The 288,358-nt window shown below is 38.6% G+C and overlaps 3 protein-coding genes across 3 annotated transcripts; 2 read left to right on the top strand and 1 right to left on the bottom strand.

The window, feature by feature from the left end:
- Positions 1-36,601: 36,601 nt before the first annotated feature.
- On the top strand, positions 36,602-49,153 carry LOC127639221 (transmembrane protein 168-A). Its single transcript, XM_052121129.1, has 5 exons — positions 36,602-36,678; positions 37,723-38,883; positions 40,344-40,486; positions 44,785-45,050; positions 46,543-49,153. Exons 2-5 carry the CDS (start codon positions 37,798-37,800, stop codon positions 47,088-47,090), a joined length of 2,043 nt encoding a protein of 680 aa, XP_051977089.1. The 5' UTR covers positions 36,602-36,678; positions 37,723-37,797; the 3' UTR covers positions 47,091-49,153.
- Positions 49,154-80,254: 31,101 nt separating this feature from the next.
- On the bottom strand, positions 80,255-88,083 carry LOC127639294 (interferon-related developmental regulator 1-like). The gene is made up of 12 exons (XM_052121229.1): positions 87,879-88,083; positions 86,082-86,186; positions 85,590-85,668; positions 85,287-85,411; positions 84,480-84,637; positions 84,333-84,383; positions 83,635-83,813; positions 83,424-83,532; positions 81,377-81,508; positions 81,146-81,274; positions 80,963-81,058; positions 80,255-80,708 (listed from the first exon to the last, which is right to left on the bottom strand). Exons 1-12 carry the CDS (start codon positions 87,907-87,909, stop codon positions 80,622-80,624), a joined length of 1,281 nt encoding a protein of 426 aa, XP_051977189.1. The 5' UTR covers positions 87,910-88,083; the 3' UTR covers positions 80,255-80,621.
- A 22,332-nt stretch (positions 88,084-110,415) lies between these two features.
- LOC127639067 (dedicator of cytokinesis protein 4-like) lies at positions 110,416-240,456 on the top strand. The gene is made up of 52 exons (XM_052120906.1): positions 110,416-110,568; positions 154,578-154,661; positions 161,654-161,694; positions 161,851-161,906; positions 162,302-162,398; positions 162,629-162,777; positions 163,240-163,324; positions 166,841-166,992; positions 172,839-172,920; positions 173,011-173,071; positions 173,169-173,301; positions 174,584-174,672; positions 178,898-179,023; positions 184,877-185,001; positions 187,142-187,304; positions 188,896-189,002; positions 190,005-190,158; positions 190,327-190,424; positions 190,548-190,631; positions 190,716-190,816; positions 196,668-196,749; positions 197,058-197,228; positions 199,655-199,847; positions 203,431-203,558; positions 204,302-204,436; positions 205,816-205,914; positions 206,022-206,116; positions 206,227-206,302; positions 206,396-206,496; positions 208,087-208,145; positions 208,258-208,406; positions 208,515-208,600; positions 209,316-209,411; positions 211,903-211,963; positions 212,211-212,304; positions 212,619-212,767; positions 214,151-214,237; positions 214,775-214,879; positions 215,031-215,172; positions 216,128-216,294; positions 218,661-218,747; positions 220,559-220,735; positions 222,898-222,981; positions 224,369-224,488; positions 224,586-224,710; positions 227,099-227,219; positions 227,639-227,720; positions 229,346-229,452; positions 230,784-230,856; positions 231,251-231,346; positions 231,764-231,822; positions 237,418-240,456. The coding sequence occupies exons 1-52, from the start codon at positions 110,526-110,528 to the stop codon at positions 237,835-237,837; spliced, it is 5,856 nt and encodes a 1,951-aa protein (XP_051976866.1). The 5' UTR covers positions 110,416-110,525; the 3' UTR covers positions 237,838-240,456.
- Positions 240,457-288,358: the final 47,902 nt, after the last annotated feature.

The following is a 288,358-nucleotide window of genomic DNA, read 5'->3' as shown; positions in this document are numbered from 1 at the left end:
GCATAGCATTTCCAAGTTATTCGTTTTGTGGGGATGGAAGGAATGAAACAACACAAAAGCTCTTTATATCCTGTTGTAGAAAATTTGCCACATCACATTGTTTAGTCAAAAGGCCTCCAAAGTAGTCTCTCTTCCTTTGCAGATAGAAGAATTTGAATATATTACGTGTACCTGATTTTTTTTCTTCTTTGTTCCTTGGCTGACACTGCTGTTAATTTTAGTAGTACTTGCAGTACACAAAATGCAAAACAAAAAATGTGTATTGTGACAGATACAGCCAGAAGCACATTTTATACAGATGTGTGCTGGCATTAGATAAGTCTAAAACAAAGCTGTGCTATTGTGTACAGGGCTACTATTGGAATCGATTTTGTATTTATTTTTAAATAACCTATAGGCTTTAGTTTAATCACAGCTACAAACCATGTTTTGCTGTTTCAGGTCAGTTACAGGTGGTATGATTAAGAAGGGACATTCTCATTCTAGAGAGCATTAAACTGCACAAACATCTGTGCAGGATGAGTCATCAACATTCTAGTCCTGTTTCCCCAAAAGAGAAAGACTGTACATTTTAATTGCATACATGTCAACTTCTAAGAGTGCAATATGAATACAGGTGGCGTTAAAGCTTATAGACATTGAATAAACTGAATAAACTTCCCTAAAGGAGCTACTGTGCAAACAATGTCTATTTTGTACCTCTAACATGCTTGTAACCCAGCAACAGGCGAAAAAATACTGTAGTTATGCTTCCCTCTTCCTCATGCTTTGAAACAACATGGGGAAAGTAAACAAAGACAGATTTGTAATTTTTGGGTGAACAGACCCTTTAATCTGAAATAAAACAAGCTGCCTTCCAGGCTTAACTTGAAAACAAGCTAGCAACATTTGGAACTGTATGACCAAAAATTAAAGCATCTCCAAAGCACCGCAGGCATCATCTAATTTACACAGAGTTCACACTGACATATAAAAACATCTATACCGAAACATTCATGGCAGTAGAATATTCCAGGTTTTGTAATGTGATGGCTATACCCCTTAGGAGGAGCAAGATGGCAAATTTCACATGCGTATTTGTACCAACAAATTATAATAATGCTGTTTTTCCATTTTCTTGTTGGTTATTGCTCCTCCGTGAGAGGCAGGTGATTAAATGTGTTTATCAGCTGGAGTGGACGGCTTGCCAGCCAGCTTGGGCGCATCCTGGGATCCATCGTTCAGAACGGAGTTCAAGAGTGCGGCTGATCCACTCCGCAGGGGACCACGCCGGCGAGTGATGTTGCCACAGCATGCCACACCTGTTTCACTGATATGCTTCAAAATCAACAAATGACTGGCTGCCAAACTGAGCTTGCTCCCTCTTGATGGGGAAGGGCTGACTCGAGGCCAGTTCCAGCTCGGTACTAATATTTCAAACTAATGAGGTTTTGTGCTACACAGAATTAGAGTTTCGATTCCAAACCAGCTTCTGTTGCCCAAGGTCTTTGAAAGGGGTTGCATTGCTAAAAGCAAGTTAAAACTAGGATTTTTAATGCAATCTGATTAAAGAGAATTCTTATTATGCAGATACTTTGAAATGTATGAATATTCTCCTTAATATTTGCTGCAGATAAGTAGCCTACAGTAGTTTTAATAATGTTGGGGGTAGTTATAGCTGGTTTCGTGCAACCATAAATGGTTGATCTAATTTATTTGAAGGTGAAATGTACAATTTTCCATGACACGAAATTGGGGTGGGTGGTATGATCCATGGTATACTTTTATCACAATGACTGTGGATTTCTTTAAAACACTGGAAGCACGGCTTCCCATAAAATTCAGAAATTCAGCAGTCAGTATAATATATGTACAAATAGTGTGTGTATAACTTTGGTTTGTTTGTTAAAACTAATGGAAGAGCTATGATGAAGCAGAAATCCTACTCATTGTATGTCTTGTGTAAGCATGTTATTTGACATGCCTTTTCTGAACCTCATGGGGCGGCTGTGGCTCAGTTGGTAGAGCGAGTCGGACATTAATCGCAGGGTTGGTGGTTTGAATCCTGGCCCACATGACTCCACATGCTGAAGTGTCCTTGGGCAAGTCACTGAACCCCAAGTTGCTCCCAATGGCAGGCTAGCACCTTGCATGGCAGCTCTGCAGCCATTGGTGTATGAATGGGTGAATGAGTCACAGTGTAAAGTGCTTTGAATACTGTTAAAGTTAAAAAGGTGCAGACCATTTACCATTAAAAAAAATAAGTGACTAACACAAACCAATGGTGTATATAAATGACATATTAAACTTTGTGCATTTCAACATTTTAGCGAATAAAAGTCTAGAATATAACTCATCACTATCGCGCTTAAGTAGTTCAAGTAACGCAATCCGCTTTTTTACCAAATTAATATGGCCACACAACACAGTGAACTGCATCTGAATGCCTTTTGTACATTTGACTTTGTATTTTTGTCCCTCCTGGCAGCCTGGCTTATGATGATTAGCCCAGCTCTCAAATGGGTGGGGCTAAACAATAAACAGCCAATCATTTAAAACAGTGACATATGTGATTGAAAACATAGAAGATGTAAAAGATGCCAATTTTCACCCTTTACCCCTTAGGTCAAATAATTGTAATGCACGGCCTTATTGCTTCATTTTAACATTGTTAATGTGACATGTCAGGATACAGAGAGATCAGAGGTCTGCTCACTTAACTTGTCTCTATGGGAGATCACGGCACTCTTTGTTGCACTACAATCACAGTAAAGCTTGTCAGCACACACTCGCAGATTAACTCCAAAGCTGTTGGATAGCCGCCCCCTCCCAAACGACAGCTGCTTCCCCTGGAGCGTCTGTGTTTGCCCCTGCCAGCATCCCCAGATTGCCTGCCGGGAGCTAGGTAGCAGCCAAAGGGGTGCACACGCTAATGCTACTCGCTAAGTCAAGCTCAGCCATAAAGTGTCTGCAATTTGGACATATTATTGTGTGTTCTTTATGGGCTTCGATTTGAGATGAATTGAACTTGGTTCTCAATTGAGCCCAGTCTTGTAAGGTCATCTCTATTCTCTGCTTGTCTGATGGAGGGCTGTCACCAAATGAAGATGTCAAAGGTTAATGTAACATTGGGAATGTATGGGGTGACTGGGTGTCTATGCCTGCAATGGGTTTGTTCTTCTAAGCTACATCACTCACAGCTTTGAGTAGACATTACTTTTTTCATTTAAACTTGGGCAAAAATTACAGAAAAGATATTATAAAAATTGAGAAATATTTAAGATTCTGAACCATTCCTAGGTCACTAAACTCAGATTTAAGGGGGCTGCAAAGGGGGCTGCACTTGAGTCCCTGCCCTTATGCTGAGGTGCCCCCTCCGATGGAACAGTGGTATTGCAAATGCCAACCAAAATGAAAGCTTATACACACAAATGAAATGACCTTTTTTAGGCTTAATAATAGTATGTAATGTATGTAGTAAAACTGCATCTGTATTTTGCTGAAACTTTGATGCATTAATTACGAAAGGTAATAATCGATTATAATGATTATAATAATACCGTTACAGAGGCCGTCTCAGATTACACGGGCACAACAGATGCAGGTGAACAAACGCACGCTCTAAAGAAAGTTTAGTTCGGATTTCTTCCTCGTTCTCAATTTTGTCCGTCTATAAAATATAAATAGGTTAATTGTGTTTCTTCCCCAATTATGACATAATATGCATGTAGTGGAATGTTAGGAGAATACACTTGGAAAGGTGATACTGTACTGCGCCTTCAGGATCTAAATGCAGCTTTAATTGAAGATATGCAAAACAAACACTAGAAGAACTGGAAAGCTGGAAATGCAGGAAATCAGAAAATCAAAAACTTTTCATCTTTGCACAAATAATGTATTGATATATTTTTAGAGGATAAAGCCATTCACTGAAGCAAAATTCACATCAAATTTCAAAAACAGACCAAAGATGACAGCGTCTGCATCGGTAGCCCTGAATGACATGAGAGCTTCTTTGAAAAGCACAGAAGTGTCATTAACTTAGAATACAAAGCCCTAAAGATCTTCCAACCCAGTCACTTTGAATTTGAACTTCATGTTGATGATTTAGGTGTGAGGGTGTTTTTCGTTCCAAGAAAACCCCGTACACACACTCCAGTTTGGCTGTGTTTGTGTCAAGGTCTACTTATGACCTTCTCTCCAGCTATATTCTTCACTGAGTGGGAACATACCCGTAAACCAGAGACGGATTCACTCTCCAAAGCCTCTCCGTGTTTTGGCACTTGTTTTCAAAGGAACACAAAGGAAGGATAAAGTAAGTTTCTTGAAATCCTCAGATGCCAAGTTCAGTGTTTTCCCTGAATAATGATGATAAACACACATGCATACTTTTCCTCCATCTCAATGCCTTAAATTTGATTTGTGTTGTGTTTAAAGGGATATTTCAGTTAAAAATTAAACATTCTGTAATTATTTTCTCATGTGACTGTCAAGCTCCATAAAGCAAAGTAGTCTATATGGCTCGTGCACTATATTCCAAATCTTCTGAAGCCACACGATAGCTTAGTGAAAGAAACAGACCATGATATATGCTGTTAATCCACCCTTCACTTTTCATATAAGGAGTGACTATTTGCACCCTGGTTTAAATAGCATCTGCCACACAGTGCAGCTATTTCCACCCCAATAGTCTGGTGAAACCACAGAAATATATGACAAGCTGGATAATGGGTGTCACTGCAGTGCATGGGGTGTAAAGTCGGTGTGAATGTGTAATGTCGTTCTAGCGACCACTCTTTTTCCCATCCAATTTCCTGTTTCCACTCTTAAAATTTCCATTAATACTATTTAAAATAATAGATGAAAATGAATATAAATGTTGATTTCATCGCAGTGGTTTGGACACAGTGGATGGCGGGGAGTGCAGAGAAAGGTTTGATCCGGAGGAGGTGTCTGAAGGTTAGGTTTATGGGTAGGGTAATGTAGTGTGTCTCTGGGACTCTTAATAAACTCAATAAACACACTGCAGTGATGCCCATATACTGTATGTTAGTATTTAAATATGGGTACAAATATGGGTGCAGCTTAGATATTTGACTGAATATATTCCTTTGTGTTCATATTGGTTTGGAATAATATGGTTATTAAAGTGTAAATCAAATCTGACATCATTTATACATTTTTGGGTGATGTATGCCTATAAAAGTCAAACAATACAGTCACTCAGGTTTGAAAAATGATGATTACTTTTACAAGTCCCTGTAGCTTTGGCTTTTGCAGAAACGATTAATTTCTCACAACTGGTGAAGAGCTTTGTATTTGCAGAAAGAGAGGGAGAAAATGTAATCGAAAGGTTTGTGAGGAGTTTGGAAGGGTGAAAAAATGTCTCCGGAGACATCGTCCAGGGAGGGCAAGTAATGTTGGTCTAATGGTGACCAGAGAGGAGGACAACCCTGACCTCTCACAACATAGCTGAGCTTCACCTCAGGTCAGTTCTGCTGCATGCATCTCACGTTGGCAGGTTGCTACCACAGTGTGGCTGTCTCACTATCTCTCTCTCTCTCTCTCTCTCTCTCTCTCTCTCTCTCTCTCTCTCTTCTTTCCTAAGGCCTACTGCTCATGAAGGGAAATGTTATTTAGCTGACCACTATTTTGTTTGTTCACTGAATGTAACGGTGCCCTTGGAAAACTGCCAGATCTGCTGCAGAGTGCTGTCTCTCTTTCTCTTTCTCTCATATATATGTATATATTTATATACATGACTTGCCTCTAACGTTTCAGAACAAGAGAGTTGATTTGTGATATTGCCAGCAAGCAACTGGCATATCCAAAAAGTACCAAGGAGTCGATTCGATCACATCCCCAAAATGCTAATTATATTTAAAATGCATCATAACTTCTTGTTTTATGTAAATGGAGTTCCTAATAGAAGTTCAGGAGGAGTATGTTAATCTGACCTGTCAATGACAACACAAGAATATACAGTGGCCCCAAAAAGCACTAAAGCCCCAGTGAAATCTATATGGATGTCATTGCATTAGATGATAAAACAGCATTTATTTTAAAATAAGGTCACACAAGAACACATTTCAAACAAGACATTTAATAAAAGGCTAATGAGAAAATGTCTAGCATTATTTGTATATCATTTGCAGTATTTATTTACTTAGTGCTTACTAAAAGGTGCAAATGAAAATAAAGTTATTATTGAGATGAAACATGTGGCCAGTATTTTGTTTAAAGAAAAGCATAGTGCTATAGCATAGTGTTTTTATTGGGTATTTAATTATTTTGCCAAATTACACAAAAAGTGTGAAATATAATTTAATAATAGTGTGTATTTGGGATACATAAAATGTTAGCTATGAAATCATGCTGCCCTCATGTGCTGTCAAGTTACCCTACTTCCTACTTCTGAAGTCCAGCCAAGCAAGTGCTTTGTTATCGAAAACATGGAAGATTCCAGGTTCATTCATGGAGAAAACGAATAAAACCATCATTCAGAATTTAAACTGTACTCTCCTCCACCATATTGAATGTTCACGCCTCCTTCCAACTTGGAAACTCAGGTATCAAATATTATCTCAGAGTATCTCAGTCGTAATTACGACTTAACAGGGCGTTCGTGTGCAACTTCTGAGTGGGAGACTTGTATTTAGGATAATTCTGACAGCACTTGAAGAGCATTAGCCATAGCGAGACAAAGGAGTCTGCATTTTTTTCAAACTGAAGTTGAAGAAACACCCACATCCTGTATTTATCCTGTAGTGTGACAGCCATGTCTTATTTAAATTTATATATCATATCATCTTTTCCGATGCCTATTTAAATTGTAATGAGCAAAGTTCACATCAGACACAGGCTTAATCATCTCCATTACCCTGGCAACACATGAGCATGTGTGGGTGACACGATCCTGGAAGGTTCTGCCATGTGAATGTGCTTTAATGGTCTTAAACTGTGTTTGTTTTCGAAAACAAATATCACGAGCAATCATTTAGGCTTCAAAGGACCCTGACCTATTTCTAAATTTGGACACACTCAAGTGAACGCAAGTCAATCTGTGCACAAATCAGTGTGTGTATGATTGTTCTCCGCACTGATTAGAATGTACTGTGCAGTACATTATTCTGCCAGTTTTTGGCATAACAAACAATAGAAATGATTCAAGGGAATTATAAGATTACTCTCCTCAGAAAAGCATTTGTGTACTCAGTTCATTTTCTTTGTAGCCATGTGTCATTTCTCAGAATCTGTCACATCAGGACAGCTTGAATGCGCTGCGTTGTTGGCCACAATGTGAATCATTCTAACAATTACCCTTTATTAATTTAATAATGGCAATTTATATTCAATATTTCTGGTCTGGTGTTGATGGGCTTTTGAGCCTTGATGATCATCAGGCAAAAGTGTACTTTTCTATATACGGCCAATCTTACACCACACATCAGCTTCTGTGACACCCACAAACTGAATCTCTCCCCCATCTCACCCAATCAGATATGAAACCACAGCAGTGAAAAGACTTATAGAAGAGATAGAGAAACATCTGAATGTTAATCAGTACGAAGATGATTTCTGTGGAAGCACTGAAATTGAATTTGTTCATTTTAATTGGATGTATGGATGGTAGCTCACATTTCCAAAACAAACACATGGAATTGAGCTTTGCTGTTTCTAAGAGAGTGCAATGAGTCCTATCGCACATCAACAAATGGAAAGCGCAATGAGGAGAAGCTGTAAAATCATTTCTGTATTTATACTGAATTACTCACCCTCAACCATAATGAGTTATCCAACACAACCTTGTTTTACTTTGAATGCTTGCCCCAGATTGAGAACACATCAAATATGGAGTTTGACACACACACAAAAAGATTTTTAGAAGAATTTCTCAGCTCTTTTGGTCCATACAATGCAAGTCAATGGGTGCCAAAATTTTCAAGCTCCAAAAGTCACATCAGTCAGCATAAAATTAATCCATATGACTCCAGTGGTTAAATCCATGTGTTCAGAAGTGAAATGATAGGTGTGGGTGAGAAACAGATAAATATTGAAATCCTTTTTACTATAAATTCTCCTCCCTACTCAGTCTACACTTTGACTTTGACTATCTTTTTCTTGAGTTTTTGGTGATTCACATTCTTCATGCATATCCCACCTACTGCGCAGGGAGAAGAATTTCTAGCAAAAACATTGATCAGTTTCTCACCCACATCAATCATAACACTTCTGAAGATATGGATTAAAACACTGGTGTCATATGGATTCTTTTTATGTTGACTTATGTGATTTTTGGAGGGTCAAAATATTGGCACCCATTCACTTGCATTGCATGCGCCTTCTTCTAAATTCTTATAAAATCTTAATTTGTGCTCTGCAGATGTAAGAAAGTCATTCACATCTGGGATAGCATGAGGGTGAGTAAATAATGAGCGAATTTTCATTTTTGGGTGAACCATTTCTTTAACGTCTTGTGGCTAAACTTGTTTTTGGAAGAAGAAAAAAGAACGAGGGTCAAAACTATTTTTGTGGTAATCAACATTATGCCACAAATGCTGTTGATTGAGCTTAACTTGCATTGAACGTGCTGTTCCTTTCACCTATCACAGCCTTGTTTTCATTTACATCAAATTCAATATGCAGACTACCCTGACTTAAATCTATGGACCATACAGTAATGTTGTTTTCCTGCACTACACTGTAATTAGCTTTTTTTTGCATAGCTGAACTCCAACACACATTTGGTTTGCTCAGTTTGCTGGTGTTGCAAAGGCAATACTACCAGTTAGCAAAGGAATGAAAACAAAACCATATGACCCCCAAACAATGCACATGCATGCAGCATATACACAATATTTATGTGCATTATACATTTGTGGCACGAAAATGACGAAACGGCATTGAGGTTCTGTAGGCGGAGAATCAACGCCTCGTCGAGTTGCAGTTACACTTATCTCACTCAACAGGCTGTGGAAAGTGTGACACAAGCTTTTGTCTCAGCCCACATGCTTGTCTTTCTTACTCTCTCCCTCTTCTTCCCCTTCAACAGCTGTCTAAACCCCAGCAACCCCCATTCTCTTCATTACTCACACACGGCAACTTTTGCATGGCCAATTAGCACTCTGAAATCCCAATAAAGACATCAGGCTTGCCGCTCAAGAGCTGACAGCCCAAAAGAAAACAACACATGTTGAAACAAAGTGGTGTTGACTCCACTTGCGCTCCACTTGGGTACTTGCGCTCCATAATCAACATGCTGAGACTTGGCTTTGTAACTGCAGGATAACCGTACAGTATTGTCAGAATGATCTATCTGGGAATTTGGTGATAGCCGTGCATATTCTGCACATTTGCCTGCAGACTTTCTTGATGCATGCCAACACACACTGGACAGCTCCAAGAAGGATTTAACCGATTCAATATCTGGCACAGATTTGATTTGGTCTGTAAATAGCAAAAAAACTTTTGGCATCAAATTTGGGCCACTTTTATATATAATATTAACTCTTAAATAGTTTTAGATAACAAGAGCAATTCATATTACAGTATATTTATTTAGTTGTTTATTGAAGAAATATTGAAGTTCCTGGCATCTGCACATCAAATGACCTATTACAATAACCCTTCATCATAGTCATGCTACCTATTTTATTTAGTTATGAGTTGTATGGGAAGCCAAACACTCTAAAGGAGAGATGAAACTGGACCATACACCAGTATCTGTGCAAACACACCAAGTGAATCCATTTAGTTGCTCAGTCCATTGAAAATGTAAGCAGATGGGACAAAAAATCATACAGTATCTGTCAAAATATTGGATCTGTGCATTGAGCCTAGCAAAGTAAATAAAGCCTTAATGCAATACAGATCATTCTGGAAACTTGATGCAACACACCTCGGAAGGACACTGTACGGTTTACCATCCTCATACTTTTATGTGAATTTTGGGATATCACATACAAAATGCTGGATGGAAACATCAAGATGCAAATAAAGTTTCCAAAACACGCTTAAAAAGCTCTCGCTTAAGGTGTGCAATGAATGCACATAAAACAAATGAATAAATCATGCGATTTTGCATCAACAAGCCTTGTGAATACAAAGTTCGCTCTTAGAATATCATCTATATCAAAGACTAGTATCTCAAATGCTGCTCTGGTTATTCTGAAATGCCTGATCCAAAGCCTGTCATCAAAAAGATTGGCTACTATTACCTCCCAGAACACGCTTTCGCTCCCAGACATAAAGGCAATGTTCAAGATTGCTGAAGCTAGCGTTTGTCTGGGTGCTCTAAACCGCAAGTCATTTCTTGCATTTTGTAAAAGAGCCAAATTGGCTTCAAATTCCATTTCCTATTTTTCACCAATTTCCCAAGAAGTGAAGATTTTGTTCTCTAAACTCGTGGGATGGAAACACTGCTTGATTCGCAATTGTATTTTTCGGAATTTCTGATTAATTAGCATACATTAAATTAAATACTTGGACACATAGCTGATGCGAGACATAACAATCGCCTAATTCAAGTAAAATAATTAAAAATAAATATTTTCTTTAGGACAAAAACTTATTTACAAAATAAAATACTGCAAATACAGTTTAATGACTAGTAAAAAAAAATGATGGCCAATGGATTTTCTCAATTTGTCAGCCATTAGCAGTTGAGAGAAAACGTATTTATTTACTCTGACCCTGCTAGTTAACTCTTTCTACGTTTTGTTCAGTATATTTATTGAGATGGAAAGTAGACTGTTACACAGTGGAAAGACAAATAGACGAGCCAATGAACCGCTTCAAATGATTTTTCAAAACAAATTTGTACATTGATTAAATTAGCAGGTTTAATTAGCAAGATGCCCTAGAATGCGAGCTCACCTGAAGAGGACCACTTTTACAAATTTTCCTTTGCTCTTTCTCTCTCTTTCTTATCTCAGTCTGTCAGAGAGGCCCTGTAATCACTTCATCTGTTATCAGTCATTGCCACTGTTTCCTGCCATCCCATAATGCTCAGCTCTCGGTTGAAAGTCTCTTCGATCTTCAGCCCTGGGTTATCAGCAGTTTGTGAGGGAACACAGCTTGCCACTCTGAATATTCAGTGTTAAGCTCTCAGAGGGGAATTCACTAAGAAGGAAATGTATGTGTTGTTTGAGCACCCGATTCATTACAACAGTATTTCCCAATGGTCCTGCAGTACTCCCGACTACCCACAATTCAGGTCATGGCGCCTTTACTAATGAGCTGATGAGATGAATCAGGTGTGTTATATTAGGAGACATTCAAAATGTGAAATGTTCAGTGTTTACATTTACATTTATGCATTTTGCAGACACTTTTATCCAAAGCGACTTACAGTGCACTTAATACCAGGACAATTCTACCGGAGCAACCTGGAGTCAAGTGCCTTGCTCAAGGACACAATGGTGGTGGCTGTGGGGATGGAACCAGCAACCTTCTGATTACCAGTTATTTGCTTTAGCCCACAACGCCACACACAGTCCAGTGTTGGGGTGAGTTACTCAAAGTTATCCATTACAGATGACTGAATATTTAAATAAATTTGTAAATAAATAATATTTACCACATAAATAATATTGTTTTAGACATGTTTGGCAGGGCGGAGGGCAGGGCTGGGTCGTGATCCTACACACCCGGTCCCGTATTAGGATAATCAAGCCTCCGAGAGGAATAAAGGTCGACTGCAGAGGATCGTGCGGGAGAGAGAGATCGTTTACGGACATGTCCGTCATACGTGTGTTTGTCTTTCTGAGCACAAGAAAAAGGTTGTTAGGGAGGAATTAGAGGCAATGCTCAAGATGGGCGTAATACAGGAGTCGCACAGTGATTGGGCCAGCCCGGTAGTTCTGGTACTGAAGAGCGACGGCTCGGTCCGTTTCTGTGTTGACTATCGGAAAGGAGGAGGCGAGAACCGGCTTAACAATGTAAATAATATTTTAATTAACAACTTAAACAAAAGACCAACACACACATATGACGGACATGTCCGTGCACAATCTCTCTCTCCCGCACGATCCTCTGCAGTCGACCTTTATCCCTCTCGGAGGCTTAATTAGCCTAATACGGGACCGGGTGTGTAGGCCACAACATGTAAACACAAAGCTATTGTAATGTAATGTAATTTAAAGTTAGTAATCTCGTTACAAGAACTTAAAATGTAATCTGTTACACTACTTTTTGAGGAAAAGGCAACGTAGTTTCATAGAATGAACATTATTATAACTAAGTTTTTTGCAGGGACCATCGGAGCAGGGAGCGGTCTCATTCTCCTCCTCTTCCTCCTAGATCCCACCGTCTTTGACGTGAGAGCACTGGGTGGAACAGTGGAGGTAGTGCTTTGTTCCATGGTGTAAGGAGGGAAACTAAGCCTTAGCACAAAGTCAATGTATTCAAATGAGGACTTCAAATGAGCCAAGACTTGATCGGCTCATTGAGGCAAAACAAAAAATGTCCTTAATGTCAACGTCTCCCTAATTCACCATATTGGCTAAGAACCAAAACTCTTCCATGTAGGCCTATTTCTCAACAGAATCGGTGCCCTGCTGGAGGGACAGAAGTTCTATGGCTGCTAGATCCATGGTGGGGACAGTTCTTCTGTAATATATGGAGTGGAATCAGGGAGGGAACCAGGAACAAAGACAAACTAGGAATACACAAGAACTTCAAAATAAAAAGTCACACCTCTCGAGACACCAACAGGCTGCTAGGGGAAAGTCCTATACATTACAAGCACATTTTCATGCAAAAATGTCTGATGGGACATCGGTTCCAATTCCAGATCATGACTTAGTCACAATCAAGCACAACAGCAAGCTGCCCGCTACTGTATGTGCTCTGTCTCAAACTCATACCTTTAATTAGGTCACATCTTTACATCTCTGGCCTGCTTTGCGAGTTGGACCCAAGGTAATCAGGACAAAAGGAGGGTGAAATCTGAACATGTGTGGAGCTGACTCATAAGTGAGAACTCCACAGATTGATGTGGTCTTTTAAAATTTTGGCCTGCCTGACTTCGAGCTTGATACAGGAGCTTGGCTCCTGTATAACTTATGGTTTTGATAGTTTTGATTTATTTAATTTTGTATTTGTAGTTTTTAAAAGGGATGGTTGGTTCGTTAAAAAATTGACCCTTATGTTGTTTCAAACCCCAATGTCTTACTTTCTTCAGTGGAACACTGGAAATTATGTTAGTCTGAGTCACCATTCACTATCATTACATCTTTATTTCCAAACATTGAAAATAGAAGGTTGGCTGAGGCTGCCATTCCTACCTAACATCGTTTTTGTGTTTTTGAACTGTCACTTTAATGGTGCATAAATAGTCTCTTTCATCCCATAATAATGTCTCTGTTTTTGTCTTTGGAACATTTTCTTAACGATAAAATCCTTAGGCAAAACAGTGCATTCAACACATCTTCATAAATCTGAAAAAAGCAAAAAAATAAGTTTGCCAAGTGAGCTTTGCACCATGCCCAGGGGCCGATCACTAAAATGTATTTTGCAGAGAGATCATCGCAATATGGAGTGACAGTTAAACATAAATGTCTGCAAAGGAAGCAGCACTTTTATAACTTTGCAGCAGCATTAAATGAGGCATGTCGATGGCTTTGTGCCTAGAGTAATAAAAGTGAATTTTCTTTTATACTTGCTGCCAGGCCTCAATGGCACAGGTACTCATGGCACTTGGCTTGATGGGCCCTGTCCATTTCCAACTCTCTTTTGTTCTAGTGGAGGCGACGAGGCAAAGATTGTGCTGAAATATCTGAATGTGCCTTGGAGTATACAGTATATGCCCTGAATCAAGCCTGTGGAAATGTTCCCTCTACTCAATAGTGTAAGGTCACTCTTGATGACAATGAGGGAAGTGAGGTTGTCCTGCTCTTCCAGCACAAATTTACAGATTACGTCCTCCCTTTACATTTCAACCCCCTCAGGTCTCGACAAGAAGAGTCCCCCATGCGTCCCGCACGATTAACCATTCTTTAGACGAGAGAAAGACCATGCACAAAACACATGCTTTATCACAGCATATCTCAACAGCTGTTGTGACTGTGATTTTTATTTATTTTTTCAAAGCTTAAAGGGTTGCTATGGTGACAGTCGGCCATGTTGGCCTTGATGTTTTCACAGTCCCCTCTAATTACGCTCAGTGGTTTGAAATGACTCAGGACATTTGAGTAAGGTGTGCAAATGCTTTTGACAACACAGACCACTGAAAGAGAAACTGTGAAAGCAGCGTTTGCACCATGAAAACCTGAGGACAACTTCTTTAATCCTGAAATGTGACTTATTTATAATTCATCAGTAGGCAGTAGTAGCATTCGTATTTCAACATGTTGATTCATTCTGTTAAATTCATTTAGTAGAATCCTCCAAGCTCTTATATGTGTCCTAACTACATACAATGTGATAAAGCAACATTTTGTAGGTTGTTTGGTTTCTATTTCAGTGACGTTATGCTGGGTAGTCCCGCCCATGTAAAATCTCATTGGTTCAAAATTCAAATCCTCATAGCTGTGTATTAAATTCAACATGAAACTAGATTCAAAACCCATTTTACTTCCATAATCTGATGTATTTGATGGGGCAGTGGTGGCTCAGTGGTTAAGGCTCTGGGTTACTGATCAGAAGGTCATGGGTTCAAGCCCCAACACCACCAAGACACCACTGTTGGGCCCTTGAGCAAGGCCCTTGAACCTATCTGCTCCAGGGGCGCCGTATCATGGCTGACCCTGCACTCTGACCCCAGCTTAGCTGGGATATGTGAAAAATAAATAATTTCACCATGTATATGCAGAAATGTATGTATAATGTGTGACAATTGGTCAAATTAAATTAAATTATTTGAGAGTGAAAGAGAAGATTCAATGAGAAAATTTGGGTGGACATAAGATCATCAGGATCTGATTGGTTCGTGAAAAGTGGGCGTTACATACCAAATGGAGCCTGGAGTTTGGAGGTGAGGGGACGAAAAATAAGGGTGCCTGATGAAATCAGCCAACACAGTTTCATGACAACTCGCAGTAATTCGTATGAGATGGTGAAATTGTACAACTTTTCTTCAAAGACACCAACCAAATAACAAACAGATTATCAAATCGATGCAATATGAAATACAATACAGGATTCAAATTTGAGCTAGCCTCCTTTAACACTTTGTTATGTTTAGGGATTGGGTTAGATTTCATGGTTAGCTTTAGGTTAGGGGTTAAGCTTAGGAGAAGTCGTAATTACACTGTGTGTTGATGCGTTGATTTTTTCAATGGGAGAAGACGTCATCCCTTTTTTAATAACCAACTTGTACGATTTCTTACAATTTCATCATCTCGTGATATTATTATGACTTGCGATGAGACTGGGTTGCATCAGCCAAAAAGGAAAGTCGCTTCGGGGGCAGCGCAAGTTAATACATTTTGCTGAAAGATCGCGAAGACCAACATTTGACCAACATTGAATCCTGTATAATAGGACCAAGAACATGTATTTAAAAGTAATTATGGACAGTATGGAAAGTACATAATCATACCTGTTATCAAGATTAACTCCCATTAACTCCCCCTCAAATGTCCTTATATGACAGGCGTTTGAATGATTAAGGCCACTGTAACTGTTCAAGGTCGGGGAAGGAGTAGGTGGGAACTGGCTGAACAATCAACATAAAAGTTTAATGAAAAACTTCACATAAAAAAACATAAACAAACACAGACACACATGCAGCATGGTGGTGTGCGTCTCTCTCTCTCTCCAGAACTGGCGTCTCTGGCTCCCCCTTATCTCGCTGACCATGCTCCATCACGGCCTGGCCACACCCTTAGGAAATTGAAAAAGGAGAGCATGGCTACATCATTGGGAACACACAGCTGTGTGATGCATAATCAAAACATATCTTTCTGTGAGGCAAAGCAATGCAAACACTTTCTGACAGTATCGCACACAGAGACTGTGGAAACCATCCTCCTCCGGCAACCGATTTATTTTTAACTTGTCTCTCCCTCATCTTACCGTCTGCAAAAAATGCTCCTGGCTCTCCATTAGTGCGGTCACATGCCATCAGCAATGCATGGACCAGCGGATGGCAACAAGGGGCCAAGCGTCCCCTCTCGGTATATCAAAATAAAGGCTAGCTCCACATGAAGGGCAACTGGTTTTAGATTAGCAATGTTGGTCTTTTACTTCCACAAGCTGGATAAGGTGACCAGCTAAAACTGTAAAGTCCCTAGTACACCTTACACTAAATTAACTAGTACGTTTAGCTGGCTAGTTGGATTGTTTTTAGCAGGGTAACATTTGAGTCTTTTCAGAGGAAAATTTTGTTGCAAAATGTAACATTTCATACAAGTTGTACTTACCACTTTTATGATGCTTTTATGGTGTGTGTGTGTGTGTGTGTGTGTGTGTGTGTGTGTGCTGCTATTTTGGAGCTTGACTATTGTTATATATTGACATTTAAAATCAGTGTGAATAACACAGATATGCTATTTTGGTCTTGTAAGAATCTGATGAGTCCTTATTTAAATCTCTGACTTTTAATTGCAAACAAATCTGAGCCCAGTTTGTGCCACTGTTGATATCTCTTCTGAAACTGTATACGATTACTTGTGTCTTACTCTCAGGAGAACAATCTGTGAAAGCAAAAGTCTTGATTTGTTCTCTATTTAACAATTGCCATCAAGGAGAAACAATTGAGATATTAAAGCGATGCCATGTGATTTTTCTTTCTTACTGTCTTAATATTCTAACCGGAATATCCGTGGTAGGTAGGCCAGCCAGCACATAAAATTTAAGGTGTAATCTGAAGTACATATGGTGTTTAGTGACATAAAAACACACGTGTGTGCATGTGTGTGCGTGCGTGCGTGTGTGTGTGGGTGTGTGTGTGTGATGTATGCTTTATTGTGGCATGTTGGTCCAGCCTCCAGGACACCCAGCTGTGTTGTGTTCCAGTTTTAAGAGGCAAAGAATACTCTCTCTAGAAAACAGAACACGCTGTCTTAGATGCAGAAGAGAAATGGACACCCACTGTCTCGCATTAATGCAGTTCAAAAACAGCTCAAACACAACTAAAGAAATAATTCCCCCAAAAATGTAAATTCTGTCATCATTTACTCACCCTCATATTACTATAACCCATATGACTTTCTTTCTTCTCTTGAACACAAAAGACGATGAGAACACAGGCCACTCTTTTCCATAAAACAAAAGTAAATGGGGACTGTAGCTCTCCAAAAGTGGCCCAAACATTACTAAAAACTTGGTCACATAAAATAAAAGTGATCCATATAACTTAGTCTGTAGCTATATTCCAAGTCTTCTGAAGTCATACTATAGCTTTGTTTGAGGAACAAATTGAAGTTGTTATTCATTGATAATCATTTGTTCCCACACTTTGAAGTCTTAATCAAGTCCGTGAGTTAAATACCAGATTAATTAATCATTCAGACTGGTTTGTAGTCAATTTATTAAAAGATCAGACTAAAAAAATAATTTTGTAACCATTCATGAATGCGCCAAGGACAGTTAGGACGGATGTCAAGATTTTCAGTAAATAACAGCTTAAATTTCCATCTGTTTCTCACACAAAGTTATCGTATGGCTTCAGAAGACTTGAGAAATGTAGCTCACAAGTCATATGGACTTCTATTATGCAGTCACCATTTATTTTCATTATATGGAAAAGAGTGGCCAAAATATTCTTTATAAAAATAACCTTTTGTGTTCTATGTAAGAAAGAAAGTCATCAGGGTTCGGAACAACATGAGATTGACGAGTAAATAATAATCACATTTACATTTTTGGGGTAAAATATCCCTTTAACCATCTCCAGTTAATATTCTAAGTGCATGGTGACCCTGATATTGTGCTGCATAAAAACTCCCACCCCATGACAGTCATGATCTACAGTGTGCTAAACGTGTGCTAATGACTGTGCCTACATGTGTGTCAGGGATCAATCAAGCTCGTTTCAGCCCACCACTCAAAGATCACTCTCTCCAGAATATTAAACACACACACCTGGTCATCATCAATTACCTCATCAACCAGCTCATAAGAACACTCACTGCGATTCCAGTCTTTGTCAAGCCTCCAACAGGAACAGATCGTTTCCTCCCGTATCCTGTGAACCCTGTGAAACCTGAACACCTGAGTATTCCGCTTCCTTACCTGACTCAATACTAACCCTTTGCATTGTTGTTCTGCCATCTCCAGATCTCCCGTCCGATTCCTGAAAGCCCATGTTTGATATCTGTCCAAGTTGCTCCGACCAGTCCTAGAAGAAAGAATGGATTAACGAACTGAGACTGAGTATTATGCCACGATTGAGGTTATCTGGATTACCTGTTGTTCTCCGTACATCCAGCGATCTTCACCAAACCTGCACCTGAAAACTCACCTTATACCCACCTTGCACAAGTGACACTTTAATAAAACAGTATTTGAATCACTTACCTCCGATCTCCTGGTCTCTATCCTGACAATGTGAGGCCATGAGTGCCTTTTTTACGATTCATTCTCAGAGCAATCAAGCATCTCAAGCGTGGTGACTATTCTGCCTTTACAACTTTAATGAAGCACAAAAGTGGCTTGGTTGTTTTTATCACCTTGAGTTTGTGTCAAGTATCCGTTTCTGTGTGTCAAACTGACTCATCAATCAGAAGAGAGGAGGTGGATTAGTTCATTGCAGTGGGCGGACTATCACATCCTCTCTTTTCATCTGTGTGATTGTAATGACTCTTTTTAATGGGTCCTTAAGTGCAAACACACTTTTTAAGCAAAACCTTTCACAAGAAGATGGTTTTTGGGTTTAAAATAAAAATAAACGATACTATAATGTTCAAAATTCAGATACAAATTATTTGAACACTTTCTGGTTGTGAGACGTTAGTGGAACATGTTTATTAATGCTTGGACAGAACTTCAGGGTAACTGATTTCATGCATCCACTAAAAATACCTTGAGACTAGCTGATTAAATGAAGAATTCACCCAAACGTTTTTGGCGACAATATCCTTTAAATGAACTGGTTTTAAATGGTTTTGCTACAGTGCATGGTTCATTAGAAGTCTGGAGAGCAACAGAAGACTATCTGATGATAAAACAAAAATTGTTCGACCATGAAACCTTCATATTCACTGTCACTGATAGGGAATTACAAGGGATATGACCCAGCCACCCTCTTACACTCCATCTGTCCGATGTGCACTCAAACGACAGAGCTGGAATTTCACGTGCCAAACTGCTCTCTCAGCTTAATTGATCTGATGATTCCAGTTTGGAGCCAAGAGGAACAACTGTCTTTTTGCCTGGGATTCATTCTAAGAGTTTACTTCCATTTACTTCTAATCTCTGATTGGTGATAGTAATGACATGGACAGGGAGATGCATGCATGTAACTCTGAATCTTATTCAAGCGTAAGATCACCTGTCAGTCTGAATAAACATCCATGTATGAGATGTTATATCTCTTCCTGAGAGGTAGATTTGCTGTCGTGCAACAACTGTAAACCCCTTTCAGGAGACTAGATATTTGATCTTACACTGCAAAAAAAATGATTTTCTTTATCAATGTTTTGACTTTGTTTTTTCATTAAAATATCTCAACATCCTTCAAACAAGATCAATTATGTCCTAAAAGAATCTATCCTATAATTAATCCTAAGAATATGGTTATTTTTGATGTACTGGGATTTATTTTTAAAACAAGAGGAAAAAAAATTCCTATAGGGTATTATATTAATGACCTTGTCATGTAATAGGCTATAATAATAATTGAAAGGGAAAAAAATTGAAGATGTGTTTTCTAAAAAGAGGTAGCCTATTAATGTCTTATGCTATTTTGCCTCTCAAGCCTCTCACATGCCGAAGTGTCCTTGGGCAAGACACTGAACCCCAAGTTGCTCCCAATGGCAGGCTAGCACCTTGCATGGCAGCTCTGCCGCCATTGGTGTATGTGTGTGTGTGTGAATGGGTGATTGGGACACAGTATAAAGCGCTTTGGTAACCTCTAAGGTTAAAAAAAGCTCTATATAAGTGCAGACCATTTACCAAGTAAATATATGTTATTTTAAGGATGTTTATATATTTTTAGATATGTAATGTTTTGTATGATTTTTTGACGATACTCTGAAAGCATCAGGAGTTGTTCACATTGAACTTGTGCTTGCGCTTAACACAGGTGTTTTGAGACACGGTTTTTAAAATTTGAAGTTCTTTTTAATCAGCGTATAAAAATGCTGCGCTTTTGCATGAGATGCTGAAAAATACAGTCTCACACAAGACTCACACAAGGTAGAGGAGGTCTGTCTAGTGGATGTTAACATAGAAAAACAGCACAGACGAATGCAAAATGTATTCGGTTTGAGCGGCTCTTAAGGCCAAAACATACCCTGAACTACCTGCATCCATACACCCCGACTATAAAGAACGCCAAAAAGTATGCCAATCGAGTAGTATGTCCAAAACCTCAAACTATTTATAGAAGAGTAATACCCAGATGACCTTCTATTTCACGGCAAGATACTGAAGTGCGAATCAAAGAATGGACACTGTACTTTCCCACAATGCCTCGGGAGCTGAGGAAACCTCACGTTCAAACGCTGAATATTAATAAATGGTGGAGAACTGCAAGTCTGATGGCTCTTCTCAACTGTAAGTGGTATATAAACCAAAAAAGTTGGTCCTTGTGCTTAATAGTGCATGTTTAACAAAACCAGAGTAGATTATTTTTGCCGTCAATGTTCTTACATCATATGTTTGCATCACAGGACAATGCCCACATTCCCGGATGAAGTACTTCCAGCATCTGTTCATACTCTTTACATGCATACCTAAAGAACGTACTGTTTTACCAGCTGAGAAGTGCATCCTTCATCAAATACAGTACATAATCTCCCAGTATGCGATTTGAGACGTAGCATGCAAGTATGGGAAATCAGATGCGAGTGCTTGGCCAACGTATTGCCAACGTGTGGTCCGGTTCAACATGCTTAACCTGCGTTCTTGCGTTATCGTGGTGTGAACAAAATGTCCATTCACATTAATAGGCTTTTTCCTTTATTTGCCATGATGGCAGTATTATGCTCGTACAATAGCCTGCAGACCAGTCATGTAGCTTTTGCTTCAACAAACAGAATAATGTTGAATTGCAATTTCCTCGCAGTCAGATCAATTAATGGATCCCAGCTTCATTTCTCCAGCTCAGCAGTAGGCCTATTGAACAGGCCAGATTATTAAAAAGTCATTGTGGCTATACATGAATGTCTCTGGTAAAGTTATAAATTACGCTGGTATTAAATGATAAGACACTACCTACAATGACACGGGTCAAAATTTTTAAAGGAAGTGTTGATGAGCCATGAAACGACGGCCTCCCTCCATAACGTATGCTTTTGTTCAGAGCACTGCGTTGTCTGAGAAATGTAAAGGCATCAAAAATAAGTGTATATCTCATATAAGCTGGAATAGAAATGACATTTGTTACTTCAAGTCAATCAAACTTTTTTGGATCCTTCAGGGAAAATGTGCTGTGTATACGACATGATTAATTCATTCTGAATGTAATTCAGCAGAACAGGCTAACTTAGGTGTTTGAACCATTTATTAAGAGACATACAGCAGTTTTACACACTGCCAGTATTTCCATGTATAACATTTCCTGACAAGGATGAAGAACTGTCTGACCTGCGTTTCCTGACGAGACGTCAAGCAGATGAAACACTCTCTCTCATCGAGATTGATGATTTTTGATGATTTTTCTGCATAGGGTTATTGTGAGATGTGGATTTAGCTTTCAAAAGACATTAATCAACATACTACACACTTCTTTGTCTTGGTAATGTAAAGGGCTCAGACAACATCACAATGCTACTTGTATAAAACCTCTGCATTGTAAATCCTAATGTTGTAATTACTAATAAAAAAAGAGTGGTCCTGCAAATTTTGGAATTATAACTCAGAAATCTTTAAAATATTTAAATAAACGTCTTTGGCTTCAAAAGGTGTCAAATTAAGATTTTAATAACCCAAAAGTGTTAATTACTCAAAATGTACTCAAAGTACACAATGGAGACTTTGAGTGTCAAAAAATGGAAACTTAGTTGTTATTAATGACAATTTTTAGCTCTATTGAATATTGTTTTTTTAAGAAATTGTATTGAAATAATTTCTCAAGTGCAATTATGTGTGTGCTAATAATTGTCGAGATAATCAAGTGTGTTCCAGCCAAAATTTCCCTATAGGACATTCAATATACACAAATCTAAATTGTTGTCAACTTGCGGTTCACTTTTTGAGAAAACCACATATCAACTTAATGACCCGTGTTTTGAGAGACTGCATTAGTTAACAAATTTGAGGGAACAGGTTTACACAAATGTCTGTATTAAATTCAGTTTATTCAGGTTTACAGTGTGTTTATTTTATTTTATTTTATTCATTTTTTTCCTGTCCCTACCTTGTTTCCTAATTTCATCTGAAGCCTGACAGCTCCAGCATGCCTCTTGATTTATGCTGTTATGTGGCTGCTTCTCCAAACAGTCTCTTTATAAGGCTCAGTACATCATATTGATTTCTGTGGGAGTGAGATTTGTAGTGAGCAGATCGCCCATGCTGCTGATGTTGTGCTTGTCAGATGAACATGGCCGTGAACAAGGGAAGGAAAGAGAGGGATGGTGGTGTGACTGATCTGAGTGAAATCAGAAACAGTAGACTGACTTTTCTTTAGGTAAAATTGGTGTGTGCTAAGACAAATTAGAAAAACTGCTCCCAATGGCCAATGGTTACTTTTGTTGGACGTATGGGCACATTGGAGCTCCAGTTTCTGGGAGTAATGCTGTAGAACCCTCACGGGAAGGAGGACAGGAAACGAAGGTTCCAGGGAAAAAGGTAAGGTTTTTAATGTCTGTCTCACAAATAATTATAAGAAAATCAACACACAATAACACAAGCGCAGTGGGTTGGCTTGTTCTGGTCGACTCCCTCTGCTCTGCGGCCGCTGGCTTTTTCACCGCTCTCCTCACTCTACTGCAATTAGAGACAGGTGTTAGTCATAATTTGGCCCAGGTGTGAGCGCCCTTACCGCTTCTCTCTCCCGGACGGCTGGAGAGCGAGATACCAACGGGTGATCCGGGCGTTAGTATCCTTCATGCGGTGGAGCCACTGGAGTGGGGCATGATCCGAACAGAGGGTGAAGGCCCGCCCCAGCAGGTAGTAACGGAGGGTGAGGACCGCCCACTTGATGGCCAAACACTCCTTTTCCACGGTGCTGTACTTAGTCTCCCTTAAGGAGAGCTTCCGACTAATGTACAGCACCGGGCTCCTCCCTCCACCAGCTGCGAGTACGGCCCCCAGCCCTCTGTCTGAAGCGTCCGTCTGCAAAATAAAAGGGAGAGAAAAATCAGGTGCATGTAAAGCGGCCCCCACAAAGTGCAGCTTTAATCTGCGTAAACGCCTGTTGACACTGCTCCGACCATTGGACCGGATCTGGAGCCCCTTTTTAGTGAGATCAGTCAGCGGGCTGGTGACGTCCGAATAATTAGGCACAAATCTTCTGTAATAGCCAGCCAGCCCCAGGAACTGTCTCACCCCCTTTTGGTCTTAGGTCTAGGGCAAGTCGCAATCGCCGCAGTCTTTTCAATTTGGGGACGCACCTGGCCATGACCCAAGTGGAACCCCAGATACCGTACCTCCACACGCCCAACCGCACACTTCTTAGGGTTTGCCGTGAGCCCGCCCGTCGCAGCGATCTCAGGACGGCCCTCAGATGATGCATGTGCCGCTGCCAATCATTGCTATAGATGATAATGTCATCCAAATAGGCAGCGGCGCACGCGGTATGCGGTCTGAGGATCCGATCCATGAGTCGCTGGAACGTGGCTGGGGCCCCGAACAAACCGAAAGGAAGCGTCACAAATTGGTGTAATCCAAACGGCGTGGTGAAGGCTGTTTTCTCGCGGGACATTGGTGTCAAGGGGATCTGCCAATAGCCCTTTGTTAAATCCAGGGTCGAGTAAAATCGAGCAGTACCTAACCGATCGAGCAGTTCATCAACACGGGGCATTGGGTACAGCGTCAAATTTAGACACAGCGTTGACTTTCCTGTAATCCACACAGAACCGAACCGACCCATCACTCTTGGGAACAAGAACAACCGGGCTGGACCAATCACTGTGGGATTCCTCTATTACGCCCATATCGAGCATTGCATCTAATTCTTCCCGAACGACTTTCTTTTTATGTTCGAGTAAGCGATAAGGCGACAACGCACCACCGCGCCCGGCTCGGTCTCGATGTGGTGCTGTATGAGGTTCAGTACGGCCCGGAGAGGGAAAACACGTCCGCAAACTCTTTTTGTAACTCGGAAACCTCTGTGAGCTGCCGCGGTGAGAGCTGGTCCCCACAAGTGACCGGAGTGTTAAGATTGTAGTTTTGTTTACCTCCGGTCCGAGCTCCGCCCTCTCCGGAACTACCGTGGCCAACGTCACAGAGGCCGCCTCCTCCCTCCACAATTTCAGGAGGTTGAGGTGATATATTTGACGCGCGCCCCTCTATCGGTACGTTTGACTTCATAATCGAGATCCCCTACTCGTCGTGTGACCTCAAACGGTCCTTGCCACTTGGCGAGTAATTTTGAGCTTCGATGTTGGGAGTAATACAAGCACTTTATCTCCGGTGCAAATTCCGTAGCTGAGCACCCCTGTCATACAGCCGGCGTTGGCGTTCTTGAGCTTGGAGCAAATGCTCTTGTGTTAATCGCCCCAGTGTGTGGAGCTTTGCTCGAAGATCAAGAACGTATTGAATTTCATTTTTGGCATTAGAAGGTCCCTCCTCCCAATTTTCACGGATGACATCGAGGACACCGCGGGCGTCGCCCGTACAGCAGCTCAAGCGGGGAGAACCCGGTGGAGGCTTGCGGGACCTCTCGTACCGCAAATAACAGGGGGTCTAGCCACTTATCCCAATTTCTAGCGTCATCGTGCACGAATTTACTGAATCATGTTTTTGAGCGTTTTATTAAACCGTTCCACTAGGCCATCTGTCTGAGGATGGTAAACGCTAGTGCTTGAATCGATTTAATGCCCAAGAGCTCGTAAAGTTCGCGAAGTGTCCGTGACATAAAAGTTGTGCCTTGATCGGTGAGGATTTCTTTCGGAATCCCCACCGGAGATTATCTTGAAGAGTGCCCCTGCAACACTACGTGCGGAGATGTTGCTCAGAGGCACTGCTTCCGGATATCGCGTCGCGTAATCCACTAGGACTAACACGAGCGATGTCCGCGTGCTGACCGTTCTAATGGCCCGGCGAGGTCCATCCCAATTCTTTCGAAGGGGACCTCGATTAATGGTAGAGGCGCAAAAGCGCTTTTGGGGTGGCGGTGGGTTTACCAGCTGACATTCGCGACACGCCGCACACCACCTGCGGGCGTCACCGCCAATGCCCGGCCAATAGAAGCGGGCTATTAGGCGGAGAAGTGTTTTTCGTTCCCCTAGGTGACCGGCCATAGGATTATAGTGAGCCGCCTGGAAAACCATTTCCGGCGGCTCCGTGGAATCAATAATTGTGTTACTTCCTCCTTTGTTTGGGCGTCCTCGTCACCCTGTATAAGCGATCTTTAATAAGCGAAAAATCACGGATATGAGACGGCGACACCCGGCCGGAGTTGTTGACCATCGATTACTCTCACTTGGTCAAAGGCGTGCTTAAGGGTATCATCCCGCGACTGCTCCAAGGGAAGTCCCCTCCGGAATTCCCGAGAGGAGGAGCGTCCACCTCGCCCTTCCCACGTCACTCGGAGCAGTCGAGGGCGGCCCCGGCTCCGCCTCCCGCCAAAGCATCGCACATCACACACCCCTTCACTCTCGCGCAGGACCCATCCGCACAAACTCCCTCCAATAACTTTCTAAAATTCGGCCAATCCGTACCCAAAATTAGCGGATGGGTGAGGCGGGGACTAACCGCTGCCTCTACACTATGTTTTTCTCCCTGAATTTGATCGCCAGAGTCACCACGGGATATTTGTGAATATCCCGTGTACACACCTTACCCTCACCAGTTTAGCTGAGCCCAAAGCCCGGGTTGAACCAAGCGTTGGTGGATGGTGGTCTGGTTACAGCCGGTATCCAACAAAGCTTGGTATGTACCCCTGGATTCTTACCGAATCCGTGCGCTCCAGCCCGATCGGGGCAGCCTGTGGAACATCGGAGACCCGTACCACCGCCTCTATTTCCATCAGCGGGCACTGATCCCGGAAGTGGTCCGGGTCTCCGCACCTCCAGCAGACCGGCCCAGACGCTGCGGCCGCACCCGTGCTGGCGGGCCCCCACCTGAGGAGGAGAGCGGCTGAAGGATGGAGAAGGGCTTGGTGGGCGTTCCCAAGACCGGGGAGCTGGGCGCTGAGCAGCTCCACGCCTCGCGGGGGCAGGAACGGACCCTGGGGAGAGAGCAGAGCGAGAGGGAAGAGGGGAGGGAAAAAAACAGGGGAAGACACAGGGAAAGGGGAGACAGACAGAGAGGGCTCATCCGCCCTCGGAATCGCCGCCATGTGGTCCTCCGCGAGCCGGACGGCTTCCTCCAGCGACGCCGGGCGGTGGCACTGGACCCACTCGGCCGTCTTCCGGGGCAAACGCTGGACAAACTGCTCCAGTACCACCTGGTCGACGAGCTCCTCGACGCCGCGGTCCGCGCAAGCAGCCACCTCCGACACGCATCACGGAGCCGTTGGGCTGAACGCGAGCGGGCGGTCGGATTTCTCCAGTTTTAAGGCCCGGAAGAGTTGGCGACTTTCCTCTGGGGACCGACCAACCCGTTGCAGGATGGCTCTTCAGCAGATCGTTGTAAGCCAGGAGGCTTGTTGCCGGCAGTTGTTGGGCAGCGAGTTGTGCTTCCCGGACAGGAGAGGGACTAATCGGGCTGCCCACTGGTCTTGGGGCCACCCCAAATCTCCGCCGTCCTCTCGAAGAGGTCGATGAAGGCCTCTGGGTCGTCCGCCGGCCCCATCTTCTGTAACGCTGGTGGGGGCAATGTGGCGTGGGTGTCCGGGGTCGCGGCTGCGGCTGGAGCGGCCTCCTGGCTGAGGAGGCTCCGGATGGCGAGCGGTCCTCTGCTTGAGCCCGCATGATTTCAAAAAACGACGATCCTGGTCTTGCCGGAGCTCAAGCAGGGATTGTTGGTGGCTCTGGTGGAGTGTCGCGAGGGACTGGAGGACTTCAGCCAGCTGGGAGGACTCTATGGGGCGACTCTGTTCCATTATTATGTTTTTTTTTTTTTTTAATGTCCCGGGTTTCGGCACCAGTGTAGAACCCTCACGGGAAGGAGGACAGGAAACGAAGGTTCCAGGGAAAAAGGTAAGGTTTTTAATGTCTGTCTCACAAATAATTATAAGAAAATCAACACACAATAACACAAGCGCAGTGGGTTGGCTTGTTCTGGTCGACTCCCTCTGCTCTGCGGCCGCTGGCTTTTTCACCGCTCTCCTCACTCTACTGCAATTAGAGACAGGTGTTAGTCATAATTTGGCCCAGGTGTGAGCGCCCTTACCGCTTCTCTCTCCCGGACGGGCGCTTGACCACGCCCCCGCTGCCACAAATGCCTATTCAGAAATCGTGAGTTCTGGCAAACTTGCTGCAGACTTGCCACAAACTTGCCACAAAGGTCCCACTCATTATTTACACATGCAAATGAGCTTTGTGGCAAACTCTACATTGTCTCCAAAGGTTTGTTGTAGGTTCACCACTACTGGTGAAGAGCTGCAAACTTCTGGCAAACATTTGCGAATTGCAAGTGAGTGGGAAATTTGCAACAAGATTGTGGCAAGTTTGTCAGAACTCTAGAAGTTTTGTAAGGGCCACTGTGGGGTGCCAATAGTGTTTGGTTCGAGTCCACCTTAGTTGAGTCCGAGTCGAGTCTGAGTCCAAAGGGGGCCAAGTCGGACTTAAGACCGAGTCCATAAGAGGCAGAGTCCGAGTCGAGTCGAGTCAATGAATTAAAATTGTAACCGTAAACTCAACATCAATATTTTATGCTTATATTAACCTTCACTACTAAGAAAAGCAATTTGTCAATATAAAGGCAACAAACTAATTATGAGTATCCTGCTGAACAAATTTCAAAGTGGTTTCAGAATGAAAGCATATGCTTTAGATGTATGAAGACAAAACTATCCTTCAACACACTTCTTATTTTTTTCTGATTTTTTCCCCTCCACTAAAACATACACCAAAGAAAGTGAAAGCTGCGTTAGTCATTACACATTTTGTATTATTATTTCAAATTTTTACTTTTTCTACTTTCTACTTCATTTTCAATTTGTCCATTCAGTTTAGTTTATCTAAAATTATTGGTGAAATACAGGCCATGTAATTAATTAAATACATTTAATACATGGTAATATTCATTCTATTTGTTTCCCTGTCTCAACCTCAGGACTCCTATCCTGAGGTCACCAGAACCGGCTGGAACCAGCTCCAACCCTGCTTCGTGTTAGACTACACTGCTACGTGTCTCTGAGTGATGATGACTGATAGCAGCCGGTGCCAGCCAAACATCATTTCAGTCTATCACAATAGACTTCAGAGGCTAAACTGCTGCCAACTCCAACCATAAGACATGGGATACTTCATTTGCCATTGCCTGAACCTTGGACTAAGGATAGACCTCACTGAAATTACCAGAAGGTTGAACTGCGAAGCACCTCTCTGATCTTGGCCAGCATCACCTTGGTCTATTGATGGACTACACTCTTAAATTGGAATACATAGACTATCAAATAATTGCCAACAAAACCTTCATCAGCCAACTAACAAGGACGACACATCTATGTAAACTTCAGCAGTTAATCCAGGATGGACTTCAGAGACATTAGTCATTAATCTTACAGTTCTTACAAAATCTTTGTTTAAACACTCACCCTTAACACTTACTTAGTTTAATAATTTTAAACCATGACTTGCACTATAAATACAGTACTGTGCAAAAGTTTTAGGCACTTGGGAAAAATGTTGCATAGTGAGGATGTCTTCAAAAATAATGCCATATTATTTATCAATTAATATCATACAAAGTCCAGTAAACATATAAAAAGCTAAATCAATATTTGGTGTGGCCACTTTTGCCTTTAAAACAGCCCCAATTCTACTCGGTACACCTGGACACAGTTCCCTATCTGTCACTCACTCGAAGTTGTGTTGATATAGTGACACTAGGGGTCGCTCTTGGGAGCCCCGAACACCTCAGATCTTTGAGAAAAGGCCTATGAGAATTGGCGAGTGGAATTTTCATGCCACTCCCCTGGAAATACGGGTATAAAACCTGGCTCTCAACCACTCATTCAGATTTTTACTTTGGAGGCGAGCGGTGTTGAGCAGCAAGTTCCACTGCCGTTCTGATGCGCAGTATCAAATACACAGAATGTATGATAGTAATAACTGTAGAGAGCACATCATTATGAAGACAAAGCCAAATCCCAGATATTTAGAAGCAATTTTGAAATTCCGGCCGGACACTTTTTACAGGTCTGAAAAAGAGGACATGTCTGGGGAAAAGAGGACGTATGGTCACCAAATGATCCGTCATTTTTTTGTTTGTTTTTTCATTGCATCATAAATGCCATGGACATGGCCGTACTCAAATCGAGTCAAGTCCGAGTAAAAATGCATGTCAGTGCATTAAAATGTTAAAATTCCATTAAAATCGGCTCATGACATTTGACTATCTGATGGGAAAAATGGCTGAAATTGGCAGTTCCAAACTAAACAGCTGGCTTATTATTAACCTCTACAACACATGCCACTAAACCACTTAAAAAAAAGTTTTTAGGTAACCTATGAAATGTGCTTCATGTGGTAGCATCAAAATTCAATGGTTTTATTCAAGTAAGTCAGATATGACTAAATTAACTTAACAAATGATTATTTTATTTTATGGGTTATATCAAGTAGCAATAGATCCATGCAGTAACACTTACAGGACATAATTTTTTGTCAATATGCCTGATCAATAAACTCAACAGTGTGGCAGTACATTGGCTCATACGACATCTATTTTGCCAAGGATGTAAATTAAATAGATAAATCCTCTTTGGAAAACAGAGTGACTGTTCATATCATTAGACTGAGATGCAATCAACCAGACTTCATTTTGGCAAGATGCATCTTCTCTTATTTCATGCCATAGCAGTGAACAGAAATCAGTATGTATATTTGATATGCCCCTTTTTTATGTGATGCTTCCGTACAGGTTTCCAGGTGGTGTGGAGGTGTACAGCTGTGCATAATTCATGGGGTTTTTTCTCTTTATTTTTTTCTTCAGAGGAAGAAGTGGAAGGAGTCATGTAGCCCACAGACAGTCCACAAAACAACATATTCATTGACTCCTGCATTTGTTCAGTGCCTTTTCAAATATGAAAATTCATAATCCTTCATATTTTCTTTTCAATATATCCTTATATTGTTCCAAACCTGTATGACTCTCTTACTTCTCTGGAACACAAAAGAAGAATTTTCTGAAGAATATACCACTGGTTGTTTATTTCAATGCAATAACAAGCAATTACTTTTATGGTGCCTTTACATACTTTTTTTTTGTAATTGCATGGAATTAAAATTTAACAGTAGTAAAAAATTATTTTGTTTTCAATGCAAGAAAAAAAAATCATGCATGTTTGAAGCTAATTAATGACAGAAGTTTCATATTTGGGGAACTATTCCTTTAAAAATTAGACCATTGGCTACAAAGATAATATGTGTGTGTGTGTGTGTGTGTGTGTGTGTGTGTGTGTGTGTGTGTGTGTGTGTGTGTGTGTGTGTGTGTGTGTGTGTGTGTGTGTGTGTGTGTGTGTGCTTATTTGAATTTGAATGACTCAGGAAGCAAATACATTGGACCGTTCAGAACTCTCAATTATACATGCAACCATCAAGGCTAATTAACAAAAAAGTAGCCCATGTTCTCTTTGTCGCACTTATCTTGTTTCTGCAGGATTATTCAGCCTATTTTATGAAGAATGACCTCGATATTTAATTCACAAAAAGGTGGATGTGGACTAATTGGGTGTATTTATAAAAGGCTATGATCCCTTAATGCACAGTTCTCCATTGCGTCCTCTCTATTACCGTGCGTCTATTACCGTAGAGTGAGGAGCAACTTCACACATTTGCTCACGCGCGCACACTAGGGATGGGCGATACCATTTATTTTCTTCTTTGATTCAATGGCAATCAAAGATAGACAGCCAGACAGACAGACAGGTAAGAAGGTAGGTAGGTAGGTAGGTTGTCACAACCGGTATAATGAGGATCCAAACTGGATGAGCGATGCAGAAAGTTAAAAACAAAAACAATCTAGGGAATGGAGCAGAGCGACAGAGGCTGCAGACTGGGTCATCAAGAATCAACAGAAGATGATGATCACAGATGAAGGTGGACGATGAATATTGTGAACAGCGATCCAAAGCAGGTAAGTGACAGTAGTAGATGAGAAGCTAGGTGATAGGTGACCAGTGAGCACTGGGAATAATGAGGTGGAATTATTTGGGAGAGGCACCGAACAAACAAAACAAAACAGTGTGAAAACTAGACCAACTGACAGAGGCTGACTGCATGGAGAATGCACAATACAGTCTCGCACAAGTCAGCAAACTCGAGGACAAAATACAGGGGGGAGAACATAGGGAACAAGTGAAACTAATGATGATAATAAGCCCACCAACCCTGCACTGACGAGCACATGGCCACGTAAACAAACAGGGAAACACATAGGGGAAAACATAACACACCACAAACAGAACGGACTCACCGTCAAATCACCCAGAGATCCCAACATTACCTCCCCTTCAGGAGGTTCCTGATAGACCAACCTGAGATGACGGTGGAAATCGTCAATGAGTGATGGATCCAGGATGTCCCAAGTTGGTACCCAACATCTCACCTCAGGACAATATCCCTCCCAGCCAATCAGGTACTGGAAGCCCCAAGGAGTGGGGGTTTTGCATGGATTGAGGGGGGAATGGATATAGGGTTTGACACAGGAAATGTGGCAGACCAGATTGAATCTACCCATGGAGGGAGGGATTTTGAGCCCCACTGCCACTGGACTCAAAATTTTAGATATGATAAAGGGGTCCACAAACCCAGTGGATATTTTGCAGGTCAAGTTCTTGAGTGAAAGGTTTTTGGTGGACAGCCAGACTGATTAACGATGTAATCCGGTGGGGGCACAAATCGACATGGGCCTTGGTGCGGTCACTGGCCTGGAGTAGAGCCCTCCTAGCACATGCCCAGGTTCAACGGCAGCATCTGACAAAGGCCAGGTCAGAGGGAACAGTGTCTTCTGGCTCCTGGGAAGGAAACAAAGGAAAGGTAACCAAGACTTGACTGGAAGGAAGACATACGCGAATTGTGAGCATACTCAATCCACGAGAGATGGCGACTTCAGGAGTCATGGATTCTGGAAGGCAAGACAACTAATAATTTGTTCTAGATCTCGATTGGCCTGCTCGGTCTGACCGTTAGTCTGAGGATGGATCCAGAAGAAAGACTAACAAATGCCCCTAGCTGCTGACAAAACTCTCTCCAGAAATTGGAAACAAACTGCTCCGGTCAGAGACCACGTCCACCGGGAGGCCATGGATGCAGAACACGTGGTCCACTACAGCAGCCACCATCTCCTGGGCAGAGGGAAGTGTGGGGAGGGGAATAAAGTGGGCTGCTTTAGAGAAACAGTCCACCACCATGAGCACAACAGTATTGATCTGGGAAGAGGTCTTGTTTCATGACTTTTCATGGAAAACGTGACTCTATCTACCCTAGCAACCAGGCCAATTGGTTGCTTAGGAAGCCAGACTGGAGTCATTCAGCATGCACTGAGTTCAAACTTGCGACTCCAGGTGAGGTGGTCAGCGTATTTACTTGCTCAATTACCCAGGCCCCCTCTAAGTGCTCTCTTGACCCGAGTCTCAACCCCTCACAAGACCGGCATCACCACCTGTTCAGGGGTAATAATGGCATTGGGGCAGGTCAGGCGCTCGGGCTTGTTAAAGACATGAAAGAGAGAGAATGGGCTTAGTGTTTTTGGAGCCTGGGCAATATTAGATCTTAAAATCGAACCACCCAAAGAAGATAGACCAATGAGCCTGTCGTGAATTAAGCCTCTTGGCAGACCGAATATATTTAAGGTTTTTGTGGTCCGTTAAGACCACAAAAGGTTCTTTAGCTCCCTCTAGCTTGTGACGCCACTCATGCAATGCCATCTTGACCACCAGGAGCTCTCGGTTACCAATGTCATAGTTCCGTTCAGCCTGCGAGAGACGATGAGATAAAAAGGCACATGGATGAGTCAAACTGGCTTGAAGAAATTGTTGTGACAGGACTGCTCTGATACCCATCTCTGATGCATCTACATCTACCAAAAAATGGCGAGGAGGGTCCGGAATGATTAAAATAGGTGCTGAAGTAAATAAATATCTAAGTTTGTCAAAAGCAGCCTGAGCAAGGGCCTACAACTGAAACGATTTTATGGTAGAGGTAAGATCCATCAGAGGAGCAGCATCACGTTTATAGTTCTTAGTGAAGCATCTATAAAAGTTAGCGAATCCCAGAAACCTCTGCTGGGCCTTGTGGGAATCTGGGATTGGCCAACTGGAAACAGCTCTTACCATACCAGGATCAACACGAATATCCTCAGAGACAACAAACCCCAAGAACGGAACCGACCATGCATGGAACTGACACTTCTACGCCTTGACAAATAGTTGATTCTCAAGATGCCTCTGCAGAACCTGGCAGACGTGCTAGGTTTGATCCTGGATAGACTGGGAGAAAATCATTATGTCATCCAGGTACACAAAGACAAACCGTTTAATCATGTCAAGCAACATGTCATTCACCAAGGCCTGGAAGATGTCAGCGGCATTGGTCAAGCCAAAAGGCATGACTACATTTTCAAAATGCCCCCTATGGTTCAATGATAGATTGATTGATTGATTGATTGATTGATTGATTGATTGATTGATTGATTGATTGATTGATTGATTTTAGTTTTTGGGTGAACTTTTCCTTTACAGTTTCCCATAAATACAGTGACTTCTTTTTTTTTTTTTTTTTTTTAATGAGGCTGTCTGCAAACATAAATATATTAAAAGAGATTATATTTTCAAATGGCTCCATCCTCTCTCTCTCTCTCTCTCTCTCTCTGTGTGTGCTTGTAGAAGTTTGCGTGGGAAGCAGCCTGCTTTGTGTTTATCCAGTCAGGGAGCTCCTACCTACGCAGAAAACTTGGAGAGAAAAAAATACCTCACTTTGAGGACTGATCATAAAGAGATCAGACCGCTTCACCTACTATGGCTTCACTGATTACTGTTCACTACCAAGGCTGTATGACGTGGGCATCTTGTTTGTGTCCATTTACAAGTCATGTTTTTGTTAATATAGAGGTATTGAATTTTAGGATATATTTTTAGGAGATTTAATGGAAGAACCATAAGTCAAGCACATTATCCATAGCCCAGGTTATCTCAGAAACCTGTCAAGAAAAAGAATGTGTTTTGTATTGCAAACTGTGAATAAAACATACAGTATACATTAGCAAAAGCTCTGGCACAAAGACATAGAATAATTAGCCCACTGAGAGCTCGGTCAATGATATTCCCTACTAATATCTATGGGTTAATACCATTTGATTTTGTGTTACTGTAGTGTCATACAACTGAGAAGATGTATGTTATATATATTTTTTTTAACCTCCAGACTCCTGGCATAATATACAAGAATATTAGGATCTTTAAATATGAGCTATTGTTATTTTTTTAACAAAGCATAAAACTTTTTTCCAGTCACCTTCAAGGTGATATTTGATTTTAAGGAACAAAAAGTCTAAGAGAACTACCAATTATGTAATTTTATCATTTTCTTTTGTCATGAAAAGGGCATCATTGGGTCAATTTAACTTAAATGAGGTTGTCCAAGGTATACAAATTTAAAAATGGTTTAAAACAGATTTGTCAATTCATAGACATGTAATATTTGATTTCATGTTGTTTTTACAAATTGTTTGAAAAACATTTATAGCAATTTATAAAAATAATAATAATAATTATTATTATTATTATTTAATTATTTTAAAATGTGGTCAATGTAAAAATAATAACAAATAGTTTCATTGAATACATGAGAGTGTACACAACTGCATCAGTAAAATAAAAAATGTATTAAAAAAACACACTATGATTCAAGATGAAATATATATATATATACATTAGGGCTGTCGATTTAATGCGTTAATTCTTTTTACAAAAAATAACACGTTAAAAAAATTTACGAAATTAATTGCACTTCCCCAGACCATAATAAGGAAGCGTCCTGAGAAATGCAAGCTTGTAATACCACCTGTTTACTCCAGAGGGCAGTAAGTGAAATTTCAGCTGTATGAGCAACGCACAGTTTATACAGTGAAGAAAACACTTCAGTAGGCAGAACAACACAAACATGAGTTACGTTCTTGCGTTCAAAACACTCGAAGGAGCGCAAATGTGAACTAAGGTATCTCAAGATGTGTTTAAAGATTGAGTATTAAACTATATTGAACTTGACACAACCTGACCTAAACATTTTATGTTTATGACACAACGCACCCGAGAAGCTACACAAGCATGTCTGACGCAGGGTGTGGCTGGACTTCCAAAATTTGGAAGTTACCCATGAATATTTAATCACGAATAAAATCAAAGAAATTTCCTTCAAACTTATTTATTAGTACTTCCTCACTAATTATTTCTTGTAGAGAGATTTAATTGTGACGTCGATATATTCTGGATATATTCTATATGTGGTCTGCTGGCAGAAACATTATTTCATTTATTTTGGAGTTGTCCCTACTCGACTTGTTTTTGGTCTGATTTCTGCAAGATTGTTAGAGATCATATTATTCCCAGCTTTCAACTTTGTTTTGAAAATGTTTAATTCAGGGTTTTTTTTAGCTATGACATGTCTCTTCATAAGGAATATTATTTGATTCATTTTCTGCTTTTGTTGGGCAAAATTTAGTATTCATAAATGTAAGTATGATGGTTATAAACCATTAGATTTAATTTTTAATTCAGAAGTTCAGCAATACCCAAGGACAATTTCCAGTTTGAGTAACAAGAAAGCTGTAAAGTGTATTGAAATATGTAAACAATTTGATATTTTTATTAAACTGTTTATTTATTTATTTTCCTTTTTGTTGTTGTTGTTTGTTTTAATATATATATATATATATATATATATATATATATATATATATATATATATATATATATATATATATATATATATATTTTTTTTTTTTTTTTTTTTTTTTTTTACAAATATCATGAATTTTTAAGTCAAGAATATCAAGACGTTTTCAAAGAAAATTGTTTCACTGCATATTTTTTTTTAAGAAATAACGACAGAATATTATTCAGCACAACTCATGCCAACATTTCTTTTTTCAAGAATGTTATCTTTTAATGAGACTTAAAAAAAAAAAAAAAAGAACTACATGACATACGTCATGAGTCCTGTTACTTTATATTATATTACACCGAGTTTAAAAAAAAAAAAAAAAAAAAATATTACACCGAGTTTACATTTCGCCTTTGACCCTCCTATATCGCCGTAGTTTGGAGTCCGGAAGCATCATGTCCATCGGAAAGCTAAAAAGTCTGTGCCACAAACAAATGTAAGAATCATTTTACTGTTATATATATATTTTTTTAATTTATTTTTTTAAATCAAATATGAACCAAAATACAAAAGGAATACGCTAAAACTCGTCTTTTGTTTTGTTTGATGTTTTCGTGCCGTCAGAGTCATTTTGGAAGTTTACTATATGCATCACAGATTGATTATGTGGCACTTTCACTTCTGACAGATGATAATCCTGAACTTTTAACTGAAGATACATTACATAAACTTTTACAGACACTGCCTTAATATATAACAGCTTATATGCGTCATTACTCAAGCAACCATACATAGATCTATACAACAATATATAGGCCTAATACTCATATAACCTTCACTGACAAACATTTCCTTATCTCTGGAATACTTTTTTATGCGTAGTTTCTCAGAGTCAGACAACATTTTAAAGTCATATTATGCGTCAGTATTATTCATCCCTGCATATTATTTGAATGCATTATCTAAAATATACGTAGCAGGACAAAAAATGTGTATGTATATTACCAAGTTTATATACATGATAAACCATGGCACTGCAATGTTTTTTTGTTTTTACCTTGGTATTCTTAGTAGCTCCTTAAGTGTAAATACCATAGTACATTAATATAGTGATTATTTACTTTCCTAGATACCATGATTTTACCTTAATAGTTCCATTGTCATTTTTAATGGATGTTTTACTGTAGTTTTTTCTTTATATGTCTTATTAGACATTCAAAATGATGATAATTTAGAATTATTATGTATACTATATAATTATTTTTATTTTCAAATATCCAAGTAGAAATCACAAAAAAAGAAGGTTCATAAAAATAACATTGGTCAGTGGTATTACAGTATAGTTCTGTATAGGTCTGATTAGAGATTCAATGTAATAATGATTAGAGATGAAATATAATAATGTATATTCAAAAGTCTTGTGATATTTAAGTTTTGAGCAAACATGCATGATCACTATGTTTGATGTAGTTTTTATTGTGTGTATAATTGAATCACAGACTTTAATACTGTCAAATCCCTTTTTCATCATTCATTTTAGTGGAATGCATACAAATTACCATTCCTAGTCTTGGAAGTGTGAGGCCTGAGCCTCTGTCTGCGTTTCTACTCAACAATGTCTGGCCAAGAGGAATCGGACAAGGGGGTGGACATGTGGTCCTCACTTCGCTGTCTGGGCTATCTGTCTAGCTTCAATCTTCTGGTCGCTGTGTGCTTTGGAATGTATGTACGATGGGAGCAAACTGCAGCGCCTATGATTCTGGTCATCTTCATCCTGGGTTTATTTGTTTCGGCCATAGCGTGCATCCTTTACTATTACTTCTCAATGGAGTCAGCCAGTCTAAGTCTCTTACACTTGTGGTTCGGCTTCCTCCAAGGTCTTCTGTGCTTACTAAATGGCCCATCTTTGGAGAAGGACATAAAGGAGCAAGTCACAAACTACCTGTTGCTTGCTAGCCTGGCCGTTCGGATGCTCTGGGCTCTGACTGAACGTCTATGCGGCAATGCTAAGAATAAACCGGTTGTCCTCACCTCATCCGAGCTTCTGGAGCTCCTGGGATTTGGCGTTGCAAGTGTCAGCTTGGTTCTTCACAAATCCATGGCCATGATTGCCCTGGTGTTTGCCCTTGCAGCTATCATCGTTAACCTTCGAATGAAGTCACCAATGGCGCTCCCAAATCTCACCTGCTTTGCTGTGATCACCGCTGTCACCTTCTTCCAGTCCCTGGAGATCCAGACCAACCCCTTCGCCCTGAGCTGCTTCCTTGGTCGCCTTATCTGCGAGCCCCTTCTAGACGTCTACTTTAGTGGCCTGTCGGCAACAGAACGCTGGAAGAAGTTTCTCTTGACTGGACGCCTATGGAGAGTTTCTTTATTCCTTTTGAGTTTCGTCCAGGTGGCATTCTTTGTACTGTGCGCCCTGAAGCTGGGTGACCTGAACGTCTGGTACCTGGTCATCCCTGGCTTCTGTGTCTTTGGCCTGTTCTGGATCTTGTGCCATGTGGTGTTCCTGGTGACACTTTGGGGCTTCCACACCAAGTTAGGAGAGTGTCAGAAGACATGGGCAGCCAAGCCCTCAGAAATGCTTAGTTTGGACCGAATCATGGCCTCTAGAGGCATGCGTCATTTTTGCCTCATCTCTGAACGGCTGGTACTCTTCTGCCTGATGTCCACCATCATACTGGGGGCTGTTTCATGGCAGGTAAGCTGTTTCTAAAGCATGTTGAATGCAGATGTTAGGTGAATGTCTCAAGACATGTCAAGAATATGATGGAAATAGATGAAAGATAATTAAGCATATTTTAGGACCATTAAGATGTTTGATTATTAAGAATTAAGCACATTTACTCCATCAATTCTTATTACCGTAATGCACAAATGGCTGAAATAAAAAAATAATGATCTATTATGTAAGTTGTAAAGTAAATGTACATCACGGTGGTTCTATTTGTTGTACTGAATTTTAATTTATGATGTTTTAAATATTGTTTAAATACTCTAATACACTTAAAAAATGCTGTAGTACACTGGTGAGAAAAGCAATTGAGAAAAAGTCAGATGCATAGATTTGTTATGGAATTGGGGATAATGGCATTGTGTTGGGGTTAAATGTGCTTAATTTTAATGGAAATAATTTGAAAATATCTCAGTGATCCTAATAATACGATTAATTTTCTTTACGTAAAATATATGCTTTGTTTTAATTTATCTTTCCATTTTAGGGTGAAATGTGACCTAGACATATTTTAGTAAGGTTTACCCTTTTGGAATTTAGAAATCAGATTTGTCTAGATAACATTAAGTGTGTTTACATGCATTATCTTACACGATTATGCTTGATAAGTAAACAATGTGTATGGTGACGTTAACACCTTAACACCGGCTTTATCGTGTTGTCAACAATTTATTGGGTTTAAGCATATACCAATTGACCCATGCATGTTTTTGCCCATTTCCACCATCTATGTTGCATGATAAAACACATTTTCTGGCGTTCTTACCAATGTGTGCACATTTTTTGTGCATGCCTGTTTACGTTTTGATGTCAAAAGCAGAGAATAACTAGATAGTTTGAAGTCTCATGTTAACAGTTTTCTTGTGTTAGCAGATTTTTTTTTAAAGAGCTACATGTAAACACTCATTAACATCTCAGGTGATCCAATCATAAATGGACAAAGGTAATTACATTTTAAATGGGGTTCAATGAGTCTCAGAGACACAATGTGATCTATTCACTCATGATCCAGCATATGAGACTAATGTAATATGTTTTACTTTTATTATAAATGTGATATTCTGAACAGTAACGGCATACTAGTGAGCCATACAGTCATGTCAAACTCTGGTGCACTTAATTATAAAGAGCAGTACTTGGAATAATATGTTCGGAATGGAATACTAGCATACTTACTGAATTCCATGCAGAATAAACTTTTGTTTTTACTGTGTGGTGTTTAATTCACTTACTGATATTTAATTCAATATGTGCCACCAAGTTGTCATTTTTAGAAATAAATTGGCATTTTGCATTCTTAATCCAATGTGTAAAAATGACGGTACAATCAGATAAGTCAAGAAAGAGTGTGTTTGGATATGTAGCCCTCCTTCCCTTTGAATCCACTTCAGAGTTGTTGATGACTTCAGAAGTGTTCCTCTCTGCAGGTCACTAATGGACTCTTCATGAGTCTGTTTTTAGTGGTGCTGCCACTGGAGTCTCTGGCCCATGGACTCTTCCATGAACTGGGCAACTGCTTGGGAGGCACCTGTGTAGGGTATGCGGTGGTAATTCCCACCTGTTACAGCAGGTAAATGCACATACGCGCACATACACATCAGAAACTCTACATACAAAGTTTTTTGACTTGAATGCAGACCTACATGGTCGCATGATCCCAGTGAATTAATAGAATTCCATTAACTTGCTGAAAGCTCCTCACCAGCTCTTACATATTATATGGTTTATGCAATAGACACTGTTGAGGAACTGGTTTTCTCAGAAACCAAATTTCTTGGAATCAATTCAAATGCATTTACATTTGCTTTTCATAATTTCAGCAGATGCTTTGATTCAAAGTGACTTTAAAATAAAGAAAACGCAAGCGATTTACCATACATGAGCCAACAGTATTCGCATATTACTCTGTTGTACAATATGGGACAGTGGCCATATTGTACAACACCAATTCTGAAAAAGTTGGGACAGTATGAAAAATGCTAATAAAACAAAACGTTGTGATTTGTAAAATATTCACCCTTTGCTATATTGAAAGCACTACAACAGCACATTATATGATGTTTATCCTTGTGAATTTCATAGTTTTTAAAAATTAAAAATTTAAATCAGATGTTTGCCATTACCATTCATTCCGATTTAATGTAACTCCGATTGTGTTTGGCTGAAAGAAGAAGGTCATATACAACTTGGATGGCTTGAGTGTGAGTAAATTGTGGGATCATTTTCATATTTGGTTGAACTAACCCTTTAACTCGCCTTTTTGCACATCTTTATTATATGGATGCTGAAACTTTTCAGTTCTCTGCCTAGTGTCCAGAAACCATTGGAAACCATGCTCCCTCACATTCTCCATATTGGATCTCCCTAAACACACGACAGTGCAAGATAAAATAATAGCGTTTAATAAACATAGACTATCACTGGCTCCGCTGGGAGAACCATATGCCATGCATACTGACAGAAAGAGGGGGTGTACCGGGCAGGCTGCCAGTCAGGTCGCAGATGATGATGTGAATTAGGATGCAGACCCACATCCTCTTCATGCTCAGTATTCCAGCACTCAAGAGAGGAGCCTCTGCGGGGAGCAGTACATGAGGGGAATGTAGCAGGGTGTAATCTTCTGTCTGATGGGTACAGATCATGTTTTTACCATGATGAGGGCCTCTTGGGAAGGTGAGGGGGAGGAGGGATGGATGGGGAACGCAGAGACAGTGAAACACTCAGGTTGGCGTGATCATCTTCAACAGGGAGAGCTAGTCTTTTTTCGCTTGACAGATGTTGCGACACCATTTTATCCACATATCACAGGAATGAGATCTGTCATCTTGACCATCATCCAGATGGTTCCACACCGGAATCATTTGAATAATTTATAAAAAACAGTGGGATAATGTATTAGTCTTCTTAATGGAACATCTTGTGTATCTGTTCTGATAAAGACCTTGTGGATAATAAACTTCATACTCATTTAAACTTTCATTTAATTTCCACTGGACTTGCCATAAAAGTCACATTTACCCTTAGTCATGATATTATTCTTATTGTTTAAAGAATAGTTCACCCAAATGTAAATTGTTTTCATTGTTTGCCTGACTGATTTATATCGGCTGACCGAAATATCGGTCACTAATTCCATGTAATGTGTGTCCAAAGACAAGATAGATGCTATCCAATTGTCATTGAATTATGTATCTTTCTAAACCCTTTCTGTTCAGTATAGCTGACACCTCCTGGTCATGCCGATATTAACCTTTCACCGATATATCGGTACTGGCGTATTTGTTTTTTTTTCAAAACAACTTTTTTCAGAACATATAATGCAGAAAACAATGCTTTAGAATTGTTTAGAATAACATAGTTTGTCCAGTAGAGTGCATTCAGACTCCACTATTTACAGAGCTGACTTTGAAGGATTTAAGCAGTGTTTTCTCAGTTAGTTACTTACTAGTTTGTGAAATACATACTGGAAAGTTAATAAACAATGACTCCATCAGTTTCCCTTTCCAATATAACATTAACCCTGTCCCTGACAACCATGTCATTCATGTTTATTACATCTGTTTGCTGTTAGCCAGCTAGAGTTTGTCAGTTCAGTCAGTAATGTAGCAGATTGAAAGGTAAACATCAGAGCATGGATACAATACAGAGTGGATACAATGACACCTGGGATAGAGAGGTTTGGCAACCTTGGTGTGCGCACATGTTAAGTTTGTACATAGATGATTTCAACCCTAAAGAACTAAATTGTGCCAAAAAAAATGACCTAAAAAAGACTAAAACAGCAATTGCGAGTGGGTGGCTAATGGGATTGCCAGGCTTCGGTCCATGGCCACCCCCTAGCTCCGCCACTGGGCAGGTGTAAATGCTTCTTGTTTTACATCCTGCTGCTAATTGACTGGCAGTATTAATATTGTCAGCATTTGACTGATATAAAGTACAACTGATATTTATTTATCCATTTATTTTATTTGTATTCTTTATTTAAATGGTCAGCAACTGACTGATACTGAACATAAAGTACTGATGTTTTTAAGCTATTTATTGTATTTTTATTTATTCTTTATTTATTTCTCAGTGTTCATTTCTAGAATTTGTTTACCAATGTATAATAATAATTCATCAAATATTCTTTGATAAAAATAGTTGTTTAAGAAAGCATCCTTCTGAGTACCTTTGCATGGTCACATTGGTGCAAAATCCACATAGAAAAGGTCTGTTTTCATTCCAGCTCAAAAATGTTCCCCCTCTAAAATCGGTATCGGTCTAAAAGAATCCCATATCGCTCGGGCTCTACATGAGTCAAACCAATACTTTACTCCCAACATGCAGTGAAAGGATCTGAGTGCTGAACTTTTTAATGGTCAGTGAAATCTGAAAATGTACCTGCCAATGGCTAATACCAGGCATTTTTAATCACTTAGTGCGGTGTTGTACTCTCATCGATCTTAGGATTTAAGAATCGATTGGGATCATTCAAATGAAGATTGCGATGCATCAGAAAATCTATTTTTACCCACCCCTTTTAAATCTCATTACTGCATAAGCATTTTCTTTGCCATCAAACTTGCTGCTTTTGACATAAATGGCAGCAAAAGGCATGGGGTTTGCTTTTATAGTTACCACATTTGTCATGCCAATTTTGAATATGCTCATGCACAACTAAAATATTAGAGCTTTGGCTAGGGCGCAAGATTTTCAGTAAGTTATGACTTTCATTTCGGTCTTTTCCTCACAAAAAAAGCTACATTATGTTTTCAGAAGTCTTTTAATTCTAGGATTTCATTTTAATTCTGTTTTGGAGTCTGACAGCCCCTGGTCACTATATGCTATCATTGTATTCTTCAAAATATTTTATGTTTTGTTCCACAGAAGATATACAATCACAAAGTTTTTGAACAGAGTTTTATTTTTGAGTGATCAGTTCCTTTTAAAAAAGATCTCTTGGTGTTTGGGAATAAGAAGCAATGAACCATGGATGGGTTTGAGCAGAAAGAAGTTGGCAAACAAGAAATGTTAGAATTTAGAAAAAACTTAAAACAGGAAAAAGGTTGTAGGCAGCTGAGAGAAAGAGAGGGAGGGATTGAAGCCTGACAAACATGCATAAAGAAGCAGTCATTTCCACTTGAATAGCTCAGCACCTGCCTATATAGTGTTCATGGGTCACTTTGCATTACATTTGCCATTTCAGTCTTGAGCAAGCATGACTACCTTTGGGAAAGACAGTTTCAGCACTGCCACCCAAAGGGCTGGGAATTGGTTTCATAATAAAAATTGTTCAAAGGTATGGTTGGGGGGTGGTCACAATAGTCTAGGTTCTTAATTGTTGTATTATTTTTAGTGAATGCTTTTCTGTGAAGTTTTTACAGCTGGGAGGCTTGGCGCGCTCTTTTAGAATGGCAGAACAGGTCAGGTCGACCCTACGAGGAGCTGCTGAATCGGGGCTCACATTTTCAAATGGATTAGTGCCATCCTTTCTCTGGCTTGTCTCTGTTCTTTTTTTCTGTATGGCTCAAGACCTCTTTATCTTCCCTATTCCTTTTCTATCTTTTTTCTTATCCTCCTCTCTTTCTGTGCACATTGGGTAAGTGTACCCTTAGATGGTCAAGGTGACCCAATTAGCAGTTTAGACAGAATGCATCAGCCTCACTTCTCCACATTGTTCCATTCTTCTCTATTTCTACCATATTGTGTAGTCAAGTGGCCAAAAACTCAGGGCTGGTATCCAGAAAGTTGCTGGTTTGAGCCCTGCAAGGAGGAAGCCATGAGCCCATGTCTATTGTGTCCCAACCCAGACGAGACTAATCCTTTAATAAGTGTACTTGAAGTTGATTGGCTACAAAAAATACTTACTGGACTATTTACTTATAGTGCGGATGGCCAGCCAGTGATGCTGCCTCCGGGGCAAGCCCATGATCTGCATTCCATGGCCACCCTGAATGCAGTGCAGCGACTCTTCTCCCACCACCTGATCCAGACTTTTGGATGTGACTACTCCACTAACCTGAGCCTGGACACCCTGCAGACCAAACTGCGCTCCTTTCTGGAGCTCTGTACAGCTGAAGGCCCACGGCATGACACCTACATCCTCTACTTCAGCGGACATACGCTTCTCAATGGCGACTGGGTCCTGGCAGGTGAGAAATTGGCAGTATTCACAATTGGAGAGAAAGGGGTAGGATAAACTAAACTAAATGAAATGATATTGTATAATACCCTACATACTCTATGTAAGTATGGGAAGACAAACACTTGTAGTGTAAAACATACTCTATACAAGAACGTGAACGCAAATGGTTCTAGCTACACAAGCTCAGTTTTGTGCATTTTTACGTTCCACAGTGTACTAATTCTGAAATTCTTCCACAATTTCTACTGTTGCCGCTAAGTGCACTCTAAAACACATTACCATTGTCCGCTCCTATGTCAGTTTTCTCTTTCACAGCTACTACTTTTTTGGCAGTTTGAAGAGTAACGTCGAGCAAGTAGAAACCTTTATAGCAAGCTGTCTGAAAAATAACACATCCAGTTTAATGGCACAAAAATTTCAAGCTAACTCTCCCCCATAAGTATTGAGGTTTGTTACCGTGACCATAACCTTGCATTTAGTATGTTCAACAGGATCACTCGCTTGCAATGTATTGGCGAAGCATTTAATGTGAAGCAATGTCACATTACGAAAGTACAATAGGTTTCGAATGCTGCTTTCATGTTGTGTTTAGGGTTATTAATTGTTGAAAATGATTTCTTGATTAAAATGTATGATTGTAGGCCCTATTTTAGCAATTTAACGTATAACCATGGAAAACCCATTGATAAAGATTTCCTAGGTTTCTTTTTTTATTCCGATTCACAAGCTCTTGTTTCTATTCCGATACAATTTGTGGTTCAATTGCTATTTATTTAACAGATAGTATAATAACAACACAGCGAATCGATATCGGGATTGTTCAAATGAAGATTGAGATTAATACAAAAATCAATAGTGATACCCAGCCAGACCAAAGACTGAAATAGTTTCTGTGTGTGATGCACCAATCAGGAGATTAGATCAGTTATTTATAGGGCCCTATCAGTATTAAAATGATAAAGTCAATTCAGCCATAGTCCCATGTTCAGGTTATTGTGAAAGACCAGGCCATTAATGCTTTTATTTAGGCCGCGCTTTAACAATTTATCACACTGCAAGCTCTCCAAACTGTAAAAAGGTATCTTGGCTCTACCTCTCTACTGTGCTTTATCTTCCTGCCTGTGCATGCCTCATTTTTCTCTGAAAGGTATTAATCCTTATGAGCAATATGGGGTGTTACAGCCTCTGTCATACTGTTTGATCAGACTGGGTCGGGAGAGGAAAAGCCAGGAGTTTTTGTTCGGTATTTGCAGTCTTCCCGCTCAATAGAGCAAAAGTGTCAGACTTTTTACACCTTTGCTGTGTTTCTCACACTGTCTCTCTTTGTCTGCTTGCAGCAACAGCCCATCACATTCATGTCAGCACTTTCAGTAAAATGTGAATGGGATTTTCTTCACCGCATGCAAACCAATAGAGTTTTACTTCATTGGATTATTGTGATATGTCATTGGTGATCAGAACTTGCTCATCTCAAACAAATCTAACCTTTCTGTTCACAGGCGGTGAATGCTTGCGTCTTCAGCAGATTCTTGACATGTGGCGGGAACGGAATGCCGGCTTCTCCTCGCGCATCATCCTGGTTCTCGACATTGAGAATGCAGTGCCATGGGTGAAGGCTGTGCGGAAGGTGGAAGGGATGTATGTGGCAGTTCAGGGAGCCAAGGTGAGCCCTGCCTGTGACACGGAGAGCCAGGAGGCCCCACGCCTGGGAGACTTTACCACTGAGTGGGTGGAATACAACTGCAATCCTGACAGCGAAGTGCAGTGGTCTGAAAAAGGTCGGGTAGCCACTGCAATATATGGCGTATCCAAACCTTGGAGCGACTACGCCCTCCACCTGCCCACCGGGAGCGATGTTGCCAAGCATTGGAAAACACACTTCCCCAAGGCTACTTACCCATTGGTGGCTGTGGCCAACTGGTGCTGTGGGCTCAACCTGCTGTGGCTGTGTAGCGTGTGTTTCCGTTGTGTTCGGAGACTGAAACTCTCTTGGTTTCCTCCTAATGTACTAGACACCGGACAGGGAATTAAACTAGTACGATCATAGTCGGCGAATTACTTTATTTTTACATGATGTACTATATTTTGCCTTATATCATTTCTACGCCATTTTCTTGGGATATCCATTATTGGTTTACGTGCTTTTGGTACATATGGACAGTAAAATGTCATTCTGTTAAACTGTGTGCCGTGTAATCACAATATAGCCTCTGTCTTGACTAAATTGCTCAGTATTGAGACTGTAAGTGCCTTGGGTTGCCTTTAAAAGAAAGCTGTTAATTAATTGCATTTTAAGTGCTTTTGTTTTGGGTTTGGTTTGGTACGGTACATTTGGGTTGATGTATTAAGCCGTTTGCCAAGTCAACATTTGTACCATAGACAGTTTTGACAAAGGGGAGATCAGCTTCGGATGAACCCTGTTCCTCCCCTAAAAAGCCACAAGGGTGTTTACATGAGCCAATACATGCAAGCATTTTTGTAAACTACCATATATACCTTAAGAGATGCCTCATCAACAGAACAGTCAATCTTTAATAAAGAATGTATTTAAAATAAGTGGCTTTTAGTTGCTACAGGTATGTAGGTGTTGCACAGTGTGTTTATACTGAATATCTGCTCTGTATAATAATGTTTGAGGTTGTGACCGCATTGACAATGTTTTGGTAATAATTCAGAAAATAATTATTAGAAACTGAAACCATATCAGTGCTGGTAACAGCAATAAGCAATGCTAAATCCAACAATTATTGGTCATATTAAAAACTTTTATACAGTGCCATTCAAATGCTTATATTTTTCTTTGTTCTTATTTTTTTCCCCATTACAAATTATGAAAAATTAGTTAGCATAATTTGAGTGAGAAGTTTCCTTGAAAAATAAAGACATTTTAGGATTTATTAATATTTTGTTTGATTTTACATGATTTATATATATAATTACAAATTAGAGTGTTAATAATTTGAGTGAAAATTTGTATTGGAAAATGAACATGAATCTCAGAATTGAGTAGTATTTGGTATGTCTCTCTTTAGCTTTAATGATAGCATGCACTCGAGCTAATGTGGACCAAAAAATTGTGCAAAACCTGATGATCCATGCTATCCAATGTGATTTGAGAACATTTCAAAGGACATCTTGTGTGCTTCAATGGAAGCAAGGAAATCTGACCTTTTCTACAAATGAGGTAACATGAGGACTAAGTGCAAAATCTTAAATGTATTATTTCTTTGTTGGAAATGTTTCAAAACACAAAGTCAATTTCACGTTTAAATTCGATTTTAAGTCACAGATTTTCAATGTGATCTGTTTAATGGCATTGTACCTTTCTGTTATGTCATAACAGGGCCGCTGATATCATGGAAATGGCCATGTGTGTTCATTCTTGTCCTTTTTAGAATGTGACCCCCAATCTCACCACGGTTGCACACGTCTCCCAGGCAACATTTTAGAGTCGCTTTCATGCATTTTATTAGTTCAGCACAGCAGGTGGGACAACTACGGCTACATCAAGGCTCTTTTTTTTTTAGAGTCCTCTTGGAAGAAAAAACTGCTAGTCTCTTAAAGGTATGGAGAACATTTATGTCAGTTTTAATTGCCTCCTCTCAAGATCCCAGTTCTAGAAAACTGACATTGCAGAGGGCATCTATGTAAATCGGAATTTATTTTTGCCCGAGCTGGAGCACTTGTATTAAAATTAATAAAACATATGGGAAAGCCCAATATGGCGGATTAGGAATAGGAAGTCCCTCCTCACAGGTAAAAGCGCCAATGATCTTTTAGATACAGACATAACCTGTCAGTGAACTCGGGAATGTGCATGCACATTAGTTGGAACAGCCTTTTAAGCGTTTACATTTTTATTGCATCGAGATCAGAGCTAAAGAAGCACAATTTATGAAGCCAATCGTTGTCAGATTTGACTGCTGATTTGACATATGTTATTTGATAACAAGGCCTTAACCATGTCTTGAACATTGGGGGGACAAAACCATTTTGTGGGTGGGGGTCATGTGTGTTGAGGTCACAAATATAATGTTCGTCTTTGGTCCTTTAATATAGTAAAGGTGCTGAATGCTTTCTTTTTTTTTTTTAATAAAGGCTTGACATGTGATAAAGGCCCAAAATTGTATAATTTTTGGTTTTAAAAGATACATGTATTTTTAAAGTTCACATAGTACAAGACAATGTAGATTATGATTATGTTCCTGCAACAACTGAATGACAATTAGAAAGCAGTGCATAATGGAACTATGAAAATGATATGATGGGAGGGGGGGGGATTGCCTGGGAGTGTTCCCAAGATGGCCACCGAGTGGACAGACTTGTCTTGAAAGGGACTTTGGCTCAGGTCAGTGATTCATGTAGCAGATATGATTTATGTATTGATTAGATTAAGGGCTAGCTTTATTCCCTAAACTTAATTAGGAGAGCTGCTCTTCACGTGTGGAGGGTTGCGGAGTCAGAATTTGATGTAAGATGTCTTGCAGACATACACACTCGCTAAAACCCCTTGTGCTTCTTTCTAATCCTATATACATAAAGCTATAAATAAGTAGATTATAGAGTCATATTATGAACTGCACATTTGGGTCAGAATCGTAACATGGAAATGCACAATTGATGTCTTTAAAAATAAGCTATGCATATGATAAACAATTCGTTTAAGGGTAGATGAGTGGAATGCATTTTCTTGTGCCATTTTCTTACCTGTGTTTTCATATTGAAACAGAAAGTTTGGGTAAGACATTGGCAAGGTCTTGTCCCTCTCATTATAGAGAGCATTTTATTGGACAAAAAATTGTGTATTCCTTGCGTAAAGATGAGTTAGTTTTCCTAAGTGGTAAATGTTTGGCCTGTTAGCTTTAGCAGTTAGCCCCTGCTGTTGATGCTGTTACTACACCATTATTCGGTCAAAAAGCAACTTTCCTCATTGATGACCACTGAAAAAGTTGAAAACGTCATCCTACCCGTGTTCTGCCACTATCCAAAAGAGAGAAACGATCGTACTAAAATTCTAAATTAATGGCAAAAGGCTATATCCACATTTGATGATGAATTACAGAGAAGTGCTGATTTACATATGTCTTCTACAAAGATCCCTCAGTTTTGTTCATGATTTTTATAGGGATATTATTTGGCTCGTTGGTCCATTGAGTCAGTTTGCATTCTCACCACAAGCGAACTGCTCCAGAGTTCATTTGCAATCGGTCCGAGACCACCTGACCGATTGTTTTGGTGAGGATCTGAGTGCGATTGCCGTATTTCTATATGCCTAAACAATCTGAAACAAGAGAGAAAATGTGCCAAGGTCTGAAAAAAACACTCCAAACAAGCCAGGTGTGAAAACACCCTTAAACCTCTTATGTTTTCCTGGATATGAAAGACTGTAACTTCTAAATGTGCATATCTGTTTGTTTTTTGTCAACTTTCAGGAGCACACTTTGCACAGAGTTTGCCTCAATGTTAATAGAAATGGACTGAAAGCCACAAAACTCCAAATTTCATCTGATGTGATCTTTGAGCCAGAACAATAATGAATGTATCTAAACAAAATATGAAAAATGGACAGCTGCAGCTCAATAGCTTGAATTAAAAGCTTGATCTAGCCAAATAACCTTGGAAGAATAATTAGCTCACCTGTCATGAGGAAAGCCAGGATTCACTGGAGACTGAGTGATGCCAGATTGAAATTCACCTAGCGGACTGTTTCTGAAACAGACACTCCCCACAGATGCTTCGAAATAAATCTAGTTGTCAGTGCTCACAGGAATCTGACACTGTAGATGTGGGAGACATCACTGTACTCTTGATTAAATCACACAATAACTTGTTTTCATTAAAGATAAAAGGCAATAAAGTACAATCATAACTTCTGTGATATGGACCTTAGTCAGGGTAGATGGCATATTTAATTTGGCGTAAATGAAAACAAGGCTGTGAGGGATAGAAGAATAGTCACAGTCTAAGAATAATCGGTCTCAGCCTTAGACAGCACCAGCATGATCACACAGGAAATCGATAGCTTGCTTCCTAATATTCATGTACCCTGAAATCAACCCCATTAACTGAATTTCTGGCAATTGTCATACCCCACCACATTTCCCTCCAGCCAATGTTCACTCTAACTTTTGTTGTTGCTGAGCAAATCCTGTTTTTATTGGGCTGAACCTTCGGGCCACTTCAGCAGAATATATACTTTTCTTTTCAACATTGTGGGTATTCTGGGTTCTGGTCCAGTGGAAATCTGGTGTTGCCACCAGCTGCATTAAGTACTGCAGTGCATCTCCTCCTCATGGACTGCACCAGATTTGCCAGTTCTTGCTGCGAGATGTTACCCACTCTTCCACCAAAGTACTTGCAAGTTCCCGGACATTTCTGGGGGGAATGGCCCTGGTTTGTCACTCTGTAAAACAGTAATGGGACACTTTATAACACAGAGAGCAAAAACAGCGAGCAGTGTCCAAGCATATCCAATTATAAGTACAGTGTTCAATTATTTTAGAAAAAAAATGCTTTAATTTTACCAAGATATTGTATTCATATTGTAAAGGTTGTAGAAGGCTGCTATTAGATATGCTGACATACTCTAGGTGAGATTTTCCCAGGATATGGAATTATACATATACATTATTCTATAATTTTTTTAAATAATAATAATACTATAAACAATGTAAGTTAGCCATTCACCCCACTGACAGCCTGCTACAAACTTTGTAATGTAAAAATTACATCTTGATGAATTTTAGTGGTGTTTTTTCTGAATCAATCGGGACACCATGTAATTCATTTGATTAAAAATGTTAATCAATTGACAGCCCTAATATATATATATATATATATATATTCAAGAGCAAATTCTGACTCTACTGATTACAACTGTCCCATATCTGCTAACCATGTTGAGTGGTGCTAACATCATCTGAAGCCTGAAACTGAACTTTTGACTGGAAGTTTGGGTGTATGCCCTATGCATTCAAATGCTATAGGATGCTCCCTTGCTCCCTATTTAGTATTCACAAAATTTGTATCATTTGACTTAACCACCATATGTTCGTCCTTACTTCATATATAGCCTCTGAAAGCAACATTTTCCAGCTTTTAGATGAATCCATTGATCCTCAAAGTGAAAACGCACAGTGAATATTGAATTTCTAAGGGAAAACTAGTCCTCTGAACCTCATCTGTGGTGATTGTGTTTAACAGCGTGCCATTTCGCGAAAAAAATCTCTGAAATGTTTTAAAATGGAATATCGGATGAAACCAAAGACTAGTCTTTTGACTCAAACAGGTTCAATGTAAAAACTTGATGAGGTTTCTTACCAGATGTAGATGTTGGTGTTTCTCCCAAAGACGTACTCCGCTGTGATTGGCGCCATGTTGCCACATGACTTGATGCATCGAAAGTTTAACCCTTTAATGAGAGCCCAGATTGTTCTGAACTGAGATCAGTCGGTTTAAATGAAATTAAATGATGCATAGCGTATAACAAAGACAAATCATAATATAATTAAAGTATGCAGAAATCATTATGCCACTGGAGTAGTTTGTCCAAATACTCATCTGAAAACTTTAATATCCCATAATCCCTTGGGAGCTGAGGAGACGTAACATTCAACACTAGATTTAAAAAAAGAAAAGGGCAGAAAACCGCGAGTCAGGCAGCTCTTTCAACTATAAGTGCTGTGTATCCCAAGAAATTTGTTCCTTGTGCTTAAATGGTGCTTGTTTAACAAAACCAGAGTAGGTTATTTTCGTGGCTTTTGTTATTACATCACATATTGGGTGCAAGTAGTGATATCAGTCTGGACAGCAGGTCCATAGACCGTTTAATGACTGTCTGGTGTATAATACACACAAATAGCGCAAGAGCTGGAACTGTTCGTTTATAACAATGAATGATCCCACAGTATTTGCAGGTGTATAATCTGAGTGCATTTAGCTCATATTCCTGAACTGATGTCAACGAGGCCCCTAGGGGCTCCTGATTCCAGCTTCACTGATTTATTGTTGAAAACCAGAGTAGGTTATTTTCGTGGCTTTTGTTATTACATCACATATTGGGTGCAAGTAGTGATATCAGTCTCTACAGCAGGTCCATAGACCGTTTAATGACTGTCTGGTGTATAATACACACAAATAGCACAAGAGCTGGAACTGTTCGTTTATAACAATGAATGATCCCACAGTATTTGCAGGTGTATAATCTGAGTGCATTTAGCTCATATTCCTGAACTGATGTCAACGAGGCTCCTAGGGGCTCCTGATTCCAGCTTCACTGATTTATTGTAGGAAGGGGACAGTATATGAGATAAGAAGAGGCCTAGAGAGGGGTAATCAAGATTTCCTTGAGCAGAATCAGGTTCGATAAGATTGGAGGTTGTTGGAGGTTGTGTGCTGCTCACTCTTAAGGTGATGATAATTGCACTCGAGTAGTAGAGAAACACTTTTGACTGTGGTACACTGATCATTGGAACTCTCTCAAGGTCTAAATTTATAGCAGGACTGTGCCATTAAAGTATGTGGCCCTTTTTACCAGGAAAATTCTCTCTCTCTCTCTCTCTACCTCTCTGTTATTCTTAGCTGTTGGGCAGTGGAATGGAATAGCCTAATTTAGAGATTTTAGTGTGTTTTTCTACCTACATACAGAATAATTCCACTACTGATGCAATAAGATGCCAGTCTAGGACCTTCCAACTAGTGACTTAATACTTGGGACACTGAAGGTGAAAGCTATTCACACAAGATATATCTAGTAAAGGCTAATCATGTCTTGCCCACAGTTGAGCACTCTAGCCTTTTAAAGTAAACTTTTTAATCACATGCTCATATGGATGCATATACTTTGAAAGGCTAGAGTGCTCAACCTTGCATGAGTGCATGCCCACTATGACTGATTTTTGATGCATTATATTACAGTCAACTGTACGTCTATGCACAGACAATGCACACAGTAGCGGACTGTCCACATGTCTAGATAAGATACACAGGGTCATTCTGCGCATTCTGTGCTGATGATGGATTTTCTTGAGAACATTTATTGGCTGATGCCAAAAATAAATTAAAAAGCCAAATATCGGCTGATTTATTGTCCTCTGCGATATATTGGTCAACCGCTAAATTCTACAAAAAAAACTTGAACCTTAAGGGCCCCAGTCAGGCCCCCTCAGTCGTTTCTGCCTTCTGGGAAAACCCCTGGCCACTCTGTTTGTTAAACAATGAAAGTAAATGAGGACAAAATGACAAAACAGCTCCATGGAAATACTGTATCATCAAAGTGATTGTTAGCTACATTCCAAGGGCCCTATTTTAAAAGCGCTAATGCTAAGCCAATGGGTATGGCCATGAAGTTTAAATATTTTCATACAAGCTTGCGCTAAGTCTAGGCGCAAGTTGTTTTAGTAAAATTTTGCATGCCGTGTGCTAATGGGTGGAGTCAAGTGCAATTTCATTTCTCAGGTTCTTCTCTGGTAATTGAACTGTCTGCGTCCTATTATATAGCCCATACCCTGTCAAGCACCAGAGATATAAAGAAAGACAGCACAATCATAAGAAGTTAATGTAAATGGACTGTACGGAATGAATTAGACGAATAGAAATATGAACTTGTGTCCTTTTGTGCACATTCTTTTTATACGCATGGAAAATATGGTTCTTGTCAGGATTTGGATGTACGCTGACTTAAACTATAGAGAATGTAAGTTTTATTAATCATTTTCATCTACTGACACACAAATCATGGCTAGTATTAACAGTGATTAACAGTGTATTGGCCGTAATTTAATTCTACCGGTCGATATTTGATTTTGAAAAATGTTATTCATTTGTTGAAACACAAAAAAAGAAACCAAATATATTTCTAAATTCAAGTTATACTTAAAACTAAATGAAAATCTAATCAAAATTATGAATTGGTAAAAAACATTTTACCCAACTTAAATATCCTCTCCGACTCATAAATGACTCTACAACAACAGGTGTAAAAATGCCAATACAAATTAAATCATAAATACATTGTAAATTTAAACATAATAACAACTGAAAAATATACCATGACCTATAGATAGATTAACACAAATGTAATACATTTTTGTTCATAAAACGATGATTGTCAGGGGCATAATTTGATGTTCCATTATATTTTCAGAGTTTGGACAGACCTGACTTCTGAAACATCTTAGTGCAATTACCTATTTCTCAGGAAAATAACCAACTGCACTTTGCGCCACTTCATTAACATGCAATACACTCACTGTTTGCACACATAGACCCACAATAGCGCAAACACACCCACTTGGCGCTGGCACGAAAAAGCGATTTTGTGGGGAACAGATCTAAATTTCAGACAGAATTTAGTTTTTTATGAACTATTCCTTTAAAAGACAGATGGTGAGATAGCACCCTTGTCTCTACTATATAAAGTGGAATCAGTTGAAATGAATTGCACATGAACGGTCATTTGAGGGAATATAAAAGACTTAATGCATTAAAGAGCTCTCTCTCTCTCATTAAGTTATCTCTTTGACAGTTTTAAAAATATCAGTAGCACCGTCTTTGATGAGCTTTAGCTAAATAGCCCAACTTAGAAACTCCATTAAGATTGGGCAGCTATGAATTTAGAAGACAAATGTTATGTTCTAATATAAAATGAGTCGAAAGTAAATTCTTTATCATTGAAAGAAGCTTCCTTGTGAATTTCATGGTAAAATATCAGTTTCACCGTTTGAGACTAGTGAAGATATATTACGTCTCAGTAAAGCTGTAAAATATAACTTACCCTTTTCTAAAGTGATCTGGTGGCCTTGAAAAAATGTTTTTCTTTGGTTGGTGAGTACGGGTAGCCTGCATTAAACGGCAATTAATCAATTATTGAATTTAATTTTCTTTTTTTTCTTTTCTTTTTTTTTGGTCACATGCTTTTTCATTTAGTATAAATCTATATTGGATATAGAGTATGTTATATTGTCTCAACTTTTTCAATGTAATTTACAGATTTTGAACAGTGTTCAAAAACGTTAGATCATTTTAAGATGCTGGTGATAGGAGAAGCTTGGAAGATAATAATGAAATCCAAAATCTTCATAAGAAATAATAAAAATAACAGCTTGCATCAGTGTCATATTTGTCTTTGGTCAGGTCCTTATTTCTTAAAATTGTTTATATTTGTATTCCTCTACATAGTGGGGAGTAAATCTGAACAGTCCAGGACAGCTGTAGCCAAGGACGTGAATGACTATTGCAAAATTCTCATCACATGCACCTTTAAAGTGTGTGTTCAACTGTATCAGAAGCAAATAATCAATGCTGACATAACTTGATGTTCAAAATGTTCAGTGTGTGTGTGTGTGTGTGTGTGTGTGTGTCTCGACGTGTGTGATTTTTCCTCGAATCGTGTATCATTAGTGTCACAGACACGTGCTCTACAGCATTAGGCTACGGATAATGCAACGGCTGAGTAACTTAAGCTCACTGCTCTAATAGCAACTCTTCTCAGATGGATAAGAAAGCAATAAAACGCTGTAATTACGTTTAGAATGACTGCTCGCTGCTCTTTGGACAAGCAGTTCTCTACATGAATATTTCCAAGGCGCCTTTGGATAAACAATCCTGTCATTCCAATTTGCATTTCACTAAAATGATCATTACCCTTATGTGCTTCTGGTTGCCATTACCCCTTTTAATTCCATCAAATCAATAGCAGCGGGTCCCTTAATGTTGAGGGTGCTTAAAACATATTTTTGTTGTCAGTTTTAAAAACTGAGAAAAGCTTCAAGACTATGCGTCATTGATTTTGATGACATTGATTGGTTTTACTTGTGGAACAGTGGCCCCAATATGGATGGATGGATGGATGGATGGATGGATGGATGAATGGATGCTGATTTGAACATTTCATCAATGAAAGTCAATAGGTTATTTCTAAGTTTTGATCATCCGCTTGGCAAAAACCATATGTCCGATCAGTTAGAAAAGATATAGCAGAGTATTAACAAACAGTCTGAATCAGAGGGTTTCAGACAATTCTGGCGCTGTAGGTGGGATCCCTATTGGCGACCCCTTCGCCAATCTGAAGGTCTGTACCAAGTTTGCCGTATGCAGCTTTAAAGCTCTAGGAGGAATTACAAATGATAATATTGGTCTTAGTTTAGGTTTTTTTCAAAACCGTATTATATGTATTGTCAAAGCAAATGGCATTGGCAAACAAATTATGCTAGAAAGTTTTACAAAAAAACTACTTTTCCTAGCCATTTTTTTAAATTATTATGTTTAACCTGGTTTCAAGGTAATTTCCTCTCAAGTGCACACAGATGTCCTAGCGGAGTCACCACATGTGTACAGTAGTTCATAACTAACTACAGATATGTTACACTTAATAGCTTAATTTTGAAGAGTATATCTATTATTGGCTTGCAATAGGGCTAATATCTGTTTTTATCTGCATCCCACAGTAAAAACTCTGCCAGTGTTCAATCTTGTCCTTGGCCTGCAAATGATTTAGTAAGACACAGTCACCTACAGTAGACCTGCAAGCCAAGCATTGTACCAATTTCAGCACATCTACCAAGTGTATGAGATGATGTCTTGTGTAAGTTACATTACAGTCTGACCGGGTAATGATATTTATACCTTAGTTGAAATTGCTTTTCATTTCTCGTTAAGAGGGACTCAAAATGAGTCGACCAACAGGAATCATATACGTTTACACAGGGCTCGGAAAAGGCCCGGAGCCGAGGCCATTGAGCATGCAAGGTGATATTATAGAATTGATTTCTATGTTCAGAAACGTTGCACTCCCTCTAATAGAGGTTTGAGACAGAATGATGGACAGCACCCTGTATGAACTTCATTGGTGCATTTCTCCCTGTTAAAAGCACAAAATTTATAGTAGCTCTGTCGTGATAAATTAAGACCATGCACGAATTCTGCATCCAAGGCTTTTCACTCTAATCAACAATGTTGTAACACTGCCAGATATGTTGCCGTGCTGCAGGAGCCCTCATGCATTTATCAGACGAATAATGAACACTTTCATGCTTTCCATCCTGCGACATGATGGTTTATTTGCCGCTGTTAACAGATAAAGTGCTCCACTGCATATGACTGCTTCTTACAATTAGAGCAATGATATGACATTTGAATACAAGTAGGAGGCCTCTTTCAGTTTTCGACTAAATGCGTTTTTAGCTTTTTTCCATCGGCAGCAGTTGATGATACTATAGTTTCTAATGAACATAAACATTTACACTCCCAGTCTTTCCCCACTATTATGTTCTGGATGTGGGCGACCATCTGAATGTAATTGTCAGCTTTCAAATTGAAGTTTCGTATCTTCACAGTCATTATTCTTGATTCAAAATGTCTGATCCAATCAGATGAAGCAATTTGCAGTCCCATTCATCTGATTGGAGGAGTCCTTAGCATATCAGAGAATGATTGACCCTCGTGAGTTCACGGCAAAGACGTCAAAAACGTATTCACCTGCTAAATTGCAAAAATCCGCTCTAATCATGCAAAGTTGTGATTTTTGAAGTGCCAGGGTTTGATTCAGTCATCAAGGACTAATTTGTCTTGAGCCCTGACACTGTATTTATAAATACAAAGCTGTGGAAGCTCAGGCAAGTACTTCTCAGGAATATCGAAATTACTTCCATTTAAAAAATGGCTACTAGCACGTACCAGCGGTTCATGCTATGTGCTAGTAATTCTAATGAGGTTGTGCCACTGGTGCCAGGCAACTCAAAAGAAATGCTCTCATACTTTAAGTTCCTTTAAAAACACCTCTTTTACTTCATCTGCACGTTTTTCTCCGAAAACAATCACTTTGAATGGAATAGGCATGCTTATATGAGTGCTCCTCAATAAGAATGCAAACAAACAGTTTATTCAGGATTGGAGGGACAAAATGTAAAACATTTAAGGATGAGTCTTTAAAAAAACAATATTGGCAATTCATTTGGGGGGATGTGTCCTTGTCAATGTCTCTGGGGGTTACAGACCTGCATTTCAATTAAAAAGGTAACAAGTCTTCTCATGGGAATATGTGTTAGTATTAATAATGGCTTATTAACATGCACACAGAAATTGGAATGGTTTTGCATCCATCAAGTTCCAAAAAAATAAGAGAAAATCATCAGATAATATGAAGTATCTTTCATTTGTAAATTATTTAATTCACTGGACTATCCCACATTAGGCATTACCACATGGTTATTCAAATATAAACAACACTTTTTTATTTCATTTCCAACAAAACAAAATGACTGCTGTTATATATGCTGTTACTGTGCTCAACTAGATGACTAATAAAGACCCTTTCCTTTTGGAATGAGTTTTTTGTTGTATTAAATGCTCAGTTATGACCCTGAAGACACTGCAGTTTTACTGCCTCTACCGAATGGTCCATTGGGTGTCATTTCTGATAACTCCTCACTTCAGCTCACTCTCTTCCTTATACCACAGCTCAATGGACTCATTGGCTTAATTACACCATGCATAGCCACAGTTAGAGTGCTTTGTGATATAACTAAGGCTACTCTGTGGCCTGCAACAATTCATGGGATGGGCAGTCATCTGCTTCTGCTCTCATTGGAACCACTCAGCCACCCCATAATAGTTGTGCTGTACTGTATGTAACAGTGGTGCAGTACATGATGGACCCAGTGTAGTGCAAGATTAAGAATCCGCTCCATCATGGAACCCAAAGGCTAGCTGTTTCCATGTGGACAAAAAAAAAAAAGATCTTTAAAGGGGTAGTTCACACAAAAATGAAAATTATCTCATTATTTACTCACACTCATGATATCCCAGGTGTGTATGACTTTCTTTCATCAGCAGAACATATTTGAAGAAAAAATTAAAAAATATCTTAGCTCAGTTGGTCCTTAAAATGCAAGTGGATGGTGATCAGACTTTTAAAACTCCAAAAATCACAGACAGTCAGCATAAACATCACCCATATGACTCCAGTCGTTAAATTAATGTATTCAAAAATGACACGATCGTTTTGGTGCGAAAAAGATAAATATTGAAGTACTTTTAACTGTCAACCATCGCTTCCTGTAAGCTTCATAAGAGGGTGGAGATCATGCGGTCTTTCGTGTTATGTATTCGCATTACCATTTTATGAACTTAAACTTATATTCTCCTCTCGGTAGAGACATCCAAGACAAGCACAAAAACACACCATTGTGAGTAAAGGAACAGATACAAATACAGATCTAAACCAAAAGCAATTAAGCTACTGTACAGCGTTCCTTCTCACTTGTAAACCGCCCTGCTCTTCTGGCTGTGACACACGTGCATCAGTTCTCGCATGTTTAAAATGCAAATGCGATTGTGTCACATGAGTGTATCGCTGCTAAACGGAATTTAATATTTAGTATTAAAAAGTACTTAAATATGGATCTTTTTCGCAACAAAAGCGATCGTGTCGCTTTAGAAGACATTGATTTCACCGCTGGAATCGTATCTATGACGTTTATCTGTTCTTTTTGAAGCTTCAAGTGTCGGATCACCATCCACTTGCATTTTAAGGACCTACTGAGCTGAGATATACTTCTTATATTTCTTCAAATGTGTCCTGCTGAAGAAAGAAAGTCATACACACCTGGGATATCATGAAGGTGAGTAAATAATGAGAGGATATTCATTTTGGGGTGAACCATCTCTTTAACCAGGTCGTAGCTGGTTAAAGGTGGTTGTAATTGGTTTGGATGGGAGGTCAGCTGGTCTCCCAGCCTGACCAGCTAAATGTGACAAAACCAGCTAAAACTATATCCAACAGACCAGCCTGCACCAGCTATTTGGTTCATACAATGCAAGTGAATTTGTGCCAACAATTTGAAGCTCCAAAAATAACAGCTCTGTAAAAAATTAAGAGACCACTGCAAAATTATCAATTTATCTGTATTTTCTATTTATAGGTATGTGTTTGAGTAAAATGAACATTTTGGTTTTATTCTATAAAGTAATGACAACATTTCAAGTGCAAATGCAAAGAAAACAAGTTAATATTCATTTTTAAACAAAACAATACTAATATTTTAATTTAGGATGAGTTCAGAAATCAATATTTGGTGGAATGACACAGATTTTCAATCACAGCTTTCATGTGTCTTGAAATGCTCTCTGCCAGTCTTTCACATTGCTGTTGGGTGACTTTATGCCACTCCTGGCACAAAAATTCAAGTAGCTCAGCTTTGTTTGATGGCTTGTGGCCATTCCTCTTGATCACATTCCAGAGGTTTTCATTGGGGTTTAGGTCTGGAGTTTGGGCTACCCATGACAGGGTCTTGATCTGGTGATCCTCCATCCACATCTTGATTGACCTGGCTGTGTGGTATGGAACACAGCAGCTGTGTGTGGCTCTCTCTCGCCCAAACTGCCACATCCGGATGCCTTCATCCCTCTCCTTGGCTGATTAGCCCGATTGGGGGCTGTGCGTGCGTAGTCATGGCCCGGTCCCTCCCTCCTCCACGTCACATGCCTCCCTCATTTGCCTCAGGCAAATGAGGGAGGCATGTGTCAGCACCGCCGCTCCAGGAGGCCCCTGTCAGCAGCTCCCCACTCCAGGAGGCCAGCAGAAAGCCCCTCCTCCCCCACGGATGGCTGCCATTCCTCCACGTTCAGGCGACAGGCATCGACTCCTTTAATAAAATTATGCGTTTTACATTTCTGTCTTTAAATCCTCCAAAGATTGTCCCCATTCACTTCTATTAAAGTGTCTCACAGTAATCTCGATTTCTGCTGGGACGAATCAAACTTATTTTTTTGTGGTAATCAACATGATGCCACAAATGCTGTTGATTGAGCTTAACTTGTACTGAACTCAGAATATACAAGGCTGAATACATTGTAAGTGATTTTCTGTCATTTATAATTAGGCAACATATGGAGTACCCATATGAAAAGTCATTTCACCCAATGGAATGACTTTGGGGTCCAAGGGAGACCGGATTCTGCATGGATAACGAATCTTGCATAAAACCAGCTCCTATAGACTAGATCCCAGAAAGCTTTTTCTGGCTGAGAGCCAGGCCCCTGTGAGATACTGTATAACTATAGATGACTCCATCAATTTGTTGAGCGACCTTTAATCAAGATGGTCTCCAACCCTGTCTTCCAACTGCTCCCCCTTTCTTCCCTTGTCCAGGGAGTGTCCGGTGAACAGAAATTATTCTTTAGTTGATCGAGCGTGTGCCCCAAGGTTAGGCGTCTGTGTGCAGAAGGGCCCTGCTGGGGCCCGAGAAGCATACAGGGTCAACCAAAAACATGTGATCACGTCGCAAACAGAGCAGCCATGTCTCACAGAGAACTGCAAGCAAAGACGATCGATAGGTTTTGCCCACATCAATGGATGAGAATGAAACTCAATTTTAATATGCTGACTGCTGTGTTTATCAGATGAGATGGTATTGATAATGAAATGAAGAGCTCTCTGCATCGATACACAGATGGAATATTGGTAATGGTTTGATTAAAAGCAAATGTCATATATTTTTAACAGGTATCCTTAAATGTGCACTAAGTCATACAAAATGAGGTCATGTGACATCAATGTAGCATACTACTATCTGAAATTACGATACGTATCGGTGCATACTGAATAGCATTTCACATACTACTGTTACCCCCAATTTTTTTTAAGAAATGTAATAATACTATAGACTAAATAAAAACACAAAAGTTATGCATTTTTGGGGGATTTTATGGTATTTTTGACCTTATATACATCCAAATTACTCAATTAATTTTACTCAACTAAAAACTTTCCAGATATTAAAATATTAAAAATGATTAACATTTAGCATAACATACAAATTTAGTTTGAATTTTGCACTAATAAAGTCATAAGGATGTGCCTTATTAAGCCACTAACATCATAAAAAATTAGGCAGCATAACCCCAACTAATGAATTGATGTTCTTTATATGCTTTCAAAACATTGCATTGTGGTTTTGGGAACATGAAAATGTCTAGTTTTCCTCAACATTCCTTAAAATGTTGTTTAACTGTATACTAAATAAAATGTCATGAAGATGTTCCTTTAATGTTATTTTAACATTTGTTTCTAACCTTTAAATAATTTTAGCCAAAGTTGTTCCCTGTTGGGTGAGGATTGTCGACTGCACAGTATGCATTAAGCAGTTGTATTCCATTATGAACACACCCTTAAACAAAAACAACTTTGTGCACCATTCAATTTAAAATTATTCGAAAAACAAGACAAACTGAATCCAGTAAAACCACTTGCTACCTGTTAGTCAATGTGTGATCAAGACCTGTGGCTTACATAAACTTGTGACTAGTGGCCCATAAGGGTACAAAGAATCATCACAGACCTTCAGACGTGGCCTTGAACATGTTTTGTGAGGCAGTAAACAGCAATCTGCCTCAGGATTCTTTCATGGGAAACTCCATTAAGACCAGCGGTCTCCTAGCTTCATGTTTATGTGCTCCTAAAGATGAATTATCTATATTCAGTTTGCTGATTCATTCCACCCACTCCACCCCTTAAAACCATTTGCTTGTCTTCTTTTCCCTCTCTTTCTCTTCCCCTGCGATGATCATTTTCTCATTCATTCATTTGAACTCTCAATAACTCTGCTTTTAACTGAAAAATATGACCTGTGCATTCGTGTGCGTGGGGTATTAAAAGCTGTGTTTGAAGTATTTAAAGAGCAGTGAGCTTCAGGAAATGCCATTTCATAGGAGATTTGGAGTGTTAGGGCATTAATCCCACCCATGGTGAAAACGATCTGAATTCATTATTATATTAATACCTAAAGATCCTTATAATTGCACATACACTCATATTATATGATATCATATCTTTGTGGCAGACCTCTGCCTTCTTATGAACGAGGAAGCGGAAACCGGGTAAACATCCAAATGTAAGACATTTATTAACACACACACTTTTCAGTGTCACACATAACGGTGTGAATTTCAGCACCCCCTCAACATAAGCACACACACTGACGGCTTGTGTGTCTCGAACTCTCGAACTGCGGCTCTAGCTCCTCTTTATCTCTCTCCCGGCTGATTGCGATAATTCTCCCCCAGTCGTTCATCCTTATCGCCACATAGCCCCATTGCCTGACTCAGGTCGAGGAGCCAGTCATCTACCCCCTCCCCACCATTTCTGGAGAGGGAGTGTTGCCATTTCGGCTGACCTGCTGCAGGATGGCCTCCGGGGTCACAACTCCCTGTTTCCGGGGAACAGGAACAGGATGAGGGGGAAGAAGATGCCGCCAAAAGGTCCTCAGCCAGCTGGAATGCCCCTATCAACGACTCCATTAATGGCACTGACCTACTCAGCCCTCCCTTTCGGTCGCCAGCTGACGAACTGCTCCAGCACCACCAGCTCAGTCAAAGCCTCAGCATCACGATCTTCAGCCAGCGGCGAGGACTCCGTGACAGCACATCCTTCCTCCTCCAAAATCCCGGGTTTCGGCACCAAAGTCGCAGACCGCAGAGGAAGCGGGAGCCGGGTAAACATCCAAAATTATGTGATTTTCAGCACCACCTCAACATAGACACACACACAGACAGATTAGTGCATCTCTCTCTCTCTCTCTCTCTCTCTCTCTCTCTCTCGAACTGCAGCTCTGGCTCCTCTTTATTTCTCTCCCGGCTGATTGCGAAAATTCTCCCCCAGCCATCGATCCTTATTGCTCGGCCATGTCCTGCTCACTACAATCATCCTTGCTTTGAGTTATATACAAAGCTATGGCACATTAACCAGGTTTTAATAGCTTCTCAGACCTATTGACTGGCCTACTTGTCCAATTCCATGGCATATTGTTTTTCAAATCATTGTATTTATACTGGGTTAAGAACAGATAACTGTGCCCAGGGTATTTGCAAACAGGGAACACTTCATAATGTCTCGATGTGACGTAAAACAGTTAATGTCTTGGGACCCAAATATGGATTACTAGTCTGTTCTTATGGGATCACAGAAAGCAGGGGGGAAACTAAATGCAGATGATACTGTATACAGCAATTGCATGGTTAGTTGCATTTTACTATTTGTATTAGCATTGTTTTCCCCTTTTGTCTACATAATTAGAGTATTAAATAGGCTTATTACATTTTAAAGGGAAGACATAAACACTTCCCATAGCTTTTGTTGTTGAAGTCAGAGGCTGTGCTTCCAATTAATCAATCTCAAATTATATTTTGGTGCAAATTCAGTTGTTACTTGGTAGAAGCTAGCCAAACTAGGCAGATGCCAACATTGACAGGTTGAGTGACATGCCTTCATCTTCAAAAACCAAGAAGAAAATATTTTAAGGTAAAAGAAAATACAACCCAGACTACATTAAATCCAGGTTCACCTGCAAGGTTTGCTTTGTTTTGTGCATTGAATTATTAGCTCCCAAGAGCATGAAACCATTAAATCAAACTCTTAAACAATAAAGAAAAACCTCATTTTAATAATTTTGCATATGGTTGGTCCTATTCAGTTTATGGTGATATCAAAAAATCTTAATGTTTGATTTTTAAGGACATTTTTGCTGACTTTTGTTTGATTGTACTTGTCCATTGTAAAATAAAGGTCTTGAAGCAAAACCAGTTAAGAACCATTGATTTAAACCATCCTCTCCATCTGAAACATGCACGCATACGCACACACTTGAGATCTTTGTCGTCCTGCTGGCGACGGATGAGTTACACCCTTGAACTCTCCTGCTGTCCGCACACATTTTATTTCTAAATTACCTCCCAAAGTCCTGGCATGCTATAACATTAAATCAGTGAATGGAAAAATTATTTAGCAGTTTTTAAAGGGCAAGAAAGCTCAGGGAATGAATTGAAGTGTGAGATGTCTAATAGAACCAAAAGACTAATCAGAAAACATCAATAATGGGTGATCAGAAGAACTAAAGGGCAAAGGTGAATAGATAAAGGACAATCAAACTCCATACTATGATAGTAAATCTTATCGTACTCTTAACTGTGAATATTAGTTACCGTATTGATGTGAATAGCACTTTGCATTGACAACTGCTGTAATAAAATCGATGTTTGGTTGATGCACATAGTCAGAGATCGACAGTGTTGGGTGTAACGTGTTACAAAGTAACCTCTCCAGCTGCCGTGGAGTATATGGAAAACAGTGCTTGTTTCCATCTGACAGAGGGATACATAATCACTCACAAAGTGGAAACATTTGCAGAATGGCGTCTTGAAAAAAACAGCTTTTTGTTCTTTATGTACTGTACACAATAAAAAAGAAACGCGATGCTGTAGCGTTACAGATGCGCAAGTGATAAAGGATTCTTCATTCGAGCACAAACAGGGAGATGATCCACTCGCTGTAAAGTTGTGTAAACACACACATGCTGCACATGTACACACACAAACAGACATATTGTACATGCACACATACACATGCATGATGCAACACACAAGCAATCCTGTATATTCACACTGATAAGAAACAACAAGCATTAAATACACAATGGATTTACTATCAAAGCTGTTTGCAAATGTTTTCAGACATGTTTTCAGTTCATTAGTATTCTTTTTCTGTCTTTCATTCCAACACAAACACAGGTAAACAAGCTTACTGTACACAGACATGCCACACACGGCTAAGAAGGTTGTAGATAGTGGACACACACACACCTTATAGCAATTTTACAAATGCTTTAAGAACATATTTATAGGGCACTCTGTGAAGAGCACTGATTTAAATATTAAATGTTAGTTTTCTTAATGAATGCTTGTGTTTGTCTATTTATTTCCCTGGTACAGCCCTTTTTTAAATAATAATGCGCATTAAGTGTTTTGTGATCAATACAATTTAGCAAGTAAAGTGATGTAATAGCAAAAACAAAAGAGTAATAGGACACCTCTCCTCAATAAACTAAGCAATTCAGTGTTTTATTGATGCCTGTAAAACAAATGGTATGTTAAACATTAAAGTTTAACCCTTGTGTTGTGTTCATTTTGTGCAAACACATTTTGTGTTCCTGGTCAAAAATGACTGGCCCACTAAGATTGTTTATAAATCTCTCATATTGCATATATTATCACAAGATATTGCATTAAGTATTTTTTTAAACTTCTATTTTAGTAATTATTAAAGGATTTGATGCACAAAGGGTGCTCAACACACATTGTGTGTGTTTGTGTGTGCGAGTGTGGTTGTGTGTGTGTGTTTATGCACATGCATGAGGACTTTCTGTGAGCAAACACACATCCACATATGTGCTCATCTAAAGGATTGGTATGCTCCTGAACACTTAATATTTCTGTATTTTGTTGTCCATTGTAATCTATTCATTTCCAATAGCCGGTCATTTTTGAACAAAGTGTAATAAAGTGAAATATAACCAAAAAACATTACAGAAAATGGTCAACAAAAACAATTGTGTGTTTTCAGATAACATACGTGAGCAAAGTCATAAAATGGAATTTATTTTTAAGTAAAAAAAATTATATATATACACATACATTATTACAGGTCAAAATGACCGGAACACAACATTAATATTAAGGATAAGGGAGTGGTTCAAATCCATAACCCAAAGTATGAGCAATAGTAATAGTTTAGTCATGACAACTCTCAGAATAAGTTGGTATGTTTGGACTTGGTGGACTAAATCTTCATACACTGCTGCTGTAGAATGAGTAAGGAGACATGCTAATGTTAAAACATACACAGACATACTGCTGCTATACATTTATACAAACATAAGACACACTGCAATCAAGCATATAAGACATGCTGCTGCTCAAATAGCCATATATACATACACTGTAAAGCAGATCTAGACATGTGATGCTGGGGAGGAGGAGGGTTTCAGAGTAAAATCTTTCACAGCACGCTGCAGTGAAACCAGCTAACCTGAAAACTAGTAATTGCATAGACTACAACTAAAGTAATCGACATCGCCAGCTGGATGTCGACTAGTTGCTTACCACGTGATTTATAAAATGCATCTGTTGGAAATAATGCGGGTGTGAATCCTGGTGGCTCAGCACTGACGCACAAACAAGAACTGGTGTTGCTCTCCGTTTCCTATCAAATCAGACCTGTGGAAGTGTAATGACGTCTTGACTAGTCAAATTTCACTTGATTAATGGGATCGACTAGTCAAATTAAAAAAATCAGTAGTCATGAAACACCTACTGTAAACAACTGAGTAGATTTAAATGTTAGACAAAAGAAAATTCGTAAGTTGATTGGATAACAGATGATATGTCAAAGGACTAATCAGCTGCACCATGCATGATGATAGATTTAACAGATTACATGTTCTATCGGGAAGACATGCAGGCTTGAGTGAAGTTTAAAATGCCATTTATTTGATAAATGTAAAACAGGAAGTAATGTCTCTCTCTTTGGCATAGGCCCCGTCTGGCGGACCGAGGGAGTTGTACCCGGAACCGTCATGTCCTGCCGGAGATAGGAGGCAGGGGCGAGGAGTCTACCCCCGTGTGGGACAGGGCTCAACTGGTGGTGGTGAGGTGGCCTGTGTTAGCACATTGAAACAGCAATGTGATAGATTGTGAGCAGACTTATAAAGCAATGGCTTACATGCGATTGGCTGGGAATTACCCAGCTAATGATCTGATGATGTACAGCTGCTAGTCTTCCCACTAGACCTACGCTGCGCTTCCATTTCCAAGGACCTATCAGATTGTGCTCTGTAAAACTTCATGACTGAATCAGTGATGCTTGTCTTTAGCATATATTTGGCAATAATTATGAATCATACCAAAATATATGAATAGAATCAAATGGAAATATGACCATATTTCAGAATTCATAATGCATTACTTAATTTTGTAAAGACTTGTAATTAAGTTGAATCATTGTCAGAACAAATAGTGACACCCCTAGTTAGGAGGTATGATGTCCGAATGCTATGTTTCAGAAACATTTATTTGTATCCATTGCATTTAAGCATATTTTGTACTTGTATATCTGTCATGCACTTAGATACAACGTCTGGATGCTGAAAGGGTGTTTGGCAATGCAGAAGATGTTTCTCTTCAGCCTTATTTCCATAATGAGATTATCAGATCTGATTTATGCCTGAGTCACAAGATATTGTCTTTGGGGTATGGTGCTCTGCTCAGGAGGGATGCCAAATAAATTAGATGAACAATGTAGTCTAAATATTCTCAATCCTGTTTGTCTGTGGAAGGGGAAAAGTCTGACTATAGTGTGTTATCTTGGGACCAGAATCATATAGAGACATCTGGGGATCAGAATATGATAGACTTGGGGGTGGGGCTCTTTTGACTTGGACCTGTAAGCAACTACCTAGCTACCATGCAAAACACCCTAGCAACTGCATAGCAAAATACACTCAGAATGCCTTAGCAACCACATAGCAACACCCTGGCAATCACCCACAACAGCCTAGCATCATGGCAAGCATCACTCACATTTTCTTTCCAAAAATAATTTCCAATAGTAATTTGTCCAGAATGGTGAGTTAGACTGGTAGAGGGTTTTATGCCTGAGCTCAGATTAGACTCCCTGATGCTATTTCCAGAAGCTATTACATGGTAATGAGATTCTCGTCACTCTTTCATAAGGAAGGTCTTTTAATATATATAAAAGTGATATAATCAAATTAGTGCTATCACACAAAAACAAAAAACACAGCATACTTAGTTAATTCATGCATTTTGATTAATTGAATTGCTATCCAATAGGGTATGCAAATTAAATGTAAACTTTTTTTATTTGGCTTAATGGATATTAATAAAAGGAAGCCTACACTCTATCCAGGGCAAATCTGAAGAGGGAAATTAAAGCAGCCAAATCCAGCCCCCCCCTTCCAACCAGTAATGCCACCCTCCCAGATGAACTGAACACCTTTTATGCTCACTTTGATCGCGGAACAACCCATATGGCATCTCGGGCCGAGTGCTCAGGGCCTGCGTAGAACAGCTGGCTGATGCCTTCACCAACATTTTCAACCTCTCTTTGGCCCAGGCCATTGTCACCACCTGCTTCAAAACAGCCACCATTGTACCAGTACCAAAACATGCTGCTGCAGTGGCCCTCAACGACCTGAAAACAAGTCTGCCCCCCAACACTGGACCCATATCAGTTCGCCTACAAACCCAACAGGTCAACTGAGGATGCTATCGCCTCAGCTCTTCACTCCGCCCTGACTCACTTGGACAAAAATAACACGCATGTCAGGATGCTATTCATTGATTTCAGTTCTGCCTTCAATACTGTGATCCCATCCAAGCTGATCTCCAAGCTCACTGATATTGGCATCAGCCCTCTGCAACTGGATCTTGGACTTTCTCACTAACAGACCACAGTCTGTTAGGATCATCAACCACAAATCCTCCACCCTCACTTTGAACACTGGTGCACCACAGGGCTGTGTGCTGAGTCCAATCCTCTACTCGCTCTTCACCCTCGACTGCATACCTGAGCATGGCTCCAACTCCATAATCAAGTTTGCGGATGACACCACGGTGGTAGGCCTGAACAGCGGCGACAATGAGACGGCCTACAGGGAAGCGGTACAGTGCCTGGCAGTGTTGTGTGCCAACAGCAATCTCACACTCAACACCCAGAAGACCAAGGAGCTGATTGTGGACTACTGGCGTACTAGGAAGGGACACACACACACACACACACACACACACTCCCATCTACATTGATGGGGACGAAGTGGAGCATGCGACAAGCTTCAAGTTCCTGGGTGTCCCTATCTTTAAGGACCTTTCCTGGACCTACAACACCTCTACTCTGATCAAAAAGGTGCAACAGCACCTTTACTTCCTTAGGAAGCGAAGGAAAGCTCACCTGTCCCCCCACATCCTGCTGAACTTTTACCGCTGCACTATTGAAAGTATCTTAACAAACTGCATCACAGTGTGGTATGGCAACTGCACCGACTCAGACCAGAAGGCACTCCAGTGGGTGGTGAAAACTGCCCGATACATCACTGGTGTCCAGCTACCCTCCATCGAAGACATTCACAATAAACGCTGCCTAAGGAGGGTGAGAAGCATTATTAAAGACACCTCTCACCCCAACAACGGTCTGTTCACTCCTCTCCCATCTGGGAGACGCTATAGGAGTCATAGCTGTCGCACCAGCAAACTCAGGAACAGTTTCTTTCCCTCAGCTGTCAGCCTACTGAACTCTAAACTCAGGTGCTGAACACTACATCCCACTCAAACTTTTTATTAATTTATATAGAAATATATATATATACACTCACCTAAAGGATTATTAGGAACACCATACTAATACTGTGTTTGACCCCCTTTTGCCTTCAGAACTGCCTTAATTCTACGTGGCATTGATTCAACAAGGTGCTGAAAGCATTCTTTAGAAATGTTGGCCCATATTGATAGGATAGCATCTTGCAGTTGATTGAGATTTGTGGGATGCACATCCAGGGCACGAAGCTCCCGTTCCACCACATCCCAAAGATGCTCTATTGGGTTGAGATCTGGTGACTGTGGGGGCCATTTTAGTACAGTGAACTCATTGTCATGTTCAAGAAACCAATTTGAAATGATTCAAGCTTTGTGAAATGGTGCATTGTCCTGCTGGAAGTAGCCATCAGAGGATGGATCCATGTTCTCATTCTGTTTACGCCAAATTCTGACTCTACCATCTAAATGTTTCAACAGAAATCGAGACTCATCAGACCAGGCAACATTTTTCCAGTCTTCAACTGTCCAATTTTGGTGAGCTCTTGCAAATTGTAGCGTCTTTTTCCTATTTGTAGTGGAGATGAGTGGTACCCGGTGGGGCCTTCTGCTGTTGTAGCCCATCCGCCTCAAGGTTGTGCGTGTTGTGGCTTCACAAATGCTTTGCTGCATACCTCGGTTGTAACGAGTGGTTATTTCAGGCAAAGTTGCTCTTCTATCAGCTTGAATCAGTCGGCCCATTCTCCTCTGACCTCTAGCATCAACAAGGCATTTTCGCCCACAGGACTGCCGCATACTGGATGTTTTTCCCTTTTCACACCATTCTTTGTAAACCCTAAAAATGGTTGTGCGTGAAAATCCCAGTAACTGAGCAGACTGTGAAATACTCAGACCGGCCCGTCTGGCACCAACAACCATGCCACGCTCAAAATTGCTTAAATCACCTTTCTTTCCAATTCTGACATTCAGTTTGGAGTTCAGGAGATTGTCTTGACCAGGACCACACCCTTAAATGCATTGAAGCAACTGCCATGTGATTGGTTGATTAGATAATTGCATTAATGAAATTGAACAGGTGTTCCTAATAATCCTTTAGGTGAGTGTATGTACATATATATATATATATATATATATATATATATATATATATATATATATATATATATGGTCACCAGCCATATAAATATATTTACATATTTAAATATTTATACCTCATTCTTTACAATGCACCTTCAGTTCTATACTTCTTCATTTGCACCTTGTACTGTATTCATAGACATTTGCATTGAGCTGCTCTCTGCTTCTCTACATCATAACTTTGCACTCAAAAACCCATATTGTATATACTCACATAGATGGATGAGTATATATATATATATTCATGGATGTATAAATATATATATATTTTATATATACGTATTGCTATTTGCACTTATGGTTAGATGCTAACTGCAGTTCATTGGCTCTGTACTTGTATTTTGCACAATGACAATAAAAATAAAAATAAAAATAAATCCAATGTACCATTCCCACACTATAGGCAAAAGTAGTTCTGTTTGGAAGGAGTAAAGCTTACGCAAGTAATCTAAACATCTAAATGCATTTACACTTGGCCAATTGACATCTTGTATGCATCTTAAAGTGATAAAATTGTTATCCATCTCGAATGCGTCTTGGGCACTCAGTCTTCTCGGCTATCTGATTAAACAGTAAAAATGCATGAATTAACCAAGAGTAAATAAAAAATACACAGTATTGACTGTCACACAAGCATGCATAGAACTTGCAGGCAAACAAAGAAATAGAAAAGAGAAAGAAAGACAGAAAAATGTAGATTATTATCTCAGGCAGAAGATTAGATGTTCAGCATAGGTGGCACTGATTTGGTATGCATTGGCCGGTAGCATTCATCAGAAATGTGATTACCATTTTTATGTTTCCAGTCCCAGACCTTTGCATTATCTATTAGATTTTCATTTATTGCTAGTCCATCAACTGTGAAGAAAAGCATGTTTCCCTGATATGACCAATGTATTGCACAGGCATAACCGCTGGTCATTGCAGTTGTTTTTATTATAAATACCACATCTCACAATTTCGCGTGGCATTTCCATGGATTGAATAATCAAGTTGAAAAGGTTGTTTGTAGACCAGGTTACACAAGAAGAGAGATGAAAACCAGGAGAGAGAGAGAGTGAAGGCTACACTTGCAGAGCAAGAAAAATATCCAATATTTCCACTGAAGCAAACAGAGGGCTGTTAAGGACATTCTAAACGCCCACAGCTCTTCAAAACGAACCCTCACGTTTCGTGGAACATCTCCAATGAGAGAAAATAAAACAGGGACATTAAAACCAGCTTCGCAACCTTAAAGCAACTTCCAGCCTGATGGAAAAACTCTAACTACCCAATAAATAATGATAGCGTATTTACTAGCGCTGTAAAAGCTGACATTGGGCTACTTTTAAAGCCTTGGTGCATAGTAAAATGGATGAGGGATGCTTGAAATAAGTGATTGGCAATAATTGCCACCTTTGTTTGAGCAGCTGGGTTTTTTTTTTCAAGAGGTGGTGTAAAGAGGCTATCTGTGATATTAGAATATTTTTGAAGGTAAAAGAGTAGAAAATTGTTTGGTGAAATGTTCATTCGGAATGGTAGGAAATTTTACCTTCTATCATCCCTGAAGCCTTCAAAGTTCTCTCTCAATCTTGGGTATAAAAAAAACAACAACAACAAAAAACTGTGTGAATGGTAAGAAGAAATGTGTGTTCCTGTACTTGTGTTGAGTATGTTTCAAACTTAAAGACCTTAAAGAAGATTAAATCAAAAAAAGATTGGATACTTTGTTTTCTGCATGCCGTTACATCTCGCACATGACCGAGCACTCTTTCAAAGAATTTTCTTTTGACCGCAAGACCATATGAGCATGTTAAAGTACCATTCGCACATACTGTGCTAGTGATGAAATTTGCATCACCTACACTGTGCGAGATATAGCTGCATGCGGAAAAGACAAAATGTACTTTGGCCTTCAGATTTGAGGACATCTATATATAAGTGTTCTCCTAAAAATGCAACTTTTAGCAGATATATGTATTCAATTTTACAGTCTTTACACATAGAGTTTACAGTCTCTTTCAGGAAAATGAGCCAAAAATATTGATGACTCATTTTGCGCTAGTTAGTGTATCCAACACCACCCCCTTCTCCAAAATAACTATGTCCCCTCCCTATTAGCAATTACAACTTCAAAATCATGGTTCACAGCTGCAATAAGTTATGTAAAATTATTTAGTTATTTAAAAATAAAGGACTGTGCACTTTGACATGTCCTGCAAAATCTTCCTGATTACATAGAGTAACATCAACAGAGTATAGAAACCTGCATTTGTCAAGCGATTTCACAGGGTCTTTAAAACTCCATCTAACTCTCAAAACGGCAACTCTTAAAATGTCTTTGGTTTTATACCAGTCTGAAACACGGTGTGCATTTTAATGCAGCCTCTGTCTAGTCAGTGAGACAAGCCTCTGTCTCCAAATGATACCACTTTGCCTCGACGATCACTTTGAAAATGAAACGCAACCTTCAAAGAAATCAATTAACGTCAACCGTGGTATTGATTTTTATGGATTTCTACTAGAGTTGTTGACTAAGATGTGTTCTTAGGTCAGGCTGCTTGCTGAGTTAATGTGACTAGTTTGGAATCTTCAGTCATTTAAAGGAGCCAATCAGCTCACGTTCTCCTTCAGAGCCCTGGCAACAACCCCCAGCGTACAGGAAAGTGTGCTTTAATCATTCTACTGCAGAGCCAATAGTGGTCACACACATCTATAACACACACACGCATGCACGGGATCATACGCGGTCATGCAAGAATTAGAATAAACCTCACACAAAACCTCAGAGGAGGTTTGCGAACATTCAGGCACTGGTTTTTGTAAGAGATTCTACTCATAGAATGAGACATGAAGTCACTGATTACTCATTTTTAAATGTACCTCTCAATGCTACAGCAGTGTGACCAGTGCCTGAATGTTCGCAAACAGTATGTAGTTGCTCAGCTGTTTCGAACTTCTTTGGCTCTAAACGTAGAACGAAGACACACATTACACGTGAGTGTACTGGGCCCTTTAGACCTCATAGGATCCCATATGATCTCATCAGACGCCTTTAGACCTCATCAGACCCCCTAGAATCCACATATTTTTTTTTTTTTTTTTTTTTTTATCAGTACAGATTAATGCATATAGAGCAGAACAACATGTTTATTTTTCCTTTTTAACATAGTGGGTCTGTGCATGTAAATGGAGCTGCTCTTGCAGTCATCTAATGAAGTGATCAACACATCATTGTTTGTAAAGAAGATATAAACTGGCACACTACTGTGCCCACTGCTTTTGTGCCAATGTGCTGGCTTGTGCTGCTCATGAACAGGTGCCTTTCCATGAACCCCAGCATCACCCCGCTTGGCACGAACCAGAAAACAGTTGTCAGACCTAGTGGGCGTCCGAATGTGTCACCAGCCTCCATGATCACGAGCCTGTGTTGCAAGATGGTGAGTTTTTGGCCACAATTAATATCATGCATATGTGTTTTTGTTGGAGACTGGCCAACCACAAAAATGTTTTAAGTATGAGTGCTGTGTGTTTATGCATCACATACTGGAGGAGTCACCTAACATCTGTGCTCTGCTCAAAAAACCAGCACATGCTGACACAACCGATATCTATTTCCAGTAATGTGTGTAATAATGGATTTATCATGATTGAAAAGTAGCAGTTTTAGGCTCACCGCATGAGGCTAATGAGACCAATTTGTTTTAAAGGGGAAATTCGAATTGTGTTTCATGATTTTAGACATTCAGAGAGGGGGTAAATCATTTAATTGGATTGTATGGGTTGTTAAATATTAGGTGGAATATGTCCATGTGTGTAAACAGGCAGAACTGACACATGTTAATGCTAATCATAGGTTGCTGTGTGAATGTTTTTGTGGAGTGATTAATGATGTAACCTTTATTAAAATGAGTATAGGAACTGAAATTCTGAATAGTGAACAACTGCCATCTGCTGGAAGACTTATGGTACTGCATATAGCTGTCCATTAATAAAAAGCATTGCACTTTGAGCTGTTTTCATGCCAACACCACACCAAATACTTTAATTGTTTAAGTTTATATATATATATATATTACTGTATTTTTTAAACATTATACAGCCCGAATTTAGTGCCTTTTTTTTAGTTTCTAATTTTTTACTTAATGCAAGTTTCCTATGAGCTATAAATGTGGCCTATGAATCTTGCATTAGGTGCAGACAATCTGAGGATTCATTTTAATTGTATTTTTGACACCTCCGTTCTCCTTTTGCTGGCTTGAAATTGGGCATCTAACTTTGACACATTGTTAAAAGATCATTCTGAGTTCAGTCGATTCTCACACTGACCCAGAATCGACACCTCTTGTGTTGGCTGCCTCATTTCAGTTTCCAGGCCAAAGTAAGCTAATTATACCACAATGGCTTCCACATATTAACATGAAGCCACTGTTCTGGCATCAGAAAATCAAATGTGGATCACAGTAACTTTAAGTAAAGTGCACTTTATTTATTCATGAAAAAAAAAAGTTGAGTGCTATTTTGGAATTATAGAGATCAGAGATAGAAATTGCAACGGTAAAAGTCTGCGAAGGTGCTATTTTCACTAGCAGTGCAGCTTTGTGACAAAATAACTGTAATCTGCACATTCATATTTCATGGCGCTGGGTCTGGACCTTTGGGGGGGTAACAGGAAGCAGAAAGAAAAGAAGGCCTGTCAGTAAATATCAACACATTTATAGAACACTGCTCCATGCACCAGAGATTCTGTTGTACAGGAAATGTGAGTGTTTAGTCAGACTGAGTAATATTCACACAGACACACAGTTTTATTTGCTGACTCTTGCATTGGGATGGACTGAGTACAATCGAGGCTATCGAAAACAAATTGACAGTAAATAATCCTTTTGTGGGCAGCTGGCTCATTTAATGTCACACAACTGTTATGCTTGAAAGTCTGTGGACCTAATGCATCATCTGATTTGTGTGTTTAACCCTAAGAGACCCAAGCATAGATCTTGATGGTGCATTTTATTTTTTTTCCTCCTTGAACGTGTTCTCAGGAAACTACTAATTATAAAAAAAAATTATTTTTAAACAATGGCAGTCTATGGAAAATCAAACTATTCTTCTGATACAGTTCAGAGTGTCAGCTACTGTTTTGTGTAGTTTTTCTTTTACAATATGTAATAATAAATAAGAATAGGTATTGTTTTTTCGCTGTAAACACTGTTGCAATTCTGCTATGCTGGGTCTCTAAGGGTTAATGGAATAGTTCAACCAAAAATGAAATTTCTCTCATCATGTACAGTACTCGCCCTCTTGCCATCCCAGATGTGTATGACTTTCTTTCTTCTGCAGAACACAAATGTTGATTTTTAGAAGACTATATCAGCTCTGTAGGTCCAAACAGTGCAAGTGAATAGTGGCCAAAACTTTGAAACTTCAGAAATCACATGAAGGCAGAATAAAAGTAATGAAGTGGTTAAATGTATATCTTTAGAAGTGGTATGATAGGTGTGGGTGAGAAAGTTTAATATTTAATCCTATATTTCTTTATATATATCTCCACCTTTGACCACCCCCAACCAGTAAGTGGCGATATGCACAAAGAATGCAAATCGCCAAAGAACAAATGAAGAAGAATTTGAAAGTGGAGATTCATTTAAAAAAAAATAAAAATAAAAAAAAAATTCCAACACCTATTATATCACTTCTGAAGAAATGGATTTAGCTACTGGAGTGGCTATAGATTACTTTTATGCAGATTTATGTGAGTTTTGGAGATTCAAAAATCTGGCCACCATTCAATTGTATAGAACTACAGAGCTGAGATATTCTTCTAAAAACAAATGAAGATTTTTAGCTGAAGAAAGATAGTCATGCACATCTGGGATGGCATGAGAGAGTAAATGATGAGAGAATTTTTTTGTTTTTTGTTTTTTTGGGTGAACTATTACTTTATTCACAATGAGTGACTTCATAGATGAAAACAAGCAGTTATTCATAGAAAATGTCTATGCAGAAAAAAAAATGCACAGTGGATATATTCAGAATTGCATACTACCTAATTACTCTTTCTGTGTCTGCAGTATATAAAGGCCTACTATGCACGATAAGCAAATTGTATTTTTACATAGGACAAGACCCATAATAGTACAAGACATGGATACAAACCAATGATACAGAAAGTGTACAAAATAACAGTAGAGAAGAAAGGTGCCTGTACATGATTGTGTGTGTGTGAGAGGGTGGGTTGGATGGGTATGTATAACAATTTATTCTAGAAATATGTGTGTGTGTGTGTGTGTGTGTGTGTGTGTGTGTGTGTGTGTGTGTGTGTGTGTATCCTAGTCCTATGTATAACAACAGGCAGAGTGTTAGGAGACCACTGGCAGTATGACCATGTGTTTGCCCCAATCCACCAGCACGGTATGAAATCAGGTCACCATCAGGGGGCTTCCAGAGCAGCATCAGCAAAGACAGCAGAATTGTAATTTTATGGTTATTAAATTGAACCATTTCTCTTTATCATGCATGGTTTTAATTTATTTTGGTAACTGAGACTGGTGTTACACAGTTCTGAGTCACCCACAAAACCTGCCAGGAGAGAGCTGACCCATTGCATAATCCCTACCTGAACAGCCCCCAAAACCTGAGGAGGGAACCTGTTTATTAGAGAGTTAACAGTCTAGTCTCATTGACTTTGTGTGTAATTAAAAAGAGGGAAACAATGACTTGGCCTTCCCCACCCATGCTGTCCACCTCCAGGGACCCTCCTGTGGGCAAGAAAGTATTTGCCTGGATGACCAAGCATATTTGCCCAAATGTGCTGTAATAACCTTGGCCTACTATTCTTAGTGTGGTGAATAAACTGGATGCAACATCAATGGCAATTTTTATGACTTAATTATAACTTTGACTTTTTTTTTTTATAAGAATTGTAATCTAATAATTATGGCTTTTGTCAAAATTATGACATCTCAAAAGAATGACTTGCTAAAGCAATTTTCTTTCCACAATGTGGTGGAACTGGGCTTCATGTGGGTCAATGGCAGGTGTTAACCAATGAAATCAAAGATCTGAAAAGATGCATTAGGGCATAGTAAATACGACTGCAAGAAGCAGGTCAGTTGCACTACCTGAGAGTCTTGTGCCATTCCTCGCAGAAAACATCAGCTCGTTAATCCATAGATGAGGTTAAACAGCCATGATGATCCTAGACCTAATCGGTCCAAAATTTGCTCAAGAAGCTTCCATATGCAGCACTGATCTTTTTAACATTCTTATTGATTTATATATTGCACAAAAGCAAAACATATACACACACAGAATGAATACTTAACCCCCTCTATTACTCATTATACACACACAAAATACAATTACACAAAACTACCTCTCTGCACTGTCCCTCCCAGAGAGCCTTCAAATGCCAAATTTTTGCCCCACTTTCCAAATTCTCTAGATAACCCTTCAAAACTACAACCCTCCCCATCTCCGCACACCACTTACTAGCTATAAGACAATTGCTAGTTAGAAAAAATTAAAATAGCAGAATGCTTCTGACCAAAATAAAAATATTTCAGAACATCACCCGATTACAACAATAGATATAATATATGCACCACTGTACACAGTCTAATTATGGTGGTCTATATAAAAAGTGACTAACTGACTGACTGACTCACTTAAAATCATACTCATGGGAAAGTGTTTAGAGTGAAATGTCCTCATTACAGCACTGACAAGAAGTACATGCTAGCTATAAAACATCAAATGGTCTATGGCAACTATCAACTTCAGTGAATTGGTCTCCAAGGCAACTGTGAATTAAGACGACAAGGGTGCAGATTCCAGGAAGTGCTGTGTAGGGGTGTTTGTGGAGGTGGTTTAGGATGTCTAAGGTTTATGGTCTTTTTAAAATTAGTGATCTGCAACTTATGCTGATACAAAAGAACACAAACCAGCACACTAAAAGGAGGGCATCAACTTTAATTTTATTTTTAATGCACAGCCTTGTCACTACAGATCCTGACATTAACATACACAAATATACTATGCAATTAATAAAATTACAGAACCCACAGGTACACAAATAAATTAAAACGTGATCTGATGTGTTCTAGTAAACCCAATACTACTTAAATATAGACAAACATTAAAGTCTTGTTAGAATGAGTTTATAGTAAGCAAATATTACACTTTACACACACACAGTGTATAATAATAAAAAAAAACAACAATAGTATCTCGAATTAGGAATGCAAAATATAAAGAGTATATGCACGAGGAAAAAAAAAAAAAAAAACCACACTAGAAAAACAACCTAGAACTCGCCAACATCAATCCTTTTGTCCCGAAACTTGTTTCTGGCCTTAGTTCGAGCTTTGAACGCAGCTGCATTGTAGAGGTGCTGAAAGATGCAAACATGATTATGGCACATGCAAAACCCTTCAGATATCTTCAAAAGGAATTAATGTCATGCAGTGAAAAAGTGCTACATGTAGAAAACACTTGGGGCACTTCCACACGACTCACGTAAACACTCCAAAATTAATCATTTGCATAAATGTGTACAAGCGCTCTGTCACTTTCTGCAATGATTCTTCTGTGGAGCACAAAGCTCGAGTCACGTACAAGGGCCTTTATAGTAAGATCCTCACTTACCCTCTCCAGTCTTGAAGTCTTCATAGCTTTCAGAGAAGCAGAATCAATCAACATTGGTGGTCCCAGTTCAAACACGTCCCTTATGAACTCGTTTGCCTGTGATCAGAACATTCACCTTGTAATTCACTTAAATATCCTACAGAATTATCCAACAGGTATGTTCTTGAGATCTGAGCGTTTTACCTGCAAGTGGTAATTCATCCCAGAGCCAACAAACTCTCTGAATGCATCATAAGTCCTCTTTCTCACCCAGCTGTCAATGACCATTCGCTCTGTACCAAACCGGATGGTCTCGGATTGAAAATCTCCTTCCTGTTCCCAGACAGAATGAAGCGGTCAATGTCGGAAATATTACCCAGGATTAATTTGTTACTTGTGCGGTGTCAACAATGACAATCAATTCACATGTCTGACCTCTACTGCTTTTAGGACATCTCTGAAGACAGATCTTTGCTTTCTCTTATCGGTCTTTGCTCTGTGTTTGTTGCAGTCAGTGGCCAGAGCACTCAGCTTTTCACACAATGGCTCCCAGTCAAATTCCATCTCCTTTGGAGGTACAGGAAAATTAAATCACCACAACACAATTTACATTGACTCTTGACCTGGTAGAGCACTATACTTCTATGGCCAATGTAAATATCTAGAGAGACAATTTAATCGCCACAAGAAAAATGTTAATTGCTGAAATTAATGGATTTAAAATAAATATCCATAGATTTTTGACAGAAGGGGGAACCATCAATTGTTAATCCTACAAGTGAGCATGATGAAATCAGGCAATGCCATTAACATTAAAATGGCCAAATATCAACAGATTTATTGCAGATGTATCATAGATTCTTAATTTGATGAGTAACAGAGCCTTTTTCACAAAACTAGAAAAAGTGTAAATAATTAAAAACTATGTGCATGAATTGCTACATTTAATTCAATGCAACAATTGACATTAATGCAAACACATTCATGAACAATTTAGTGAAGTGCTCCAGTAAAATTTTTTTTTTAGTAATTACAAGTACTGTAGTTGGAATATCAGTCACCGGCTTAACAGTGAAAACTAATTCAATGGTTACTGAATGTCACCAAAGGGAAGCATATACGAGAAATGCAGAGGACCCAATACGGAGCCTTGTGGCACTCAATGCTTGTATTTGATCTAAAATGTCCTTGTTTACACAAAGTGGTAGCTGTAAGAAATAAGACCTAAACCATGCTAGTCTCATCCACAAATGCCAATTTCTAAGATCTAACATCACATGGAGAAACGCAGCTGCTGCTACATGATAAAAGCAATTCTGACAAAAGCCTTCATCAGCCAATTAACAAGGACAATTGCATCTATGTGAACTTCTGCAATTAATCAAGATGGACTTCAAAAGACTTTGGTCATTAATCTTACAGTTCAAACACAATCGATGTTTAATCACTGACCCTTAACACTTAGTTTAATAATTTTAAACCATGATTTTACCTATACATAATTAATATTTACATTACATTCATAATGTTAGCCAGAGGGGAACTGGCCCCCACAGCGAGTCTGGTTTCTCCCAAGGTTATTTTTCTCCATTAATCTACATCTTATGGAGTTTTGTGTTCCTTGTCGCCTACAGCTTGCTCACTGGGGTTATTAATACAATCATCATTTAATTATTTTTAAACACCATTAAAAATCGTATTTTATCTAAATTACACAATGATGATTAATCGACTTTATAGACATTAGTTTTATCGTCTGTTAATGCTGATATTCTGTAAAGCTGCTTTGAAACTATATGGTGTTGTGAAACGCGCTATACAAATAAAATTGACTTGACAAACGCAAGAGCATAGTTGCAAGAACTTTTTCTAGTATTAGGCATAAATTGGAGATTAATAAATTCACCAGCATCAAGCTGTGGTTTCTTGATAAGCGGTTTGACAACTGCCAGCTTGAAAGTTCTTGGGACTTATCCTAAAGACAGCAAGGAGTTAATAGTTAGATGTTCCAAGATTAAAGGAAACCAATCTTTTAGTAGCTTTGCGAGTGAGTTTTACACACATTTGTTCTGCTTGCATTTCATAAGATCCATAGAGAGTCAAGCAACTGAAGCCATGTTCACACCACAAGCACCATCATGTGACGGAGACACAATCCCATTAATTTTCAAGGAGAGCACAATGACTTCCGGCAACACGAGCAGTTGTGACAGATCGCCGTGAGGAGCGACAAGACAAGTTGAAAATTTGAATGACATTTTTAGAGGCAAAAGAACTGATTCCTTTTCAAATTATAATGATATTTGTTTTAGCAGCATCATCTGTAATCAGCACTACCAATGCTCGTATGGCCAGTTGTGTAGTCCACCAATAACGTTAGAGCGGCAGTAGCAGTAAGTATGCTCACCAGCGACACGATTGCAAAGTCTAGCAACAGAAAGCCATAATGCCACCCGCAGTGTGAACAGGGCTTGAGACTTACCGGGTCAACATCTCTGATCAGCTCAAAAAGAAGGGCGATGGTCTCTCCAGCCGCAATTCTCATGTTAACATCATCATTCTCCAGCAGTCGTGGCAATTTAGACAGATGCCTGAAAATGATAGCACATGCTTGTCAGAATTAACCTGCATAAAAGTTTAAGAATCAAAAGGCCTAAACTTTTGTCAGAGCTGGAAAGCACTCGGAAACATACTTTTGCACGATAGCTCGGATGTGGTTGCCAGTACAGATGGTAAGCAACAGCGCCCAGGACAAGAGAGCATTAATGTGGAGTTGTGTGGTTTGAGGGCTTACAGAAGGTCTGCTTCCATCTTCCCGGACATATGAATAGGTAAAGAGACTCTCAAAACACTCCATAGTGGCATACACATCCTGGAAATTACAAAAGCATCTGTTTGAGTCAGTCATGATATGCTTGGTAGGGTTCAACATCATGCATTCAGATGCACCGGCAGATGAAGGCAAGACATGGCAGATGGATTATGAACCAGAGGATGGCTGCAATCAAGATTTGTTTTGGTAACCCATAAACATGCTTGTTAGGGTGAATATTTCTATGAATTTTTAAGAAATACAATCACTGTAACGCTATAACTGTACAGCAAGGAGACAATAGCACAAACAAAAAGTAAACAAATGAGACGTGACATTACTTAATAACCCAAAACGATAACATGCGGACAGATACAATTAGATGCAACACAGATCTGTGTATACATGATCACTATACCGCCATAAAGACTGTAAGCTATGACATTTGGGTGTGCATGTGTATTTGGGTGTGCGTACACTGGCGTGTTATTAGTCCAGTCATTACACACAGCAGTATGATGTGACAGATTTAAGAATGATCATTTTAACGACTTATTTTGACAGAATTCCACCACTTACCATGATATCATCTTCTGCTACAAGAGTGCAGAGGCCTAGACTTGTTGCACACTGAAACACAAGAGGAGCTTGTTAACTCAAATGTCATGGTTTGTGAAACTTCCACTTCTGCCTCCTTTTGAGAGTTGTAAGAAAATGGGTGATTACAGCTTGTCTGGCTTGGATGTTAGCTGCTCCATCATTGAGAATGGTCTTGAATACAGGTTTAAGGGCCTTAAAAACCTCTTCGCTCTCGATTCCAGAACCAAGCTGGATGCACAGGAGACATGTTAGCGAGGCTGCGGCACATTGTTCTACTCCTTTACCTGGAATACAGAAAGTAGAAAAAGCAACCTCAAAAACAAAGTCATTACTCGCACTTAATTATGCTAGCAAAATAAAAATCCTATTACAACCTTAACTCTTTCCCCGCCAAACACGGAATTTTCCGTGTTTTATGAAAAAACGCTTCCCCGCCAAACACAGAATTTTCCGTGTTTTATGAAAAAACGCTTCCCCGCCAAACACAGAATTTTCCGGGTTTCCGTGTTTTAGGTGTTATACGGTAAGGAAGACCCCTCCGCATGTTTTGAAAGAGTACGCAACTCTTTGATCAAAGAAACAGACTGCGATCGTCTCAAACATGAAGAAGTGGAGTATTGAGAAGCTCAAAATATCAGACATAAACATGCCTTTTTATCAGCTTTTTGTCTGAAATGTTGTTTTTGACAAAACCGACCTCTGTTCAAGTCGCAATAAAAAAAGAACAAATGAAGATAAAATAAAATCGTTTTTTTTGCCTAAAAGCAGAGGCTCAGATCTTTATTGTGATATATAGCATCTTCATATATTCATGGAAGAAAATATGCTGCGGGCCATTAAAGTTTAGCGAAAATCGTCAAAAACCCTGGCGGTGGCTGGCAACTTTTTTAAAAAACGCTGGCGGGGAAAGAGTTAAAATAAATAAAAGCAAACCTTTTTTTAAGCAGCGCTCAATGCCATCGGTGATGGTCATCCTTCTCTCGGAAATAAACTCGTACAGGATTTTGTTTGCCATGGCAGTCTTTAGTCCATCAAGGGCACCTTGTCTGGTCTTGGCACTGAAAATGGGATATAATTACTCAGTTCAGACCACTGCAAGGAGGAATTAGGTTTACAGGATACAATAAATCCCACAACAGAAGAACATTATTATGTAATTTAGTTAATTCTGAACTATGTTAGTTGAAGTGCAGAAATGTTAGTTCTTTCAACAACAACATTGGACCAAACACTTACCTTTTATCCACAGTGCTGTCAATGTACACCTTCAGTTTGTACTGGAAGTCCTCTTGAGCGGTTTCTTCAGCTTCACCAGCTGTCAGCCAGAAAGGGACAACAATCATCTTGTTGCATTCATCTCTTATCTCTCATATCTGGTAGCATGCCACATAGCTCTTGTCGTGTGAAAACAGCTCTCCACAAGCTACAATTATGAATGGTGACCAATTTAAAATGAAATGCAGCATTGTATTAGTCAAGATACATGCTTTATCTTGTTTGATTTTGGTAATATGGGAAGTGCAGTAGAATACAGTATCTTACGTATCCCGTGTACACGTTACATATTCCTCTCCATGGAATGTTGGTGTTGCTGCCCCCCTTTAACCAACTAGTACCACCAAAAATACCACCATAACCACCAAAATACAGCTCAATATTGGTGCATTTGCATGTAGTTGTTTCTACACTTTGATCATAGTACTTGGACTCATCCATGTAAATACAAACCTTCCTCTGCCACACTGGTCCTGTCGCTGAGGCTGCTACAGTGACTGAGGGTCTCGATGGACGCATCTTCATCACTCAACGGCTGGACATTTCCCTGCTGTCCCCCTGCAACCAAAGAAACGAGAAAACTTATTAAAAAAGGGGTCATACATATTTAGTTGGTATTGGTGTGTCATTTCATATTTCTGAGTACATTAACTTAAGACCAGTTTGTGTTTAAACTAGGGCCAGGAAATTAAACTCTAGCCGATTCACAGTACGGAGAATGGAGACTTTACCCGCAAGTGGTGAACCAGGCATCCAAGATATACGGGCAAACTGTTGTAATTTATTAGGATTAATCACAGAAAACAGTGCGATTAATTGGTAAAAATGTTTAATCTATGCACAGCCCTAGATTAAACCATTAATATATTGAATATCAGTTTTTATTTGATCCAGCTGATTGATAGCGTATATATATACACAGCTTCTCTCACATGTGTGCATGCGGAGTCTCACTTTTTACTTGCATGTTGTGTTTAGGAATACAGTAACAGTATGTATCCTACATCTTACGCCACCGTAACTGGCGGGCCAAGTATCTGAACACTGAATAGGCATAGGTGAGGTTCAAATTAGCCTTTAATTTGGGGAGGACACGGAGTTTTTAGTTACAGTAGTACGTTCAAATTCCTCATTATGAGCCATTTAAACAAAGAACATTATGTAACAACTCTTGCAGGTAAGTGAAACATTTAACTAATCTCACGCAGTCGTATAACGTGAATGAGGTGTCCTTAAATGAAATATATCTGAAAATATGTGCATGTGGTTGTTTCAGCCACGTGTTATTTGTCCGGCAAAATGCAGACTTGTGTAGAAGGTACAAAGTGTTTCGTACAGTTTGGCGAGGTCACCGGGACAGTGTCAATATATTTGATCTTATACAAACAAAGAGCCTCTAAATAGCATTTCTCTGACAAAAGTAAACAAGTCCAGATAAAATGCACGACTGCAGCTGTTGATAACACAACACGTGGGGGCTGGTGTGAACGCTGCGAAGTTCCTTCTAAAATGATGCAGAGTTTTAATTAGCAGATGGGCCATGAACATTTAACACAGACTTACAGTCTAGCGCTGAAATAATTAGACTTCAAGTTCCTGGTTTCTTCCCCTGTCATTTAGTTTGTCCCAAAACAGGCCGGAGATTATATAAGCATGAATGAGCAGTCTGAGAGCATAGTCTGCGATAACCTCTCAGATAACAAACTGACAGCTGTATATTTACACAAATATAATAACAGCAACTTCCTCCTGTGTGACTTTTTTTTCCCTAAAATGTAAATAAAGATCTATACATTTTGTCAATGTACATTTTATTAAACATAGCATTAAGCACAACATATTTTATATAATTTGAATATTCTATAATTGATCATATTATAGCATTAAATAATCATCCTATTTTAGAACACATTCAAAAAAAGAGTGTATTGTTTTATAACTTTAATTTGACAAGCCGTCAATTTATACCAATTCTAATGCGATAACATTGGCCCTAAAAACAAATCAAACATTTAAGAAACACAAATGTGCATTTTTATTTTTTAGTGTTCATGACTCACGCTGTGCATAATTCTTTTGTTTGTGTCAAAAGAAAGACACTCCTGGCTGTCGACCAAAACAGGCCGCCAACTCATGGGTGTTGTAGTTTTCTTCCCCACATCTCAACGGGCGAGCGCCGTTTCAAGAACTACAAATCCCACATGGCCACTAAAAAAACAACCGGTCATTCCCAAATATCAACCTACTTACCTCGGCCGTTCCTTTCCTTGCCTCGTGGCATATTGCTTAAACGCGTAGTTCTGCTCCTAAAATCAGCCGATACACGACCAGTTTTTATTATAATGTCTTTTCAGTTGAGAATGCTCCAGCGGCACAGTAAATAGGAAAGTATTAAAAGCGATTCCGGTGTAAGACTTTGAGCACAAACGATACATTTTCCCTCTCAAACTAGGGCTGCGTTAGTGCGCCGCCGCGAAGAGTTTTTATACGGACGACGGTGACGTATTTAAAAAGGCGTTACCTTATGTGGACCTGGATACAGCCTGGCCAATCGCGTTACAGGCCGCGCACTAAAGAAGACAGGCTTCCGGTGTTATTGTTGGTTTCAGCTGTCAGTGTCACGTCCTCATGCGGGTCCCTGTGTATGCATTATAAAGAATACAGCAAGTTTTGTCTAATTATTTATATTTATCATTTGTTTAACGCTTGAATATAAAATGATTAGAGTGCATCATATGATTAAAGTCCTGAAGGACAATTCGTAATGTTTTATATTTAAATTAAGACTCATTTAATCAACATGTGCAACCCATGTTACAATATTATGCTCTTTTTTTGTTATTGTTGTTGTTTATGCACTTGTGGTGAACTCAAGGCAGTGTTGACATTTTGACCAGCTGACTGACAAAAGCATAGATTGTGTCACTTGTCTTTAAGAGTACATTTTTGTTGATATACCTCAACATTCTTTGATTGTATGTATAATTTACTCATTTATATTATACAAGATTATAGTATAGACTGATATGTGCTATGATGTTATTTCTAATTAAATCAATTTGTCACTACATTATGTATAAGTGTAATGATGAGCGAAAAACGTGTGCATGATCCACTCACTGTATATATTAATCTTTATATGTATATTACTGTAATGTACATAATAACAATACACACAATATGTGATAGCCTATACAAAAATGTTGAAACAATATACAGGATCAGATGTGTAGGATAAACAACTGGAGTTGCAATGTGCTGAATGCTTAGTATACAAAATAAATGTAAATAAATAATAAATGCTAATAAATGTATGTCAATCACTTATTTACACTTTCATTAGAAAGAGGCAACGATATATAAATGTAATACATTTAAAAGATTATTAACATTGATTTTGATGTCAAATGTAAGAATGAAATGTTTACATTTTCTGAAGAAATTATGTCAGGGTGTTATGCATTTGCCAAGGTGTTCTGGTTGGTTGCTAAGGTATTGCTAGGTGGTTGCTAGGGTGTTCTGAGTGGTTGCTTGCTGACCCAAGTCAATAGAGCCCACCCCCAAGTTTCTTTGATATCCTGCTCCCATGATGTGTCTCACGTCCCTCCTTCAGTGTAAGTCTGTGGGGGCCAAAGTTTAATATTTAAGATTACTTGATTGTTCATATCCCTAAACCGAAGTAAAAGCAATAGTAATAATAGTTATTTAGTTACTAGATAACTAAATCAGCCTTCAGTATAACTGACAACACAATCAGGATATTCTTTAACAGTGACACCACTAGAGAGAACTAATTGAAAATAATTGCCCGTGATAAAATAAAACACCTGCCACTGAAGTTCAGAGTGATCTGACATTTTGCATAATTTATAATAGAATCCTTTTGATGACTCAAGGTCAGTCAAATCAAATTTACGTCGAAGCCATTTACATCCCATGGCATTGTGTTTTTCACCCTCTATAGTTTCCAATAGGAATTCAGTAACTGGATTAACAATATTATACCTTGTGTTCCCTGTGGTGTTCATCGCCATACTCTTATTTCCTGTGGTTCATTTGAAAAGGCAGGCCAGAGAAGAGTATTACTATTACTTTGGCTGACAGATAGAGTTCCTGGAAATTCAGGTTTCATGGTGCAGTTCTTTCACATAAGAAATCCACTGTGCTGAGGTTTCATATTTCCTGCCATTCTCAACATGTTTTGCCACAGCTGAATGGTTATTAGATCATGAAAGCCTTTTCAGGGCATCTATTCAACTGAATGAGCCTTGTATAAATTTATGTGGGTGAATTAGTTTGGCCTGAGTGAACATTTCGTTTTTGTGTCTGTCCTCAGTGATCCAGTCACATTCTTCCAACAGAGAGCGGCACTCACCAGCCCAGCGCCACATGCATGCAGATATGGCAGTGAAAGACAGGCAGGAAAATTGGTTGTGGTATATACAGTTGCCTCATATGCAACCTCTGTTTTATAATTGATAACACAACCTGGGGCTCTTTGCAGGGGTCAGTGCATAATATATATATATATATATTCAATGAATACTATATAGACGATAACAAACATTGATTCATCATGCATTTTCCTCCACTCTTAGCATATTATTATAATTCAATACTGGAGTACCCACCATATTCCATTAATTTAAAATTACATCAAAACAAAAGAAGATTTTATTTTGCTTTGATTTACAGAATTTAAGTTTTTCACATGATTTTAGTGATCACTAATGCTTACTTCAGAAATTTTACTGGCCACAAAATGCATGTGCATGAAGTGGAAGGAAATAACAGATTGCATGAGGTGTCTGCCAATTCAGTGGTGTGTGAAAGTCTCACACATCCGCACAGGTCAGGGGTTTCAAATGAGTGAAAAAACAGCAGAGAATGTTTAATACGACCCACATATCTGACTTTAATGCTTTAAGGACCCTCTGAATCACATATTCTGACTTTAAATAAAAGTTGATCTCTTTACCGGATGCTTTGACTGTTCCAAAAATGATTTTCTTTTATTATTTTTACAACTGAAATCCACTAAAATCCAAGTTAGCACATGTAAGTGATTTAACTATGATGGCATTATGTGTAGGCTTAAATGAAACATTGTATATTCATAGTTTTATATGAAGAGAACGGTATTGTTAACTACCATTCTTCTCTACAAGGGCAAAATACAGTAAGTATGCCAGCATGGATACTAATACAGTAAAAATATCTTAAAGGTTTTTTGATTGCCCAGCCAAAATATTGGTTAGAAAATACTGTTTTCTCTAAATCTGAGCATAGTTGACCCACATGGCAGATTATGGTCATTTTATTAATCTGCTCTTAAATATCCTACCCTCAGTATTCTTCAACCAAGAATCAAAACCAACATCTCATTTCACACTGTGCTGACAACGTAATTAGATCTATTAAAAATACATTAAGGAAGTCATCATTACATGTCCGATACACTGGGGACCCTTTCTATAATTTCTATTCTTCTATTGTTGTTCCCGAATAAAAGTCTGACCAGTGTTCATCATTAGGAATTCACCATCTTGTAAGAGGGTGTTCACACAAAATGCATCCGCTTTTGCTGCCTTGACCAACACTATTGTGGTGTTAAACTGACTTAAATCTTTCACTATTGGTGTAACAGTTGTGCTGGCCTCGCTACATCGGAAGAAGAGCAAGTTATTACATTTTGATTAAAGATTACTTGGTCAATAATAATAATAATAAATGCATGGATAAATAATTCACAAGAAGACCTGGAACATGCATAAAGAACATAATATCCTCATTGTCTGTTTTGGTTTTGTCTTGGCAGGAGAGGGTTCTTGGCAGGGTTTTTGTTACCGTTACCGTGCCAACACTGAACCAGACTTGCTAGATGATGTGATTTGTATCCTCAAACTTTTGAAAGAATGAGTTGAAAACTAGATTTTTACATTTTCTTGAGCTTGCCTGTGCAAAAGCCGCTACCAAGATGTTATGTTTTTTTGTAGTTCCCAGAATGTAACAGTGTGGTTGCTAAGGTGTGAGAGTTGTTTTTAAGTGCATTGCTATGCTGTTGCTAGAGTGTAAAGTGGCTGCTTACTACTAAAAGTCAAGTAAATCAAAGGCAAATCAAGTCTAATTACTCAGAATAGTAGCAGCTCACCTCTACTCAATAAGCCACACAATTTGAGGTATTATTCATGTTTGAGCACAAACTGTGTGGGACTTGTTACAAGTATTTAAGTAACTACTAATGAGATTTTTCATTGTGGTGCCCTGCAGTTTGATGTAAAATGATTTTGACAAGAAATAGAATTATATCCCTTAAATACCTTGAATGATGCACCATTATACGAATTTTGACTACACCATTGGTATTCTTCAGTCAGTAGAGAACACCCTTGACCCTCAGCACAGCAAATCTGCCTCTGTGCTGAGGCCCAAGGTTGCTTTGCTTTGATTGCTCTGGATTGCGTGACTGCCTTCAAGTGATGCAGTTCATCATCTCATGTATAGTATTTCTCTCTTTTTTTTCTCCCTCCAAATGTATGTCCAAGGAATGAGCGATGACGGACGGACGGACCGACAGACAGATAGATAGTTAGTTAGTAATGGTGAAACACTGTAATGTTACAATCTGTTCAGAGAACGCTTATGATGTATGATTCCACTTCCTCTCCGAGTAAGTGTGAAAGGAATTAAAAAGGAGTAGGCGAGAATCTATTTTACAGCATTTACATTTAGAACTGGGGATATTCATTCCGGAAACCAAAACTTTTTAACTTCTATGTTGTGGGTTTCTTCTTATAGTTTCTGTTCTGCTTCATTTACTATAGTGCAGCATTGCGTTGGAGAATGTTAATTCATGTGGTTCTTTTATTTACTTTGCCATGTTTTTTGTTGTTGCCCCATTTGCATTTGTATCATTTTATTTCTTAAACAATTATTTTAAGACTATATCATTATATTATTTACAATACACATATTTTACTGATATTTGAGGGGGGGACAACCCTCAGATGGGGGGTGTAATATTACAGTATTACAGTAAAAACATTTTTTTTATTAAAGTCAGAAAAAGTATGGGCAGTACCAAGGGAGTTCTGATATGATTTATGAATGCAGTTTCAATGCTAAATCTTTTTTAATATATATATATTTTGGTTTTGAATTTTGGTTGAAGGTTCAGAGTTGTAAATTTGGGGGATAAACATATAAAAAAATTGGGTTCTGACCAGTCTCATGATTGGCAGGCAAATTATATTAAGAGGATGGAAATCGGATTGAAACTGTGATAGGAGAAAGTGTTTTAGCATAAAAAAACAGACTTTCCCTTTAAGAAAATCCAGACTCAAAAGCCCTTTCTTGGTGTGACATGAAGCTACATACATTATCAGTCTAAGCAAAATGCACTCTATTTGTGCCAATGATCGGTGCATATCCAGCAGTCATACCTCTCTATATGCTGGCAAAAATAGACGTGTCAGCTGCTACAAACCACTGGGCTCCTTGAGGTTATGTCATCGCCACTGTAATGTCAGGCGAGCTATGGTGTGAATAAGTTATGTTAAGCTACTGGTTTGGTTGTGCAGGTCAGGTAGCACGGTATGGCACAATATTTCCAAAGTACCATAGAAACAAAGAAACAAATGACTTGCCTCCTTATTGAGGAGGCAAGTCATTTTCCACCCCAATGATCTGATAGAGCACTGTTTTTATAAGCACAAAGCAATGCAAAACAAACGAAGCACATCACGATTATTTACGGTCTCTTTGGCGTGTCATTTGTGCACTGTTTCTTTACCTTTGTTAGAGTTTGAAAGGTGATGAAGCATATCGGAATAAACTTTTCACTCTCACGATGCCATTTTTAGAATTGTTGTTTATGACCAGAGAAACTGTAAGCGCACACCTCAGCACTTGTTTAAAAATAGTGCATTTTTGGATTTATGGGAGATGTAAATTTGTTTTAAGGTTAAAGTTTTAACATAAAATTACTTTATCTAAGAATGTGAATGCAGATACGGCTATGCAAGCTCAGTTTAATGCATTGTGTCAGAGCACAATTCATTCTGAGTTAGACACATGCCCAGCCAGGTTCAGAAATTAAGATGGACTCAAGAAAAAAAATGCCACCAAAACATTATAAAAATGCCCCCAAAATCCAAAAAATCCCCTCATAATGAAACAATGGACATACTCATAGTTTTACACATTATGGCATAAAATATGAATGAATGATGATTTATTCATTGGGGAAGAGGTAATCATACACAATTATATGAATCTGTATAATCAGTATTTGGCCGTGGTAATTTGACATAAGCAGATGACACACAGCTTATGTTTTGAATGGGTAGGAAAATAAATTCATCATAAAGGAAAAAAATGTCCCTGAAAATCAAGGGAGTAAATATTGCCCCTAATGTAAAAGATAATTTCTGACACTTTTCCCTGCCTTTCATGTTTGTTTATTACTGTAAAGGGTTACGTCTCCCAAAAATGGAACACAAATGATGTTAGGCAGAATGTTAGGGACTGACAGACAGCATCAGTCACCATTCACTTTCATTGTATCTTTTTTCCATACAATGTAAGTGAAAAGTGGCTGAAGCTGTCAGTCCCTAACATTCTGCCGGACATCTCCTTTTGTGTTCCACAGAAGAAAGAAGGTCATACGGGTTAGAAACACATGAGTGTGGATACAGTAACCTATTTAGAATATCTTTTCAAGTAACACTCTCTCTCTCGCTCTCTCTCTCTCTCTCATATATATATATTTATATTAGTAATCTCAAAACAATTAATAGCCTAAATTGGGGCCTGGGTAGCTCAGCGAGTATTGATGCTAACTACCACCCCTTGTGTCGTGAGTTCGAATCAAGGGTGTGCTGAGTGACTCCAGCCAGGTCTCCTAAGCAACCAAACTGGCCCAGTTCCTAGGGTGGGTAGGGTCACATGGGGTAACCTTGTGGTCACGATTAGTGGTTCTCGCTCTCAATGGGTGCATGGTAAGTTGTGCATGGATCGCGGAGAATCGCATGAGTCTCCACGTGCTGTGAGTCTCCACGGTATCAAACACAGTGAGCCACGTGATAAGATGTATGGATTGACTGTCTCAGAAGCAGAGGCAACTGAGGCTTGTCACCCGGATTAAGGTAACCGTGCCACCATGAGGACCTAGTAAGTAGTGGGAATTGGGCATTGCAAAATTGGGGAGAAAAGGGGATACAATTAATAATTTTTTAAATAGCCTAAATCTCTCTGCATGGGGCGCGTTTGAAGTAAATTTCACCTTGGTGTACCCACAGATGCACATGGACAGACTGTGTTCTTCTGGAGCCAATAAAGTCATGAATCAACTTTATACTGTTTCAGTGACCAACATCGTGGCAAAACAGGAAGCAAGCACACTCATTTTGCTTAACTTTTTAGATGCTACATGAATCCGAACATTATCACAAAGTAAGGCTAAAATAATACAAATAAACTGTATGGAAGATTTAATCTTAAAAACAGATCTGCTTCTCGTCAAAACCGAAGCAGCATCAAATCTGTATTAATGCATCATATCTAACAATAATTTAGTGAAGACTTGGAAGCAACTGAGAAATCTGTTGAAATCTCTTGCCCTTAATCTCTAGATGAGAATGACAACTGTTCCTTGTATCTGGATTTACAGTGCATTTATATGTAGTAATTATATTCAGTATGTTCTACTAAAAAGAGAGAAGCCCTTTTTCGGACAACAGAAAGTGGCGTAGTTTCAAAAATAAATGTTTTATTCTTTGTTTTCATGAAAAGGATACTGGAACAAAATTAACTGTTATTAACCGTTTTTAGTCCCTGGGAGAAACATTTGAGAGGAGCTTCCTTTTGCTCTCCAATCTGGAGAATCAATTTGGGATATTGAAGAGATCTCAACTGTGATTTTGCTTTTCTATGGAACAACAGTTGTGATTCTCATCTAGAGATTCAGGACAAAAGGTTTCAACACAGTCCTGTTATAGTCATCATTCAGGTTGGTGTGCAGGTAATGATACACTCTTAAGGGGGTCGCACACCGAACGCGCAGCGCAGCGCCGCGCCATGTCTTTAAAATTCTAACACATTATTCTCTATGAGTGTACACACACCGGCGGCGCCATTCGGCGTCTGTCCGCGGCGCCCAGCTACGGCTCAAGACCTTGTTCAAAACTGACTTCACCCTGTGCTGCAATATACATTTAGTTTAACATTCCTTATTTAACAGCTTGAATAAAGTCATATTGGAAAAAATATATAACAAACATAGCCCTTTTAAATCTTTCATTTTCCCCTGTTGTGCCATTTTTCAATACTCTACCACACTAACCATACACTCTTACATAACATATCGTCAGTTACGTATATAATAAAAAAGAATATATCAAATAAGTTGTTTGGTTAACGTTGTCACTCGGGTTAGCTAAACGCTAGCTAAATAAATACTATTGTATGTAACATAGTTGCCAAGACAACGGATAACGTTACAACAAAATAACAGACTTAACAACGTGATAGACACTTTTACTCGATTAACGATCAAACATCAGCTATTAAATTAACATAAACAATAAATAATACATCAAGTTAAAACTCACCCATCGTGCAGCTCTTCTAGACTTCTACCAGGAGTTGATTCAAAATTGAGCTCGCGCGAATAGAATGTGCGCGTCCGGTGTGCGATACCTGTGAGTTGTTCTAGACGTGGCGTGGCGCGGCGCTTCTCGATCGGTGTGCGACCCCCTTTAGAAGAAAAGGTTCTCTATAGAACCTTAAAAGGTTCTATCAGGCGCTACGTATTTGGAACCCCTAAAAGGTTCTATAAAGAACCCTTTTTAAGGGTTCAATCAAAAGAATCAAATAAAAAAGTCACCCATGAATACTGAAAAAAAGCACACCCAAAGTGCATAGAACTAGTAATTTATTTATATCAGATCAACAAATCAACATTAAAACATCAACCATTTAAAAAATATCTCATAAATAATGAAAATAGAGTTTCACCTACATATTACAAAATAAGTCCATAAAATGTACAAAATTACATTAATCTATCACTAATAATGCAAATATACAGATTCATCTAAATTCCCATTAGTGTTAGAACAACATCAAGTCCCTCAAAACTACAAATACATATTAATATAACTCACAATGGAAATATACAGATATAGAAGTACTTCAAATATACAAATTCATATTAATATCACTCATAAAGAATGTGAATACATAGATTAAAATTCAGATCAGCATTTCAGAATAACATCAATCACCTCATATTTACATTAGCACTATTCATGACATATCAAAGTATTATGATTATTGATTATACATTTTGAGCACTGGGACAGACAGTTTTTTTTGGCTGCTGGAGAGTTTAAACAGGTAGTGCTCAACAAAATTCATCGTGTGAGTGATGTGCTTGGGGTATTCCACACTGAATACGAAATAAGCAGCAAAGAGGCACTCCATTGCCTCCATCACATCCATTTCTGCGCTCACAATGTTGACACCCTCCATATTGATGCTGGCTCTTTTTGCATGGAGGGGGTTTGAAGCTTCATGAAAAACTATAGTCGGAGTTGGCTTTACTGATTCCTGCAAGTTGGAAAAACAAATTATTTGTGAAATAACTTAGAATACAGTAGTCCCAAAAGTTAAAATTCCATCAAAAATTATCATTTAGTCAACCCCATTTTGCCCAAAATTTGCATGACTTTTCTTTGGTGAAAAACAGAATGATAGCCATAGTCATGTTTAACTGCCTTTGCATACTTTCTTCCAAACAATTAGGGATGTGACTGACCATTTTGTACCACAGTGGTAAGGGCCAATTCACTGGCTAGGTTGCACACACAACTCACAAACAATCATGACCACAGAAACTTCTTTTCAAGATCAATGCAATATTCATTAATAAAATAGCTTGGATAGCATACTGAAAAACTAAAAAGCCACAATGTATCTGTTTTTGATTTAACTAAACTTGCAGCTTGATTATTGAAGAGACACTACACAAACATTATTCACACAGACTTTTGTTGTCACATTCACAGAGCTACATGCAATCAAGTGATCGTGGCTCTCAATTCTTTAAAATTATGGCATCTCAAATATCTGCTCATCACAATGAACATCATACAGTTTGGAACTCTAAAGTTCAGATAATTTTCTGAACCCCCCCAGCTCATGCCCCACCCCCACCAACACAAAGACCTGACATATCAAAACTTACATTGTCCAGACAGAAGATAAACTTGCTGTTTTCTCTGAATAAAGAGCAGTGCGGCATTTTTCTCCAGATCTGCAATATCAGTTTACACAAAAAACAAAACAGGTTATTGGTACACACTCTATTTTAGCTGTGATGGTTGTCTCGGTTTACATATACATTCAAATTGACGGGGTTTCCAAAAACACTGTGAATGTAAACAACATCTAAATAATAACATTATTATTTTGCTTATTTTTAAATTCAATTATTAATATATAAAGACTGAAATATTACTGTAATTACTTTGTCAAATAAAATATTTATAGAATTTTTTTTAATTTGTTACGCAGACAATGCAGAAGGGTATCCTGCAGACACATATATACCACAGTTCTGGTCCTCAAATAAGTAACTCTAAAATGACATGTATACTTAATAGATTTATTGCTGTCAATCTATTAAAAAAATTAACTAATTAAATCAAATTTTTCCATAATTAAAACAAGTCACATCAATATATATATATTGTCATAATTACCCATTATTAAGATTATGAAGTTATGAATTATATTTGTTTTATCAAGCCAATTATTCACGATTACTACATTTATTTATACATTTATTTTTAATTACCTTTTGTTTGGGCTACCATAGAAAAGCACTGAGACCATGTTTATTACCATGTTTCAGAAATGAACTTGCTCACTAATGAGGTGGAAATATGACAGAATCACAATGTAATGAAATTATCTCGCAAATATGAAATGAGGGGCAAGCAAGATTTGAGGTTGAGTTTGTACGGAGCCCCTAAAGGGACCTTTGCAAAAATAAAAAATTAAAGACTATCGCGTGCGCACGCGAAACTATCGTGCACAGGAATGCACAGGAAAACTATGGATTCGCATAAATTGTTCGTATGTTAAAAGATTTCCACAATTATCAAACATATTCATAAGATGATTAATATCCCTGTTAAACCAATTCCTTGAAAATAAGGATTTATTGGTTGCGTTGTAACCAACAGTTTAATAACACTCTGGTCTTTTTTAATCTAGAGGAGAAGTTTAAACTTTGACATCCATGCTCTTGTTTCGCGTGCGCACGCGATACTTTTCGCGTGCACACGCAATAGTCTTTATTTTTGCAAAGGTCCCTTTAGGGGCTCCGTAAGTTTGAAACCTGTGGACTTAAGCTTGTGAAGCATTGTACTTACATGACCAGAGGGGCTAGTATCCTTCAGGAAAGGAAATCTTGTGATCAGACTTCCAAGAACATCCGTGTATATCTTGTGGCTTGGATACCTAAGAAAAAGGCATATATCAGTTAAAATTAACCATTTTGCTTATGCTTTTTAGGCAGTTTTTTTAAAATAATATGTATACCATGTGTACTTTGTGATGCTATCAAACAACACTTGAATTAGCAGTGATCGCAGATGTGATTTTTCCTTTTTCTTGAAAGATGGATCCTTCCTCTGTAATGATTCAATAAGTTCTGGTGGAAAATCAGGGAGGGTAAAAACTGCAGGCCACGGCTCACAGCACTTTTGCCTATAAAAAAAGTAAGTGTTAATTTTTCACCTAGGCCAAATGCATAAACTAATTTCAGTTCAAGCCATTCTACTAACTGAGTGTGATGCATTTGAATCTACAAAGAGGTTTCCACACCAGTTTCTTGTCTGTATTAAAAAAAAAATAATAATAATAAAAGTTTTTTATATTTGCATACACATATTACAGCTGGAAGAATGGGTCCTACTTACTCCATTGAAGACGATCTCTTCAGTCTTTCAAGTTCCTTTAAAAAGATCACTTGCTGTTTCATTGTGGGGAATAGTTTCTGCACCATCCTTTCTGTTAAGCCCACCAGGGTTTCTCCATCAATCTCTTGCTCTATTTAAAATAATCAGTACTGTTTTCAAACTTTTGTAATTCTGTCAGGAAATAAGGACATTACAAAGAAAAATACCTTTCTAAATTAACACTGTTATGGAGGGTGATAAATACGTCATCATCATGCTTGTAGGCGTCAAGGGCATGATAGTCCTTTTCTTCCCCAGGGTGAATGACAACCCACTTTCTCTCCTCTTGTACAAGGAAGGCATGATTATGACAATCAAACTTTTGGGGTATTAGGAGCTTTCCAAATATCAACCAAATAGCCCTGAATTGGACAATTTTAGACACTTTCATGAAGACTGGAATGCCATCCTCAGCCACATCAATCACGAAGCTGTCTCCAATTTTGTATTGTTTGTCAAAAGAGAATTGACAACAGCCAGTGTCTCCTCGCTGGGGATGTCTTTAGTTCTACTTTTATTCCTGATGCCCTCTTTGAGATCACAAGGAAAGGACCTGAATGAAACTGAGCGTTCACCTTCAGTGTATGTCTTTTGTGGAAGTGCATCCAATGATGTTAACTCCCAACACTGCCTCAGCTGGTGTCTTTTAGAGAGGGTGTAAGACAGGTTTCTGAAATTGCAAGTGTTGCGAGCTAGTCTTTTGAAATATTGGTGCTTGCCTTCAAACCTCATGCACCACAGGGACTTCAAAGATCCAAAGTCTGAAATGAGGCGAGGATAGTGTGTGAGAAAGTGCAGTTTTGGTGGGAAAGTATCTGGAAACAGGGCTTGGAAATCTGAGAGGAATTCTCCAATTAGAAGGCTGAGAAAAGGTATGACTGTTTTTTTTATGCGGGGGGACAAAATGATCTCACCAATTTCTCTGCACTTCAGATACACAGCCCAGTGTGCTTCGCCTTGTGGGATGTAATGTCCAATAAGGAATGGTAATATTCTGAAAAGGCACCAGTTTTGAGCTGCTGTTCCCAACAATCTGGTCTGTTTCAGAACACTTTGTGGTAACTTCTGTGGAATATTACGTTTGTCGTTCTTTCCAATCTGAAATTGGAAATGCTTCCAATTCAGCATTTATGTTACTGAGCGAAACTATTTCAGAAAAATGCAAAGCTTTGATGACTTTGGTGATCACAATGGGCACAATGCCCTCCAAGAAATCATGCATTAAGTCTGGAGGAAACGATTTGGTGATGTCAAAGTACTCCAAGTCATTAAAGGGGCATTCATTTACTACACCATATGTCTGTTTTGAGATCTCTCCAATCTCCCTGAGAGCACTTAGATGGTACTTGTGAACCTCTGAAGATCGAATGATGACGTTGTCTTCATTAACATGAGATTTTAAATCTTGGTAAGTGATCATACAGAATCTGCAAACTCGTCCACTGCTGAAACAGCAAGTAAATCCAGCCAAGTTGTGAGCAGACAAATTATCAGCGGAGATCGTAGCCAAAGCACACTTTAAGTTGATTTCTTGTCCATTCACACTGACCAAAATTCCTTCTTTGAAGAGTTTTCTCAGATCCTGAATGAGAGGATGCAGAATGTCCTTAAAACGATATCGTTTAAGAAGCTGATGTCTCACTAGTATACATAAATGTATGTGTCTCAATTGAGATTTGTAAGTTGGTTCAAGATTTCCAATAGTGAAATAGAATGCTGTGAGTTTATGCAAAGTCCTTTTGGAACCTAAAGTGTTAACCACTTCGAATTCGTCTGTGTAGAGATGTAGCCTCACAACATTTGGATCGCCAAAAAAGGGTTGTCCTTGGAAAATCCGTCCGTCTGAAAAATCTTCGAAAAATTCACTTGAAGCCTTTTCACTGCTTCGTTGAAAAGATTCAAAAATGTCTTGTTTCTCCAGCTGGACCTTCAATACATCAGAAATGGGTATATACAAAAATGTGTCCTCTTTCCCATTACTATTAACACCGAGCACATGTTTAACAGGCTCAACAAGATGCAGATGCTCTTTGCAGTATTGGGTTAGCTGATATTCTGTCAGTACAGACTCAAATACAGAGTCAAATAGGACCTCACTAGACAGAAAATTATTTAAATCCTCATTGTCTTCTAACCTAAATCCAGACCAGTCTAGATGGAATTTAATTATTTCAGCATACTCCTCTCGGACGAAATTAAGAATGAACTGAAGGCTGGCAATGACTGTGTCATGGGTAACTTTAGGGATGAGATGATTTTCCTGAAGATTCAAATTAAAAAGAGCAATATGATGTTTTAGACCACTCAATAGTGTATACAGGTCAAAATGAGGGATGCAGTTATCATCGATGTGTGGCAAGCTCTCTGTCTCTGTGAGGTTGGGATCATTTATTTCAGATTCATGAGACCATCTTCCTGGATGGAGGGCAGTTGGATGTTTTCGGTAGATTTGGTTTCTAAAACTGGACACATTCTTGTAGCTCCTCTTACAGCCCTCTATATTACATATTACTTTGAATTCTCGCTGGTGTTGGTGAAGTAATTGCAAATGTTTAAGGTACTTGTGTATTGTACACTTAATGACATCACAGAATTGGCATTTGTTGAACTCCATTAAATACCTCTGAAGACTTCTTTGGAATCAATCAGATTGATGGTTTGGAGCCATTTGCAGACATCATCTGTTGTCCATTTGTCTACCATTATGTAATCTTCAAAAGGAAAAAAGTAACAGAAAGTTACTATTAATTTCACATCATGTACATGTCACTACTTTATTAACCTCTTAGTCTACCATGAAAAAAGTTGTATTCTGTAAATGTAAACAATGTAAATATTAGTGGAATTTCTAAATAATTTATTGATTTTTCATATAAAATCACCTAAAACTTTAAAATGAACAATCATGATGCGTATGTAAATTTTTCAAAAACAAATCTTAAAATAAAAAAATAAAAGCATTAAACAAATTTGTATTTGAACAGGCAATTTAAAAATGTTGCTGAGGGAAAAAGGCCCCAGCCTCCCCACAACCCTAAAGAGGAAAAGTGATTTAGGGAATTAATGGATGAAGGGGGATAAGAACATGTGAATAGACCCTAATTGTACAGTCTACAAGCAAGTGCATTCCAAGTAAAGATACAGTGTCAATTTAATACACTTGTTATCAGGGCTGATTAATTGTAGTTAAAGGGATAGTCCACTTTAAAATGAAAATTCTGTCATCCTTTACTCACCCTCAAGTTGTTTCAAACCTGTATGAATTTCTTTCTTCTGCTGAACACAAGGGAATATATTTCGAAGAATGTCAGTAACCAAACAGTTAACTGGAACCATTGACTTCCATAGTATTTTTTTTTTCCTACTATGGAAGTCAATGGTTCCAGTTAACTGTTTGGTTACTGACATTCTTCAAAATATATTCCCTTGTTTTGAAACAACTTGAGGGTGAGTAAAGGATGACAGAATTTTCATTTTAAAGGGGTCATATAATGCCATTTTTGTACAAGTTAATATGAATCTTTAGGGTCTAAATGAAAACTTTGTAATATACTTTTATTAAAAATTCTCATTAGTATTTTAAGAAAACACTAATTTTACCTGCTCAAAAACAGCTCTGTTTTCAGCACGCGGTTTCAGTGCATATGACTTTAAATGATAATGAGCTTTGGTCACCCCGCCCCTTCTTAGCAAAACCAGCTTTATACTGACCCTCGTTTATAAAGCAGTCTGGTGAAAAATGATTCGCGCAAACATGAACGCATTGACGTTGCTCGTGGGGAATATTCCCATCGTAAACAAAACTCAGCCACTGCGTCTTCAGCGGTTCAGATTTAGGAACATCAAATGAACTGCTCTGTTCGTTATTACACCGAAGAACAGAACACCATAATCGCTTAGGCGCCATTCTGCTCAAGTGTATCAACAATGATGACGGACTATGATTGACAGCTCGCTCACGAGCGAGGGCGGGTCTGTGTTGAAACACTGCTGTCAATCAACAATCCTGGGAGGGGCGTCCGACCGTGTGACGTCACACGGTCGAACGGCTCGATTTGAGGCAGGGGAAAATATATAAGGAGATTAAAACAAAAACACTGGATGGATTTTTATCATAACAGGATGGTTGTGTACAGGCACAGCCAACACACATTTCAGTACAATCAACTTGAAAAAGTGCATGTACCATTATATGACCCCTTTAAAGTGAACTATCCCTTTAAGCTATGTGTGCTATAGAAACAGCCGTACCCTGGCCTGCTTCCAGTTCCTTAGACAACACTTGACTTGAATATAAAATAATCATTCATACAGTTAAAAACTAAGCTTAGGATCAGAAAACACAAAATTTAACAGTTTGCAACAAGCACAACAAAACTTGCCGATGTAAGGCAACTTGTGACACTGTCGCGGTTCAGGCTCTTTCCTGTTTAAAGTGTAACGTGAAATCCGCTGTTGAAACATTGACAACTTCATTACTAATGGGTTTAAAGCTTATAACCAGTAGATTACAAAAAAAAATCGATGTATTTCTCTGACTTACCACAACAATATTTCCGTCAGCCCATCAATTGAAATCAGCAGACGCCAGAGACGGGGATCAGTCTCTTCTCGACCGTTGGAATTCAAAAACGCGCGTGCATGCACTCGCGAGACAGCGCTGCGTGAATATGCTCGCGCAAATGCAAACAAATAGTTTACTTTGTAAAATTAATGAAAATAATGAGTTTATTACTTCTTTTTGTTTTTGTTTGCTGTTCAACAGATAAAAAAATTAAATCCATAATGCAAAATTGTTTAGTTGCGGTAGCCTACAATAATTTCACAAAAATGACAAAGAATGAAATGTAAGAGCAGCAAACAAGGCTAAGTAAGACGAGAGCCTATTCAGCTATAAATGGCTTAGAATGAGCCCTTATGCTTGTTTTTGTACTGAGTAATTTCTTGTTATGATGATAATAATGATGATGATGATGATGACGATAAGGTCAAAATAGGGGTGTGCGATACAGCTATCGTCTGCGATAATATCGTATTTTTTGTTTTAACGATGTGCGCTTTAACGTTATCAAGTATAATTCAAAAACTAAACAAATCGTGCCTAGAGTGCAGGCATCTATAATGTAAAGTTACATGATGAAGTCTAGTTATACTAGTGCGGGTGTGCATTTTGAGTGCGTTCTTTCACTGCATTATTCAGTGTATTCAAATGCATATATAAATGCATGTGAATGATCACATAATTCAAGATATGGGGTTAGACAATGTATATATTTATATATTTATATCATTTTATGTAGTTAATCAATATCACACGAAGAGTGCCATTTCAGTTTTTCTCCTCAATCAGCATGATTAAAATGTGATATTAAGTTACTACAACAGTTTAATAAACAATAATTTAATTACAAATACAAAATGTTGCAGAATAATGTAATATATTAATGAATAATAGCCTAAAGAAGCTTTGTGCCAAAAGGGTTCTTTCTTGTCATTATAGAACCTTTTTAGCATAAAAGGTTCTTTGGAATTGAGTAAAGAACCCTATGGTTCTATACAGAACCCCAATGAACCCTTTTTTCTAAGAGTGTATGCTATCAAAGCGTGTTGTGGGTTCTTTAATTGAGTTTTTGTCTAAATTAGAAATAGCCATGGCTCAGTGATGTGCAGTAATATTGTGGCAAGGAGGAGGGTGGGGCGGGGCCGTGATGACGCATGCCTGGCCCCTAATCAGGGTAATCAAGCCCACCAGAGGGATAAAGCCGGCGGCAGTTCGGGAGAGAGTGAGAGCTACAGGCAGGTGCCCTGTATGTGTGTGTTATTTTGCTTTAAGTTAATTATTAAATGATTTTTTATATTGTCAAGTCGGTCCTCGCCTCCTCCTTTCCCTTTTACCCCATTACAAATATCAATTAAAAGAGGTACAGAGGGGTCTTTAGAGTAAAATCTAAAATGTTTTCTTTGTCTAGAAAGAAGAGATGACAAGGATAGCTAACGCTTCGGATGGTACTGTTCTATTCACAGACGCCGCTCAGATGTTCTTAAAGGTCTCTGGCATGTCCGCCACATGTTTGTACGGAAGCATGAAAGGAGGAAAGAACCAAGATAGCTGCAAATCTGCATCTCTCATCATCCTGACATGTCCTTATGTTCTTAATCTGCAGATCCTGGGATAAGACATTCTGCAAAACTGCTTTATCTGTGGCTCATAATACATATCATGGCAGTTTCACAGTGAAATGAGCAGAGGCGCTACAACAACAACATTTATTCACTTTCACATACATCAAGTGATTAACTGTTAATAAACACTTAATGAAAACGAATGATATAGTGCTTGACTTGTCAGGCGATACTTTATAATGTAATGTTTACAACGTTTTGAGCGTAATCAAATTGTGCAGTAGCTCGACTGATAGAACGTTGCGCTCGCGATGCAAAGAATTGGAGTACGAGTCCTGAAGGGCACACAAGTCGAGACTTGAGCCGAAAGTGTCATAGAAGCACCCTAAATGGCATGATTGCTTCAGCAATTGTGTTTTTCATCTCACATTTGCTTTTTATGATCTTGTCGGTTAGGTTAAAGGTTTAGGGTTCAGGGGTAGGGAGGTTGGTTCTGTTGATTTAAAACTCAAAGCATTAACATTAAAAACCTGATCTGTTCAGGGGACAGTTTAACTCGCTTTTAGCGCCATACAGTGGACATATTCCTTAGGAAAGGAACCTGGAAAGGAAAAATGTAATAACATTTTGTACAAATTTCAGTATAGTCATGTACTGTAATTTTCATGAGATCAGTACGGTGGCCCAGGGATGCACAACACAATAAAATTTGCAAAGCAAATAAAAGCTGAAAAAAAAAAAACCAATGGAAATAATAATAATAATAAAAATCACAGCAAAATTAAGCCACAAAACAACAGAAAATGTAAGTAAAAAAAATAACTAAAAAAATTAATGTTTGTCTTATTTCCATTGTATTGTGGCAAAATTTTGCTATACTTACATTGTGTTATCAACTTTTTTTTTGTGCTAATTTTCTTGTGTTGTGCACCCCTGAGCCACCGTAGATCAAGCTTAATGAGGAAGACTTTCAAAATTGTATGTAGCTGGTGGGTTGTGAATAAACCACACAGATTACAAAAAACATATTTTGGGGCCATACATATATAAAAATGGATTTCAAAAGATAATAAATGGTTCTTTTTAATAAATTAGTAAAAATAAATCACAAATCAGTCTTAAACTCATGATCATTTTGAATCGTTCTAACAACTCTCTTTCTCACTCACTAAATCGCATGAGAATTTAGTTGATATAAAAAGCATTTTACTTTAATTAAAGAAAAAAACATTACAAAAAAATATTGTTTTTCTTTTTTATATTTATTAAATTTTTATAATTACTAATAGATGGGTTGATTATTTAAAAGAAATAAAAGAGTCATTAATAGAATCCAATAGAATTTATGGTAATAGAATAAGGAACAGGAATTGGGATGTTTGTTGTTACAATGTATTGCAGGCCGTCTTCCTATCCACAGTGTAATTTCAAGCCCCTCTACATTAAAGGCCCTTTTCCACTGCACGTTACGACTCGACTCGACTCTGCTCGCTTTATTTTTCTGAGCTTGTTTTTCCACTGCAGTTTAGTGCTGCCTCAACGTGGGTGGGATTATAGGCTGATCGTCATAGTTGCGCCGCCTCTACTGCCGTGATATCATCTTAAACGTGACACAAACATTACTCACCATAAACAATAACACGACCGCTAGCTGTTAGCTACTAGCTCAGTGTGCTGCATAAAGCAGTTGTTGCATGCTGATTTTACACAAGTGTAACAGTTAAATTGGCCTGATTGTTTTAGAAGTATGCTTTCCAGATATCTGGTCAACTAATAAAGTGAAGCTTTCAAGCAAATTATAGAGTTAACGTAACAAAATGTACCATCCTCCATCATGGACTCCAATAACGCTGTGGCCAAGTCCAGGGCACACTCCCTCCCATTACTCGCTGGTATATTGCCATAGATCGCATCAATTTGGTTGAACCACTTCCACTTTCTTCTGTTTGAACCACTCCAGCTGTTGTGGTCCATGATGGTTCTGTAGTCACTTAAGTTTTTTAACTTTTCCCTACACTGTTGGTAGGTCCGGTGGTAGCCGTGTGCGGCCAACAGCTGAGACATTTCCTGAGAGACTTTTTCGTTTCGCTCATTGCTAACGAGAGGACCGTCTGCACCTCGTTTATTGACCATGGCGTGGTTTTGCGCACAGCCATTTCTTTTTACAATTCGAATGTCACGTGAACAAATGATACTGTTATCGCTGTTGCTAACTTCAAAACTAGCGGGTTGATGTCCCATGTTGAAAATCCAGTGATGCTGGTAGTGACTATTCTCTCTGACCAATCAGTGATCTGCAGGGTTTTGACGTCACGTTTACTATCGGCTCGGCTCACTTGGAACCTAAATTAATTTTATTCATTTTATTTTTCTTAAGTGAGGTCATCATCCAGTTAGCAGTCAGCGATTTGTGGAATTTGTGTCTTAAATTGTGTCTTAACCATCCCTGGAGTAAAGGCTGGTTGAAATATTGCTGTGAGTGCAGCTGAGACAGGGGCAGACTTTAAAGCTCCTGTGTGTGTTTAGTATGCATGGCTGGTTGGAGACTGTGTCTTTGGACCGCTGTAGCTCCCTGTAGCTCATTTACACAGTGGTCTGTTCAGTGACAAAGACGCACAGTCTCTTCTTTCAGAGCAATGGAAACTCTTTAATATTATCCACAATGCCAATACCTATATATGCCAGGTCTAAATTTGACAGTGTATATGAACATTTAGAGACTGTAGTACACAATTATCATGTCATTATTCATTTCTTTAGGGGTAAAACTTTATTTTTAAGTTAACGAGTTCACCTTTAAAACACAGTTATTGTACATGGGGTGATTCTCACAAAGCCTGTAAAGAAAATATCCTTGTCATATTTAAACCAAAATCAATAAAATCCAAAACAAAAATAATGAAATTATATTCTGCTTTATGAAAATTAAGTCTCCATTAAGTTATTTTGCATTGTGAAATTATTGCACATTTTTTGACCCTATTCTCATTATTGTAACATTGTAATATTTAATGTATAACTATTCTGATTTTTTTTAGCTTCATTTTTTTTTAGCTCAATGAGAATACCATAACGACCACCTTTATTCATGTTGCATCATTTTATAAATGCAAAATATAATTTCTTATCCTAGGACTAGGATGTTTTCTTGACAGGTTTTAGGAGAATCACCCAAATTTAATTCAAGGAATTCACCATTTTGCTCTCTGCTTACTGCTTCATTTGTCATTATTATTTTCTACACTACTTCATATTTATTTCTTACATCAGAACAACTATGTTCTATGTTCCCCCTAAATAAAAGTCTTCTTGTATCAAAACTGTCTTCATTATAAAGTCTCTTAAATTGATCAAGAATGAACATGTATGGGAAGTATAATGAATCTGTATATTTTGCCTTGAATTAATTTTTTTCATTGTTTTTGATTGTTTGGTTATTTATTTGGAAATTCTGACAATTGTTGCATGTAGTATTGTTATTACGATTTCATCTGACACCAAGAACTATTGATACCATTACTTAAATTCTAAAGATCACATCAGAAACTATATTATTCACTGTCATGAGATAGGGCCCATTTTTGACCACACATCTTTCCATCTATCCTCACAGCTGTCAGATGGTGATAGCTGCTGTGCATGCTGAGCTTTTATGGAAGTAGGACAACATTTTTTCCCCAATTTGTAGGAGCAAGACTAAATTTCCCTCTCTATATGATGTTTACAAGATTCAGATAATATCTGCTCCAGAATCAGTGCTCATTTACCAGAACTGGCATCTTTTCGCTCTCTCTCCCACTCTCTCTCTCTCTCTCTCTCTCTCTCTCTCTCTCTCTCTCTCTCTCCCTCCCTCCCTCACACACACACACACACACACACACACACACACACACACACACACACACACACACACACACACATGTATAGACAGAAACACATTTGTGCATTAAAAATAGACACAATGCACCATGTGTGACTAAGTTTTTTATTAAGGGGGTTCCTGCTTTTTTAATTAATGATGAAATAACAGATCTCATGCAGTTTTTGGCATCTATATTCCCTCTAAAAAAATAATAATAATAAAATACAAAATAAAATAAATAAAAAAAATCTTAAATTTAAGACATTATAGAAAGAAAACACTTTACAATTAGGTTGTATTTCTTAACATTAGCAAATAGAATAGTTAACATGAACTAACAGTGAACAACAGTTTTATGGCATTTATTAATATTTGTAAATGTTAATTTCTACTTATACAAATAAATTCTTTACATTAAAAAAAGTTATTGTTTACTGTTAATTTAGAATACGAAATGAATTAAGTAAACATATTAATTAATAAATGAATATAAAAAAAATTCTTTTAATTATATATATATATATATATATATATATATATATATATATATATTTGCTGCTTATGTCAATAATATATATATATATATATATGAGGTTTCAGATTCCAATTATGATATGATTTCAATTATGATATGTGCCATATCTGTCACTACTTTTCCGTCTGCATTTCAAAACTACATTTCCCATAATGCTCCCCGGTGGTGGCACTCTGGCCGCGCGCTGGTATTTCTGTGAGCGCGCACTCTCCTCTCGTGCAGAGCGGTTTGCTCGAGCAATCTGAACAATGGCTCTGCGCGAGAGGATGATCCGAAGCCGGAGAGAAGTGTGATTTAACACAGTTACTGAATATCACTCTGCCTTTAACGCTCTCTTCAACACAAACACAATGAATATGTGGATACCCACAGAAAACGAGAAATACGGAGTCGGTAAGTTTGCTGCTTATGTCAATACGAGACTGAGTGTGTTACTATTGAATTCAGCGGCAGCCGGTCACACAGTGTACCACACACAGTTTGTTTTTATTTCTAACGCAACGCCTTCTTCCTTTGTTGACTTAAGACTAGATTTGATTTGTTTTGGCACTTTGTTGTGTAACTGAGCGTATGTTGATTTGTGCTTGTTTTGTGATTGCTGTGTTTTACATACAGAGTGTTAATCAGAGGAAATGAACATAAACTACTGTGTGATGTTTAAAGACTGCAGGTCTGTTTTTCTCGAATGCATTTAACATTACCGCCGTTCAAACAGCCTTTCCCCCCTCTGCATATGAGACTTTTGCCTGTTTTCATCAGTGCAAGAAAACATCTTCCCAATATATATATATATATATATATATATATATATATATATATATATATATATATATATATATATATAAAACAAAATAATATTAAAGAAGAGGATCTGGAAACCTCATAGATAGGAATCAACAGAGCATATGTGATGATTGTATGGCATCCATGCCAGCATGATCTGTTAGTTTTATGAAGTATAAAGTGTCTTGTTAGATGCTTGTGTGATCAGGTGTATGTGGTGCTTCGTATCCTGTTTGATGCGTGTGTGTCAGTTTTAACTTTATGAAAATGGAGCTCTGATTAGCTGGATCAATGTGTTTTTCTTGCATTTTTGATTGAATGTAATGCATGCTCATACTGGATTGGTGACATTTGGTGAGGTTAGGTCAGGTGAAGTTTTGCTCTTGTAGTCTATCACCAAGATTTATGGAATGGCAATGAACGATGCTCTTTTAAAATAATAAATGGATATATCTTCAATCCATTGATTGTAAAGTTTGAATCTGTCACTTTAAAGTGCAACACACTTTAGCTAGCTATACTAAGCATTTCTGATGAGATCTATCAACCTGAAATGTTTCTGATTGTTCCCTCTTGCCCACAATCTCATTTCATGCCACATTTTTGCGATTGAGAAAATTTTTTGATTTGTCCAGTGATGTGATGATGTCAATGTGGGCATTGAGACCATCTCAATAAATAAAATCATTAGTAATGCTCTGAATGGAGTACAAGCATACTAACTTACTACTTTTACTATATCTGTCGTATTAATGAGTATGTATACCTCGCTTGCTCCATATGCAGTTTGTCATATGCATGAATTACCCAGATGACCGACCAAATTTTCCAAATAGTCAGTAGTGAGTTCAGTAAGTTTTAAGCTTGTATTCCATTCAGAGCATTGCTAATGATTTAATTGATCTGATAGGTGTTGGTTATTGCGATGGTCTTCATGCTGTCTATGTGAACTCACTCAGTCTTTCCTGTTGATTCTTTGCCAGCTAGTTCAAAGGATTATTTTTAGTTTAAAGTGTTTTCAAAGATCAGATATTGAAACCAGTGGGTGAAGAATGCTTGCTACGTATATCAAATCTTATGAAATGTTGTGTTTTCTTCTTCTTCATTTCACTATACGTCTATAATTAAAAGTGAGAGTCGCACCCCAAGAGGGATTTTGTGCTTTCATCTCCCGTGGTTTAATATTTTTCCTGTTTGATCTCTTGCCAGATATAAAAATCCATATTTTAATGTAAAATTGGAGGCTGGCAAGTGTTACTCGAATGTAGAGCTGTATAGTACACATTTCAGCCTCTGATAAAAAATGAACGGACCCCTGCTGATTCTGCAATAAGACACCAATTAGCCCTCAATTGGATTAATTACTGCTAATTAAATCAAGACAAGGTCTTAAAATCCAAGTCGTCTAACTCTCTTAAATGGCCCTCTTGACTTTCAAGCTGTTTTCTATCTGCCTAAAGAGGAACTAGGAATATTTTTTCAGGCCTAATAGTGATTTTGACAGCCGTGGCATTTGAGGAAACGGTGTGAGGCAGACATAGACGCTGAATGGGTGGAAATACCCTCATTCTTTTGTGTTTCTTCCTTGTCTGTCTTTATTTCGCAAGACAAATGTGATTAACTAAGAGCTTGAAATAGGTTGAGTGTGGTATTTGACTTTTGAGAAAATTTTAGCTGTCTGTGGCTGTTTTCTATGAATCAGTCCTCTTGTAAATTTTCTTCAGAGATGCTCAAGAATTGCTCCCCCTCATTTAAGCTAAATTTAATGACTGTTGAGGAAATTTGATCATACTCCTTTCCGGAACCGATAGGATCGGATGCATTATACAGGCTCACCGAAAAGCACCATCTCCTATCTTAACATTTTTGCATCAGCTCCAGGGTTTTCACCTTCCCATGTGTCTACGGCTGTCATGAATATGAAATATGCCCGATGATTAATTCTCTCTTTTAGGGCTTTCACAATTAATTGGCATATACATTTTGTTTGGGGGCTAATTTTAAAAGTTTTACACATGAACAAATGGACTGTGTTTTTGTGAAGTGTGATCTGAATGGTGCACACTCACATGAGATGAAGACTGCATTCGTAATAGTTTTCTATTAAAACTGTTTTTATTATACATGTTGCGGGTCACCCCTTCAATGTGTTTCGCCTTGTTGAAATGACACGGTCCGCTGCGTTTCACTAAACGCCGAAGAAGAAAATCCTCGTGCTCATTGGCTGCTGCCTATGTAGATACGCTTGGCTACGCTTCAGTGTTGTTTGGTGACACGAAGAGCAAAAAGAATGGAAACATAATTATAATTGTGCTTTAAAAGCATAGATAACTGGAGGTTCAGTAGCTGCCAAAGAAGCAAAAAAGGTCAGAAGCAAAAAAGGCAGAAAGACCGGCAAAGACAAAAAACGTATCTCGGAGGACTTATCTCGGTTGCCTCCGTGGCTGAGACGGTCAATCCACGCATGGCTTGTTGTGCGTGTTACCGCAGACACGTAGCGCTTGTGGATGCCCGCTCTATTCTCCGCGGCATCCTCCAATCAACTCCCCACATACCCCATCTATAGCTAGAACCACATTATAGCGACCACGAAGAGGTTACCCTAGCAACTGGGCCAATTTGGTTGCTTAGGAGACCTGGCTGGAGTCACTCATCATGCCCTGGATTTGAACTCACGACTCCAGGGGTGGTAGTCCGTGTCAGTACTCGCTGAGCTACCCAGCCCCCAAAAACAATTCTAATATTTTCTTTATCATAACATTGTGTATCCCTAGATAATTGTGGTTTATTTCATGCTAAAGAAGTTTTCTATTAAAGGTACTAACTGTACATGGCGTGCTGAGTGACTCCAGCCAGGTCTCCTAATCAACCAATTGGCCCAGTTGCTAGGATGGGTAGAGTCATGTTGGGTTAACCTCCTCGTGGTCACTATAATGTGGTTCTCACTGTTGGTGGGGCGCGTAGTGAGTTGTGCATGAATGCCGCGGAGAATAGCGTGAAGCCTCCACACGCGCTAGGTCTCAGCTGTAATGCGCTCAACAAGCCACATGATAAGATGCGTGGATTGACGGTCTCAGAGGCTCTACAGCTCCCCTCTGTGGACATTACACCTGGAAAATGGAGCTCACCTGTGGCCATACAACAACGCCTACTGCTTTTGCAACTGGAGGCAGTGTCTGAAATTCAGTAATCACAGTATTATAGTAATGATAATTTGGAGGACAAAACTTCAACCTAAAAATAGCAGCATATAATTTCTTATTTTTAACTCTTTTTAGATTTTGGAAGTAAATATGACCTGGATATTTTTTCATGAGATTCACCCACCAAACTTCAAGCACAGACTGTTTCAATTATTTGGAATAGAGCCACTGTAGGGACTCTGTCTATAGTGCCCTTGAATGCTCAGTGAGCCCAAGAGCTTTGATTGGGATGCTGCCGTTTGTGTGATAGGCCCGGGGCTGGCTGTCTTTGCACACTTGTTTTCTATAGTATTCAATCCCCCTGGGAGAGCAGAGCAGAGCAGGAAAGGGGGGTTAATATTGTGTGGACATGGTGTGCCTTGTATAAGTGGCCACCGCGTGCAATGCTCTGTGGGATTAGCAGGTTGTTGTAAAAGAGCACTGAGCCATTCCTTCATTACAGAAAATGTTCTGTAATGACCAGAGCTTATGGGTTGGAGGGGGCAGGGCTTCTCAACACCTCAGAACATATAATTGCCTCATCATTCGCAGGCCAGGCCCCTAAAAAGAGCTGACACATTCATTTAGATGGAATACCGTGGGGAGGGAACTAGCCAATAGTGCAGTTCAGTCATGCAATTTAAAAGTTCTATTTCAGTCAGACTAAAATAAAATGTGTCTTTTTAAAATGTCATGTAAACGCTTTAGTCCAGCTGAAATCGTTCCATTCAGATTTTTGCAAAGTCATACTAACAGACCTGCCATTGTAGTTCATTGTATACATTTTAATCTGACCACAACTGACCTTATTGTTTTCTGCGTGCTCCGAAAGTGATGTGCAATGTGTATTTAACCTGCCGTATTTTAAGTCCTTCCTTCAAATATTCGATTAAACAATGTGTCATGTTTAGCTCAACTACACAAAAAGCTTGATTATAACTAGGCATGTACAGATACATGCGCACACACACATAGGCTGTATTAGAGCATACATTAATAGCAAGGGGACAACACACTTTTCAACGTCCACTGGATTGCAAATGGATAATGAACACACACACACCCACTCATAGATGCATTTATCCATTCAGGTGCTTTCAGGGTCCTGGCAGCTTAATTTTTCACATTCCTCATTATTTTGCAGTGGCCCAGATAGGCTAGCTGTACTTATGCCTTGATGTTAGAGGTACATTTTTCCTGGTTTTATATATTATGCTCACTGTGCATATGTCCAATATTTTTTGTCTCTGGTGCCTCACACGTAGTTTGAACTTTTGATACCCATAAAAGTGCGAATAGAGTTGGAGCTCATCCATATGCTCTGATGGTGCTCCAATGATTTTGTTGAGACAGCACCTGGGATCCGGATATCAGAAAAGCAGGACATGAGTTCATTTGAACCATCATTGGGTCTGTAATTAATCAACTAATGTAACCATGAAATTTAGTAATTTATTAAATAAATCGCACAGACTTCACCGAGTCCACCGAAAAGAAAAGGTTGTTTCAGAGGCAGAATAATTTAATTTACAGGAAAGACTGAGAACACCAGCATGCCTTTTTTTTTCTGTGATAAATTGTGCTGAGAAAGACATGCATTAAAGGGATAGTTCACCCAAAAATTTATTTTCTCACCATTTACTCGCCCTCATGTCATTCCAGATGTGTATGACTTTCTTTCTTCTGCAGAACACACACAGAGATTTTTTTTTAAACATGTTCCGCTTCGTTGGTCCATTCAATGCAGGTGAATGGTGACCAGAACTTTGAAGCTCAAAAAAGCACATGAATGCAGTGAAAAAGTAATCCATATGACTCCAGTCCTTAAATCCATGTCTGCAGAAGTGATATTATAGGTGTGGGTGATAGTTATCAAAGACCTTTTTACTAAAGATCTACTCTTTTACCAGCCCACCTATGCGTGTTCATGCATGGACAGAGTTCTTCTGTTTTTTAGCAATTCACCACATTCTTTGAGCATATCGCCACCTACTGGGGAGGGTGGAGAAAAGAAGGGAGGAATAATGCAAAGGAAAATAATTAATAAATCATCACATTTAACAACAGCCCAGTAGGTGATGATATGCATGGAGAATGCTAATTGGCAAAAAACAGAAGAACAACAACTCTAGTGAATGTGCATGAATGGATGTTTGAAAGTACACTTATAGTAAAAAGTACTTAAATATTGATCTGTTTCTCACCCACACCTATCATATTACTTCTGAAGACATGGGTTAAACCACTGGAGTCGTATGGATTACTTTTATGCTGCCATTATGTGCTTTTTGGAGCTTCACATTTCTGACCAATATTCACTTGTATTGTATGAAACAACAGAGTTGAGATATTCTCTATATATCTTTGTGTGTGTTCTGTAGAAGAAAGAAATTCATGCAGGATGGCATGATGGAAAGTAAATTATGAGAATTTTCATTTTTGGGTGAACTTTTCCTTTAAGGGAGTTAATAGGGTCAATTGTGATTCAATATTAAGCATGCATGCATAAAATAGTCAAAGACAGGCAAATAGAAATGGACTTGCTCACAATGAACAGATCCTTTTTAAAAAATGAAATCCCCAACCACCCTTTGAAACCAAAGCCTAGTGCTTTCCAGAAGTCCCGTTATTGATCCTAAGCTAGGCACACTCCCAGACCTCATAATCCCTCTGACCTTTGACCTTGTGTGCAGGGTGCACGTAAACGGGGAGATTATTAAAAAACACTCTTCGGCTGGAGGATGTATTGAAGTGTGGTTATGAATGCCTCATCGATGCAAAGGATAAGCTTCTGTGTGAATAAGGATCTTCTTTGAGGGAGAGACAGATGTGAAGAGAAGGCCATTATCTGTGCTCTTGACTGGAAGGGGTGTTGGTAGTGTCTGGCCCAGACAGCGCTATAGATACGGTTTTAAGAGACGGTGTTACACCCACCCCAACACATCCTCCTTCTGTTGACTTCCTCCACATCCTATGAGACAGTAAGGCAGAACAAGATAAAAACAGTAGTATAAAGTCTTTCTTTACTGTTTTTGAATTCCTCTCTCCTCTCCCTTTGCTTCACATTCGCTGGATGCTCTTAATATTTTCCAATTAGTGGTCTGCCATCCATCTCTTTTTCTGTCAAACCTCTCACTTCCTCAACTCAAATGTCATTTATCTTATGTGTATCCTATTCAGTTCATCACACTTGAAGGCATAGTTTACCCAAATGTAAATTTTTATTTCATAATTTCCACACCTTCATGTTGTTCCAAACCTATGATCTGTTTTATTATTATTATTATTATTATTATTATTATTATTATTAGCATTATTATTTTTAAATATAAAAGGAGAAATTTTAAAGAATGTACACATTCCACACAGGAAAAAAAGGAACAGCATATGGGTTTGGAACCACATTAGTGTGAGTAAATCATGTCAGAATTTTCGTGTGATTTAACCGAACAGAACGGCAAAAAACAAAACAAAACATAGGGTGGCACTTGATGTTATTCGTCTGATATTGATTGGATTGTGAATAGTGGCTGTTTTGAGAGGAGCCAGGTGGTTTGAAGGAAGGGGTTAGGAACTGGATTGATGTTAATGTGTCAGTTAACACCCAAACATCATTTTACTGCCTGATTTCATAGGAGAAAATTATTAAAATCCCTTTTTTTTCTCTAGTTCTTTAGAAAACCTACTGTGCTTGTTTTAGAACCTAGAAACCAGTACACAGATCTTCAAAAGTGTTTTTCACACTGCACTTAAACCCTGGGTTATCTTCATTCTAAACCCTGCTTTTAACCCTGGGCAAAGCAACGTTTTGGGGGTTAGCACCACTTTTTATCTGGTGTTATAAAACCCTGCTCCGGAGCAGGGTTAGCTCCACATTTGCAGGGTTAACCCAGTATTGCGGTGCCAAAGTTAGGGATGCCCTGATCCAATACCTGGATCGGTATCATCTCCGATACTGAAGCCTTTAGAGTGATCGGGTATCAGTCAGACGAGCCCGATCCAAATCCTATACCGTGTGTTAGTCATGTTTGTTTACCAGAATGTGAATAAGAAGCGAATTAAACTACTGTGAACTTGCCTACAAACAGACACATACAGGACTGCCTGGAGAGTTCACAATGTCAAAATAAAAGCACGAGGGATTAAAAAGTGCACGATTTAAATATATTATTGTTGTATTTAAAATTAAAAGTCAATAAGAATAGTATTAATAACAATGTAGTATTATTATTATTGTCATCATTGGTATTTGTTTACAATTTATAACAGTATTTAAGTTGAATGGGTTCCAAACAATAACTGTATGCAAGTGGACTGATGTCTTACAACTAAACTGAACAAAAAAGAAATCCAAATGTAAGTTTGTTTAGAATAACCCAGGGTTAACTATTTCAAGTGTGAAAAGCCATAAAGAACTGCAAACCCAAATCAAGAATGTTGAACGTTTAGTGCTGCAAAGAATCATGGAAGAAGACCCTTTTATTTCTTAACTTTTGCGTGCACTCTACTTTAGACTTTAAACTCACAGTGGCGGCATCCTAACAAGCCAAACAGATGTTTATACACGGGATTCCAAGCTATTGGCGGCTTTTCCATGTTCTTCACACCCACCAAGTGATTCCTCATTAAGATGTTTTCATTATGGATGACCTGTGGAGTTTCCCCGATCCCTCTTTGTGTTTTTGCTCCATTCAGATGGTTGATCTCGTCTCACCCAGAGTGGTGTAATTTTAGTAAATCATCTTTTGCTGCAGTACTATGGCCCTATGAAATCTGTTTTGTTTTTTCAAAAATCAAACATTTTCGGCTTTATTTTTTTTCCCCTGAATTCCGTGTTTTAAAATTTTATTAAAATGTATCATAAAAGCTGTCTAATCAATTGAATCCAAAGAACTTAATTGAAATGAAAACAAAACAATTACTTCTCAAGAAACGATTGCATTATTTTTATCAAATGAAGTGCATGCAGATCCTCACAGACCATTTGATCAAACAGCTATCTGATCATGAAAAGACCCGGTGTAAATGCACTACGAAATGCATTCAAGACGGATTGCAATCCGATTGCTCAAACCACTTCAGGAGGCGGTTTGAGACGCGTTCCAAATGAAACTGGTCAAGTGTAAATGCATCTAGCTGTTCAAGACATATGCGTACATTTTACTCTGCCCAAACAGTGCTACGTTGCAATGAATAACATCAAATGAAGACACGAATGCATGTTGTAGTTTCTTCATTCATTTGATGCAGATCGCTAATGAAACTGAAACTAAACACTGACAATGAGCGTAGCTGATGCGCATGATGCATCTTGCCTACGAGAAGCCCGGTGGAGGGGGGAGTACACAGCGCACACGAACAGAAACGCACTATTATGGTTCAAAGTATGTTGGAATCAAATAATAAATCACATCTTTTACGTTTTCTGCCTGGCAAAATCATAATCGTGGAACTAGCATTGGAATTGAAAATCAGGTTCATATCCGTTTGCCAGAGACACATTGATGTGGCCAAGTGTAAATAGGCCCTTTTGATTGTTTGTGCATTCATACATTCATTATATCTCAAATATGTCAAATTCCGTGATATTCTGTGTGGCATTTAAAATGTTTCTAATATTGTTTTGGGAGTCCCCAACAACAGTTTTACATGCATGCAATGACAAAAAACACTTTTGTTGTCTTATAATATGCATTTATGTTTACCTGATTTGCTCACCGACTCCCAAATGATTCGTTCAACGACTCATTTTTCCAAACCCCTCCTTTGCGTGACGCTAATCTGCGGTGATTGGTCAGATGACCCAGTCAGTTGTGATTGGTATACTCTGTGCAGAGATTGTCGGAAACGGAACGCCCATCACCGCTTTGTAGTAAAAAAAAATCTAAATCAGAGAAGGAATTTGAGTTGATTTATGTTAGCGATCATAGCCCAAAGTTCGGTGGTAAACGCAAAATCAGTTATTGTTTGCGTTAGCCCAATGCATAAACATATTGGTAAAGCACTGCATTACTACAAGTTATTGCTCTATTCTTTATGACAACTCCAATAACATCAACAAACATTTCACATATTTCAAAAAAATTGACATTGGAGACCTAGAAGCTGCGCTGAGCGTAACGTACACAACACACACAAATACTTATTAAGCATGCTAAAAAACACAAAAAAGCAACAATTATTAATAATACTTACAGGATGTGATTCGGAGGAGGAAGCTGATCCAAATAAACTTGGTACTAAACCTTCCTTCAGTATCAACCGGCTCGCGAATCCACACTTGAAAGCATTCATGTTCATAAAGCAATCGTCATTAAAATGACGCTGAACACAGCACAAGGTTCGGGCTATACTTGTGTGGTATAGTTGTAAATATAAACTCTAGCCACTGATTCTTCACATGCTCGTCCCTGGGCAGTGAAAAAAGGTCGCTTTTGATATGCACTTCAGAACACAGCGCCTTGTTGTCGACAAGATGTTTTCAAGTTTTCCTGGTGTCTCGCGCACGCAATGAGTGGGCGCGGCCGATTTGATAATTTTTCGTCTTGACGTCACAACGAAAAGGAAAATGACTCGTTGGAAAATCGATTCATTACATTGACTCAGAGTCGACTCCTACTTTTGAGAGACAATAACTTTTTTAGCGGTGAACTTTCATATATAAAACTTTGCAGGATGTTTTTGTTCACTTAAATCTATGTTACACACTACATGAAAGGTAATTTTCAAAATTCCATAATAGGTGCCCTTTAATTACGTTTTTATGACTGGATTCTGTGATCCTGCTGTGTTTTCTGCATCGCGGAGATCACAGTGCCCTACACTTATTTCCAAATGATACATATGTGTTTGTTTGCCTGCTGTTTGCATTCTGACCCTATTTGCAGCTTAATGGCTGTTCTGCATCTGTGGCATGCCAACATTAATTTCAACTGTTTCTAACAACTGCGAAGCATGATTATAAAAATACATTCAAAATATAGTCCTAGAATGCAAGAGGACAGAATCGCAAATAGGACATCATTTAGGCAGATTTTATCATGAGGAAAGTATATGCAATAAAAATGATGTCTTATTTCCAGATATTCCTTAAAAGTAATAATCATTAATGGAACAGAAAAGCAATCCGATTCAGAACCAGAATAATTAAATTCCCTACGATTCCAATCCCTTGTCAAATATATATTCTGTGGTAATCAACATGCCATTAAGTTGTAAATGACTCTGAATATCTCTTTGATGCACTCTTCAGTCTGTCTTTCCAATTAATTCGGGCACTAGGGTTGCTCCGATACCAAGATTTCGGCTTCGGTACGATACCAACCCTGGTACCTCGGTATCGATACTATAATCAACAAATAAAAAGCCTAAATTATTTTAATGAAATTAAATGACTTTATTAATGGAACTGCATCAAGTCTTTCAGTCTCAAATTATGTGTTTTCTGTTTACATTTTTCTGGATTTCATGTTAAATATTTTAATGAAATGTTATGATCAAATGGTGTTTAATATAATTGATACATACAGTTTTAATCAAATAAAAATATGATAATAATCTCATATCATTTTGCTTATGAAAGCATACTTTAATAAGGTACCGAAATTGCCAACAAGATGATATTGTACTGTTTTCATTAGTACTGATAAACTGCACAACCCTATTGGGCATTTAAAGCTTTTTATATCTTTCGTTTCAGACTTTGACTTGCATGTACATGTCTCGACAGATTTTCTCTACTCTGTCTGTGGGGAAAACGGAGAGCCACAAGTGGACATGAAAGGCCATTAGCTGTTATCGAAGCTGTCAGGGGTGCAACCTGCCGTTCGTTGCCTTGCCTGACCATTGCTGTCAAAGCAACCACACCATATGCCGTTTCTTTAACACAACTCGCCAAAACTGGCTGCCTCACTTTCTTGCAGAGTTGGTGTGCTATATTTAGATCACTTTTACACCACAGCAAGGCCAGAACTGAGGCAGTATTCCATCGCAGGGATGCTGTGTGAACACTGCCCCTTTTTCTTCTACTTAATACAGTTCTTTGAGTAGCTAATTAACACCTCACTGATGGTTAACATGTCTTCTCGCTGTGTGAACCAGTATTGACCTGATTCATTGATTCGAGACCCCGAAACTGTGTAGTGGAAGTTACTGAGAAGATGCCAAAAACGTTGTTCTTTTTGAAGAAATATCCCAGTTTATTTATTTATTTGTGATTTCAAAATATATATATATATATATATATATATATATTTTTAAACTTTTGCTTTAAAATGCTGTTGTTTGCAGCCTTTTCTGATTGAACAAGTTCAGCCAATCGTTGACAGCAAAGCGTTCCATTTCTCTAAACTTATGTTGCATTATGGGACCGTTTCCATCTTAATTGTTTGCTCTGTAGAAAGACTAAGCCTTCTGCTTCAATGTGGAGAGGTTCTGATGGATTTCCTGATCCAATAAATCACTTTCTTCCCCTTCTAATCATTTGAAGTTTGTCCAGAGAGAATAGATCCTCTTTTTCTTCTCATCTCTGATTGAATGGGGTCTGCTTAGCATTCCGACAACAGCATCCAACACAGTTTACGAGCATTCAGGGATTTTCTCATTGGCTTCTGGTTCTTTGTTTTATGCTCAGCAACTTTCTTTTGCCCTTTAAAAACTTATTTCGCAAATGAAGCCTGTGTTTGTAAATGTGAGAAGAAATGTCAAAAATGTTTGCATGACACAAAAATGTCTTATGGTGGAGGATATTTCACGGATTTGCCACATTCCAGAGCTAGATTGCCACTGGGCCATTCGTAAACATCCATTTCGGAATTACTTTTTCCCCACACCTGTGACTGTACTGGCGCAAAGCACTCCGACTGGTCCACATTTTGGAGCACTACTTGTCCCCACCTGGTAGCTAGCCACCTGGCGTCCTTGTTTGACTTCCTTCGGGTTGCAAATTAAGTCTTAGATGAAGTGCCACTCTATTCGCCGAAGAATGTAATGTATCTCCTTTGTGTGGGTGAGTGGCTGAATCGGGCTGTTCTCGCCCTCTGGGAGTCGTGTGGTACAGCGAATAAATGCAGACCGCTCTCTTGTGATGACGGCTGCGAGTCTCGATCCTAATTGAGTGTCTTCTGCCATCTCATGCTTGCGTGACATACATAGACTAGTGGAAGAAATGTGAGCCAGAGTCAATTTATTCAATGAGCATTTTGAAACAGTTATCGCCTACTTCCACACGCAGTCGATTATGCAGACGTCGACCTGTTTTTAGACTAGGATAAAAATGGATTTAATACTCAAGGGTATCCTGAAATGATGGAAACAGTGGAAGCCATGATGACTTTGTTAAAGCTGTTATGGTAAATCAATAAATCATATTACATTTGAAATGGACACTTTAGCCCATCCTTAACCATAGTACTACATCAAGTCCCAAGAAACATGATTATTTGGTAGAGGGTATTGCTCTCAAAAATTGCTAATAAAATGTTTATTAAAGATGAATTTTCAGAAATGAAAAAAACAAACAAACTCCCTTTCATGGTGTTCCACCCCTTTGCCTTTCTTTGCCTAAAGGTGATGTCAGGCAGAATATGCATCAGTCACCAGTAATTGAATAATTTTTTCCATGCCATTTAAAGTGAATTGTGATTGAGGGTTACATTCTTCCTAACGTCTCTCTTGAAGTGAACTATCCCTTTAACTTAGAAGGTCACACACTTGTTTCTGTCTCATATCCTGCTGGTCAGGACACTTGCTAGTGTCGTGGTTGTTCGTGATGAGGTGGGTTAGCATAATGAGCAAAGTAGGGATGGGCACGAGTACTCAAGGACTTGGGTACTCGGACGTGGCAGCAATGATCGATCATGAAAACACGCTTTATCATTTAATGAAAGAACTTTGACTCGTTAATGGTATTATTTATAAAAGGGAATGATTGTCACTGACTAAACCTCCACCTGCATCTCGACAAAATGAATGAATGAATATTTTTGCTAGATATCCGATATAAAGTGTCATTCCGTTGCACTTTCCTAAGTTGAAAGGTGGAAATTCAGAGTTGAATGGAATGCTTCATGAATCACAGCAATAACAATACGGAGCAGTAGCGGCTTTCCTCACGAGCGAACATTTGGACACACATACACGCCAGGCGCGTTGCAGTGTACAGCAGGCGAGTTTTTCAAACCGCTAGACAGAGCGCAGTTAAATGGAACACAATGCAGCATCTTCAAAACTGAACTTCAACCTAATACGCATATTAAAACGCAATGGTTACGGTATCTCCTGTTATTTGAAAATATACTGTTCAGACAGTCACTAAAAAAAACTGGTGCGCACTTACTAAGTTTACTATGGTAACCTGAAGGAAGAACAGACAGACGTGCATTGTGCACATTCTTTCAGAGTTGGGCAGCGAATCTTCACATAAAAACAAAATATGATGCGTTATATTTTGACTATGCAATCTTTTGTACATTTTGTAACATATCATTTTATAACAGCCTATAATAATGAATAGACAATACACTGGAACAACAAGATGCAATGCAGCAGCCATAGATGTTTGTCAGACATGTTGTTGTTATATATTCAGTTATGAACATGTATTTGTCCCTTGAGTACTCGACGAGTACTCGAGTAGACAAAATGAACAAAATGCCCATCCATAGAGCAAAGAGGCTTTAAATACTTGTGTATAACTAATTCTGTTGGGACGATATATTGTCCCAAAATAATTGCGATAAACGATATTGTCATTTTAAGACAACTTTGTCACTAAGATAATGATAATATAATAGCATAATAATGCAAGTACACCCTTAAAAGAGGATTTAACTTTTATTTCTGAAGAATATTCAGACATTGGCATTGGAATGTCAAAAAAATTTAAGTTGGGAAGGCCCCTCTCCATCTCCAACTGCTTATTATTATTATTATTATTATTATTATTATCATCTTAGTACCTTTGTTTTATGCTTTATGAATGCCCCATACCCTCTGCCACTGAGTAATATCAAAGGGACAGCAGTGTTTTTCCTTGCCCTCAGGATGGCCCCTGTGTTGAAGACTTCCAGGCATTACCTGTGAGAATCCCACAGAATTACAGAGAGAAGACTAACCACAGCTTCCCATCTGGACGTTAGTGTTTGGTTTCAGCCTTCCTCCTCATAGGCCGAAAGCTCTCCCCACGTTAAGGGTGCATTTGGTGTTTGAATCCATTGCCCTAGTGGAATACTGGGACAGTTGGGCTTTCCACCCAGCTGAGCTATACCTCAAAGCTGTAAGCCCAACCTCAGTTGTTAGTTGTGCAAGTTTGTTTACTCCATTGTTGTGGATGTTTTGGGTGCACTGGAAGGCACATGGCATATTCAAGCTTTAATTACCATATGCCTCAGGTCAGGAAATGATGAAATGCTTGAACAGATGAGGATTTGTCATCGTAACTGTGTTGCTAAGCAGTAGTGCTTGGTGATATTTTTAATATTCACAAAATATTCATGATGGTTTTGCTGGTGATGTATAATTAAGCAACGTTAGTATCGCAATGATTTTAAAGAAATATTCTTGGTTCAATAAAAGTTAAGCTCAATCGACAGCATTTTTGACGATGGTTAGCACAAAAGAGCCTAATTTTGATTCATCCCTTCTTAAACCTTCTGAGACCCCTGCATGCCTACTGTGTGCATTTTCCATTTCCCTTTTTGATTTGTAACTAGTTGCACCTAATAAAAAGTTTTTCTCTAGAGTATATAGTTTTCCCAAAACTTGATGTCCACATATGTGGACAGTGGGTCTAATTTGTGAAATTAAGCTTTACTATGTAAAGTCAGATTTCATCAAATAGTTTGTGTCCAGGGTTGGTTTTTAAAATGTTTTTGAGATGTCATAGACATTACAGCTGATTATCTATAAAGCTGAATTAATGATTCTTCTTAAAACTAATTGTGAATCTATATATTGATTATGATTGTCCCATATCTGCCAAACATGTTGAGTGGTTCAAACATCATCTGCAAACTGAAACTGAACTTTTGGTTGGATTTTAGGGGTGAACGCACTTAGCTGTATGGAAAGCTAAAGGATGGTCCCTTGCTCCCTATGTAGTGGTTGACTTAGCCTCTAGTGTGCTGTCTGTCTTCACTGGTCTCAGTTCTGTTAGAAATGCACCTTATTTTCATCCTAACTCCATATGACTCCTCTGAGAGCATTATTCTCAATGAGAAAATGCACATCAAATGTATAGGAATGCATTTACTAATGTTAATGAATATAACTGTATTTTACAGTGATGATAAAATAAAAAGGGACCTCATTTCAGCATATGTGGACATCATGTTTATCAGCATGCTGATGCAGGAAAAATAAATTGATTTTTTTAAAGCCGCATATCAAATGAAACAAAAGACTCTACTCTTTACAACCAAACAGGTTTCAATTAAAAGACTTTGAGGTTTCTTTCCAGAGGCACTTTTGTTGGTGCTGCGCCAGTAGCAGCGCTTCCTGTAAATCAACATCATGCTGTTGACTCACGTGACACGTGCGCCAGAATTTTAACCCTTAAATGACAGTCTAGAGTCTTGCGAACAGTATTCAGCTAGTTTTAATTAATTTAAATTATGCGTTTTGTATAGCGAAGCCAAAATACAATGACATCACATGTGGAAGCGGGGTTGCACTAGGGCTGGGCGATAAGGGCCAAATTGTTATCACGATAATCTTTTTCATATTGTTCGATATCGATATTTATCATGATATGACTGTGGAATGATGCTGAATGGGGGTTCAGGGGTGTCCCGAGAGAAAATGTAGGAAACTTTAAAAAAAATAATAATAATTATTTAAAAAACATTTGTATATTTTCGTTAAAGTGAGAGACTAGTCTACCAACTAGGCCTAGTAATTTTAGTCTTTCCTTATCCATTCCAGACATCTAATTAATATTCACAAAATAGATTTGTTTATTATTAAAGCCTCGTAACATGATGATTAATAAAGATACATTTAGAAGGGAAAAATATTTTGGTCTAAAAGGTGCTTTGAAACCACGTTAACTCACGCGGCGCTTCATGTCTACACACATGCAGGGAAAAGAGGCAACGCGTGCGGAGAGGGACAGGGCAGAAATGATGCATGTTTGTTGCTAGAGAACAATATTCAAGATTACAGCGCAGAAAGATCAGAGTTGTTGTCCACATCACTGTTGTTCTGTCGCGCTCTTTACTAGAGCCGATGAGAGGGTGCAACCGTTGCCATGAAGTCTTGCGGTGCGGATGGAATCAATCCGGTGTCTGACGTAACCTAATTGTTAGCAAGGCAGCTAGAATTAGCAAGTTCATCCAGTCTGATCCTACGTTACCACGTTGTGAGCGAAGCTGAGGGCGTTTTCAATTAATTCCTATGAAAGCCGAGCGTCATGCTCGCAAGGTGGATCATAGGATTGGCAGCGGTGTGGAGCAAGCTCTCTCCCAGCGCTGTGAGCGCCTTTGAGTGGATTTCGTCCGCACCAGTGGAAACGCAGCCTGAAAAAGCCGAACTGCTTGTGTTTAAGCGACACACATTAAATATCGAAAATTCCTCAAAAGCTTATCATGGATTTTCTTTATCGCGATAAATATCGATATCGTTTTATCGCCCAGCCCTAGGTTGCACGAGGTTAAAACAAGCAAATTAAGGCACTTACAATGGAAGTAAATTTGGCCAATATTTCGTTTATTTGTTTATTGTTTGAGCTGAAACTTTGTTTAAATCGTAACTTGTATGGTTGGGTTTATGGTGTTATGTCGTCTTGGCAACAAAGCATCTAACGTGACACAGAAAAAGTACAAGATTTAACACAAATCATGTTAACGCTCATATTGTTTACGCCTTGTAGCTACTTTTAAAATGGTATGTATGTTAATCGTTACAGATTGGCCCCCCAAGTACCTCAGTGTAACCCAGATTTTTGCTTTTTTAAAGAAAAGGAGCATATCATAATTTATTTTCAATTTTCCAAGGATAATATGAGAAACACAAAGAAAATAGGGGCCTGGATAGTTCAGCAAGTAAAGACACTGACTATCACACCTAGAGTTGCAAGTTTTAATCTGGGGTGTGCTGAGTGACAACTATTTGGCCCAGTTGCTAGGGTGGGTAGAGTCACATTGGATTAACCTGCTCGTGGTCACTATAATGTGGTTCTCGCTTTCGGTGGGGCGCATGGCGAGTTGTGCATGGATGCCACGGAGAATATCGTGAGGTCTCCGTGGTAATGCGCTCAAAAAGCCACGTGATAAGATGCGTTGATTGACTGTCTCAGACGCGGAGGCAACTGCTATTCATCTTCCACCACCCGGATTGAGGCACTACGCCACCATAAGGACTTAGAGTGCATTGGGAATTGGGCATTCCATATCGGGGAGCAAAGTGGATCCCCCCCCAAATCCCCCCCAAAGATAAAGTAAAACATATGTCTTCCCTTAAATTCTTTGTCCAATTGACATTTATCTGTTTCCTGCTGGATGTCGTTTATTTCTGTATCCGGCTTATTTCCTTGTTAAATAACCCCCAAAATAATTTCTTTTAGTGTACTTTTGCAATCCTTCCATCTCGCAAATATGAGAGCAGTGAAAGCATCCATTCACACCGAGGCCTGTCAGACACCAAACTGTCCATCAGATTTATTTAATTACAGATGTGTTTAGAGGGTGTAAATGGCTGCTGTTGACCCACTTCAGGGCAAAAAGTGGGACGCTGTTTTTTCCTGCCTTCATTTGCTCCACTCGATCGATTCTGTTCGTACAGAGGCCAGCATGAATAAATTACCCAGGCTAGTTAGACTTGAATGCACTATGTTACAATTAGGCCTGCAGGAACCCTGTCTAGTCAGCCAGATCTGATTTTTCTCTTACAATTGGCAGCTGTAATTGGCCCTTATGAAACACTCAATTATAGGGGCAGAACAGGGCTAGTTGTCACACTTTTTACTCCAGCGAGTAAAGTCTCAACTTAAAAAATTTTTTAAATTATTGAACTATTTCTCTTTTGTTGCCCACAAAAATTGCAGTTGATTCATTTAACTGATGACTTGACATAGTATGCCCCAGTGGCAGATTATGTTGTCGCACTATATGGGGTAAATTGTCACATTTGGAACCTGACATTTAATAGCCTATTAGCTCAATTTAAACAATAATACTGTTAGGAAGCACAAAACAATTCATTAAACAGCACAAAGAGAAAAAAAAAATTAAAAGGCTACAGACAAATATCAAACAACTGTTTTTCTTAAAGTGTGTAAGAAAAAAAAGTCACAACTTGCTCAAAGCTGACATTTATAAAAATAACACCCTTTCCTTAATGTCACAGTTTAACCTTTTGGTTATAATTTGCCTTCATTATGTAGTTTCCAGAAAAACTGAACATTCTCCCAATGTTATTGTATGGTCCCCATTTGATGTAATGTTTTTGGTTATCACCTCCTACCTTCAACTAATGTTCTATGAAAGTTATTTTTGGGTTATGTTTTTATATAGCCATAAACTGACCTTCCAAAAACGTTGCAGGGAAGTTATTGTTTGACAACTCAATAATAACTTGGGAATATAGATCAAAACCAATGCTAGGAAAGCAAGCATTTAATGGCATTTTGACTCAACTAGCCCAGGTTTCTCCTATTGTTAAGCATTTTGTGATGGTTGGAAAGGGTTGAATTTTGCAATATGTAGATGTAAATGCATGCATAAAAGGTTTCATTGATGGAACAAGATAATTGGATTACTTGGACAGAATTTAAGTGTTATAATTTTTTTTGCGTACTAGGTCTGCATGTCATTTTCCAACCCTATATGCAGTAATCCTGCTTGATCTGCAAATGACGTGTCGCATGGCAAAACAACCAGGCATTTGAACCTCTCAGCTTGAGTGGAATTTTAAACCATGTGCACGGGTTCAGGGTCTCGCTACACTGCTTGTACAGAGGTCAGCTTAAACGCTTGTGAATTTCTGTAGCATGGTTTCATCAGCCTCCGCCGTAAACTTCTTTCTCCTGACATTTACAGGAAAGGTTTTGAAAACAAACCGAATGTCAGCCTTGGCTTTTGTTTATGCATGATCCTGAATTGGAAGGATATATTCAGAGTGACCAACGGAACTAGACACCCTCTATATTGGCTGTGACATTATTTTTTCACCCCAAAATAGCTCTGGGATATTAGAGTTGTGTGTGTTGGACACATAGTTGTCCGGATGGGTTGTTCCTGATTCCTTTAAGCTAAAGCAGATGTTCCGGCTGCTCCCGGTATGCCAATGGCTTAAGACTTCACCCCTGATTTTTGTGGCCTGCAACAACTCCACAAATAGATATATTTTGCCCAAATATATCAAAAGAGATGCTGAGGTAGCTAGTAGCTGCCTTTTAAGAGGTATTTCAATTGTTTGTGTGATGTTGCTAAGACAAGCTTCACTATTACTAATGCTACAACAATATTTTAGGAATAGGGATTTGAACCCTAACCTCTCTCCTTAAAGGGATAGTTCTCCCAAAAAATAAAATACCCTCATGTTGTTAGAAACCCATATGACATATTTTCTTCTGCGGAACACAAAAGATAATGTTGAGCAACCTCAGTCACCATTCACTTCCATTGAATAAAAAAAAAATGCAATAAAAGTGAATGGTGACTGAGGCTTTTGTGTTCTCCGGGAGAAAGTCGTATGGGTTTGGAACAACATATTCGTGAGAGAGAGAAAAGCTGAGGGACATTTGTTTTATTCAGAAAATGCTAAATTCTAGCTATTTCATTGCCTTTCACCATAGTTTATCTTTTGTCATTTTAGTCTGTGTAAATGCAAAGCCGAACACTCGTATCTGTATACATTTTCAAAATCTCTCCAAGCCGGCTGTTTTCACTGCGCTTGTGCTCTGAACACTTGTGTTCTTTTCAACAGAATGAGCATGTAATGCCAAAACAAACAAATGCTGATCTTGCGTTCAGTAGCAGTCGGATCAGATTGTGATTACAGGACTAGCTGAAGCATGCTTGATGATGTTTCATGTTTCTCTCTCTTTCACTGCTGCTCATGAATGGGTAAACAGCAGCACATGGTCATCTGATCATCGATCTGGAAAAGCCTGGGGTTAAAATGTACAGATAACAGAACACAGAGCTGCCAGCCAACCACAAATTACTTTTTCAGCCTCACTTTCAGCCTTCCTTTCCTCATTTTGAGTTTGTGTTCCTGACTGCAGTTATCTTTGTAACAAACCAAAAATCACAAGAATAGCACCTTACTGCAACTCTATTTCTTTGGTTGTTAGCGTGTGTGTGTGTGTGTGTGTTTTGTGCTCTTGCTCAGCTGGCTTGGTGAATCCCAACAAAACATGTCTTGGTCATATTTGACTCAAAATGGTGAAAAAAATTGAATTATAATTTATTGTACACATAACAAAATAAAATAAAATACAGCTCTTTGGCTTAACTTTATTCAGTCATGGACAGAGGTTCAACATGTTTGAAATGAGTTTTCTTAAAGTACAATTACCATATAATGGTAACGGAATTAAGTAAACCCAACAAAATTTTACATGTCAAAATAACGCGAATGAACCTCTTCTAGTGATCAGCTAGCTAGTGACCGGAAATGTTGGGGGAAATGTGGTGGGAAGCACTACTGAGTGCAACTTGGTCACTATATTATAGTTAGCTCAGCAACTGCTCAATGCATTAACCTTTTTGCCCATGACTTTCTCCTTCTCTGACAGCGTGAGTTCTTTGATGTGCCCTTTATTAAAAATAAACAAAGAAATAAATAAATAAAATAAATCTGACTTTACACTTCACAGCAGATGCACTGGAGGTCAAATTATATCACAGCAGGTGCACTGCAGGCCAGAGTATGTGTTATCTAACGTATAATGTGTTTTTTAGATGTTTATAATGATTGATTGTGATAGATAAGATGCAACTGCGCTTGCGCTTAATGTTCGCCACCATATTGGGATTCGGAGTTCATCTAGTCACATAAGCAAACAAATAGGAGGAGCATAGAAGGTTCTAAAAACCTAGCCCTTCCACTCTCTCTGCCCCAGATGTGGTTAGAATGAGTGACAGACTGAATGGGAGAAGGCACGAGAGGATTGTCTAGTTTGTATATTCTTAGTTTGATGTCAGAAAACATGGCCGCAGGGCTGAATCAAAACGGCGCGCTTTGACGGTAATGGCTTTATACTTTTATTTTGTGATGTTACAAACATTCAAACAAAGATATTGTGGTGTTGAAAAGACTATTTGAGCAGCTGGTTCATTATGAATACCATTTCAGTCCCTCTTTTGCTTGTAAAGAGCACCATGAATGCAGAACAAACCGGTTTGATCGTACGTGTCTGAGCCCAGCCTAGTCTAATCACACCGGTTTGATCGTATGTGTGAAAGGGTTAAGCAATATGTAGAATACTCAGAATGTGTTGGTTCTCATCCTAAGCTCAAGCTTCACTCTTCACCATGATGGTAACCTCCAAACTACAACAAAACAGAAATTCATCTGAATCTCAATATAACAAAACATTAAACAATAATAAGTCTCTCCCTTTATTATCTTGCACAAAGACAAATAAAATAACACTTTGTTTTAACATTTGCTCACTCTTTCGAGTCCCATGCAAAGCATGTTGGGAACTAGAAATTCTCTGCCCAGTTTGAGTTAACCAAACAAACAAGTATTCATGTTGTCCCAACACCAGTGGATTAAGTAAAACTGACACATTTTACTTGTTAACATGGTTTTAGTGTAATAAAATTGCAGATTAACCTATTCTGTGCACAGTTATATCAAATATTATGACTGTAATGCCAGTATAGGATATAACCTTATGCCGATAAGGTTTCTAAGTGGTTTTATCACACTTAAGTCATGTTAACTGGCATAATGTTTACGTCTTGTAGCTATACTTTTGAAAACATAGGCCAAGTATTTTTGCATTTGTGGACCTCATTCCCTTCCATTTTAAATGTCTCACTGTAACATTTTTTGTTTTGTTTTTAATAATCAACATTATGCTACAAATGCTGTTGATTTAACTTGCATTGAACCTTGAATATTCCTTTAAGTAATATTTGTCATAATTATTACATTGATGAGAATGAGATTTCATTGTATTACTGTAATAAGTATGGGGTATTTGCCATAAACTCTTTGCTGTACTAAAATATGCTTACATTTTTAGATGAATTATGACCCAGACATGTTCACCCAGTTGCATGTAAGTATGTAACTCCATTCGCTGTGATGCCATTATGGACCTGGTTCTATGTTGACGGTCTCAAACGTATAGTGAGCCATGACCCATAACAAGGACAGCTGTCCGGACAGTAATTGTCAGTGTAGCCCAAACACATGCTTCCGCCATCCTCCACACTGCAAACACAGACTATCCGGTCTGTTAGTGGACATATGGACGACCGAGCGGTTCACATGACTGATGGGTCACCTGTTACAGCCATGTTCCACACCAGCAGCCTTGAATCTCAGCCGCGCGCAGTGTGCGCGAGTCTCCCTGAGGGTTCATTTGTGGAAATGAAACGCATTTTGATTTGGGCTGACTTGGGCACCATGTTGAGGTTCTGTTGTATGACAGCACGATGCCTTGTTTTGAATAGTAATTGCAGTTTCATACATTTTGGAGGCTTATTGTGGTGATAGTACACGCTCCAGCGAGTTTCAGGGCTTCCGCTGTGAAGACTGTGTGTTTTGGTCCACCATCTGCGGCATTGATGGAGAGAGCCATATCCTCATGCTGCACACTGCTGTCTCGCACTCTATTTGGTCTCTTGCCTTTGGTGTCTCGCTGTTTTTCATAGCGAAGTGTGTGAGATCACGTTTGTGTACCCAGGTGTGTATTTGTGTTTGGCTCATAAAATGAACCCACACACACATCCCCATACATTTCTGGGTCAGGTTTTGTCTTCCTGTCAGCCGTGGTTTCTAGTGACCTGCTGGCACTGATCATTGTGAATTCACTCTCAACAATCAAGCTGATTGGAGAAAAAGAATGTCACTCATCTGTTTTAACAATTTAATTTGCAGGGCGCAACAACAAAGATGGCCCCCTGGCCCAGGGCCAATTGGAGTTTTGGGCCAGTTGAAGTAGCTGTCACTCGGGCCAATGTAAGATTTTGTGACACATTTTTTTTGAATGCCTTCAAAAAGTGGCTTTGTTTTCTGTGATGTACTGAACATTGTAGTTAAATTTTTCTTTTCAGATTTAAACTAAAGATAAGGTTTTGTCTAAATTGCAAGAATGTAATGTGATGGTCTTAGGGGGCGGTTCTGGGGTACCCTAGTGTCATAGAATGAATGTTCCTAAAACAAAATTTTTACGTGCTGCATTCTGCATTTCGTCACAGTTTCCTAGTAAAATTAACATGTAGTGCTACAACAACTTTGCATTCATACAATCATGAGCTCAGCGGCTTATGATGTTATAGGAGGATCTTTGTTGACATCTTTGTACGCATGCGCGAGTGGTTGTGTGGCAACAAAACAAACAGTATGGCGGGCTGTAAAGACGCGACGAGCACTTTCAAGAGAGTTAGCGGGCGAAATCCACAATATAGAAGGACTTTAACATTTGAAGACCGGAGGAGGTTTGGAGAGAAGCTCAAAATTTGTATTGGTGACAAAATCGAAGTTATTCAAAGTCCATATGAGATCTGGGATGACAAAAAATGTTGGTCCGACTCTCCCATGTCTTGGCCACCAATCTGCTGGGGAGACATTTATTCTTATTTAATAGAAACCCCTGGACCCTTCACTCATTAAAGGCTTTCAAATGTCTGGAGGCCTATGACTATTTTGTTTCTCGAAAAGTTGGGCCGATCTTTTCTGCCAAACAGAAAGCAGTGATCGTGCTAAAAGCAGAGGTTAGACCTGGCCAAGCAGAGTCACAGCGTGATTCGCATCTCCCGTGGGTGATCGCCAAAGAGAACGGCGAAATAATCACTGCTCACTGCGACTGCAAAGCCGGGTAAGTCTTCATTGATCAGTGTTCTTATTTATTTATTGAAAATGTAGTGACTGTTGTACCAATTCAATTGTGTTCAGTGTGAGACTTTCAATGGCGTCTGTACTATGGTGAAAAATTGTTGAAAATTCGTGATCCTTTTCGGAGGGAATTCGAAAACTTTTTATCAGGCCCCCAACGAGCCGTACAATCGACCACACAGCAAGAGTGAACCATCCTCTTCTCTAAATCCCCCTCCAAACGTGCAAAACAATCAAATTACAGGTATCTAGCGGTGTTTCCTGCCACACGATTCCCATGATGCAACGCGACAAACATAAACAATGACGTCACAAAAGATCCGCCTATAAATGCTTATTTTTCACTCTATTGCTCACTCTTTTACTGTAATGCATCATTTGAAAAACTATACATTTATTGCTTCTATTACAGACTCTCCTACATTTACACTCTTATTACAATGTGATTAGCTTCTGCGGTAGCTCACCTACTAGAGTGTTGGACTCTGGACTCGGTTCGCGGTTTGAGTCCAGCCAAGCACGCAAGCTGACACGTGAGACGAGACTGTCGTAGAAGCGACACAAGATGACGTGCTTGCTTTGGAAAATTTCCTTCTTTTTTTAAATTTCTCATTTTGTTTTTGGACACTCTGTTAGGTTTAGGCGTTGGTGAAGGGTTTGTCTGTCTGTTCTGTGTCTACCTCTCATTTGATTTTTACTGTTGGTTCGGTTTAGTTAAGGGAGGAAACCTCATCTGATTATGACATCATTTCACTTGCTTTTGGCGCCCCCTGCTGGACATTTCACTGGGAAACTGCAGCCAAACGTGTAAGAATGCACAGAATTTCATTTAGCAAAAAATTGCCATGTTCATGAGGCCAGGCTGGAAAATATTGGCAGGGCAACACAAAAAAAATCTAAACTACTTGAACTAAAATAAATCCTTAACTGTCGAGCCCCGGACTAGACGTGTCAGTACTGAGATTTTGTATCGCCCGATTAACGTTAGATGGAACTTTAGAGGACAGCCTCAGTCACCATTAACTTTATGGATGAAATGAAAAGGAATGGTGATTTAAACTGACATTCTACTTAACATCTGCTATTGTGTCCCTTAAGGTTGAATAAAAATGACAGAATTTTCTTTGAGTGAATGGTCTTTTTAATGGATTTTGCTCTTGAGCCCTCTGGGTCGAGAGCTTGTCGCTGATGGTGATGTTTTTAATAATAGTGGTGAGCAGATTTGATGATAAAGATGGTGATGATTATGATGTCTGTTTATGACGATGTGCATGATATATAGATTGCTTCCTCTAGTTAATGTGTTAACATAGCTCAGGGCTGTGTGGGGTGTTTAAATGAGAGAGGGAGAGAGGGAGAGGGGGGCGGCACTGATGAGGTCTGTCCTCTTTTTCACATCCCAGTTCGGGTGTGGCCGTCGCTCAATGTGTGTTCAGACAGACAAGGTCACCACGACTTGATGGAAATGTTGACGGTTCCAGTACTCTATTTACCATACCAGAAATACCGGTTTGACCAATAAAGAAGCCACATTAAAGGAATAGTTCACACAAAAATGAAAATTATATCATTTACTCAACCTCATATTGTTCCGAACCCTTTAAGACTTTCTATATTCGGTAGAACAAAGAGGAGATGTTAGGCAGAATGTTTAATGTACGTCAAGATTCACTTTTATTGCACGGAAAAAGATGCAAGGGTAGTGAACGGTGAGGCTGTCAGTCCCTAACATTGTGCCTCACATCTCCTTTTGTGGAAAACACTGGTTTAACCTTTATGTCTGACAATTTTATTAAAGTTGTTACAGATATTTGTGAAGATGAAGATGCAGTTTGCCTGTTTCTCCAGCAGTTTTACACACAGGCAGTCGATTATCACCTTGCCTACTGTTAGGTCTTCATTCTTGTTGTAGAGTTGCTTCAAAATTAGGGCTGGATATTGATACAGATTTACCGATTCGATTCCAATTTACAAGCTTTCGATTTTGATTCAATACCGATTCATATGGGTTTATTTCAGTTATAATGTTCCTTTTGCTTACATATAAAATACATTATTTCCTAGCTACTGCTGTTAATTATACAGGGGACCTTTTAATCAATACTTTTTATACTTTACCCAAATTAATGCCAAAGTTCTCAAGCCAATCGTCATGTTGCTAAAAATATGCGTGCGATACAGTTCTTCTCTCCCTGCTTTCAAGCTTGGAGTATGACATAATCCCTGCACTGCATGAGTTTATTACCTGGTGCGATGGAGATGGTGGTCGATTTTAGAAAAACACTTCCAGACTGCAGCCGGTATACATTCATGGATTTGAGGTGGACATAGTAGAGGAGTATAAGTACCTTGGGAACAGGGGCCTGGGTAGCTCAGCAAGTTCTGACGAAAACTCCTGGATCTTAACACCCCCATTTATGTCTCAATCCTCTGATTGGCATCGCCAGCAGGTGGGTGTGTCTTTAAGACCAAGCCTATACAATCTAGAGGGGGTCCAATAAAATCGATGTAAAATCTTGAATAAGGTGCACCCTTGCATCTCTAGATGCAGACTTGATGTTTTTTAGAATCCTAACCCATTCTCCCTCCTCCAATACCATGTTTAAATCTTTCTCCTATAATCTCTTGAGAGAAGTTGAGGCTCCGTCCCCCAGACTCTGAATTGGCACTGAGTAATACACTGATGCCTCATGACCTTTTCCAAAATCAGTAATCACCACTCCCAGAGTATCTGCCACTTTAGGGGGGTGTATGCTACTCCCAAAAATAGTATAGAGCAGGTGTTGCTGCTGTAAATATCTAAAGAACTGAGATCTGGGAATACCTTGGGAACATTTTTGATAATAAATTAAAGTTTGAGCAGAACACTGAGGTCATTAATAAGAATGCTCATCAAAGACTCTATGTTCTGAGGAAACTAAACTCCTTGATGGCACTTTTATTGAGAGTATTTTATGTTTTTCATTTATATGTTGGTTTTGTTCACTCTCTCTTAAGAATAGGAACTATCTGCAAAAAATGACTGGTGTGCCCTTGCAGACTTTAACCAAGTTTTAAGGAAGGCTTGGAGTATTATGGGAGATGACACGCATCCTTTGCATCCCCATTTTGAGTTACTGCCCTCAGGCAGACGGTTACTAAGTGTCAGGTATCTAACTGATCGGTATAAATTTACTTTTGTGTCTGAAGCTATCCACATATGCAATTATTAAAATGTGCCTGCGTATTTATCAAATTGTAATTGTTTTAAGAACTTTTTTGTATATAGAAACGTGCTTCAATAAGTCTTAATGTTTTTTGTTTTGTTTTGTCTCTTATGTCTGTTGTGAAAGAAGCTCTACTACTAATTGCCCCTTGTGGGATTAATAAATTGGTAAACTTAACTAGGTTCATTAAGAAAATATAAATTTGACTAATTTTAACTTTTTCATCATTTTGGTCACATTTGAATGCAAATAAATGTATTCAATCAATAAATAAGAAATTTTATTTCATATATTTTTTTATTTATGCATTTATTGTTAAATTGTATAATTTGTACTATTTACAAGTATTTTCATAGATTTGGTTAACACATGCTAAAACTGGTACTGTATCTTTAACAAAAATTGTATTTCTGTAAACAATGCCTTTTTAAATGAGCGCTTGTTAACTAGAGAGGACGAATGGCTTTACCCCATCTGTGAGATCCACGATTAGAATTAAATGTGTTGTTTTTAAAAAGAATTTTTTATATAATAGTTATTTTCGATCAACAATGACTGTAAAGAACAAAGCAGTGTTTTCCCTTGGATTTTTTCAGCAGCGGTGCTGTTGTGAGCGTATCCACAAGCCCGGAATGGCGTATCCATATTAACGTGTGTTGGTCAAAGAATAGATTAAAACAGGGGTGTCAAACTCAATTTCAGCCTGGGCCACATCAAGGCTCATTGGTATCTTCAAAGGGCCCTTTGAAAATGTGGCACCAGCACCTGTTTTGGTAGCACCCATGCAAATAATATTACGTTATGTGCATTGAAATGCACATTTGAGAGTACAGCATTGATTTTGAGGATGGGATGCAGATGAAAATGATGATATTAACATCCGTAACATCTGTGGAAAAAATGAACACCTAATGTTTATATGGCTAAATTTAAATATTCTGACAGTGTGACTAAGTTGGGTCTTTACTGATTCCTTTCATCAGACTGCTACTGATTAAACTTCAGTCATGTCTTGGAATTTCTGAAGACAAACAACATTACATTTTCCTACAATCAGATAACATTACAAATGTACAGATATTACACAGATGGAAAACTGATAGCGTGGTCCATAATTATGAAAATGCACCATAGTTCTTCTATAGCATCCATAGATTTAACAGTGATATTTGTCATAGTTCATGGTAACTAAAACCATGCATGGCTCCTCACTACCATGGTTAGTAACTATGGTTTCTATATAAAGAACTAATAGCATTTTTGTAATGGGGAGGGGGGTACATAAGACATAAGAGTTTTGCAATAGACAATTCTGTACCACATTTAAACCGGTTTCGCGATCCCCACCGCGCATCTCACTGGTTCACAGGCTCATTTAAAATAGTCTGTTGTTCAGTTGAGACCAGTCCGCGAATTATTGCACCTGCTCTGCTCTCGTGCTGCTTTATCCATGATTGAGCCGTGTTGATAATTGATCCGTGTAGCGCTGTTTCATTACGCTTTTGAAGCCAGTAAAATGCACTCCAAAACATACAGATGTCAGGGGAAGGCTCATTAATATTCATGAGGAAAGCACTAACTGTTTGTTCAGTGAAATGTTGTGATCCCCTGCCATTCTATGCTTTAGAAATTAGCTTGTGGGCCACTTGAAATGAAGCGAGTTTGACATGTTTTGTTATGCGGTGGCATCACTGTGAGCAAGTGCTTGTATTTGTTTGTGTGTGTGTGTGTGTGTGTGTGTGTGTGTGGGGTTCATTTTCGCAGTGTAGAATACTCACCGCTGACTGGGGCTGGCAAGCATTATGTTGCATCAAGAATATTAAACGAACCATGTGAAATCCCAACAGCAGCGCTGTTAATTTAGTAGTGGCATAGCGCTACTGCAAAAGCATAAAGGAGAAACGATGGAAATGACAGTATTCTGTGACAAATGCGTAGCGTGGATCTCGTCCTTGAACACACATTACACGGAACAACTTTTACTCTCAACATGCGTTGAAAGGATCTCACTGCTTGAACACGTCACAACTAAACTAGTTTATGTAACCTTTACCAGCCATTTGCCAAATATATTCACTTTAGTCGCATAGCGCAAAATGTATTTGCAAATGCGAGTGATTTCCTCTCATTGTAGTGGAGGGTTGCGCATTGAGTGAAAGATCGATGTTGGGATTTGAGAATCTATATCAAATGAGGATCGCAATGCATCGGAAAAACAATATTTTTACACACCTCTATTCAAAATCGGTGTGAAATCTGTGTTAGAGTCTCTTGCAGACAGATGTCTCTGGTGTCAAAGAGACATGAGAATGTAAAGGAAAATGTAAGAATAAGGATGCGAAACTATATAGTTTCTTCATTTGGGGAGAACAGTTTATAGGAAAAACAGCGTGAGAAGTTGTTAATATGAGCTGTCTGTCATAGTTCAATGACTAAAGGCCATGAGAGAGAGTCACAAATAACAATGATGGAGGCTTTGGTTCAGGGAAGTGTGTTTGTGTGTGTTTTCTTTTAATAATGACAGCTAATCAAGGTGTACGTCATGTAATTCATCCCCCAGTGCCGCACAACAACAGAACTAAGAGAGGTGGACCTTATTTGCTGTCGTATTTACAAGTTGTTGTTTTTTTCAGTGTCGGTGCGTGAGGTACACGTGAACATGTGTGGTAATGTTGACTTCCCTTTTGAGGCCTGACTCTGTCCAGTCACTGTCAAATATAGTCAGTGTTTCCATTTTTGTTATGATTGTGTGGGAAAAGCAGCTGATGATAGGTTGTCCCCTTTCAGATGACTATTCTTTCAAACTACATTTCCTTTGTTACACAAAATGTCCCGTAGCTGTTACTAAGCTCTTATTTAGTTGTACTTTTAATTAGTGGTGCTTTGTTGAGTGAAGCATCCAAACTGGTCTCATTGAATCATGTACTATACATTGTTGCAAAAGGATTTTTACGTGTCTTGCTGTACGTATCGCGTCAGTTTTCTGTGAAATGAACACTAGAGGCTATAAAACAGCAATGACTTATTAGCTTTCCCACCAATTACAATTGACTCTAAGGTCTCCTAAGCAACCAAATTGGCCCGGTTGCTAGGGAGGGTAGAGTCACATGGGGTAACCTACTTGTGGTCGCTATAATGTGGTTCTCGCTCTCAGTGGGGCACGTGGTAAGTTGATACCATGGAGAACAGCGTGGGCCTCAACACACGCTACGTCTCCGTGTTGACATGCTCATCAAACCATGTGATAAGACGCATGGATTGACAGTCTCAGGCGTGGAGGCAACTGAGATTCATCCTTCGGCACCCGGATTGAGTCACTACGCCACCACGAGGACTTAAAAATGCGTTGAGAATTGGGCATTCCAAATGGGGGAGAAAAGGGAAGAAAAAAAAATGTATAAAAAATTCTTACTGTTAGGGTGAAATACGCAACTCTCTTTTAGTGCCACATAGTGAATTTTTCACCTCGGAACTGCTGCGAAACCATGTTAGGACCCACATGATATCATTTTAAACTTCTCCCACACACAGCCACGCAATCTTCCTGAGATCAGGCTCGAAGCTTCACTAGATTGCTCATACTGAGGGTATAAAAATTTAAAAATCAAGTTGGTTTCTTTTAATGTATGAAAATTGGCATTGCATGAATTACTAACACAAAATGGCGACAGAGCGTTGATGTTAGTGAGCCGTTACACTGTATTGCAAATTTAGATTTGAATAAAAAATTCTCGTAGTGTGAAATCAGGATGAATTATTCACCAATGCTTTCCAAGCCCTAAATATTTAAAAGCTTAAATCTAACATTAGAGCGGTGGATCACATTGAAATCCCTCAACACACACACACACACACACACACACACACACACACACACACACACACACACAGCACAGCAGGGCAGAGAGACGATTATAGCACAATATGAGGCTGAAGTGGGCAGCTTTACCATTCTGACCTATATTCTCATGTAATCAGTCATGTATGACTCCCTATGGCCTGTGGAAAGACCGCTCGCTCTGTTCCCATCACTTACACAACATTTACAGTGAAAAACACACGTTATCCATCTCCGGTGAGGCGAGCGGCTCTTCAAATGAGAGAATCAAGAGTGTTAGATGTGCAGATAAAGAATGAAAGTGAATTAACATGCTAAACTTTGCAAAAGCTCCATTGTGTTGTCTATTTTAAAATGGAAAATATCTATTTATAAAAAGGAAAAGCGATTTTGATATAAACAAGACGATCAACTCTAATATTGTGTCCTAACCAGCCACTACAATGCACACGTTTCCTCCATGCTAATCCATGTTTTATTCCTTAAAAATGCTTTAAGGTTGCTTACACTACAGTTAATGCTGCATCAGAAAATGCTGTGAATCCATTGATTTCAGTGGAGATGCATTGCAAGGTGCAACTATCGTCACAGATTTATCAGTAAAAACAATATATCGGCCTACCTCTACTTTTTCCGTCCATCTGCTGTTTTTTCACCATTTTGGCGCATCTCACTGTTTTTTTTCAATGTCTCGTGGAGAAGAATTGCATTTTTAAATTCCATGTCAATTGAAAAACATCTTTTTAAAAAAAGTCCTCGAGACACCTGCTTCTGTTATTAATTGCGCTGCATCTATCTTTTTTTATTGCTCAAGAACACGTTCGGTCTGAATGGCCTCTAAGCTTCTCAGCTGTGTTCTTCAAACTCTGATTGAACACACACACACACTCATAAATACACACTTTTCACCCTTTCACCTCACCTTTTCAATCTCGCGCCTCACCTGTCTCTGTTTGAAGAAAGAGGAGCCCTTTTCTTTTGATTCTCTTTGTGAAACTCCAAATTAGGTTTCTTTGATGTTCCCAAACATCTTCATTTATTTCTGATAAACTGCCGGAGCAGACCTATTCTTTCAGACCAGTAAATGACACAAAATGACACGAGTACAATATGAAGGGGGTGTTTGATGTCTCATGAGTGAAGGTTCAGCTCACAAAGGTGGCAAAAAAAAATGTATAGTGTGTGTCTGTCTGTCTGTCTGTCTGTCTGTCTGTCTGTCTGTCTGTCTGTCTGGATGCTCCGAGGTGATACCTGAACTGCTGGCTGTGCTTATTTTGAACATTGCAGCATTGGGGAGTAACTAAGTTCAAGTAGGGATTCATTTTAGTGAATCAGTTTGTTCAGACAGGTAATTTCAGTGTTAAATACTGTCATTTTAAATAGTATTTTTTTTTTTTGTATTATATGATTTAATGGTTAATAACTATTATCATTATTATTATTACGCCATAGTTGTGTAAATATATTATTTGGGTTAGTTAGTGTTAGATATCAAAAGTACTGATTTTGGTCTGTTTCTCACCTAAAACTGATCATAACACCTCAAAAAACATGGATTAAACCACTTGAGTCGTATGTATTACCCTCAGGCTGCTATTTATGTCCTTTTTGGACCACATTGACTTGCATTGTATGGTCAAACGAACCTCATACAGTATCTTCATATAAATATTTTTGTTTGTGTTCTGCAGAAAAATAAAGTCAGAAGTTTGAGACGTCATAAGGGTGGGTAATTAATGAGAGAATTTTCGTTTTTTTGATTGAACTAAACTCAAGTACAATTTTAAAGTAGTTTCCCCAGCATCTCTCTTAAAAAATGAGCTTAGTAAAAACCAAGGCCCATAGCTTTGTGTGATTGCTTTCCTTTCTCACAATTCTGTCACACAGAACAATTTATTCTCCACATTGTCCTTGCTAACCTGCTTGTAGTCGTGTCTTAAATATCGACATTTTAATTTCCGCCACTTGTGTGTGTGTGCTGGTGTCAGTGTTCTGGGGTGAGGAATGTCTAAATGAGCTCATTAATTTACAGACCTGCTCTCTGCAGTAAACAAACCCGTCAACTGCATTCACATTACCACAAACAGAGTCTCCCTCTTTCAGCAGCTGCAGTAATGAATGATTTCCACAGTGAATGCACTGTTGGCACAAGTGTACCCAAGGCGTGCCAAATAACCCAGAGCTCCTGTTATAAAGCACAGATGAACCTCTGGTTTGTCTAACTGGTGATGGATTCTGATTCTTAAATCATACGGCGTGTATTGCAGATTGGTTAAGTGTAACCGTCCAGAGATGGTTGTGGTAAGATTCTCCACATTGCTGAGAAGAAAAACTGGAGAAGATTTAGATTTTGCATCTGGAAGAGCCATTTACATCTCTTATAACGAGTGATTTACTCCAGAAGAAAGACATTTTTTAATTTTTGGATTACATATACAGTGAGGTCCAGTAAAAATGCTTCCATTTTGCATATATACACATACACTGATCAGCCACAACATTAAAACCACCTACCTAATATTGTGTAGGTCCCCCTCATGTTGCCAAAACAGCACCAACCCTCATCTCAGAATTGCATTCTGAGATAATATTCTTCTTGCCACAATTGTACAGGGTGTTTGTCGGAGTTACCATAGATTTGTCAGTATCTGGTGTGCCCACCAGCTGCATTAAGTACTGCAGTGCATCTCCTGCTCATGGACTGCACCAGATTTGCCAGTTCTTGCTGTGAGATGTTACCCCACTCTTCCACCAAGGCACTTGCAAGTTCCTGTACATTTCTGGGGGGAATGTCCCTAGCCCTCACCCTCCTGTCCAACAGGTCCCAGACGTGCTCAATGGGATTGAGATCCGGACTCTTCGCTGGTCATGGCAGAACACTGACATTCCTGTCTTGCAGGAAATCATGCACAGAATGAGCAGTACGGCTGGTGGTATTGTCATGCTGGAGAATCATGTCAGGATGAGTCTGCAGGAAGGGTACCACATGAGGGAGGAGGATGTCTTCCCTGTTACGCACAGCATTGAGATTGCCTGCAATGACAACAAACTCAGTCCGATGATGCTGAGACACACCGCCCTAGAACATGAAGGACCCTCCACATCCAAATCAATCCCCCTCCAGAGTACAGGCCTCAGTGTATCGCTCATTCCTTCAATAGAGTCCAACCATCACCCCTGGTGAGACAAAACCAAGACTCGACAGTGAAGAACACTTTTTGCCAGTCCTGTCTGGTCCAGGGAAGGTGGGTTTGGGACGTTGTTGCTGGTGCTGTCTGGTGAGGACCTGCCTTGCGACAGGCCATCAAGCCCTCAGTCCAGCCTCTCTCAGCCTATTGCAGACAGTCTAAACCCTTTAAAATAAGATTTGTAAAGTTATTTAGATTTTTACAAAATTATCTTTAAAATACAGTGTCCTGAAATAGGAACGTTTCTTTTTTGCTGAGTTTAGTTTACATGTGCTGCGTGGATTAGTGCTCTGCTCGGTCATGTGATATAGCATGTCGTGAATGATTCTCAATATGTATGAGCAATCGGATGTATACATTCAAAGTATGTGGCTCTTCCGCAGTAAGATTGCAGTCTTTAGCAGTTTAATAAATCACACTAAGACATGTCACAATTTGAATTTGATTATTTTTCCATTTCAGTGTAAGGAGCACAGAGCACATACTGCGCACTGATACTGGATTGATCTATATTATTGCAAAGGGATTTTCTTTACAAATAGTGCAGAATACATTTTCATTATTCATAATATTTAAATAATACTTAATCAATTATTAAAGAAAAATATAAAATATGTAAATGTAATAGAATTACTAATAATAATGAATATTTGTCCTTTTTTACATCATAATGTTTCTTTTTTTTTTTAAATCATAAAAAAATTTATTTCTTGGTTTTAAATTAGATTTTGAATCCTAGATTATCAATGTGGATTCTTACTTTTGGACCTTACTGTACTTTTGAAGTCTTGGATTATACATAATTAAATGTACTTGCCAGATATCCTGTTAGTACGAAAAATCGGTTGAACTAGAACTAAATGCTATAATACACCAGCGCCTAATTATTTTGCAGCTTCTTGAGCCTATAACAAACAAAATATTCCCAGTCTTTAAATAATGCATGAATCCTTTATTATTTTAATACAATGGTGTTACAATGGTCAATGTTACAAATAAATATTTTAGATATTTTAATTCTAATAAAAATGTGAAATATTCAAACAGTAATTAAATATAAATATTAATGTAGTAATATAATATAAATGTTAATGTAATTTTTTTTCTCATTAATTTTGCATTATTGAAAAATATATATATATTTTTATCCTAACTAGTTTTTTTTATTTCCAGGTTTAAATTAGATTTTGAATCCTACGTGAACTCACACTTTTGGACCCTACTTTATTTTTCAAGTCTTGTAGTATACACAATTTAATTGCCTGCTTATATCGCTGGCATTTGCATGCCCGATATCCTGTTTTATATGAAAAACAGTCATGCTTGTACTAAATGCTTGAGGACACAACGCCTAATTGTTTAGCAACTTTTTGATCCTCCCAACAAGCAAAATATTCCCAGTCTTTGCCTAAATTATTCACCCTCCGCTGCAGGATGCTCAATGTGTAGACCTAAACATTGTGTTAATTCATTCTCATTTTTGGCAGCAGGGTCATGGACAACCCAGAACCCACCATACATTTGCATATTAATGTAGTAATGAATAATGAATGAATGTTGAGGTTGATTAGCTGTCAGGACCACTGATCACAAATCTGACGAATGAACATGCTTTAAGTAAGGTTAAAAGCACATTAGGGGATCCCTTTGAACCGGTCTGAGTAAATTGCATGTTGATAGCTGGAAATTGCAGTTTTATTTTTAATAAACAAGACTTTAAACTAGTGGTGGGCTGAAAGTGTTGAATTAATGGCTGATGGGAAGTAGGAATAACTGTTCTAATGCCAATATACGCAATGCAATTGAATCATATAAGAATATTGTAAACAATAATGTCCTGTTTTCTTTTTAACGTCTTCTAAAATTGGTCATCACAGTTTCTAATATTTGATTTAATAGTTTTAAACTTTGTTCAGACTCCAAAACATCTGATTCAGCCCACACAAAACAGCTCTGAGCTCCCTGTCTGTGTTTACTGGACACCTCCCAAGCAAACCTGGAAGCACTGAGGTGATACACATGTCACTTGGCCAGAATTTGAGCTGTGAGGGTAAAACACATCATCCTGAGTTCCTCTGTGCCCTGTAAGGAGCTTAGACTAACCAACTGTAGCATCATTCTCTCTGCAGACCTGAAACCAAGAGGCAGACCTAAACCAGATTCGCAGTTAATCCACACAAACAGACTCGATTGATGACTTTTCTATTTCTCTCGCTGTCTGAGCCCAGACGAAGGAATATGACTCGCTTCCTCAGGTCTGTGCCAGTGCAGTGGGATTATGGAAAGGCTTAAACACTTTCCCTTTCTCTGCCACCTTTTCCACCACACAGGTACCATTAGGCCTAGTCAGAGTTGGTTTGATTTTGCTGGCTACCTAGTCAAAATATGTGTGCATCATATACACTTGTATACCGAGTTCCTAAAAGTAAACAGTTATGCAGCCTTTTAAAATACTTTTTTTTTTTTTTTTTATCCAAGATGGTAGATGTATTTGAGGGAAATGTCAACCTAGAAAAATATTTGTATTCAGTTCTGAAAAATTGTATTAATAAAATAGTTTTCCTTTTTAAAAATGTATTATTTCACCCAGTATCTGTATGCTATGTGTCGTCTTTGCTAATTATAGTACTGTGTGCTTAGCAACACGCTAATGTTATGGTGCGTTCACATACAATTCGAAGTGAGCGTTTTGCGCGGCACGATTACATACAAAGTCAATGCAAAGATGCGAATATATGCGAATTCGCGGCGGCAGCGCGAATGAAGTGAATGGCACGACTCCAACACGTGAAATCGTTTACATTTTACAACTCGAGCGAAAAATCCCAATGATTCATTGTTGCGAAAGCCTATCAGCATTGAGATTGTCCGGATATCACTGATGTGTAGCAGAAGAAATCTGGAAAAATGAATGAAAGTTTTTGTAGCGGTGTGTGGGCACTCGGAATTGTATGACACAACGTCATACATGTACGACCATATGAAAAAAAGGCATCGCTTGGAGGAAAGTGAGTGAGGAATTTGGACTACCTGGTAAGTTCTGAAAATATGCGCGTCTACTTGGTTCATAGTAAAGTACAACCAATAGCTGGAATCAAGTCGTAGAAGCCCCTCCTCATGTCCTTTTTCAGAAGAGAAGGGGGAAATACTCACGGGTTCGTAATATCCAGCAGTCAAACTCGCGCGAGCAATGCAAGATTTTCTTCGCGTTGTATGTGAACGCTCCATTGGAATTGTGAAGAGCATCTCAAATCAGTCACTTATATTTCTCTCTATTTCGGTTAAGATGCTGCCTTAGAAAGGGCCGTTCACATAGAAAGCGCTTTTTTCTTAAGCTGATATGCTATCTGAAAACTAGAGCTGGGCATTTTCGAGTTATTTTGTAGTCAAGTACTCTGTCTCACTTTATATTAGGTGTCTTTAACTACTATTTACTAACATTAAAATGCATACGATATAATGTATTTACTGTGTAACTACATGTTGTTCTGCAAAATTCTCACAAGAGTCACACTTGCTGCTACTGAGGTTGAGATACGGGTAGGGTTAGGGGTAGGGTTAGAGGTAAAGGTAACCATGAAACTACAAATGTAATTAAATTCAGGGGCTTTTAATGTAAGTACAATGCAGCAACACCTATGTCCACAATAAGTACATTGTAGCAAATGCTTAAGTACATAGTGAAGACCGAGTAAGCCAACACACCAAAAACAAGTACTCTGTTACTCATAAATTAAAATGCACATTAAAAATAACACGTATGATGGGTAAATATATCTTATATTTTGTTTTATTCTCAAATGTTACCAAGAATGGTTTCAAAACAAGATAACTTCAACAAACTATTGGGATTTAAAAAAAACAATTTGGTCTGTAGTTTACACGTGATTGTAGATGATTTTGGAGACTATGGGACAATGTCCCAAACACAACTTGCATCTAGTCCAAAAAAAGTTTTTTCAATGCAAAATTACTGATGAGATAGCAATTTAATTCAGCTCTAACGTTAATCTGTCTGTGAATCTTGCCCTCTAATATAAATATGAAATGAAATATAAAAGTAACAGTACAGAATTCCATCCATCCATCCATCCATCGTCAACCGCTTATCCTGTGTACAGGGTCGCGGGGGGCTGGAGCCTATCCCAGCTAACATTGGGCGAAAGGCGGGGGACACCCTGGACAGGTCGCCAGTCCACCGCAGGGCCACACATTGACAGACATACACTCACACTCACCTCCACATCCACAGCAATTTTTTTGGAGACACCAATTAACGTAGCCTGCATGTCTTTTGGATGGTGGGAGGAAGCCGGAGTACCCGGAGAGAACCCACGCAGACACGGGGAGAACATGCAAACTCCACACAGAAAGGCCGGGGCAACCAGGGTTTGAACCCACGACCTTCTTGCTGTGAGGCGACAGTGCTAACCACCGTGCCGCCCCACCGTGCCATTCTATCTTTAGCATTTTATTTAAATTCCATGTTCTTCATGTCGCACTTCAAACATTCACTAAAAATCACCTTGAGACCATTTTAAAAGTAATTGTAAAAAGGCTTATACAATTTTTTTTAATAGAAAATATATGGCCACATTTGTTTGCGGATGTCACTTTGATATTTTAGTTAATGCATTGACGGTTATACATTTTTAACTGTGGTTTAATTGTCTGAATATTTTTGGGAGGAAACTAGCTGAGCTTTGAAAAGCGTTTCCAAGCATGTGTTCATTTCGATTGTTATAATGAGGTTCACTTGTTACAAGAGTCAAAGTTTGTCTTTATGCTCTTTCTCTCTTTTCCCTTTATTTTTCGCTCCGTATTCTTTTGTCTTCAGATAATGGATTCTCTGCTCACTGAACACTTTTCATGTGCTAACATTTTTGGCGACGCTCCAGCCTTGTTAGCAGACCAACAACAGCTGGCGTACGGATACCGGGAAAGATTTGAGCACCGTCAAGGTTTCAACTACTAAGCTGAATAATTCAGCGTGCTGCTGCCGGAAACCAGCCTGTGTAATTAATTCATCGGAACTACTTTATTTTGGCTCCCAAATTTAAAAGTCAAATCACACCGATATGATTTAGCCAGTCCATAACACTTCAGGTTTTTTTGGAAGGGGAGATTGTGATTGGATGAGTTTCTGTGTGTTGTGTATGTGTTTCTGAGAGTGTCTGCTGGACTATATATCATTGTCTAAAACCTTACCACACACACACACTCACAAAAGTTCTCATTTAGGTCAGAGCTTCTGTGTAGTTATCCCAGATTGGCCTATGCCCCACAACACTGTGAAATCCACTTAAAAAATCAGTCTGGTTTAGAGGATATAATTTCTGCATTGTGTTCTCAGGCAGGTAACGTAACCTGATTTAACACAACTATCCTATAATCCCATCTGAGCGGAGTGGGCTGTGATGACATCATTAGAATGGATATGAGACCTGCCAGTGTTTTGCGTCTTTAACACTGATTACACAAGAAGTGCCCTCTCTCACAAAATCTCAGCCTCTTTCTGCTTTCTCTTTTAGTTTTTTTTTTTTTGTTTTGTTCTGATAGCATATTCCTTTTTTCCTCTGTCATGTTACTTTCTGTCGCTAATGTTGTTCAGCCTCCATATTCTGATCTATTTCTCCTCTTTGTCTGTATATAATGTCAAGTCAAGCATTACTATTACTATAGTTCATGTTTAGGGTTAATGTTCTAAATAAATGTTCCCTCAAATTGTGCAGTTTGTGGAGGAGAGGTGTGCTATTACTTTCCTAAGTAATTGGATTTGAGATAAAACAGGCCAGAGGTTTGACCTGAGCCATATCTATGGACTAGAATAATTATGAGCCATTTTTGCAATTATTCTGGACTCAATGCTGAGGTTTTTTGTTGCAGGGCGGAGGGTGGGGCTGGGTCATGATTGTACACACCTGGTCCCTTATCAGGCTAATCAAGCCTCAGAGAGGGATAAAGGCCGACAGCGGAAGATGGTGCGAGAGAGAGAGAGAGAGAGAGAGAGAGAGATCGTTTACGGGCATGTCTGTCATGTGTGTTTGTGTCTTTTGTTTCAGTTTATCATTAAAATATTATTTATATTGCCAAGCCGGTTCACGCCTGCTCCTTTCCATTGAACTGCGTTACAATTTTGTTTTACAGTCCCGGTCAGGAAAGTGGTTTTTAATTTTCAATAAATGGCCCCAACACAAAAATGAAAAATGTCTGCTTTGAACACATTGAAAAAACATGTCTGACACATATATATATTACACCATATCATGCATCATAACCTCAGCCTTCCTGCCATTTACACATGTTTTTCAGCAAAGACTTATGACATGTTCAGTGGAGCAAATGATGGGTTTTCGTTCACCCGTTTAGTCATGTTGTCAAACTTTGTGCCATATTTTAACTAGCAGGATCAAAGGTTTAAGCCATTGAATTAAAGATGTAATTGTTGGCTGAATTCTTGAGAGAACAGACCATGCTACTAAATTGGTTGTGATGTACAGTGTACAGTAGGTAGATATTAGGCCTAATATATAAATTAAGAATGTGGTTCTAAACAGGAAATCAGACCACCATAACAAAATCAAAACTGACTGAAACACAAAGCACAGGATTTTACCTGGACAGTCCAGAAATGTATCAGGTGTGTTTTGAGGATGATATGAAGTAGAATGTTTTATACACTAGCAACAACATTAAAACCACCTACCTAATATTGTGTAGGTCCCCCTCGTGCCGCCGCAACGGCGCAAACCCATATCTCAGAACAGCATTCTGAAATGATATTCCTCTCACCACAATTGTCCTGAGCGGCTATCGGAGTTACCGTAGACTTTGTCAGTTCAAACCAGTCTGGCCATTCTCTGTTGACCTCTCATCAAGGTGTTTCGGACTGAACAGCCACTCTTGGCACTATTCTGTGTAATTTCAAGAGACTGTTGTGTGGGAAAATTCCAGGAGATCAGCAGTTACAGAAATACTCAAACCAGCCTATCTGGGACCAACAATCATCCATGTGATTATCTAATCAGCCAATCATGTGGCAGCAGTTATTGTTGGTGCCTTATGGGCTGGTTTTAGTATTTCTGTAACTGCTGATGATCTGGGATTTTCACTCACAACAGTCTCTAGAATTTACTCCAAATAGCATCCAGTGAGGGGCAGTTCTGTGGACAGAAATGCCTTGTTGATGAGAGAGGTCACCAGATTGGGTCGAACTGACAAAGTCTATGATAACTCAGATAACCACTCTGTACAATTGTGGTGAGAAGAATATCATCTCAGGATGCTATTCTGAGATGCTGGTTGGCACTGATTTGGCAACATGAGGGGGACCTACACAGTATTAGGCAGATGGTTTTAATGTTTTGGCTGATCTGTATATGTCTCCTTTGTGCTGAACAGATCTGATTATAATAATGGCCATAGTGATTTTTCTTCTTTTCAAATCAAATGCCATTAGCATGTCAAAATAATAATTACATTTTGAAACTTTACATAGTTGTTAAATGTACTTATTTTTGGAAACTGAGCGCCTCAGATTTCCAGCCATGTGCATAACCGGGGTTTAACAAAGTTTAAGTTTCATCAGCGATTATTCTCTAAAATTTGATTATTTTTTTTTTGTGAAAAATATTAGCATTCTTTCTCTATACAAGTGCTCATGCACATTAAGCACACTGCACAGAGAGAGATAATGATAGAGAGGTACAGTTCGAGATGGATTTACAGTCCAACCGAAATAAACTGTCAATTTCTTGTGTTCCTACAATGTGAGTGGATTATTAATTTTCACCAATATGTTAAAATGAAAAAATTTGGGAATTTCCTTCACCTTGAACAAGGAATGTGGGAAGATATTTAAAATATTGCTTAAGACGTACAATCCCGCTCCGAGAATCATGTAGTGGGTTTTTTTCATTATGCGCTCACTCATATCTGCACTCTCAATGTAATTGCACACGTGCTCGTCCCCGAGTGTTTGGTTGGAAGACTGTTTGCTCCATGTGATTTTTGTACTCCTACACCTTTTTTCTGTGTGTACTAACGTTATAATTGCAGTACTGGCCTGAACAGGCAAGTGAAAGTTCTGGCATCGGCCCAGTTCCCTCTCACAATGGCTCCGAACCATCGGGTAGTCCTTATTGTCGAACCCTGTACTTTTTCAACTGGTAGCAACTATGGACATTTTCTACTAAAGTTTGACAACCAGAAAGTGTCCAGATACTTATTACCTTAATTTTATACATTATAGGCCTATCTATTGATTTATCATTTTAAACGAGTAACCACCTTGAACACCTTAACTACCTAGCAAGCAAAGTCCCTTTCAAGAGAAGTCAGTACACTTGGTTGCCATGTTCTGAATGCTCCCGAGCAGCTATTTTCTATGGATACAAGTACAGCTCCTGTCCACTTGAATTGGAGAAAGACTGAAATCTCCAAAACAGTTGGTCAAGACTACTATCATAGAACATATTCAAATCAGCAGTTAAATCTGACAACAATGGTTTCATAAATTGTGTTTATTCAGCTTAGATTACATTAAAAAGTGCAAGTTTTTGGCTTGCCAGTGTAAGGCGGGACTTCCTATATCTGCCATATTAGGCTTTCCAATTACTCCCATTGATTTTAATACCCGTGCTCTGTCTTGGTCTAAATAGTCTCTGTTATCAAGGCACTAAAAACCACCTAGAACACATTTGCAACTGCATCGCAATATCTTGGCAAAAACCCTTTTGTATGAGCAAACACCACTTACATTTTCTCTTTAGAAAATCTAGCTTTCTTTCCTTTTCGTCCTTTCTCTACACACAACTCAGTTCAGAGCAAGATTTGGTTCCCTCTCTTCTCCCTTTAACTTAAAAGTTTCTTCTCACGTGTATATCAAAGTACAAGCATTGCTGCAAGTCTTCTCAGCTGAGCCTTTTATGAACAGAGGCTCAGAATCCAGGTCACTTTTAACTTTCATTAAGCATTCCAATGACACTAAACGTCAGCTCAAATCTGCTATTATTTGCTCACAGTGGGTGCCATGCAAAAATGTAATGTTTTCTATGATTGCTTGATTGAACTTCTCATACCACGCTTTTGAAAATGTATCTAATTTTAAACAGGGATGAATGGAATGACAGATGAGCTGTTGGTTTTCCACAATTCGCACTGAAACATGATGGATGTTTTTGTGTTGCAGTGCTGGTCAGTTTCCGGGGGACGGTACAGCATGGCTTGCCCCTGGAGATCGGGGATACGGTGCAGATCCTGGAGAAATGTGAAGGTAAATGAACGCTAATGCCAGCCACTGTCCTTCAAACTTCCATCTTTGGGTTTTTACACAAGTTTGGACCATCGTTAGGGAATAGTTCACCCAAACATTATTTACAGTACTCACCGTCATGCCATCCCAGGTGTGTATGACTTTCTTTCCTCTGTAGAACACTAACGAAGATCTTTAGAAGAACATCTCAGCTCTGTAGGTTCAAACAATGTAAGTGAATGATGACCAAAAGTGTGAGGCTCTAAAAAGCACATAAAGGCAACATAAAAGTAATCCTTATGACTCCAATGGTTTAATTCATGTCTTCTGAAGCAATCTTATTTGTTCTTGGGTGAGAACAGACCAACATGTAATTCCTTTTTCACTATAAAACTTGACATTAGCAGTCTCCTTGGCGATCATGATTTCAAGGTTGATTACACTTCCTAGCACCATGCTCAAGTTAATGCTGGTTTTATATGATTATTTAAGATGTGGCCAGATTCACCAAAAATACCTAAGAATAAAATTCTTCTTAACTGCTGTTTTCATTTTATTAATTTTTTTATTAAGAATACTTAGTAATCCTGAAACTATATTTTTCTTTAACCGTCCATTGACGTTTGTAGCTACAGTAGACACTTTCTTGCAGTTCTTATAATTTAAACTTAAGAACTTTCTTAATGTCTTAAGATTTCCGCTAATTCAGACTTTTTTCAGCGATGTTGTCATTTTAAATTTTTTTTATGTTGCACAGAATGTCTATGCAGGGCTCTTCTGCGAATAAAATTGTCACAAATGTGACCAAATGTAACTGATTGTGACAATTTAAAATCTAGTCACCATTGGCGACAGTCTGGTTGTGTGCGTTCATAGGCTGTTTCGTCAGATGTTATATTGAGAGTTATTGAATTCATCTTTAAATTGTACACCGGTTTGTCTCGCACCCCTTTTCACCCATTCTGTTTACGATGAGCTCACTGCACCACACAACAGCAAACCTAGCACGAGAGAGTCTTCAACGAATGACTCTTTTGAACTGTGATTCATTTTTTTTCATGAATCACCTGAAAAGAACTGAGGATTTGAACTCAGGACCTCAAGTTAGCAGTTTAAATCAGAGTCACTTTCTGAGCAAAGCCATGGTGCCAGTGAGTTCACAACTAGGAGCATAGACATTTCAAAATAAGAGTCTGTTTTTCGGGCTTCTTTATAATAAAACGTCCCACATTATGTACCACTTTTCTCTTCTGGTAATTATTGATTGGGATTGGAGTAGCACAATAACTGCATCTGGAATTTCATTCAATTTGCACTCTTATAGTCTCTGTGGCTGGACTATCCGGTAACAGTAAAGAAAGACTAAGGCAGTACATTAAAACAATTTAAACATATATATATCAAGCTTTTGTCTTGTACACAACTATTACACAAGGTGCAAAAATTCATTGATGCTCAAGAAGACAACACACTAATATGCATACTATACTTTATGTAAATATCTGTAATGTAGATTCTGAAGAGCAGTACTATTTAAAAAAACATATTTGATCTCTTATATTTATAGAAATTATGAAAGGGTTGTGAACATTTATGAGACAAACTTCTCTTCTCAACTATATATACTGTTTATTTAACCTCCAATTAATGACTTATCAGCTGTCTACCTTCAGCTTTCTGTCTGGTTTCTGAACAGCAATTTAAATTGAGCAATTCTGTGATTTGTTGACTAAAAACAGCCATTTGGTTCCTTAATGTTTCAGTATAGGAGCCAATGGCTCCGGAGTCATTTTTTTTAGTCTGGAGCCCTGCCATGTTGGCTCATCAGCTTGACCAGCACCAAACATGCCTCAACCAGCATGGAAACTGGTGTAATTAGTCTTTTAAGTAGGGTTTTCATTTTATTGGAGTTGGTTCCAAAAACACCTGTGCAACCTCTTGTTGCTCTTATAGTATTGTTATTATTGTGTAGCAAGTGTGAGGATCTGAAAATGTGCACTGGACTTTTTTTGTGATCCGCTCTCGACTTTTCCTCTCATGATCTAATTTCCTGTTTCCACCCTTTGAAGACACACTCCTTTATTCTTTGGGTGAGCACACTTCCTGTTTTGTGAGTTTGAGAGTTGGTTTTTTTTAACTGGAGAGGATCCAAAAATGTTGACTAAGAGAACACAAACCTTTGGGTAGAAATGTAGTTTATATGAAACTACATAATCAATAGTTCCTCACTGCAAACAGTGGAGGTGTTAGTTTACAGCAAAGAGCTTCTTGCTTTGATATTTGACCCTTAGAGCTGCTGTAATAACTCTATTACATTGTTTACTGTAAGAGTGGAGCTGATTGAGCACCCTGTCTTTCACACCTTGAAACAATGTTTCTCGACTCACTGCCAGGACATTTGTACACTCATTCTTTAACTCAAAGCATGAACTGGCTTTTCATAAGAGGATTTGTTTAGATTTTTGTACATGGATGATCGATTGGAAGACAATGTTTTCAGAAGAGTGATTTTGATGGAACTTTGTAGCTTTATTGACATGTGGAAAATATGTCAGATCGTGGTTGGCAGTTACTGTAGCTGTGGACAGAAGAACAACAGTGCTGGAGATTTTCAGATCTGCTGTGGTTGGTTTGTGTTTGTGAAAGCGAAGTGGTTGAAGACCGCATTAAGTGCTACGGATGAGCAGACAGAAAATGTTGCTTTCAAACATTTTTGCATTTGCTGACTAGCTGTAACTCGAATATGTGATTCTGCTTGGTTAGTGTGCTAATATTTTTTGCTTTCATGCAATCACAAATACTCTCAAATTAACTGAGTGATGAAAAACCAATGTATTGGCTGATGAATCAACCAATATTTGCTCATTTTGAGATTATTGGTATCAGCAGATGTTGTTTTTGTTGGTTAGCTTTCTCTTGAGTCATTACTGTAATCAACTGAAAACTTTGTCAATGGAAATATTGGTTGAAAATAAATGTTAGTGTCAGCAATTTTGCTATCATTACATTTTATTAAATCACATTCACATAAATCACAGAAAAATACTCACTTGGCACTTGAGCACAGAACACCCGTGCACCTACTTATTCATGCGATTATCTAATCAGCCAGTCGTGTGTCAGCAGTGCAGTGCATAAAATCTTGCAGATACAGGTCAGGAGCTTTAGTTAATATTCACATCAATCATCAGAATGGGGAGAAAATGTGATCTCTGTGATTTCTAGGCATGCACCGAAAGTTCAGCTGGTGGAAATATTTGGCCAAAAAATACTATTTCCGGTTTTCAGCCGAAAGAGAAAAAAAAGCTGAAAATCTGATCAAAACTTGTTACTTTAAAAATCTGATATCTGGAACACTGACGTGGAGAAAATGCATTGTGAAAAAGATGTGAAAAGATTCTGGTTTAATTACATTTAATGTAAACATGCTGTGGCTGATGATTGATGATAAATAGCTGTTGACGGTAACGGCTTATAATTGAGATGCACAACTCTTTATACAATATGTGTGTGGCCACTCGAACAAACGCAATAGGGCAAAATATCTCCGTTCACATTCATGAATGAATACAGTGTTAAAAATTCAAATGTTATTGCACAGTTAGGTTTTCTTTATTGCCTATTAAAGTCCACATTATCAGAAGAGATGAAGCGATTGCTTTCGTGGTTAACACATTATAAAGAGAGTTTTCCTGTGCTGGCTGTGCAGAGGCTGTGAGGCTGCTTATCATTAGTCACAATCAGATCATGTGAGAGGAGCGGTGTGACACTCCGCTCAATAACCCTCAACTATCAAGCATTATATCGAACATTTTTTATATCGTTATCGATAAAGTTGTACCGTTGGTAAATACTGATACCGTTTTATCGCCCAGCCCTATGTACATTTCAAATCAAATCACTTTATTGTCACACTACATGTACACAAGTGCAACAGTAGGTGAAATACTTGTGTGCAGGTCCGAGCAACATAGCAGTCATGACAGTGACGAGACATATACCAATTACAATAACAACATACTTACACAACACAATAATTATATACTATGTACAGTAAACAATACACACAATATAGAATACACAATATACAATAAGTAAGAGTATATGAAATATATATAAGTAGTTGTATTGAGGAGAAAAATGTTGATAGTCCAGTGTGAGATTATAGATGAATAAAGAGCAGTGCTAATTATTGATCGTGTTAGATCAAGTGTTCAACAGTCTGACTGCTTGGGGGAAGAAGCTATCATGTAGTCGGCTGGTGCGGGTCCTGATGCTGCGATACCGCCTGCCTGATGTAGCAGTGAGAACAGACCATGACTCGGGTGGCTGGAGTCTCTGATGATCCTCCGAGCTTTTTTCACACACCGCCTTGTATATATGTCCTGGAGGGAGGGAAGCTCACCTCCGATGATGTGTTTGGCAGTTCGCACCACCCTTTGCAGGGCTTTGCAGTTGTGGGCGGTGCTATTGCCATACCAGGCGGTGATGCAGCCAGTCAGGATGCTCTCTACAGTACTGGTGTAGAACCGTGTGAGGATGTGTTGGTTCATTCCAAACTTCCTCAGCCATCTCAGGAAGAAGAGGCGCTGGTGAGCCTTCTTCACAACGGCCTCAGTGTGGACGGACCATGTGAGTTCCTCAGTAATGTGGACACCGAGGAACTTGAAACTGCTGACTCTCTCTACCGGTGCTACTTGATGGTGATGGGGCTGTGTTCTCCGTCTTTCTTCCTGAAGTCCACCACAAGCTTCTTGGTCTTACTGATGTTGAGGGAGAGGTTGTGCTCCTGACAGCAGCGTGTCAGAGTGTGCACCTCCTCTCTGTAGGCTCTTTCATCATTGTCAGTGATCAGACCTACCACCGTCGTATCGTCAGCAAACTTAATGATGGCACTGTAGCTATGTTTTGCCAAACAGTCATGTGTGTACAGTGAATACAGGAGTGGGCTGAGAACACAGCCCTGCAGGGCTCCAGTGTTGAGGGTCAGTGACGAGGAGGTGTTGCTGCCCATTCTAACAAATCATATGCAATCAAAAGGACTGTGGTTAATTATATCATAATTATTATATTAGTAGATACCATGCACCCCCTTTGTTTTTCCTTGATATTTTTAAAGCGTTATAAAGTGAATCTGATCAAACGATCATATCTTTTGCATACACTCTATATGTGTGCAGCAAGGTTTAACCATGGATTTATATATGTATTAAACTGACCAGCAGTCACCATGTGCCACTTTATCCTGAAACAGAAATCGAAAGCAACAGGTGGTCGATTAAGTGAGTTAATTCTGCTATGATATTCTCTATGCAAGAGCAGAAATCTTTACTAATCCAATGCTCAATTGTACAATGGAGGCATGAAGCAGAATGCTCCGCCTGCAAATTAGGACACACTGATCTGCAAGATCACACGTTTTTGGTTTTGTTGCAGGGATTTGTGTGTGTTTGCCTGGATTCAAGGAAAAATTATTTGCCAATATACAGTATTATTAAGCTTACATATTCAATTGAGGCTGTTCTAATGTTCGCTATCCCACAGAATCTTGCTGGCAGCTGCACTGACATGATGGCAAAACAACAAGATATCTTACTATCTACTTATGTATAAATGTATTATCGAATAGTAGTGTAGCCTACTTGCTGCACTACCTCGTGCTCTCTGGCTATGTGATTCCAAAAGGAATATATGCTAATTCTCACAGTCTCTCCACACTCCCTTTCAATTCCCTCATTCTTAACTTTGATTTATACTTTGCATTTATTTAGGCTATGAGGTTTGCAACTTCACTAAAACAATGTTAGAGCTACAGGACATAAACTCTGGCCTATTGCTTAATTCGCAGTTTCCCATACCAGCACATCACAAAGCGCATTCTGGGTTGAGCGAGCGGCCTGAGCGAGCGGAGCGAAATCTTTAAAAGGGTGCTCTCCGGTGCTCACATGCTCTGGTCACAACTGAACTCGGCAATCAAATAACCCCACCTAATGTTCATGCTGAGTCGCGATCTACATCAGCGCTGTTAAACACATGGAAGAGCCTGACCTACTCAACATCCACTTACGGTCTTGTGCATATGCGCAAATTCACGCTTTTCACCTGAAACTGGATCAGTGAGTGACACTGTCAAACATCAATGATGGACATGTACAAGGAAAACTAGTGGAATTGGAAAATATGCATTTATTCTTTAATGTATTTTTAAGCACTTTATTATTACTTTGTAGGGTAAAGATGTGCTTGTATTAAAAACATTTTTTTATCTATACACTGTAAAAAAACATTCTGTCATTTTAACAGTAAAAGACATGCTACAGAAAAAAAACTGGGGCAATTTCCAAATGTCTGAAGGTATTACATTTATCCTTACAAACAATAGTACACAAGTATAATAACTGTGGGACGATGCAGCCATCTTGCCACTCAGAAAGGAGACATGTTCTGTCTGCTAGAGATTAATGTATTTTGGTGTGAAAAGAGCAAATCAATCCCAGAACAACAGCAAAGGAACTTGTAAAGATGCTGGAGGTATCAGGTAGACAAGTATCTATATCCACAGTAAAACGAGTCCTATATTGAATTATAACCTGAAAGGCTGCTCAGCAAGGAAGAAGCCACTGCTACAAAACTGCCATAAAAAAAATCCAGACTACAGTTTGCATGTGCACAGGGGTACAAATATCTTACTTTTTGGAGAAATAATGTTGAACATCCCCAATTCTAAGGAATTTTGTTATGAAATTGAATTGCGCAAATCCAAAATATTTAGGCTAAAATATTTTGGTGCATATCGGTTGATCTGGTACTGAGCTTGACTACTGTACACATTTAGACTTACAAACATGCAAAACATTGTTTCTTCAGAGAACTTAAGAGAACATATCCAACATGTCCATTTATTTATTTTTTTTGGTCAGATACCGTCCCATTTTTCCAAGAAAACGGCTCAGCCTATAGACACATTAGGCTGATATGAAGGATGAAAGTCACAGAGATGTTTTGTGTTTCAGGCTGGTACAGAGGATTCATCCTGAAGAACCCAAATGCCAAGGTAAGCGACAGTCTCTTTGTCTATTATTGAGTTTCTGCTATTTTCAGTTTCTGAAACACTCAGATTATTAGAAGTATTCACACTTATTTTATTTTCCTTTGTTTGATTGAAAATCTTTTTCTTTACCACATTTACATGTGATCCCTCTTTTTTTAGGGGATTTTTCCTTGCAGTTACATCCATCTGAAAAATGCTCATATCAAGAATAAAGGGTGAGTTGAAGGGAATCCCCTCAATTTTCAGACCCTTTGACTGTAGGATGAAACTTTTTCACAGTAGCATTTTAGTAAAGGGATAGTTCACCCAAAAATGCTGGAAGCATGAACGAGATTTGAGAGTTAATGAAAACCTTTTTACTTTTGGCTGAACTACCCCTTTAAATAAATGGAAGCTTTAAACTAGAGCGTAGGTGTTTTTAAAATAATCTAAAGTGCAATCAGGCACAGCTCTTTTGTCGTTAACATCTGTTCACCAATATTACCACCCATACAACAACCACAACATAATGCTAGATGAATTTACTGTAACAATGTCAAACAAATGAATTTTACTTAATGAACAGCTCAGCAAACTGATTCCTTGTGTAACACCCACATTTGACCCATAGGCAATTTGAGCTGGTGGTGCCAACCGAAGACTCTGTCATTACTGAGATGACGTCCACACTGAGGGACTGGGGTGCCATGTGGAAGCAGCTCTTTGTGGTAAGCATTGTTTGTGCAAACACTGCAGTCCACCCACAGCCAAATGTGAAATCTGGGTGCATATTCACTGTTGGGTGGAATATATTATTTGTCTTTCATCAGCTGTCGGGGGAAAATGGATCTCTTTCAATTATTTTTAAAGCAGCTCATTATATTTCAGTGGAGCGCCAATACTCCGTCGTTAAAGCTGTATCTTTACTATTTCGATGCGTTTTTCTTTCTCTTTGTAGAAAAATGAAGGCGATCTGTTTCACAGACTGTGGCACGTTATGAATGAGATTTTGGATCTGAGGCGACAGGTTCTAGTTGGTCACCTGACTCATGACCGCATGAGGGACGTCAAACAGCACATCACAGCACGACTGGACTGGGGGAATGAGTTAGTACCACATTCCCTTGTTGCAAAGACAAATAAATAAATAAAAACAAAGTTTTCAAAACCTGTTTGACTTGTGCAGAGGTTCAGAAAATCCATCTTCAGTTCAGAGTGAATTTGTCCACAAATTAAGTATAATTAATCATTTCCATTCAGATTTCTTAAGTGCAAATTCACAATTATAAAATTGGTCGCATGGAATAATGATTATGAGTAAAATGCTCTTTTTATTTATTTATTTATTTTTTTTTTCTCCTTCCTCTCTCTCCTTATTTGAGGAAAGCAAAATTCATCTTAGTCTAGTTTATACATTTTGCCAACTTTCAGATTGTCAAGCTTTCCATTCAGATTTTCTTTGGTGCAAATTCAAAATTAGCCAAAAAATGTATTGCATGGAATCCCAGCAAGTTAACTGCATTGAAACAGTCATGAAATGCTGAGTGTTGTATTTATTTGCCTTCACAGGCAGCTGGGTTTGGACCTGGTACCCCGGAGAGAATTCAGCATGGTCGACCCGGACGAAATCAGCGTTACCGAGCTCTACCGACTGGTTCGTTTCATCTTGCTAATGTTTACTGTATCAACAACAAACACATTTTTTTCCTGACTCAAGGTTGATCTTCTAAGAAAGTTTTCTCTCTATGTACTACCTAGCCACTGAATCCCGTTTCGTTAAACGGAAGACATTTGCGATGAAAGCCTCACATGCTCCTATCAACTTGCATAACAGGCCCCTGGGTAGAAAATGACAGTAATTCCAAACAGCACCGACAAGATTCGACCCAGAAAATGACTGTCGTCATGGGATGCGGAAGTGTCGTTGCCGGCCGGAGGGTTTGTTGACAGCGGGGAGACTCTGCTGTGATGTGATGGGTTTGTGCAAAGCACATTTGAACATTACCTCTGCTAAACGTGACCTGAAGTGTCCTCCGGCCTGTGTAATGTAATAACCCTCCGCTGCTAGACAGACTCCATTACTGCACCCTGTCTTTGGTTTATGTGGCAGGCAGACAGTGTTTTGACATCAGCTACCTGTGAGATGAAACAGAAGGCATGTGTTTGCAACCTGCTATTTGCTTACAGCCAAAACGGGATAAATATGAGCATGAAACTCTAGTAGCACCACCAATGCTTCCATAAAGTTATGATGTCTTTATTAGAAGATCCTAAGAGTAGAGTTGGGAATTGGTTGGATGCTACAACCAACAAACAGAATAACTAGTGTAGTCCGATTCACAGTCAGGAAGACTCACAAAGTGTAACACACTTTATTAAAACAATGGTACAATTAATTGGAGAACCCTAGAAAAAGAAATACTTTAAAAGTTTAAGTAGTGTTAAGTGGAAAAAGTTTTCTGTAACATTTGTTGACGTATCTGGGTTATTTTGTGGTATGATGCATCTAGTTTAGCTATGATAGAATAGGAAGCACTACAGGATGGAGCTTTAGTGTAGGTGTGAGTGTGTGTGTGTACACTGAGCTCATTACCTGTGACACATACCCAGTGTGGAGTGATGAATAGTGTGAGAGTGAATCAGGTCACACTGTCTCACCACGCACACTTTTTTAGGGTTTGTTGACAGTAGATCGTCATGGTAATTAAGTTGTAAAATTTTCTATAACTTTACACAGAAAAGGTTAGAAAGTGATTTTATCATTCTAAAACAATTTTTACATGCATATCATTTGTCTTGTGGCTATAGCTTTGAAAGAGTGACTAATTTATCATAAAAAATCACTTCCATTGTGGTTCCAGTGCCAAGATTTTTGCTTTTTTTTTTAAAGAATAAGTCAAAATAAATGTTTATTGATATCAATGTTACGTTCGCTTTTTTAGCGCAAAAATGCATTCAGCCCTTAATTCATTGTTCCGATTGTACATACACATTTTCCAATGTCTAAATATTGCTTGAAGCATGTCATATTCTAGATTTTATCATTATCATGGTTTAATATAATTATCACTTTTTAGCACAAAATAATTTGTAAGGGATAATGTACAGCCAGCAATTCATTATAGTAAACTCAGTGAGGGTGATCAGTCGACTTGAATTTGAAGAGAGAGACTAGATGTGGTGTTGTTTTAACCAAAAAGGTAAAATTAGGGCTGTCAATCGATAACATTTTTTAATCTAATTTATTATATGGTGTCCCGATTAATTAATCACATATACAAATATTTGCTGAGAAAGCCCCTCATATAACAATAATTCAATATATAATGATGAAATAATTATACATTGTTATCTTTAAATATTTTAAAGTTTTATATATATATATATATATATATATATAAGATATTCGGATAATTTAAATGCATTACATTCTTGTGGCAGAAGAGTTAATCATTGATAAGACAATACAAAAAGCGGCTTTAGAATACAATGTATTGTTTACTACCATATTATTGATCATAAGTCAATCATTGGCACACAGTTCACAGCAATCCATTTCACAAGTGAATTTGTCAATCAGTTTGAGATTTATTATGAGGGCTTGTTTAAGGACCCGTCAATGTACACTTGCATCAGACATGCTTGAGTAGCGTCTCTGGTGCATTGCATCATAAACATAATTTTTTTAAGTCACTGTGTCAAGTTAAATATAGTTTAATACTTGGAACACATCTTGAGATCTTTGTTCGGATTTGCACTCCTTCAAGTGTTTTGAACGCAAGACCGTAACGAATGTCTGTTTTGTGCTGTCTGGATATTTTCTTCACTGTATAAACTGCATGTTGCCACACAGCTGAAATTTCACTTACAGCCCTCTGGAGTAAACAGGTTGTACTACAAGCTTGCATTTCTCAGGACTCTTCCTTATTACGGTCTGGGGGCATTGCGATTAATGTATCGCACTGAATTAACGTATTAAATTAACAGCCCTACTTAAAATGATCAAAAATAGTATTTTTTTTTTGTTAAGCACTTATGTTTAGTTTATCTTTTGGTTTATGTTTTTAGGGGAGTTGGGGTATTAATGAAATCATGAGGTAGAATGGCAAATTAGAATTCCCATTCTTCAAAAAATCAGTCAGTATCTAAATTTCTATATCTGTGCACAATTTGTTGAATGTTACCTCCCTTTTCAGTACCATGTTGTGAAATATTTCAATAATTCTTGAAGTTTTAATTTCTCAAAGGTTTGTTTTGGTTAAAATCAGGCAGTCAGACACAGATTGTGATCATTATGACCTAGCACACACTTGCTCAGTGTACAGATGGTCTTTGTTTGAAAGTTCTGAGGTGAAACTAAGAAGTTTAAGGAGACTAGAACCTTCCATGCCAATGAAGGAATAAAGTCTTTATTGAAATTCCTTTTTGAATAAAATCTTTTTAGCCTATTCATTCCCTGTAAAACCTTGTCGCAAATGTGGGCTTTGGCAACGTCTCGTCAGTGATTCATTTTTTCTCTCTCTGGTCATTTTTTTCTCCCCTTCCTTCTGTTAACACACACATGCAGCATCACACAGTGAGCAGGCAGGAACATACTGTATGTGCCACCCCTTTGGCCTTTTTATATTTCACATCATGGCTGTTTACACCTTGGTGTCCTCATACAAAGATGTTTATTCAGAATGTGGCACAGTTCAGCAGCTCTTTGCTAAATCCAATAGGCAGTGCTCCCAAGGGCCTAGCATCAGGAAAATGTATGCAATGTGAATGTGTGCTTACAGTGACATATGTGTGCAGATTGATTTACATGTGTGTTTGTGTGTGCATTTAACATTCCGCTCTCTTGTGTCATTGCAAAGAATAATCATATTTACGGTAACATTAAATATGACCTGCTGTAAAGGAGCCATGCTTAGAACACGGTGCCTCTGGAATTAAGTGGACTATGTGTTTTTGTCACAAATATCCATAGACTTTTATGCTTATTTTAGGCATATTAGAGTGTGAGAGAGAAACCATTTTTATTTGATGTTTGCATACTCATTTGATGTGACTGGAGAATCAAGCTACTTTTAATAAATTATATTTTCCCTCAAATATCAGAGTGTCTCATGGAAAATGACCTGGATATGCCACATATAATGATGCGCATATCTGTTTGTGTGGCTAGATGGAGCATCGGCATAGGAAGAAAGAAACTCCAAGTCCTGTCAGCACACATCACCTGTTTGTCCATTTGAAGAGTCTGATGAGCTCAAACCTGGGCGAAGAACTAGAGGTCTTCTTCTTCATCTATGATAGTCGAGAATGCAAACCACTCAGGTGAGCATCCATCCAATCATTACTGACTTCCAATCTATCTAACAATCTAACCGATCATTACTCACTCAGGTGAGCATCTAACCAATCATTACTCACTCAGGTGAGCATCTAACCAATCATTACTCACTCAGGTTACTGTCTAACCAATCATTACTCACTCAGGTTACTGTCTAACCAATCATTACTCACTCAGGTTACTATCTAACCAATCATTACTCTGGTGAGCATCTAACCAATCATTACTCACTCAGGATACATTCAAACCAATCATTACTCACTCAGGTTACATTCAAACCAATCATTACTCACTCAGGTGAGCATCTAACCAATCATTACTCACTCTGGTTACTATCTAACCAATCATTACTCACTCAGGTGAGCATCTAACCAATCATTACTCACTCAGGTGAGCATCTAACCAATCATTACTCACTCAGGTGAGCATCTAACCAATCATTATTCACTCAGGTTACTGTCTAACCAATCATTACTCACTCAGGTTACTGTCTAACCAATCATTACTCACTCAGGTTACTGTCTAACCAATCATTACTCACTCAGGTTACTATCTAACCAATCATTACTCTGGTGAGCATCTAACCAATCATTACTCACTCAGGATACATTCAAACCAATCATTACTCACTCAGGTTACATTCAAACCAATCATTACTCACTCTGGTTACTATCTAACCAATCATTACTCACTCAGGTGAGCATTTAACCAATCATTACTCACTCTGGTTACTATCTAACCGATCATTACTCACTCTGGTTTCTATCTAACCGATCATTACTCACTCTGGTTTCTATCTAACCAATCATTACTCACTCGGGTTTCTATCTAACCAATCATTACTCCGTTAGTTGTAACCAATCATTACTCACTTAGGTGACAATAACCAGTTCAGTCAAAATAGTGTCTGTCCAGTCATTGTTGGCTCAATTTATCATCTAACCAATAAGTGTTCAAATGATTGAGTCACCAACTGATCATCACTTGATCAGGTGAGCCAATCTCCTCTCAAGCTTGACGACCTGTGACCGATCACCATTAACATTTGTCAGTTGGTATGAAGCGGTTGGCACTGAAGGTTTTTGAAGATCTGCAAATTGTTGTTGCAAGTTTGGAATGTTAATTACATTTGTTTTTCAAGCGTACAAATTTATAATGTAATGCTTTGGGAAGGAAATTATTATAATTATGACGTGAGCAGTGGGTATGTTAATGCTTAAGGATATGGGCTGCAACGACCAATTATCCCAAGTATTTATGTTTTCTTTACCTTGTTAAGAGGAGTTCCACTATTCAAAGGCTTCCTCTTATGTAAACGTTTCCTATTTGTGTCTGGTGTCAGTATATGCAAATAAATCATAACCTCATAAAATGTGTTTCCTCATGTGTTTGTTTCTGTCTGCTACCAGACAGATGAACATATAAATAGTTTGTTTTTATTTTGTTTTACCAGGGAAGCACACCTGCATTTGGAAGCACCAAAAGGATTCTGTATGTGTGTGTACCTGTATATCTCATCTAATGGTTAATTACCAACTCTAACAGTCTGAACAGCTACTTAGTTGTGTCTGCTTAGATTGTCTCAGTGGTTTCTCTCTATTCATCGATTCGAGAGTTAATTTTTGGTCCTTGCTATTGTATTGAATTTGGCCCTCATCCATCACTGTTTTGCCTGCCTGGGTGATTGGCTGGTTTCCAGTTAATTATTTGTCTCTCTTTGGATTGGGATTCTCTATGGGATTTTTTGTCCCTATGTCCATATGAGATGATGGCACCTACTCTTTTACTGCCAGACTTGTTCGGCTTCAAAATTGCTCCTTTTCCAGCCTGACAGCTCCTGTGGATTCAAACAAATTGCTACTCAGTTTCTCGCCCCTGTGGGTAACCACTAAGGATGAATCCCAATTTGCATACTTCAATACTAAAAATGCTTTGTATGCTGTTTATGTGGAAAGTACATACTTTTGAGTATGTACCAAGTCAGTACTCCAGTAATAGGGCATGCCACCATGTTTAAAGTTATGTTTTGATACAACAAACCCCATAGTTGTGTACTGTATACCTGCATACCACATTATATACTGTACCTTAATGCATTTTACTGAATACGTTTACCTTTTAAAATTCAGCTCTTGCATTTTAAGATTGATACATACTCTTTGAAATTACCATGAAATTACTATAGTATTATATTGCACAAAAACATGGTAAGTCGTGATACATGACCAAAAATCCCATGGTATTGCCGTGGCACATACCCAAAGAATATGATATTACCATAATGCATGCACTAAAAACATGGTATTACCATGGTATATGCCCCAAAATCCCACTGTATTACCATGGTACATACCCTCCAAAATATGGTATTACCATAGTAAATGGTCTGGAAATGTTTGTAGGATTACCATAGTACATGCAAAAAACTAAAAACATGGTATTACCGTGGGACATGCTCAATAAATCCCATGGTGTTACCATTGTACCTTTTAAGTCTTAACATTTAAGGCTGATACTTACTCTAGGTAAGCATGCAAACATAAGTGCTTCTAACTACACAAGCTCAATTTCGTGTCATTGCATTCTAAAATGTCTGCATTCTCAATGTTGCCACAAAGGGCACTATAGCAGACATTATTGTGAAAAGTCTGCGTCTAATGTGAGTTTTCTTTCAAGTCAACTACTGTAGTGTAGGAACAACAGTTTGGAGAAAATATTACTCGGCAAGTACATACATTCAATGTATCTATAACAACTTATAAAATAAACCTTTAATGTACAGACATTTGAAGGTAACTCGATCGCCCCCTTGAGTACTGAGGTTTATTACCGCCAAAGTAAGGCAAGAGCGCATGTTAAGCATGCTCAGCCGGGTAGTTGGCAATGCGTTGGCCAAATGCTTACATTTGCATTTGGTTAAAAATATGTTTCTGGTCTTGGGGTCATATTTTAAAAAATGCTGTGGTAACTTCTGTTTTATTTAAAGGTTGAGAGAACCATTTCAAACTAATTTTCATTTACGCAATTGGCTTTGAGCAAATGTCTGAAAATACTTGCTCAGATGCTTCGTTTGTAAAAATCCACAGGAACTATTATGCCACTCTGGCACATTTGGCGTATGCTATTTTTAACATTCTACGATATGGGTTGCACTAGACACAATATTGTGTACTATTTAGTAGTAGTGGACCTAAATTACTTATACCACTTATAATTATGCATATAGTCGTTCATCTTATAGACCTTAAGTAGATTATAGTAGATTGATGCTGCATCAGAAACCACTTGATTTTGTATTCTTTCAGTTCAGTTCAATTTGAGCAGTGCTGCTAAAGCCCCTTGTGATGATCTGTCTGTTTGAAGTCACATAAGCTCAAGAGAGTCGTGTACAAAGTGCTGATTGATAGTCTTTTGGGTTATTGATGCCCCCTCTATTCCCACTGGACTGTTCTGTTGCATAGTTAATTTATCAATCTAGACATCACTTTTTCGTCTGTGTCGATTATCCAGCCCTGTCCGGAGGAAGTGTGGGTCGTATCTGTGTCCCATTCTAACTTGCCATGTTACAATCCCTGGCATCATGGGAGGAAATATCAAATTCCCTCTGATCTGCCCGGTGAGAGGGAAGGAGAGCTGACCAAGTGTGTGTGTGTGTGTGTGTGTGTGTGTGTGTGTGTGTGTGTGTGTGTGTGTGTTTTGAATGGAGGTGGTGATATTCACTGAAATGAATATCCCAGTGTCCACAGGCGCCTCTTCAGAAAGCCATCACAGTCCTGCAGCTGCATGTCAAAGGCCAGGCTTTGTGTCTCCTCTCTCTGGTGATTGGAACAATACTCAGTTAATTGCATGGTGTTTGTGTTAGGGGCTTTTTTAATACAAGTCAGTGCATGAATGCTTGTATTCGTCTTTGCGCATTGGATCCTGCTTGTCCAATTTCTGGCTCTTGTGTGTATTCAGGCGGCCACTTATTGTTCCGGTTACATTGCAGTTGCAGCTATTGTTCCTGATAGATTTATAGGGCTTCTCTAATTATCATGGAGCTGTTAAAGTCATGTAACTTGATTATGAGGTTGGTGGGACGTGGACACATGTGTCTATCCTGTGTCCCTGACTAACCTGTCTTTTTGTCTGTTTTTCTATTGTATTCACAGCTCACATTGTTCCTTATGAATTTACTGTTTTCCATATAGTGTATTCTTTATCCAAAGTGTGTTTTCCTTCAAGGACAGTAACCCTGGAATTACTGAGAATAAAGTGGCATAATGGTGGCACCTTAACTCACTTCTTGGGGTTCGAACCTACTGTAGCCCTTACAATAAAGTAATGTGGTGATGCCATGGTACTGTTATGGTATAAAAAGATAATGCAATACTTTGATATACCATGGTACTGAATGATTGCTGTATTCATTGAGGATGGAGTTTAAATGGTACTCTAAGGGACTTTTTAAGAGTACCATGAAATGACTATAAGACATGCACAAAAATATAAATATGGTATTACCAAAGTACATGTACATAAACATGTTATTACCATGGTACATGTACAAAAAAACAACAGCATTACTATGGTACTTGGCTAAAAAACATGTTATCTCTGTGGTACATGTAAAAAGAAACATGATATTACTGTTGTATGTTCCTGAAAAATGTCGTGGTATTATCAATGGACAGGCTACAAAAACATGGTATTACTGTGGTACATGTTCAAAAAAAAAAAAGTTGTATTACCATGGTACATGGCTATAAAAGCATAGTAGCAGCACCATAGCACATTTCTGTACTTTTTTGTTACTGGCAATTTTTTGATTACCTTCCCAAGTCTTTTAACCACTAAGCCAAACTACCCCATGCTGGTGTGAATTTATATTATGTTTTAATAGAACGTCTTACTTAAAGAAATAGTTCACCAAAAATGAAAATTCTGACATCATTTACTCACCCTCATGCCATCCCAGATGTGTATGAATTTCTCTCTTCTGCTGAACACAAATTTAGATTTTTAGAAAAATATCTCAGCTCTCTAGGTCAATACAATGCAAGTGAATGGTGACCAGAACTCAAAAGGTCTAAAAATGACAAAGGCAACTAAAAGTAATCCATATGACTCCAATGGTTAAATCTAAATCTTCATAAGTGATAGGATAGGTGTCGGTGAGAAACAGATTTAAGTCCTTTTCTTTACTATCAATCTCAACCTTTGACCAGCCCCAACTAGTAGATGGCTGAATGTCAAAATGTTGATTTATAGTAAAAAAAGCACTTCAAAAGTTTCTCACCGACACCTAACTTATTGCATTAGAAGATACAGATTGAACCACTTAATTTTGTCTTAATGAGTCTTAATTTTGTACTGCCTTTCAAAGTTCTGGTCACCATTCATTTGCATTGTGAGGACCAACAGAACTGAAATATGATTTCAAATGTTTTGTTTGTGTTCTGCAGAAGAAAGAAATTCATACACATCTAGGATGGCATGAGGGTAAGAAAATGATGAGAGAATTTTCAATTTTGGGTGAACTATCCCTTTAATAAATCCTTTTAATTTATTTTTGAAATTGTGCTCTGCAAATATTTAATCAAAGTGAATTTATATGCCCGCTATATCAAAAACGTTGCGTGGAATATTTGTTCTCCGTACATTGGTCAAGATTTATATTGGTTTTCAGTTATCTCTATGCTTTTAAATGGCATTTTTACAGCTGCTAATGAACTCCGTGTCTGAACTGAATGCTATATTAAGGTTATGACCCCTCTCTCTCTCTCTCTCTCTCTCTCTCTCTCTCTCTCTCTCTCTCTCTCTCTCTCTCTGTCATCTCTTTGTATTCCAGTGAACGGTTCTTTGTTAAACTCAATAAAAATGGTCTGCCCAAGTTTCCCGAGAAGACCGAAAGACAAAGCACACTTTTTGTGGTGAGTATTCAGATGAAATAACTCCCAGTGTAATCACACAGTGGTACATTGCTGTCGTTGTTGTTTAAATTTTGCTTATCTTTTATTTAGGATATCGGGAGCGGAGACCTGAGAAAAGACGTGTATATTGTCGTACACATCATTAGAATTGGTAAATGGGAATATTGTCTCTGTAGAATAATGACTCAAACTCAAAACCTTTGAATATCAGATGAATTAAAATGTTTGGTGTACATCTGTGTTTGTAGGGCGAATGGGTGCAGGAGAGAAGAAGAACACGTGTAATGTTCAATACAGGCGTCCGTATGGTTGTGCTGTGGTCTGTATTGCTGATCTTCTCACTTCTGACTCGAAAGATGACCACCTGCTGAAGGTTTATGCGTAAGTGAATGAGAACATAGCATATTGTTTTCATATAAAGCCAAGTATATGTACAGTAGACTAGCCATAACCCTAAAAGAAAACTTTAGATTTTTACAAAAAACAGTGTTTCCTTTATTTTATAAATCCCTTTTCCAATCGAGGATGTATCGCTTTGCATGGGACTCAAATTTTACTGGATTTACTTGATTCAGTGAGGGTTCCCTCTAATGGAAATATTAAAATTGAAAATGCATGGTCATTTCAATTTAAGAAAACTTATTTCAAACATTTGGACCCACTGTTGTAGATTAAATCAAGTTTAGCTAAAGAGTTCTTTTTTTTTTTTTTGTGTGAATAATGACATATTTTCAGAGTGCCTATGATCATGGAAAGTCTGTAAATATCAGGGAATTTAAAAAATGTCTTTTTTTTTTTTTGTACATTTTTTTGTTTTATGTATTTTGTTCAGGCCATGAAAATTAACGGATATGTATGAAATCTTTCATTTCATCTAAAAATCTCAATACATTTTTTTGTTTGTTTTTTGGAAAATGTTACTAGCCAATAACTTTAAGAAAAGAAAGTCATCCTTCAAGGGACTATGAGGGCCCAGAAAGGCAAATTCCTCCGTTGGACTGCATTCAAATTTCACTATGTTTTATTGGAGACATTTGTATTGTAAGAAATACAGTAAAATGGTTTTTAAATCTATAGCAATATCTTGAAAAACATATATTTTTTAAATGACTAACCAGTAATCATAGTGCGTGCCCAAAAAGCCCATTGTAGTACCTATACTATTACTATGGTACAAGTATGTAAAAAAAAAAAGGTATTACAGTTGTACATGCCCAAAAAACATGATATCACCATGGTACATGGGAAATTTTTTTTTAATACTCTAATACTTTTTGTTGCATGCAGTAAAATCCAGTAATTTTGAATGACTGATAAAGTCATTTGAATTAATTAGACAAAAGGTGTTGGTATCCGGTTTCTCATAAACTGTTATGGTTAGACACTCCAAAATCTTTCTGTGATTTTATATGTCCCTGGATTTGTATTGATACACTTAATCTTATAGTGTGACCTACTTTGCACAGCAGGGTAGACCAATCTATTGAGCTTTACTCTTTGTTGGTACACACTCTTGCATAAACACACACATTATGAGCTGGCTCACGGCCAACCCTTTTGGCAGTTCATATGATTGCAGTTATTTGTATCTATGCTGTTATGTGATTTAAATCCAGCAGTCTGATTCTACTCTGTTCTGTTTTTTTGTTTGTTTTTTTTGTAGTTGCAACACAGAAAGTGACTGGAGTCAAATTCACGAAAACATTATTAAGAAAGTGAACTCCAGATACAACCTCTCAGGGTCCAACACAGGTAAGAAAACCATCATATCCTTGAGAATCAATCACTTATTATAACTTAAGATGCAAAAATGGGTCAATCAGAATCATCACGATTACAACATCCCAACCATGAGCACATGGACACATGAATGCCGAATTAAATTACACCATTATTTACATACAGTTGATCATTCAGTTTTAATTGATACATTGAAGAGAATGGTGGGAAAATCTGGGGTGGCTTTAGACTGGTCTGTTTCTTACTTGACATGAAATTTGTAGTGTCCGTTGGAGATGAGATGTCCTCCTCTTCAAAAGTTAATTGTGGTGTTCCACAAGGATCCCTTTTAGGGCCAATATTGTTTTCACTATATATGCTACCGCTTGGTTCTGTGATTTGTAAATACATCATTAATATTCATCTCTATGCAGATGATCTGCAGTTGTATGTATCATTGAATTCCAATTATTTATGTTCTTCAGTTGTGTACTGAAGATATAAACAATTCGATGGCATGTCATTTTCGTCAGTTAAATACTAACAAAATGGAGATTATTATAATTGGTCATGATTCTTAAAAAAAGTCTGATTGAGTCAGCACTTAAACAGGTGGTCCCAAATAATCAGCAGGTGGTCCCAAATAATCAGCAGGTGGTGAAAAATGTGGGAGTCTACTTTGATACTAATTTACATTTTGAATATCACATCCGTAAGTTAGTCCAGCCTTGTTTTTATCAGTTAAGAAACATTTCAAAAGTTAGACATGTTTTGAGTTTCAAGGATCAAGAGAAGCTCACACATGCTTTTATTTAAGTTTTAAATCAACACACTGTAGCATGGCTACAATGAGTGTAAAATGCTGCAGCTAGACTTTTGACATGATCTAGGTCTTTTTATCATGTTTCTCCAGTTTTCGCATCTTTGCATTGACTACCAATGCATTTTAAGGTTGATTTTAAGATTTGATTTATTGCATTTAAGACATTACTGGGGTTGGTGCAAGAATAATTAACAGAACTTTTAAAACTCCATGAAACCGTTAGACCTCGTCGATCTTCTTGTCATGAACTGTTGGCTGTCCAAGATCCAGATACAAAACTAAAGGTGATGGGGCTTTTGTAGTGAAGGTCCCACGATTATGGAACAGCCTGCCCTGGGATATTAGATCTGCTGAATACCTGTCTGTTTTTAAGTCTTGTCTAAAAACTCATTTGTATAGACTGGCTTTGATTACTATATGAATCTGTTGTGTTTTACTGTGTGTGATGCTTTTATTGCTATGTGATTTTGTTTAACTGTGATCATTTTTTATTTTATGTGTTGTGAAATACGTTGTGCTTGATTTGCTGAAAAGTGCATATAAATATATCAATTAAATGCTACTCAAATGTAGAATATGGCTCGTTTAAATTAGATATTGTATTTGCTCCCATTTTTAACAAATGCATGTCTACATGGTTTACCAATCTGTCAGATGGCAGTGCAGACATTCATATCTTCAATAAACCTAATTTGCATGACAGCTAGAAGTTAATAATTTTAGATATGAAGATGCATGAAAAGACCCTCAGGGTGGCATATCCATTCAGCTGTGCTGGCTAATGTATTCCTTTTTGCATCTAACAGTAGGAAAATAAGGCAAAGGAACATCGATTTGCAGCTTTTTACAATTTCTACATTTTCTCTAAAGATATAATAATTGTACACAATACCACCACGCCCATTAGATTTTAAATAATCCCATATCAAGCACATGGAACACATTAATGAAGATGACAGATATTCATTTATTCATCTGCCTTGTCCCCCAGAAATGCATAAAGCATGCCAGACAATGAACAAGAAAGCTCACAAACGCTGCATCCTTCAAAATCCCTAATGAAAGATTTCCTCCAAATGAATGAAGATATGATTTCTTCTTATAGAATTTATAGATGAAATTGTTCAATAAAGGCTTGTTAAATGCTGGCTCAGAAGACCATAAAGTGAAGATCACATCTTGCCATGGTACACACTCATCAGCTGTGCCGTTTCTATTAGATTAATCTCCATCAACAACACAGAACAAAGAAACAACTTTATCAGTGCTTACGGGTGCTTATTACACATTAGAATAATTATGATAATGGACTGAATTTAAATGAACTTTGTAGTTAGAGAGCAGTGTCACATTGGTAGATAAATGATTACTTGTCAAAAATTCCTAAATTGAATTTTTGTTGTAATTTGGAACCAGTTCTAAAGGACAAAATAATCCACTAAGAATCAAATAAGATCCTAATGGATATGAAAAATAAACTGAAAAATGGCAACAAAGGAATAAAGAACAAGACAAAAAAATAAATAAATATCTAATTACTTATTTGGTTTTTTTATTGGGTTTGTCCATAATTGATTTTCTTTAATTTTAAGTCAAGAATTGTAACAAATATTTTGCCATTTGTGACTAGTTGATATATCATTTTGTTTAAATTTGGTTGAAATATTGTCCATAAATACAGTCAGCTAGTTATTATTGCACAACACACCTCGACAGGGTGATCAGGACCCTTAAAGTGGTTCATTTTGCTATAACAACCAGCTGACTGTACATTATCCAGCTTATTACACTGCTACTAATCAAATAAATAAATACATGCACATAAAATATTGATTTGCAATGAAATTATATAATTTGAGATGATATCACTCAACATCTGGAATCTACCTACAAATCTACATTCGAGTTCTGTTGGTGTTTATTTTGTGAAAATAAATATCTGACTGCTCAATATTCAGCCTATTACAAGACTACTTGCCAAAAAAACTAATAAATGGATATTAAACATTTATTTGCACTGAAATTATGTGAGAAGAAAAAAATCTCTGAACAGCTGAAATCCACCTTCGGTTTGTGTTGTAGTTCTGTTGGCTGAATTCTCATTCTTCAGCCTAATACAAGACTACTTTCCAAATACATAAATGCACATGAAAATGTTAAATTTGGGTATAAATGATTGTATTAGCTTACTTGTATAGATCACACAGTGATCCGGCAGGCAGGAGAGACGGCTCGCAGAACCCGCATGAACTGTCTGAATTAAATCCCCATATGTGCGGTTGTTACAGAGCAATATATGACCACAAGATGGCACCATTGACCAATCAGAATTGAGTATTCCAGAGAGCCGTGTAATGATTATTTTTAATGTAGTGACTTGATAAATATCTTTCTACTTTCAATTTTAAAAGCATTTTCATGAAAGTTATATTTCTCCGTGTCTTTGCATTGTTGCAATATTGCAGTATGAGTGTGCATATATTATATAAGATGTGGGGAGGCCGGATGATTAATGGAAATTTTTGCAAGTTCAGTAATTGAATAATTCTGAATCAGCGCGGGGTCGGACAAGTCCTATCAAATAGTAATTATGCAACATAAAACGTTGCCACTGAGTATCTGTCAGGTGGGCTTATGATCAGCCTCAGTGCTTTTTAAAACATCATTAAAAGCTCTGATAGCACAGTCCACTGTTTGCTTTCACTTAAAAACTACAGTTCATGTACAGATGTCTGTTAGATTCATTTTGTGCTCTATTCTTTTAAAAGCTCAGCAAAACTCAGAGACAGCATGACACTAGAAGAGATGATAATAACAACAACAAATGGTTGAATGTTGCTTGTGATTAGTTCTAATCATAATGTCATCATGACTTGAGATGGTAGCCTAAACGGACAGTTTCTGGAATGTTGCCAAACTTACACCAGACATTTTGACTTAATGCTTACCATTGCAACTACTAAAAATCATGTTGTTTTCACATTAGGTTTGTTTCAGAGCAGGGTTTTGGCTTATACAGTGTGTGATCCAACTTCTTTTATAGAGGACTCAAGAGTGAAAAAGAGAGAATAGAGGATGGAAATATTTCCAGTGAATAGCGTCGGTCCAATGGGGATAAGGCCCTATTATTAAGAAGTTAATACAATGTCATGGGAAATTCTCTATAAAGATTGGTAGTTTTTGGCAAATGTTACTTCACAATATCTTATTCTAAAGGAAAATACATTTGTCATCCTTCAAAGGGCTATAAGGGCCCAGAAAGGTAAATTCCTCCATTGGGCTGCATTCAAATTTCACTATGTTTTAATGGAGAAACTATTTCTTTATTTATAAAACATGCTAATAATCATCTATTAATAGCTAACTTTATTCTGTGTGGTGTCTTTATTTAATTATTGATATGAATCTAAAGTGTGTATGTGTTGTTCTGTCCAGGCATGGCAGTGGCTCTCCAGTTGTTACACGGGGACATCGAACAGTTGAGGAGAGAATATTTGGTCCTCTTTACCAGGGGAGTCTCCATCACCAAAAAACTGGGTTTCTCTGATGTCATCATGCCAGGTGAATAAAAAGCTAATTTGTTCACAGTCAGCACTATCAGCACACAGTCTGGTCCTCTTAGCAGCTTATTCATGGCCATGAACCATCCGGTTAGACAGGAAATGACCATGCACAGATTGTTGTTTTTGTTTTTTTACAGGACGTTAAAGGGTAGGTAAATCTGAAATCGATGATACTGTTCAAATATCTCATTCAAATATCGTTGCAGATGTCTTCACAAATGTTTATACTAAAATAACTGATGAAATGATTTGCAGCAGCGGTATGCGCTTCTTTCATAATGACTTTAACACATGTATTGTTTCTTATTGTAACACAATTGTCATTAAATATCTTTATTAAAATGTGTACCATGTTGTTCGGTTGCTGGATGCTCCCTGGATGCCTGGAACTAGCGGAACTTAAAGTGTTTAGATCTCCAAAAAAAGCAACTGCAAATGGACTCATGAACCGCTGCATTTGAAGTGAGAGGGCTGTATACGTGCAGAATTAAAAACTATCTCAATCTAACAATTATTCGACCTTTCTGCGATTTATTGCAATGATTAATCATTAGCCCTTTACCGATTATTCAGCTTCTGCCCCTATTTATAAGGCTGTATTAAACGTGCTTACTAACAATAAAGAGGACGAAATCATCTTTTAAAAATGCCACGGTGTGAGTTTTTGATGGTTCAATTACCGTCTGAGGAAATAAATGTTGTGGTTAACCAGTTTTACAATTATTCACATTTTCTTATTATGCAACAGCACTGATGCAAAAAATGCTTATCACATAACAATTGTCTAAACGTCTACGTGGACGTATTTCTGGGGGATATGTGGATGCTAAAGGAAGCCCTATAATAAGAAAATTGATAAACACACAACACACACACACACACACACACACACACACACACACACACACACAAAACAAAAAAATAGGAGGTAATAAGGGATGCTCCAATTTGAGGTCTGCACAGGCCTTAAAATGAAACCAGAACCCAACCCTATCTGGCCCGAACGATATCGTCAGAGTTTAAGTTTACCCTATCTGCTCCAGGGGTGCTGTATCATGGCTGACCCCAGCTTAGCTGGGATATGTGAAAACAAGTAAATTTCATTGTATATATGCAAAAATGTATTTATAATTTGTGACCAAAATTAAGGCTTCTAATCTAGGGCGCAACACCGCTTATTTGCATCCCGAGCTCAGTGATGTTCTTAAGTGTAAACAGAGTGCTTCAAAAGTGCATAAATGTACGATAATTATGGGTACCCAACATGTTGTTTACAGCATTAAACCGTTTTTTCTTCTGCATCAATTTATGAAAGCAATCCGTTGTCTGTCAGACTCCCCAACATAAAGAATCGACAACAGACTCTCCACAGTAAAAATACTCTCCACAACCTTAAAAATAAACCTTTGGACTGTGCATTATAATGGGAACATTGCTCACAGCAGGCAATTTAATGTCAGATCATGACTAAAATTATTGTTGAATGCAATGAATTTGTACAGAAGCAATGCTTTAAGTAAAGAGGTCGATTTAAGACGCAACTTTTCAAAGATTTCTCTCTGATGGTAACTACACGCAATGCACCGCACACTGTCAGCATGCTTAAACATTACATTTATGCATTTGGCAGATGCTTTTATCCAAAGCGACTTACAGTGCACTTATTACAGGGACAATCCCCCCGGAGCAACCTGGAGTTAAGTGCCTTCCTCAAGGACACAATGGTGTTGGCTGTGGGGGTCAAACCAGCAACCTTCTGATTACCAGTTATGTGCTTTAGCCCACTACGCCACCACCACTTCAATACAAAAGTGGCATCTTTAATTAATCACTTTCAAAATCACCACAGCTAAAAAATATTAAACTTGCTAGTTTGTTGTTGGACGACTAGAGGAGCATCCTGTCCCATTTGTAGAATGTTTATTTTACATTTGTATATAGTTTACTTTCTGTCTGCATAATTTACATCTGTCGTCTTCAGTCAGTTATTTAAATGCTGCCAAATAGCCAATTGAAGTCACTTTTTCGATGGATATGAATCCGGTAGATCGAATTATTCTGTTGTATTTTGGAATTCGTATGTATAAGCTTCAGTTTCACATGAATTGTTCATTAAAGCACCATGCGGCCACTGTCCATAACCATAGCAACAGCTCCAGTACCCCCGTTTTTTTCCCCATTTAGGCTTACAAAATCTAATGGAAAACTATTTTATAATTATACATTATATATAATATTTTTGTAAAAGTATTTCACAATTTTTAACCTTGGATTCTAAATTCTTATGCTTATATTAACTGTGATATTTTTAAGTTAAATAGAATAGAATACCTTTTATTGTCATTACACAACTGTACAACGAAATGTAGTGCTTCTCCTCAGTGGTACACACATACATGAAAACATACATGCAACAAATAAAGACAAAAGTATACAAAAATATAAATAGTCAATCAGTTAAAAGCAGTAGTATTATTATTCCATAATCCTTTATCTTATAATGTGTAGTCTCCTTATTAATTATAGTTCAATTATTTGATGGCGCTTGGATAAAAACTGTTCAGGAGTCTGGAGGTGTGCATCTTAAGAGATCGATAGCGCCTTCCTGATGGCAGCAGAGTGAAGAGGTGGTTGGCAGGGTCAAAAGAGTCCTTTTATTATGTTTCTGGCCCAACATAAACAACTAGTTTTGTAAATGTCCTCAAGTGAAGGCAACTGTGAGCCAGTGATTTTCTGTGCTGAATTGATGACTCCATGCAGAGCTTTTTTCTCGGCCACAGTGCAACCAGCATACCACACCAGGATGCCGTAAGTTAGTATGCTTTCAACAGAACAGTGGTAGAAGTTCACAAGCAACTGCTGGGACAGATTTGTTTTCCTCAGTGTCCTCAGGAAGTACAGCCGCTGATGTGCCTTCTTCACCAGAGATGTTGTGTTTACAGTCCATGTGTGGTCCTTGGAGATGTGTGTGCCAAGAAATGTAAAGGTGGTCACCCTCTCCACAATTTCTCCCCCGATGTACAGAGGGGCAGGTTCCTCCTGTTTTCTGAAATTAATAACAAGCTTCTTTGTCTTGGAGGTGTTAAGTGCCAGGTTGTTATTTGTGCACCACTCTGAAATTTCAGCAATCGCCTCCCTGTAGGCAGATTCATACCCATTTAATATTAGCCCCACCACAGTGGTGTCATCTGCAAACTTAATTATTGTATTTGTGCTTTGGGTTGGTGTACAGTCATGGGTGTAGAGTGAGTAGAGGAGAGGTCTCAGCACACAACCTTGTGGAGCTCCAGTGCTGAGTGTCAGAGTGGAGGAGTAATGGGTCCCCAGCCTCACAATCTGTGTTCGGTTTGTTAACAAATCCTTAATCCATATGCATATATAGTCACTGACACCCAGGTTGAGCAGTTTGGTTACCATTCTGCTGGGGATGATTGTATTAAATGCAGAACTTAAGTCCACAAACAGCGTCCTCACAGATGTTCCCGGGTGCTCCAAATGATTCATCGCTGTGTGTAGAGCTGTGTCGATGGCATTATCTGTTGACCTGTTGTCTCTATATGCAAACTGGTGATCAATATGCTCTATATGCAAAATGAGATCAAACGACTGTTTGACAATGGACATTTTTGTTGACAGTTTTTTTTTAGTGTTGACTGTCAATAATGTCAACTAATCGTTTCAGCCCTAATAGGAAGCAATGGACTGATAAAATGTGTAAAAAGCTCACAGTTTTGAGAAAGTTTGCTATTTTTGTGTGCAATATCCATCAGAATGTCCTGAAACCGTCCATGTGCACCTTAGACAGAGATTATTCTCTTCGCCTCTTTCAGTTATTGACTCATGTTTGGTTGCATGAGCAGCCTGTCTATTGCCTCTGCTATATGAATGTGCCTTCACTGACAATAACTGTGCTTTAAGGCTGTCTGATTTATTATTAATCTGTTGCTCAGGGCTGATGTGTGTGTGTGTGTGTGTGTGTGTGTGTGTGTGTGTGTGTGTGTGTTTACATGCTGTATCATCCATTTCATTCACTTAATATATCTGATTGTTACCATAGCAATGGTGATATGGCCATTTGTTGGCATGACTACTGGTTTGAAGTCTGTCTTCTGTCTGAAAACTACTTTAAATAAGAACAGACACAGTTAACCCAATTAAACAAACAGACATGCTGACATAGGAAAGCACACTTCCTCCTCTCTGTGGTTGAGGTAGTGAAAGTTTCTTGTCCCCTTTTGTTGCACGGTTGTTCATTTATACAATATTTGTATGTATATTCAGTATGTATATATTATACCTGCCAGCACTCCAGATTTAATCCGGTTTCTCTCGTTTTTCCACCTATCTTCCCACTGTACTCCCAATTTACAATTTCTTCCGATAAACTCACAATTTTCTGCATCCACACTTTGCTTATGAGAATGTATTTGACCTCCCAGATAGCGTTGCCACCTGTCCCGTAAAATACGGCATTGCCCCTTTTTTAAAAATGAAATGATGTGTACAGAATCAAATCAAATGCCTAGAGCATGCAATTTGTCCCATAAATTGGTCATGGCGAAGTGGTTTCACATTGTTACAAGTTGAAAATGTTTCATATGGTGAGTAAGGGGCCATCTGAAAAGTGCACACATTGTGCTGAAATGTAAGAGACCATCTGTGTGGAGGATGTGGTAAGAGACCATCTGAAAATTGCACACATTCTGCTAAAGCTGGATTTTTATTTTGTTGGTGGAACAGAAGGTTCAATGTAAATGTTCAGTAAGATGTACAAAATTACACAGATCCAACAATGTATTATGAATACACTGAGTCATAAAGATAAATAAATAAATAATACATTAATAAATGTAAGTATATTCCATCCATCAATATTTGTTGCAGCCACCGTTGCCTTCAAAACAGCACCAATTTTCTTAGGTACACCTGCACACAGTTTTACGTGGTTGTTGGCAGATATGATGTTCCAAGCTCCTTGGAGAATTCTCCACAGTTCTTCTATCTATTTAGGCTGTCTCAATTGCGTCTGTCTCTTAATGTAATCCCAGACTGACTCAATGATGTTGATATCCGGGCTCTGTGGGGGAAGTACCATCTGTTGTTGGGCTCCTTGTTTTTCTTCTATTTAGTTCTATTTGCAAAGGGAATGTTGAAATCTAAAGTTAATTGGTTTCTCCTGAAGTCTACTATCATCTCCACTGTTTTGAGCATGTTCAGCTCAAGGTTGTTGTGACCACACCAGACAGACAGCTGTTCAGTCCCATCTATATGCAGACTCATCACCATCGTGGATGAGGCCAGTGACTGTGGTGTTGTTTGCATACTTCAAGAGCTTGACAGAGGGGTCGGTCGGTCTGTCTATCTAATCTAATCTACTTTCCATGCATTTGTACATTTTAAATCCATACTGTACAGGACAAACTGTGCACCTATGTTTGAGCAGGTGAGATGTGGTACATTTAGAAAACGTGGTAGCGCAGAACCATTTGCTTGCTACATTTGAACTTGATATGCATATTTAATGTAAGACATTGAAAAGCACCCATGAATAGCTGTAGAGGTGTGATTTACTAAATGCGATATGTGTGTTAAGGTGCAAACAGTCAATAACAACTGACAAGGTGTGAGTGTGGAGATACACTTCCTGTGTATCTGACAACACTGTGTGTGTGTGTTTGGTTCCGTTGGTCAGCAATCTTAGCTGTGAGTCACAGGATGCACCTGGTGACGGTGAACTTTTTACATGTGTGTATTTGCTTGACTTTGAGTCTGAAGTCATGTTTCTTAATGCTTAATGATGCATTGATTTCTACGCATGCTAAAAGGACTGCCCACTTTTGTTCTTTTAAAGGTGAAATGAGGAATGACCTATATGTTACACTGGAGAAGGGGGAGTTCGAGAAAGGAGGGAAGAGTGTGGCGAGAAACGTGGAGGTCACCGTCTACGCACTGGATGCTGATGGGCAGATTCTTAAGGTAATTTCTTGGGCAGTGCCAAAATTACATAGTGTTTAGATGATAAGATCCTGCATTTGTCTTATGACTTTGTCTTCCATGGCACACAAAAGAAGATATTTAGCAGTCTCCAGTGCTGCTCTTTTCTGTACAATGAAAGTGAATGGTAACTGGGGCACATGTTCTAAAAAGGACAAAAAAGAACCATGAAATACCGTAAAAGTAATCCAGATGCACTATATATCAAGTCCTCTAAAGCTATACGAATATGCAGAAATTGTGGTCATTTTTGACTGAAAATCTTCCCCTCCACCTCAGTTTTAAAGGTATATTCCCAGTTCAATACAAGTTAAGCACCATCAATATATATTCCAGAATATTCCTTTAAATCTCATTTGTGCTTGACACCCAAGCAAGGGCGTAGCAGCCACAGAGGCCACTTATTACGTCCCCCACACTCGTTAAAAAGGTGATTTTTTTATTTTTTTTTTTTATTTATTTTATTTACTTTTACACTTTTGCAGCTAAATCCATACCAAGTCCAAATGGTGGATTTGTATACAGTATTCATTGCGTTTTGTTACTTTGGGCTGATTGAGTGACCATCCAGCCAATCACCGGTGAGTTTCATGAGCCAAAACAACCCTTACATAATCAGTACATTCGTCAGTCAGACTGTCTAATCAATGTGGCCCCGTTCATCTCTACAAAGTTGCTTTCAACAATGCTCATTTATTTATGGTTTTTATCGGCATTGATGCTGATCTAAATGAATAATCTAGAGATGAGGAACACTATATGCAATAAAGGAGTTATTTATCGGCATATCGTTCATGATTGGCTGCATTAAGTGAAATGCACTGCAGAATAAACCAAAGGTCAATCCTTCTTTTAAGCACACATTGTACAGTAAGTGGAGTTTATATCAGTGCTTGAATCTTCATTAAGTTATGCTTTTTAAATTATGTTTGTGAGGTAATAGTTTGATCGGTTGTTTTTGCCGAAGCAGATTACAAGATCTGTGTTAAATATGTACAGCATTTTTAATATCATCATTTCTACCTCTATGTTGGTATGCAGTTGACAAACTGCAGGAAAAAAGATAGATCTGCTGTGTTCTTAGAACACAGAGGCATTTTACTGAAGTCAGTAGATATGTACACACGCCTTTTTATACATGAATACGTACGTGTGTTATTGAAACTCATCATAATTATTATAAGACTATTATTGTTGTCTTTTGATGAAAGTCATGCTTTGCGGCTCACAAACATTAGGGAAATGATGGATTTGCTTTGTTCTTATAATGCATTAAACCTCTGATTAAGTCTTTTGTAGGTGTGTAGACATACACATTTTATGAATCGTTGATTCAGTGACTAATTAATTTCATACAAGATGCTCATTTGTCACCACCTTCTGACATCACCAGAAATGGTCACTGAACCATTAAAAGGATCTGAACGAATTTTGGTGAACATAGTCAAAACATTTGAGCCACTAAATCCCACAATGAACAAGCACACATTAAATTGCACATGCACAATTGTTATTATTGTTATTGCTGAAATAATTTATTCAGGACCAGCTTGTGCTCAGTCTTTTATTGTCATGTGTGAAACCGAAGCACTTTCTCCACAAGATGTTCTTTATTTTTACAGCTAATTTTGATCAATTTTGCAATACTTGAATCTTTAAAATACTACAAATATTAAAAGTAAATAATATGTATATATTAATATATTACTTATATCATACTTGTATATTAATATGTAGTGTAATATATTAATACTGCACTGCAAGTGTTGGGTTTTTGCGAACCACCGATGACCGCTATGTCCCCCCAATTTTAAAATGACTGCTATGCCCCTGCACCCAAGAACCAGTCATGTTTGAATCACTGACATCAGACTTTGAAGAAGCCATCTTGAGGCATCATGTTTGAATATGCACAAGCGCAAATGCGATTTCATTGTTATGGTTAGTGTTCCTTTAGCTAATTCACTTCAGTGTATCAGTATCAGTCAAACTAATCTAAATCTGAAATAGATCGTTTCCATACTTGTGGCTGACATACAAGCTATTGAGGTGTATCTTTGAGAGTTCTGTGGTTTTCCATGTTCCACAGTGCTCAAATATTTTCACTCTTATCTCCCTTCAGGGTTTTGTGGCCGTGGGGTCGGGCGAGCCAGGTGGAGACGAGTATCACACATTTGTGCTGTACCACAACAACAGCCCGCGATGGGCTGAGCTAATCAAGCTGCCCATCCCCGTTGATATGTTCCACGGCTCGCATGTTCGTTTTGAGTTCCGTCACTGTTCCAGTAAGCCCAACTTGACTTCTTTAGAAAAATATTGTTCCTTCCTGTACTGTTGTATAATATTTTTAACATGTTTAATTTGTATGTTTAGGGATGTCCATGGATTAAAATGGTAATCAAAGTTATTAGGTGATATGTTGATTGATTAATCAAATTAAGCACAATTAATCATTTTCCATTGTAGTGCTGCGAAATCAGGGATAGAATGGACTGATTAAACTAGTGACAAATCATGAGTCGCCGTTTCACCCTAACCGGTTTTCTGCCCTGAGTACTGTGCTGAAATTTCTGAAATTTGTCCGAGGAACAGTTTGTAATAGTACCGTACCAAACCATGCTCAAGTAGAAACTCTACTGGAACCGTTAGTCACCGTGCTCAGAACTATTAGCCCCCGAATTTGAGAAAGCTCCTACTATTTGCCCTGAAAAGTCTCTAAAATGAATTTAATTCAAGACATTACAATAAAGTGACTGGAAAGTAGACATTACAAATGGACTAACGGGGATGGAATGCAAATATTTGCTTAGCTAGTGGTTGACCGAAATAGTTTTTCGCAGTTACTGATAGATCTGCTATACATGTATACAGACTTTATCAGGGTCACCTGTGCATCTACATATTCATGTGATTATCTAATCAGCCAATCATTTCTCAGCAGTGTAATGTGTAAAATCATGCAGATATGGGTCAGGAGCTCCATTAATCATCAGAATGGGGAAAAAATGTGATCTCAGTGAAGTAGACCGTGGAATGATTGTTTGTGCCAGACTGGCAGGTTTGAGTATTTCTGGAACTGCTGCTCTCCTGGGATTTTCATGCTCAACATCTCTAGAGTGTAAAGTGAATGGTGGGAAAAACGAAAAACAACCACAGCCTTTCTGTCAGCTTGAACCAGTCTGGCCATTCTCCTCTGACCTCTGTCATCAACAAGCCGTTTTAACCCACAGAACTGCCGCTCGCTGGATGTTTTTGTTTTTCTCACCATTCTCTTTACGCTCTAGAGAGGTTGAGCGTGAAAATTCCAGGAGATCAATAGTTACAGAAATACTCAAACCAGCCCATCTGGCACAAACAGTCATGTCACGGTCTAAATCACTGAGATCATATTTTTCACAATTCTGATGGTTGATGTGAACATTAAATGAATCTCCTGACCCATATCTGCATGATTTTGTACATTACACTTCTGCCACATAATTGGCTGATTAGATAAGTACATGAATACGTAGATGTACAGGTGAACCTATTAAAGTGGCCGGTGAATGTATATTTATCTAGTTATTGGCATTGGACATTAAAAAACCCAGATCAGTCAATCACTAGGTGCAGAACTCATATATTTGCATTATATCAGCCTGTTGGCCACCCTTATCTTTAGAAATTGGCATCAACCATAAAAAGAGATATATATTGGTTGATCACTAGGCCTAGCACTTGTATATCTGCATTATATCGGCTTTTTGGCCACCCTGATATCTAGATATCGGCATCGGCCATACAAAAATCCATATTGTCCAATCACAATTGGCCTAGCAGTCCAATAAACCTCAATGTTAAGTTGCAAAGACAGTAATGCTTTGTTTTGTTCTCCAGCTAAAGACAAAGGGGAAAAGAAGCTCTTTGGATTCTCATTCGTTCCTCTAATGCAGGAAGATGGGCGGACTTTGCCCGATGGCACCCATGAGCTCATTGTTCATAAGGTACGACTGTCAAAATGGCTTGTGTGTGCAATAAGTTCAACATCTACAAAAATGCAATTTAAAGGTCTCACTATATCAATTGTCCTAGCTGATGTGCATATTATTTAGCATGCTTTGTTTTTCATTCCATTCCTTTTTACATTAAAAAAAGCAATGAATTCAAAGAATTCCTCTATTAAAAAATGAAAGAGTTAAATAACCATGTAGAGAACACATCCCTCAGGCACACCCAGTTTAACAGCATGTTTTAAACCCAGCTCTCGTAATTGCAGCCTGTGAAGTGTTTGTGGATTTAATAGGCTTGAAGGAGGTCACGTGCACACGCATGCAAAAAGCAGCTGCTGTTTGTGCTACTTGCCCTTTTTTTGATGTGATGTCACCTCTTACACTCTTTTATTTAGAAGAACCATGAAAATCTTGTTTTACGTATTGTATGTGCCCTTTATATCTACAGAATATACGCACATCCTATGGAAAAACTCTTTAAGTATACATGGGTTACAGTATTTCTAGCGATGATAAGGCTTAGCCCATATACAGAGAGACTCTAAGAGCATCTCTTGGCCTATTTACACACTGAAATAGGGCAGTTTGCTTTAGCTCTGTCATTTACACGCAATTCTCAGTGCAACACACTGCCTCACTTTAGAGATCACTGTATGCTGTACTACCGCACAGCAGCGGCATTAGTCATGCACAATATATGGACCTTGTACGTTTGCACGGAGTCAGGAAATGTTTTCTGACCTCGTATGTGTAACAATTTGAATGAGATAAATGATAAAAAAAGAATAAAATCAGCTGTTTGCATTTCTGTGGAGGCCCTTATTGCTTTAATAAAGAAAAGAAAAGTAATGGGACAGTTTGTACACTATTCGTGAAAAGTGCATGTGATGTGTTGCTGTCCAAGGCCTTTTGAATGTTTCTGTCAAGGATGAACAATTAAAGTCTGTTTATTTTCTGATTATTTCAAATGAACAGTTTTTCTTCTGTGTTTTACAGTGTGAAGAGAATGCTAGCCTGCAAGACTGTGCGCGCTACCTCAAACTGCCTTTCTCGAAATCAAATCTGCCCGGCAACAACCAAACTGTGAAAGGCAGTAAAGAGTCTCTTTGGATCACATCTTTCCTGTGTTCAACCAAGCTCACTCAGAACGGTAATATGTGTTTGTAAGATCAGATAGGACAGTATAGGATAAGAATGTACAATGCCACAATCAGAATCAAGTATTCTAGAGTCCAGACTGCTGTGTAAAATAGTACAATACAAATAACGCTTTGTAAATTACACTAGTGGAAACTGATTGTTTATTAATTCCTTGCAGGTGATATGCTGGATTTACTGAAGTGGAGAGCTCACCCGGAGAGAATCAGTGACAGTCTGTCAAAACTCAAAGAGATCGATGGCTCAGAAATAGTGAAGGTCAGCTACACTTCATGGACTCACACTGTCATTGGTTAATGAACATGTCACTCATAGTAATCTTTGCCTTAATTGGCACAACTTTACAAACCTTCCTCATTGAAATCCAAACATCTTTATCAGTTTTTACAGGACACACTGGATACACTTTTTGGTATTTTGGATGAGAGCTCACAAAGATATTCACTCAAGGTTTTTGATTGTCTGGTAGGTATAGATGCTGTTGTTGTTTACAATTAGCAATGCATATTTTGAAAACCTTACTTATTATGTACAATATTTGTCATTCAGGTGCACATTATAAACCTGCTACAGGATAGCAAGTTTCAGCATTTCAAACCAGTTATGGACACCTACATTGAAAGCCACTTTGCAGGAGCCCTGTCATACAGGCAAGTTGGTTTTTACTGAAACGCTAATTTTTTTCACCCAGTCTTAACAGAACCGTTGGTCTCTTAGTATGTCCATCTTATAATATACTTGGCTTTTCATATCAGAAACCCAAAATATTAACACATGATCATCCATTTAAACTTTTAAAAGATTGATTAAAAGTTTGACCAACACAAAAAGGTAAAAAGAGGTAGTAGGATGAATACTATCATTACTAAACAGCTAAACAAGAAAATGTCTTCAAACCTTGTGTCGTTTATGGCTGTGTGTAGCACCTACTGCTCTGCATCTATTTCCGAAGAATTCCAACATTAGGAAACAGTGGGTTAAAGGGATAGTTCACCCAAACATGAAATTCTCCCATTTACTCACCCTCATGCCAACCCAGACTTTCTTTCTTCTGCTGAACACAAACTAAGTTTTTAGAAGAATATCTCAGCTACGTAGGTCCCTACAATGCAAGTCAACATGGTACAACATTTTGAAGCTCCAAAAGGACATAAGGCAGCATAAAAGAAATCCGAACAACATTTAGAAGAATATCTCAGCTCTGTTGGTCCATAAAATACACGTCAACAGGGTCCGAAACTTTGAAGTTCAAAAAAACACAAAGGCAGCTTAATTTAATCCATATGACTCCAGTGTTTGAGAAAGTATTTGTTACTATAAAATTCTCCTCCCTGCCCAGAAGGTGGTGGTATGCTCCAAGAATGTGAATCAGCAAAAACAAAAGAAGTCGTCTTAGGAGACGAGTGCTTAAAGGAATTGTTCACCTAAAACTCACTCTCATGCCATCCCAGATGTGTGACTTTTTTCATCTGCTGAACTCTGCAGTTTAGCACTGTTCTTTTTATACATAAAACGCAAGTGAATGGGTGCCACAATTTTGAAGCTCCAAATAATCACATAAATCAGCATAAAACTAATCTATAGGATCTCAGTGGTTAAATCCATATCTTCATATCCATATCTGAAGCAGTATGATAGGTGTGGGTAAGAAACAGATCACTTTCACACTCTTCTTGTGTTTTTGGTGATTCACATTCTTCATGCATATCAACCCCTACTGGGCAGGGAGAAGAAGTTCAAGCAAAAAAAAAGGACTTGAATATTATTTCTCACCCACACCTATCATCACTTCAGAAAATATGGATTAAAACACTGGAGTCGTATGGATTACTTTTATGATTCCATTATGTGCTTTTTGGAGCGTCAAAATGTTTGCACCTATTCAGTTGCATTGGATGGACCTACAGCTGAGATATTTTTCTAAAAACCTTAATTTGTGTTCAGCAGATGAAAGAAAGTCATACACATTTGGGATGGCATGAGGGTGAGTAAATGATGAGAGAATAGTATTTTATGTGTTAACTATCCTTTTAAGAGGGCTGTTTGAATGTGGAGATTTAAAGTGAGGAAAGGACTTAAATCTTGATCGGTTTCTCTGTTTATGTGGCACATTTCAGCATAGACTGTTTTATGTACCTCTTCATAATGTAATGCGGTCTTTGCAAAAAGGCAAGAAATTGCCAGATCAGATACAGCACAAACTCAAAGTTTACTTGTAGATTTCGGTCTAAACACACTGAGAAGCACACATACACAAACACAGAGGCTCATAGGTGTATACAAGAACACGATTCACTCTCACCTCAAATGCCTTCACTTAGTAAAGCACTGATATTTCACTCACACTCCAAAAATACTTTTATCAGATGTGCATATTATGTAACAAATTAACTTCAGAAATGTACAAAATTAATTACCTGTTTCAATTGATTTGTTGAACAGTGCATCTGTTTACTTCAGGGAAGTTTTTAGTGCTTACTGGTGCAAATGTTATTGCGTCAGGCTTCCAATTCAAATCTCTTCCACTCAGTTTTTCAGTTCTCCTTTTATTGTGATATTTAACATTGCTATGGGAATGCTCCTCTAGTACTTTATCTTAGTACTAGTACTCTTTCAGAACACTTCTCCACTTTTTCAAAACAATGCAACCAGTTTTCTATTTCACATTAACACACTTGCATTGCAACACTAGGATACTAGCAGTGGAAATCGCCAATGATTCCACCATACAATGTTATAGTGATGCTTGGATGCATATTGCAATTCTTTCTCTGTGCTTTTATAATTTGGGCATAGCAATAGATTGTGATAACTTGCTATATATTCATAGCATTAGAACAGGTTTTTCAACGTAAAATAATGTAATCTGAGGGTGGAGTGAGCCTGTTTGTGCATTTTACACACAGACAATAACAATTTGAGACTGGCCTCTGGTTATGAGTCATAAAATGGATGAAAAACTAGATTATACAAGTTTAGTTATACTATATTTATATTTTATTATCACTCACAAAAGCACGCCTTGTATCAATCTCATTATTCTTATTAGTTCTTTAATAGTGCTCTATTTGAATACCAGGGCTTTGTTACTTTACTGAGCTACGGTTTTCTTTATAACATTCATTCGGTATCTCACTATGGGTAACACCTCGGGAGTGGCCAGTCTTGAAAGCAAATATAACACCCAGTCTGTCAGCTGACAGACCAATCACAGCAGTGATGATGGACTCTCACCTCTGACCCGCCTTTTATAATCCTTTTTCACGCAGAGAGCCTGTTTACAGTTACTCTACGCTGGATGTGCCAGGATCTGGGGATATCCAGCCCCCCTTTAGTTGAGGTGTCGGTGGAAAATCACCTTCACCCCGATTGTCGGGTGATTTTTCGGCTGTTCCCGCTTCATTCCCTGGACAGACGGAGAGATTGTCGGCCTCCATTTACCAAAAGATATACCGATCTTCTGCCCTAGCTCTAAGCCTAAGGGCTTTTAACACCACCTCACTTTTCAAAGCATATCAGACCGAGTCGATGGAGGAGGTGGGCCAACAATTTGACGTTTGTCAAGGCTGTCCAGAGCTGCGGCCACAGGATGGATCTTGCCGTTGTGGGCGAATGGACTATTTGGCTCGGTCTGGCCTGTCTGAGAGGGAGAAGACCGATTTCCCCAATGCAGCAGTGTGATTTGAGGAAAAAGGATGTGTAAGTGTTCGAGACCTGCCTTCCCCGAAAATCCACTGCTCGCCACACCCAGCCATCTCATTGCGGGTTCACAACCCATTTTAGAGGTGGACAATATGGTTTTAGAACCTAGACCAGGGCTCCCCCACCACCCCAGCAGTCAGGGCAGGGAGGGCACAGCCAATTCAGCCCCAGCCGAGAAGCGAGTCTCCTTTCGCGGCGGCTAAACATTTTCTAACCCTCAGGGGAACAAGAAGAGATGGTTGACTTGTACTGGTCCTGGACATGGAGTGGATGAACAACACTTGTAGAGTCTCTGTTCAACTCCTCCCTCAAGAAGTGAGTTTGTTTTCTGCCCCTCCAGCCAAGAGGACTCAGAAGGTGGTGAATCAAACCATAAGTTTTGTGTTACATGGTTCATACTCAAACAATTTGATGGGAGTGTTGGCACAAATTTCCCCAGTGCCTCTCAGTTTGAATCTCCCCTCTTTTCCCACGTGGTCAAAAAAGAGAGGAAGAAAATTTGCACAAAAATAAAAATCTCCTCTGTGCATCCAGGCAGTGGGCCAAGGGCACAGCAGTGTGTGAAAATAAATCGGACTCGGTGAGCGAGAATTTCAGCAGGCCCCTCTCTGTTCACGCAGAAAGTTGGAGCGCATGCGCAGTTCATTCCTGGGTTTAATCTACGATAAAACAGGGTTATCGGCTGCAATTTTCTGTAAAGTCACCTCTGTGCAACAGTGTGTTAATGTCAGCAGCATAGGTGGAGTTAGCTTGGATTTTAGAGGAGGAATTGGCCAATTTTCTCAGCAAAAGAGCAATAAGTATTGAGCCGCTGGAGGACAGCCATCAGGGTTTGTACTCCAGGTGTTTCATTATGCCCAAGAGAGGAGGAGGTATCCGTTCCATTCTGGATTTGCAAAACCTCAACAAATACCAAATTAAGTGCAAGGTACATGTTCAAAATGCTCACGATCAAAACACACTCGTTTATTCGTCCCAGAGATTGGTTTACGTCAGTCAATCTGAAGGACTCGTATTTTCATGTGGGCATCTAAGATCAAAGAATCGGAGAATAGCTTACAAATTGTTAACTGTGTATTTCGGACTTTCATTGGCACCGAGAGTCTTTAGCAAGTGTGTGGAGGCAGTGCTAATGCCACTGAGGTTTACGGGACTCAGAGTGTCTGCTTATCTAGACGATCTACTGCAGTGCACACCGTTGCGGCAGCAAGTATCCGAGATGGATACGAGCATGCTGGTGTCTCATTTAATGAATATGGGATTCAAAATAAATGAGACACAGAGCTGTCTGATGCCCTCACAGGAAATAATTTATCTGGGTCTCAGATTGAATACCGATCAATATCTAGTGTTTCTGTCAGAGGAATGCAACGGATTGATTCACGGTTGTTTGTCCCTTTTTCAGAAATGGAAGTTTCATGTTGTGTCTATTCCTATTGGGTCTGATGGCCTCAACTGTGTCAGTCATTCCTTTGGGACTTCTGAGAATGAGAAAATTTCAGCATTGGATTGCAGTTTCTAGCATTGAAGCACTTTGTACTCTTCATTCAAGGCCACAATTTCCTAGTCAGATCAGTCAAAACAACAACAGTGGCATACATAAACAGACAGGGGGGCGCACACGTTAAAAGCAGCTACACAGCCTGGCCCAAAAACTGATTGTGTGGAGCGTGCACGCTTTCTCTCATTACGGGCGACGCATGTTCAAGGAGTGATGAATATGGGGGCAGATCTCCTGTACAGGGGGATTCCTCTTTACGGTGAATGGAGACTTCACCCAGTCAGCTGTGGGGGAGATACGATCGAGCTGCCCTAGATCTCTCCGCATCGCACAAAATTGCTCATTGCCATTTTATGGGTGTGGATGTTCTAGTACATCCTTTGACAAATGTGCTAATTTATGCTTTTCATCCAATGATTCTGATCATTCCAACTCTTTAAAGAGTAAGAGAATATGGTCACTCAGTCATACTGATTGCCCCAAACTGGCTGGGGAAACTTTGGCTGGCTGGCTGGCTTGGATAATTAAACTTTTGTGTGCCCAGCCTTGGCAGTTCCTGCTGCGTAGGGATCTCCTCTCGCAAGCGCTGGAGGAAATATTTCACCCAGCCGCGGAACGAGGAACTCTTTGGGCCTGGCCCGTGAGAGGCTAAATTTGAGCTTCACGGATTTACCCCCCAGGGTTATTGAAATTATTCAGAGTGCGAGAGCTTCTTCAATGCACTATGCGGATGATCGAAAATGGGCTGTGTTGGAGCAGTGGTGTGCACACAGACACATTGTTCCATTTGTATGTTCGGTGGCAGATGTTTTGTGTTTTCTGCTGGAACTTTTAGATAAAGACAGGATCTTTTCTACCATCAAGGTTTGTCTCGCTGCCATATCGGCTTGTCATGTAGGAATATACTCTAATAAAATGGGTTAACACCTGCTTGTTTGCAGGTTTGTGACTGGAGCAAGACGTTTGAACAGGGTGTCAAAACCACTGGTTCAATCATGTGATCTGTCCGTGGTCCTGAACGCGCTTTCTCAGCCTCCCTTTCACCCAATTGAAAGTATAGAATTAAAACTCATTTAGCTTTTTTTGGCTGATTCTTGTAAGGGTAGACCCATATCATGACTGCATTTGTCTCATTGATAGTAGTGGCTATTATATTAATTTATAATTGTCTGGGCTGTGACCTCTGGAGGGCTTGAGAGCTCATTCTACCAAAGAATAAATATATAAACTAATCATGTTTGATCCAAAATGTACATGTTGTTCAGGAATGTTACTGTATGTACTTGTGTCTTTGGCAGGGATCTGATCAAGGTGCTAAAGTGGTACGTAGACCGCATTATTGAAGCTGACTGTCAAGAACACATCCGACAGGTGTTACAGGTGAGAGATCTCGCTAAAAGCACATTCGGATACACTAAACATCTTTTCTTGCTTTCTCACACAATCTTTACTCATTGCAGAGTCTTTCTCATTTCTGTATGAGTCTTTCTGTACTGTTTCCTGTTTCTGTATAACCACAAATACAATTTTTATCCATAATGTACTGAATATTACATTTCTCAGAAATTGTGTACTATGGGACATTTTGACTAACATATCACATTATTTCACACAGCCTATGAATAATTAATTAGGAAGCTTTTATGTTGCTTTCTTTTCTTAAAAGTGATGTTCTTTTGGTTTCCTAGGCGACGGAGTACATTTTTAAATATATTATCCAATCTCGGTGGCTGTTTGCACTAGCCACGGGGGGACAGAACGAAGAGGAGTTTCGATGCTGTATGCACGAGCTGTTTATGTCCATAAGCTTCTTCCTCTCGCAGGAGAACAAAAGCTCACAGCCCATCATTCAAACACAGGTGAGAGGCAGTGATTTAAATCACATAGTTGAGCCATGATGCTGTGGTTGGCATATTTGCTCGAGAACAACATTTCCCAATCCATTCCTCCTGCTCCCAATAATTTGCTCTGCATGAAATTAAATGGTAATTAAATAAATATAATTTATTATTTAAATGAATATAAATAATATATAATATATCATGTAATAATTTAAAATAAATATAATATTATAAAAAATATAAAAAATAAATATATTAAAATAAAATAGAAAATATATGCCTATTTGCAGGATATAATAAATAAAGTATATAAGCATGTATAAATAATAAATTAATGTATCTAAATAATAATAAAAAAAATATTATATCATTAGTGGTGTTTGCGAAGACATAAATAATGTCAAGTGAAGTCAAGTGATTTTACTTTTGCCATCATGTGTGCTATTACTTGTCTAATTCGTCAGACTTGACTCCCCAGGTAAGAAAAAAAACACCATAGATTTACATTGAAGAAGGAATCTGTCATATCTAGAGACCAAAAAACCTTAGCATCCGCATAGTGATGCCCTGGACTGCCTTGCATCATGTGGGGACTTGTGGGAATACTGCTGTATTAAACATTTATTTGCCAGAAAAACAATTTAATTTCAACAGATATTTTGACTTTGAGAGGTAGGGATAATTCATATTTCATGGTGGTGTTGGGGGAAGAATGTCATAAGGCAGTTTTGGAAAAAAAAAACACTTTTTCTAAGCTTTTGAAGTCTTGCACAATTTATTTCGGCTTGGCTGAGCTGAATACGAGAAGGTCTTCTCCCTCCCTCAGATGCCCATCATATCTGCTTTTGTCCATTTTTTTGTGCGAGTTTTTGATGTTCTGCCCGTGTTCTACAAACAGTCTGCGGCAGCACTGATGCCCACACGCCTCCTTTGAAAGTGACAGGCGAATACATCCAGTGAAGAAATTGCTTCGGGCTTAATGAGAGATGGAGAAAAAGAAAGAAACATTGTAAATTAATATGAAGGATATAGAGGAAAAAGAAGGAAGTGAGACGAAAAAATGCAAGATTATAAAAGCGCGACAAGATTACAAGAAACACTGAGGAAGACGGTCGATAAAAGGGAAGTGGAAATAATGGAGAAAAACAGACAGACACCCTCATCAGGGTCCATACTTTCAACCCAGAGACTTGTAATGCTGTTAAGGGCTGAAAAATAAAACGAATCGTTTGGTTTTACAGTGGCCTCCTTAGTGATGGGCCGTTTCGACGGCTTTATGGTTGCAGATTTAGCCCTCAAACTGTCCTCCTGCTCTGTTCCTGTGTCATTCTCAAGCGTAGTCCAACAGAGCCATATTGTACATCTTATTCAAGTCAAGAAGTGCCCATTTGAATAGGAAGAGGCCTTCTAGGTGACGCTTAAAACAGCCAACCTGTGTGGGGGATGGTTTTTTTAAACTGTAGTTAGTAGCTACTCCGAATTTAAATGAATAGTTCACACAAAAATGAAACTTCTCACATCATTTACTCACCCTCATGCCATCCCAGATATGTATGACTTTCTTCTGCTGACTTGAACTTTGAAGCACCATTAAGCATATAAAGGCAGTATAAAAGTAATCCATAAGACTATGGTGGATCACTGCCTCATACAAGTGGCCAGCCAATCAGATCGGAACTGGCAATGTCAGCCAGCTCTTGACATTTTTGGGTGCAATATGCTTCAGATAATGCATTGGCATGCCATTTGAGCCTGAGACTACCCAGACTTATTCAAGTTGGATTATTTTAACATGATTAATTAATATAGCCCACAAAGGTATAATACATTATAATAGAATGTGTTTGTACATGCAGTAGATGTAAGACTACTCTGTCTCATTTGATCCATTACCATTGTGTTGGTCTTGACTGTTGTTTGGATGTTTTAATCTTCATAGAGAGCAGAACAAAGGCTGTGAAAGAATGCAGGACAGAGCTAGTTCTAATCCCCATAATCCCCACACCCCCATACAACACCACAATATCCCCTCACAGCAGGATTACATTTTGGGGTTTGGCCTTGTTCTCCACCCTGTTCCTGTTTTCCTTGTTTTTGGATTCCTTCATGGTTCGCTGCTCTCACGTGTTTTGAAAATGGACTGATATCACAGTTCCTGTATGCAAGGCAGGACATATGGATGGGCAGCCATCCACATCTGATGTAACACCTTTATCTACAAATGTCCAGGACCACTCAAAAGCATGAAGAAACATTTTAAAGGTGGAATTTAAGAATCGACGCAGCTAAATTTGAGACTAGTGTCAAAGTTTTGAACTGGACTAGTTTTAGTTTCACAGCCATAAAAGATCAAATTGATCATGAGCATTTGTTAAAAACCGTTTTGTCTCTTAAATGCTTCCATATGTTTGTGTGCTTCACATGACCATGATTGTGTTCCACAGACAGTGTTTTTGCAATCATTTCCGGCTGTGTATGGAGAGTTGCTGAAGCTTTTTACTGTAAGGGAAGTGGCCGCGTTTGTGCGCGAGACGTTGGGCAGCCTCCCCACCGCATCCCAAGCAGACTGCCCCCTGGAGGCCATCAAACTGCACTGCATCGCCAAAACAGTGGACAGCGAACTCTACACCAACCCAGGTAAATATACACACTCAAAGTTCTAAGTTACGATGAGGTAGATGATTTTTAAATCGGAGGTTGTGCTACAAATAATCGGCATCGTCACTGACCAACTGGGTTGTAGATTTTCCGTCACAAACTTTTATCGGTTTTATCTGTGCTCTTTTAACCGTATGAAGCATGTGTTGCAGGATCTTGGCTTGGCCTCGGCATCTTTATTTTTACTGCTCTCTCAATATGACATTTTATTTACAATATCATGAATTATTCAGTTGGACATCACTTGGATCTCTCGTTTCACTCCCCAAATCCTAACTTTCTTTTCTTTTTCCCAGTCCATTTTCTTGGGAGGTGCTGTTTAACTTAGTTTTCTATCATTTACTTTTCTTTTAATCAGTGATGAACTGATACAAAATCTGTGTGCTGATACGATTATTTAGAACAGCATCTTTCGATACAAATATTTTGGTGGTTCTGCTTTTTCTTTTCTGCTACCTTGTTTCCAATCTCAAAATTTAATTATCAGAGTAACTGGTCTCCGTTATAAATAAAACTCAACACAACAGTACAATTTTGAAATTATGTAGAAGTGGCTTACATTGGTTTACACTGACAACTATTGGCTTGGATGCAGCATCATTCAAACACAGAAGTTTTCATCTGGTCATGTGATGATAACATGGCAGCCCCCACGAGGTGCCCCTGCCCCATGTAGAATAAAAGAGCTTTTGTAAGGTTTCTAATATGACTGAACTCTTCATCTCACATTAGTGTTTTCAAAATTACTATTCATTTCTAGTAAAAGTTAAAAAAAATGTGAACTTTTAACATTCTTAACTCGTATTAACTCAATTCTGAATGATGAAGCTTTAGCAAACTCATATTCCTTGCTATGTCGAGCTTTAAGGTGAGGAACCAAATTAATTGTTAAAAGGTTTAACTGCAGTTCCACTTCATCAAATTCTAGCTTACAAATTGCAACTCTGCTGTCATTGTCAAACAATTCAAAGTAATTCCACACAAGATACATTTTCTTTGACACTCTAGGCTGTAGGCTAAAGCCCAAAGTATACTTGGCGTATGCGTACTGTCGAATGCGAAGCTTTGCAAAGTATACTTCATTTACTGTGCATGCCTAAGACTGCTGTGAGATACTGGGCTATTTTTCTTTTGGAGTTTAGAGCCATAAAGATGTCTTTTTATTCCTTCAAAGTCTAGTTATACAAATGCAGATGTCTCCTCACCTCCTCACAAACGTGTTCTTAACGTGTTGTTGTTTTTAACCAACGTCTCCTGATGTTTAGCGGTGATTGAATCATCTTTTAGCACATCTTCGTGACAGCAAAGGCTCAATTGTGAGTGTTGACACCTTGTGGACCCACTAATTCCAGGCGCATGCGCATTCTACAAGTTCAGAGTACGCACGGTTAGAAAAATCGGCCTGCACGAGTTCAGTGCTCGAGCACTCGATGATGATGAAGTTTGCATCATGCTCTTGTACTCTGCGTATGACCGAAGTATACTTTGGGCTTAAAGGTTCAATGCGCTTTCCAACCCCTTTTGACAGGAATTAATCGCCGCTGGACATCAGCTGTTTTTAAACAATCAGCTGATGTCTGATAGTGCAGATTAGGGGTGGGCGGTAGACATGATAAACCGGTAGAAATTTTCCAACCAGTAAACATTTTGATTACCGTCTCTATCGTGGTAACACAAAATTGTCACATGAGAAATGTGTACAGCACATAACACATATGCATTACACACTCTTGTCAGATAAACAGAGGAAGGCGGAGGGACTGGCCATTCTTCAAATTAATTTGAATAATAAAATGAGAGGATTATGAAGGAAAAAGTGCATCCTCCATGGTGTGGAATTGGTTTGGCTTTAGAACACGCGATACCGAGCAGAAAACGGCGATTTGCAAAGTTTGTACATTGCGTATGTCAATATATCCATGTTCGCGTGTATATCCGTGGTCAGGGCTTCACGTGAGACTAATAGAAAATATAAAACATAGTTTTTCACTGACAGCTGTGTGTGTCATTAGATGAAAAGCTTGTCTAGAACATGAGAAAAATGACACTGAATCCGCTTCTGCAGCATGAAATTTTGCTTGTGCAAGAGTTGCGCACGCAGTCTGAAACACGCAACTGCGTGCAAGTCTTGAAGTCATCCAGTTCCCTTAATTTGTGATCCTGTGACAGAAAAAGCAGAGATCACATCTGTAAAATTTTATGTTTTCTTTTGAGATTACTAAAAACACAAAGAGCCTAATTAAGTGTTTTATTAATGGTTAATATTTTTTTATGTTGTTTTACATTTTGCATTGCTTTGAGAAAATGTTATGTTTCTTGAGGATAGTTATAACAATAATCATAATAATAACAATAAGAATAAAAAGAAAATTGGTGCACATCATCAGACTGATGTGGCATTTTTTTATTTATTTTTTTACTTAAAAAAGTTCCAAATAAAAAGAAATGATATTAAAATTTTCATGTATAAAATATTTAATTCACTGATTGTATTACTCAAAATGTACACATTGCAACATGGCTTAATATTTTTTTATAGAAAAATTTAACTATATTGTGATCTATATCGTTATCGTGATATAAAATTACTCCTATTGTGATATAGGATTTTGGTCATATCGCCCACCCCTAGTGCAGATAATTTTTTTATTGGCTGATATATTGGTGAATCTCTGCTTATAATCCCAAATATTACACTGCTCTCTGGATTAGAACTTTATTCTGATTGGTCAATGGCGCCATCTAGCGGTCTGATATTTCTTAGTAACAACCGCACATCCACGTTACAGACTGTCCGGGTATCTGAGCCATCTTTACTACTTCTCGAATCATTGTGCGATCTCTATAAGTGAGCTAATAAAATTATTTAAACTCAAATAAATGTTTCATTTGAATTTATTTATTTATTTATTTGGCAGGTAGGATTGTAATAAGATGCATAATGAGCAGTTAGACATTCATTCATTGCAAAATAAACACCAACAGCACTCTGGCGCAAACCAAGAGGTTGATTTCAGCTGTTAAGCTATTTATTTCTTCTCCCATTATTACATTATTTCAATGCAAATCAATGTTTCATGACCATTTATTTGTTATTTTGAAAGCAGTCTTCTAATAGACTTGATAATGAGGAGTTACTGCAAACTGTAGGTGGATTTCAGCTGCTGGGTGTTATTTCTTCTTTCAATGCAAATCAATATCCAATGTCCATGTATTTATTTAATTGGTTAGTAGCTGTGTAATAAGCAGGATAATGTACAGTCAGCCAGTTATTATCACAAAATAAAACCCTTCAGGCTGATACAACTGATCACCCTATTGGAGTTTATTTTGCGATAACAACCAGCTGAATGTACATTATTCCTTACTTAACATCCTTAACAAGTGGGTAAATTAATGAAATAAATGGAAAATTACATTTATGAAATGAGAAAAATGAAAAAATCCAGTTAACACAGCCTCTGATTTAAGATGGTCATATGTAAACCAAGTGGCTGTTTATGCAAAGTAGGGCTTCTCAAATAGGTTTTCTGCAAGATAACAGCACACCTGTTTATTTCAGAGTCTAGATGTATCCTGCTGCCGGTGGTGTTGCGTTTGCTACAGGCTCATATGCAGGAACAAAAAGATCTCGTCATGTGTGCTCACATCCTTACCTGCATGCTGTCTCTACTCAAGAAGGAAGACACGGTAAGCACACCTTGAATAACTCGAACAAAACCCTCAGGAAATGTGCCGCTAACTGTGCCGTTGAAACAGCAAGACGGTAAGAGACAGTGTGACAGAAAGTGACACCACCGTCTGAAAAAGAACAAGTCGCACTGAGATACTAGAAAAGTGACATACATTTAAAATATCATAATATCTAGAATGATACATTACGAGATTACTGTCAGACTTGTTGAATTGCCTGCTGTTATATAATCCATCTGTCAGTGTTTTGTTTTGTAAGAGTTTTGTGCAATAAAAGGTTATTTGTCCTGTTTATTTGTTGAATATCTGTCAGGCCTGCGCTAAGCACAAGAATAACACTTAACCAGCATTATTATATGGGGCTTCCTTAAGACTGGTTGTTCAGACAGCCCACCGACTAGTCGATTTTGAAAACATGTAGCTTTGCACATCCCTAATCTAAATAGACTTCTGCTTTGAAGAGAACTGCAGGATGCTATCTTGTGAAAATGCTGATCCAGCACTTAATCTAAATGTAGACATCCGCTCTGAACTTGAGGAAGCCAAACAGCATGTCTCACGCAGAGAAGGCCAATCGGGACTGGATTCATCAGCCACACTGATTTTGTCCTGTACCTGCTTAAACTGAAGTGACAGCTTAACCTTTCACGGCGGTCTCGCCTTCTTCGATATGAACACCCTGTCAGAACACGTATAAAGTCATATAGGAAATCACTTCCCGCTTGTTTGTGTGTATGCAGGAGCTGACTGTATCCGAGGAGGTTGACTTGATTGTGGAGAGTGTTTTGGGTGTGTTACTGCGGACAGTACTGGAAGTCGCTAACCGACCCCATCCACCAGGGTCCACACTTCGCCCCCAGATTCAAGACGTTACGGTAAGAGTAACAGACTGGCCGGGAGAGAGACATACTTTATGCAAGTACATGTACACCGATGCAAACGCTTGGCCAACATGTTGCCAACGCACAACCTGGTTGAACATGCTCAAAGTGTGTTCTCGCGTTACTGTGGCGTCAGCAAACTTCAGTACCTAATAGGGCGATAGCGTTGCCATTAAACTGATGTGTTAATATTCAGGCAAGTTGCTATAAAAACATTGACTTTACCTTACTTGCTCCACAATATTCTCTTCAAACTGTTGAACCGCCGTGACAGTAGTTGGCTTGAAAAAGAAAACACACTGTAGAAACGGAAAGTTCACACTGATGTCTGCTATATCGCCCCCTTGTGGCAACGTTGAAATTCAGCGTGTACTTGGACGTTACATTAGAACTGATGTCTGACACATTTTGGAATGCAACCGTGCACAAAATGGGCTTGCGTAGCGATAAAGTGTCTGTGTTTCAGTCTTATAACACTGTATCTGCGCTAGATACATTTTAAGTGGCTAATCACAATGTAACAAACAATCGTTTCCATTAAAATTAAAGAAATTGTTCACCCCAAAATGAAAATTCTCTCATGGAAGTAACTTCTACTTTCATATTCCACCATCTACTGGTTGGGACTGTTCAAAGGTGGAGATTTATAATAAAAAGGACTTGTATATTGAACTGATTATTACCCACACCTATCATATCACTTCTGAAGACATGGATTTAATGACACGCAAAGTCAATTTTTATACAAATAGACTTCAATATATGTATGTAGGATGTTATTTTAATTTTACTGTTACGTGAAGTTCCAGTGCCGTCTAGTTTGGACAGTTTCTGGCGTGGTACTACATTGTCGGTTGCTTCCAGTGTGAAAAAAAAAAAAGAGACCGCTTCAGAGAAGAAAAAAAAGAGTACATTTGAAGTGAAACAGGCTAAAAAGTGTCAAAAAAAGGCACTCAGTGCAAAGTAATTACAGCCCCAGCAGTCAGAGCGGTTTACACTTCAAAGTCATTCCACGCAAGCAGGAGAATTCTGACGGAGGCGCTCCTGGTAGACAGGACGTATTCCCCAGCGCTCCGAGGCTTTTGTGAATGCAAACCTCGCCGTGCCGCCCTTCAACACCTATTTACTCATTCGTAGTGTCACAGAACTCTGTGATTTATCAAGGGTCTTGTGGGGCGGTTCAGTATGGGGATGAAATATTCAGTTTTCTCGTTTTAGAAGCAGATGTAAAAATGTATTTTTGTGAGTGTGTTATTATGTGAGAACTGCATACAGTATAGCAAACTTTTGAAGTGTGATTTATATTTGGGCAAATTTCATGTGGGTCTCTATATACATGTCAGGGTCTGAATGTATGTGCTCGTGTGTGTTAGGGAGAGTTTGTGTCATGTCTTCTGGCTCTGTTGAGGCACATGAAGGATCGACATTACCAGCAGCTTCTGCAGAGCTTCACAAGTAAAAACGATCTGCGGGTGAGAGACGTTCAAGAACGCATCTTTATTCCAGCTTCATTACATCTCACTTCTCTTACTTTATCAGCTTTATTGACAATAAAGTAAGCTCTTTTTCTCTCTTTCAGGATTTTCTCCTCCATATTTTCACCGTGTTTCGGATCCTAATAAGGCCAGAGATGTTCCCGAAAGACTGGACGGTCATGCGACTTGTCACTAACAAGTCAGATGCTTTTTCTACTTTTTCTACTCTTTTTACATGATGTTGGTTTATCATTTAGTTGAAACTCAGTCAGTATAAAATTGTCACCAAGCTTTCCTCATACCTGACAGTATCATCATCACCACTGTGCTCTACCTGTCCGACGCTTTAAGGAAAGACTTCCTTAATGACAATTTCGACTATAAGGTTTGTTCTCCACTCTAATGGACTGTGAATCATAACAGTCGATCTGTTTGATTGCTCCATGGCTCAATATCTAAACTCTCTGTTTCCATGTAGGTGTGGGATTCTTATTTCTGCCTGTCTGTCATCTTCATCAACCAGCCTTGCCTTCAGCTTGAGACCTACTCTGCATCTAAGAGGAAGAAAATACTGGAAAAGTGAGCTACACGCAATCTAGCACATTGCACACCCTGCCTATAATTTAATTAACTCCATTATAATTTATATTATTAACAGCTAATTGGCTTGGTTAGGCCATATAATAATAATCCAAGTGTCCTGGTTCGTCTTCATCTTTTAACTATTAGTGTGGGTGCAGTGATGTGCACAGTAGGTGAACAGATGTTTTTCACTTTAGTTGTTACTATATTGTCTTTCCTTTTATAATACAGATTCATACAGAGCTGCTTTTAAAACATTTACACTTCTGGAAGTCCACCTACGAATGGCGTTTTAGGTGTATAATGTGCTATTGCATGTTAAAGGGATAGTTCACCTAAAAAATGAATGTTCTCATCATTGACTCACCCTCATGCCATCCCAGATGTGTAACACAAAAGAAGATTTTTTTAAGAATATCTCAGCTCTGTAGGTCCATTCATTTATGTCCAAAAAGCACATAAAGAAAGGATAAAAGTAATCTGTAAGACTCCAGTGGATAAATCCATGTCTTCAGAGGTGATATGATAGGTGTGGGTGAGAAACAGATCAAAATGTATGCTTTTTTTACTTTCACTATCACATTCTTCTTTTGTTTTTGGTGATTTGCATTCTTTGTGCATATCGCCACCTACTGTACAGGGAGGGGGATTTTAGGAAAAAAGGACTAAACTGCTAATCTGTTTCTCATCCGCACCTATCATATTGCTGAAGATATGGATTTAACCACTGGCGTTTAACCACTTATAGATTACTTTTATGCTTTCTTTGTGCTTTTTGGGGATTCAAAGATTTAGACCCTGTTGACTTGCATTGTGAGTACCTATAGAGCTGTGGGGGGGGGGTTTGCATATCGTGGTGCCGTTTTATGGTCCGTTCTGCATAACGCGGTGGCTAATTTTTGCTTATCGCGGCCCATTTTGCGGTGTTTTGTGAAGTGTAAACTTCTCCCAATGGCCAGTCCACCCCTGATCAGCCCCAAAGTGCATGCGTGGTATGCCAGATTATCAGTCCAGCCCTACACACACTCACACCAATGACGGCAGAGCTGTCATGCAAGGCGCTAGCCTGCCATTGGGAGCAACTTGGGTTCAGTGTCTTGCCCAAGGACACTTCGGCATGTGGAGTCATGTGGGCTGAGAATAGAACCGCCAACCCTGCGATTAGTGGACAACCCCCCGCTCGACCACCTTAGCCACAGACAAATAATGAAAGTGAATAGTGACTTTGGTCTGTCAGGCTATGTTTTTGGTGTCCACATAGCGGCGTAGTTGCAGCATACTTAGCGGACAAGTCATTTTGACTACTTTATTCTTCTTTTATGGTGTTTTTTTACCTTTTCGGAGCTTGATAGCCTGGAATCACTATTCACTTTTATTATTTAGCAAAAAAGTGTGTAAAGAATTGTTTCCCTTTTGTCTTACACTGAAGATTTCATATGGGTTTTGAGCAACATTAGGGCGAGTAAATAATGACAAAATGTTCATTTTTTGGTGAACTATTCCTTTAATATTGAAAAATGAAACACTTAAAATGATCAAACCTCTTGAACTGTCCATGCAAATGATCCGAACGGTGTCTACGTGCAGGTATGGAGATATGCGTGTAATGATGGGATGTGAGATATTCAGCATGTGGCAAAATTTAGGTAAGAGATTCCCAAACATCCCCAAATTCTTTAGTGTCCCTTTGTCCCTTCACCCTTTCTTCAGTTAGCATTGATTCTTAGTCAAGTGAGAAATAAAAGCTTTGTCACGCAGGAGAGCACAAGTTAAATTTCATCCCAGCGATGATTGGTCCGTTCCTGGAGGTGACGTTGGTACCCCAACCTGACCTGAGGAATGTCATGATCCCGATATTTCATGACATGATGGACTGGGAACAGCGCAGAAGTGGCAACTTCAAACAGGTCACAGAGCGCCCCCTACTGCCCTTTTATAGGACATGCAGTTATCTGACTTTAGGTGCTTGTGATGTAAATTGATACATTTGATGTAATTATGATTGCTCATATTAGGTGGAGGCAAAACTTATTGACAAGCTGGACAGTCTTATGTCAGAGGGGAAAGGAGACGAGACATACAGAGAGCTCTTCAACAGCATGTGAGTGATGTAACTGAACCAATCAGAGTGCTGTATTTTAAATGTTTAATTTCATTGATAGATTAGCACAGAGAAATGAGACGGTAAGTGTTTCTGATAATCATATCTCATCCAAATGTGTGCTGACTGGTTGTGCTTACCTGAACTTATGGCGTGTGTGTGTGTGTGTGTGTGTGTGCTTTTTATGTCTTTATATGGCTGTATATATCTGTATATAGTTTTCCTAGTGTGGTGTTCCACTTAAAAGCCACATCCTCAACCAGTGGTGTAGATTCCAGCGGGATGGGGGAGGTGACCCCCAATGGAAACATGTGAATGCTTCAATGCTTCCAATATCCATTGGACTTTCTTTTCCTATGCTCAACTCAGTATAATTGTCATTGATGTTATTTCTATAGAAGTAAAGATAATTCAACTTATTCTACTGATTAAAATGATATAGAAGGCTTCTGATGTGACCCAGGTGATTAAGTTTCTCTCTATCCTTTCTGTTTTTCTGTACTAACTGCACTAACTGAGTGTGAGTGGCTGCTGTTGAAATTAATCTATTAATCTAAATTTGCTTTGTCGATGCTGTCCTGGACTAGAATTCCTCTGTTTGGTCCGTACCCTAGGTAAGATGCACTAATCACTGTTCTGCTGGTGTGATTGTGCATGTGGTAATGAGGTGGGAATCAGAATGACTCGTTCTCTTGTGTGTTTGTGTTTTCTTTAGTCTGTTGAAGAAGATTGAGAGAGAGACCTGGCGAGAGAGCGGAATATCACTCATCGCCACGGTTACACGACTTATGGAGAGACTGCTGGACTACAGGTGACGCTGAGCAGAAATGAACATGTATACAGAAGTGTTGGGGAAGCTACTTGGAAACTACCAAAGTAGATTATTATTTACACTAGTTAAACTACCATTTAAAAAAAAAAAAAAAAATGCTAAATGCATAAAATTCTATTTTAATGAACGGTCTTATTACATAATCATAGGTAAAATGTCAGAAATGGGAGCCGTATTTGGCATTAAACAGGAGCGCACAGATTATCACTAAATACTTTTTAGAAAGTAAACAAAGCAAAATAAAAAATAATGTTTGTTTAACTTGGAAATGAAAAATGTGCCATTGAAAGCAAATTCTTTATAATTCTTCAAAATTCTTTAAATGATGCAATTTACACTAAATACTTAACCTGTTGATACGCACCCCCTTTTTGAGCACAAACCATGGACATGACATACCTGAACTTAAATGGTTGCATTTACGGGACACTTTGGAGTATGGACACAGTTGTAGTATCTTTTGAAGAAGACACTTTGGCCTTTATATCCCAAGTTTCAGAATTAACATATGTTGTTATTATTTAAAGTTAGAGAAGCTGGAGTTTATAGTAATGGAAATATTTTGTGCTGAACATGTTTTTATAATCTAAAAAACAATAAAATAGTGCCAAAACAACCCAGAAATACAATGTTCTCAAAGCCACGAGTCTAAAGAAGTTCTGTTTCAAATTTTAAGATGATCTAAAAAAAAAAAAAGATTCTATAAAAAAAATAATGAGGTTCCTGCAGCTTTTTTTCTCTGTAAAATCGCTGGCGGTGTACAGAGTAAATTTAAGGCTCTGCCTTTCAAGAAGACACAAAATCTGAATGCACTGCTTAACTATTATGAATAAAACTATGCCGCTATTTAAAAAATAGACTTTTGGAGACTGGCTCATTTTGTTTATAAGAGTTTTACAACATGAATGCTGCTCAGATTGCAAAGTTTGTTGAAGAACGATGACGAAGGGTAATTCTTTCAGGCGAGATCTCATGTAAACAATGGAGAATATATCAATATTTCTCAACAAAAAGTGCTATTTGATGTTTTTCAATGAACGCTTGACATGGACGATTGACCCAAGTGTGTTGAACTGGATTCATCTGGCGATCGCATTTTCATAACAAATGTTTGACGTCCCGTTTTGATATTGCATGTTTTCATTTGTACTCCTGGCACAAATAAGTAAATTACTGTTTCTGGAGCTTTGCTATCTTGAAACAGAGATCAGATATCAATGTTGAACTCTTAGACCTTTGAAAAGATGTATCATTTGTTAACATTCATTACATTTATAGATAGTAAATTATATATTAAACGTAAGCAGAGTGACGTCACCACCGCATGTGGGGAAATGCATATCAACAGGTTAACACCAATACACAAAAAAATGACACTAAAAAAACCAACAAAAAGCTAATTTGTATAACTTGGAATTGAAAACAATGATTCAGTTACAGATCTTTACTAAATTATGAAATTTACATTAAATAATTCACAGTAATAAACCACAATTACACTAAATACTACTTAAAAATAAAACAATAACAATTTTTACTGTGAATTGAAAACTTCACTGAAAATAATGATTCAGTTGCAGTTCTACTAAATTATGCAATTTATACTAAATTCTTAACATGAACACACAAAAAAAACATTTTGTATGACGTAATTGAAAACAATGATTCATTGCAGTTCTTTACTCAATTATGCAATTTACTCAAATTAATTCACACTAATAACCTAAAATTATACTACTTAAAAACAACAATGTTTAAAAACAATGATTCAGTCAAAGTTAAAACATTGTTGTTTTTTTAAGTAGTATAATTTTAGTTTATTAGTGTGAATTAATTAGTTTAAATTGCATAATTTAGTAAAGAACTGTTCATGACTGAATCATTGTTTTTAATTAAGTTATCAATTCACAGTTATTTACTAAATACTTCACAATAACAAACAAAAATTATACTACTTAAAAAACTACTTTTTTGCTTGAATTTGAAAACAATGATTCGGTTGTAACTCTTTAATAAATGATGCCAATAATTCACACTAATACACAAAAATGTAAACTAAATACTAATAAAATAAAACTATATAAATTGGAATTGAAGACATGTCATTGAAAACAATGATTCCGTTGCATTTCTTTATTAAATGATGCAATGCCATTTGAAATTGATCATTTGGTCCCAATGCAATACAAAATGGGATGATTCGTGTACACAAATGCTACTAAAAGGGCAATTTACACCATATTTAGTAATTTATGAAAACAATACACCATGTTTTATATCCTAAAGAATTGTTTTGCCTAAGAATTGAATGCATCATACATTGGGTTAATCATTATAGTAATGTCAATCCCTTTAATGGGGGATTATTCAATCCCTTTATTGAGGCGTTGAATTATCACAGATGTCAGAATGCATCCAAAACCAACACATCCACACTTACACAGACTATAATATGACTGATATCTTTCAGGGACTGTATGAAAATGGGAGAAGTGGACGGAAAGAAGATTGGCTGTACAGTCAGTCTGCTGGTAAGATTTACCATTCTTATTTTCTCACACTCTAGATTAGATGGTTTTTGAATGGAATGAGCAGTGCTTAACTCAAGACTAGTGTTAACAAGGGAAGTTATTTAGTTGCTTTAATTCACAAGGGAAACAAGTAGGCAACACTAAAGCCTTTTCAAAGCTGAAGGTTGGCTTTTGGACTTTACTCTACACTTCATTTTCTCACTCCACTCACTCATTCTCTCTCTTATTTTTTGTCTTTTTTCTGCAGAACTTTTACAAAACAGAGCTGAATAAAGAGGAAATGTACATCCGGTACATTCACAAGCTGTATGACCTGCACCTGAAAGCTCAGAATTACACAGGTATTCATGTATGGCATGGACTGATGCTTTCTTAAAGATATAGTTCACACAAAAATGAACATTTTCGCTTCATTTTGTCACCCTTATGCCATCATAGATGTGTACGACTGCTTTGACAGAACACATACAAAGATTTTTAGAAGAATATCTCAGCTCTGTATATCCATACAATGCATGTAAATGTGATCAGAACTTTGAAGCTCCAAAAAGCACATAAAGGCAGCATAAAAGTAATAAATAAAAAAATCCAGTGATTTAATCCATATCTTGTTGCATGTTTTTTCTTCCTTGTTTGTGTTTGTGTGTGTCTTTAGAGGCCTCATACACACTTCTACTCTATGATGAGCTGTTGGAGTGGTCCGAGAGACCCCTGAGGGAGTTTCTGAGTTATCCCATGCAGAGCGAGTGGCAGAGGAAAGAAAACCTGCACCTCACCATCATTCAGAACTTTGACCGTGGAAAGGTCTAAATTCCTGTCGCCTTTATACTCTCTCTGTTTGTCTGCCTCCCTCTCTCTCTCTCTTCTGGGTCATTGTCAGGGAACAGTAACATTTATGCTAATGCCTTGCTTAATAAAATCTTATTAGCATTTAATTTGAATGATGTTCCTAAGCATTTAAGAAAAGATTTCAGAAACCTTTTCTGTTTGATATATATGGTCAGATAATCGTATATTTCTTGCTTATATGCTTATATTGCTATGAAAAAATATATTGTTTTATTTTAAAAGGACTTATAACTCCTTTTAATCTGACACTAAACAGTGACTGATCTATCAAATAATGTAAGTAAGTTCAGCATCCTGATAAATCTTTCAGAAGCAAATCATAGAGACACACGTAGCACACAAATAATACAGTTTCCTGAGAAGGACCCTTACTAGACCATACACACACACACACACACACACACACACACACACACATACATACATAAAGTGTGTTGAAAAAGTATTCAGCCCCCAGTGCGGTTAGATTCCAAATTTAGAATAAAAGTATAACTTTTTTCCCAGCTGCAACATAGTATTGTGTATTATTACAAATAAAAAATTCTCAAAACATAAACTTAAACTTTGAGAATAAAAACATATTCATACCTTTCATAATTACTAGAGTAACCTTGCTCGGGTCCAACATATTGTCTTATAAACACATCCAATTTGTTGCTATAGTCCCCAAATTAGGGAATCAGCTGCTTTGTATTACTTCATGAGCAGAAATACCTTCCCTCTCTATAAAATCTAATTGTATTGTTAGATTTTCCTTTGAACAATCAGAAATGAAGACAAAGAGCATTCAAAACTAGTGAGGGATATAACTGTGAAGAAGCATAAATCTGGCGGAGGATACAAGGCCATTTCAAAGGCCATGAATATACCTCGGAGCTCAGTGAAGTCCATTATACAGAAGTGGAAGAAATATGGAACTACATCCACTCTGCCAAGGGTAGAGCAACACTTGAGTGGCTTAAAATGAAGAAAATGTATGTTCTTTAGTGGCCCAGTTAGAGTCCTGACCTTTATCCTATTGAACAACTGGAGAGACCTCAAAATTGCTGTCCATCGCTGATCCCCAACTTGTTACAGCTTGAGCAATTTTGCATAGAGGAATGGGCTAATATTTCTCCATCACGTTGTGCAACGTTAATATAGACTTATCCTAAAAGAGTGATGCTGTAGTAGCTCCATCCATCCATCCATCCATCCATCCAATAGTTTATAACACTGCTGTCTCTAACTAACAGGTACTTTATTGTTTTGATGGTACTCTAGAGCCTCCTACTGGTAAGTAATTGAACTGCATGTGCATTAAATGACTGTCATTCCCTATCTAATGTATGTCCACAGTGTTGGGAAAATGGCATCATTCTGTGCAGAGAGCTGGCTGACCAGTATGAATCCTACTATGATTACAGAAACCTCAGCAAAATGAGGGTGAGTTGCCTGTTGTTTAATGTTATTAAGACAGGAATACATGTTTTATGCCTAATGACAGTTCTTGACATGTTTTATTATAATGTCTGCGCTTAAAGGGGTCCTATAATGAAAACAGGATCTTACTCTTTTAATATATGATAATGTAATGTGCTGTAAACATACAAACACAAGCATGATCACATTAAAATATGACCAACCTATTCAGTAATCAGCAACTTGGCAGCGGTGTTATTACTTGTTTCATATGCTAAGATATTAGCCAATAATAACAGGTTATTTGAATATAGAAGTGAAGGCTTTATGGACTAGTAGCTTAAAAACAGCCTTTTTTTAAGGGTCAGAGAGAGGTTTGAAAATGGTTACACAAAACAAGTTTTAGGTGCAAAGAAATAAAATATAAATTGTACAATAAAGAGTAACATGGCCCTTTTAACTGATGATATACATGTATGTATATGTGTGTGTGTGTATGTATGTGTGTATATATATATATATATATATGGCTGTAAAATAGCTGACTGTATGACTGTACAGATGATGGAAGCCTCATTTTACGATAAAATAATGGACCAGCAGCGTCTGGAACCCGAGTTCTTCAGAGTGGGCTTCTATGGCAAGAAGTTCCCCTTCTTTTTACGGGTAAGCGTCACCCTGACATCCTGACACAGCTTGAGTGGGTAAAAACAATCAAACAAAAAAGCTCTGTTGTGTACATGCCAATGTCAATAACTCTCAAATCCACTTGGTGTCAGTATTAACCAGAATGTCTGTGCTTGTGCGTGATCCACAGAATAAGGAGTTTGTGTGTCGTGGTCATGACTATGAGCGGCTGGAGGCGTTCCAGCAACGCATGCTCAATGAGTTCCCACATGCCATCGCAATGCAACACGCCAACCAGCCCGACCAGACCATCTACCAGGCTGAAGCCCAGTGTATCCTTCAACATCCTCCTCTTTCTCTCTTTGTTTACTAGTAATATTTATTCATGTTATATTAGCTGCAAGGCAACTGTACAGTACTCTAAGAAGACTGTCAACCAACTACATTTAAAAAAAATATATTTGCTTGTAGACTTAGTCGTTGGCCTATGTGGCCTAGATACATTTTGATAGGCCTTGCTAACGCCGCTATCCTAATCCACAACACAGCCAAAGTTAGTACGAGTCTTTCAGGATGGGCACAAGGCCAGACTCGCCCACTATAAATACACATCCATGCGCTGGCTTTAAATCGATCCTCTGCCTCTCAGAACCCATCCCGGGCTCTGAGACGGCGGGTCGCAGGAGAGCGTTTGCTCAGTTGATGGGATGTGTGCCTGGAGGCCAGCCGCTCTGTGAATATGTGACATTCACTTCAGCACAATTAAAGCAGACAGCGGCAGTCAAACTGCATGAGCAAAGCGTTTTGTTATCTGAGCTGGCGATTAATCACGACGCTTTCTGGATGTCTGCCCTGCTCCATTCATATCTATGTGCTGATGAGACCTTACGTCTGTAAGGCACAAGATGTTGGGTATTTAAACATTTGCTCAGGATGATTTCCGACTGTACTCGCTGCATTTGGAGTGGGTGTCGGGCTGTACATTTTGCATTTATGCACTTAAACAAAAGCTTTTTTCCGAAGCGTCTTACAAAACATTAAATCCCAGAAATCGAACGCATGACCTTTTGCAAGTGCCATGCTCCAACTGTTTTGCTACAGGAATTTGATTCAAATTATGACAAAAATCATAATGGGCCTATTTCACATTTCCAGGTTTGGAACTATTTATGTGAAGCAATGCATTGCATATTGATTATATAGGTTACATATTTAAACGGGCTGAAAATGAATGTTTGTGCATAGCTGATAGCATGTTTTGTGCATGCTCCTTGACCTCACATCTAGACCTGCAGATCTACGCTGTCACACCAATCCCAGACAGCCAGGACGTCCTGCAGCGAGATGGCGTCACGGACAACATCAAGAGCTTCTATAAAGTCAACAACATCTGGAGGTTCCGCTATGACAGGCCATTTCACAAGGGCACCAAAGACAAGGAGAATGAGTTTAAGGTGAGATAGTGTACTCTTAAAGGGGTAACGCTTTAAAATAAGGTTCCATTTGTTAACATTATTTAGCAAGATCTAACAATAAACAATACTAAATTGGGATAATGTAAATGTCAACATATACTAACACATAAATCAAAAGTTGCATATGGTAACATTTGTACACGCACTGAGTCGGATCTTTAAAGGGGTCATGACATGAGAAACCAAATTTGCCTTGATCTCTTGGTATATAAGAGGTCTTTGTATCATTAACACGTCCTGCAAGTTTAATATTTTAAGACGTCCTCCCCATTCTAAACGAATCATTTATTTAATCAAGCTCAAAATACAGCTCGTTCTGGATTCATGGTTAGAAGTGACGTGACGGTTAGAAGTGACGTACCAGCGTTTGCATATGACCGCCTCCAGCACAAGATAACTACGCTCATTTCGTATCGCCGTGCGCCTCACAAGTGTTCAGTCGATGGACAGCGAGCTCTGACAGAGACTACTTGTGCACAGGAAAATTACGATGCCACACAGATGTGCTGTTCCTGGCTGTGGTCAAACAAAACCTCTGAATAAGCTGCCGAAAGATCCAGATGTCAGGGAAAAATGGATGCAGTTTATTTTTTGCGGACGTCCCAGTCACGGCAGTGTTAACTTAAGCGTTTGTTCTGTACATTTTAAGAATGACTGTTTTGAGAACAAATCTCAATATGATGCTGGCTTTGCCAGAAAACTGTTGCTCAAAGATAAGTCCGTGCCGTCTATTCTGGGAACAACGACGACGCAAACTGTAAGTAATCTATTTTAAACTTTAAACTACTTTTTAAAGCGCAATTTCATTCATTATGAATAATCACAGTGTTTTTACTTAGTTTACTTGCATATTGTTCTGGCTGGAGGCGTCAATAATTGATACATAGGCACTGACGTTAGCCAATCATAACAGTGGGCGTTAACACTGAAGTCTTAAATGGAAAACGCCCCCAAAACAGACTGTTTGAATCAGAGGATGAGAAACAGGGTGGGAAAAGGTCATAAATCACTAGATTTTAAAAGTTTTTCTTAAAAAAAAAATATTAATACTATAATTGCACCTAAGGGAACATAATAATACAATAAAAAAACCCATGTCATGACCCCTTTAAAATAAATCAATTGATCCAGTTCTCAAAATTGGTCTGAATGACTCATTCACGAATTCAGCTTTATCATTCACATGGATTTTTAGTGAATAATGACTCGAATTTTGGTCTGCTTCTCACATAAACATGTGACTTCAGAAGGCTTGAAATACAGTGCACACATCTTATGGACCATGTTTATAGTACTTTAATTTTTTTTTTTTTTTTTTTGGAGATTGATAACCCCAGTCCCCATTTACTTTATATGAAAAAGAGTAGTCAGTATATTTGTGAAAAAAATGGCATTTGTGCTCTACAGAAGAAAAAAAGAAAGTCAGACAGGCTTGGAAAAACATGAGGATAATTTTTGGGTGAACTATTCCTTTTAACCACTTTGTCTTTTTTTTTTTTATTTTGTTCTTTTCATGTAGTTTCATGTTGTTTTGCACTTTCCGCTCTCTAGCATTTTTCTCTTCCTCTTCTCTCTTGTGTATTCATTCCTTTACTCCAAGTGTCTGGTGTCTCGTGTGTGTGTGTGTAGAGTTCAGGTGTACTCTCATATGCTGCATTATTCACTCGCTCAGCCCACAGAGGCTAATTAAAATTTTAGGGGCTGAGGGAACGGCTCGTTCCAAATATCATTCTCTCTTTCCCCTTATCACGCAATATATCCTTCCCAGACAATCACAGCCATGCAGTGGATCCGATCCACCGCAGGGGCTAGATTTCCCCTGTTTTTTCAGTGGTTACCGCATTTTAAATAAACTGTTTAGCCTTCCAGATATTACATTTTCTGAGACACTGGGGGTCCTCACCACCTCAGGCCACTTACCGCCCAGTAATAATGTCTGAAAATCTCATTTACAGGTAAATTTCGTCTGAGACGGAATCCAGATTATAAGATTATATTGGGCTGCGGTGGTTTTGTATATCATAATCAGTGTCTGAAGTTCTTGCCGAGCTTCCTCTATCTGCGCATTAGACATGCACCAGTGTAGTGTATGGGAAATGAATTTATGAATGTGAAATTTAATATGTGGAATACTGTGACTTCATAAGCGAAGTCTGTTCCGGAGAATGAGGTGTTTAAACTGTAAATTCAATGCATTATGTTATGTATTATATATGCTGTAGGAGAAAAAGTCACTTGTTCATTGGAATATGTAGTAGATATTTTACCTTATGGGGATTGTTGAGGTTGCTTCTGACAGTTTGAACTCTGACTTGTATAAATTAGTTTTTTTTTCTTTTCCCCAGAGCCTGTGGGTTGAAAGGACTACGCTAATGCTCGTTCAAAGTCTACCCGGCATCTCACGGTGGTTTGAAGTGGAGAGGAGAGAGCTGGTAAGGAGTGGACATCTTCAATAAAAAAAAACAGAATTAGACCTTTACAATACTTTTACTAATATATTTACATTTACATGCATTTGGTGGACACTTTTTTCCAAAGCGACCTGCTGTGTTTTCAAAACAACATTTTATTGGTTGAATTTTTCCCTGGGAATCGAAACCATGACCTTGGCGTTGCTAGTTTCATGCTCTACCAGACGCAAATGTTTGTAACAGAGTGCGACAGTGCCCTGCCTATTTTTTTAATAGCTGTCTTGGCTCAGGAAATGTTTTTGCCATATATTTTTCTATAGGGATTTCATAAAATCCTTCATAAGAGTTCTAACCCCTGAACCAAACTGAGGTAAATCACAACATTACAAACTTTAAGTTAAAGGAAAAAAAGCATTCGAAAATTAGACAAAAAGACAAAGGGATAAGACTTTACACTTGACATCTTTGAGGAAATGAACTACAATCCCACTAAGCATTGTGAATGTCGTAAGCAAATTAAAAACTATGGAAAAATATAATTATTCATGTTAAGTTGTTGATTAGCATTTATAAGTATTATTTTGTACAAATTAATCATATGTATGTATGTATGTATGTGTGTGTGTGTGTGTGTGTGTATATATATATATATTATACATAATGTGTAATATATATGTGTGTATGTACAATTAGTTTCAAGGGATATTTGACCCAAAAAGGAAAATTCCCTCATTATTATTCACCCTCATGGTATCAGGTGTGTATGACTTGCTTACTTCACCAAAACACATTTTAAGAAAAATATCTTAGTTCAGTAGGTCCTTAAAATGCAAGTGAATGGAGAAGCACCAAAAATATCAGTCAGCATTAACATTATCAGTATGACTAAATTGTTTAAATTAATGTCTTGTAAAGCAGTATGATCACTTTTTGTGAAAAAATATCAATATTTAAGTACTTTTAACTATAAACCAACGCTTCTGGTAAGCTTCATGAGAGGGTGGAGTTGAAGTGGTATCTCGTGTGACGTATTCACGTTGCCATGATACAGACGTAATCTCACATTCTCCACTTGGTTGAGACATCCAGGATGAGCACAGAAATGCACCATTGTGAATAAAGAAATGGATAAATACAGATCTAAACCAAAACAAACCAAGCTACTGTACAGCATTCCTCCTTCTCACTTGTAAACAGCCCTGCTCTTCCAGATGTGACGCACGCGTGTTCTTGCATGTTTCAAATGCCAGTGTGATTACGTCACACGTGCATACTGCTGCAGAACGGAAGAATGGTTTAGATTTTCAAAAAAGTATTTAAATATTTATCTTTTTCACACCAAAGGTGATCGTATCGCTTTTTGAGACATAAATTTAACCGCTAGTTCTTATTGAAGTTTATGCTGACTGTCTGTTATTTTGGAGCTTCAGAAGAGAAATCTCCATTCACTTGAATTTTAAGGATTTTTCTTCAAGTGTGTTAGCTGTTAAAATATGAATAATCTAACAAATTCCAAAAAAACTTGGTCCGCTAGATTCTCTTCAAACTTTTCCATGAAAGTAGAAAGACCTGCTGTAGCGCCCCTTGTGGTCGTGCTGAAAATGCAACGCATACTTGCGTTATGTTACTAGTTGTGTTCTGAAACATTTCAGAAAACAACAGCAGATGAAATTGAGTTTATGTAGCTTTAAACGCTTGCACTCATGTTCTTGCATAGAGTACATTTCTGGCCAAACTCCCATCTCCCGTCTACAAATGACATTACTCAAAGAGGGAAGTTTTTGCGCCAATGTTTTTTGGTTTGTTGGTAAACAACACTGATTGTACCCTAGGTGGAGGTGAGTCCATTGGAGAACGCCATCGAGGTGATCGAAAACAAGAACCTGCAGTTACGGACCTTGATCACGCAGTGTCAAACGCGACAGATGCAGAACATCAACCCGCTGACTATGTGTCTTAATGGAGTCATCGACGCCGCCGTCAACGGAGGTCTCGCTCGCTATCAGGAGGTTAATCCATAAATGTTTTTTTTTTTCAATGTAAAGAATATTTGCTTCAATTTAAGCAGCCCAATTTTTCATGGACAGTCATATATGTGTCGTCTGTGTCTGTGTCTGCCTTTGAGAGTGTCAGAAAGCAGTCGTAGTGTGCATCAAAAGGTCCATAGGCGCTCGCCGTCAAAAGAGTATACTTCAATAGGCTAGACCGCTCGACCAAGCGAGATATGTAATGGAACGCGGAACAAAGTATACCCCAGCCTTGACATAGTATAATGCCAATCCAGAGATGTGTCTATATACTAAATACACCCCTGTCCTCATTGAAACCAGTTCACTTCATGTTTTGCTGCATGATTTGGTTCGTAGGCACACACGATTTTAATGTGAAGGTTTTCCCACCCCCCTCAACACCGATTCTGTAAGTGAATAGCTGACCATAACATACATACTGTATGTACTCATTCCCTTGTCTGCAGATAAACCAAAGAAACAGAATTAAAGGAAGGTACATCCCCACTTGTAAGCTCTGGGAAAATCTGTAGCATCTCAAATAAGTCATATTCTCCTTGTGTGAATACAGCAGTCCTTTCCAGATTGTGTGAACCCTTGTTGCATAGCAACCTAGCTTTAGTGTCACTGCAGTATTTACCTTGATATTCTCAGGAAGAAGGTATCAACAGGAACCCAATACAACATATGTGTTTTTGTGTGTTCCAGAATGTCCATTTGTGTTTCTTAAAGGGATAGTTCACTCTCAAATGAAAATTCTGACATGTGCTCAACCTCTTTTTGTTCCAAACCCTGTATGACATTCATAAGGGTGAATAAATAATGACAGAATTTGCATCTTGGAATGAATTCGTCCTTAAAAATTCTCCTCTTGTAATTCGTTCAAATAAGGCCCTCCGTTAAAATTCCTCAGGCGCGAGTCTAGGATGATCTACGGATAATGTATTTGGACTTGTGGACATGACAGCATTGCCAATTAGTTGTGTATTGAATGTTTCAGCTGTTGCTGTTAACATTTCATTTACTTTCAGCCCTAAAGGAAATTTCTCATATATCTCTCTCATTTGCAAGCCTCTTCATTTTAATTGGCTCACCCTAACGATTTTTTAACTTCCATGACAGCTACGTCTTCTCACGAAGTTCAGAGAGAAATTAGTGTTAGTAAGGCCGTGGTGTTTTTATTGCGTACCTTAAGCAATCACAAAAATGTTTCTCAAATAGCAGATGTGTTCATTGTGACCGAGTCAGCAGGTACGCCTGCAATTGTTTTCAAATGCATTGTGTTGGAACTTCATGTTCTGCAGGCATAGCAAGCAGCTGCAATTAATTTTGGCATCTGCCTGCAGCATTTGGCGGGTGTTAAGGCCAAATGTCAGATATGGGCCAGTGAATAAATCTGCATGGGAAAATCTTTGAAGTCTGAGAGTCTTGGCTCTCCCACTGTCTCTTTGGAGATACCAGCCTATCTTCCTTGAAAGAGATTGGAGGCAGAAACACAGTCTGTTCTCTCTCTTGCTCCACTTTTTCCTAAGAAGATCAAAAAAGATCTTCCATTTTTGTACCTTATGGATCATATAAATGAGAAGGACATGTTTGGTTGAAGTGCTGCATTCACGTTTAATAGATAAACAAGGATTTAAAGGGATAGCTCTGCCAAGAATACTGTCTAATGTTGTTTCAAACCCATATAACTTTCTCACTTCTGTGGAACACAAAAGGGGGAAATGTTGAAGAATGTACTAGCTACTCACTTCCGTAAAAAAAGCATCATAAAAGTGACTTGTGGGCTATATTCCAAGTCTTCTGAAGCCACACGAAGGCTTTTTTGAGGATCAGACCAACATTTAAGTCATTGTACCTAACATGAGTCCCTATTTATTTTCATTAAATGGAAAAGAGTAGCAAGTATTTCTGCTTGTATGTTCCACGCAAGGAAGAAACTAATTGGAGTTTGGTGGCGAGACATTTTTTGAGTAAACTATCTCTTTAATCAAGATTATTATATATTGATTCATCTGTGAAATGTTTCCTGACGGTGTCTGCTACATAAACTCCAAGGTAATTGTAAGTTGCACTATGCTTTTAAATGTGTGGAGAATGGAGACACACAATGTATTGTATTTAAAGAGTATAAGATTGTGTTTTTCTTGCATTTCTGGCAGGCGTTCTTTGTGAAGGACTACATCATGAATCACCCAGAAGACGGTGACAAGATCGGCCGTCTCAGAGAGCTCATGTTTGAACAGGTCTGTCTCAAGAAACCAAATGGAATCTTTCCCAAGTTTAAAGGGATAGTTCAGCAAAAAATATAAATACTGTCATCATTTACTCACCCTCATTTAGGGCTGGCGATAAAACTATATCAATATTTATTGCAAAAATAAGTTTTTTGTAATTTGTGGTGTTTAGCCTATGTTCTACATTTAGACGATTGAATCAAGTTTATGTCGCTAAAAACAATAGTACCGCCATTATATAGTTATACACACAACTAGCTATCTGAATCACAGTAAGTCTCAGCTGTTTAGTAAGTATTAGCTGGCTAGCGGCTACATAGCCCGGCTGTCATGGAAACCAGTTATGAGGCTAGGAAGCCACTAGCTAGCAGCTAGCTATCCAGCTAATATGATATCATTGTGGATTGAACAAGACAGCACTGACAATGCAATACAGCTATTGACTGAGCACAACAACATTATTGATATTGAATTATATGAAAAAAGATTGCGGTAATATTTTTGGCCATATTGCCCAGTCCTACCCTTACTTTGTTGTTTCAAACCCGTATTACTTTCTTCTGTGGAACACAAAAGGAGATGTTTACCAGATTATTATCCCCAGTCACTATTCAATTTCTTTGGGGGGGGTTTTTCTCCATAAAATGCAAGTGAAAGGCGAAAGAAGGCGGTCATTCTGCCTAATGTCTCCTTTTGTGTTGCAAATAAGAAAAAAATCAAATGTATCATGAGGGCGAGTAAATGATGACTGCATTTAAATTTTTGGATGAACCATCCCTTTAATAAACATTCCTTTATTTCTAAAATGTTTCATGATGCTGTATAATTTACGACTGATTCTCTACTAACGTTTGGAATTGAGTCGTAATGATGTAAAGAAGCTTGACTTCTGTAGTTCTCACTTCTTCCCTTCATACCCTTGCTGCTTAGTAACCAGGACCTCTCCAGAGCCAAACATGTGATGCTGTTGTCTAGACAGTAACCAAGGATATAAGCCAGTTACAAGCATGAAAGTGAACTTTTAAAGACTGAAGGGAGAAAATATTTTGCTGATCGTTCAGTTATGAAGCAAAAAACAACACAAAATCAAAATCAACCCTGCTTACTTTCTTTACAAAGGCTTATTGTACACAATTTGTCCGAACAGTTTGTTTTTGATATCTCTGGTCTGTTTTTGATATTTTCTGTTCTGCTGATGTCACCAATGCCATGTGGGCAGTGAAAAATCGAATTAGCCAATAAAACCATAGCCTGCTTTTTGCGATCCAATCAAATCGCCACAGATGAAATGAAGGCCTGCCTACTGAATATTCTTTTCCTTCACTTAAGCAAGTTAAATGCTTGTTGTTTATTCTGTAAATCAAGCTGTTAATATTGTTTAACGTTGCTCCTTTAGGCTCACATATTGGAGTTTGGTTTGGCTGTGCATGAGAAATTTGTACCTCAGGACATGAGGCCCCTGCATAAGAAACTGGTGGATCAGTTTCACCTAATGAAATCAAGCCTTGGCATACAGGTAAATATCCAGACTGCTAGGGTCGCTTAGAACTAAACAGTGTCTTCCTAAGCCACTCTTTATGCGCTCATCTGTTTCTCTTTTTCGTGTTCTGAAGGAGTTTCCGACTTCTGTGCGGGCCAGCCCGATCCACTTCACCAACGGAAGTCCTCGTACTGGCAGGAACTCAGCGCCCAACATCATGAGTCCAGAGGGAGGTGCGCGTGTGGTGGCGCGACACAGGTGAGAGACACTTTCAGGCCTTTCGGTCTGATCTCAGCCAATCAGGTGGAGGTAAACAGGAACAGTCACAACAAAGACAAAAGTATCCAATAGCTCAGAATACATAAGTGCATGCGTTTAATATGTCACCAAACTATTTTTAGCCAAAGGTGTAAGCATTTTCCTACTTCAAAGCTATGTTTGCAACAAACTCTAGCTCTGTTCCAAAACTTAGTGCGCTGCCTACCTAGGCAACATTTTGAGGCATCTTCAACTCATGCCTGATGCAAGGCTGTTTCTGAAGGCATTGTGACAGACTCTATCTATCTATCTATCTATCTATCTATCTATCTATCTATCTATCTATCTATCTATCTATCTATCTATCTATCTATCTATCTATCTATCTATCTATCAATAAATATATATATACAGTGAGGAAAATAAGTATTTGAACACCCTGCTATTTTGCAAGTTCTCCCACTTAGAAAACATGGAGGGGTCTGAAATTGTCATCGTAGGTGCATGTCCACTGTGAGAGACATAATCTAAAAAAAATATCCAGAAATCACAATGTATGATTTTTTAACTATTTATTTGTATGATACAGCTGCAAATAAGTATTTGAACACCTGAAGAAAATCAATGTTAATATTTGGTACAGTAGCCTTTGTTTGCAATTACAGAGGTCAAACGTTTCCTGTAGTTTTTCACCAGGTTTGCACACACTGCAGGAGGGATTTTGGCCCACTCCTCCACACAGATCTTCTCTAGATCAGTCAGGTTTCTGGGCTGTCGCTGAGAAACACAGAGTTTGAGCTCCCTCCAAAGATTCTCTATTGGGTTTAGGTCTGGAGACTGGCTAGGCCACGCCAGAACCTTGATATGCTTCTTACAGAGCCACTCCTTGGTTATCCTGGCTGTGTGCTTCGGGTCATTGTCATGTTGGAAGACCCAGCCTCGACCCATCTTCAATGCTCTAACTGAGGGAAGGAGGTTGTTCCCCAAAATCTCGCAATACATGGCCCCGGTCATCCTCTCCTTAATACAGTGCAGTCAGCCCTGTCCCATGTGCAGAAAAACACACCCAAAGCATGATGCTACCACCCCCATGCTTCACAGTAGGGATGGTGTTCTTGGGATGGTACTCATCATTCTTCTTCCTCCAAACACGGTTAGTGGAATTATGACCAAAAAGTTCTATTTTGGTCTCATCTGACCACATGACTTTCTCCCATGACTCCTCTGGATCATCCAAATGGTCATTGGCAAACTTAAGACGGGCCTTGACATGTGCTGGTTTAAGCAGGGGAACCTTCCGTGCCATGAATGATTTCAAACCATGACGTCTTAGTGTATTACCAACAGTAACCTTGGAAACGGTGGTCCCAGCTCTTTTCAGGTCATTGACCAGCTCCTCCCGTGTAGTTCTGGGCTGATTTCTCACCTTTCTTAGGATCATTGAAACCCCACGAGGTGAGATCTTGCATGGAGCCCCAGTCCGAGGGAGATTGACAGTCATGTTTAGCTTCTTCCATTTTCTAATGATTGCTCCAACAGTGGACCTTTTTTCACCAAGCTGCTTGGCAATTTCCCCGTAGCCCTTTCCAGCTTTGTGGAGGTGTACAATTTTGTCTCTAGTGTGTTGGGACAGCTCTTTGGTCTTGGCCATGTTAGTAGTTGGATTCTTACTGATTGTATGGGGTGGACAGGTGTCTTTTTGCATCTAACGACCTCAAACAGGTGCATCTAATTATAATAAATAAGGATAATAAATGGAGTGGAGGTGGACATTTTAAAGGTAGACTAACAGGTCTTTGAGGGTCAGAATTCTAGCTGATAGACAGGTGTTCAAATACTTATTTGCAGCTGTATCATACAAATAAATAGTAAAAAAATCATACATTGTGATTTCTGGATATTTTTTTTTAGATTATGTCTCTCACAGTGGACATGCACCTACGATGACAATTTCAGACCCCTCCATGATTTCTAAGTGGGAGAACTTGCAAAATAGCAGGGTGTTCAAATACTTATTTTCCTCACTGTATATATATCAATATATAGTCATTTGAGTTTGTAGGGAGAGCATTTCGATTGCGTCGTTCACAATGCATCATATGAGTGGCTGGTCTCTGCACAGCTCGTTTGCTGCAACTTGTCATCTTGGTGTCATGCAAAAAGTCTCTGTTATAATCAATTTCAAGCATTATTCAAGTAGCAGCGCTATTTGTGTGGCTTAGTTATGTCAATTAAAGCAAGTAAATAAACAGTGCAGGCAAATTTGCAAAAGGCATTCAGTGTGAAGGCCCCTTACTTCCTGGGAAGAAAGTTTAGGTTCAGTGTCTTATAAGGTTCCCTTTCTTATATGACAACCTAATTATTCTAAATGTGTGTGTGTGTTATCAGTCCCCTAAGCTATCCAGCAGTCAACCGCTACTCTTCGTCATCGCTGTCATCACAGGCCTCCAATGAAGTAAGCAACATCACTGGCCAATCAGAGAGCTCCGACGAAGTCTTTAACATTCAGGTGAGCCTGCTGGGCCACTCAAAACACACACACACTGAGCATCAATTCAGCCTGTCACCTTTACTGCTAGTAAACGTGACTTAACATTCTCCCTCTTATCTTTTCCTAATCTCCTTCTTTTCTTCTTCTCTGCTTCTATTTCTCTTAATTGCTCCCTTTCTCTGTTTTCATCTGTCTCTTTTTCTCATCTCCACTTAATCTTAGTGTCTCTGTGTCTTTTTTCTCACTGTAAGAATGGGATTTGTATGTGTAAATTACAGACTGGATAAACCACATTATTTAACTTTCCTTTTATCCCTGACCAAATGATTATCGAATAACCCAACCCTTATAAACCACCATTGCCAAAGCACAGAGAACAATAACGTTAACGATGTTTCACACATTTGATTTCTTTTTGGTTTTCATTTTCTTTTCAGCCAAGTCCATCTACCTCAAGTCTCAGTTCCAATCACTCTGCCTCTCCAAACGTGACAAGCTCAGCTCCATCCAGTGCCAGAGGTGAGAAGAATCCATCCCTTATCTGAGATCAGCGCTTAGAGCAGCTATTTCAGAGGGTCATATCATGGAAAAAAGATTGTTCTGGTTATTTTGAAATATAAGAGGGTGATGTACTGTGTGGAATGCAAAACTCCCTCCCAAGTCCACCCAGACCATTTACTGAAACTGTGCTGCAAAAACGGCTTGTTCTTAAATAGCCCTGGGTGTAACGTCACAATCATGATAACGTAATTAGCGTCAGGGTTGATAATTAATAAACAGTTCTTAATCAAAATAAGTTCAATAAAATATATAGTGTAGCCTGATTAATTAAAAAAATTACTCTTACAAGCCAGTTTTTTTTAATGCATAGGTCAAAAAGATTTTTTGTTATTGGGCTCAATCAAAAGTATGAATAATTAATAGACTTGCAGAACTCAAAACTTTAAGGGGAATCTGAATCGTAACCAGAATTGTTAAATGTCACATGCTCAGAAGTTAGCCAAACATAACAGATGTGACGTCATTTACATTTAGAAGTGAGGGTTTCCACAGACATTTAAAATAAAATATATATATATGTATGTGTGTGTATTTATTTGTTTTAATTGCAACCATTGCCATTTGGCCAAAATTAGGGTCTTGAGGGAAAAACAATCACCCATTTGAGACATCTGAGTTTATTAATGGTCATCAAAAGGCTACAAATATGAGGATTGTTTTTTTTTTTAAACTTAATCTATTGACCTTGCTATTTAATTAAAAACATGTCTGTTTTGTTTTGTTACGTAAATTGCCTTAAACTCTTTTAATACGCCGTTAAAAAGTCTTAAAATGTCTTACATTTAATTATCTTAAACCTGTAGATACCATAGAAGTATTAAAAGTGGATTAGCAAAACTTGTCTGTTTAATCATAAGGTTAAGATGGAGGGTGTACAATGGGCACATAAAACTAAATTATGACTGTTTTTGGTGCAAGAAACCTCAACTAACATTATAAGTGAACTTGAGGGGAAAGAAAGTGCTATGAAAGTGTGAAATATGGCCCCTTTACCATTCTACGGGTTATAGAATTGCATTGTCCTGATATACAGCAGTCCACTCTTCCCTGGCCTTTTATCTCTCTCCATTCAGCATCTGTTTACCTGTGGACAAAGATCATAAAAGCAGAAATATGTATGGAGACATTTATGTAATCTTATAGTCTCCCATTGGCAGCCCTCCCTGCCTCCATTGAGACCCCCATAAACCACCAGCAGACAGTGAACACTTATGGAGAATTACAGACAGCGTAAAATGCTACTTGCAGAACTCTAGTCTACTGATGACTATCACAAGGGGCCTCAAGAGACGTGGCCCTCTGTCCTGTGCTGGAGGACAAATTGTGGATGGAAGTCAGCATTTCAAACAGGTCTGGGCTGCATCTGGGAATCTATCTCTTTTTGCAAAATTGCTGTCTGTCACCCCAGCCGCACAATTCTCACCCTAGCAGGTGGGAGAGACAAGGAGGACGCCTTTATTTCATGTGCTGGCTGGATAGCAAAGAAATGAGAGCAAGATCTATGTCCTTTTGTGTCTGTCTATGTGTGTGCGAACATGTGTTACTAATAGCACGCCATGTCTACAACTCCTCACCCCTCACAGGTTCACCGCAGCTGTCAGATAAACACAAACATTCCCGAGAGAACGGCCTCTCACCCCGAGAGAGACCCTGCAGTGCCATATATCCAAACCCCCTGGATCCCACACAGGTACGCAGACAATACTAGTTGAGCTACAGGAATGTGTTATAGACATGTAATATGCTATATATGTGATGTATGTGTGTTTTGAAAATCTTCAACTAATGTGTGTCTTGGAAGACTTGTGTATGATTTGCTTTTACCATATTTTATATTTTGTTTAAATAACTGACCCAAAAATTAAGAAGCTTTCATAATCGGTTATTCTCACAGTTGTACAATGATCAGTTGAAATGAAAGGCAGAACTGAGTATTACTATGATGTATAAATACTTTACAATAAATGAAATACCCCCACAAATATGCGCAACCATCATAAAAACAAATGCCCCCCAAAATAGGTTTAATTTTCCATATGCAAAATGTAATTTATAGTGTTGTCAGTCGATTCAAATAACTAATCGTGATTAATAACATGATTTTTCATAGTTAATCGCGAATAATCAAAAATTTTAAAAGTGCAGAAATTTTACTATATATGCTTATTTTTCTGTGAAATTGCATTTAGTTCCTTAGAAAAGAAAAAGAAACAACATGTACAAATGTTTTTGTTAACATTTTCCAAACAAAGCCTTCCACAGTATAAAGAAATAAAGCACTAAATGTAAATAGCACTAAAATAGCTCCAATTCAATTAACATTAAGCGTTCCCTAAAGCCTAAGGAGGTTTTGAAATATCAAGTCTCCATAGTTTGCATTTTCATTGTAATGGGCTTTAAATCCTCATCTTATTAATAGTGGTTATCCACTATTTCTGCTTTTAACTCCACATGAAAAGCGCTTGCAGAAAATGTCACATTTTGCTTTTAGCGCTGGCACTGTCCATTGTCTGGAACGTGATGCCGGGGAAATGTTGATGCTTTGAGCTCAGACTCAGATGTACTTTCTCCATCACATGATCATTGTCACTGAAATGCTGTTTTGTGTGTGTGTGCGCACATTCATTTCAACAGCTCTAATAATTTATTAGTGCATACTCTTAATTTTGTAGTAGCATAAGACCAGGACATTTTCTTGGCAGGCTTCATCAGAATCACCCAACCTTTTTGTCATTTTGTTTAAATTAATTTGTTATGACAGTCATAGCTATTACCAAGGTAATAATCTCACAATTTTTATTGTAGGAAATTTAACTGGAGTAATGATGGTATTTTGGCATCAATCATAGTTACTACAGTAAATATTTTATTGACCAGTCTCTCTGGTGAATATACATGGACTGCTACTCAGTTGTATAATTGTCAACACAAAGCATATTTTGAATTTTAAATGTTGTATAGTATTATCAGACATAGCCACAAACCATGTCCACGTTTATCTGACGTAACACTCTTTCACAGAGGCCGGTTCATCACACAGCGGGCGACGCATTCTTACCACGCAGTGATCCCAACATCTCCACCCTCGATAAAGGTGAGCGGTTTATCTATGCATGCGATCGTACGAGCCTTCAGGACTCACTCGCTCTGAATCTGTCACCCTGTCGTGAAGAGGGTGATCTGAAAGAGACGGGGGTCTCGTGGTCAGCTCACCATATCTGATGCTAGCTGACAGGCCGCCACTCCTGTGTGCTGTGTGTGACATCAACTATGTGTGTGCCGTGTGTTTTGACAGCTGTGACTGCGAGCCACCAAGGTGGTTTGCAATTAGTCTCGTGATTATTACGATAATAGACGGGTAGAATTTATGCAGATGTTATCTTTTCTGTTTTCTTTTTGATCTTACAATCAAATGTGCCCTCTTGGACATTATATTATGAACTTGAGTTGACTGGATGTTCCTGAAATGCATGTTTTGTGTGTAAAAGTGGTCAAGCCTGCAGTTTGTACCTGGAGTCTAGTCACGCCGCTATCTGATTTAAACGGAAAGTGCCCCCCTGTCCCTCCTAGGCCACCGTACACAGGTAAAAGCGTAATCCGCTGCGGCTGATTTCTTAGACTCGCATAGATGTTTTCAAAGCCTTTTAACTCTCAAGTCTTCTTCTCCTATGTCTGGATTTCTCACTCGTCTTAACTCCTACGTCTCTCAATATCATGATGGCCGCCAGTCGCATACATCAGTGGGAATCTAAGATATTCTCGGCTACTTGTGTACTGAGGAAAATATAATCTTACAGCGGGATTCTCCCCAAATGCTGTTGATTTAATCCTACTTGATGAGCTTTCTCAAAGCATTTCTGACTTTAATCTGCATGATATGTCTATAACTTAATTAATACCTTCAAACTGAAGAGTAAAACTGCATCGTTGCTGCTGTCTTTATCATGTGGTCTCAAGCTCCTGTATCAAGGGAAGATTGTCTTTTATGTGTCCCTTAATAGGGTCTCCAGCCAAGACAAGATCGCAGTCCCCTGTGATGGCATCACGCTCCCCTCAAAAGGTATGAACTTTTCTTGCTGTGTAGGGTGTTTTTGTGAATTGACCTTTGATGTATTTGCTGTTGTGGATGTTTACTGTCTAGGGGCTCAATCCAGGGCATCTAAACTGGGTTAGTCTCTAGTCAATCCATCTGGGCTCACGATTAGTGGAAATGATGCTGTGTTTGTGCTCGCGCCAGACCGCACAAGAGGTTTCCAATTCGGCTGGCACTTGTGCATGACAGCGATCCAGAGCAGACCCCTTCAGAATCCACTAACCCATCTAAAACCGTTGTATCTCAACGGTGTTAGACACATATTACTGCAAGATTATATGTATTAGACATTATACAACAGTTAGTTCCGGACCTCGAAACCGATTGGACGAGCGGTGTTCCAAGAGTGCTGGGCCACTTCACTATTTGTATCACTCATCTTCTCTATGTTCGTGGCTCTCCTAAATAGTTGTGGGGATTTTGCAAATTTACTCCAGTAGGTGGCGAAAAGTAAGTTAAGTTATGTGTGTAGTTCAATCATTGACTCAACTGATGCGTAGTTTTTTTTTATAGATTTGTTTAGGAATGAAATGCCACTAGTTCCATTATTATTATTATTATTATTATTATTATTATTATTGTTGTTATTATTATATTATATACAGCTTGTTCCACTGTCGTATAAAAGCAGTGTCACCACTCAAGTTTTGCTTGAGATTTTAAAGTCCAGTTTGCGTGTAAAATGGGACTCAACAGCCCAACAGGGCACAGTAGCCAAAAAGGCTCACCAAACCTTGAAAAAGGTCAGAGCTGCAATTATCAACCCTTTCTTTATACCTTATCTGCATTCAAGTGAATTCCTTCAGGTTTTAAACAAAAGCGTATTTTTTTCATTCAGTGCTGCACACAACAGCCTTTAAAGCTGAGTGCCGCTCTGATGGATTCTCAGAAACCCGTTCTCTTCACCTCCTCTTTTCATGCTGTTTCTATTGCCGATAATTACATACCTCGCCATTTCCTTGAGTTCTCGTCTCACTCTGCATATTGATTTGTACCCTGGTATTCTGCAAAGCACATCGACCTGCTAATGACCCTTTAAAACTTTGGCCAAGCACTCAACCCCTTGTGAAAAGAAAGGAAAACTCTCCACATCTAGTGGGGTCAGTGGATTGGAAAGGGACAGTGAGACCTTCTTGACTACCTCGAGCTATTTGACATTCCACACAATATATATATATATATATATATATATATATATATATATATACAGTGAGGAAAATAAGTATTTGAACACCCTGCTATTTTGCAAGTTCTCCCACTTCGAAATCATGGAGGGGTCTGAAATTGTCATCGTAGGTGCATGTCCACTGTGAGAGACATAATCTAAAAAAAAAAATCCAGAAATCACAATGTATGATTTTTTAACTATTTATTTGTATTATACAGCTGCAAATAAGTATTTGAACACCTGAAGAAAATCAATGTTAATATTTGGTACAGTAGCCTTTGTTTGCAATTACAGAGGTCAAACGTTTCCTGTAGTTTTTCACCAGGTTTGCACACACTGCAGGAGGGATTTTGGCCCACTCCTCCACACAGATCTTCTCTAGATCAGTCAGGTTTCGGGGCTGTTGCTGAGAAACACGGAGTTTGAGCTCCCTCCAAAGATTCTCTATTGGGTTTAGGTCTGGAGACTGGCTAGGCCACGCCAGAACCTTGATATGCTTCTTACAGAGCCACTCCTTGGTTATCCTGGCTGTGTGCTTGGTCATTGTCATGCTGGAAGACCCAGCCTCGACCCATCTTCAATGCTCTAACTGAGGGAAGGAGGTTGTTCCCCAAAATCTCGCAATACATGGCCCCGGTCATCCTCTCCTTAATACAGTGCAGTCACCCTGTCCCATGTGCAGAAAAACACCCACAAAGCATGATGCTACCACCCCCATGCTTCACAGTAGGGATGGTGTTCTTGGGATGGTACTCATCATTCTTCTTCCTCCAAACACGGTTAGTGGAATTATGACCAAAAAGTTCTATTTTGGTCTCATCTGACCACATGACCTTCCGTGCCATGCATGATTTCAAACCATGACGTCTTAGTGTATTACCAACAGTAACCTTGGAAACGGTGGTCCCAGCTCTTTTCAGGTCATTGACCAGCTCCTCCCGTGTAGTTCTGGGCTGATTTCTCACCTTTCTTAGGATCATTGAGACCCCACGAGGTGAGATCTTGCACGGAGCCCCAGTCCGAGGGAGATTGACAGTCATGTTTAGCTTCTTCCATTTTCTAATGATTGCTCCAACAGTGGACCTTTTTTCACCAAGCTGCTTGGCAATTTCCCGTAGCCCTTTCCAGCCTTGTGGAGGTGTACAATTTTGTCTCTAGTGTCTTTGGACAGCTCTTTGGTCTTGGCCATGTTAGTAGTTGGATTCTTACTGATTGTATGGGGTGGACAGGTGTCTTTATGCAGCTAACGACCTCAAACAGGTGCATCTAATTTAGGATAATAAATGGAGTGGAGGTGGACATTTTAAAGGTAGACTAACAGGTCTTTGAGGGTCAGAATTCTAGCTGATAGACAGGTGTTCAAATACTTATTTGCAGCTGTATCATACAAATAAATAGTTAAAAAATCATACATTGTGATTTCTGGATATTTTTTTTTAGATTATGTCTCTCACAGTGGACGTGCACCTACGATGACAATTTCAGACCCCTCCATGATTTCCAAGTGGGAGAACTTGCAAAATAGCAGGGTGTTCAAATACTTATTTTCCTCACTGTATATATATATATATATACTGTAGTGTTCACTCTCAAAATGACAGACAAGTCATACATAAATTGCAGTAACAGATTGTGAACCCTGCTGACAAGACCAGCATTCGTCTTTTTTTTTTCCAGATCTATTAAATTATTTAAAAATACATTAGATGCATTTCACATAAAACAATTACTTGAACATAACTCTACTATGATGACAATTTAGTCAATTTCTGAGTTAAATTTATTTACCTCTTTTTATTTATTACCTTGGATTCAATCAACAGCTACTCAGACTTTATACAATAATGTTTAGTCCTTTTATATAAAAGATATATATATGTAGAAAAGAAAACAACTATAAACACATCACACAATAGCCAAACACTAGGAAATGAAAACAAGCATAAATACAACACCCAGAGTCCATCAAGTATTAAAAGCCAATGAAAACAAAGATTTTAAAAGCGATTTAATAATTGAAATAGAAGTGGAGAATCTAATCTCAAGAGGAAGACCATTCCACAACCTCAGACCAGCAACTGAATTTGTGTTTGTGAGCAGCCTAGCAGCGGCATTTTGGACTAGCTGCAACCGTGACATAGACGACAGTCTAGTCTCCCAGTAAAGGGCATTGAAGTAGTCGTGGCGGGAAGAGATAAAAGCATGTACACTTTCTCCAGATCACCAAATGTTCAAATTTATTTCATTTTGGCATTGGCTCATATGAAATAAAACAGCCTTAATCTGTTTGTCAAATGTTAGTGCTTAATCAATACAACACACAGATTTTCCCTTGGCTTTGCAGATTAGCGGCCCATGGCCCTGAGCCATTGGTAATATCCGCACCATATACATTAGACCCAAAGATAATGATCTCTGATTTCTTCTCATTTAACTGGAGAAGAGTTTTACCCAGCCAACATTTAACCTCTTCTAAACATAGCAATAAATTAAAAGAACTATTCACTCCAGGCTGCAGGGGGAGACAGATTTGAGTATAATCTGCATAGAGGTGGTGAGGTATACCATGTTTATTAAAAAATCATTTCACATGAACACAAAAGACTTGACACTTGTTTTAGACCAGATTAGACTAGAAAAAAGATTTAGAATTATTATCACCTCGGACAACCTTTTCTTTTTTGTCAGTGACCCTTATATCAAGTCATTTTACTCAGTGGCCATTTTGGCAACATCCCTGAGCAGCTATTTTTTATGTAGGAGTACAGCTCCCATCTACTTTCTGCAGAAAGATGGAAATCTCCAAAACCACTGATTAAAGGAATATTCCGGGTTCAATACAAGTTCAAGTCCGTCGACAGCATTTGTGTCAATATGTTGATTTATTTACCGCAAATTTTTTTTTGGACTTGCCCTTCCTTTTCTTAAAAAATGTATAAATGTGCGTTCCAGTGAGGCGCTTACAATGAAAGTTAATGGGGGGGCCAATTTTTGAACGTTAAAATACTCACTTTTTCAGGGGGACACGGGTAGCTCAGTGACTCCAGCCGGGTCTCCAAGCAACCAAATTGGCCCGGTTGCTAGGGAGGGTAGAGTCACACAGGGTAAACTCCTTGTGATCGCTGTAAGGTGGTTCGCTTTCGGTGGGACGCGTGGTGAGTCGGGTGTGGTTGCCATGGTGGGTGGCTTGAAGCCTCCACATGCGCTGTGCCTCCACGGTGGTGTGCCCAGCGAGCCATGTGATAAGATGTGCGAGTAGACCTCTCAAACGCGGAGGCAGCTGGGATCCGTCCTCTGCCACACGGACTGAGGCGAATCACTGCGCCATCACAAAGACTTAATGTGTACATTGGGAATTGGACATTCCAAAAATTTAGAGTAAAATGAAAAATATCTATAAAAAAAATTACAACTTTGTTGCCATGGTGATGTAATGTCAACAAACCTTAAAACTCTAAAATGACTGCAAAGATGACAATTTAAACAACTTTACAGCACAAACAATACATGCTGTTGATTGAGCTTCACTTGTATTCAACCCGGAATATTCCTTTTAAGCTAACGTTTCAAAAACATTCAGTTTTCAAATCAAAAGAAACAAATTTATCATCATAAATCTAATCTTTAATTTTCTTTTTTATCTCAGACTGGTCCAGCTAAAGCACATATTCTGTACACTCTAAAGGAAAATATTGATTGGCTCTTTTAACTGAAATGCGGGACATCCATTCCTCCTCCTTTCTTGTGAAACAAGTTGACCAAGTCTTGCTGGTGAAGTCTTCCTGTTGGGGACGCCAGCATTCAAAACTCAATTTATAATGTTTTTTTGTTTTTAGAAGGAATATTTAGTATCTTTCTTTTATAGCAATCTCTAGGTGCACCATTCTCAAGTGTGTATATTCTGTTTTTAATTGCTTTTTGTAGATTAATTATTTCAGCAGAAAGTTTTGGTTTGAAGTCCTCTCCAGAGTACAATCAGACTAAATACGCTTTATTCAGTGAAATTAAATCCTCGAAAAAGCTGCAGTCTTAGTTGCAGATTTAATTGCTTGGAAATTAGGTTTATAATTAAAAAAGACCGTTTTGCCTCAAAAGAATAGAACCGAAATGGCGTAATGTTGAAGCTTGACCAGTGCTCAGATCAGCTTGATGAGGTGGAAAGTTGCCTTTGATAGTTACTTTCACTGTTACATTTTGACTCTTCTCAAAAGACTTTGCATCAAAAATTCTGAATAGGAATTTTAAATTACTTATTTATAATTCGGTGGTTTGAAAAATCTGCCTGACTAAATTATAACATTATGCATAAAATACCCAACTACAGTACAAGCTTAATTCTCTCTCTCTCTCTCTCTCTCTCTCTCTCTCTCTCTCTGTATTTCTTATATTTGCAGAGTGCGGCGCCCCCATTTACCCCCTCACCCACAGAATTCCACTCTTCAGGGCTGGTGTCTAACTCGCCGGTGCTTTCGGGAAGCTACAGTAGTGGCATCTCCTCTCTCAGTCGCTGTAGTGTCTCGGAGGCCTCCGGTACCGAGACAACGCCCGCAGACCATGCCCTCCCAAACTCTGCCTCCAGTGGCTCAGATGAGCTCTTTCGGCGGGAGAACAAGACACCGCCTCCTTACAGCATCCACGAGCGAAACCCCCGCAGGCAGGTGCCACTTCCCCCATGCCTGGCGATTCACACAAATATCGACGCACCGCCCATTCCACCGAAACCCCACCAGATTCGAAGGCAAGACACTGAACCACGTCGACCCGACCAGTTTCCCAGACCCAGACCAATTCCGAGGAAAGTCTCGCAGCTCTAATGTTGCACCCCGAACACCAACCCCACCTTTTGCACTTTTACATTAAAAGGGGTAGTTCACTCAAAAATAAAGATTTAAATAAAGGTGTTGGGCAGAATGTCAGTCCCAGTCACTTTTATTGTATGGAGAGAAAAAAGGTCCAATGAAAGTGAATGGTGACTGGGGCTAACATTCTGCTTTACTGTACATCTCATGTGTTCATATGGGTTAGGAAGAACTTGAGAGTTAGTAAATGATGACAGATTTTGCATTTTTGCATGAACTATCTCTTTAATCTCTCTGGGTTTACAAATCCAAATTCCAAACTCCCAGTTTAATGTAAAAAAGAAAATGTCTGGATTATTTTTGTTATATGTGTATAAATATATTTAGAGTGTGAGAGAGGATTAAAGGTGTATCATTGCATTTTTATGCACTTTTTAGGTATTAATTGTAGGTTCACTTGTCAAATATCGTAAGGCCCTGAATTAACAATAAAACATGGTATTTTAAAAGATTTTTCATATATGTATCAATGCTAATATGTGTATTAGTGGTTGATACTAGACAAAGTGTTGCCTTAAGATATAAAAACTGTCTTTTAATCAATGGTTCATGCACGACTTAAAGTACTTTGTATTTTCTATATAGCCAAATGGTTCTAGAACTCCTCTATATTAATGTCAGCACTGAATATTTTCCCAGAATCGTTTTTTCTGCTTTTGTAAAAAATCATTTCACCATGGTCTCTATTCTCATTTCTAAATCAGACAAATCAGTATAATTTCACAGTTTAAACTCTGCCATGCTAATGTGAAAATGCTTTAAAAATAAGTTTAATCAAGAGTTGTATCTTCCTCCCCGTCTTTCCAATTGGAGTGGGCAGAGCTATGCAAGCTCATTAAATCAGTAAGCATTGACGGTTGGGGGTTGTATGTGGTCGGAGTGAGTCCTAACTAGAGTTTGCGCATGGAGCGCCTTTTCCCACACATTGTAAATGCAGATGGACTTTCTGAGGAGTTCTGCCAAGTGTCGTGCCAAAGGAATAGGTGGGCTGTAAGGAAATGGATTTCCTGAACTCGAAGATGCTCTATTAGGATGCAAATTGAGTGTTAGACATTGACTGTAATAGACTCCACTGTAAAAACTTGCAGCGCGACTGCTTTATGGCACTGAATTGCTGCTGGCTGTCTTGGAAGGTACAGACCAATAAAAGAGTTTGAAATGAAAGCTACTTTATCTGCCCATGGATATTACAGAGATTTAACCTGCCTTTGGATAATAAGGGCTCACGTTTCCTGTTCACACTGAATCCGAATTGCATTCCAATACAAAACTGGATTGGCACATCTGGAAAGTCCTCTTCCTTTGATTTAAGTTTCATTTACTAGTAAGAATTTTAGTAACAGATTTGTAATGATTATTATACATTTTCGCATATGCCTTAACATGCATAGATGCTTTTGTAGATGACAGACATGTTTACACTACTCAAATTTGTACAGTAGTGTAAAATATGCAAAAAGCACTCATGAATGTTGGCGCATTATGCATGAGAACTTGATTTGTTGTCCAAATGTTGCCAAGTTAATTGTAGAATTTTTTTAAGGCCCTGTAAAGTAAATAATAGACCTTATTCATCTTTGATTTTTTTTAATGGGAATGACAACGAGGCTGTGAGGGACTGTCTCTTCAATGGCACGAATGGTATAAAGCTCCTAGATCAGGGGTCTGCATTATAATTTGCTCTCAGCGCCCCTTGGCTTTCTTTGAACACCCCAAAAGGATGCCAGGGGGCGCTGAGAGCAAATTAGTAGAGAGGGAGGCATTAGGTTACAAACGGGGGGCATTTATCAGTCATAATAATCAAATCTATCATCAAGTTCCTCTTTGCATTAAAACGTTTATCTAGACTTTGAGGATATCTGTTGGTTCTCAATTATACGGGTACGGGAATGAAGAAGGTGGGGTGGTTTGAGAAGCACTGTCCTAGCTCACATCTGTTTTCCCACAACAACTCACACTGTCTGGGGTTTTTTGTATAGTGAATGTCCTTGGACAGATATTTTATCAATACTATTCAAAAACACTTAAAACGGCAGTACAGCCCATTGAAGAGATTGTAAGTCTATCCCTCACAGCCTTGTTGCCATTACGGTTCAAAATCAAAGATGGCGCTGATGTGAATAAGGTCTATGGTAAATATATAAAAGATGCAAGATCAGCTATTTTTTGCATAAAAAAAAAAATGTGATCTGATAACTCAATTTGTTTGTTTCGTGTTTCTTATTGATTCTCAGATTAAATTAAGTATTTTTATTTTCACCTTTTTTATGATCGCAATTTAAGAGACCGATTTGTTGCGAATTCATAAAAATCATGACTTAATTTCAGAACTGTAAATGAACTAACAAGATTGTTGTAATTATGCCAAATTCAAAGTCTTGTCTTTTGTAAATACTGTGTTTTTAACAGAAAAAAAACTGTAGCTATAACAAATTTACAGCTTTGAATGTTTGAGCAGCAAATTAAGATGATAAATGTCAAATATTTATGTATTTTGTAAGCGTAGAGAAAATGAGGTCGAGACGGCGCCTAACACATTTACATTCTAATGACTTTGTCTAATAAACGTTTCAAACCAGCACATTTTGATGCAAGATTTCTTCTGTTCTTTCTCTAAAGGTTAACACGCCTATATAGAACCAATTTCCTTTTATTCAGTGCAATAATATGCAAGTTAACAGACTGAATGTGTAATGCTCGTAGAAACCAACCAAGATGTACATTGCTGTGGAAAAGTATTTGCCCCCATATTGATTTCTTCTATTTTGGTGTATTTTTCATACTACATTTTTAAGATCTTCAAACGAGATACAACATAAAACAAAGGCAGAGTGAGTAAACACAAAATACAGTTTTCAAATATATATATTTACACCTATATTACCCATGTGAAAAACGAACTGCCCCCTTAAACTTAATAGCTGGTTGTGCCACCTTTAGCTGAAACAACTGCAACCAAACACTTCCGATAACTGGAGATCAGTCTTTCACAACGCTGTGGTGGAATTTTGGCCGACTCTTCTTTGCAGAACTGCTTTAGTTCAGCCACATAGGAGGGATTTAGAGCATGAACTGCCCATTTAAGGTCCAGCCACAGCATCTCAATCAGGTTCAAGTCAGGACTTTGACTAGGCCACTCCAAAACGTTAATTTTGCTTCTTTTAAGAGGTGGACTTACTCCTGTGCTTTGGATAATTGTCTTGCTGCCTAATCCAGTTGTGCTTGAGCTTCAACTCACGGACTGAAGACCGGACGTTCTCCTTCATGATTTTCAGGCAAAGACCAGAATTCATGTTTCCCCAATTATTGTAAGTCACCCTGGCTCTTAAGCAGCAAAGCATTCTCACACCATCACACTACCACCACCATGCTCGACCATAGATATGATGTTCTTTATGTGGAATTGTATTTATAACCCCTGCGATCAAGCTGAAGGCGACTGTAGCAAGGAACACAACTCCATAAGATGTTGGTTAATGGAGAATAATAACCTTGGGAGAAACCAGGCTCACTGTTGGGGCCAGATCCTCACTGACTAACATCATGAATAATGCCAATATTAATTATGTATAATGCAAGTCATATTTTTAAATAATTAAACTAAGTAAGTGTTAAGGGTCAATGTTTAAACAAAGATTTGGTATGATCTGTAAGATTAATGACTAATGTATTTGACGTCCATCCTATGAAATTGCTTTGTAACCTTACCCAGACGGATGTATTTCAATCACCTTTTTCCTCAACCTTCATTTTCTTTTGACCTTGGCATAGTGTGCTAAAGAGTGAGACCTTTTAGCCAAATTCATGCTGCTGAAAAAGTTCCATTTAGGTGTTGATTTGGTTGAACAGGGTTGGCAATAATCTGGTCTGGGTTTAGTCCAGCTGAACCCCATTATGAATGCAGTTTCATAGATTTGGGGATTTAGTAACTAAGGGCAAATACTTTTTCACACAGGCTCAGTTGGTATTGGATAACCTTTTTGCTTCAAAAAATATCCGTTAATAACTGTAGTTTGTGTTTACTCAGATTGCCTTTGTTTTATGTTGGATTTTGTTTACATTTTTGAAACAATTTTGTATGAGATAGACACAAAAACAGAAGAAATCTGCAAATATGTTTTCACAGCACTGTATATACCTCAGGTGTCTTGAAATGTAAACAGAGACAATATATGTATATACTGTAAGTGTGTTTATTTAAGAGATTAGATTCTATGACAGCCCAATGGACCTGTAATAAGGATCATAACTCTGGAAAAGTTGGAAGCTTATTGTTATTCCTCCAGGCAGCAGCTGGTTGCATTATTCATGAGTTTGTCTCTGTCTGTTCAGTAAGACCTGTATTTGCACACTTAATTTCCACCATGCTGTGTTGGGACGATTGAAAACTCTGCTGTCATGGTAAGTTTGTTCCCTGTCTGAGACATCAAGGATTTTTCCGAGACGATACAGAAATCACTTGAAAAATAATGGTGTAATTGTAACTGTAATTGGGAAGTCTTCAACAGAACAGGAAAATCTTAACATATCTGAAGGACTTTTATAAGAGAGATTCCAAGCCTTTGCTGATAAGATTTCTGTGAACTGTTTCCCAGACCAAAGTGATTCTCATTTAGATGCTAAACGCCCAGAGAAGTGTAAATTTATGGGTACTGGAAAGGAGAAATGCGGGTCTTAATGTCGCCTTACCTCGGTTGTGCTCTGCATTATACACAAGGTCTCAAGGTGCTTTAGAAGCTCAATGTGTTTTTCTGCCTTGACAAACCCTGAAGAACAGAGTTTCCATCGACTCCACCGGGAACAGGATTATCGGCAGAGAGAGAAGTTTCAAACAGAGTTTATGGATAATATATTTAGCTTTTCATACTCTCATTTCCTCTATCAGCAGCTTATTGGGATTTGCCTGTTGACTTCCAACCGCCTTCATCGTTTCTTCTCTTCCATGCCCCAATCCCCCCGCCCTCACAGAGCACTCTTGCCGATATCATATGGGGATTTCTATAGAACATCAAACAAAGCATTGATGTATGCAAGCGCATATCCCATAACTTCCTCGATTGTGAAATGTTTGATATGTACTTAGATGTTTGGACTGCTCTCCACACCTGAGATGGTGGTTCTTCCATTGATAATGATGATGATTGATACATAAAAAATAGCTTGAAAATATATAATCCTGAATGTAGGTAAAACCATTCTAGAGGACCTTGAATCCAGTTAAATGTTATGGTTTATCTCTGGACCACCTTGCATTATCATAATGTAGGTACTGTTTCAAGTTATGTTCCTAAATGTTTTAAGCTGCCTACCTAGACAGCATTTTAAAGGGATAGTTCACCCAACCAAATCAGTGGACAAGTTGAAATAAATGCTGATTATATTAATTTAAAACTAAATAGAGAATTTTTGTTTTTGTAAAAGTTCAATATAATAAAAAAAACGATATTTGCATGTGCTATGTACACTCATTCTAAGTTTGAGCACATTTCTACACAACATACTAAAGTTAACTTTATAGGAGTCAATCGTTAAGGCCAAAACATACTCTATGCAAGTATGTTACGCAAGCTTGATTTTTTTGCATTGTTGTGTTCCAAAATATGTCGGACTGCGGTTGATAACACAACTCAAGTATGCATGCATTTTCAATGTCGCCAAAAGGGGTGCTATAGTGGACGTTAGTGTGAACTGTCCGTTTCTACCTTGAGTTTTCACATTCAAGCCAACTACTGTCATGGCAGAGCAGCTGCCTATGTAGGCTAGGCAATATACAGCAAAGCAGCTCACTAGGTTTTGCCACAGAGCCTTCACCAGCTTCCTTGTTCTAGTTGCAGTAGACAGACTGAAAGGACAGAAACCTGCTGACAAGGCCATGACACTGAAGCACTTGAGTGAACAGCCCATCATCAAGGCTGAATAGAAACGCCACGGTAATGTGGCCACTCACAGAGTGCAATCGATTGGGAAATTACAACCGAACAAGGGTACTATGAAGCACTCATGACTGTGTTCTGTATGCTGAAACTTGCCCATGGGGTAAATTAAAGAGCCTTCTTGAGTCTTCCTTTTCTCAGTTTCTCTGGTTAAGAGTCATCATCTTCAGGAGTTGCATAAACATGGTTTGACCTTCCACAATTTACTCTTGAGCGGTATAAGTGTTGATTCTTTCAATGCGGTTTATTGTGTCAAAGATCGTTGCTTCACCATGAACTCTAATCTATCAGTCGATGTTCTTGCTTTAACTATTGATCATTATTTCAACACTGGTGGTAGGTGGATGTTGGTAGAAAAACTAAAGTTGAACAGAAATTCGCCTTGGGTGGCACACATGCAACCTTGACTGCGCATATACACTTGTCAGCAACCTTGACTCTAAACAGCACGTCCTCCACGTCCTCATGCTGGGTTATGATAATGATATTTTAACAGAAGGATATTTGGAGTCATTTATTTGTCTCCTACAGTTAGTACAGAGGGTGTGTTATCTGTAATCATACTCTTACCCCAGCAGTTGTGCCATGAAAATGTCAGATCACTTTTCCTCTATAGTTTAAATTTATAAATGTATCCGAAATTTCTCTTTTTATCTATCTCCACTATCCAGCAGATAAAACATGTTACTTTATGTTCATTATGGAGATTGTATGTGGAGGTCTTGCTTGGCCCTGTCACATTAACTTTTTTTCTTCTCAGTATATCATGCTTCCTGCTGTTTTTTTTAAGGAGAAAGTAGCATGCATACTGTGAGCTTTATGTGAATTTTCTGTGTGTGATCTATTATATTTGTCATAAGCATACATGATACTGTATATGCAAGTGTGTACAAGTTGTAATCGTTTTGGCTCTATACACCACCACAATGGATTTGAAATGAAACTAACAAGATTTGCTTTAACTGCAGACTTTCAGCTTTAATTTGAGGGTATTTACATCCAAATCAGGTGACCGGTGTAGGAATTACAACAGTTTGTATATGTGCCTCCCACTTTTTAAGGGACCAAAGGTAATTGGACAGATTAACAATCATAAATCAAACTTTCACTTTTTAATACTTGGTTGAAAATCCTTTGCAGTCAATTACATCCTGAAGTCTGGAACGCATAGACATCACCAGACGCTGGGTTTCATTCCTGGTGATGCTCTGCCAGGCCTCTACTGCAACTGTCTTCAGTTCCTGCTTGTTCTTGGGGCATTTTCCCTTCAGTTTTGTCTTCAGCAAGTGAAATGCATGCTCAATCGGATTCAGGTCATGTGATTGACTTGGCCATTGCATAACATTCCACTTCTTTCCCCTAAAAAACTCTTTGTTTGCTTTCGTAGTATGCTTCGGGTCATTGTCCATCTGTACTGTGAAGCGCCGTCCAATGAGTTCTGAAGCATTTGGCTGAATATGAGCAGATAATATTGCCCGAAACACTTCAGAATTCATCCTGCTGCTTTTGTCAGCAGTCACATCATCAATAAATAGAGAACCAGTTCCATTGGCAGCCATACATGCCCACACCATGACACTACCACCACCATGCTTCACTGATGAGGTGGGATGCTTTGGATCATGAGCAGTTCCTTTCCTTCTCCATACTCTTCTCTTCCCATCACTCTGGTACAAGTTGATCTTTGTCTCATCTGTCCATAGGAAGTTGTTCCAGAACTGTGAAGGCTTTTTTAGATGTTGTTTGGCAAACTCTAATCTGGCCTTCCTGTTTTTGAGGCTCACCAATGGTTTACATCTTGTGGTGAACCCTCTGTATTCACTCTGGTGAAGTCTTCTCTTGATTGTTGACTTTGACACACATACACCTACCTCCTGGAGAGTGTTCTTGATCTGGCCAGCTGTTGTGAAGGTTGTTTTCTTCACCAGGGAAAGAATTCTTCATCCACCACAGTTGTTTTCCGTGGTCTTCCGGGTCTTTTGGTGTTGCTGAGCTCACCGGTGCGTTCTTTCTTTTTAAGAATGTTCCAAACAGTTGATTTGGCCACACCTAATGTTTTTGCTATCTCTGATGGGTTTGTTTTGATTTTGTTTTGACTTGCTTCACTGGTAGTGACAGCTCTTTGGATCTCATATTGAGAGTTAACAGCAACAGATTCCAAATGCAAATAGCACACTTGAAATGAACACTGGACCTTTTATCTGCTCCTTGTAAATGGGATAATGAGGGAATAACACACACCTGGCCATGGAACAGCTGAGCAGCCGATTGTCCCATTACCTTTGTTCCCTTAAAAAGTGGGAGGCACATATACAAACTGTTGTAATTCCTACACCGTTCACCTGATTTGGATGTAAATACCCTCAAATTAAAGCTGAAAGTCTGCAGTTAAAGCAAATCTTGACATTTCATTTCAAATTTATTTTGGGGGGGTGTATAGAGCCAAAAAGATTACAATTGTGTCAATGTCCCAATATTTATGGACCTGACTGTGTGTGTGTGTGTGTGTGTGTGTGTGTGTGTGTGTATATATATATATATATATATATATTACATTAATATTTATTATTAAATATAAGTATGTATTAATTTTATATCAAAATACAAATCTATTAAATACATAAATGCAAGTAATTATGCTAAATTGCTAATGTGGTACTAGAAAATCACTTGCCATTTTATCAAACACCGCTGAAAGCTATTTGGTATGTAAAATGAAGCTTAAGATTGTGTTTGTTTTTGAGTTGTCACGGTATGCAATAGATTGGCATGTCTTAAGGTTAATATTAGGTCAAAAATGGCAAAAAATGAAACCGCTTTCTCTAGACTCTCATTAGATAATCATTGAAGGAATGAATGCTATACAATGTTTGCATTAATGTTTTTTAATATTTATTTATAAAACCAATTTGGACACGAGATTATATTTCTACAAACTTGACATGTGTATTCTAATTTCACTTTGTACAGCTTTGTCTATGACCCTTCTAGTTATAAGACTGAAAAGTGAGAAAATATATTTTCTTTTATGTAATGAATTTGTCTATTCTTCATTTTTATGTTATATATTTGGTATTTCTCTAGAAGTATTTGGTTAATCATACAGGTTAGTCACTGGACAGAAAAAGACAGGAAATGACTAAGATGAAGAAGAAGAAGAAGAAGAGGGGGATCAGGAACGGGAAAGGACCAAAACACAATATTTGAACTTGGGTCTCCCACACCTGGTTCATGTTTTCTTGAGATGTATTAGTAAGCAGAGTAATGGCTGTGTAATGCAATTATTTTGGCTCAAATACAAGTGTGTCCCAGCCTGAAGGCTGTGTGTAGAACGGTCACTGGAGCTGTTGACAGATAAAGTGACTTCATTGCTCTATGGTTATTACCTCGATGCAGAGTGGCTGTGTTTGTGTGCACCTCAGGGAGCTACTAACACCGCTTGTATTGATTTTCTGCTCATGTTAGCCTATGTTGTGTGGTCAGCATCATGGTATCTTCATCCTTGTTTTTCTCTCTTGAGCATTTTAATCCTTGAAAATTTCACACAACAGCTGTGAATACCGTTGAACCTCAATGTCACTGTCGTTTTTTTTCCAATTCGCTCCACAATTAGCATCTAGTGTGCTCTGTATTGACTCAATACAGCCTGTGTGTCAAGAGTCCTCAGCTCTTGAATATGGAAGGTGTAGAGACTCTGAGACTGACTTATAATTACACACATACAGTGAGGAACCCCAGACTTGCCTATGGAAGATTAATCTTCTTAATTAAGCACGCATCAGCTTATATCAATCCGTTCGGCGCACTCTCTCACTCTCGCTCTCCCGATGTCGATACCGTATTTACATGAGGCGACTCCATCCATCGTCCCTGTCGTTCGTCTGACTGCCGAGAACAATGCTTCCTTTTAAATTGATGTCATTCGTGTTGATATCAATTTGCCATTGACCGCCCTCCTAGGGCACAGAATAGCGAATTAGATGATCTAGCTGTGAACAGAGTTCATTAGCGTGTTGAACTGTGGAGCAAATCTTTAAAAACAGTCTTTTATTTTAGGCCTAAACTTAATAATGTTTCTCAGTAAATTACCCAAAATACAGACACAGTAGGCTAATTAATGAGGACATATTATTATTTGGGCTATCTCTCCACACCAAGTCTATTCAACTAGAGGCCCGCATGCCAAATCCAACCCATTTGAAATTTTCAGTGGACCCCCTGAGGTTGTCAGTTGTCTTTGGGTCTGTTTGCGCTGTTTTTCCAGTTCATTTCCTATGTAAACTTGCGCTTGACGGACAATGTGCCACCCATGCCTCAAAGACACTGTGTCTCATGCACGATCGCCACGTTTTATAGACTATTTCAGAGGTTGCGATAAAAATAATCATTATCTGTCATTTTGAATGGAATGGGAAGATTAAAGCACTAAAATCCTGGGCAACGGACAAGCATGAGTTTGGATAAACAGATAGTTATAATCATTCATTTAGAAAATAAATTCAGCATTTTTTTTTATTTTATTGTTTTTTCCCCAAAATTAATATTTCTCATGACAAAAAAATGTAAGCTATAAACACAGATTGATATTTATATAGTGAAGAAATTTGTAGGCATACTTTATCAGGATATCCCTACATAGAAGATTTTGTCTGGCCCACTTGTTGATGAATTTGTTATATAGGGACTGTTTTATATATATATATATATATATATATATATATATATATATATATATATATATATATATGCATATATATATATATGTATGTATGTATGTTTATATGTAATATACACTCACCTAAAGGATTATTAGGAACACCTGTTCAATTTCTCATTAATGCAATTATCTAATCAACCAATCACATGGCAGTTGCTTCAATGCATTTAGGGGTGTGGTCCTGGTCAAGACAATCTCCTGAACTCCAAACTGAATGTCAGAATGGGAAAGAAAGGTGATTTAAGCAATTTTGAGCGTGGCATGGTTGTTGGTGCCAGACGGGCCGGTCTGAATATTTCACAATCCGCTCAGTTACTGGGATTTTCACGCACAACCATTTCTAGGGTATACAAAGAATGGTGTGAAAAGGAAAAACATCCAGTATGCGGCAGTCCTGTGGGCTGAAAATGCCTTGTTGATGCTAGAGGTCAGAGGAGAATGGGCCGACTGATTCAAGCTGATAGAAGAGCAACTTTGCCTGAAATAACCACTTGTTACAACCGAGGTATGCAGCAAAGCATTTGTGAAGCCACAACACGCACAACCTTGAGGTTGATGGGCTACAACAGCAGAAGGCCCCACCGGGTACCACTCATCTCCACTACAAATAGGAAAAAGAGGCTACAATTTGCAAGAGCTCACCAAAATTGGACAGTTGAAGACTGGAAAAATGTTGCCTGGTCTGATGAGTCTCGATTTCTGTTGAGACATTCAGATGGTAGAGTCAGAATTTGGAGTAAACAGAATGAGAACATGGATCCATCATGCCTTGTTACCACTGTGCAGGCTGGTGGTGGTGGTGTAATGGTGTGGGGGATGTTTTCTTGGCACACTTTAGGCCCCTTAGTGCCAATTGGGCATCGTTTAAATGCCACGGCCTACCTGAGCATTGTTTCTGACCATGTCCATCCCTTTATGGCCACCATGTACCCATCCTCTGATGGCTACTTCCAGCAGGATAATGCACCATGTCACAAAGCTTGAATCATTTCAAATTGGTTTCTTGAACATGACAATGAGTTCACTGAACTAAAATGGCCCCCACAGTCACCAGATCTCAACCCAATAGAGCATCTTTGGGATGTGGTGGAACGGAGCTTCGTGCCCTGGATGTGCATCCCACAAATCTCCATCAACTGCAAGATGCTATCCTATCAATATGGGCCAACATTTCTAAAGAATGCTTTCAGCACCTTGTTGAATCAATGCCACGTAGAATTAAGGCAGTTCTGAAGGCGAAAGGGGTCAAACACAGTATTAGTATGGTGTTCCTAATAATCCTTTAGGTGAGTGTATGTGTATAGATATATATATATATATATATATATATATATATATATATATATATATATATATATATATATATTATTATTTTTTAATCTTAACTTAAAAGTTGACTTCAGTTTTGGTTGTGCTAATTTTTATATCTGCTCAATAAATAGCAACTGAACTGCATAGTTTGGGCCCTATTTTAAAGTTTTAAAATTAATATTTTTATAATGTGCCAAGTAATGTGCCAAAAGGATCCCTAAATAATTTACAGCATTAGCTGAGAGAATTTCTTTCAAATGCAAGCAAATGAACATTATTAATTAAACACACCATCAGAACCGAATCAAATCATATTAGAATCTAATCAAGAGCTTTTGAGTCAAAAATCTAATTAAATCGGTATATATATATCAGCATATTATTATGTTATTTCTTCTGGAACAGTTAAATGGAGAGTTTTGCTTTAAGGAATATTCTGGGTTTAATATAAGTTCAATGTAATCAACATTTGGGCCGTAATGTTGAATGGCGCCAACCTTTGATTCTCCATTTTGTCAATTAAAAAAAGCCAAAAATTGTGGTTACAGTAAGACAATGGAAGTGAATGGGGCCAGTCCAAATACTTGAAAATACACTCCGTTTTAAAAGTATAGCCACAAGACGTAAACATAACGCAGTATGTGGGGTGGCTGTGGCTCAGTTGGTAGAGCGGGTTGGCCGCTAATCACAAGGTTGGTATCCTGGCCCACATGACTCCACATGCCGAAGTGTCCTTGGCAAGACACTGAACGCCAAGTTGCTCCCAATGGCAGGCTAGTGCCTTGCATGGCAGTTCTGCCATCATTGGTGTATTAATGTGTGCATGAATGGGTGAATGTGTCACAGTGTAAAGCGCTCGAATACCGTCAATGTTAAAAAGGCGCTATATAAGTGCAGACCATTTACCATATGTGTTTGACATCTTATGACCAACTTATCTGAACTTTGCAATCCACATGGATTTTATAAATTTATACCCTTACTGTACAATGTGCCAATTATTATCTCCATGTTGTTTCTATTTTATTAACATCTGAGACAGTTGACACTTCAATGAAACGCAACTTAGAACTCCATTGAGTATCCTGAGCTTTGAAAAGGCAAACTCTGAGCAACTACATTCTCCTCCAGGAGGTGATTTCTTGTTAGTCTCCGGTTTTCACTGAATACCAAAGCTGATTATGAACAGCAGCAAAGATGGTTTACCAACACAGGTCTTGTATTAACCAATCTCTAACAACAAGTTTTTAAGTGGTGGGTCACTCAACCTCTCCATCTGTCCTCATGTACGGAAAAAGCTGCATCACGTCCCCCAACACAGAGTCCTGCCAGGCACCAGCTGCCAAAGCTCTTTCCCGCTGACCGCCTCCAACTGTGCACTTTGAAATATTTACTCCACACTGGGTTATTTATTTATTTTTTTTACTATGAACTGCTTCAATGCTTTTTGCTAACCATGTGGTCTCAATGTTATCTCTTTTTTTAGAGCCATGTGTTTTCTCCAACACGATCACACGGGAAATCAAAATGCTGCTTCTGAAAGTTCATTTATGCTGAAATCAAAGACATATAGCCTTAGCCTTGTATCAGTTCAAGCTTAAACACATTTTCCTCGAGCACTACTAATCCCTCAAGGGTCGTGTCTAGAAGGTAACTGTCTCATGTCAAGATTCTCACGCATGCGCGTTCTGTTGATGCTTTCACCGCTCGCCTATTGATGAATCGCATTAAATGCTTATAAGTCTCTTAAAGTATTAAGTCTCACTGAGTTGTAGCACTGTATCAAGTTCTGTCCTTTTTGTTGTGTTGTTTGTATAACTGTCAAAGCTAATCTTTCAGTTGCAGTAATGTTAGAATGTTAAAGTTGTATGTCTTAACTTATTAAAATAAAAAGTAACAAAAGAGCAGATTCAAACCAAAACCTTATTCACTAATGATGACAATGTAACCACTAGACCAAAAAGTCACAAGGTTGATGGGACGTTAGTCCTTGCAGCCCAGGGGCCCCTCGGGTCCTTGGTAGTCAAGGGCCCCTGGGCTGCAAGGACTAACGTCCCATCAACCTTGAAAACAAATGTTTATATATGCTTAAATATGTGGTCCTCAGAGCTTATACAAGGCTCCCTCAACAGGCCCCTGTGACTATGAGGGCCCCCAGCCCTCTTATAGGACCCTTTTGCCTTCCTGTTTCAAATAAAAAAATAAATTAGCAACTCTCTAACCTTTATAAAGCCACACATATCATATTTGATACATGACTTTCAAAAGCCTCTACATCATTACGATGTGTATGAGATGTCTACTGTCTCCTGGTGAAAGTTTCCATGCTCTTGTGGAAGTAGAAGACCTTGTATAGTAACATAGTTTCCAAAATAGCTACATTTCATGTTTTGATGCACTCATTTTGTTATGTGAAATCTTTGCTGATTTTGATTAAAATTAACAATAGTGCTCATATTGTTACTGATATTTCATTAGTATTTATTAGACATTTTTACAGGTTTTACAGTAAGAAAGCAAAAAAGAAAGAAAGAAGAGAGCATCTTAAAGCAGATTATAGGGCTTGTGTGTAAGTTTTGAGAGCTGAAGTTTGAAACAGACTCGTTGCTCCTTAAAACATTTGGTTGATGTAGTGTAGTCTAGGGGATTTTGGGCACTTTGAAAAGGCTTATATTATGCCTATGCATGGCTTTTCAATGGAAGAATGATAATAGTAGCCAACAGTTGGGTCATTCCAAACAGAATTTCCCCCAAAATTACCGAATGACCACTATTTTTAAGCCCCACACTTTTCATCCCTTCAAAGCTCTCACAATGGAAGGTAAAGTCTTTGTAGGAAATAGGGTGTAGGGATGATCACTTCTGAATGGAACGTACCCCATAATTCAGATGAGGTGAAAAGATACTGCATCGCAAGCCAGAACTGCCCGAACTCTTTGCCGAATTTGATCAAAGCCTTGCATAGATACTGTAGGAGCTTACTGTATATGTTAAATTCATCAATATTTAGTTTGAAGTTATTGGGCCTGGGTAGTTCAGCGAGTTAAGACGCTGACTTCCACCCCTGGAGTCATGAGTTTGTATCCAGGGCATGCTGAGTGACTCCAGCCAGGTCTCCTAAGCAACCAAATTGGCCCGGTTGCTAGGGAGGGTAGTCACATGGGCTAACCTCCTAGTGGTCACTATAATGTGGTTCTCGCTCTCGGTGGGGCGTGTGTTGAGTTGTTAGTGGATACCGTGGAGAATAGCGGGAAGCCTCCACACGCGGTACGTCTCCTGTGTAACACGCTCAACAAGCCACATGATAAGATGCGTGGATTGAAGGTCTCAGACAAGGAGGCAACTGAGATTTGTCCTCCACCACCCGGATTAAGGTGAGTCACTACATCATCATGAGGACGTAGAGCGCATTTGGAATTGGCTATTCCAAATTAGGGAAAAAAAAAGGTTTGAAGTTAAATATTTCATAATTTATTGTGGCCCTTTTAAATATGTGCCTTTGTTATGCATAATTTGTAGTATTTATATTGCGTTTACATGATGTATAACAAACATTAAAATGGTACTGTCTCTTTAAGAACTGTCTCTGTTCAGCGAACATGTTTCAGTGGAGTGGTTTCTTTACCACATCTGTGCTGTGTGTTTGAATTAATCTGACTGTAAATAACAGAACAGGTATTTAAAGAGACTTAATCGATGAAAATAGATTGCGTAGATCTCAACTTTAAAAGATAACTGGACCGACAGTTCGTTTTTGTGTTAGGGGATTGAGTAATTGACTGTATTACATCATTTACAACTAAAATACAACTTTCTTTTAGCGCCACTCTGTGGACATGTCATGCGGAAACTGGAGCTCACACATGCTTATACTTTCAGCTACACTTCCAGCTTCGGTCACTGGGGGCAGTGATTTTAATTTCAGTAGAACAGACCAATTTCAGCAGTGAAACATTCGACCGACTGTCGCCGAATTCACAGTGTGATCAGTCTGTTTTTCTCTTACTGGGTCTCATTTGCTAATAATTGCACAGAAGTGTTCTTGCTTAAGTGTGCTGAAGTCACTTAAGTCATGCTAAATTTTCAGTGGATGCATACGCACATGAATTTTGTCCAACCCATGTTGTGACTGTGTGCCGCAGCGCAAATAAGAACATTTACGCCAGGTTTCCAAATTACTGCGTGAAATGAAACCAGAATAGAGTGGATTTATTACTAAAGCATTAACAGTCTGAAACAAAACAAGATTGTAAACCAGAATTATGTTAACTCAGGTTTTAGAATGACTCTTGGTTAACATTTTCAAGCGTGAAAAGCCCTCTAGTGAATGAGACACACTGTAAGCAGTTTTTGACACATGAAAATACCTTTTTATGTGTTGTGTTTTCTTCCATTTTCATTTGAAGTGAAAAGATGTGGTTTAAGTTTTCCAGAGACCTCCACCTCACCTCTTCTGGCTATGCCTGAGATTTCAGTGCTGAGTGTTGGTTGTCATAGCATCGGCGTGGTGGTGCCCCTTTTTCGCTATTTTCTTGGCTTTTTCATGACTGGAAGAGGCCAGCATCTCAAGTGCTGCACAGAGGGAACATTCTGTGCTTTCTTGGACTCAAACACGTCAGCAATTTTACTGGTAAACAGCATTACCTTGATTTCTTTTCTCAGGAAAAACATTCATTCAAACAGCTTGACTGAAATTAAAAGCATTTGGTGGATGTGGCTAGCAGATACGCATAATGGCCAAAGCCAGTGGAGATCTGCACCACAGCAGGTTTAAATGTTGCTCAGAGCATTTTTTTTTTTTCCACCACCGTGCCTTGAGCAGTTCAACCAACACCAGTGGTTTTGTATAATAGAAGGCTTTGTGTATAATATGTATACAGTGCCCTCCATAAGTTTTTGGACAGTGAGACACTTTTACTGAGTCTTCTCTTGATTGTAGACTTTGACAATGATACACCCACCTCTGGAGAGTGTTCTTGACTTAGCTCGATGTTGTGAAGGTACTTCACCGTGAAAATAATTTTGTGATCCTCCACCACAATTGTCTTCTACGGTCGTTAAGGCCTTTAGGGGGTACTGAGCTCACCAGTGTGTTTCTACTTTTTTTTAGAATTTACCAAATTGTTGATTTGTCCACTCCTATGGTTTTTGCTTTTGCGGTTTTTGCCTAATGATGGCCAGCTTTACTTGCATGTACAGTCATTTGAACCTCATAATGAGAGTTTACAGCAACAGCTTCCAAATGCAAATTTCACATTTGGAATCAGCTCCAGACCTTTTAACTGCTTAATTTTTAATGAAATAACCTGGGAACAGCCCACACCTGGCCAAGAAACGGCTTCTCAGTTGATTGCCAGCTTACTTTTGAGCCCCTAAGAAGGTGGGTCTATGTATAAAAAATGCTGTAATTCCTAAACCTTTCACCCAATTGTAAATCCCTTCATATTGAAGCTGACAGCCTGCACCTTAATCACATATTGCTTCATTTCAAATCCATTGTGGTGCCATTCAGACCCAAAATTAGGAAAAGTGTCTCACTGTCCAAATAATTTAACCAAATATTGAGAGCACTGCATATACAATATGATATGGGTATATATAAAATATCTGTAAGAATAACTTCACACGTTAGTTCACAGTGCTTTTAACAATGTCAACATCATTTAAAAAAAATAAACTAACCAAGATTAATATGTGCTGTAAAAGTATTGTTAATTTTTTGTTCATGTTAACTAATGTAGTTAACTAATGTTAACATATGCAACAAGTTTTATGTCAATTAATTGTCAGATTGTATATTTACACACCTAGCGCTAACTCATCATGGGTATGCAAATGGAAGATTTCTCGGGTATCCATACATCCGGTATGTAAGTAAGTAAGACAGTAAGACAACTGAAAAAAAATCTGGTCCATCAGGAAGAGGAAAAGAGAGTAGTGTCTCTTCCCCCCATTAGAGATGAACTGATCTGAATTCCCTCACTCAGCGAGCAGCTACATTGAGGTGATTAACTCCATACTCTATTACCCGGGCCGTTCTGTCTTAGCAGATGAGGTGACATGTCGTTCACCGATTTCCCGAGGTCAGGATCCCAGACAGAGGGGTTTCCGATTAGATCAGTGCTTACAAATGTTAATTAGACTATCACTTCATTGATCATGCTGGGAGATTTCCTCCTAAACATCCATATTGCTTCCCAGTATATTCCCATTGAGCAAATGATGTTCAGGCCACAAGATATGCAATTATATTAAAGGGGTCATGACATGCCTTTTTTTTATTATTATTAATATGTTCATTGATGTTCACTTATAATATTAGTAACGTTTTTTTTCATTCTGACCCTCTGTCAGAAACACTCTGTTTTGGTGCTGCTTCTCCTTTAAGACTTTACAGTAAACGCCCACTGTTCTGATCGGCTCTGCTCATGACTGACCTCTCTCCTTGCCATCACTCTGCTCACCGCTTCTGGGTGGAACTATGGAGGTGGTGGCGTAGGGCTGTTAATCAGAAGGTCACAGGTTCTAACACCACGGCCATCACCATTGTGTCCTTGAGCAAGGCACTTAATCCAGGTTGCTCCGGGGGGATTGTCCCTGTAATAAGTGCACTGTAAGTCGCTTTGGATAAAAGCGTCTGCCAAATGCATAAATGTAAATGTAAATGTAATGGAGGTGATAAGGTAAAGTAGGTGTTGGCTATTTCTCAATGTGTGTTCTTTTGTGTTCTTATGTTCTCCTGGACTCGTTCTACATCATCATGCATTGCTGATCCAATTCCAATCCTTAAGAATGCAAGTGCAGAGGATGCAGGAAATTACCCAGATGTGTCCTTGATTTCGATGATGCAGCAGATGGTGATTTGTGGGCAAGAACTCTGTACTAAACGAGCAGAATTTCCAGCTGTAAGCTTGTGAAAGTCGTAACATGTTTTATTTGAGGCATCATTTTAATTTTGTAATAAACACATGAAGAAAACTAGTGTTGACAGACTTTATTCTTTTTACGTGTCAGTAGTCATGCAAAACCTGGTGTGATTATATTAATGCTGTCATTTTGTGATAATGCAAGTAGATCTCTCACTGGATTCAAATGTGCTGTGACATTTAATTGCGCAACAAGAATGTCGTAGCACATCTCAAACCTGGCAATAAATGCATTCTGAATCCTCCTGTCTTTCCATGTTTGTTCTTCCAAGGTAACTTGGCAATACTGGTCTTCATAAGATTGCATTCTTAGAATTGAGAATCACCCATTGATGTGTTGTTGTGGAGGTGGTCATATGCTATTTATACCACAATGTGACATCATAATGTGGAGAAGTAGAGAACAAGTCGTTTTGGCAGCTTGGATTCAAAAAATGCTCTTTTTGAAGTGAGGAAGAAGTTTTGAGTTCTAAAACAAAAAAATAGATTTCTTCTGTCATGAACCTTTTGAGAAGAATTCCTTTTGTGTGCATTAGTGTTGGGCAGTAACTAACTATAAGTAGTGATGCTACTAACTGAACTATATTATACAGTAGCAATAGTGGAACTCCGCAATAAGCTATGACAAAGCATGTTTTTTGTCGCACTGTATTGCTCCCGCAGCTTTACGGCCAACGTAGTCTCATGATTGTTTACAGCCGTGTTGAGGCGAAATCATATGCAATAATATGTAGTGTTGGGAATATGGGCTGAAATATGTGCCACCAGAAACTGAATTTGAACCATTTATATTTGAATTTGAATGGCTAAACTTGAATAATTGCATTGAAAAACTGAATTTGAATCACATAATTTGAAATTGTATTGTTTAATTAAAATTGAATTTATTCAAAAACTGAATTTGAATTGTATCATTTGAAATTGAATTTATTCGTTTGGAACTGAAGTCCAATAAAATTTGATCCTCACTTTAAACTCTCTATATATCTTCACATTCACTTCTCACAATTCAGATTCAGTTCTCAAATTCAATTTCAAGTTACTGAGACAGACATCCGGGTAGTTGGAGGATGAAGGAAGAGCAATCGAGCGCAGATCGATAGATAGCGTTCATTGGCGCACAGGACTCCTCTTGGGCCAATCAGCACCAATGTTTTGGAGCACAGTACGTTACCCGCCATGAAACTATGGAATTACGATTGTGTCAATAATAATGAATGTAACTTTATAAAACTGAACGTAACTTTTTCAGAAACTATCAAAAATATTCCATTACAAAAGAAGAAAAACACAATTAAAATGAACTCAGTCGCACAAAGTTAACAGGCTTTTCAAATATGCTTCATTTTTTGTTAATGTTTTTCAAAGATTCGTTTTCGCAAATCGTGGATTCTGAATACATTGCCACAGATTTCGCTTACGCTTCGCAGTTTTTCGTTTGCTGTTTTGAGACAAACCTCTCGTGGGGGTGGGCTTAACAGTGATCTACTCTGATTGGATAGTGAGCTTTTGATGGACAGGTGCTCTCTGACCCGGATGTACAGACGTCACTCAGTGGCGCGATATTGGAAAGCTCTCGCGGTGATTTGTAGTTATGCAATACGTCGGTGCTTTGTTGTATTACTTACTAACAATATGTAAATAATATTTGACCTATAATTATATAATTTAATATTATATGAGACCTTCGATCGTCTAATAATCGTCTTCGATCAGTCTGTAAAGATGAGCTCTCAGGAGAGACACGGAGCGGCATCATCTTCCTCCTCCTCTTGTTTTTTATTTATTTTTAAAAAAAATATATATATATTTTTTTTGAATGCAAAGAACAGGAACATACAAAAGAGAAAGCATACGTACATCACATAATATCAACCAAAACAATAAAGAAGACAAAAATAAATAGAAAAAAATAATAATAATAATAAAAAAAGATAATAATAATAATGTATATAACAATAAAAGAAGAGGTAGGGCATTACATCACACAAAAATGTTCACATGAAGAGATCAAATGCAGTGCAGATTCTAACAGTCCTTATGGCTTTCTTATTAGTAGATACTGAAATCAAATTTAGATAATTTTCTATTTCTTTTAAGAAGATAGAGAAGATAGGTTTACAGTTTAAAAATTTGCATTTGTGAATATAGAATTTGCTTAAGAAAATAATTAAATTAATAACAAAACAGACATTTTCGTTTGTGGGGTCTGAATCAAAATACCCAAATATAATGTTTCTCATATGTATTGAGAAGCCTGGCAAAATCTTACACTTGATAAAAACATCAATTTCATTCCAGAGCTTCTGAGTGTAATGACACGACCAAAATAAATGAACCACTGTTTCATCAGAATTCACACAAAAAGAGCATGTTAGCTCAATGTCAGATTTAAATCTTTGTATACATTTCTTAACAGAACCTGTGTATCAACTTAAAGGAAATTTCTTTCACTTTATTTGTGAGAATGAATTTCTGCTGTAAAGACCAGATTTTTTTCCAATTAAGGTTACCAAACAAATTATTCCAAAAGGAAATAACAGGTGGAACAGAAATCAAATCCTTAAGAAATAAAGATCTTATAGTTTTTAGCTTTCGACTCTGAAAAACAGATTTGACCAACAGAAGTATCACAAGGTTTAGGAAAGGATGCAGTAGATACTGGTGTGAAGTAATTACGGTTTTTAAAAAGCATACATAAACCAGAGGGAATAGCACCCATTACTGTAGCAAATTCTTTTGGGGTTCCTGGTATTTGGTATTCAGAAAGAAATTCTGAATATCTGAATAAAAGACCTTGCTTATTAAACAAATGCTCCACTCCTCCTCCTCTTGTCCTTCAAGGCAGCTTGAAGTAAGTTCGTGTTACTGAAGTGTCTCTCCTGAGAGCTCATCTTTACAGACTGATCGAAGACGATTATTAGAGCGATCGAAGGTCTCATATAATATTAAATTATATAATTATAGGTCAAATATTATTTACATATTGTTAGTAAGTAATACAACAAAGCACGACGTATTGCATAACTACAAATCACCGCGAGAGCTTTCCAATATGCGCGCCACTGAGTGACGTCTGTACATCCGGGTCAGAGAGCACCTGTCCATCAAAAGCTCACTATCCAATCAGAGTAGATCACTGTTAAGCCCACCCCACGAGAGGTTTGTCTCAAAACAGCAAACGAAAAACTGCGAAGCGTAAGCGAAATCTGTGGCAATGTATTCAGAATCCACGATTTGCGAAAACGAATCTTTGAAAAACATTAACAAAAAATGAAGCATATTTGAAGAGCCTATTAAATTCGTGCGACTGAGTTCATTTTAATTGTGTTTTTCTTCTTTTGTAATGGAATATTTTTGATAGTTTCTGAAAAAGTTACGTTCAGTTTTATAAAGTTACATTCATTATTTTTGACACAATCGTAATTCCATAGTTTCATGGCGGGTAACGTACTGTGCTCCAAAACATTGGTGCTGATTGGCCCAAGAGGAGTCCTGTGCACCAATGAACGCTATCTATCGATCTGCGCTCGATTGCTCTTCCTTCATCCTCCAACTACCCGGATGTCTGTCTCAGTAACTTGAAATTGAATTTGAGAACTGAATCTGAATTGTGAGAAGTGAATGTGAAGATATATAGAGAGTTTAATGTGAGGATCAAATTTTATTGGACTTCAGTTCCAAACGAATAAATTCAATTTCAAATGATACAATTCAGATTCAGTTTTTGAATAAATTCAATTTTAATTAAACAATACAATTTCAAATTATGTGATTCAAATTCAGTTTTTCAATGCAATTATTCAAGTTTAGCCATTCAAATTCAAATATAAATGGTTCAAATTCAGTTTCTGGTGGCACATATTTCAGCCCATATGGGAAGTCCAAAGGAAGATATCTTTTTGAATCGGTTTGTTCATGGACAATTTATGCCGGTTCAAAGCCAATGGAATAAAACGATTCGCTGAGTTCCTGCTCTGAAGTTTTTTTGCCTGAATATTTAGTATACCTAATAAATACTTCTGTTCATCACCATGTTTTTGAGTCATTATGTAAATTATGTTGTTTTCTAGTTTTATTGGTTATGTTTAGAACAAAGTAAATATTTTCAAATGCACTTTAATGCAGTTTAATGCCATCACCCTAATTGAGATCCTAATTATATTTGTTCCAAAAGCATTTTCAAAAACATGGTCATCTGCTAATTAGTCTAAAATACATATTTAAAACGGTAGTTTGGCTAATTGAACTACTTTAAATCATGAGTAGCTACTGTTTCCGAGTAGCATCCCCAACACTGATGAGCGCTCAGTCAATCGCGTTGCATGTGGTGCATCACCAAACAGGAAGTAGAATGAAGTCACTGTCATACTCTCTCATTCACTGTGATTTGTTGCATCCCATACACCCCCTTCTCTTTCTGACATTTAAAGTTAATGGGTCTTTATGGAATCAACATGTAGGTATGAGTTCTACAAATGGCCGTTGAGTGTATTAGTGTAATGGAGATACAGTTTGTGTGTGTGTATGTCGAGGCAGACAGTTAGATATAAAATAGACTGTCATATGCAGGATACTGACCTCTCCTGGCATCCGCAGAAAGCAATATAATGCACTGAAGTGGAGCTGTCACGCCACAATAAACAACATTACATTAAAAAACTCCCAGCGCACAATTGGTACTGATGAAATGGGGGTGTTTCCTGGCAGGTAAATTAAATAAGACGTTTCAGACTGTATGAGATCACATAACGTACGTGTGCTGCAGCAGGAAGATGGGCGAGAGAGATAGCAAAGATACAGCTGACAATGGCAAGAGCTTGTCTTGTTGTGTTCGTGTGGATATGCAGTATTGTATTGTATTAAATGTGTGACAATTTCTGCACCTCAAACAGAATTGTAGAAATTATAATTTTTTTCAAACAGGTTTCCCCAAATCCCATACAGCCCCTTTCATCCCACCCATTGCGCCATAGTTCAGCCATTAGTGGAACCAGAAGTCTACATGTTGAGTTGCATGAATAAACAGAGGTAAGTTTTGAAATCACTATGGAGCCACAGTTTTTACATTTAATATACCCTGAAAGCAAACCCATTGTGCTGAACTACTGATATGCAGAATCGCCCATAAGACTTTTATGCATCATTTCAAATATGATCACATTTCCTCCTTGTGCCTTGAGTCTTTTGAATCTGGTCACCAAAATGTTTCAGATTAATTCAATGATTCATTCAGTAACCATTTGTGGAGATACCTATAGGTAGTGACAAATTATTGTCTTATTAAGGTTAAGGCTCTGGGTTACTGACCAGAAGGTCAGGGTTCAAGCACTGCCAAGACGCCATTGTTGGGCCCCTAAGCAAGGACCTTGGCCCAATAATGTGTGACAAAAATAAAGGCTGCTTCTTCTATCATGGGAGGCTGTGAAGGATAGATTTACCATCTCTTCAATGACATGCATGGGTATAAAGCTTCTAGATCAATCAGATTTTCCACAACAGAGATTTGTCTACTGAATGTTCTTAGAAATATATTTCTTAAATGTTTTGACTGCGGAACAATCCAAAAGCACTTTAAACTGAAGTACAGCGCGTTGAAGAGACTGTACGTGTATTCCTCACAGCCTCATTGTCATTCCCATAAAAAATCAAAGATGGCTCTATTGTGAACCGACAGGGTTGGGGAGTAATGAAATACATGTACAAAAAAAAAAAGAAAGTTTTTCAGTCTGGTGGAGCTAATGCATTCAATGAGCATTCCAGAGCTAAAAGACTAGTTGATGCCTCTGCCATTTAGGTGATTGGCTCTTTTAACTGAAGCCACTTTCATTCTTAAAGTCGTCACTTTGAGCGTCATGGAGGTTGATTCATGGGCCCTGGTTGATGGTGGCAGGCACTAAAGCTCTCATCTTCTGTCACTAGCAGTTTTACAGTAAATCAGCCATAATAAGCCATAAATTAATATATATATATATAATTTTCTTTTTACTGTTTCATTGTCTAAGATGGTGGATTATATGAGCAGGATCCAATTTATCAATACATTTCTGTGTGACCGGAACAAATGACTAAGTATACATATTAATTATCATTAAATGCAAAATAGTCATGTTTTTATGCGAGTCAGTGTGACAATGCTAGTTGTTTTGTAATGTAGCATGGATCCACAGCATGTGAGCTATCTCTGATTAAATCATCTCAGTTTTAGCAGGTTATTTTCTCTCAAACATCTGATTCCCGCTGGGACATTATCATTGTTTATCCATGTGTAACAGGAACTCTGAACATATACACACAAAATCTGAACTTCCTGTAATGTTCCTTGGGAATAGCAGCGTGAACGCAGCGCTCTGATAGAGATCATACCCGCTCTTTTCGCAGCTGTTGAGCAATGTAGCAAACAATCCTCTTGAATGAGAGAGTGAATCATTTGATGCTCCCTCTGCATCACAAAAGCACATTTGCACTCCATTTATCTGCCTCAAATGATTAAAACATGGTTTCTGCCGACTTCAACTATGGTCGTCGGAGCGATGATAGAAGAGCCTAAAAACAAGCACAAAAGCACATTTGATTTATTAAAATCTTAAATGTTAAAACCTTAAACAACAATCTCAAGCTAAATTTGCCCTTCTAAGGTGCTTCTGGAATCATTCTGCACAGTAGATGAAAATTCATGGAGGGCAAATTCATTTAAGTTCATATTAGTATTTAAACACCAAACTGGTTAAACACCCCATGAAATGACTTGGCAAGTGCAATTTTCTTTTCTGGTTTGTTGTATTTATTATTTATATGATGCAGGACATAACAAAGTGCTAAAAATCCTATTCATTTATGTTTTAACCTCATGTGACCCCACATCCACATGAGTGGACATTGTATTTTGGCTTCGCTATACGCAACTGATTGCCAGAAACGCACTGTCAAAGATGTCCAGCTTAATTGTACACCAACAATTTAAAAAATAGCGCAAGGTGCAGAACAGCAGAATGAAGATGAATGGAGTCTAATTTTAACTCTTGTAACTGACACTTTTAGAAGCAGCACGATAAACATGACAATGGTCAAAGATGTCTGTGTAATGTATGTTATATGCACAAAAATCTTCTAAATAGTTTAGATGGGTTCCCTTTTGGTGTTCAAGAATATTTGGTAACACTAGACCTGTCTCACTCCCTCTATATTTATGATACGAACTGAATGTTAGTGGGCGGTGCCAAGGGTGCGATAACACATGAGTAATGTCTTGTGATGACACGATCACGCAGTGTGACGAGGATGAGGGCGTGGCCGGACCGTGAGGGTGCACGGCTGGCGCTGAATCAGATGATCAGCAGAAGAGCGAGATAAAGGGGAGCCGGAGACGCTAGTTCAGGAGAGAGAGAGAGACGTACGCAGTCCAACCAAAAGTTCAGTTTTAGGCTGCAGATGATGTTTGGATCACTCGACATGTTGGGCAGACATGGGACAATGGTAATCAGTACATAGATTCAGAATTTATAATGCAAAATTTTATTTTAACACTGTTGGCAGTGATTGGATGATGCTGGCCATTACTTTTAATAAGAATTTATTTTAGTTTTTGCTTGTTAATTAGGTGCTATTATTTATATTTTTATTAGTTTGCAAACTTCTGGCAAACATTTGATGTGAATCACAAAGCCATTTGCATGCAAAAATAATAAGAGGGAAATTTGAGTCAAGTTTGCAGCAAGTTTCTCAGAACTCTTGATTTTTTTTGTAAGGTAATGCATTTACATTTACACCATTGAATGTCATCAGAATTTGTCCCTTAAATCTTCAGGAAGTGGTTTCAGTGATCCAATCTCATTTGGATATGTCTTAGATACATATAAAACTGCCATTTAATGTGAACAAATGCTATCAAAGTGCGATCTGATCACCGAAATCACAATGCCAGTTATAAAGGGTGCCACGTCATCACTAATCAGTTTAAATTGAAAACTCAGTTTTCAGTTTTTAACGACTACAATATCAAGGTTTTCCCCTCAGCTGTTGAGTAGACATAACTCCTTTAAGAGCAATGTAATATCATTTCATTTGAGCATTTCAAACAAAACTGGCTACGATTCCCACTACTTTAATATTGCTTGATTATCTTGTTTGCAGGTAACACAAGATCCGTCAAGGCACATCCGTGACCTGTGAAGGCAGAATGATTGTTTTAATTGCTTGTGAGATGGAGAAAAAGATGCTTTGGGTCCAAAACCATGCTGCATTCTTCCCTGATTTCACCTCCTCTTTCTTGTAGTCTCAAGGTACATTTAATTCAACAAGACACAAGATGGTGAATGATGAACAGTTTCTTTTATTTCTATAACATTAGAGATGTCAGTGAAATGCAAAGTGGATGAGTGGGTGGCACCAAAGCTTCACATGCATAAATTTAGTCTCACTTAAGATGTTTAATTGAGTTATATATAAGGCTTTATACAAACATCCACTCCCAGATGGGTCTTGGACGATTTTAAAGCTGGAAATCTCTAAACTCAAATTTTTTCAGATGGCGTATTCACTTAATGTTAATGGCGAGGCTGAGATCCAGGGCGGGACTGGTAATCTGGCATACCGGGCATTTTCCCGGTGGGCCGACGCGCGCCGCGATAGGGCGCCGCGATATGCAGAAAAGGACAGCGAACACCCACCTCCACTCCCCACTCAACAGTTGGGCCAGTTGCCATGTAAAATCCCAGGCCAATTTCTCTTCCCAGTCCAGCCCTGCTGAGATCTGTCACGTCCAATTAGGTTTTTGCATTTACGGCGACAGTAACCAATCTCTGAGCCGTATGAAACAGTTTGGACTAAAAATAAGATTTCATTTGAATTCTAGGTCAGGCAACAAGCTAAACTGCAATCGCATCTGAAATGTCTTCACTTCTACATTTTCCTTCAGAAAGCATTAATTGATCGACTGGAGTTGTGTGGATTACATTTATGCTGCCTAAGTATGCCTTTTGGACAGTCAAATGTACCCTGCAGCCTGATGCACCGGTTTACTTGCATTATAAGGACCTACAGACTTTCAAAATTTGGCATGGCATCAGGGTAAGTTAATAATGAGAGCAATTTCTTTTTTGGGTGAACTATTCCTTTAAATCACAAATAGGACAAAAATGTATTTATAAAGAGGATAACTTTGACTCTAAAGTCTGATTGGATGAGCCATATTTTGACAACTTTGTTTAGATGTTTAGCCTGTCTTCTGTCTGTATTCCACCTTTCTGACCCCTGTCTGCTGGTGGGCTTCGTAATGCCCATCGCCGGCCTACCCAGGACGTCAGTCAATGTTCACGGGCATAAGTGGCCCAGAGGGTGCCAGAGAGAAATCCAAAAATAGGCCTGACCATCTATCTGTCTGCAGCTTGCATCGATCCCTTCAGCAGCTCAGCCTGGACTTATGAGAGCACTAGAATTTATCCACAAAATTAGATGAAAAAGAAAACAGGGAATGCTTGTCTCCCTCTATTATATTGTTTCTATCTCTCTCTCCTCTCTCTCTCTCTCTCTCTCTCTCTCTCTCTCTCTCTCTCTCTCTGTGGTCGAGTGATATGAGACTGATGTTTTGAGCTTTAGTTTTGTTGTGATATTGTGTTTGAGTGACTGTTGAGGGGCCTGCACTTTTAGAAATTAAATGATGCAAACAAAAACCTCTAAAGCCTTCATGTTCATTTATATATGATTTGTCATATTCAGAGATAGTTACTGAATAAAGTGACATTACTTTTAATAAGATTATATTACTTGTAATTAGATTATTAGTAACCTGATCCAAATACCACAATATGAAAGTAGCACAATCTGATTACTTATTAGAAAAATATGGATTACTTCAAGGAACACAAACAGGAGATATGTACCCTTTTCCTAATGGAGGAGAACTCAACTTGACTGTACTCTTTAAATTAAGATAATCATTTGTAACAATGGAAACAGTTGGATATTTTTAAATTGGATAAAGTAGGCTGTTTGCCTTTGTATGCGTTTCACCTGAGTATCCTTGTCACAGGAGAGAAGGGTCACAGCACTTGCACGTTTCTCTTGGGAGAGCTGTCTTTGCCATCAGATAAAAGAGCTTTGAACACTCTTAAACGAACTGAAAAGTTCAGTTTAGTTTGTTGACACTGGGCTGTGGTGAGGATGTGTGTGTGTGTGTGTGTGTGTGTGTGTGTGTGTGTGTGTGTGTGTGTGTGTGTGTGTGTGTGTGTGTGTGTGTGTGTGTGTGTGTGTGTGAGAGAGAGAGAGAGAGAGAGAGAAAGGCAATTTGTCTTCTGTTGTCCACTGTTAAATTTGGCAGACTATAAAGTTACAGAATGTTATCAAAGCAGGACAAAGGCTTTTAAACACAATTAAAGGTTAATGTTCATAAAGACAATATAAAATGGCTTTCGCAATGCATTTAACTTCCATACTATAACTTTTTTATGAGTAAAACTGAATGTTCAATGGGAATAAAATGTAGGGCGGAACTTTATTTTTCTTTTAACTTAGTAAGCAACTACCTAGAACAACAGCCACCCAAAACGCCTCATGCAGCAACATCTTAGAACCATCCAGAACCCCTGAGCAATACCCTAACAATCACTCAGAACACCTTAGCAACACCCTAACAATCACCCAAAACACCTCAGCAATGCCTTACGACCAACCAGAACACCTTAGCAACACCCTAGCAAACAACCAAAACACCTCAACAACACTTAACAGCCACCCAGAACTCCTTAGCAATGTCCTAACAATCGCCAATATTAGCTTAACAACGCCCTACTGACAACCCAGAACACCTTTTAAGTGCCCTAACAATCACCCATTGCATCTTAGCAATGTCCTAACAACCACCCAGAACACCTTTTAAGTGCCCTAACAATCACCCATTGCATCTTAGCAATGCCCTAACAACCACCCAGAACAACTTGGCAATGCCCTACCATTCACCCAGAAAAACTGCGTAATACCATTCCAACCACCCTGAACACCTCAGCTACACACTTTCAACCACCCAAAACACCTCAGCAACACATTACAGCCATCTAGAACACCTTAGCAACACCCTAACAATCACCTAGAACACCTCAGTGATGCCCAAACAACCATCCAGAACACCTTATATATGCCCTAACAACTACCCAGAACACCTCAGCAACACCCTACCAACTACACAGACATCTAAGCAAAGACATTCCAACCACCCAAAATATCATAGCAACCACATAGTAACACCTTAGCAACCACTCACAACATCCTATCATTATGGCAGTGAGTATTGCATGGGCAAGCACAACTCCCATTTTCTTAAGAAAATGTAAATATCGAATTGCTTAATATATAATTTCCATTGTGTTTTGGGGTGGAGAAAGTTTTTAATTTGTATTTTTTAATGTTTATTAAATAAGATTATGAAAAATGTTGTCTTTAATTTGGTTTCTAATCTGTAATTTGTCAAAACAACAATGCAACAAATCACATACTGTATGACAAAAATGCATTCTAATGGACTTGTTCATAAAGGTTCAGAATTGAGACTTTATGAATATGGCAATATTGAAACTATCTTCAGTAAGGTGGAGCATGGACATCCAATATCTTGTATAGATATGAAAAACTCTGAAGTTTGGTATAAAAGTATTCTGAAGTTTGTTAGTGTGTGTGTGTGTGTGTGTGTGTGTGTGTGTGTGTCCACATGCCCCGGGCAGTTTGTAATAGACAGGAGTGATGTCTAAGACAGGATGCAAGAGGTGGAAGTGATTGGAAGTGACAGTTTAACGCTCAGTCTGCCGCAGGGAGGCAGGCATATCACAGCGGTGAGGGGTTTCAAATCACACATACATAAATACATTTAAAAACATACCATGGAATGTGCACATTCCATTTGGGCATGTGGAAACCCACACAACCGTGCTCCAGTAAGGCAGAAAATATTCTCCCAGACAGGATGAACGGACTTACTTGTCAATTAACACTCCTCCGCCAACACTGTTCATCCAATCATTCCGGGGAGAAAAAAAAGATCTTCTTAGAGAGGAAAATAATTTGCATATTTAAATGACCTTTTAATGAATAGTTTAATTATGACTTTTATAATGTATTAGAAGCCTTTTGTTGAACTAACTCCTCTTAATAAATGTTGTCAAATTGCATTCTTCTGAATTTGACAATAGACTAGAAAGCCTGTAAAGACGTCACGTTAAAACGCCTTTTAATTCATCAGAAATGGCTTTAAGTTAACAGTACTCTCAAAAACAAAAGGGAGATGGGCAGAATTACATCAAAGAAGCTAAACAAAGTCTATGTTCGGTATAGAATATTAACATGCTACTCTTAATATTTCTGCAGTATATTATATGTATGCTGTGCACAGTATGCACATTTTATCCAGACAAATGAATTTATATTATCCCGACAAAAGAGTAGTTTGTGTTCCACAGAAGTAAGAAAGTCTTAGGCCAGAAATATACTTTATGCAATACGCGTACATAGGTGCATGCGCTTGTCTAACGCATTGCCATCGTGCGGTCAGGGTGAATGTTGATGCTTACTATGTGTTCTTGTGTTATTGTAGCAGTACAAACCTCAGTAATCAAGGGGGCAATAGAGGTACCTTCCAAAGTCTGTACCGTTAATGAGAAAACTTACCATAGAAGCGGACAGTCATCACATACTCCTTGCAGTAACGTTAAGAATGCAACATGGTAAATGGTCTGCACTTATATAACGTTTTTTTAACCGTAGTTTTCAAATTGCTTTACACTGTGACTCATTCACCCATTCACACACACACTCACACTCCAATGATGGCAGATCTGCTATGCAAGGTGCTAGCCTGCCATTGGGAGCAAATTGGGGTTCAGTGTCTTGCCCAAGGAGACTTCAGCAGATTTCAGAGTCGTGTTGGCCGGGAATCGAACCGCCAACCCTGCGATTAGTGGCCGCTGTACCACCTGAGCCACAGCCACCCATGATGTACTTGCAATGTTTCATAAATTGCGGTCTGACACAATTTGGAACACGACAATATATGAAATCGAGCTTCCGTAGCGAGAACGGTTTGTGTTCATACGTACTTTACACAAGTAAATCAAGCTGGCGTAGCTCGAAGTGTTTGCGTACACCCGTATTTACAGTAACGCAAGTATGCTTCCGAAATTGAGTTTTCTTAACTAGAAGCATTTGTATTCATCCAAGGTTACACAATTTACAAAATGTATCTTTCTGAGCTAGGAGCATTTGGTTCATGAGTTATTTATGCTAGTAAAGCTAGAAATTTTGCGTTCACGCTTACTTTACGCAAGTACATTTACGATATTGAGCTTGTATTGCTAAAAGCATTTGTGTTCATGTTGTGTCACATTTTGGAACGCAAAAACACACAAACTTGAGCTAGCGTAGCTAGAAGCTTCATCATTTGCATACTTGCGTGAACTGTAAATAATGACAGAACTGTAATTTTTGGGTGAACTATTCTTTTAATCAAGGCACTTGCTAGCACACAAATTTGTTGTAATGATATTTTGATCATCATTTTAGGCAAAGATGGAGAATTAAGGAATAATTCTAAAAGTATAGTAAGATATTATGCGTTTTAATGGGCAGAAATGAAAAGAAATAGCCTTCCTCCAGTTCAATTGCTGTTTCACAGTGAATGTGTTTCCCTTGCCATCCTAAGCAAAAAAAAAACTATAGCCTACCTCTTATAAAATAAAGAGGAGTATGCTGTTTTTCGGGACACTAGATCTTGATCGAGAGGTAGTGGAATGGTTGTATGGATTAAACTTTCACCTTGACATTTTTTTTTAACCTTTAGATGTGTGCGAGTGGAGATTTATGTCCGCACTGCATCTCAGGTGTTTGTGCTCAAGCGGTGCATGCAGCGTGAAGGTTTGTCTGTGTGTGGCGGCAACAGAGGGTGATATAAAGAGAGGATGGCTGTGTGCTGCTGCCCAAAGATGGCAGTCTCTCCCTGATGGGGAGCGAGGAGCGCAAGGAGAACAGATCATGAAAACAGGACGTTTATCCTCCATTAGAGCACCATTCCTTACAAAGTGCAGGCAGCACCACAACAGAATACTAATACTGCTGATTCTCTCGCTTTCACTCTCTCACGCTCGCTCGCTCGCTCTCTCTCTCTCTGCCTTACAATAACACACAATTGAATTCATTTAGTGGGGGTGAAAACAAGCATCTCTGAGAAGCAGCCAAGAAACAGTGCTGCTATTTATCAACTATCCCTTTATAAACTCTTATTTTCTGTATTTGTACGGTCTCTCTTGCAAACAAATTCACAAATGTGGTATTATAGCAAAATTGCCCATAGATAATGTATGTGCCCTATACACTGCAACAAAAACTCCAGCGTGTTTGTCTTGTACAGTAAAAATGTCTGTATCCTTAAAACAAGATCAATTTACTTCGAAAACAAAATTACATAAAACAAAAAGTCTTATCGTTTTTTAAAGAATATATCTTGTTATTTGTGTGTCATACCACTGATTATCTCTCATCAAGTTCATCGTTTTCACAACTTTAACTTATTGTCCCTATTTGTGCTTCCGGGTCACGGCACCAGTGACATTCCTTTTAAATCAACCCTAGGACTAGACAATCTTATCTGACATTTCAATTTCAAATAGGTCGTTCACCAACACTTCGTGGATATATTTTCCACACTTAACATCAATCATATCTTTTCAGAAAATGTAAAGATGAAATTCTTCACTTCAAATACAGATAGCCTACAGTATGAGTTTGTTGGCAGGGAAACAAGTCTTTCTTCGTCAATGAATAGTGAACTTTGTCTAATTTTCTGCTCATTTGTTCCTCTCACTTTTCTTTCTTCAAAATTACTGTATGCTCCTGCGAAGCACAACCAGAACAAACTTGCTCTTGCTTATCCAGAATGGAGAACCATATACTTCTGTGCTTTGAGGACCCTGAGTCTCCAATCTCAGGGCTGCAGTGTGTGTGTGTGTGTGTGTGTGTGTGTGTGTGTGTGTGTGTGTGTGTGTGTGTGTCTCCAGATGAATTCACCCCTGGTGTGCTGTTCTCTGAGCTAAGAATAATGTAGCAAACCTCTGGAGAGTGAGCTGGAGAAATTGGTCCCAGTTGTGAGCTCTGCCTCTATCCGTGTGTATAGAGGTTGTGATGACGTAGACCCCCGTTTTGTTGTCCAGCCAGGTGCCTAAAGTACTTAATGTGTAAAAAATAAATGCATTTCAGCGACAGTACATTGTAGCTGATATGATGAGATACATCACTTTTAAAAAAGTATTGTGAACAGTGGGTGGTATTAGATGATAACACCACTGTACTTTGAAATACAGTATCATGGACTTCACATGGAACTGAATGATGACCATATTCATGCACCATGGTATTCATCTCATACTCTAAAGTACAGTACTTAAAAGAATACCATGGTACCATGTCCATGTCAAAATACTTTTCTAAAGCAATTGGACGATACCTCATCCTTGCTTCCATTGTACAGTGATGATATCAGTTGATGTCGTCACAGTACTCTGATATATATACCATGCAACTGAACGATTACCATAATTAAGTACTATGGTATTTACATGGTAATACGGATTCTTGTTTCCGCCACATAAAATAATAACATTAACAGTTTAATGATACACAAAAACTAAACTATTTTAGTACACGTGCCGTGCGTATTTAGGCACATTAGAGGACCGCGTCGTTTCTCTTGCGTCACCTGTATTGAAATCAGTTGGAGTTGAGTCCCGCGCGCTGCGCGTGATGAGCGCTGAATGATGCGCGTAGCTGCCGCCTATGTAGAACGTTCCAAATCATTCTCTTATGAGGTATCATTTCATTAAGGATGCTGCCATAGAAGACAGCTGCCTATGTAGGCAGGAGAAAGCGAGGTAGCTTACTAAGTTTTGGAACAGACCCATTATGTCACTTTTATTCATTTATTTTTATTTATATGCATCGAGAAAATATCAGATCAATAAACTCATGACTTTTTATCTCATAATTTTCATACTATCTCATAAATTTGACTTGCGTTTTATCTTATTATTTTGGCTTTTTATCTCATAATTGACTTTATACATTATAAATAAGAATTTTAATATCATCTCATAATTATGACAAACTATCTCATCATTTTGACTAGTTATGCATAATTAAGACTTACTATTGATTTGAATCTAATAGATATGTCTTATGATCTTATGATATGTTAGTGCCTCATAACTGTTTTTCAATCTCACTATTTTGACTTTTTATCTTATAATTTTCTTTGTAATCTCATAAATGACTACATCATATGACTATCACCATTGATTTAATTATTGACTTGTTTATAATTTACTTTTTATCTTGTAATTATCGTATAATTTTGACTTTGTGCATCACATATTAATGAATTTTGAATCTTTTATATATATATATATATATATATATATATATATATATATATATATATATATATATTTTATATATATATTTTTTGTAAATATGACTTTAGATCTTATAATTATGACTTTGAATCTAATAATTGTGACTTTTTAATCTGATAAATATGACATAGTATCTCATAATTAAGACTTACCAAAGCACATTTCTTTTTCCTCCATCTGGCAGTAATGGGCTTCCATATGGTACTACAAAGTACTTAATAGAAAACTCCTTGAGAGAACCATTATGTAAGTGACTGCTTTCTTTAAATAGTTTCTCAGAACCACTGATTGATGCCATCCTTGCTATATCCATCATAGTCCATTTTAAATCCTTAAATACATTTGTAAAATCCTTGGATTTATATTCATTTAGCTTCATGTTTGTAGTCATTAAAAATCTGAGAGGTTGGCAAACAAGCCAATAGAGGAGCATGGTATGGTCAAAATGAGTTTATGAATAAATGATCATTGGCTAAATCTCTATTAGACATTAAATCTATTTATCTGCACCTGCACGTGAGTTTTTAATATTAATAGCCAAGGTGCTAAAATTTGAATGGGCTAAATTATTATTCATGAAGCAATAAAACCTCTGAATTCAGCCCTACTATTATTTAACAGGCAGAGAGCAGCAGTTGATGACTCGTAATTGTGTTGAAGATTATCGGTCTCTTTTCAGCCTTGAATTTCTCTTATATCAGATTCAACAAGAGATAGCCAAAGAGTGTAATTGCATTATTATGCGGTTCCGTATGTGATTGAAATATCTGCTTTTGTGTTCCATGAAAGGAGAAAAACGACATGAGTGTGACTGAATGATGTCAGAATTTTCAAGTCTTTTTTTGGGTGAACTGCCCCTTTAAGCCGCATATATGGCACCACAGGTGTTTTGCAAAATATTTAATGTTGATGTTAGTCTTTAATAGCACTGCCTAGACACAGAGTAGTTCTTCAGTGATGTACTTCAAAAGCATTTGAGCTCTAATTGCCAGGCTTGCATCACAGTGGGAGACGAGTCACGGATTAATGTAAATGTGTTATTAATATGTTGTCGGCATGATTTTATTGCAGGCATAGCCGAATATTTTATTCATGAGGAGACGTGCTGCCTTGCTTAAGAAATTACCCTGAAGACATGGGGGGGCGGGGGTGGTGGTGGTGGGGGGGGGATTGGGTGGCAGAAGTTGTCTTGTACCGAGTGGCCCTTCTTTACCATGCCGTGAAATGACACTGCAGCCAATTACCAAGAGAACAGACCATAATTATTAGAGAGGGATCGTCAAGAGAAGTGGACTGTTCAGATCTGCAAAGCTACACTTCAGTAAGAGATGAAGCCCTGAAAGTCATTCTAGCGAAGTCTCTATCACACGTCTTTGTTAATTAAATTGCCCCACCAGTGGCTTTTCAATGGGTAATCTGTCTCCATGTTGAAAGAGGGTGTCAAAAGTATGTGGTGGAAAGACTGTCTTAAGCCATGGTAACTCTAGACTTTAAGCATGCAAAATTATTTCAAACACCACAATGGACAGGATAGGATATTATATTCAAAAAGTTAAAAGTACCATCTACTCAATTGCTTGCAACAATAAAACCATACCACTTTGAAATTGCTGCTTGTGTTTCCGGTCAAAAGTCCTACTCCAGATAACTGTATATTAATACATCAAATATGTTCTAAGTGGTTTAGTCAATCTTACCAATGCCTTTGCACTCTGACCCCATGATAAATGCTTGACTTGTATTGTGCTATATCCGAGACCTTTGTTTATAATGCAAGACCATGATAAAAGAAAACTTGACATGACATAAAATAGCTCAAAACACACATGCGTCTGTAACAGCAAACACTCATACAATATGCAGAAGCATGCTGACATTCAAATGTGATTTATTTCTCTACAAGATGTTCTCTCATTTAAGAGACATTGATTCTCATGTGGCAAGAGTAGTCAGGTTATGCCTTGACATATTGAGGACACGATGAAAGCGTGCTCAAGTTTGGCAGGCAAACTGAGAAATTTTTTTTCCACATTTTTATGTACTCGTCGGCGGATAAACAATTTAACATTGCTCTCTTAGAAGCGTAAAAGTACAAACTGATGTAAATGCTCTTCCGGGCGACAAAGACATTTATCGGCTCAGAGAGTGTGACGTGGATCCTTCGAAGCGAGTGGGTTTATCTCGCTTTCCTGAAGTGGACAAAGCCGAATTAGTGTCACACACTTGGGAGAGAAGTCTTGCTCTGGAGTTTAAGTTCTGCAATGCATGCAGCACTCACATGCGCTCTCTATTGCCCAAGGGTGCTCGTTTGGAGCAGGAGTATATTACAGTTCAGCCGTGGACCTTTGATCGGGGGGAAGGCCAAATTAAGATGTATGCATAGACTGTCAACACTTTAATCCTTTAATAAAGAGTAGGGCTTTGTCGAGATTAGAAGGGCTGAGGGAAGGTAGAGAGCCGAGACTCTTCATTTATCCATATCACTGTTGAAACATACAGCCATGTCCAACATTAAGGTACAAGGCTGATTAATCGGCACTGATAACAGATTTCTGGAACTATCGGTTATCTGCAAAAATCCACACTGATAGTTTTCCCCATTGCGTCTGGTGCTGAAGTGGCTGGGAAGGATCCGCTGTCATTATACAGTATGAGAGCGGTCTCTCACTTCGCCGATGCCTTGTAGTGTTTGTTTTGACTCCTGAGACTACAGTCTGCATGGAGCAGAAGACTTAAGATGCAGATTTAAAACATTAACAACGAAAAGGTATGCATACTGTACACTACAGTACACATTGTCATATCATTATAAAGTAATTCATTTGTTGACTAGATGCTGCATTAGTAGAGAACTGCAGTATGTTTGCCGACAAGGCTGAGAGGACGTTATCATTAAAGCTAACCTCAAGCGGTTAGAACAATGTGACAAAAATACAGGCATAACCTACCCAAATGTTTAAATGTCATGATTGTTACCATCTCTTTGAAATAGATAAAATTTGATCTATTTTAGTTTGAGTGATTTTTTTCATTCAGTGTAATTTTTTAAAAATTGGTTGATTAATCAGTTATTGGCAGGTATTGAACAACTTAGTTAATAGTATCGGTAAAATCCACTATTGGTCAAAATCTAGTTTCTAGTGCATTGCTAGGTGGTTGCTAGGTGTTCTGAGTGGTGTCTAGGGCAAAACCTGGTTGCTAGGGTAGTCTAGGTGATTACGAGTGCATTTCCAGGTGGTTGTTAAAGTGTTCTAGGTGGTAACTAGGCCATTGCTAAGTTGTTGCTATGTTGTTCTGGGTAGTTTCAATAGCATTGGCTGGTGATTGCTAGGGTGTTCTGGGTGGATTCTAAGACCATGCTAGGTGGTTGCTAGTGTACTGTGCGGTATGTGTAAACCTAACTCTCCCTGGCCTTAAGAAGCGCACTAGCATCTGTCGCTAGAGGCTGTAGCATTTAGCCTCATTAACATGCCCTCCTTCCATGACTGCTGACACCGGTTCAAATCTTGCTCAGAGAGGGTTGTGCAGGACCGGTTACTGTGGTGGCGTGGCGGCGAACTCACTACTGGCCATCGTGAGAGAGGGGCACCGAAGAAGAGGTACAAGGACTCTCTCAAGTAATCCCTTGGTACCTGAGGCTTTAGCCTCTGATTACAAGGCCTGGAGACACACCATTCACCAGGCTGTCTCCTCCAAGAACGCATGCAGGGCTGATGCAAAAGGATATGGAGGAAGAAATGTGACACTGCAGCACCAAATCTAGAACAAACTTTCCCTTTTAGTCGCTGCAGCCGAATCTGCCTGTCCCAAATTGGCCTTGTTTGCCACCAGTGAGCCTGAAGCAGATGTGAACAATCCCCTTCCTAAATCTTAATTCACGAAGCCAAGCTATGATGTGTAAACCTCATTCTCCTGGTCTCAAGGGCTGCACTAGCAACTGACTCAAGAGGCTGTAGCCTTTAGCCTCCTCGTTAGCGCTTCCGCCTTCCAATGCCGGCTGACGCCATTGCGAATCTCGCTCAGGCAGGACCGGTTACATTAGGGTGCTCTGGAAGGTGTCTAGGACATTGCTAGGTGGTTACTAGGGTGTCCTGGGCAGTGTTTAGGGAATTATGTGGTTGCTAGGGTAGTCTAGTATGTTTCTATGGTGTACTAGGTTGTAGCTAGGGCATTGCTTGGTGGTTGCAAGTGTAGTCTGGGTGATTTCTATGGTATTGCTAGGTGGTTGCTAGGATGGTCTGTATGGGTTCTAACTGGCCCACATTAACTGCTTTACACTGGTAAATTGGGAAAACTGGTTAAATGAGATTTGCAAATGTTATCTTCTACATACAGGTATTACATGCATATTCTTCCCTTTCAGAAATGTGCATTACATTCAACATAAATGGGAAAACATAAAAGGACTTCTGTAGTTCTGACTTATTCATTTTAAAACAATGGCAAAAAATATAGCAAAGTGTCCCACTTTACCTGTATTAGTCTATCTTGGAGTAAGGGATTTGAACAAAGCCCTAAAACTTATGTATGAGCAATAGTAATTGTGCTGCTTGCCTTAGCAAACACCACTAATAAGTGTATTTTCTGTCAGCACATTGGCAATGGTGTGGCAGATTGTTGCTGTGCAACATACATAAGTGATACCTCTGCTTGACAAGTCCCTCATTAGTCATCTAATGCACAGTGGCATAGTTCTGCCATGCAAAAATCTGTCCATCTGTAAGTGCAAACACACCTTAAACCTACATAGTTGCATCAGTCCATTTAGAAGAAAATCACTGTGCAAATTCGCCTGCAACAAGCATACTGAAAGTGTTGTAGTCGTGATGAGAGGAATGTACACTTATGACTGTTTAGTCATAATGAAACACCATTAGGAACCTTTATTGAGAGATCGAGGGATACAGGGAGCAAAATAGAAGAAAAAAGAATTATAAACATCAATAAATAAAACCAAAAATGTAGTGCAAAAACACTATTTCAACAAACCGACTACACCACCTCGGAGGCCTAAAACTGGGGAATCGCCCTAGACAAATTGAAGAGCACACAAGGCTCACAGGTTCATATAAGTTGGAGTCAGGCACAAGACATGATTAGGGTACAAAAGAAAAAATAAATTTGATCAAATAAAATGATCCAGCAGCTAACAACAGCAACCAATCATCACAAAAAAATGCAAAAATACGTGAGGGACAATAATAAAAAAAGAAAAAAAAAAAAGAAAAATTATTGGGCCCAAAAGCACACAGCACTCCCATCATCTGTACCCATATACAGATAATACAGAGATGTACTCGCATCACATTTTAGGGAAATATATACCAAGATGTTACCTCATAATTGTCACATGCAGCACCCTGGGGTCAATAGGAACTCAATTAAACACACAAAACAGACCAAACACATCCATCAAAACAAAGAAACCATCTCATATATCCACAGATTACAAAGCAAACAATGCAACTTAAACAAAAACTAAATCAGAGTTTAAAGTAAAACAAAAAGAATCAAACCAAACAATAAAAGACATGGCGACGACCATATAAAGTCCATATAACTTCAATTTGGAACATGTGTACAAGAAAAACATTTAATTAAACTCATCATGAAATTGAAATTGTACAGTTTGTGTTCAAAGTATGCACAAAGTGTGAGTGCACAAAGATTTATAATCTGTGAACACAACTGTTCGCTGCTGGACTCAAGGGATCTGCAAACAATGAGAACTGACAGGTACAAACTTGCATGTCAACATGCATTTTTGCCTGTGAAGGATATAATCCAATAGTGCAAGCGCAGTAACTCTAGGAAATTAATAGTTTGTTACTCCATACCTTGGTGCCTCAGATAAGGGAACACAGATTCTTGGATCAGTTTTGAATCTTCTGTTCAGATTCATGGTTCACTGGTTAGTCCATAAAACATTTTATATCACGCTAAAGTGTTTTACTCATACCATTGCATTTACAAGGAATTTCACTCATTATTGATTAGATCACAAGATCTAGATGAATATACATTACCCGATACAATATACAGAATATAAATTACAGAGCATGGGGAACAGCAAGTATAAGTGAAACTTTGTTGCAAGTGTGTTTTGGGTGGTTGCCATGTGATTACTAAGGCGTTGGGTGTGGTTTTTGGCGCTTGTAGGTAGGGATGTGCACGAGTAATCAAGTACGTGTTCAGTGTGAGCTACTCGAGTATTAAAAACACTGCTCAAATTTCGCAGCTTAATTTTCCTTTGTGCATTTGCCTGCCGTGAGCAGCGCTAAAATACCCAGTTTTCCTGATGTGTGTCATCGAGGTGTTGGGTCACGGTGAGAGTAGTAGTCATGGAGACACTCAGTGCCGTGGCTTGCCCTACATTGTGGTATGGGCGAGGTTACCTGACCACAATGCTGGCCTAACAAAACAATTGTAATTAAAGGTGAATGTGGCATTTGTGAAGATGGCAGCTTGCAAATGTAAGTAGGTTAGTGTTGGACTGAGGTTGGCTAATGCGCTAGCTGCAACACATTGCGTGCATTTGAAACGTCACTTCTGACGACTAAAGTATGTCATACTGTATGCTTCTGTGTAGTAGAAAAAAATGTAGTGTTCTATTTGAGACGATAGCACAATTTGAAAAGTCATACACTGGATGGACGAGTGCATTTATCAGATGGTATACAGCTACTGTTTTTAAACATGATTTTAGCTATGAATACATTTAAGAAGCTACATTTAACATTTATGCATTTGGCAGACGTTTTATCCAAAGCGACTTACAGTGCACTTATTACAGGGACAATCCCCCCGGAGCAACCTGGAGTTAAGTGCCTTGCTCAAGGACACAATGGTGGTGGCTGTGTGGATTGAACCTACAACCTTCTGCTTAACAGTTATGTGCTTTAGCCCACTACACCACCACCACTCCATACATTTATGATACAATTGTTGTCAGATTTTATTGCTGATTGAAACAATCTTGAAAAGCAGTTTTGGAGATTTTGGTCTTTCTCCACTTATGTCTCCTACACAATACATGACTTTCAAAGACGTCGGATTGTGGTACTGTTCATATTACACAACTGTCTGTCTTGTCATGGAAGTCGTAGGGGTTTAAAAGTACACAACGAATCGGCGATGGGTACACACGGGAAGTGATACGAGATACATATGTTATGGATTTCAGAATATGATGTGTATGTTTTTAATCGCCTCAAGGCATCATATATTTTATTGGTTACAATATGAAAAAGTACCTCCTACTGAAAAATCTAACTATTTGCTTACCTGACTGTCAAAGAGAATTGGCAATTTCTCTCCAACTCTTCTCTTTCTCTACTCGGTTGTGGTACAGTTCAGATGAATCATCAAATAGGCACTGGTGCTCCTGCCAATGTTTCACTCTTTTCCTCCATTTCTTTGGTCCAATGAGACTTTCTTGATACTGCAGCCATGCTAGTTGATGTTCTGTTGCAGTTACATCAGGACCCCCACTGAAACGTCCCGTGCTCCGTATCTTGCTCTCTCATTGGCTGTAGGTCAACACTGCAGTTGTATTCAGTCAAAACACATTTCGCGTGTGGAATCGCAGACGGGTCCAGATATTTAACATGCTAGATATCTTGCTGACATCGGTGATGCGTCAGCGCTTCTCTCAGATAGTGTCTTTGATATTCATACATTGTGTTCGTCGCTCACTGGAGTGTGCTCTGATTTGCCTATGATTTCGGGCTTTTGTCGGCGATCTCCACAAAACTGTCAGCGAGTGATAATCGGGCATAAAATAGTGTAGTGTAAACTCGGCATTAAGTAGATAGGAGCTGGACTTCTATGCTAATTACCAAAATAGAAATGGGGGTGTTAACAAAATGGCGGCATACTAGTAAACTAGCTTGCCTTTAAGGGGCATTGACAAGGTCCACTACCCTGGGGTACAAACAGTTTTCGTGACTGGTTGATTTCATTTTGATTGTTCAGAATTGAAGAATGATTAAAAAAAATGCATTGACTTGGGTGTGTCCCCTAGTGAACTGAGAAATTATTACTATATTTCTCCAATCGATTTAGAATCAGTGACCATTCGAGCTGCAAAATGCTGTTCATTTTATTGCATGGTTGATCATTAGATGCACTGAATAACTAACATATCAAGAGTTTATTTCTCAGAAACAGGCATTTGTGTCCATTTGCAGCCTTTGTGGGTAATCTTCTTAATTTCGAGCGGCCTTTATTATTCTTTTTGCTGGTCCCTTTGCTGCACGTTTTCACGTGACTCTGGTCAATACTTTTGCAGCTGACCTCGAAGGAAGTTGTTGAGATTAAACTTGCATTCAATGATGAAATATTGACAAATGAGCACACATGACGTTAATGCCACAAGGTTTAGCTGCCACAGATTTGAGTGCTGATATTGTTGATGTCCAATGCTGGCTTTTAGAATTCCCAAAGCGAAGTTATAGCTAGATAATTTTCCATGTGCTCCACTGCTTCAAAGCTCATATTTTTAAAAGGGACACACTCAAGGGACAGCGCTTCCATCTCATTTGCACGTGCCTCTAAATCTTTCTCAGGACCAGGATACAGTGAAGAGGAAAAATTTGATGTCTCTGACTGAGGAGAAGCTTTTGGGGTGAAAAGGGATGGGTTCTGGTGTGCTGCTGCTTAACTAGCTTAACCAGCTTTACCTGAAAGTCCATGCTGATAAACCAACGTTAAAAAAGTAACTGGGCACCAAAATGTAGCCTGTTCATGTAAACAAGTGTTTAATACTCTTACGTGTGTCAACGGTGGACTTGAATGTGAATGCCTGTGAAACATTTTTGTCTGCAATGCCCACATCACTGATACGCCTCTCAGGATAGCTGAACATTTAACAAACATGACTGATATTACAAGGCAATAGGGGCTAAAATTGGGCTAAAACGGATTTAGTTGCAATTTGCTGAGTCTGTCCCAAATTTCTGGGTCACTCCCAGCTGTCTGAGTGATAGCAAATGAAATTATCCGCATTTGGAACATCTGCTCTCCTCACAGCTAACAGGATTGGAAATAGATGTTAGAAAACTGATAAAGGATTTTACTTCATAACACAATTTCAATTGGATTTCTTTTTAAATAGTTCCTTTAATAATTTTTGAGTATAAAGCAGCAGCCATGATTTTGAACAAACATTGTTCTAATTAGGGCTTGGAATCAGCTGGGACCTGGCAATGCAAATTAATATAATATTATATCCTTATCTGGGTTGCGATACAATATAAAGTATTGTGTTTTTTTTATGTTTAGTGTATTGCAATGCAACATTATTATATAATGCAATCATTATTTCATTTGTTTCTTAATCATCGTTATTGGACTTGCTTTGTGCAACAAGTGACAAACTTCCAACATTACTTGAAACCAACATAGACACAAAGTTTACATTTCTATGAAAACATTTTATAAAAGATGTATCATTTTTATCACCTCGGACAACTTTATTTGTCAAAGACTGATAAGTTATATTATATATATTTTAGGTGAAATGAGAGTGACTGAAAATCACTGTTTTACATGGGTTATTGTGAACTTCTGTCCAAGCATAATTAAAACAAACGTAAACAGAGATCATTTTATACTTACAGACCTGAATGCAAAAACAGGCCAGGTTTAATGAGGGTCAGTGAGTGAGTCAGTGGGTTTGAACCTATCCTGCCCCCCTACATTAATCTCTGAGTGGAGTCAAAGGCCTCAGCATTGTAGAGTGTGCCATGAGCTTTTGAGCATTTAATGAGGTTGAGTGACATTTGCTAAATAATTCAGTGTCTCTCCTGGTTTTTAAAAACCTCCTCTGCTTGCTCTGTTGACGAACAGGTGGGAAATATAAATGCTGCCATCCAATCGTTTTTCACTGGAACTCTTTGTAACGCCATTAAATAATGGAATGGCTTATTTCTTGCCAACTGTTTTGTCCCAGCCCCTTTTCTCTGCTCTGCTGTTGAAGCATGGCCAATAAATATTTGAATACTTTTTCTTTTCCTCCCTGCAAAGTGGAGTTTTTTTGCACCTGCACCTGTGTTCTTATTTTCAGTCAGTGTCGTGCTTTGGGGTTTATGATGTTTTGGTTTTGCAAATGAGAGGCTTGTATTTAGTGTTAAGCTGAACAAAATGAGCATACACAGATTCGAGAGTGAAAAGTGGGTTGTGTTGTTTTAAACTTGGCCCCATTTGGCCTGCACAGATGTGAGGCCTATTTTCGCATTATAGGGGGTTGCAAAGGGGGTCCCTGGTGGGCCGGTCAGCTGACTCTCAAAGAGCGAGCACTGAAGAACATGATAACACAGGAAGGAATAGTTACACTATGATCGTATCCATTCAATGAAATCAAAATTGACCCAATTAACGTTGAATTCACATTCCTGGTCTGACTGCAAACTAGCTTTCAGGTTTGGCTCGATTCTATGGAACGGCCTCTTTTCATGATCTAATCAATTCTTAATAGATAAAATCAGGTTTATTTTCTCATTGACTATCCAGTTTCACTCGCAAATACTTCAGTAGCGTAGGCAGAAACTTTTAGGTGTGGGCCAAGAGAATAATGATTTGTATACTTTTTATTGATTTAAATGTACTTTGTAAAATGTTTTTAATATTTAGCTAATTGTTTCCAGCCAAGGGTGTATATAGGACGTTTACCTACTAAAGGTTGTCTATTTTAAGTATATTTAAAGATCAATCAACAATATTCATGTTACGTTAAATATTCAGTTTTATTTTACATGCATTTAGGAGTTTTGAGAGCATATTTTATCATCCAAAATCATTTATTTCAGAGGAGCCTATGGCGTCACAAGCTGCTTTTAATGCAACAAATAGAAGTTAGAACGAATAAAATAATCAATCCGTACACATGATTGGCTAAAAGTAATAAACATGATTTTATCTTTTAAAAAGTGGATGGAGTTTAGAGTTTTAATGACATTTTAACATCCAAAGATATAATTCAGCACCTTATGTCAACTCGATCTGGTTTTAATAAACAGGTTAGAAGTTATTCAAAACTTATAGCCAAGTTAATACAATTCCTAACTATCAGTTCACATAAATGACAGTTGTTTCAAATATTTCATTAGACAGGGTAAATAAAGTGGTTGGAGCTGCTGCATGATACGGGATGCCCATCAATTCAACACAATCACAGCTGTTGATGGGGGTGCACCGACCAGGCCCATCTGGACATTTTCACCACACTCCTCTTTATGTAACAATAAAGTTTTGAATTCCATGTTATTACTACAATGCATCCCACAAAAATCCATGCTGTTGTCATTTATCGCCCTCAGGTCAGCTGGCTAAATTTCTTCTTCTCCTTCCCTGAAGACGGCTGGCCACTTTTGGGTCTTGAAGATTTCAACATACACCAAGACAAGCCCCAGGCCACTGAAAGGGAAAGAATAAGCACTTCAGCCACTCACTGATCTGGCAACCAGCTGGACCACATTTTTATAGAATTGTACCAACACAAATATTCTTGTTGCATCTTTACATGTCTCTGATCACTACTTCAATTCAACATGACTCTCCCATCTATATTAAAACAGACTCCGCCTTTGTTTTCTCCGTTCTCTTTCACCCACACACCTTTCCACTGCTGTCTCTACCTCTCTTCCCTCACAAAACATATTTTCCATCCTGGATGTAAACACTGCCATAGACACACTAGGCTCTACATTAACAACCTGTCTAGACAGCATGTATGACATCGACCAGCCCCTAGCTCTCTGACATTCTTCATGAAAATCGGACTGACATCAGGGCGGCTGATAGATAGCAGAAATCTAAAGATCCAGCAGATCAGCGTAAATCTGCAAAAAACATTGTGGCGTGGGGACGTGGTCGTGTGTCGGCCTGCGGGAGAGAGAGAGAGCGGTAAGTCTTGTCACCTGGTTTATAATTAACCCTAACCTGTGTCTTGTTATAGTGATGCGGATGGAGACATAAAAGGAACGCCAAGTGTCCAGAGAGGGAGAGAGAGTGACACGCAAACCGACACACGACCACGTCCCCACACCACAAACATCTTATTACCTAGACAATCAAAGATCAACAGCACCACAGACACTTGCAGCTTATTTAGAACATTCAACAAACTCCTCTGTCCTCCAATATATATAAATATATTCTTGTTGCACTCTAATCTGTCGTGGATACTACTTTTCTGATGCTAGTGAAACTTTGTAATGCAGCACTTTTTCGTACCACTGTCTCCTTATCATGAATTAACAATATATTTTCACAGCCTTTATAAATTTTAATGTTAGTTTATAAAATTATAATTGTTCATTTAAGATCATGTTAGTTTATAGTGCATTAACTATTGTTAACTAATACAACTTTTGATTTAAAAATGCAATAGTACTGTATATGTTGTAACTAACATTAAGTTCATTAGTTGACGTTAACTACATTAATGCTGTTAAGTAAGGGATAATCCATGGCAAGGTGTGCGTTAAACAAATTTAAATGCACGACGTGGAGGTGAAGAACCACCCTCCGTGCAAAACAAGCTAAATTCCATTATATTAGCTAAAGTGGTTAAGAAATGTTTTACATTGCTATAGCTCACTCTGCTTGCTCTGCAATGTTACGTTTCTAAGGTTACAAACAGCATATTAATATCAAACGGTGATTAAAACTCATCGGAACTACCTGTGCATTCAACAGTCTGAACCGCACGCATTCCAACCCATCAGAATCGAGTATTCGATCTGACCGTGGTATACATAATGTTAATAAATGGAAACTTTTTGTTAAGTGATACTGTAGTTTAACTGTGTGGGGCATTAACATATAACTGCACAATATAACTTGCAAAAGTGTGGCAAAGGGCACTTTTAAAAAAAACATCATCTTCTTCAAGCACCTCCAATGCAGGCTGCACACACTTCCTCTTGGCAGAGGGGCCTTTAAAATGGAGATTGGTATCAGCCTCACATTTCCTGATTGGTGCACCACTAACTGTTATGATGAGAGCAATCTAGTTTTGTTTTTTGAGCTGCTGTTGTCTTGAAAGCTTTGATGCTGACATTACCCAGCCCAACGGCCACTGACGTTAGCGGTTCATGGTTCGAGGCCAGCAAGCTTTTGGCTGTTGGTGGAAAAGGGACATAAGACAATGATTTGGTGGGACTGAATTCTAATGGGTGGTACAGGCCCACCCATGGCTACGCCAGTGGAATACATCACGTTACGGAAGTTAAATGTGTTGCAAATGCTGTTTTGTATTGGCTCCAAGTCTGCTGCGAGAAACAGACTTCATGCAAGTACGCTTACACAAATGCAAGCGCTTGGCCAATGCATTGCAAATGTGCAGCTCGTTTGAACATACTTAACATCCTTTCTTGCATTACTGTGGCAGGAACAAACCTCAGTACTAAAGGGGGTGATAAAGTTACCTTCAGAAGTCTGTGACTTTAAACTAGATGTGTAAATATTCATGTAAGTTGCTATAAGGATATTTGGTAACACTCTACAATAAGGTTCTATTAGTTAACATTAGGTAATGCATTAGGTATCATATACTAACAAAGAACAGTCTGTTATACAGCATCTATTAATCATAGATGCATACATGTGCTGTGTCGTGAATTACGGTCAGACACATTTTGGAATGAGGCAATGCACAAAATCAAGCTTTCATACCTAGAAGCATCTGCATTCACATACCTGCTCAACATATGTTTTGGCCTTGAGTATTTATGACCCACAGATTGATAGCTATGTATGTCAGATATCCCTGTGAAAAGTACTGTGGTGGTGATAGTATCAGATAGTATCGGTTAACCATATTTTATTACCATGGTACATTGTATTAGCATGATGTCCTAAATCCTGGTGTCACCATGGTACCATGTCTAAAAACAAATATGGTAGTACCATAGCCCTTTTTGTAGGGGCACATTGCTCCTTTATCTCCACGTTCCATAATTTTTCACAATACTCATTATGCTTCACAGTTCCCTTCATCTTCATCTTGTTTTCTTTTTTCACTTACCCCTTGTGTCTTTCTTTGTCTCTAGGCCAGATGCTAAAAGTGTAGCATGGCTGACAAGCCCAGCGAGCCAGTGCCGCCCAGTGTTAATGGAGATTAATGGGGAAGGTAGAAAGGCTTTGGCTTCTTGTGCCCTTGCAGGAAACCCCTGTGGTCTGGGGCTAACTGTGATCCTTCCTTTAAATGTCTCAAAAAGTGAGCCTATAAACTATATCTATAGCATCGATTTAGATAGCTATGTTACAATGCCTGCTCTCCAAGCAAGACTTAAACAGGTGTTCCAGGATTTCCTTAGCCTAGCTATGAACAGCTCAGGAGGGCAGACGGTAAAAAAATGGGATGGAAAAAGTGATATTCACATATATAGACTGAAAAAAAGTATTTTTGTTTTGTTTTCTTGTCAAATTATCTAAACATCCTTAAAACATGATGCAAAATGGCATAAGACATTGTCTTGTTTTAAGAAACTAAAAGAGGTGAACTTTCTGCAGATGTGTTTGCATTGTGGTGGCTGTGGCTCAGTTGGTAGAGCGGGTTGGCCACTAATTGCAGGGTTGGTGGTTCAAATCCTGGCCCACACAACTCCACATGCCAAAGTGTCTGTTAAGGCTTATAAAGGTGCTATATAAGTGCAGACCATTTACCATTTTTATTTGTGAGCGTTGACTAGCATATCAGCTTTACAGTAATATTGATGCAGTATATGGTATGTATACTGTGCTAAGTATGCTTTTTTTCAGGGCTATGGCTGAAATATCATACTAACATATTACTAACGGTACTCTTATTGTTTCTGTAGTGTACAGTATGTATACATCAGCATCGTTTGAACTACATTGGTTCAACAATATAGAGCTGCCATTAATGACGTTACACAGGGGGTGGAGTAAGAACTTCTGCGGGTATCAAATTATAATAGCTCATTTGCACATGCTCCAGAAAGCCGTTTAAAATGCAAAAGCTGCTGAAGACACGCAAGCGCCGTGCACTGTATAGTTGGATGGAATAGTGTGATTTCCCTCTACATCATTCTTTGAGGTTTCTCTGACACACTTGAGCACATACCCACATGCGTACTCTTCAAAAACACAAACTAGTAAGAACGACACTACGTTAAC

Source organism: Xyrauchen texanus, chromosome 47 (genome assembly GCF_025860055.1).
Source record: "Xyrauchen texanus isolate HMW12.3.18 chromosome 47, RBS_HiC_50CHRs, whole genome shotgun sequence".
In the NCBI taxonomy this organism is placed as follows: Eukaryota; Metazoa; Chordata; class Actinopteri; order Cypriniformes; family Catostomidae; genus Xyrauchen; species Xyrauchen texanus.
The sequence above is the reverse complement of the archived record's forward strand: the minus strand, read 5'-3'. Positions and strand labels throughout refer to the sequence as shown.

What these genes read in the sequence shown, in the direction of transcription:
- LOC127639221 (XM_052121129.1), top strand. Translation starts at nt 37,798, where the DNA reads ATGTCTGGCCAAGAGGAATCGGACAAGGGGGTGGACATGTGGTCCTCA. An exon ending in TGGGGGCTGTTTCATGGCAG is followed by an intron (nt 38,884 to 40,343) that starts GTAAGCTGTTTC and finishes TCCTCTCTGCAG; the next exon opens with GTCACTAATGGACTCTTCAT. An exon ending in ATTCCCACCTGTTACAGCAG is followed by an intron (nt 40,487 to 44,784) that starts GTAAATGCACAT and finishes ATTTACTTATAG; the next exon opens with TGCGGATGGCCAGCCAGTGA.
- LOC127639294 (XM_052121229.1), bottom strand. Translation starts at nt 87,909, where the DNA reads ATGCCACGAGGCAAGGAAAGGAACGGCCGAG. An exon ending in CAAGGAAAGGAACGGCCGAG is followed by an intron (nt 86,187 to 87,878) that starts GTAAGTAGGTTG and finishes CTTTGGTTGCAG; the next exon opens with GGGGACAGCAGGGAAATGTC. An exon ending in AGACTTCAAGACTGGAGAGG is followed by an intron (nt 80,709 to 80,962) that starts GTAAGTGAGGAT and finishes TGCATCTTTCAG; the next exon opens with CACCTCTACAATGCAGCTGC.
- LOC127639067 (XM_052120906.1), top strand. Translation starts at nt 110,526, where the DNA reads ATGAATATGTGGATACCCACAGAAAACGAGAAATACGGAGTCG. An exon ending in CACCTGCTGAAGGTTTATGC is followed by an intron (nt 173,302 to 174,583) that starts GTAAGTGAATGA and finishes TTTTTTTTGTAG; the next exon opens with TTGCAACACAGAAAGTGACT. An exon ending in CAAGTAAAAACGATCTGCGG is followed by an intron (nt 205,915 to 206,021) that starts GTGAGAGACGTT and finishes TCTCTCTTTCAG; the next exon opens with GATTTTCTCCTCCATATTTT.